The sequence below is a fragment of the Micrasema longulum genome, unplaced genomic scaffold, assembly GCF_059751315.1.
Source record: "Micrasema longulum isolate JH-2025_06_02 unplaced genomic scaffold, ASM5975131v1 h1tg001947l, whole genome shotgun sequence".
In the NCBI taxonomy this organism is placed as follows: domain Eukaryota; kingdom Metazoa; phylum Arthropoda; class Insecta; order Trichoptera; family Brachycentridae; genus Micrasema; species Micrasema longulum.
The window spans coordinates 1-226,373 of NW_028279121.1; the positions used below are offsets into that span (position 1 = coordinate 1).

At 31.7% G+C, this 226,373-nt stretch overlaps 2 protein-coding genes and 1 long non-coding RNA gene across 4 annotated transcripts; 1 reads left to right on the plus strand and 2 right to left on the minus strand.

Annotated features, from left to right (window-relative positions):
- Window positions 1–1,057: 1,057 nt before the first annotated feature.
- LOC148273453 (vesicle transport protein SFT2C) lies at window positions 1,058–1,644 on the minus strand. The gene is made up of 2 exons (XM_088238693.1): window positions 1,361–1,644; window positions 1,058–1,236 (listed from the first exon to the last, which is right to left on the minus strand). The coding sequence occupies exons 1-2, from the start codon at window positions 1,541–1,543 to the stop codon at window positions 1,081–1,083; spliced, it is 339 nt and encodes a 112-aa protein (XP_088094819.1). The 5' UTR covers window positions 1,544–1,644; the 3' UTR covers window positions 1,058–1,080.
- Window positions 1,645–7,325: 5,681 nt separating this feature from the next.
- On the plus strand, window positions 7,326–16,781 carry LOC148273454 (uncharacterized). Of its 2 annotated transcripts, none has more exons than XR_015824570.1 (5): window positions 7,326–7,465; window positions 10,151–10,235; window positions 13,126–13,284; window positions 14,655–14,808; window positions 16,617–16,781. It is a non-coding gene; the product is annotated as an uncharacterized LOC148273454 (long non-coding RNA). The 2 variants fall into 2 exon arrangements; XR_015824571.1 differs by lacking the exon at window positions 7,326–7,465 and adding an exon at window positions 7,911–8,244.
- A 2,340-nt stretch (window positions 16,782–19,121) lies between these two features.
- On the minus strand, window positions 19,122–162,586 carry LOC148273455 (uncharacterized). The gene is made up of 3 exons (XM_088238692.1): window positions 162,505–162,586; window positions 19,919–20,257; window positions 19,122–19,141 (listed from the first exon to the last, which is right to left on the minus strand). Exons 1-3 carry the CDS (start codon window positions 162,557–162,559, stop codon window positions 19,122–19,124), a joined length of 414 nt encoding a protein of 137 aa, XP_088094818.1. The 5' UTR covers window positions 162,560–162,586.
- Between the last annotated feature and the right edge of the window lie 63,787 nt (window positions 162,587–226,373).

A 226,373-nucleotide genomic window follows, 5' to 3' on the forward strand; every position in this document is an offset into this window, starting at 1 on the left:
CGTAGCGGTGGAAGAGAGAAGATTTTCGAAAATGCAGGATTGGAGAGATTACTTTATGAAAACTCGTATCAAAGTCAATAATAATTGGGAGTGACTCAACAAGTAATTTTAAAATGCGTCAAAATCATAGGAATGATTCAGAAGCAAGGAAATTGGGTGCCATACGTGTTGAAATTGAGAGATGTTGAACAGCGTTTGTTTGCTTGTGAACAATTGCTTGAAGGATTTCTGCATCGCATTGTGACCAGAGATGAAAAAAGGGTCCATTGCGATAACCCCAAGCGCAGAAAATCATGGGGATTTCTCGGCCAAGGCTTGTCGACAGTTAAACTGAATATTAACAGCTCTAAGGTCATGCTCTGTATTTGGTGGGAGTGTATTACGAGCTGTTAAAACCGAGTGAAATAATCATAGGCGATCGTTATCAAATTCAATTAATGTGTTTGAGCCGAAGATTGATAGACAAATGGCCGCAATACAATGAGAGACATGAGGAAGTGATTTTGCAGCATGACAATGTTCGACCCCATGTTGCAGAAGTGGTCAATACATACTTGGAAACGTTGAAATGGGAAGTCCTACCCCACCTGCCGTATTCTTCAGACGTTGCTCCCTATGACCGTTACTTGTTTCGATCAATGGCCCACGGCCTGGCAGACCAGCACTTCAGGCCTTATGAAGATGTAAAAAATTGTATCGATTCGTGGATCGCTTCAAAAGAAGGGAAAAAGTAGTGGCCAGCAATGGACAATACTTTGAACCATAAATGTATAACCAGTTTTTTACAACAATGCCTCAAATTTTGGAAATAAACCGCGGAAGCAAAGTTGTACACCTAATATGTTATTAAACATTAATAATAATCACTAATAAAAAATCCCAGTTCTATATTTTACAAATTTCATACTGAAAATTCTACTAAACGCTAAAACTTGAATTTTAAACTAAGGTTAACGCTGTAGTAAAATCACCGGTACAATATTCATATTTAAAATATCCCCAACATAAAAACCCACATCGTTATGAGATATAGAAAAGAAGTAGAATTCAAGTAAATAGTGATATTATGTATATTATATTTTACCTGAATATAAAGAAGCAGCTTCCTAGAGTATACAGTAAAGCAAACTTCCTTGCTTTTAATATCAGAATGGGGATATAAAGAGTAGACAATACAAAACATAAAAGACCCAGCATCATACAAGTAGCAAATCCGATTATTCTTTGTGTTCGACTCTAAAAAATGAAATTAGAAAATCATACTGTATGATTTAAGTTCAAAAGAATATTAGTATTTTGCGCATTTTATTTGTGAACCAGGACATCCACTTTAATTTCCATAATTGATTGCGAAACTTACCAGACTAGGACACCACTTTTCCTGAGTTTCTGAAAACCATGTATTTGTACTGGATGGTGATTCATCTTCACTTTTTGTAAACCATTTCGGTTTCGATATTGAAGGAAGGGTAATCTTAAAACCACGCCTCGAATTGTCGTTTTGAAGCAAATATTCATCCAAATCAGATTTCAGAGTAGCCATTTTGATTAAAACACAATATATCAGTTCAGAAAGTACAAAAGTTTTGAAAATAGAACTTCACCACCACTGTCAGCCAACACGAAACAAAACTCCGAAGTGACAGTTTTACCATAGAAAAAATACACAATTTGTATCATAGACAATATATGAAAAGAAGAATTGAAATCCTTAAGGTACACTTACACATTGTTTTGTGGTAAGTGTATTATGAAGCTCTAGGTGGGTACTACATAATACGAATGATCTAGTCTTGCTAATTTTTAAAAATCAAACACACGATTTCAGTCAATCTTGAAGTTAGAAAAAAATATAAATAATAAAAGTTTATTGCTGTTCCTACGGAAAAATATTGTTTTATTTTATTTTCCCCATAAAAAAAAGCAATTATTACAATACATCGTGTAAGGTATAAAAATATGAAATGACTCAAGAACAGTTCCGGTGGAAACACAAAGCATAAGAACTTCTCAGGTAGTGGATTTTTTTACTTTGTAGGGGACGGCTTCCTTTCCTGTGTTACTCGTGGTGTAGGGGGACTAGTTACTATTTAGGGGGTGTATTTGACTACACTTTTTTATCGATTGTTGCGCGGTATTGTCGATAATCCTAAAATTATGATGAGCATTGGTTTATATGTTCCTAATAATTACCTAAGACAGCGTCAGCATAGATTGTTTCATACTCCGATATACAGGACCAACCTGCCGATGGTTATGCCTGTTGGAAGAGCTACCGCTATGCTGAACAACATCGCTCTGGATATTGATATGTTCCATGTACCCGAAGGGGTTTTCCGGAGCAGGATTCTCCTATTACTTTGACATGAATCTCTTTCATGTATTTTTTCTTTTTTATAATATGTACGTATTAAATGTGTGTTTCTAATATATATGTTATATTGAAATAAATGAATTGAATTGATTATTGTTATCAAAAACATTTTTCACTTTGTGGTATGACATTTTACACTTATTTGTTTATAAATTTGTATAAACCACTTAATTTTTTTAATTACACTTCGACCGGTTTCGACCGAATTGACCGGTTTCGACCGAATTGAATTGAATTTACTTATTAAAAAGAGTTAACTTTACAATATACAATTTATTGCGGTAATAGGCATTTGATAAACACACAAGGCAGAACAATTGAATAGGAATAAGCATTTATATAGTGAGTAGAATATTATATTGACGACTCTTTGCCCAAACATACGATTGACAGAAAATTGATTTAACCAGCCGGAGCTGTGATTACCAGGTAAATGCCTCTACACGAAGCGTAATGAATATGGAAATGAACGGGGAGCTTATCTGATACGATGGTGTAGTGAAACATCAAGGGGGCCACCTGCTACACGTGTCACCGGAGCTGGTGAGGGGGCCGTGTATGAGCTGCCGATGGCTGGACGCTCTCGGGGTCCAGCGACGAAGTGTGAGGCCAGGTCAAGCGAACAGTTTGAGAGGATCGGGAAGCGTGTGCGGTCAACCGCACGCTAACGGCGTTTTCGAACCGTAAGCAGCCGTTGGATCGCAACCGGTCTTCTCAAACAGGAGAACATAGCGTGTGTGGGGTCACCTTGATGGGGAGCGGCCTTATCCAGATGTGTACGGAGTTATTCTACCATGTGCAGGGTTATCATGATGTGGCACGGCCTAACCATGACGTGTGCGGGGTCATCCAACCGTGGAGCGGGGTCATCCTAACGTGAGCAGGGTTATCATAATGCTGTACGGCCTAACCAAGGCGTGTGGGGGGTCATCCTAACGCCCTTTTTTAAAATTATGAATTTTTTAGTAAATCGATAAGCCGGAGGGCTTCTGAACTAAATGACTAGGAGTGACATATTACGTACCTGAATCTAAAGTTGAGAACACTTTTAATTACTGGCCAGGTGGTTATGCGGAAAAAAACTGTAGTGAGGTATTAGTTCGTCCATTTTTTATTGGAGGGAACGTGTTCGCACCTCGAAGCCAGTTGGTTAAAAAAATAAGGAGATATTATTCTTCGTGTACCTGAGGAATGACGCTGGAAGTGAAAGGGTTAATAAATGGAAAAAGGTTAAAGTCCCCGCATTTCCCCTGTATAATGCCAAACCCCACAAAATCCCCAATCGAGTTGAGATTCCCCGCAGTTTAGGGAACTCCCCACAAATTGGCAACCCTGGCAGGGGGCCAAACAGCGGCGGGCGTTCATTCTTGTTTTTTCCCGCGCAGACCGCTACTCTTCCTTTCTCCCAGGAGTAGAAATTTATTCAGGATTATTTCCTGACAACCGGAACACTTTCTTAAACAGTTTTGAAATAACAGAATATAAAAATTATATTTACAAAACAAATATAATCAATTTAAAAATACGTAATAGTAATACAATTATACTTTTGCTTTTGAAATACCCTACCATTGCATTTTTACTTAGATAGTAGATGTATATGAATAATGAACAATATTTGTTGTGATGTTTTATTTTTAATAAATATAATGTACAACAACTAGTAAACAATTTGATTTTTTCAAATTTCTTAAAAAAATATGCAAGAAAACTATTTTCCACCATTGTTTTTTTTTTAGTAGGTATTATTTTGTACAATTTTTTTTTCAAAAAAGGTTTTAAAGTATATCGATTATAAGATGTGTTTAAATAACATTTATTATCCACCATTGTTTTTTTTTAGTAGGTATTATTTTGTACAATTTTTTTTTCAAAAAAGGTTTTAAAGTATATCGATTATAAGATGTGTTTAAATAACATTTATTATCCACCATTGTTTTTTTTTAGTAGGTATTATTTTGTACAATTTTTTTTACAAAAAAGGTTTTAATGTATATCGATTTGAGGATGTGTTTAAATAACATTTTATGAGGCATAATTTTTCAAAGTAACATCTTTTTTTTTTATGTAAATCTTTTTTGTTTTTATGTAATTTTTTTTTTTTTTATGTAATATGTATACTAATGACATATTTTAAGAAGGCTAGTGCAAATGTTTGTTTGCAAAATTTGTAGGGATGCGTAAGTGTATTAATGTAATTACTGTGCATTTATTTAGGGGCGTGTGTAAACAAACCCTACGTCATATATTTTTTGTGTGTGTATGTGATAATGTAACTAATTGAATAGTGAAACTAAACTTTTTTTTTTTGAACTTTTATGAAAAAATCAATCTATATAAAATTGTAAAGAATACTCTTGCCTAAAACCCAAATTACTAAACCAAAAAGGTATAATAAGAAAACCTTAAGGTAGTTTTACTTAGATGTATTAATGACAAAAATACCGTATTTTATCCAGTAATATGATATAATATAGCATACAAAATGTCCACCGCCTGTCTAGGCCAAATATTAAAAATACGTATTTATTAAAATTATTCAAAGACTACATTAGCAAAAAAAAAAACAAATAAATATACTGACGATAAATAAAGCATTATTTTAGGGTATGTGTGAGGTACAAATAAAATTAGGCAATATATTTTGAATATTTAAGAAATATAAAAATCAATACAAATGAGAACCTACTAACAAAATGCGAACAGTTCAACAGAACTTATTAAAATTGAAATATTTTGGTAAATAAATAATTTTATTGAAATGCACATACTAAACTTCTCTTTTATTACAGTTTTTATATTTTATTGAAACAAAGCCAAGAAACAGTTAATAATGTTTCAAATACCGATTGTTTTTTTATATTTTTAAATAAACATAAAATTAAAGAGATAAACAATCATGGAAGATAATTGAAACACATCACACAAAAACATCACCAACTTAAAACTATTCCAAAGACCTGAAAAAGCTCTCCATTTTATATGAATTGCCTCAAAGAGCTTCCGGTACAGGCATCTCTAAAATTCCAGCTGACACTCTGACAATAAAAAACTAGATGCAATTTATAGATGCCATGCCACACTGTGCTTTATTGGGGAAAAAAATTCAAAATTATTGATTGGTAAAATAAATTAATAATAAATATCCAAGTCGATGTTTTCACAAATACATACTAAGTACAAAACCACACCAGTTTGTGTCTGCCTATCTATAAACTAAATAATTTATTTCTAAACCAATTACGACTAGGAACTTCAGCCCTATGGGAAATTGGATAAAAAAAATAATTATGCGCGGTTAAAATGAGAGCATTAAATTATAAAGCAAAGTTTCTTCAAAATGTATGATTTTTTTTATTTATAAAATTTAACTACTTTATATGACGTCACTAGAATATATGAATCAACTGATGATAAGAAAATTGTAGAAGATTTCTAGTTTACTTTTACCATCAACCTATCAATCGGCAGAACTGACCGAGAAGAAGCAGAAGAGAACTTAAGGCGTCACAGGCGGAGTAATTTCAGAATTAAAAAACTTTAAAAAATCATAGTTTTGATAATACGATACATAAAAATAAAATAAATCATTTTTGGCTCAATTTAATAGTATATTAACAAATAAAAAAACCACTAAACTTCTTTCCTAAAATTACATTAGAAAATTGCAAATGAAGTTTATAGTTAATATAAACAAACAGAACCAAAATACATTTAGTACTGACAAAACAAGACCATTAAAAAAACATAAAGAAAGAGTGTGCAATTTATATTAAAATACCTATTCTACTTAAGACTTCCTAGACTAGGTAAGCCAGCTGGAAAATGTGGGAAGATCTATTCCAAAGAACTCCAAGTCGACCAAAAAATTTAACAATTTACACATTCTGGACATTGGGAAATAAAAGACTATGTTGCACTTAAAAAACTTAGTTAAAAACAAAATTCAATTCTCGGTGACACGGTTGAAAATATTAAAAGATATTAATAACTTTTGGTATTTCTGGGCTCACTAAAGCATGGATCCAATCTTATCTTTGGGATCGAACGCAATCAGTTCAAGTTTCAAGTAAAAAGTCTTTATTTACCCTTCTTAAATCTGGTGTCCCACAAAGACCCACTGTTTATCAACGATGTGTCCAAAATTATTCGCTCATTCGGGTTGCTTTCTCATTATTATGCGGATAATCAACAAATCTACTTTTACTGCTCTCGTCAAGATATAAACAATTTGAAAAATCGCGTATCTCAATGCATTCAAACCGTCAATAACTGAATGGCATCAAACAGACTCAAACTCAATCCATGAGCATCTAATGACAGCAACAAAAAAGCGACAACACCTTTTAGACCGATCTCCAATTTCAGTTTCAGGTTATGATCTTACCCCTAGTATAGATATATTTTTAATAACATGTATTACATTTACATTTTTACATTCGGGTTCGATTCCCGGTGAGAACACAAAAATTTTTATGTGTTTTTTCTCAAGCCTGGGTGTTCCGTGATGTAATTCAACATTGTAATTGAGCCTCCTGGCCTGTTGTGGTGGAAAAATATATACATATATAAAAATAAAAAAACAAATCAGAAAATATAATGTCACTTTAGCCTAGTTAGAATGTATGTTTTAGTATTTGTAAAGCGCCCTTGAGTTGATATTTCACAAAAATGGCGCTATATAAATCAACTAAATATTATTATTATTATCTATTATAGTATGGTTCCCTAAAACCATTTATTTCCTGTTCTGGGAATAAAATGACTTGCCGATTATACTCAAAAAATCAATAGTACACGCTTATGCCAATAAAACAAATATATTATGAGCATGACTAATTTATTGATTTTATCTAATATCATCAGCTGATAAATGTTCTGAGAAAGCTGGTTTAAGTCAATTGTACATATCATGTCTGTCAAACATAGCAATATACATGTAGTTCAATTTGATCAGATAAGAGGAGGCAAATATTAGTTATAGGAAGTTGCTGTTAGTCAACTTCTGATAAAGATCACACCTATAATAACATAATGTCTTTCATTTGTACCGGGACATCAGTGGTGTGGTGATACATCAATTAATGTTTTGTAAGAACACTTTCATTTGTTTTAAATCATGGCAGATTGCCATTGGTGACGTTTTCATAATCTAAGGAGTTTTTGTGTAAATGATTTTGAAAAAATCAGACCAAAATTAGATTTAGATTACAGGGCACTAAGAGCCAGTTGTACCAAAACAAGTTAAGTTAAAAAAAGTTTAAAGTTAACAAACTTTTGCGTTTTTGTCAAAATATATAAAATTTGTTCATTAAAAACGTAGGATCATAAAATAAATTTGGACCCTTTTGACTAAAATGTAAAAATGAATATTTGTATATTTTCAAAACTTATTTTTTTGTGGCGCACCTAGCCGTAATTAGAACATTATATTAGGGACTTGAATTAGTTCTCCCTGTTTCTCAATATATGGCCTTTTTACACCAGCCAATACTACAGTCAACTTCATCGTGAAGCTCGTCATTAGGCTTGAAATGACAGTACATGTTATACCACCGAAGTCAATATCTTTAGTCTGTGGCAGAAGTGTAAACAACATATTTTTTCATGACGTTAAACTTGTCAAATTTTATGCCAAAAAAACAGTATTTGGGGAATTTAATTTTAAATCTGAACTATTTTATTTTAACTGAAGCAAATTTCTTCTGAAAAAAATTCATGTGGAGACTTACGGTGACCATGCTCAGAAACAATTTGCAGACATTGGTTTCCATGCTTTAAAAATAATTATTTTGATTTTGAAGATAAAGAACTCTCTGGTCCACTAAAAAAGTTTGAAGACAAAGAATTGGAAGCATTACTCGATGAAGGTCAGATTTAAAATGGACTCGCAGAATCATTAGGAGTTGATCACACAACAGTTGCCTAGCATTTAAAAGCATTAGGAATTATTCAAAAGCAAAGTAATTGGGTGCCATAAAAATTAAAGCCGAGAGACGTTAAATGGTGATTTTTCATGTGTGAACAGCTGCTCCAACGGCAGAAAAGGAAAAGTTTTTTGCATTATATCATGACAGGTGATGAAAAAGTGGATACACTACGATATGTCATATCATGAGATTTTTCAGAATAAAAAATCCTATTTTATTTGACTACTCAATCGGTAACACTGCATTGGATTCAGTTATTAAGATGCGGGATTTGGGTGTGATTTTTGATCAGAAATTGTCTTTTATCAGTAGATCTTTGAAAACGCTTGGGTTTATTTTGCGCATCACTAAGGACTTTAAAAATATAAACACTTTAAAAATTTTATACACCTCCTTGGTGAGAAGCATCTTGGAGTATAATTCTACAATATGGAGCCCTTATTATGCCTCTCACCAAATTACCATAGAAAGAGTTCAGAATAAGTTTTTGAGATATGTTAATTTTAAATTAGGAATACGTAATGAATTTCGTAACTATGATTATTTATTAAATATATTAAATTTGATTAAATTAAAGGACAGGAGAACTATTAATGATTTATTAGTTCTATTTAAAATCGTTAATTCAGCATTGGACAGCCCTGAAATTTTGGCCCTCATTGGTTTTAAAGTACCAGTTAGAGTGACTAGGCTAGTTCAACTTTATCACTGCAACAATCATATCTCAATATATTCTAGCAATTCAGTACTGAATCGTCTACATGCGCTGGGTAATAAACATTTGGATTTAGGTGACATATTTTTATTGAAATTTCCAGCTTATAAACAAATTACTTGTAAAACATTTTAGTTTGGAATCAATATTTTAATTATGTTCTTTCTAAGTAAGCATTGAAAAAGTTGTTACTGTATATACTCCACTGTAAATACTTATGTATGTATGTAATGTAAAAGGTACTTGTACCGTTAATTCTTGAAAAAATAAAATAAAATAAAATAACCCGAAGAGTAGAAAAACGGGGGGTAGTAAGCCCGGCCATGCATTGACATAGACGGCAATGTTGAATATCCATGATTTCAAACTCATACTCTGTATTTGGTGAGATCAGCTGATCTTAGCTGGTGTAGTGTATTATAAGCTCCTTAAACCCAACGAAATCATCGAGGCAGATCTTTATCTACGACAATAATTAACGCGTTTAAGCCGAGCATTGAAGAAAAGCGACCGCAATACGAGGAGAGACATGACAAAGTAATTTTGCAACATGACAATGCTCGGCCCCATGTTGCAAGGCCAGTCAAAACATACTTGAGAGTCTTACCCCACCCATATTCACGTGACATGGCTCTTTAAGATTACCACTTGTTCCGATCGATGACTTATGTCCTGGCTGAGCCGAGCTTCCATTCTTATGAAGATGCCAAAATATGGCTCGATTCATGGATAACCACAAAAGATGAGTCGTTCTTTAGAGATGGTATTCGTATGTTGCCAGAAAGATGGGAGAAAGTAGTCGCTAGCGATGGAAAATATTTTCAATGACATGTTCACTACTTTTTTAAAAAAAGCATTAATTTTCACAAATAAACAGGGAAAACTCATTCAAGTCACCAATATTGAAATGCATGTTTAAAAAAATTATCAACTAAAATGAATGCCAGAGTAATTTATTTACCATACCTTAACTTTTATAAAAAGTGCGTTTGTATCTATTATTAGCGACTGGTTGAAGATTACTCAAAATTAAAATGTCTGTGTTTACTATAAGAACGCATTTAAAAAAAAAAATGTGTATTCTATGCTATATGCCCTGTAACTTAAAAAAAAAAAATTATTTTATTTCAGAGAAATGGCTTTACCTCAAGTAAAACAATGCTGCTGTGGGTGTACTCTAGAACTTGGTAGCTTCATCATAGCCTGGATGGAAATAGTATGAATAATAATATAATTTTAATGAAAACAGTTTACTATAAAACCGTTTGTCGGCCTCGTGGTGTAGGGGTCAGCGCGATTGCCTACCACGCAAGAGGTCTCGGTTTCGATTTCCTTCATTATTGATGTTAAAAATATATTTATTAAGGTGTTTTAATACTAGAATATTTCATGGTCCCCGGAATGTCACCTGAACCGTAAGACTGGTCATCTTACCTTTATGTAACAAATATGATCAAGACAGGCTACGATTGGTATACCAATGCTGTGCCCTATGATGTTGATGATAAAACCATTTTGCTTTAGTTTTACTAACTGACAATAAAGTTAATCTAAGAAGTTTAAAAAAAAAAAAATAATGAGGCTGCCAAAAAGCTCTAAATAAAAAGAATATTTATTTTGTTTTGTAAATCAATAAAACAATAGACTCTTTCTTCATCTTCATCATAATTACCCTTTCCAAACCCTGGTGAACCAAATGCAGCATATTTCAATCATCTGATACATTCAATTCAATTCAATTCATTTATTTAAATATAACATGTACATTACAAACATATATTCAATACGTATATATTATAAAAAAGAAAAAAATACACGAAAGAGACCCATGTCAAAGTAATAGGAAAATCCTGCTCCGGAAAACCCCTTCGGATACATGGAACAGATCAATATCCAGAGCGATGTTGTTCAGCATAGCGGTAGCCCTTCCAACAGGCATAACCATAGGCAGGTTGGTCCTGTTTATTGGAATATGAAACAATCTATGCTGACACTATGGTATATAATATATTGTTCACTATCAGGAACATACAAACCAATGCTCATGTGCCACCGTTCTTCATAGACGGTACTGAAGTAAAAAGAGTAAAGTCGTTAAAATATCTAGGCCATGTACTTGTCAAAAACTGTGTGGACGATTCTGATATAAGGTGACAATATCGTGCTAGCACGAAGATTTTATCAATGCTCCTTGGAAGTGCAGAACAGGTTGTTTCAGGTTCTGTGGACACAACAATACACCAGTGAGCCAAAAATAATCAACTTTGTGTTAGGGATATGAAAGTGTTCTATAACAATAGATATTGAGTTCTACACAAGCTTTCCCGACATTATAGCGCGGGTGGGATGTTTGCTGCTCCTAGTCATCCTCACTAGGATGAACTGCTATGACACTAGATAGCGGGCCTCAGAGAGCAGCTAGGGAAAAGCCCTAACATAATAATATGCCAAAAAACATAATAATAAGTAAAAATCCCAAAAAATTAAATTGAGTGAGGACTAGGACTTCCATTTGAGACTTGGGACTCTCAAAAATTCGATTCTCGAGACATTTTCAATGTTGAGACTCTCAAAATGCTCGTTTCGAAATTTCGAGACCAGCAGTACGATTCTAAACTTTCTCTAAGAGGTAGAAAACAAGTTGCTAACACCTATTTTAAATACTAATTAAAAAATATAACGATGGCAATATCATGTTATACATATGGTATAATAATGAAAATGAAGGCAGAGTTTTACGATCTCAGAGCTGGCGCAGGCAACACTAAAAATCCAAAGCAAAAAACACACTCACCAGGTCAAAACTACCCTTTTTTATAAGACTGGGGCTGGATCAGTGTGGCATTGTTCTCGTGTGTGCTAAAGCTGCACACATTTTCTCTTAGCTCTCTCTGGAGCTTTATGGCTGCTGGTTGCGACTTGACTTCCTCTTTAACTAGTTGTTAATTTAAGAATATTTTTCTGTTATGTTATTTTAGGTAGGATATTGTGATCTATGTTTGGTGATATAGGGATAGTTGGTTGATATGTTTTGTATTCATTTTAATGAAAAGTTTCATTTTCAGTTTCAAAGTGTTCGATAATTTGATTTATTTACTACATGCCCTATTTTTTATACGAATTATCAATCGTCTCGAATAGCCTCAAAGTCTTAAAAAGTCTCAAAATTTCGAGACTTGATCTCCGAGTCGCATCTTAGGCACGAGACTCAAATTTGTGTCGAGACTGGAAGCCCTAGTGGAGACAAGGCTTCATAGTGGCGTCTTTGCCAACCATTCTTGATTTTTTCTTGGCATGATTATTTTTTTATTTATTTATTATTTTTAAAAACCCGTTAGGGTTGCATAAACATATTACAAGGTCTAGTCTTGTCATGTCTCATATGGTTAGTGTAGTCAACATATCTTTTTTAGGTTGATTTTGAATTTGCCTCCAATGGAATTTTTCAGGTATGTAGTAAATAGTTTATTTATTGTTTGTTTGACTTGTACTTTTTATTAAGCTTAAAAAATAATTCAACAATGTTTTGAGTATGTCCAAATGCTTGCAGACCGTGGATTTTCTCCCTATTCATATCTAAATTTGTTGCGAAAGAGAGGGAAAACATTTTTGAGAAGGAATATGGAAGTCAAGGCATTAACAGAGCTTATAACCTGTCATTGGCTGGGTTAAGTGGCCACTTTACACACTGTGTAACATTCGTCATTCGGCCCATGTTCAAATATCCACCTTTCATCAACTCTTTCATCTGTCAACTTTTGTAAAGTAATTCTCTGTAGCAAAAAAATTAGATTAAAAAATCATATTCAGACATACCTATATATTACAGTTTACAATAACTCTAATGTTTTATTGATGAATATCTAAAGTTTCCCTTATTCCGATTCATATTTTTATTTCTTGTTGATCTAATTATTTATAAATTAATTAATTTAATATAATTGCCGAAGAGAACATAACACATTTATGTTTGTAAAATAAATTGTAGCTACTAAGAATACATAGGAGATATTATAATACAATCTATCAATTTTTTAAACATTTATGAATTAGTAATTGGAAATCAGGAAGTGTGTTAATTTTATTCTTTTGAATCTATCCTTCAGATTGGATCCATACTCTATATAATATCCTCTTCACTTTCGTTGGCTCTGGGAACGGATTCAACTAATAACGAGAGCCAAGTTGCATCCCTTATAACATACATCATTTCAGGAGTCATACAATTCGCACTGGGAATTGTGTTACTAAATGGTGTCAGAAAGGTAAACATTAAGTAATCATATTTCAATACCTTAAATTAAAAAAATTAAGTATATTACAACATAAAACTGTTTTGTAAATTTTGGTACAGTCATTAAAAGTAGTTGTTTTATAAACTTAATCTTATTAAATTGAGTAAGGGCAATAAGCCCGCTAAGTACATTAGCAGGCTTATTGCCAAACCGCAATTTCTTCCAAACAATTGATCAAATAAAAGTGTTATTTATATAGTTTGTGTTTCAAAACGTATGCAAAACGTAATTGGTATTACAGCAGAGGTATAACATATGGTCAGAACACAGAATGACAATTTCATTTATAAATTTAAATGGGGCTTGGCAATCTTCTCCAAATTTAAAGCTCTCCATGGATTAGGATTAGCAGGGGGGTATAGTATCTCCGAGTTTATTCAACTTGTCCGTTGATACTCTATATAAACAACTTATAACTTGACATGTAGGATGTTCAATAGGTTTGACAAGAGTGAACGCTATATCATGCGCTGATGATGTTGTACTGCTAGCTCCACCCTAAGCAAGTTTATAGCAATTAACTTCAATCTGTGAGCAGTTTTCTAAAGATCACAGATTAAAATGCGACGCTAAAAAGTGCGAGGTGGTTATTTTTAAGACAAAAAACCATGTGCCACCGTTCTTCATAGACGGTACTGAAGTAAAAAGAGTAAAGTCGTTAAAATATCTAGGCCATGTACTTGACAAAAACTGTGTGGACGATTCTGATATAAGGTGACAATATCGTTCTAGCACGAAGATTTTATCAACGCTCCTTGGAAGTGCAGAACAGTTTGTTTCAGGTTCTGTGGACACAGCAATACACCAGTGAGCCGAAAACAATCCTCGTAGTTTTAGGGATATGAAAGTGTTTTATAACAATAGATATTGAGTTCTACACAAGCTTTCCCGACATTATAGCGCGGGTGGGATGTTTGCTGCTCCTAGTCATCCTCACTGGGATGGACTGCTATAACACTAGATAGCGGGCCTCAGAGAGCGGCTAGGGAAAAGCCCTAACATAACAATAAGCCTATTGGCGGAACATTGCTGGGAATAGCGGTTGTGACAGCATTGGAGCTGGACGCTTGACTGCCATTCTTCTTAGTTTTGTCACCTGTTCTGTTAAAAAATTCTTTGAATTCTTTTAAATTTTATATTTAATGTTTCATTTGTTTCATTTTCGTATGAATTATGTTATTCTTCATCTTTTTTTGTGGTTTTTTAATTCTTCGTAACGGTAATATGCTTTAGTGCAGCACTACCCACCCAATTGAGCTGGAATAAAAACTATTATAATTAAATTATTATTTAGACTTTTTTAATTAAAAGAGCCTTTATTATTTCTATTTTTTTTCTAGAAAAAACCAAATTACCTGAACATTTGTGTTGTAATTGGAATAATTGGAATTATCGTATACGCTGCTTTAATTCTTGCAGCCACTATTGTCCTTATGGTAAATGGAATGATTGCTGCTGGTATTATTGGATTCTCGATTCAAGTATCGATTTTAGGTAAGAGTTGTTTATAAATGTTCATTTTATATTTGTCAAGAAAGTTGTAAAAATAATGGCAGCGTATCTCATTCATTTATTGTTACATGGAGGTAAGATGCTTAGTCTTACGGTTCAGGTCCCTGTCCTGAGACACTGAGATATTAGAGTGTTAAAACACCATTTTAAATAAATATTTCATGTGAATCATGTTGGGAATCGAACCTAAGACCTCTTGCATAGTAGGCAAACGCACTGACGATTAGACCATAAGGCTGACAATTACATATAATACATTTATATTACAATTTTAAAATACATATCTATAAGAGTTACACTGTGTCCTGGCAGATGATGAATACAATTCTGTCTTTGAAATATGACCGGAATCCTGGATGAGTGTTTTTGACCCGATGGCTGCTCTCAGATAAAGACCCTTACTATTATACCTCTAAGTACCTTCTCAATAAGGAAATCGAGAGGAGAAACGTTTGTCTTTTAGTGCAGGGGTTGGCGCGTTGGCCTACCATATTTGAAGGTCCTGGGTCTGATTCCTGAAAATATTTATTTGTTTTCTCTTAAACATTTGTTTTTTGATCATTAAATATTTATTTGTTGTCCGTTAAATATTTTTTAGTAGAACCTTAAATATTTGTTTGTTGTCCATTAAATATTTGTTTTGTTGTTCATAAAATATTTGTTTTTTGTTCATTAAATAAATAAATAAAATATTTGTTTGTTGTACGTTAAATATTTGTTTTTTGTCCCTTATATATATATATTTTTAAAATTAAATATTGCACCACAACAGGCCAGGAGGCCCAATTACAGTGGTGAATTATAGCATATACCTAACATCCAGGCTTGAGAAAAATCATATTAAATTTTTGTGTTCTCACCGAGAATCGAACCCGGAACCATCCATGCGTGAGTCAAGCGTTTTGACCACTACTGTACCACGGAGGCCGCTATTTGTTTGTCGTCCCATAAATATTTGTTTGTTGTGCCTTAAATATTTGTTCATGGTCCTTGGACTGGCACCTAAAGTGTAAAACTATCACTTTACTTTCTTGTAACATTGGAATTTTTATTCATGCTGATTAATTGAACTGGGGTGGTATTCTGAACGCAAAAGCGCGCGTAGAAAACGCATTTTTAACGTGTATTTACGTATTAAATACACGCCAACAGAGCGATCTCTTTGTGTGCAATTTCGTTTAGAATACCAGCCCTGGAGTGGTATTCTGGATCTTCTCTACCCCCTTAAGAGTGATTAATTTGAAGATTATTATTTGCTTCATATAATGGCCACACTAATGATTAAACGTCAAACAAATGCGAACACGAGCAACTAAATATGTTTTTTTTTTATTTTGATCATTATTGCGACCTTAAGAATTACCCAAAACATTTACTTAGGTGTTTTAAACAACTTTAGTTATTTTTACATGACGTATCTTGGATTCTCACACTCCCTTTCGACAGCATCACAATGACCCAAACTTCAATGCTTCTGAGATCTGATGAAATGAGTGCTTATTTATTGTGTGTGCAAGATACTTGGTAGAATTTCATATTGAAATTTGGTAAGGTATGCAAAATAAAACACTTTTACTGGATTTCATTCAACTTGAATTTTTTTCAATATGTGTAACGCATTTCATCTTGTTAGAACATTATAAAACTAATTTGAAACTAGTTATATAGGTATGCTTTAAAAAAATAAAAATAGAATTAAATCCAATAAAAGTGTTTTATTTTGGATACTTTACCAAGTTGAAATATGTGCTTTTTATTTTATGTGTTGACGCTTTTTTTTAAAATTTCAGGTTTAAATTTTTACTTGCTAGTCATCATTTCGAGTTACCGGAAGGAAATTATTGCAAAACTAAGAGAAGGTGTTTAAATATATTTTAAAATGTATGAATTAAAAAACTGCTGGAATGTGATAATAATGACGTGGTATCATTAAATGATTATTTCAGTCATACTGACTTATGTTGTTTTATATATTATTTTTTATTTAATTAATTTTACAATACGCCCAAAGGGCGTTTCCAAAAATAATACAGGTAAGTACAAACATAGTAAAAGGTAATTAAAAAAATGAACAACACAATTTTTTTAAAGACATGTAGAAACCAAAAAAGCATACTGCAATGGAAAATCAAAAGTAAAACTGTGAGTACCAAAAAAGAGAAAAACAGAAGGTACGTAAGTACATAAGAAAAATTAAAAAGCAAATAGTTAATATTTACGTTTTTTTAAACACAAAAAAATAATTAAAAAATTAATATGAAAAATAAATAATAAAAAATAAATTACATTATAAAAAGTCGAATAAGATTCAGGAGTTCACAACAATCGAGCTCTGAATGTAAAATAAAAAGGTCTTTTATTTTTATACGATCTTCTAATAAAATTAAATTTTAAGTATCTGATAGAAACGTGTAGGTAATTTATATTATCTAAGGGAATATTTAATTCAAAATTTACGAATCTCAAATACTTTATTTGACAACAATATTTTAAGTTTGTCCTAATTTTTGTAGACAAGAACTGGATTCAACTCCCTGGGGAGCTGTTAACATTAACATGTTACAACAGAGATGAAGAACATTTTAGAGAAGGCAATATAGAAGTCTAGGCGTCTACAGGGCTTACGACCTATCATTGGCTGGTTTAATGCCTAGACTTCTATATTACCTTCTCTTAAATGTTCTTCATCTCTGTTGTAATATGTCAACTTTATTTGAATTCTCTCTATGTTCCTAATGTGCAATTTATACTGAGGAGACCACACATTTACTTATTCAGTTTCAGGGCCAAAAAATTAGCAAAATAAAAAGTACCTAGATATAATTTATATGCAATGTGTACAAAAATAAAATAAATAAAAGTGTTTATAGAGTATAATGTACGTCAGTCACTCGGGGGGTCGCAGCTATAAGCGATGCAAATGTCCGGGGTGGGGGGGGGTGATGACAGATCTTACAAAATCCGACGTTATCTCTCCCCTCTCCCCCTCTCCCAGGATAACAGTTTTTTGCATGCACCTAAACTTTACTTTATTTATGGTCACACTTATGATTAAACGTCAAATAAATACGAACACGTGAAACTAAATATGAAAATTTTCATTAAGACCATTATCGTGAACTTAAGCATCACTCTAAACACTTAATTGGGTTGAATTGACCAACCCGTATTCGTTTTTTTCCGTTTTTAAACAGTTTTATACATCATTTGATGTTTAATCATCAGTGTGGCCAATTTACGAAGCAAAGTTTAGTCGCGTCGAAAGAGAAAAAATCCCAAATTAACCACTTTCTAGGGGGCCGAGAAGATTCAGAATACCACCCCTGGTCTTGCTTATTTATAATTGACGCCTTCCTAACAACATACGTCTTCGGCTCTATATACATTCAATTCAATTCAATTAAATTAAATTTATTTATTTAAAATATAACATATACATTACAAACATATATTCAATATGTACATATTAAAAAAAAAGAAAATACACGAAAGAGACTCATGTCAAAATAGTAGAAGAATCCTGCTCCGGAAAACTCCTTCGGATACATGGAACAGATAAATATCCAGGTCGATGTTGTTCAGCATAGCGGTAGCCCTTCCAACAGGCATAACCATAGGCAGGTTGGTCCTGAGTATCGGAATATAAAACAATATATCCTGACGCTGTCTTAGGTAATAATCAGGAACATACAAACCAATGCTCATCATAATCTCAGAATAATCAATCATGCCGCGCAACAATCGATAAAAATGTGTAGTCAAATACACATTCCTTCTAGTATCTAAACTGTTGTAGCCAAGCATACCCTGGAGAAACTCGGTCGGGTAGAGCCAAGGATAATACCCACACTCTCTCATGTAATACATAATTCTATTCGTAGCTACATTTTTTAATAAGTTCAGTTTTTGCCCACTAAATGTCATAATACGCTAAATGTTGAAAAAACGGCTACTCCGGAAACCGAAAATATGTTGCCGGTTGCCGCAACACCATAAAAACGCTTTGATTGTGTTTCGGATTCGTGTGTATTTTGATTCAAGTGTCAAATCATCCTATCCTCTAAAATCCGGTGGCTCTTGTTTTGATTTCCCAGTCCCTAACGTGACTTCTTTTCCCGGCGGCGAGTCGAGAAAAAACGGTACTTCTTGGAACATCGCAACGAACAACACACGGAAAAACGCATCTTCAAAATCGATCTAAGATAACGTATCCGGATCAATTCAAGTAACGCAGTGTTAATAAAACCGTGAGTGCTATCCTGAAACATGTGCCAAAGGAAGGAAAACGTAAGTCCTTAATCCTTTAATTTATTTCCTGGATTGACACATTAACGTATATCGAAAACCAAACGAACATACACCAATTTTCATCGAACACGTTTCGAGAAAAGCGGCCATTGTTTACAATCCACCAAGGAGTCGAAGGAATAACAAACAAATTGATTGGTTATTGTAAATTCGTGGTCACATGTATCTGTGACGTTTCAATAATTTTTTCCTATTGAAATTCCTAATTCTGGGACCCAGAAAGTACCTTCTTATTCTTCTTCAGCCTCTTCCAAACGTCTTCATTCCTTCCTGTCACCCGCTTTCATCATCCATATTTTACCGGCTATCGAGAGTATAAATCTGAGTCAGGTATAATTGATAAGATTGAGAAAGGGTTTCTGAAATGGTTTGGTCAAGTAGAACGAATGGATGCCAAAATAATGGTAAAACAAGTAAATATGGCGAAAATGAACGGCAACGTGAGACGAGGACGACCAAGAAAGACGTGACATGATCAGTTAAACCAAAATCTTAAGTCTAGTCATGTCAATAGCAGGCAGAACCGAAGGACATGTATGACAATACGTATGAATGTGGAATAAACTAGAAATGTATGCCAAGATAGACGTGTGTTGCGTTCCATTCTCTCTGCTAGTAGAAGTAGACGTAGTTCCATAATCGTTTCGCCTAGTTCATCCATGTCTTCACTTATGACCACTGTGTCATCTGCGAATATGAGGTGACTCAAGTACATGCCATCGATTTTTACGCCCTTAAAAGGTACCTACATGAACAAACATATTAAGTATAGGGATCGACTTACCACAGTCAGAATCATCGCTAAAAATGTCATGCGGAGTGTTGGATCTGCGGGGACTGTGGCGAGATTTGGACGCAGGATTAGACTGTGAGCCCTCCAAGGGAGTGGATTCGTTTTCGCTTGAGTTTCGTTGCACGTTCTTCTTCCAGTTGTTACGGCGGCGATCGCTGTCCGCCATTTCGTCATTCGAGTCAACATCCGTGCAGTTTGCATCAGAATCGGAGCACGACCCGTTCCCGTTGTTTATCTCGACGAAGGTTCTGCTGGGGATGTACGTCGTGTTGGAATCCACCCCGCCCTTGGACGACAGCTGATTATACTCTTTTCGCGCCGGTCGGGATTCTGTTAAAATAGAGAAATAAACACCTTTTAAACCTTGAAAAATGTAACTAGGAAGAGTAATTCGCATGCGCACAAATGATATAAGCATCAACAAATTACAACAGGTATGAAGAATACCTTAAATAAGGGAATATGGAAGTCTAGGCATTTATAGGGCTTATGACCTGTCATTGGCTAGTTTAAGTGGCCACTTTACACACTGTGTAACATTTACCATTTTTCCTCTGTTTGAACATCCAAATTTCTTCAATTCTTCCATTTGTTGATTTTAGAAGTTAAAGAGCTGAAACCTTTATTGTTGTGAAGAAATCGGCTGGCATCTGGCTGAATTATTTCACATACTAGGCAACGCCTGAAAACAATTTTTCAATTTTTAAACTTCTTCTTGGAACTTCACTAAAATCAACAAATGGAAGAATTGAAGAAATTTGGATGTTCAAACATAGGCAAAATGGTGAATGTTACACAGTGTGTAAAGTGGCCACTTAAACCAGCCAATGACAGGTCATAAGCCCTGTAAATGTCTAGACTTCCATATTCCCTTATTTGAGTTATTCTCCATCCCTGTTGTAATTTGTTCATCTTAATGACTCCCGAGAGATGCTATCCAGTCTTTTGTCTACGAACATTTGGACAAACTCAAATATTGTAATGATATAAGCATCTATCAACAATATTTTAAGTATGGCCAAAAGTTTGTAGACAAAGCTTGATTTTACTCTCCGGGGAGTATCACGATTGAATTTTATTGCAAGAGAGGAAAAACATTTTTGGGAAGGAAATATGAAAATCTATAATACTGAATAAGTTTGTGAATAAATAAATAAATAAGAAGCTTAAAGATAGACAAATAATTTTACAGTAAAGTTACCTATAGAAATTTCAATATTTTATATTATTTTATTTGTTATTTTATTTATTTCAAATACAAACAGGTGTACAGGCAAAATTAATACAAATAAAAACAATAACAAATGTGTACATAGTAGGGCCTGCCATCCAATCATATGTATTCACTAAATAAAGCTACGATGGTTTAAACTATATAAATAACAAAAAAACTACGTATTAAAATAAAAGAAATATGGATAAAACAATGATATAGTTGGAAGGAAAAGAAGGAAATTGATAAGGACTGGTGAAGGATGATTGAAGGAAAGTAGGAGTGGAAAATTGCATTTGATTTAATGATTAAGAGCAAAAAAAGAGACAAAACGTCTATTCTCTGTTATTCTGAATCAAGCGTATTAGTTCCTAATTAACATCATGTTCCATTCATTGCACTGCATTGGTACAAATAATGCTAGGTAAATTGAAAGTTTGTTTTATTTGATTTATTACCATTCACAAACAATAAACAATACATACGACATTGGTATAATATACTATTTGATTTTATAAGTCCCGTTTCAGTTCTCCTATAATTATTTACTGTATCGTTGAAGATATCAATATCAGCATGACTTTCTAATTCGTGATGATGCATTAAAGTGCGCCATATTATTATTGAAGGTTGGAAGATAAAATGTAGTGTACGATCTCAGTCGCCGACTGTGGAAATTCAGGTACATTCTCTAAACAAAATGTAGAATCAATACTACAATTAATTGTATTATAAAGATATTTCAAGTCTAAAATCTGTGTCCTAAACTCCAACTTATTTAGAACAAAATATTCTATCTTTGTTACATTAAGGTAAGGTGACCAGTTTTAAGCTGCAGATTTCAGTGAAGGAAAAAAAATATTTAGGATACTGATAGAACAGATGTACAGGTTAAATGCTTATACATCGAGACTTTAAAAAATATACGTATAAAAATAGTAGGGTTTGCTATCCAAAAACTTGTATTCACTCAATTGTAATAAAATTAAGCAGTGGTTTAAACTATATAAAAAAATGTAATTAAAACATTGTTATTAATTTTAAATCAATATTTCATGTCCATTTTTCCTAGAATCAAACCCGCGATCTCAAGTATCTCCACTTGATTTCTTTTTTCATTTTTTTTACCCGAGGGCAGCCATCGAGTTAAAAGCATTCGTGCATATTTCTGGTTCTATTTCACCCGCAAAATTGTATTTTTCATCCGTTTGGACACGGAGTAAAATATTTATTATATCTAGTGTAAACTACTTTTCGATGGAGAGGTTTGAACCCTAAAAACCCCCTTAATATACGTCGTTGTCTAAGGTTCTGGTTCTGTTTCACACAGCGAACTGTATTCTCAATCCACATGGACAGTCACAAAATCAGATAAAACTATATATGTGAATCGTGTTTGTCTTGTCTCTACCCAACCTATTATACTCTTATAACCAATGTATGTAAGTTTAGTAGAAATTTATATGAGGGGAAGTTTTGAGGGTCGCAGAAATATGCAAATGCGCCCCGCTGCTGTGGCAAAATGGTGACCTCAAATACCCAAACTACGGCGGAGAAAGGACAACACTACTTTAAGGAACGCATTTCTTTAAACCCTTACCTACTTTGGGTATAAATTATGGATTAAATATGTAAAATGTGGGATTACTGTGGCATCGAGGGTGTTGCGAACGTGATTAAGAATACGGTTCAAAATTTTGCGACTGCGATGTCAGGAAAGATTATATCCTCATTGGAATGCGGAATTCCCAGAAAATAAGAAAATATGGAAAATCCAAATCAACAAAATGGCGAATGTAACAACGCGTAGAGGAGATATATGGCATACGACTTTAATATGAGATGTCGGTGTTTCTCATAAATTAAGCAAGAACGTCCTGTATAACTTAGCGTAGGTACCGCGAAACCGTCCAATTTTGCCCGCTTTTTTACAATTATGTTGATTTTCTCAAAAAAAGTAATCTATGCCTTACTTTTTAATTTCTAAGAATGATTTAGGCAATCGTTGATTTTTTTACAATTGTAATTTCAGTCATATTTAAATGCGATTCCAAGCGATTAAAAATTTTGATGGCCGGCAAAATTACCTTCATTTTCGTCCATGTTTGCCCCAACCATTATTTGTTGAACTGTAGCTCACATGTCGTTCTTGTCTAAGAAATACATGATTGAATTATTAATTCAGGGGCAAAACTGTCGTTTGAACATATTTTTAATGGCTAACTAATAAAATATTCGTCTTAAAACAAGTGGGCAACTTTACCCGCTGAACTCTATTTGTTTTCATACAAGCAACTAATAGGGCTTAGAGTTGTTAAAATCTGGTTGATAACTTAAGACAAATTAATAAATCTTCTTCATTTTTAGAAATGTTTTATTTAAGAACCTACACATACCAATAATCCTAGTCTTAATTACCTAAATGTCAATTTTTAATATGAAGTAGATACATACATTTTTCGAAATGGCAAATATACCTATGTTGTGAGACTTAATAACGGTTTCATGAATATAGTTATTAACCAATTAAGAACGTTAAAATCAGACGATATCAATAAAAAAAATAATATAAAGTATTTCGGAATCTAAGTCCATAGCTACGAAAGTGAAAAAATATCGTTTGAGGGTGGATAATAACTCCAGATATAATGGAAATGATCAAATATAGAAACAAATTGTATACCATGCAAAAAATGAGAAATGCTTCAGAAACTATTAAAAAGCAATATAAGGAATATAAAAATACATTATCAAATGAATTAAGAAAGGCAAATAAGAATTAAATTAAATTATCCACAATAATGACAATACTTTTAAAAATCTAAAATACCTAATGTGTGCAAAATCTTCATAATAGTTTTAATTTAATTTAATCTAATTCTAAAAATAAGAAAGTGACAACCTTAACACATTTTTTTGCTTGGGCAAAATTGACTCTCCAGAGGCTCAACTTATGCGGGTTAATTTACCCATCGTCATCATTCTTGATTAAGGGTACTGACAGCACTTAATATAAACAGGAAATGATCTGAAAATCTTTGTTTATATCATACAACAAGAAATACTTATCTTAGTCCTTACTATCGAGCAGTATATTAAAAAACACCGAGTCGTAATTGGCCCGCAACAAATTACACGCGCACTTTGACAGGTTCTGACAAGCCACTGAGTAAAATAGTGACAAAAGCTTTCGAGGGAAGTTAGTGACATAAATCTACTTTCCTCCTTAATGTACCAAATTTACCGAAATCAAATGGAAATATTTATTTTTAAAGGTTGAGCATAGATTACATACAACAAATGTCCAAAAAACTAAGGCTCCACAACAATATTATATCATTTATATAAAATTTAAAATATCGAAAATAAACTTATATTTCAAACGGCAACGTGGTACGATGGTATAATAGCTGCAAGTAGGTTAGGTTTTACCGACTTTTTAATTTATAAATCTGACATAAACCTAAGTACCAAAACCATCAAAAGGAGGTTGAGTGATAATTGGTATAAACATAATACCTCTTCGTGCAAATGCTTGAATATGTCTATGTAGCATTAACATGCTAAAACATTTGAATCTGTAATTAGGTAACTTTTGACCTGGTTCTTGAATTTAATAAATGTTTGCAAGTAACTGAATAATATTTCGAGAAAAGTCATGATTCTACAACTGGAATTTCGTAAGTTTAAGAAAGCAGATTATATTGTTTTATGCATTATTTTTAATGCTTGTGCTCCATAAAAGGCAGTAAGCCGTGTATAATAAAGAAGAAAAAATAGTTTTTCTGCCTTTCCAATTTGATATTTACGTAAGTTTTACTTGTTTTTTTTAAAGGTTTTTTCTAAACAGAATTATCAATCTTTTGCTGATACACAATAAAATATGTTTTTGCAATGTACTGAAGTTAAATTCAAGAAGATTTTTTCACACAACCTAAGATTTGCATTTTGCAAAAAACCAGCCCCAGTAAAACTCTAATGTATGACGTATCATGAAAATAATTCAATTCAATTCAATTAATTTATTTTAAATATAACGTATACATTACAAAAATACATTCAATACGTGCATATTATAAAAAAGAAAAAGAAATACACGAAAGAGACTCATGTCAAAGTAGTATTAGAATCCTGCTCCGGAAAACCCCTTCGGATACATGGGACAGATTAATATCCAGAGCGATGTTGTTCAGCATAGCAGTAGCCCCTCCATCAGGCATAATCATAAGCAGGTTGGTCCTGAATATCGGAATATGAAACAATCTATGCTGACGCTGTCTTAGGTAATTATCAGGAACATACAAACCAATGCTCATCATAATCTCAGAATTATCGATCATACCGCGCAACAATCGATAAAAATGTGTAGTCAAATACACATTCCTTCTAGTCTCTAAACTGTTGTAGCCAAGCATACCCTGGAGAAACTCGGTCGGGTAGAGCCAAGGATAATACCCGCACTCTCTCATGTAGAGATATCTCAGAAACTTCTTTTGGATTTTCTCTATCATAAGAAAGTACTTCAGTTCATGTGGCCCCTAAATCATCGAGCCGCTCTCGAGTCTACTTCGCACCAAGGAGTTGTAAAGAGTTCTCAGTACGCGGGTATTTCCGAAAACCCTGGCAGTACGCAGAACAAATCCTAACATCTTCAATGCATTACCACTGATTGTCTCTATGTGTTCATGAAATGTCAGAGTGCTTACAAATCTAACGCCCAGATCCTTAACATTCGATATTCGTATCAGATTCTGGTCATTCATTTTGTAGCAAAAAAAAAGAGTTTTTTGGGCCCTAGTGAAGGACGTGACCGAACACTTGGAAACATTAAACCTAAGTTTGTTTCGCCTTCCCCATTTAGATATATTAGATATATCCGCTTGGAGAAGACGAAAATTGTCAGAAGTTGTCACCTTGAGGAATAGTTTTAAGTCATCCGCAAACAATAGAAAACGCGAGTTCAAAATTACATTTTTAATATTATTAATGAAAATTGATAACAACAATGGACCCAGGTTAGAGCCTTGCGGGACACCCGAGAAAGTATGGAAACACTCTGACTCGAATAGACCGTAGGAGACGTATTGGTTTCTGTTTTGATAATAAATTCATACATATTATTATTTATTGAACATATTATTTTATATTTGAATTTCGGTATTTAGTTGTTAAGAATCACTAAATTGATTTGTTTTAATAACTTTAAAAATGATTTTATTATGTGTTAAAGGAATTTAGGTGATTTTTTAAAGTCTGGCTAACAACACAACCTAAAATATGCATTTTGCTGAAAACAGCCAGATCGAATATTTAATGATTCTTTATTCAAACTTTGAATGTATAAGGTGACATTCTGTATAAAAACATATTTTTTTGAATTAATGAATTTATAAGTTTTATGTGATTTTTTATCTACCTTAATTTATTTAAGAGAAATAGATTTTTGGAAGCAATTATCTTCCCATTAGGATCTATACTGTAAGATTTTTCTAGTGCTGTGGGTGTTTTCTGCAAATTGAGAAATGCCGTTTTTGTGATCAGCACAGTTTTTTGTATGAAAGCGGCCTGGCTGTTTATAGCAAAACATAGAATTGACCTTAATGCACCCGATAATATTAATATAACTTTTTTTTTTAATTGAAGACAGGCTGCTTTCTGCATAACTACTTTCAGATAAATCTCATGCACTTTACACACTGTGTAACATTCACCATTCTGCCTATTTTTGAAAATCAATATTTTTCAAATTCTTCCGACTGTTGATTTTTGTGGAGTTTAAAGAGCTGAAACATTTAAGTATCCAGCATCCATTATCAACCATGGTGATGGACACTGTAATGCGATCCAAAACGACGGAAAAGTGTGCAAACGACACTTGGCATAATACCCTAGAAAATCTCGTTGTGCTTTCATAAGTTTTAATGCGTTTTTAACCAGTTACTCGGGTCTTATCGTATTTTAGCAAAATCATTTAAACCGCAAACCCCTATTCTCACAATCAATTAGTCGTGATGTAAATAAGACCCATGTAATTGGTTAAAAAATACGATAAAAATAATAAATGAGTCGGGTTGTAGTCCCGTGCCTAGAGTTGCGGACTCACGGATCAGAGGTCCGAGGTTCGTAACTTACTTTACCTTAAATTGATTCCCATTTTCTAATAGTGGTTATTTACAATTCGTAACAAATACCCCCAAAATTGACATACGAGTATTTGCAAATACGTATTTCTTTAAAAAAAAAAAACAGATTTGGCCAAAATTGTGGTTGGCCTTTGTCCTAAAGTTTGTACAGTTGAGATAATATACAGACTTGAAAAAAAACACCCTTAAGACGAAAATAGCAATCATAATGTACGTACATAAAAAGATGCGATCACCGGAAAATTTTGCTAGATTTTTAAAAAGATTGCCACACAGAATATTCCTATGAATTTTTGTGAAATTTGACCCTGAAACACCCTTTTTAAAATTGTTCCAACCAAAAATAACATGAAGTAATGCTTGGTAACCCAGAATATGAAATAAAAAATCATATAATGCCGGGAGCATGCAGAGGAATATAATTTTAACATCAAAGCCACATCAGGTAGGAATAATGGGCGTATGCTACGCCCCGTAAGGATCTCATCTTGGAATTAATGCCCCAAAAAGAAAATTGAAAATCCAACGTAGCTAAATAGAATGGTTGTAAAAAAACTACGCCTGACTGCTGACCCAAACTACGGTAGAGTGTTTAATTAAAATTAGCCTAACAAGAAGAGTAATTGGTAATCAGTAATTAATATTTTACATAGGTATTGCAAGTAATTAATTCAAAACGAATAAAAACGGTCCGATATTTTTGTGCCTTTTGGGTCTAAAAGAGTCAATGTTGAATTGAATATTTTTCTACACAATGAACAACTTCAGCCCAACGGGAAATTAGATACGAAAGAAGTTTTCTTACGCGCGGTAGAGCTTTAAATTATACGGCAAAGTTTCTTGAAAATGTACGAAAAAAAATAATGAAAACGAACTACTTTGAACGACGTCATTAGTTCAAATGAATCAACCAATGATAAGAGAGTTGTGGAAGGATTGGACTTAGGGACCAATCGGCAGAATAGGCCGAGAAAAAGCGGAAGAGAACTTAAAACGTCACACGCGGAATAATTTCACCAACAACTATTCGACAAGGCGGGTGTTTCTCCACTCGATTTCCCTTTTCAGAATTTTTACCTTTTTACATCGAGTCCAAAACACACCTCCAGGATTCTTGTTATTTTTACACACCTACAACTGTATTCTTCATCCGCCCGGACACATACTATTATATATGTAGATTGTGTTATTATTAGTTCACGTGTATTGTTAACTTACTTTTAAAATAAATCTAACAGTAAAGTACTATGCTTGCCTACTTTACAAGGCATCGGGTTCTCGACAGAACTGCGGAACGTGAACCTGGCAACCGAATGAGATGCCTGGGGGCTCTTTGTGGACACCATATGCTCCAACTAGGGAGCGGACATTGAATGATGATGATGATATGTATTTTTGTATTAGTAATTTAAGCGTGCGAATAATAAATATTATCTCTCGGGATTTATTATCGAGATAATATTTATTATTTGCTAACAAAAATTTAATGACTCCGAGAATATTTTTATAAGTTACAATCAATTTTATTAATATTTAAAGCATTAACTTTGTGGTCAAACATTTTACTAAATGTTATTAAATATTTGTATATAACCACATACCGACTTTTCTACGTCTACCGGTTTCGAGACGTACCCGTCTCTTCGTCAGGACACCAATTAAACCAACATGCAGACCAACATGCAAAACCCACTATACACCTTCACCATAGTTGTTGCACAAACATATAAAACCAACACGACATGCATTTTAATAAGCACATGCACTGATTTGGACAAACATGCACTGATTAAATTATAAAAATATTCTGTTGTTTGAGAAGTAATGAAATAAATAGAGGGGATGGAGGGAGGCCGATTTTACTGGCACGTAACCTTAGAGTATATACATGTGTCTAAGCATGTAACAGTCACCTAATTTACTGGCATGAAACCTTAGAGTATATACATGTGTCTAAGCATGTAACAGTCACCGAATTTACTGGCATGAAACCTTAGAGTATATACATGTGTCTAAGCATGTAACAGTCACCGAATTTACTGGCATGTAACCTTAGAGTATAAACATGTGTCTAAGCATGTAACAGTCACCGAATTTACTGGCATGTAACCTTAGAGTATATATATGTGTCTAAGTATGTAACAGTCACCGAATTTACTGGCATGTAACCTTAGAGTATATATATGTGTCTAAGCATGTAACAGTCACCGAATTTACTGGCATGTAACCTTAGAGTATATACATGTGTCTAAGCATGTAACAGTCACCGAATTTACTGGCATGTAACCTTAGAGTATATACATGTATCTAAGCATGTAACCGTCACCGAATTTACTGGCATGTAACCTTAGAGTATAAACATGTGTCTAAGCATGTAACAGTCACCGAATTTACTGGCATGTAACCTTAGAGTATAAACATGTGTCTAAGCATGTAACAGTCACCGAATTTACTGGCATGTAACCTTAGAGTATATACATGTGTCTAAGCATGTAACAGTCGCCGAATTTACTGGCATGTAACCTTAGAGTATATACATGTGTCTAAGCATGTAACAGTCGCCGAATTTACTGGCATGTAACCTTAGAGTATATACATGTGTCTAAGCATGTAACAGTCACCGAATTTACTGGCATGTAACCTTAGAGTATATACATGTATCTAAGCATGTAACAGTCACCGAATTTACTGGCATGTAACCTTAGAGTATATATGTGTCTAAGCATGTAACAGTCACCGACAGCTGACTCCTAATATTTTAAATTAGCGATTTTTTTACTATTCTATTTTAATCGCCTACAAATCGATAATTTTGCGTAGATATTTGACTGATTTGGGAGGACGCACATGAGCTGGCAGCCGACAGAGACACCTGGAGGCTCTTTGTGGACACCATGAAATAGAATGATGATGATGATGTAAAGTAAATTGCGTAGAAACTTCTTTTAAATACACAATCTCTTAAAAATCATAAGGGTTATAGATAAACAGAAATAAGAAAGCCTTTTTGGTTTAGATAGCCCAATAAAAATAAATATCTACAAAAGTAATTTGCCTTAATGGTGAATACATTAATGTTTTATACCCGGCGACATCAGATGGAAAATATTTTACAACCTTTCAAGAAAAGCTTCAAGATAACTCATCCCATAATTAAATATGAAGAAATAAAGCTTTGAATAACTCAACGCTTTCACAATTGAATATTCTCATAACCAAACTAATAAATTTCAGAAAATACTCTGAAATAATCCATCAGAATTTTCGTATCCGTTCTCTAGAAACGATGGGATTAATTTTATAATACAGTTTTAACCCTCTCGAAATAAAGAATAGTGTTCGGTATTACTAACAGGTGCCTTGACGCAGTCGGTAAAACGGTTAACTGTGAAATTGGCGTCGCGGGTTCGATTCCCGCCTGTTGTCAGAAAATGATCCAAGAAAGATTTTTCTCAATTAGGCTAGGTGTTTCTTTCATATCCTCTCTTTTCCACCTGCTGATAAGCCTCTAAAATAAAGGTTAGTGGAGTAAATATAAATAAATTTTAAGCCTTAACTTTCTGGTCAAACATTTTACTAAAAATATTGATAAATAATTGCACGTAACCACTTATTAACTTTTTTAAGTCTACCAAGGGTGGTATTTTGATCGCAAAGGCGAGCGCAGAAAACGCATTTTTAACGCGTATTTACGTACTAAATACAAGCTAGCAGAGCGATCTCTTCGCGTGCAATTGTGTTCAGAATACCAGCCCAGTTTCAATAAGTACCCGTCTCTTCGCCAGGACTCTTAATATTGTAACAGCTTCGAGCAGCTTCCGTGGTATAATGGCTAAGACGCTTAGCTCATACACGGATGGCTCCGGGTTCAATTCTGGTGTACCGGGTGTTCTATTCTGTAATTCATCACTGTAATTGGGCCTCCTGGCCTGTTGTAGTGGAAAGAAATACAACAAAACATGCGAAACCCACTATACACCTTCACCATAGTCATCATCATTCCCTTTCCGCACCTAATAGTGCATAGGGCACTGCATTGGTACACTAATTACAGCGTATGTTGATTATTTTTGTTACATGAAGGTGAGATGATCAGTTTTACGCTTCAGGTACCAGACTATGAAATATTTTCGCCCAATATTTTGAGTTTATCCAAATGTTTGTAGACAAAATACTGGATTTCACCCCCTAGTTTGGACAATCTTAAAATATTTAAAAGAAACCAACTGGTCCAACTGGTTGTAGTATGTGAAACAATTCAGTCAGATGAATCTCTTCACAACAATAAAGGTTTCAGCTCTTTAGTTCACTGACATCAACAGATGGAAGAATTGAAGAAATATGGATGCTCAAACATAGGCAAAATGGTGAATGTTACACAGTGTGTAAACACAGTGTTTATTTTTTTTTAAATACCTGAGTTCTTATTATTTTCTGAAATACTTAAATTTTTAGACCATTTCCTAAAAGTCGTAAAAATGGAAATCGAGTTGTGGTATAGTGGGATTTGAATCTCGGCCCTATGATCTCGGACCTTTAGCTCCACAACACTACCACGGGACCACAACCCGGTTCATCCAGTTTAAACCAGCCAATGACAGGTCATAAGTCTTGTAAATGCCTGGACTTCCATATGCCCTTCTTTAAAATGTTCCCCATCCCCGCTGTAATTTGTTAAATATTTAATTGTAAATACACCTTTTTAAATAAATATTTTAAGTCAACCATGTCATTAATCATATTTTGCAAGAACCCTCTTTGCTCCAACAAACTCCTCTAGTAATTTCTATATAAAAAAACTGGCGAAATATGAGTACTTAATAAAATAAGCTCTCCCTAGACTGGATTGGAAGCAAAGCAGGTCATCTTACCTTCGTGTATCAAATGATCAAGAGACGCCGATAAAAGAAAAAGTAGTAATGTCGATAAAATAAAACACATGTTTTTTTATATTTAAAAAAGAATCCATTCTTTTATGTTTCTTTTAAAATCAGTTTATTGTGAAGATACTCTTGCTATAAAAAAAGTCATAAAAATAGTGCTTTTGTTTCTTTTCAAGAAACCATTAAATTAGGCTATTCAAGCATAACATCAAATGATTATTTTGGTTTCCCCCAAGGATACTACATTCTGATATATTTTTATTTAACCATTACCCGAAGCCGCAAGCCAGTCTAAAAATTCGGAATATCTTTTAAACATTTGTTTTATTTAGTAGCGTAAAACACAAACATTTTTAATCCAGTACTTTACATAGGTAATTTAAAACAAACCAAAACATACGGCTTAAATCAAGATTAAATAAAAACGTGTCTACTGGGCTGAGCTTTTTGGATTTAAATATAAAAAGCCAGTAAATGACCAACAAACGCACTATTACTTTTTATGTAATCATCATACATTCAAATGTAGAAAAATAAAATTCATAGTATTAAAAACCTCCCATCACATTACGTCACGTTACGTCACACCACGTCACGTTATTCCAAGTAACGTCAAGTCACGTCACATTACTTCAATATGTCTATGGCATGACATAATTATGATCATGACATAATTTATCATGATGACATTTTTAAATTTAACACACTTTAAAATAATACAATTTATAACATTTCTTGATTTAAATTTTAACAAAAAGGTTTCAAACTTTTTACCAAGCTCTCTCTTTCTTGTACCATTTTTATTATAATTACAAGTTTTAAACAATTATTTTTTACCCACACACACGCACCCTCTCCCTCATTCATTCCCACACGCACATGTACCCTCTCCCTCATTCATTCACGCATACACACATTCACATACACATAAATACAAACGTCACACACATACAATTACGTAAACTCTTTTCTTATTATGTAATGTGTCATTAGATTTACAGTGGATTTTTTTAAGTGGATAATTGGCTCTAGTATTGTTGATATATTTCTACTTATTTTGTTTATGTAATAGCTGTAAAAATCACAAAATAAATAAATTAATCTTAATCATGAAATATTTTGTTTATACGAAGGTCTTGCAGGAAACCTGCTGGCACAGCACAGGATTAACCGGCTTAAAGTATACTATATAGTTAGGCTTAATCGATGACTGTATAAGCACTAGAGATGCGCTGAATATTCGGTAATTGATCGTATTCGGCATTTTTGGTTTAAATACCGAATATTTTCCGAACATTAAACTACTTATGCTGTACATATACACTAAGCCAGCGAATTGGACCACATGCAAGCGGAAGGGTGTGACTTTATCAAAAGCGCTAATGCGGCGCTGTAATGGTAAAATCAAACTACTAAGCTCATGTCTACCTCGTTGACTCAGATGTCAGCCATTCGGAATTTGTACCGTGTCTTACATATAATATGTAAGACTTAAGTTTGTAAATAATAATAATAAAAGAAAGTTAAATCATACAATCAACATTCATTTATTTAGAGTTTGAAGTATTTAACATTTACCTTGCGCCTGTCGAATCTGTACAAACTTGTCCGGCGCGTCAAACCACACGTGCAATGAACCGAATAATTCGGCCGAATATTAGGTTCGGTAAGCGCGAAACTAAATAATATTCGTATTTGGTTCAGTTCGAAAAATCCGTATTCGGGGCATCTCTAATAAGCACTGTAATTTGACGATAGGAATCATAACAAGATCATAACACATCATAAACCACAGAAGTCATACAATTTTCTGTTCCGTGATATATGTAATACGTATCGATATAATTAGATCGAATCTATTTTTATTCCATATACCGACAGATCGCACGAACTATGCACACAACTCTCTTTTGATTCTTTTGGCGCGTAATTATAATGCATTTATTAATAGCATAGGTACACATCTTTATTGATATCTAAGTGCACTGGATTTAAAAAAATGTACTGAGATGGAAAACTTAATTGGCTTTATTTTATGTTTTGCTTTTAAATTTTTTCTGTATTGCTGTTGTTTTTCTTGATAAACGAAAAAACAACATAAAAAAGACATTTCAAGATAGATAAATAATTGAATGTGGATGTCTAGGTATTAAAAGGGCTTAAGATCTAGCTGGCTTACGGGCTGGTGTTTCAGTGATCGCTTTACACGCGGTGTAACATTCACCATTCCGTCTATGTTTAAATATCTATGTTTCTTCAATTTTTCCATCGGTTGACTAAACTTTTGTGATGTAAATGAGCTAAAACTTTTATTGATGAAGATACTTGTCAACAAATATCAGTAGAAACTAAAAATATTCTTGGAATACCGTTTTATTTGTAAAAGTGGTTTTTGTTATTTTTGTTCAAAGCAAAATTAACCAATCGTAAAACGATCAGCCTCTTATCCCCTCCCCTTCCTAACTCCTTCGCACATATTCTGCGACGCGTCGCTAATTATTATCAACGTAATTTTAGTACATGTTCGGACATGGTGGTGTTTGCATCTCCTTTAACTCTGCATATAATTTATGTATTTATTCATAAATACTATGCATGTTACGGTGACGGTAAAGGTGAAAGTGTATTTTAGTATTAGTGAGTATCCTGACTAAGAGACGGGTACGTCTCGAAACCGGTAGACATAAAAAGTCGGTAAGTGGTTAAATACTAATGTTAACTAGCATCAATTCAAACAGCAGACTTTGTTAATGTAATAAAGGATTTTATGGGGGGTTTTGTTTAAAGTTAATAAAAACAAACAGATATAGTAAGAGGTTGGATTTTATTAAACAAACAACCCTGAAAAACACCACACCGGGCGACTCTCCCAAATTTCCCCTACAAAAGAACTTGTTTTGCCAAAAATGAGATAACAGATGTTCGGTGATCATTATTTCTGGATTTTTAAATTTCACCCGAAAGGGAACATTAGTACGACGCCGACGGAAAAATATTCTTCAACAAATCCCAACTTACTAATATTTTGTTCTAAACCTACCTTACCCTTTCACGTGCAAAGATAAACCAACAAAATGTAGAATTTTTCGATAATAAACAACGAAATTCAACCCCTAAAAGGGGCTTTTATTAATATATTAGAAACATAGAACTGGCAGATGAAGGATGAAAGCCGGGTGAACGCGGTCAAAATGCGATCTCTTTAACGAATGTGTGGGAAATCAATGCATGACAGGGTTACGAATGATGAAAACAGATGAGAGCGTAAATCTGAGTCAGGTATAGTTGATAATATTAAAAAAGAGTCTCTGAGATAGCTTGATCATGTAATGGAACGAATGGCTGACGGAAGAATGGTAAAATAGGTATATATGGCGAGAATAAACGGTAACGTGGGACAAGGACGGCCAAGGAAGACGCCGCATTATCAGATAAACCAAAATCTAATGTCTGGTCATGTTAGAAGCAGATAGAACAGAGCATGTGTGACAAGATGTATAAATGTGGATTAAGCTAGAAATGTAGGCCAGGATAGATGTGTGTGGCAGCCCATTATCTTTGCCTACCCCTCGGGGAAATGGCGTAATAATAAAAAAAAAACATAAATAATACAGATACAATATTATTTTACAAAAAACGTAAAAATATTGTTATTAACAATAGAATGTGAATTTCAAAAGTAAAAATATTTTGTGCAATGTACGTAACCCGTAAGGGTTTATCAATGAAACTTTGAAATAAAAACTTTTTTTAACAAAAAACGTATAATATTAAATAATTTATTCCCGATGTTTGCTAACAGTTTGTCATCAGGTGCTCAGTGTAAATATAATAAAATAAGAGTGTAGGGTGTAGGTACTATTAGTAAGGACTAGTTAGATAAAGAATTTAATAACATAAATAATAACGATGTATTTTTGAACCGGGTTGTGGTCCCGTGGTAGTGTTGCGGACTGATGGACCAAACGTCCGACGTTCGAATCTCACTCTACCACAACGCGATTTCCATGTTTCCAGCACGAGTTATTTACGACTTTTAGAAAATGGTCTCAAATATGGAATAATTGAGTGAATGATAAGAACACGAGTAAATAATAAAAAAATATATACCTTTTTCAAAAATGCAAATGAATGCCGTAGTTTGTTTAAATAGGAATCTTTAAAAGTCCTTAAATTATATTTGTTAATAAAATCGAAAAAAAAAATAAAACCCTAGGAAATCAATAAATTAGTTTTAATATTAAATTTATTTTTAAGTATTAACTTTGTGGTCAAACATTTCAATAAATGTAAGTTAATATTTGTATGTAACCACTTATCGACTTTTCTACTTCTGGCTACTAGACGTATCCGTTTCTTCGTCAGGACACTAATTATACAAATCCCACTGTACACATTCACTATAGTAGTAACAAAAAATATAAATTCAACGCTGATAGGACACACGCTATTGGAAGCTAACGTGCGCTGATTAAATCATGTTTAATTTTTCTCTCTAATTCCTCTCTTCCCCTCCTCTATTTACCACCGTTGTTCTCACAAGTTAACACGTTTTTCAAATAATAATCAGTGCGCGTTGGTGTTAGCTTCTAATAGCGTTTGTTCCATCAGCTCGCTGGCTGTATATTTTTGTGCAACTACTGTGGTGAAGGTGTTAATTGGGATTTGCATGTTAGTGTAATTAGTGTCCTGACGATGAGACGGGTTCGTCTTGAAAATGATAGACATAGAAAAGTCGAAGAGAAGCTATTTACAAACAAAAAAAAAATAAAATGAATTAATTCACTTAAATTAAATTATGGTGAAGTTTTTCTACTGTAAGAAATTCTTGAACCGAAAATTTAATTTATTTTTTCATGTCTGTACAACCACGTTATATCGGTTATTTATGCAAAAGACTTTGAAAAGATCTTCAGACTTTCTTAAGATAATTAACAATTCTACTGAAAAATTCTAAACATTTCAACAACACGGTGAAATTAATTTTGGATGAACACTCCCAGACAAAATAAACTTTTGTTGAATCGTTGAGCAAAACTTGTAATAAAAAACATTTCTTACAATATTTATTTAATAATATTTGATCCTCAGACTTAGACTAGTAAAATTTGGTAAAGTTTACAAAATATTTCATTAAAAAAAATAAAAGTGGAATTCAATCTAATAAAAGTGTTCTATTTTGGATACCTTACTAAATTTTTATCCGGAATTCTACCAATTATCTGCATACATAATAAATAAGCAGGTACTAGTATCGCATAGTAAATTAGGCTTTGTGTTTTTAGTGTACTCTGTTTTTGAAAGTTATTTTGTTATCTAATCTATACGGCTATTCCAACAGAGAGAGAAATCATTTTTGAGAAGGGAATACGGAAGTTCGAGCATTTACCTGTCATTGGTTTTTTAAAATGTTTTTTTGTTATTTGTTTATTCAAATAAAGATGCATATTCTAAAAAAAAATAAAAATTACGTATGCTAACTCTATAAGGCCAAGAGCCCTATGTTGAGTTGGGATACTGTAACGTTGTAAAAAACAAGTCCAACGTACCCCGTTTTGAAAGCATTTTAGTACTAAATTATAAATCTATGTTGCTTGATTTAGCGCCATCTGACGGCCGCGATAGAAACTCATCCATACGATATCTGTGCGCTAGAAATAAATTCCTTTTCCATTTGAAAACTCGGGACGAACAGTCCAGCTGTCGCGGAAGGACTCAAAGGCCAGGCGACCGCACATTTCAAAAATGTAGTCCTTTAAGAAAGGGAACGTTCAACGTAACGTAAGCCTATTTGTTTTAAGTTTATTAGCGAAATTCTTGTAGAGAGAGATGTCATATTCTAATGAGGTTGTATTTTATAAAGGTTCCCTTTTCTACCTTTTTTTCTATCTTTTTCCATTTTTCCACCTTATTCTATTTTTTATTTATTCCACCTTTTATCTACTTTGTCCGATGATAAAGATTTTATAATGTAGTATATTTACTCCATGATTTGAATGGATCACTAATTATAACGAAGTTTATTCGTAAATACCTGGAAAAGTCGGTGTCAGATTTTAAAGTTTTCTTCAAGATCATGAGACACAAGCTAACAAATGCAATGAAGCAGACGATCATTTACTGAATTAAAATGTCGACAAACAATCTTCTGGGAAATCATCAACTGAGCCAACCATGAGTTAAAATATATCAACCGAAGACGTCGCATATTGAATTCCATCTGCGGATTTTATTTTCTAAAATCAACATTATTTCATATCATCTCGAGAAGAAAACAACCAGGAATCTATTTCAGTTGTCATTATTATTGTTACGAATATTTACTTCTTAGATAAATTTATTATCAACCATTTATTCATATCAGCTAGGCAGAATTCTGATTTTATATTAACCAATCTTGTCACATTTGTAGAGAGTTGCTTCTTTTATTAAAATTTTGTATTTCACTAACGAGTTGTTTATTTCATAAAATCCAGATCTTAACGTCATATTTGTTCCATTTTACAGTAAGGTATTTTATATATAACGTTTTTGATTCCGTTCATAAAAATTAAATTTATACAACATAATCTTATTTATTTGAAGAATTCTCATGTTCTTGCCGATTGAGCGAAACTGGTGAAAGGTAAGTTGTTTGTAGGTACTTTATTTGGTTATCTGCATTATTCTTCTTAATCTTAAAAATTTGCTTATTGGTTTGTGATAACTACATAATGTCGCCCAACTGGGACCAAATAATCTATTTCAACCTCTTATAAACACTGATCCTTTACAATACAACATAATAGAAAACATTAAAAGTTTAAAAAGCCATTTTACACACTGAGCAATATTCACCATTCTGCCTATATTTGAACATCCACATATCCTTAACTCTTCTATTTGTTAACTTATGTGACGTAAATGATCTGAAACCTTAATTGATGTGGGTGAGATTCGTCTGGCTGAATTATTTCACCTACTAGGCAACGCCTGAAAACTGAATACTGCTTTTTACACCAGTTAATTTGATCAACAATATTTTGAGTGTGTCCAAATGTCTATGTAATGTGGCCACTTAAACCAATCGATTACAGGTCATAAGCCCTGTAAATGCTTAGATTTCTATATTATTTTGCCAAAAAGGTTTTTCCTCACTGTTAGAATACATTTAAATTTCAATAACTCTCCAGGACCTGGACTCTGATGGTGAACACTATGAACAGGCTGGAGGCTTTTGAGATGTGGTCACGTCGCAGAATAATTAAGATATCTTGGACAGTCCTGATAACGAACTCAGAAGTTTAAAGTCAAGCTAGAACAAGCAGAGAACTCTTTACCGCCATAAAAGTTCGCAAAATTTCGTATCGGAGGCATGTAATGCGTGGAGAAAAGTACCTCTTGCTTAATTTAATTTTCAGACAGATGTCCTGGCTGCGTAATGTAAGAGACCGGACTGGCTTCAGGACTATGGTGCAGATTTTCCGGGCAGCACAGGACATAGAGACCTTCGCCAGAGTGATTGCTAACCTTGGGGATACAGAACACTGACGGGGCACTAAGAGAGAACATTCCCCACACCCCAGAGAGTCTGTCTACGAACGTCTGGACTTAAAACATTGTTGTTGAACGTAATAATGCACTGATCTCAATATTTGTGTCTATCGTACATTCGTCTGAGAGATCGAATTTCGAAGGCATTCAGCCTTAAGTCCGTAAAAACTGTCCTGCGCGGTCAAGGCTGCTCACGGACCTGAGATAAGACAATATTGTCATATCTATTGTATTGTCCACATGCAAACGGCCCTGTATTCTTATTCCTGTAGATAGGAGTCTGTGCTAAATAATCTTCTGACGCCACTGCGACTTGTGTGACCTATTGTGACGGGTCCCTGTAAATTACTCCGAGGATGAAGGAAATTTAATATCTATGGCTAAATCTCCTCCCCCGAGCCCAATAAATTAACTTTAATTTATTTAAGATACTTGTTTAATTAAATTCAGCAAACTTGATCATTAATGAAGGAGTATTGTTGAATTAAGGTTGTTTATTAGAATTATACAACGCTCATTCGTTTTATTAGACACAAATTCAGAAACTTCTTTAAATATAACGTTGTTCTGATGACGAATTTTCAGATATTTAAACTTTCCGACTCAACACGAGAATGATTGAGATAAAATTTCTTACTTACAATTAACATTCAATACGGAAAATCTATATAAATTATTCAAAGTTCACACAGTAGACACCATTTGTAAACTAAATTATACCATACAAATTTACAGAATAGAAAAAATAAACTTTAAGACTTACTTTATAGAATTTAAGATGATAGCAAAATAATACCTAAATTCCACACCAGTCATGGTCATAATTGTTTATTTTTCAGAAGAATTAAAAATTATTATAATCTCCCCGATAAACTTAAAACTATCACTAAATAAATTCACAGTAAATTTAAAGAAATTTTTGAACTCGAAAAAGAGCATCCTTTTTTCATTAGTATTACTGTTTTATTATTTTTAGTTTTTCTCTTTGTTTTGTATATTTGTTTATTTTTATTCTCATGTATGTATATTCAAAATTATTAAAATGAATATTACTAAAAAACTGTAACAGTGGAAGTCACTCCCTAAGCATAATGTGTTATATTTATATTTAGAACATAAGATTTTCTCATGGTTATTGTTATCTTTTATTTAGAAATGTTTTGTTTCTTTTTTAATTTTCTGTTTTTTGTATTATGTGTTCACTAAATTTTTTAATTTGAATTATTCTATTATTTCATACTATGTACTACATGATTATTGTGCACTGCTGTGATTATTTCTGTAAATTATTATTTTTTTGTAAAAGGTTCTTTGAACCGTTGATGTATAAATAAATAATAGCTAGTCTCTTTTTTGGAAAGTTGCAGTTTTAATAATTAAATAAATATATAAACGTAGATTGTAATGGACAAAATATACATGCATAATTTTATGTAACTAATAATGAAAAACAAAAAATACACAAAGAAATAATAGGCAAAAAATGAGTAAATTTATTTGTTTTAGCGCTTTTTGGTTCGTTGGCGTTGTTATGTTATACGTTTAATTTATATGTAACAGTTCTTCAATGTACGCTATAGGAATCAAAAACCAACTAATGGTCACTAAACGAAAGTCACGCTGCCGAGTCACGAGCCATAAGATGCACCCGAGAACAGCTAACGTAATCCGACGCATCCCGACGCATCCTTGAGTCAATGTTTCGGCCGATTTCTGTCCGAAACCGAAACCGCTGCCGAAACCCAAAGCGAAACTTCGGCCGGTCACTAATAACAAAGTACAATGATATTCAATTTTTGTCAACAATTTTTTAAAAAGATTTTCAATCTTAAAAGCAAAACAATGCAGACTGGCAATAGATTTGTGTTAGTTAGTTTATTGATTTGAATATATTAATTTTGTTGATTTGAATTTATTAATAGTTAAATAACATTATATAATAATTATGATTAATTGACGTTTCCATGAGATTCAATGAATCCTACATAAAAAACAACAAAAAATAGATTTAGTGCCCTATGCGCAGGGTTTGGATTTTTATTTATTTATTTATATGTCAACGGTTCAAATAACCTTTTACAATAAAAAGTTTTACAGAAATAATTACGGCAGTGAACAATTCATTATGCAATATATAATATGAAATATAGTTGAATTATTAAAATTTAACAACTTAGTGAAAGTAAAATATTTAGAAAAAACAGCCAAAAAGTAAAAAGGAAACAAAACATATCTAAGATGACAAATAAAAGATAACAATTGACGTGAGAAAATATTTTGTTCTAGATATAACAAAGTAAAGTTGAGAATAATTTAACATAAACAAAAAGTGGCTAGTATTTAATTAGGTAATAATGAAAAAGAAAAATAATGCTACAATAATACTTTATAAATAATTTGAAAATTATGATGATAATACCGACTCTATTTTTTTTTAATTGTTGTAATTTTTCTCGTTTATAGCGTCACGAATACTCCAGATGGAGCGTAGAATCATATTTGAATACATCGGACTGTGTCCAATAATCCCTCCACTATGGCCTACTTTCGCCGCGCGCATTCGTGACGTCACCGCGTAATGTTGCTTGATGGGAAAAAAAATAATCATAACGCAAATGTAAGTTTAAAAAAAACAATCTGTTCATTTCTTTAAAATTTTATTGTGCACGCGGAAACATTGATTGACACAACAGAGTAGATAAGTAAAGGGTCATTCAATAAGAGTGATTGAATTTATAAACTTAGAACTTAAAATATAAAACAAATTTTATTTGATATAAAACAAATATTTTTATATCATGTTAAGTAATACTTGATGTTTTAAAGATAATGTCGTTCAAATGTCCCCCAGGGCGTTGTTTAATCCGAGGTCTCATTAGTTCTTGCATTAGATGAACAAAGTAGGGTAAAAAAATTTACTACCCCGGAAACACTAACAAAATGTTCATTTTGTTTCTTCGACAATCTGACAGGTGGAAAAATAATTCAATTTTTAAGTAGTGCATTTGCTACTTAAACATTCGTTTGCTAATTACACATGAAATGTGATACCATCCTGTTTCTTTAAGACCTTAACAGTTTTTGTACACTTTAAAAGGACACAACACGGCAAAGTTGAATTAAAATCAGGAGTTGCGTACTGAGCGACGTCTACAAAGAAATTAATGGGTCAAAACGTAAACCTACTCATTTTTGAGTAGTGTAGTCGCCTTTTGTTTGATGTGCGTATGCAGTTTCTGGACTATTCTTAATTCTATGGTCACAATCCTTTCATACCGACCGGCGCTACGACGCGTATCCCCGGTTATTTATTTTTCAGTAGACGATCGTTAGTTAATTTTTTGCAAAAAACGCAATTCAGGGTTTTTCTAAATATTGAATAAAGCACTTCGTCAAGTGATCACACTGCGCATAAATAATAAACTCGTGCATAGGCCCTATAAAGCACTTTGCAAATTAGTTTCCTGACGCAGCTTTTCCCAAACTTCATACATATTACAACGTTTCATGTACTACTGCGGAACTTAAACGTTCTCGGTAATTAAAGTTGTTATAATGTTTCGAATCAGGCTAACGGATAACTATGAACCTATGTCTGAGGCTTAAGGCTGTAGTCTGGTAAAATGCTAGCAAAATTAGGAAATCATACGATTTTGCCATTTCGAAATGAAAGTTTTTTTTAATCGCGCAATAATAAAAAATAAAAAAACAATATTTTTAAAGGTATTTCTGTTAAAAAATATACCTAAAAGTTTTATGCAACTAAAACATAATTACTTTTAGACCGGCAGATTACGCCATTTCAAATTTAGACTAAACTTAGGTATCTAAAATCTCAATAAAAACTAAGGATTGAACTAAAATTTATTAATATAATTTAAAAATAATAAATTAAACATGACAAGTGGATGAAGTAAAATTTAACTTTTTTGTTTTTGAAAAGAAATACAAGCATTTTAAATCACCTTTTTGGGACATTTTCCTTTATTTCTACGTAAAATTATGCCTTCGGTAAAACTTTAAAAAAATATTTTAGTTAAAACCTTTTTTTTAGAATTTTCGGTGAACATCTTGTCATCCATGCCCTTCGGTTCTGCCTGCTTTTGACATGACCAGTCTGAAGATTTTTGTTTATCTGATCATGCCACGTCTTTCTCGGTCGTCCTCGTATCATGTTACCGTTCATTTTCGCCATGATACTTTTTTATCATTCTTTCGACATTTATTTTTTCTACATGACCAATTCGTCTCAGAGACCCTTTCTTAACCTTTTCAATTATACCTGACCAAGATTTACACTTTCACCTGATTTCATCATTCGTAACCCTATCATACATTGATTTCCTACACATCGTCTAAGAGATCGCATTTGACCGCATTTACTCGGCTTTTATCCTTCCTCTGACAGACCCACGATTCACTTCCCTACGTGTTGGGATTAAAAGTCCGTTGTCCTCTGCCAGTTGAGCTTCGATTTACGTATTTTTACTAGAAATTACATTGTAAAAAAGAAAAAAAAACATAAAATTAAACCAATAACAAATAGACATCAAAACATAAACAAGAATAGAATGAGTGTGTGTGTGACACGGTTCGTATTTGTTTGTAAAGGTATGTGTTTGAATGTGAATGAGTATTAATATAGAATTGGTAAATTAGAATACAATGATTTAATAATTAATATTTACTTATAAGTTTTTAATTTAAAAATACTTGGTACACTTCCACTTATTTATTTTGACCAATTGACAGGTCATTAGAGGGTGAAAGCGCTAATTGGTCAAAATAAATAAGTGGAAGTGTACCAAGTATTTTTTAATTAATAACTTATATGTAAATATAAGTTATTACATCATTACAATGGAATTCCATCAAGAATTGTCAATAAATAATTGAAATAAAATAGAATACAATGGTATTTTTAAACAATACAAAATTATACGATTCAAACATAGCAAGAATTTTGTCGAATAGAGCAGGGTACCTGGTTGAACTTAAATAAGTTGAAATATCTAAATTTGTTACAACAGAGAGGGAAAATATTTTTGAAACGGGAATATGGAAGTTTAGGCATTTGCAGGGCTTATAGCCTATCATTGGCTGGTTTAAGTGGCCACTTTACACCCTCCGTAACATTAAACATTCTGCCCATGTTTAAACATCCACATTTTTTTCTTTTTTAACTGTTCCATCTGTTGACTTTTGTGAAGTAAAAGAGCTGGAACCTTTATCATGTGGATGAGATTCATCCAGCTGAACCAATTCACCTAGGCAACGCATGAAAATATTTTTTCTACTTCTTCCTGTACCAGTTAGTTTGATCAACAATGTTTTAAGTACGACTTAATGTTTGTAGACAAGATGTTGATTTGGATATTAATATCTCCCTAGGGAGGAAATTCAGCCTGTCTACAAGCATTTAGACATACTCAAAACAAAGTCGAAATATCGCCTAAGATGGACCAGGTGGATTTATCAACAATATTTTGAATTTGTCCAAATTTTTGTAGACAAGGACTGGATTCAACTGTCCGGGGAGCTGTTATTATTAACATGTTACAACAGAGATGAAGAAGTAAAGGAATTGAAAAAATAAAATTTTAAGGCGTTGCCTAGTATGTAGGTGAAATAATTCAATTGCACGAATCGCATCCATACAAATAAAGGTTTCAGCCCTTTAACTTCACAAACATCAACATATAAAAGAATGGAAGGGATATAGATGTTCGAACATGGGCAGAATGGTGAATGTTACACAGTGTGTACAGTGGCCTCTCAAACCAGCCAATGACAGGTCATAAGGTCTGTAGATGCCTAGACTTCTATATTACCTTATCTAAAATGTTCTTCACCAATGTTGTAAAATGTTAATATTAACAGCTCCCCAGGGAGTTGAATCCAGTCCTTGTCTACAAAAAATTGGACAAACTCAAAATATTATTGATTTAGTATTAATTCTAAAGCCTGCATTTGAATGTAATTTTATTACAATCAAAAGGGTTAATAGAATGAAAGTTTTTTTTATTCTCTCAAATGAAGCGTACTAGTGGAGAGTTCTGGCATAGTTTGTACGAACGAATGGTAAGTGGAATAAACATTTTGATGTGTGACGAGTTTCGCCACTATGGGTTTTACTTTTTATTTCAATTATTTAAAAGCATTCACTTAAGCAGCGTGTGAATCCTAGACGAGTTTTTTCGGATCGTTACGACTTTCGGGTTAAAATTCTGTAAATGATCATGATTTTTATAAAGATGGTTGTCCCTGGACTGGAACGTGAAGCGTAAGCTGATCACTCTTTTTCAATTAACTGATGATCGAGACACGCTATGCAGTGCCCTATGAACGAATGAGGGTGTGATGACGATGTCAAATTACGTTATTTGACGCTTTAACGAAGAAAAATATAATATCGGGGAAAATTTCATTTTTTATCGAAAGTTAGACGTTCCATAAAGTTAGACGGGTCGTAGTTAGGAATTCGGAAACATTTTCTACATGGAATGGTATGACTTGCTTTTCTTCACGAATATCGCTCGGTTCCACAAAAGGGGACAAATTAAACTAATATTAGGCGCAGGGAAGATACTTCTACATACCTTCAAAACCTTTCAGGAAACAGCTCGCTCTTAAACTCGCTGAAAATCTTTTGAAGTCGAGACTTTTATCTTAGTCTTTTGGAGCCTAAAGCCGCTATTATTACGGGAAAAGCGAGCCTTCGGTGGGTTACTGGCAAAAATTCTACTCATGCATTCTTACAATTTAGACAACTTTAATTTTTTATAAAATATTTTAATAATGTAAAGATTGCCCTGACGGGCGGAATATTGACTTTATGATGAAAACAGTTATTTAGGTGCTTTTGACACGATTGTTACTCTCACGTAAAAATGCTAATGAAAGAAATAATTTAAAAATAAGCTTTACAGAATGGCTTCAAAATATAAGTGTTTTGGTGAATAATAATTATGCATGTACCTATCACTTTTTAAATAAAAAGAAAACTATTTACAGCGATCTTTGATTATTCGTTGTGAAACATTTTGACAATTCATCTCGTAAAACTTGTTTTAAATCGTTTTATGAACGCAAAAAGACAAATAAACTATTTTCTGTCACTGAAAACTTTAATTTGACAATAAGAATGAAAGGCAATTAGACAGAATCTAGAAGACTTTACCTTATGACAATATACCGGAAGGTGAATTAATAGAATTTAAATTTTAATCAACCTGAATAATAGTTGGATTAAGTAAATACACATTACGAACCTTTTTTGTTCTTTTTATTTAATTTCAAAGGTAAGTTTGACGGTCTCGGATTCGATTTCGGGTGATAAAACAAAACTTAAATTTCCCCAGCGTTGTTTTGTATTGTAATGCACCTCTGTAATTTGGCTCCCTGGCCTGAAGTGGTACAGATAAAATAATAATAATAATAAACATATTGGCGTTCTTGCACTTTTCGCGTTTGTAGCCATTTTCAAGTAATCGTTAATGACTATGTTAGAATATGGGAATATAGAATAGAGAGGGTTAGCAAAAGACACTTTGACGTGCCCCTAACCTTTTTGTATTTTATCACATTTTTAGTAGTTTCTCGTATTTTGATCGCTAGAGTATTTTTTGAGGAGTGAGTTTAAAATGTATGATGTATTTTATTTATTAAAAGTTACGATTTATTTAATAATTTATTCTCTCAATAACAAAAAATATAATAATAAACGTATACCAAACTTAATAACCCGCTAAGCATCTATTTTAGAGCCTTGTCAGCAGATGGGAAAGAGGGGATATGGAAGGAGGTAATAAAAAATTCACCACAACACCCGGACTAATTGAGAAAAAAAACTTTCATTGATTTTTTTCTTGCAACTGGCGGGAATCGAACCCGCGACCCCAGTTTCAGAGTTAGCCGTCTAACTAATTGCGTCACGGCGCCTGTCTTAACAAAAGTTTTAAACATATTTTTCACAAAGTTTATAATAAAAAACTTCGCACGAATTATTTAACTACGCACGTATTTTGAGTAAAATCAATATAAAAATAAATACGCTGACCGGTTTTGGAATACGACCGTTTCTTTGCCAAGAAATCCGCTGACGAAAGGATTTTTTTAATACAGAAAAATAAAAGAAAAAATCTTTTCATCTGTTGTTTAAAATAATATTGCTATATTTTATTTGTTTACTGAATATTATTTAAAAGGGTGTTTTAACACTATATTTCACAGTCCCTAGACCGGCACCTTAAGCGTAAGACTGATCACCTTACCTTCATGTAGCAAAAATTATCAAAATACGCTGCGATTGGTGTATCAATGCAGTGCCCTATGCACTATTAGTTGAGGAAAGGGAATGGTGATGGTTACTTGTTTACAAGTGGGATTATACGGAGTGGCTTTCCTCGGATACGCTTTTTTTCTTATTTATTTTTTATAAATTATTTACTATATTGAAAACTATAATTGGCTTCCAATTTTGGTTTACTTGTGAGTATTGTTTTTTCTTTAATGGCTGCTGTTTTCTTTTGTGAAATAAAATAAAATAAAGACTTAAAAACATACTGAGTCTGAGGTTCAAATCCCACACCACATGTCAACTTCCATTTTACCATCACAAGTTATTTGCGACTTTTTGGAAATGGCATCTAAATAGAAATATTTGGGTAAATTTAAGATCTGAAATATTTTTTTGAAATGTGATTTGTGTTTCGCGTACAGACTACAGATTCCCAAAAATGAATAAAAGGTAGCTATTGTATCGAAGAAAGTTACTAATGGTGTTCTGTGTACCAGCAGGTGCAAAGGCGTGGTGGTGATGGTACACAGGTGTTAAATACTAATTTTTTTAAACTACTGTAAAACAAGGCGAAAGAAAATTGAGATTATAACGAAAGCTTTACTCGGGAAAACGTAATATTAAGACTAACGAGAAATTCAGATTTAATTGAGAGCAATTTAAGGTTAATTATCCAACACGACCCGAGCGAAGTTGATCTGAAATGGCATGGAATAGCCTAATAACGACTTGCCACTAATTACACCATAAATGGTCCTAGTTATCTCTATCCTGAGGGTTGCTAAGAACATTTTTACGCTGATTTGTAATTATATTATATTCTTTTGAGATGGTGCGCTCGTTTGTAATTACGTAGATGCGATTACTTTTTTTGTTTGTTTGCCAGGGCAACAACATTTTTTAAAATGATTAATTAAAATTATTATCCCAAATCAATTATTTTTATTAAAAGCCAATGCAGGGTAAAGAAGACGTTCTTTTTTATCATCCTTTGTGTTAATTATACTATTTTTCTAAAATAAAATAAATTCTTTGAGTACTAACATCGTAGTTTTCAATGTTAAATAATAAAACTTAAGATACTAAGAATAGTAACAAAATTTCTTAGTAACAAAAGTCTACGAGGTATGCAAGAAAAGCGATTTGCTTATGAATGTTGATAAATCGAAAGTGATGGTTTTTGAAAGGGATGAAAATATAACTAAATGTGATATCAGCGTGAACGGAGATATTCTGAATCAGGTAGAAGAATTTGTGTACCTGGGAAGTATGTTTATTAGGGACGGAAAGGCCGATAAAGATATTGAAAGGAGGGTGAGTGCCGGGAACAGGGTGAACGGTGCACTAAAATCTACTTTGGCAAACAAATGTTTATCGCAGGAGGCTAAACTAGCAGTTCACAACGGAGTTCTAGTTCCAACTCTAATGTATGGGAGCGAAGTACGGAATTGGAAAAATAATGATGAAAGTAGGTTGAATGCTGTCGAAATGCGATCCCTCAGGCGAATGTGTGGTAAAAAGATGTATGATAGGTGCACAAATGTCGAGATCCGTGAAGTGTGTAAGGCTGAGACATGCATTATTGACAGAATCAAGAAAGGGGTGCTGCGTTGGTTTGGACATGTAGAGCGAATGGACAGCGAAAGAACGGTTAAAAGGATCTACGATGCAAATGTTGATGGATGGAGAAAACGAGGAAGACCGAGAAAGACATGGCACGATCAAGTCCATCAAATACTTGAAGATGGACATGTCAAAAGTAGGAATAATCGGCGTGCGTGCATAAGAAGATGTATGAATGTAGAGGAAGCGAGGTCTGTATGCCAAGATAGAGTGTTATGGCGTTCTATCCTCTCTGCCTACCCCTACGGGGAAACGGCGTGATGGTTTGTTGTTGTTGTTGTACTAAGAATGGCTTTGGTTAGTTTGATTTGATTGATTTGATGTTCCAACTTAACATCACTCAGTAAGTTTGTAGGATGACTAAAATAAAACTTTTAGGCGAAATTTTATTTAATTCATAAACATAGTCTCTTTTAAGAGTAAAACATTAATTTCAACACGTTTTCAAGATATGGAAAAGTAGAAAAAGATGTTGAAAGGAGAGTAAATGCGGGCAACAAAATGAACGGCGCCGGCGCATTAAGCACAGTAATTTGCTTATAAAAATATGTTTATTGAAGCTAAACTGGCAATGTATAACGAAGTTTTAGTCCCAACACGTTTGTATAGAAAGTGAAACATAGAACTGGTAGAAGAAAGATGAAAGCCGAGGGAACGCGGTCGAAATGCGACCTCTTAGACGAACGTGTGGGAAATCGATGCATGACTGGGATATGAATGATGAGAACAGGCGATAGTGTAAATCTGAGTCAGATATAATTTATAAGATTGAGGAAGGGTCTCTGAGATGGTTTCGTCATGAAGAATGAATAGCTGTCGAAAGAATGTTAAAACAGGTATATATGGCAAGAATGAATGGTAACGTAGGACGACGACGACCAAGGAAGACGTGGCATGATCAAATAAACCAAAATCTTAAGTATGGTCATGTCAAAAGCAGGCAATATGACAAGATGTATGAATGTGGAATAAGCTATAAATGTATGCTAGGATAGACGTGCGTGCGGTCTATTCTCTCTGCCTACTGGTGTGATGGTATTGTAGTAGTATTAGTAGTAGTTTAACGTTTCGATGACTTTTTTATGAAACGATTTATTTTTGCCTCACAATAAGCAATCACTTCTTCATTGGAGCCAAATCTCTTTCCCTGAAGCATGTTTTTGGGGGGCAAATCTAAAAAAAAAGCAAAAAAAAGATGTGGTCCATTGTTTTGGTGAAAGAGCACTTTCTTTTTCTTAATTTGGGGTCGTTTTCCCTCAATTTCTTTCATCAAACGCACCAATAATGCCACATAATATTCGCCATCGATGGTTTTTAATTTCTCAAGGTAATCAATGAATAAAATAAGATATGGCGTTCTATTCTCTCTGCCTACCCCTGCGGCGAAACGGCTTGATGGTTTAAAGTAAAATTGTTGCTAAGTGTTTTATTGTTTTGTTATTTAAATATATATATATATATAATAGTTTGATTGAAGTATGTCATAAAGACTTAAATTGAACGTATTTATGCAGAAAGCAGCCAGTACACAATAAAAAAAGAGATATTGGTGTTATTGGGTGCAGTAAGGTCAATTCCATGTTCTGCTATAGCCAGACCGCTTTAATACAAAAAACTGTAATAATCACCTTCTGAAAATAAGGTCGATCACAAAAACGGCATTTCTCAATTTGCAGAAAACACCGGTAGCTCTAGACAAATCTTACAGTACTTCAAAAATCATAAAAGCTGGTCAAATACATAATTAGAATCTTGTTTGTAATAGAACAAAAAAACTAATTTATTCATTGTGTATTATTTGTCAAAGTCATAAACATTCCAACTGTTGTGTGGATTTGATTATTGACTCTTTTCATAAAAGTACTATTATCTCAGTTTTAATTTTCATTGGATGGCTGCTTTTTGTATAACTACGTTCAATGAACAGTGAAAACAAACAACTTAAAAATATTATAATATGTTTTAATGACTATTTATACATACACTATTAGTACATACAAAATATTAACTTAAGTTTCAGAGTTTGTCATTAATCAAGATAATCCCATTCCAATTGCCTTTTTTGGCTTCCACAAAAAATATTTTAATAAGACTTTTATAACATTTCAAATTGTTTTATTTTCCAAGAGAAGAAGGTTAAAAACGTTTGAAATTATAGTTTCCTTTGTAAAGTATAAAATTTTCAATAGCGGAGTTTGCTTTCCATGGAAAGCAATTCACAGGAACGATGAAAAGAGTTTTCTATGGAAATTAAAACGTGGCGAAAATAAAAGCTTAGGTAGAAAAATACATTTTCTGTACAATTAATTTAACAATGTGACAGTCGAAATTTCCAAAGTAGCGAAGTACTTTTATGTGTTTTTAAAGTTGATGTTTTGAACTCGGAAATGTCGAAATAACAAAAGGACATCGGGAAGTAATAAATATCACGCGTATAAATTATTCGCAATATAGTGAACTGCGCCTGTACGCCATAAATTGCACTGCAGGAAAGTTTACTTGTCCGCAGTAAATCATTCCAGAGACAAACTCGATGCAAAATAAATTCTAAAAACGAGTTTTTGAATTCAACATGGATAGATTACATAACACTCATCCGTTTGCTGTACTGCATTATTTTACGGGGGAGAATTTAAATGTAGGGTAGACATTTAAAAGAATATACAAATTTGCTCAGCCAGAAAATAAATATGCACGCATGAAAGAAATCGACAGGAATTGAATTTAAAATACATCTCGTCCTCCACTGTGCTATATTCTCTTCAGCCCTCTTTCAGCTCGACATTTGTATGTGGCGTAATGCAAGTCCTCGCACACTTGTTCTAAAGGGCGCCCTCTGTGATTTGTCGCCTCGTCCATTCGAACTTTTATGTAATCCAGGAGACCTCCATGGCGCATAATGTGGCCGATCCGACGCCTCTCTGGGACGGTTTTGATTATTCTTCGATTCTACTGAGAACCTCGTCATTGGAGATGCGGTCTCTCCAAGAAATTCCTAATATTATTCTGTAGCACCACATCATCTCTTTCGGGAAGGCGCCATGTTTCACAACCGTAGATCAAAATGCTCGATACATATGTCTTGGCAAGTTGCTTGCGGAGCTTTAGGTCTATATTGTTTTACTAGAAAATCGACGATTTTTTGTTGAACGCAAACCTTGCTTGATGTATGCGGCAGTCTTCTCTTTTTGTTATACCATCCCAGGTGATCCTGCTTCCAAGGTTCACAAACTTTTTCTTCAACACACTCTTCGTTGCTCCTAACATAATTACATTTATTTGCTGCTCATTACAGGCCACAGTTTTGCGTATGTTTATTTTCGTGTTGTATTTATTACTAAGTACATTTTCCATGTCTGTCAGAGCTTCTGTGAGTTACAGTAAAACTCAAATTTTCCGGATTAATGAGTGCCAGATTTATTGCTTTTGAAATACAATTTCGGCACACAGTAAAAGTGAACTTTTCATTTCATCATCCTTCCATCCACTTTGCAGTGGCAAGCAGTGATTTATTTTATAGTTATCTACAAAAAATGTTCATTTATTTGTACCTATATATAAGTACAGAATATATAATATATTTTAAAATTACTATTTTTTCTGCGGTTCTGTAGAAATCAAATCATACAACAATTCTAATTAACTTTGTGATATACAAAGCTTTTTTATACACTTTTTGAATGCAACACTTGTACAAATGTTTACTAAAAATTATCACAATGACATTCATCAGATATTTTCATTATGATTGAAAACACTGAGCACTGGCCGATTCCTTGTAAAATTAAAAATGCCAAAAACGGCCACATCGAACGCCACATGTCGTATGTGATACATAAAATGTCAACGGTATCCTATCAAAGAAATATAATCCTTCATAGATAATGTTCGAAATACTAGTTTCCAAGAAGACAATCTTCAAAGAATATTTGTAATCTGCAAGCTTGTTTTAGTATTGAAAAAACGCGACTAGGTTAATGACGTAAAATATAATGTACTTTTTTGTATAGAGGAATAAGCTGTATTTAGTATTTAAATTTATTGTTAAAGACAAACCTTATCTCCAAATTTTCATGTTTGCTTCTGTAATTCTTTTTTTCAGCCTGGCCGCCCAATTGAGTGGCTGATGTAACTATTTGCCGGCGTTATATGTTGATGTGTGCCCTATTTCAAGATTTAAAACAAATAAAATAAAAGAGGCATAAATAATTATGAACTTTTGTTATGCATTCTCAATTATTTATTTTCATGAACTGTAAATGTTAGTAAGTATGTATGTTTTTTAATTAAAAAGAAAGATTCTCGTTTTCATAACTAACCCAAATACTTTAACTTTGGTTACCATTTTCAACGAGTTGTTTATAACTTACTATTAGAAAATTGAAATGGAGCTGTCGGAGTGAGGGGTGCGAACCTCTGACCTTTGATTTGTGAGTCCACGTCACTTGCCACGCAACCAAAACCCGATTATTTTTTTTATTATTACTAAAAGTCCTATTCGGAAACGAAACTCATGATTTATACTTAATAAGTCAATCGTTTTGTAGCGGTAAGCACGATTGCCTTTTAAATGTATGAACAAAACTAATCAACACAACTAAAGAAATTCCAAAAATGATTTTATTTTATCCGAATCAAAATAAAGGGAATAACGGAGTTTAAAAAAAATCTTTAAACTCTAATATTAATTATTTTGCTTCCATTTTTACAACTTCTTTTGCCATGGGTAGAATGATTAATGTTACAAAGTGCGCAAAGTAATCGCTAAAATAAACTAATGAGAGGTAAAAGTCTTGATTTCTATTTTCCATTATCTAAAAGGTTTCTCTCCGTATTTGTAAATATCGTATTTCAATAATGAAATTCTCTGGTTTAAAAAAAAATGTTTGTCACTGGACTATCAAATTAAAAGTTTTTTTTATGTATCGTCGTGTTATCATCGCCATGATTTTTAATATGGTCGGCCTCGTAGTGTTTGTCAGCGCGTTTGCCTACTATGCAAGATGTCTCGAGTTCGATTCCCGATATGATTGATTTGCATTATTTAGTTTAAAAGGTGTTTTCACACTAAAATATTTCAAAGTCAACTACTCCATATTTATTAAAATCGTTTTTATTATATTCTTTCATACATTTTCGAGAAACTTCGCGGTACAAGTAAATCGTGTAATTTTTTATATCAAATTTTCAGTAGCACTGAACTTTCTCTTTGGGAATCAGGGTTTTTCGTTTGAGAGCCACTGGAATAGATTCATGTTACCCTACAACTTGTTCAATTTTGTTTAACTGCCATATGATATAAGATTGTAATAAGGTTCTCTATGTTGATTAATGATCAGCGGTAATTACTAGCTGTGAGAAATTTATTAATACGTGTTACCATGTTATTAGGACTTCGGCTTAAATTCCTAATTGCGATAAGGGGTTGATACATACCCCAACCCTTCACGATAAGCTTTAAACTATTAAGTTTCTTGTTAAATGTGTGTGTGGCAAATTTGGCTATTCATCCATGTAAACCTACCCCTGCTGCTCAAGTCTCAAATCTACCAACTACTTGGTAAGTTGTAATATTCGACCAAATAATTTATCAAACAAGGGTTGGAGAAAATCGAACATACGGAAATGAGCGGAATCAGGTGAAGCCTAAAAATAGATAAATTTCATCTAAAAAAGTGCAGTATACCTATATATGCATACAAGCAAAATTTTATCAAAAAAAATAAATAGAAAATGGTAACTAAACTTTGAGCACAATACACATAGAATTTACCCTGTGCCCGGTCCATTTTTGTGAAATTTCATGCTTTGTAAAGGGTTTCTTAAAGTGTCATAATTATAAAAATACTGGGTAAAACAATTGAAACTTCTCACATTTATTTGAAACAATTTAATAAGTCATTTTTGTATGATAGTTTGTCAAAATTGGCCTTTATGGAGAGCCACGTTGCAATGTTCGCACATATACAGGGTCTCACTACTTTTTTGTGCTTTGTATCCCGAAACCGTGTAAACACGTGATTATAATAACCACGCGTTGTGTCTCGGTCCCGTGTTTCTACGTGGTTTACCAAAAGCAAAAAAAGTACTAATAAAAGTCACTAGATGTCAATGAATTTCACTTTTTTAGACAGTTAGTAAACCACGTGAAAACACGGGACCAGGACACAACGCGTGGTTATATAATCACGTGTTTACACGGCTCCGGGAAACAAAGTGTTAAGAATCTTAACAAAAAAATGCCATCAACAAAAAGAGAAGAGAGAGACAGTTGCTATTTAATTTAATCGTCGCACGAAGAAAGATGATTCGGAAAAAATATTTTTAAATAGAAATATTATAAGCAAGTCAGAGGACATATGACAAATACGGGATCTAAATTATAATTCAAAAGTAAATTAAACCAATTTTTATAATATTTATGTCAAAATTTTATTTTTTCAACAATAATTTTAAAAAAGCAATCTGCATCAAAAAGCTAAAAAATGTTTTACTCAAAAGTATTCCGGATTCAAGTAAAATAAGCATTTTATAATTTTAGCGATTTCGATTTTCACAAAAAATTACACAAAATGAATGAGTTTATGAAAATAATTTTGAATGCGCGGGGTTCAATTCTGTGTGGGACGTAGAAAAAGGCAACACACGCCGGAACTTCATATAACAACTGTCTAACATGCGCGGGCCCTCCATAGATTGGATGGAACCAATGCTTCCCTAAAAATTTGACCTTAAACAATCAGTACCTAACTTCATTATTTAATAAAATCAGCTAAAAGTTAACTTATCTTTTTAGTGACTACAACAAATATTTTTTGATTAGTTTGTTGTTAATCGTAGCGATCCAAGAAGGGTTCGATGTTAATTTATTAATAACTTTTTAAATTACGACAAACAAATTCTGGATTAAGGAACTGTGTTAGTTTATTAGTTCCTTTGAGGCGGTCGCCCAGTACTGACTTTACGAGTCTGCGCACGAGCAAAATGAAATTTTTAGGAGCGCTGTGGAAGCAGTTCTAACAAACCTATTCATGTTTTTATTGTGACTGTTTTATTACAAATTTAGAAATTTAGCACTAAGCCTCACCACACACACCTTTTCTTCATATTTTTTTTCTTTTTACTTATTTATTCAAATGTACAATACAGCACAACTGTCAATTACAATATACGTGTATAATTAGAATTTATAAAGACATGTTTAAAAAACAAATAGATTTTTAAGGTACATCAAGTAGTCTATAAAAATTATAGTAAACAATGACAACTGTAACATTAAACTGAAATAAAACAGCAACATTAAGAAAAAAATAAAATATCTTTTGCAGACGCTCATCCAAGCCACATAAAAAAAATTAAAACCTTTGTAATGCGGTGCTACAGGAGGATTTTAAAAATTTCCAGGGTGCGCAGACCTAAAATGATGACTTTCTCCAATAGACGAAAAAAGATTAAGAGATACTGAAGACCATGAAGAAAAGAAAACTTAAATACTTTGGGCATGTAATGAGAGGCGAAAAATATAATAATTTACAAGTCATTTTGCAGGAAAGGATCGAAGGAAAGCGCGGTGCAGGTAGAAGGAGCATCTCTTTGCTAAAGGACTTGCGTGACTGAATCCACCGCAACACTCAGTCGATGTTCAGGGCAGCTGCCAACAAAGTGAGAATTGATGCGATGATCTCCAACTTTCATCGAGGAGAGGAAAGATAGCAAGAAAATATCTACAAATGTATTTATATAGAAATCATTAATCCACATTAAGGTACCTGTGTACCTTTCTGTGCTCCTTTCGGCTCACGTCTCTGTAGAGGAAGAGTCTAAAATTGGTAATCCAAGCACGCTATTTACATTCCCTACTTTGATGTATTTATCACGTGTACTTCAACACCTCACCTTTTAAATAGAAAATATCTATTCTGAATCCCAATTTTAGTTTAAGTAAATTTTTTCCTGACATAAAAACAAACTGTTTGGTAAACTACATTTTCTTACATATTGTGTTCCTAAATTGAAAATACTAACCTGATATTTTTATGTTTTTAAAACTTGTAAAAACAATATTAATGATAATAATGTTATAAAGAATTTACCAGTCTTAAAGATGCCTACCTAGGTAAAAACACCCGTTGGTCAATGAGTAAAATAACTAATAAAACAAAAACCAAGATATTTTGTTGTTATTGAAAAAAAAAATTGAATAAAAAACTCGTATGTTTTGATGAATGTATACTCATTGGGTACTATGTTCGAAATTCAATATTCGATGTATAATATTTTGCTTAAACGCCTGGAAAAACCTTATCGTATCCATGATCAGGCACATATGCGGTTCAGTTTATATCTTCACGAAAGAGAATAATTATTAGTTTTGTGATCGTGCATTTTTTTTTTTGAAAGCTTCTACGAATGCATAATTATTGGGTACTATGTTCAAGATTCGAGATTCGCGTTTACATAATCATAGGATTATAGAGAAAAAGTTAAAAAATCCGATTTATCCCGCGATCGATTTACCTACTTCACATAAATAATTCAACGAAAAACGTGTCTTTTCCAGTTTAGTGATACTTTGAGTAACTTTAGCCTGAAGCGCTTCAAAGAAGTAATCTTAAGCCATTTATTGAGTAGGAACGCTAAAATGGAAACCCAATATTCTAGAAAAAATACTACAGGGCTCTAAAGATGGCAAATTGCCTAGAAAATTACTGTCATTTAAATAGCAGGGGTCAAACCTACCATTGGAAAACAAATATTACAAGAAGAATCCTTCAGTCCTATTTCGATCGGCCCCTGATGATTCTTTTTCATTTATTTATTAAAAGCATTGAGAAAATTAAAGAAAATGCGTCCAATTTATCGTCAATACATCACAAATATCATATAAAACACATAAATGAAATGTTAAAAGATCGGGTTGTGGTCCTGCGGCTAGTGTCTCGGACTCACGGACCAAAGTTCGGTGGTTCAAATCCAAAGAGAAATCCCTCTGTCATAAAATTATTTCAATATCCGAGGAGATATGATCAATAGTGACGGACCGAAGCAAAATTTTCAGCCAACACCGAATTTTTCTTTTGTTCTAGTTTAGGTCGAAACCAAAACTTGTTTAAATAAGTTAAAAGTCACTTCAAAAGTCTAAACTTAGGTGTTTTTATTGTTAAACCTTACGAGTTCATTAACATAAGTTTTAAATAAAACACACAATAATACACAACGAATAAATTAAATGAGTAAATAGTTTATTTTCATAGGTTTTTGGCGTGTTTTTGTGTTATACATATAACTTACATGTAACAGTTATTCAATGCACGCTACGGGAACATAAATTTTTAACTTAAATATGAAAAAGTCTAGAAATTATTCTTATTCTTATTTTTAGTGGTGAGTAACAGTGATATGCAAGCTCCTGACGTCACTGTGACCTGCGAAGATATATTGTGACGGGTCCCCGTAAAGAGTTCTCGCCCTCCAAGTCCAGGTTTATAAAGAACCTGGATACTGTGTGAGAGGCGAGAGTTTACATTGCGCCAAATATCCCCCTCCAAGCCCAGATCCGTAACGTATCGGGCCATAAGTTAAGAGGCGAGCTCTTTAACATCCTCAGGTTTAACCAGTGGTACCCCGAAGATAAGGCTCCTTTTATGATGTAAAGCATCACATCTCTTATTCGCTGACGACCTAAAATTTTTTTGTGAAATACTGACTTCTTCAGATTGTATTAAACTTCAGTGTGACATTCAAAATATAATTCAATGGAGCAAACAAAACAAACTATTATTCAATGTTTCCAAATGTTTTGTAATGGCATACACAAGAGCATCCAAAACAATATACTATCGTTATCTCATGGACGGAGTGAGGCTTGAAAGGGCTTCAACGTCCAGAGATCTCGGGGTGTTGTTTGATTCTCAGTTATCTTTTAATCTTCATATAGTTAATCTATGTAATGACTCCCTTAAAATGCTTGGTTTTGTTCTTAGAAATGCTAAGATCTTTTCTAACACTTAGATTATGAGGATATTGTAAAATTCCTTGGTAAGAAGTCGTTTGGAGTTTAGTTACATTATTTGGTCGCCACATGAGACTCGATACTCTTTGATGGAGGAGAGAGTGCAGAAAAAATTTCTGCGCTGTTTGTACCTAAAAGAGTGAAGATATTACCTTTGGCTCTTCCCAACCGACTTTTTACTGGGGATGCTAGGCTATCAGTCATTATGGAGGAGGAGGGACGTTCATTTATGTGTTCACTTTTTCCAGGTGATCGGTGGTCGCATACATAACTCAGAATTCTGATGGATGTAGGTCTGTTCGTGCCTGATAACTATATTCGACAAAGACGGCATAAATTGTTTTACCTACCGCGATGCAGAATCAACCTGCCAATGGTTATGCCGGTTGGTAGAGCAATCTTGCTACTTAATCGCATCGCCTCGGATGTCGACATATTTCACGACAGTGGGCCTTCCCTTAGGAAAGCACTTTCTAACTTTTAATTTTTCTTTTTATATTTTGTTATTTTATTTTAATAACATAACTATCTACTGTAATTTGTGATCTATTATTGTATTTAGAATGAATTAGATCTTTTTTCTGTAATGTTCTAAATATCTATTAATGTACATGTAAAATATATCATTAAATAAAAATAATGTAAATACTTATTTGTGAATAAACTATAATGTTCTAAATCAGAAAGATGTAGGGTTTCTAAAGTAACTCACTCTGTGTCTAATTTGTAGAGATTCATAGTTAGAGTATTCAAATACAGGTAATTTGAGATTACCATATCTCAAAAATGTGAGTTCATATACATATTATAATACTTATATAACATTTGTCTACGCTCCCCGTGGAAAAGAAATCCTAATTTTGTAATTCTTGTTAGACTATGCAAATATTACGATGGTTTTTAATATCTCTATTGTTATGTATTTTGAAAATTATTTTGATTGTAGAAATCACTAATTGAGGCCACTAGCGCAAGAGTGGTGTAACCCCGAACTTGGATTTTTGGAATCGCAACCATTCCACCTTGCCGTTGTTATTGGAGATCTCGGTTTAGCAGAAATCTCTCGTAGTGACATCTGAAAAAATAAATGAAATGAATTGAAATGAAATTAACATATAATGTTTATGGGTGTTTCCTCATCTGCACTGCAGAACTTACATCTAAAAGTTTTGGAAAGGTTAATTCTAGCGCGGTGTTTGTTCAATCTGCAGTGTCCTGGGCGGGCTCTAGTGATAACCCTCACTTGATTTCAGCTGAGTTTTATTAGGTCAAAAGCAAACTTTTGCGAGTACCCTTTTATCAGTTCCTTCGCAAGGTGCTAACCAGGCGCTTTTTGCCAGAGCATTACACTCTGCTTCCTGGCCCATGACCTAAGCTCATTACGAGGAGCACATTTTAAAAACTACGAACTAAAGTAAAAACACTACAACTCTAGTTTATATTTTTTCATTTATTTTATTTATTTATTTGACACTTTATATACATATACAATAAATATACATATAAGGGCGGGCATATTGCCTTAGGGCAATTTCTTCCTACCTACCTACTGCAACCGTTCAGTTTGAGAAAATTATAAATACATGGACATATTGAATCTTACAATTTTAAACAAAAATTAAAAGCAAAGATTAACAAAAATAAATATACATATATAAATATATATAAAAAATAACACTATGAATAGAGGAGAGGGGATGGAAAGAAAAGAAGAAGGATAAAGGAACAATTTAAATATTTAGATAGTGACATTTCAATCTTGACTTAAATGTAAATAATGAAGGGGCGTCTCTAACATTAGTGGGTAGATTATTCCACAATCGAGCGGCTACTACTGTGAAAGAGGAGACAAAAAAATTAGAGCGATGACAGGGTATTAAAAGGGTTTTCTCGTTACTAGAACGAAGAGATAGTCCGTGTTGTGAAAGAGGTTGGATGAGCTCTCTCAGATAAACAGGCGAATTGGGATTATTTAAAATATTGTTAAGAAGTGATAGAATGTGAATGTGTCTTCTATGCCTGATACTGAGCCAGTGTAGTTGCGTGCGATACTCGGTGTCAGACATTCGCAAAGCAATAACTTATTATTTGAGGAGACAACAATCCAATATTTTTAATTGTCCTTTTTTTTATATATTAATAGTTATGTATATTTGGGATACTTCGGTAAAAAATAAAACTTTTTGTAAGTCTGCTAGTAAATAAATACTTAATCCAAAACGCCTGTCTGACGCGTGCGAATGCTTGGCTACGGACCTTATTGAACGTGACAACTAACAACACTCACCGGCCGAAAGCTGAAACACACTAAAGCTAAAAGGCCGAGTCACGAGTCCTAAGATGCACCCGAGTACAGCCGAACGTAGTCCGACACACCCAGACCGCAGGTTTCAGCTGAGTCGAAGTTTCGGCTGACTTTTGTCCAAAACCGAAACCGCGGCCGAAACTCAATTTATTTCCCGAAACTGGCTGAAACCGAAACTCTTCTTGATCACTAGTGATTAATTAGCAAGATTGCTTTACCTACTTGCAGTGCCCTGCATTGTTACACTAATAATTGCAGCGTGTTTCGGTTAATTTTTACATGAAATTAAACTAAACTTACGCTTCAGGTGCTGGTCTAATTAAATATCTCAGAAAAAAAACTAATTTCCTGATTTTTCATTTTTACAGAAGTTTGAATAAAATTTTGTAATGTTTGATAATTAGGTTTTGATTTGGTTAACGTTTTAATTTATTCTCTTTCAGCTGAAATTCAATTTCTTTGAAACTTACTCGAAGTTTTCAGTTTTTCTAAGGTTTTACTAGCAAACAATTACTAATGAAACAAAATTTGTTCTGAATTAATTCGTTGTTAATGTTCTGGAAATTAAAATAGGTACTAAGGATTCGACGCAGAAGTACCTAAAAAGCAAAACGAAATATGATTATTTAATAGCGGTTTTGCGATTCTTGAGAAATTTAATAATATGAAGTCATATGTTTGTTTCTACCAGGGGCGAATCAGATTTTTTAATCGTAAAGAAATATATACAAATAAATATATTTATATATATTTATTTGTGGGTGTCCATAGTTTATTGATTGATGACACAAGAACGTGAAATGCTTTTACCTAAAATACAGAGCAACGACAGCAAGAAGAAACTCAGCGTTTTCTATTGGATATAAAACATTATATTCTGCAAAACTAACAGTATTGCACACAAAACGTCCATCTATATAAAAGTAACGTCCTGCAGTACATTCACTTCATTACACACTTTGTTCTCGCCGTGGAGGCACGAAGATCAAAAGAACACGGCTTATAAAGAGATCACAGGGCGTGGTAACGCCCAGTCAGCCCAATCAGTCAGCCCAACCAAGTCAGCTCAACGCAGTCACTCAGTTCCAGCACGTATTCCAAGTGCAGACAGTTCAACACATCATTTCTGTAACACTCGCGCGACAATTCATTATTTATTCGTCGTTTAATAAATACACATTGGAACATCAACATCGTTTCTTCCGTCAATCACCGACTGAGATAGGAGCTCCAACTCTCAACAAGCTACACGAATCCTAAATTTTGAAATTAAAATTACAATTTGCATAAAATTATCATTTGTCTTCGTTGCTGGTTTCGTATTACTTACTGATCTTGTTACCAACAAAAATACTTTTTTCGTTTGTAAAGAAAAAAAATCGATTTCACTAAACGAATTATGAATAGCAAGTGGGATCGTATCGCAGCCAGAAAGAATCAGTCTTAATTAATTTTTAAATAAATTAAGGGGCGTGTTAAATATATCAATAGATGAAAAAAAACATTATAGTTTGAGCAAGAACAATAAAGGAAAGAGTTTTGTATATAGTTAGTTCCACAGACTGGCAGATGGAATAAATACTTATTTCTTGTCACGCGAAAGGGGACATTAAGATTAATTTTGGAAAGTAGGTTAAAAGTAGGTTAATTATATTACATAAGTTTTTATTGTGTTATATGGAAGAATAGGCTCTGCACAATTTAGCCATTTAATTGGAGTATAAAAATAAATATTTATAAAATGGGTTATCAAGTAACGATAGCTTTCCATGGTTTTAAATACACTATTTGGAGGTGTAAAAAATATAAGTCTCCCAAAGTCATGATTACCATCAATGAAAGCCCCTAATTTAAAAAAAAACAATGAATTTATGAATTATATTGCAGTAATAAGGAAATTCAGTGCTACAAGAAATTGGATATAAAACAGGTTTTCTTAAACAAGGTAAATTTTCAAACATTTAATTGTAAACAGAAAATTTTCGAAAATGTGGGAAAAAATTAATAAAAATGGATTTAAAAAATAAAACATTGTACTTTTTGGCGTCATAAGTTCACGTGAACACGTGTTTTCAAAGCGACCGATTATAGTATTGTTATGTATTGAGATAGATTTCTGGTTCCCGGGTAGCCAAGTTTTTCGACGTTTCGCGTGTTTTGACGGGTACGGGCTTCTACATTTAAATGTTAGAAAAACTCACCGACTTAAACTCGTGACGTAATACTCAAAAATCTTACCGATGATAATATGATACATAAAAATACTTTTTTTTGTTGCTTAGTTTGGCTAAACTTTCTTAGTTATGTTTTCTGGTCTGTTGTGGTGAAAAAAAAACTTTTTGTGTTTCTAGAGAGTTCTTTATCATCACACGTATCTATTTTAAACCGTTCTCGCGGCCGTAAAAACACTTTTATCTAGAGTATTTACATACAAAATGCGCGAGATAAAGTTGTTTTCTATAGCCACGAGTGCGTTTTGAATACTACCCCTCATGGTGTACTAATAAAGGAATGATCAGATGGGAATCAAAACTAACTTGAACATCAGCCGTCGGGTGTAGAATCTAATAAAATAAAATTATTACAAATCAAACACAACGCAAACTCTAAGCAATTAACGTGAAAACATCTTAAAATCAATCCTTAACTTAAAAAAAAAAAAACATGTTTCAAGATATTTCGAAACTGCTATTCGTCAACTATTATTTCCCTCCAGTTTGATTCTGTGGTTTCTAATTAACGCCCAAGGGTCAGGCGAGATGAAGCGCCCCTCGAGGGCCCTCCGGGAACATAGAAGACCCCTCACTGTCATGTCCCGGCCCAGAGTACCAAAGACACTTTACAAATGTCAAGAGAAATGTTTTTTATCCTCTATCCCAACATTTCCAATAACGACGTATGAGAGAAATTTAATTACGCTCTGACGAAACAATGCGGACTCGTTCAATTCTGAAAAATTAACGAAGCAATTATATTTTTTATTGTATAATACAAAGAACGTTCGAAATTGTGAAAAGCGTATGTAGGTATTCGCACGTACGACAATAGTTAGGTACTTCACTGAACCGAATATAGGAACGAGCCTTCGAGTCTTTTTTGCTTCCTAAAGTTACTTAAAATTGTTTTTTTTATGAACAGCTATTATTTGTGAACGACCGAAGATTTTCAGCTAGAACCAAAACCTTAATCGAGTTTTGGCTTCTGCTCTAGTTTTAATTTTAAATTAGAAGCTTCAGATCACGCGTTTTTGTACCTAGTGACTGTTTCCTTGCAAGTTTCTGTCAGTACTTATTGTTTCGTAAATAACAGCGTTTATCGATCTAATTCCTGGCCGATCACCTTTCTTTCCCATCCTTCCCATGACCCATCCTTATGGTACCTAGTACCTACCTTACATCAAGATAGAAAATATTCAAAGTTAGAAGATTTGGATTTGGGACAAAACAAAACAACATTTTGACATATTACATTAGATTGCATAAAAGTTCTTGGATTCGTCGCGCGTTTTGTTTTATTTCCAATTGTTGTTATTTTAATTTTAAGATCTATTATGCTCCGTGTATTTTAAAAGTGTTAAAGGTTTATATGATTTTTCTGCCTTGTCTGTAATATTGTTTTGCTCCAATTAATCATTTGTAAATACTGTTTGTTTCTGGCTAGTATTACCGAGAATGGTAAAAGCCATAATATATTAATGAAAAAAAAAATTGTGCGCGTCGTTGTAAACATCGCTACATTTCCGTGCCATCATCATCCAGTGCCCAAAATTGAAGAACATTTACATCGTGCCAAAGGTAAGTGCATATTCCATGTTCCTTTCCTTTCTTCAAATATTCCCAACCTTTTACAAAACTGAATGAAATTAGTTTTTTTCGCTACAGTCCGCTTTTTGTTAATACTCATGTTTATATTATTATTATAAGTAAATTACGTATTATATTTTGCCAATAAACGCCATATTTCGGCACTTAAACTAAAAGTAAAATCGACCTTTGCGAGCATAACGTGTAATATAATTTAAGTTATAAAAACAATGGAATTTTTAAGCCATTCAATAACTAAGCTGGGTAATCGGTTATGAAAACTGATTAACCGCGTCGCTTGACAGCCGTGCGGCGTGGCGCGGCGTGGGCGTAGGTAAGCGAACCCCTCACGGGGATACATTATTATCTATTATATTTCTTTCGAAAATCGTGTTTACATCGATCTCTTTTAGAAACATAATATTCACACTGAATTGGAATTCCAGAGAAAGTTTGAAAAATACAAACCCTTTCTGAATCCATCACATTTGTAGCGTTGAAAAATAATATTACATTTGTGATTCCGACAAACGGCGAAAAGCTATAAAAATATCAAATACACTTCATTCGTGATACGTTTTTTATCGGCAATTGGGAAATTTACTATACTGTTTTGACTAAACATTATTCTTTAATATCAAAATAAAGTGTCACCTATATCATAATGATTCTGCCTATCCTTACGGGGGGAAACGGCGTGATGGCTTGTTTGTTTGTTTATAAATGCAGGCCCTGCTGTCCGAAAAAAATGGCACGTATTCAAAGGGTCCGATGTTTGCATGATTTTTCCAGTATTGGCTTTCATTAGCTGACTCGCATTACGTACAAAATAGAAGGTATATTAGTCTTTGTAAGGTAGCAAAGGTTTTCATTAATAATTCTAATTTAAAAATACGAACAAATGGTAGAAAAGCGCTGGTAAGATGATTTTAAGAGAATAAAAATCGCGCTGAATAAAACGTGCAAATATAATTTTAGTATTGTCTTTGCGTCACACAAGCCTAGTATGTTTCCACCTTGATTCTTCGATGAAAATCCGAGCCATTAGTAGTTCAAACCACAGTATGGATTTTGCTAAACTTGAACGTAAATTAGAAGTACGGATTTCAATGAAACCTTATCTCTGTTTTTAATTAGAAAGCCGTTCAAGATGTATCGTGATAGATCGAGACTCTTGGGACTTTTTGCAAGATTTCAACCATTTTTATCGAATGTTTTAGTTGGATTTCTGAAATTTTCTACTAATATATTTCACGTAACTAAATAACCTCATGACATTTTAATAAAATTTTGTAGGTGTAATGAAAAAATTATGAAAATCGATACATCTGTAAAACAAAAAGGAATAAAAAATTATCACGAGATATCATGTGAGTGTAATCTGAGACTAGTTACGTTAAATTTGTTGAGATCTTAAATGTAAATAACTTAGAGATGAAAAATGTAAACAACAGAGATGAAAAACATTTAAGCGAGGGAAATATAGAAGTCTAGGTATCTACAGGGCTTATGACCTGTGAATCTATGTGTACAATTTACTTCCATTATCCATAAGGACAATTAGTAAGTTCTCACAATATAAAATTGCTATTAAGAAATGGATAGTAGAGGTAGGTTGCGCACGGATCGATGAGTCGATCAAGCCAATTCGGTAAAATGTGTGTACTGTGTATGAAATTTGTTCTATTGGTCTGTATAATTTGGTTATGTTTTTTATGATTATTTGAGTTTTTTATTGTTAATTATGGTAATGATAATTAGGTTAATTGGATTAATTACGTTTTTTAATTGTTATTTTTATGTTAACTTTGTTAAATAGCTAATCTTAGGCATGTTCCACATTTTGTAAAAGGTTTCCCTTGGCACTGGACACCCCAGTGAGTGAACATTATTCTATATAAAAAAAAGAATACAAACAATGTAAAAGTATAAATAAATAAATGGCTGGTTTAAGTGGCCACTTTACACACTGTGTAACATTCACCATTCTGCCCATGTTTGAACATCAATATTCCTCGAATTTTTTCATTTGTTGATGTTTGTGAAGTTAAAGAGCTGAAACCTTTATTTATGCGGGTGAGATTCATCTAATGAATTATTTCACCTTCACCGCCTGAAAATGTTATTTTTTCAATTTCTATACTATTTCACGGACCAGGTGGATTTATCAACAATATTTTGAGTTTGTCCAAATTTTTGAAGACAAGAACTGGATTCAACTCCTTGGGGAGCTGTTTATTTTAACATATTACAACAGAGAAGAAGAAAATTTAAGAGAGGGTAATATAGAAGTCTAGGCATAAAATATAAGTAGCCACTTTACACACTGTGTAACATTCAGCATATTAACAGCTTCCTAAGGAGTTGAAATCAGTCCTTGTCTACAAAAGTTTGAACAAACTCAAAATATTATCATAAAAATATCATAAAAAACTAAAAATCTAATTATTCTCGTTGATTTATTTGGGGGGAAATGTTTTTATGTTTTTAATTGAGTACATATTTACACTGACTTAAATCCATTGATTGGCAGATAAGAATACCGACATAACTTGATTTTAGTTTGCAAAAGTTAGACATTAACGTCCTTAACCCTTTTGAAAAAAAAACTGATTTTAAAAATAGAAGACGGTAAGGGTTTAAATTCTTAAAAATATTTGTCTTAACAAAAAATGTTCGTAAACATTAAAAGAGTATTTTTTTAAGTAGTCAAGTCTAAGTCAAAAAAGATCGTTTGGAAAACAGCATTCGGTTTATCTATACAGTTCCCTATGCACCTTCGGGTATGGATAGGGATATGATACATACTTTTAATTGAAAAAATCTTTTTTCACAGTACAAAAAGTAATTTCACAGAGCAAGCAATAAACGCAAAAAACAATTTTATTTGCAATTTTTTTAGCGTGGTTGGTGAGAACTTTACGCAAAAAGCGCTGTTACATATAAAACAGGAAAGCGGCTTTTCAAAGATTGTTTGAAAGATAACATTTCCATAGCAAAAAAGTTAAGAAGAAATTCTTTGGATTGATTTTTCATTCCCAGTTTGTTCCACTTTATATTTTTCACTGTGATTTTCATCTCTAGAGATGTCAGGTGACAATCACAGCTTTTTGATATAAAAAAGTATTTGCCTAACTGGTTTAAATTATCATTCCTTCATCAGCATCCAGTGGTGTATAGGATACTGCCGTGGTGTACCAAATGCAGCGTATTTCGACAGTAAATGGAATCAAAATTAAAATAAATAAAAAAAAAAATTTTTTTTTAATTTTTAATTTTATCTTAAACTAACTGGATTATTCTTCTGTTGTACAGATACTCACTCGGAGGTGCGAAACTTGCTCTGCTACAATTTCATTTAATTTTGGCACAGTTATTTACACCAAGGTGAAAATGGTCCAAAATTGAAATATTTTGGTAAATAATCTATTTAAGCCGATAATTATAAATCTACTTTCATTCACTGATACCATTTTTAGAGCATTTGAAAAAAATCTGCAAATTGATGTACTCTATACTGAATTTTTTTAGGACTTCGACAAAGTCGATCATAAAATTCTATACTCTAAACTTTATGCTCTTGGTATTAGAGACACGTTCTTATCGTTTCTAAAATCCCATCTCTCCCAAAGAAAACAAAGTGTCATGATTGATAATATCACCTCAAATAGTTTTATGGTTACATCAGGTGTACCGCAAGGTGCTCATTTAGCCCCCCTTCTTTTTAATTTATTTGTTTATGATGTTGTCAATACGTTCTCTCCCACAAAATTTTCGCTTTTTGCTGACGATAATAAGATCCTTAAAGTAATAAAAATGTAAGTGACTGTCTTGCTTTACAAAATGATATTGATGCTTTTCGTGACTGGTGCAAAATAAATATTAATAAATGCAAAATAATTTCTTACCGTAAATAAAAAAAAAAATAACCTTCGATTATAATAATGACCAAATTCTTTCCGTTGTAACTTCAATAAGAGATCTCGGGGTGGTTCTAGACAATAAACTAAATTTTAATGAACAAATTGACTATATCATTAACAAATCTCTTAAATTCTTTGGATTTGTTAATAGAGCTACATCCGATTTTGAAAACATATTAACTCTAAAATCACTTAACTGCTCATAGGTTCCGATACGCCTCCGTAATATGGTCTTCTTCATATGTTACTTATATAAATCGCATTGAATTAGTTCAGAATAAATTTATAAGAAAAATTGCGTTCAAACTAGGAATCGCATGAGATCACTATAACTTTACCGACATGGAACTTTTCCTGAATATATCCAGTCTCTCACAACGTCGATTTAATGCAGATTTAATTTGCATGTTTGAGATACTTAAAAGTTTATTTGACGTCACGACTATTCTCCAACAAATATTTATTAATATTCCTTCATGTAGACTCAGAAATAATGAAATTCTGTTCCTCGATCATCATAAGACTAATTATGGTTTCCATGCACCTCTACCCAGAATGATTAGATTTGTAAATGAAAATCAAGATCTCAATTATTTTGTTTGTAAATTGAGATTTTTTACAAATAGGCTAAAGAAATATTCCCAATAAATTGACTGTATATTTGTAGAATCAACCTGGATTCCATGTTGCCTGTCTAATGTATAATCTTGTATTTGCTTTTCTTTGTTGAATTCCTTATTTTATTTGTTACTGTATTATTATTGTTTTTTGTAATATAATTTGTTTAAATTGAACATTGTTCGTTCATTAGTTAAATAAATAAATAATAAAAACGTATCTGAATAAACTAAACTGAATAGTTATAAAAATACGTATATACTTTTATTCCACTTTTATTTATATTTGTTACCAGTGACCGGGTTTCATCGTGACCGACATCGTCAAACTCATATAGGTTACAACTAAATATTATAAATAATAAGTGAAATAAAATCATACACGTATTTTTATTAGTAATTAAAATGCAGTTCCACCAAGAAATGTCAGTAGAAAAATTCAATCCATTAGTGAAATAGAATCAGAATCCTGGATGAGTGCTTTGAGTTAGAAAATCGGAGAATGAAAATGAAGATGAGTCCATCTTGTAGTGTAATGGTCAGTGCGTTTGCCAACCATGCAAAGGATCTCGGGTTCGATTCCCGATATGGTTGATATGAAATATTTATTTTAAAGAGTGTTTTCACACTAGAATTTCATAGTCCCTGGACTGGTACCTGAAGCGTATGACAGATCATCTTGCCTTCATGTAACAAAAATAATCAAGATAAGCTGCGATAGGTGCACCAATGCAGTGCCCTGTGCACCATTGGGTGCGGAAAGGGAATGATGACGTAGTGTAATGGTTGGCGCGTTCGTCTAAGATGCTCAGCTTTATTTATACATAAAAATCAACTGTTGGAAAAATTGTATTGTAATATTACGGTCGCTCAAATATAAACAGATGGTGGAAAAGATTAAACCAACGATTGCTTATTTTTTAAACTTACTGCGTAACATAAAAATAAATTGAAGCTTACGTTCTTTCCCCATTTTCGTCATATTATTACAGGGTTTGTGATTGTATTATACAATGGAGTAAATAAACTGTTAGATAAAGAAATGAAGCATTTATTAACGTTGTTAAAATGTATTTAAGTTCTGGGTGGGTAGATCTTTCCTTATTTTTGTTGTTGAAGGTTTTTCAATCTACTTTAACATTCCACGAACGCAATTGAAATAGGAATTACCCATGGATATTATTCAGTGGAATTACCCAATTAATTTAAACGAGGGCTGAATTTGAAGATATACTTACATGTTTCTTTTGTTTTTTATTTATTTGTTCTTTTACAATTTATTCTTGACTTTTTTTACATGAATAATGTGGGTGTCCCGTGCCGAGAGAGACATTTAATATAATTTTGAAACATGCATTATTAAAAAATAATTTAATCTTAATATCTCTTCTCTAGCCACATTCAAGAAACATCTGAAACATTACTAAATATCACCAGAATCCTGAACTCCCTGTATTTAAATATTTTTATTTCTTTTCTTTCTTTGGTTCCCCTTTCTCTCTTCTTCCATGCTCATTATCTGATTACACATTCCTCATCCTTCAATACGTATAACATAATGAACTTTTAAAAAAGTAAATATGTACAAGCCTTATCTCCCAATTAAAAAACAGCTTTTTTAAAAATTAATTTGGACTTCTTTTTGTACTTAATCTTTTCTTTTTTTAGTACAAATTTTTGACCTGTCTGTTTTTTGGTTAGCTAGAAGATATTGCTTTAAGCAATAAGTCCACCAAAGTACTTATTTTTTGTACTTGAAGTTATAAAATAAAAAATATCAAATACACATTTATAAATTTATTGATTTATTTATACTTTTACAATTTTGTATTATTATTTTTTATACAGAATAATGTTTCTTCACTGGAGTGTCCCGTGCCGAAGGAGACATTTTACAATAAGTAAAATGAAACATGACTTAAATTAGTTATTTAATATGATAAGAAAATAAAAACGTAATTATTCTCACTAACCTCATTATCGTCGTAAACATAATAAGGAAAATAAACTAAAATAATCTTACAAAACATAATTAATCAATATAAACTTGCACACAAAATTTTTTAATCAGGAAACAATTTTTTACCCATTTGGGTTGATCCACTCATCGATCCGTGCGCAAACTACCTCCAATATCCATTTCTTAATAGCAATATAAAACAATAAAAACACTATAAATAAAAACATCTTTCTACCTGTTTGGCTGAAAATTAAAAATATGATGCAATGAGTTGCGACAAAAAACCAAAACCTCAAGTGAGTAAAGTTAAGCATAAGTTGTTTTATATACACAAATAAATATTAATAAATGTTTTTAAGTTTATGAAAAAATCTGTAGAAGATTTAAAAATAAAATTATCCACTATAAAATAACCAAATTTATGTATTTATATTTTTACATGTAGTATAGTTTAAATTAATTGTGAGAACAAAATATCGAACACTTCTTGTTCAGAAACCAAAATTTTTTTGGAACCAAAAATAAAGCAAATTGTTTTGAGAAACAATATTTTTACTTTTTGATGCACCCATTAGTTGACGCTTGTATTATTTAACCAAGTAAAATCATGTTAATTATTTGGGATTATCTTCACGACGTCATCGTTCAATCTTTTCCCGATGTGTAAAGTTTTGACGATACAGAATATGATATACCATCGCCTGGTAACAGAGGATTTCATGGATTTCTACAAATTGCCCATATCACATAAGCATGAAACGCGCCAAAAAGTGAAAGAAAATTTCATAGAAAGAAGAGCTCTAAATGCGCATGGAGAGAGGACCAGGGCGTATATACTCCCTCGCATAGTTAAGAGACTCCCGGAAGAAATAAAGAATAGTGATATAAATAAAAATAAAGTAAAATTGGCTTTAAAAATCTTTTTCTTGATCTCTAAGTTGAGTGTGTGAAAAAAAAGGGGGAAACAAGACAATTTAAAACAGTGTCAAAAAAAGTGTTTGTTTATTATTTTTTATATATTTCGGTATCAAAAAAGACTTGATTTACTTGTATTGAATTTTTTAAAACTTTTATTTTATTGATATATTTAAGATTTTTTATATTTTTATGTAAACATTATTATATTGTGTTACAAAATGTTTAAAGAGAGAAATCCCTGCAAAAAAACTGCTTTTGCAGTTTAGTGGGAATTAAAAAAATTGTTTAGAATAATGTTTATGTGAAAAAAAAAATTGTCAATAAAAAAAAATCAAAAGTCAATTTCTAGCGTCTAGCTTGTATGAAACGAAACACTGTGCGTCGTCTCGATCGTCTTAGTCCCACCGCACATTAGTCCAACGTCATCTAATCTGTAATCTGTCTGTTCTAGGGCTTGGGGGTTACGTATATATGAGTACGGTTAGTACTACTACCTATGTATCCACATATTTGAAGCAGCGGCTGCTTCATGCACATGAAAATATAAATATATACAGGAAATGCTAAATCTTTGTTCGCACGTAGATTTTCGTTTACACTGAAACACATTTTTACATAGAAGAAACCTTCCACGCAGAGTAGTGTGAAAAAACAATGTTCTAAAAAAGGACATTATTTTTCTCGTTCGCTATCTCTTTGCAAACAATGGTGTCAATCGGTCCCTCCGTTGAGACGTGAAGGAAACACAAACAAACCGGCACACTTTCACATTTATAATATTAGTATGGATTCAAATTAAGCGGGCTCGAAAATGGAATAAATCTTCCTGCTGGCATTTTGTTATTGAAAAAAAAAGGAAATACAGTGATTTTGTTCACACTGAACCTTCAAAGTGGAACGGAAGGTCTGTTGATGCCTGTCAATAGTCCGGCTTCTCCTGAATGAGTTTTCTGTGGTTTCCTCTTCTTAAAGCAAATGTGGAGAAGTTCCTTAATATGGCCACAGCCGATTATCCCTCTGGATCCTCACACTATAGTCAGAGTAATTAGGAGGAATATACATTTTGCAGTTAATATAAGCTTTGTACATAATAAGCAAGGCGAAAAATAAACAACTCTTAACAAAAAAACCTACGAAATGAATAGTTTATGTAGACGCAGGCGGTGATCTGGTAGATATACCTTGATATGTAATTAAAATTCTAGATGTAGATTAAAACAGTTCAGATCTCCGTTCGTTTTTACTGTAAATTTTAAGTAAAACTTTATTATTGATAAACCTAAAATGTTTTTATAAGGTAAAAACAAAATTGACGGACCCTACATAAAGTACTCTTTAACGGCATCGTTGACGATCTGAGATTTTTCGGTTTTATGTTATTATAAACATGATCTTTATCTTTAAACGTTATATTTAATGTCTTTATCCATCGTTACTGAAACAAGTGACATTCAATGTTTGCTAAATATTAATGCTAATATTAACCGCTGGTTGCTTAATATTAATGTGCTGTTCCTTGATCATCACAGCACAACTTATGGCTTGTATGCACCAATGTCCTGATCGTGTCGCATTGTGAACTCGAGACAAGATTTGGACTTTTTTGGTTAAATCTTTCTAGAAATAAACAATCACTAAGATCTTGTCTTGAGGTAGTAATTTTTTTATCCCTTTTTCTTTTCTTGGTTCTTCTTTCTCTCTCCTTCCAAACTCATCAACTGATCCTACATTCCTCATCATTTACATACGTAACACATAATGGACTTTCATTAAAAGAAATTATTAATGTTTATATGTGCAAGAATTAATTAATCTCCCAATTAAAAAACAGCTGTTATTTTTAATTCTAGTACAAAATCTTGACCAATCTCTTCTTTTGACCTGTCTGTTTTTTGGTTGGCTGGAAGATATTGCTTTTAGCAATAAGTCCGCCAAAGTACTAATTATTTGTACTTGAAGATTTAAATAAATAAATATAATAAAAAAATATTTATTTGATATTGTCCTAGATTTAATTTAAATGGACTAAATAAGTCCCTAAATAAATAAATATACATAAAAAAACCAAAAATATGTATGTGAAGACACATAATTAAAAGACGTGTACAACTCAGATACAAGAGTTAGTTAATAAAAATACATATCACGAAAAAACCTTTTAGGCTCCCTATTGAAAAGTATTCATGTTATAAATTTGCAGATAGAGCACTTCACGTAGCTCACGTCGATACGATGTCTCGATAATAAAATAAAAAAAGGATCTGAAATATCCAAATCAATGTAAAAATACTCTACATTGATTTGGTATACCTACTGGTTATTTGGTGGCACAATGCATCATAAAACGCCCAAGATACATTAGATGATTATTAATTCACTGAGAATCGAACTCGACACCTTCGCGTGGTATGCAAATTCTTTGACCACTGTGTCACAGAAAGTTATTTATTAATATTTATAGTTTTATCCAAATATTTAAAACGTACATATTTCATTTTTCGGGAGTAGATCAACGTGTGAAATTGTGAACTATTTCTAGGTAGATAAATAAAAATACCACGAAAAATAAATTGAAAAGTGCTATTATGTAATGCATATTTTATTAAAAAGACTACCGAGATGCTAGACTCTTTGAAAACACGAAATTTCCCTGTAATACGTACACGTAAGGAATGAAAATAGAAATCCTTCAATCTGCAATAAAGGAATTTTACATTGTACATAGGAACTCCCTTATTCTCGAAGGAAGCTCTCGAGAAATTCTTCAAAGATTCGGAGGGAAACAATATTGAAATACAGATGTTTTCGCAATACGTAGAGACTTTGAATACCTTATAAATGAGTTTCAAAATACGAATCCGTTTTTAAACGTCGGAATGGAACAAGATGCTCAATCATTTCAGTATAATCTAAATTTTATAAATCACAGGAAATACTATTTATTAATAAAATATATATATATATATATATATATTTGGATAATTTATATAGCGCCGTTTTTGTGAAAATCACCTCAAGGGCGCTGTACAATAAATAAATATCCCAGCACGTCTTGCAGCTACAGAGCGCATGGACGGTTAGGATTCTTGTTTCTCGTCTCCAGTTATGATATATAGGAGCTAGATTAAACGTCTTGCAGCCACAGAGCGCATGGACAATAAGAAATCTAGTCCCTATTTACATTTCTATTTTTTTATTTGACAATGGAGTTTACAGTTTTAGTGATGTTTTAAAAAATTAAATAAAAAACAAATTTATAAAAATGGAAGTTAGATAACAACAAGTCTTGCAGCTACTGAGCGCATGGACGGTTGGAATTCTAGACCTCATTTACTAAATTTGGATATTTGATAGTTGATAACATTTACCTGTTGAAGCTAGATTACTGATCGTCTTGCAGCTACAAAGTGCATGGACGAGTGAAATTCTGGCAACTTAAAATTATCAAAAAAATTACAATAACAAACATTGAGCATAATAGTAAATTTGTAAAGTGTTCGTGCTAAAAAGTAAACAATAAAAAACTAAACAGATAAAGCACTTCAACACTATGGATAGCATGACAGATAAAAATATCCGAAGGGTAGCTTTCATAGATGTTCGGTAGTCACTAGTCACTGTCGCAGTGTCGCACATGTGCAAACACATGTTGTTTGCTAAATTCCTAGAAGATGGTCCGGTCCACGTGTAGTTGCCGGAGGGGGGAAAAAAGCCTATTGTTCCAACGACATTGTATCCATTTTAGTCTGTATTTTGAGTATGAAATTCCCGCTCAATTTTATTAATTTTTGACATTATTATTAGACAAACGTGTGTATGAGAGTGGTTTACGGATTGACGCATCATTTTGTATGTACGAGTATATTAGAAAGTATATTCTAAATCTATTGAGTATGTATCAATAAGTTCACTTTTAGTAGCACTGTTGTAATTTATCGTGGGAGGTAGTATTCCAGATAATTAAGTCTTGGTACGTCCGCATCACAAATTAATACATTCTTAAACGATTTAATGGGTTCAAATACTTTTTTATGATTTTAAAGTAGGCGCACTGTTGTTTGAAAGTTTCCTTTATTCACTACTTGTCACATATTTTAGTAAGAATAAAGCGCAAAATAATGCTTTAAAATGAATAGTCTTCTTTTTCCACTTTTTGTCTACACATCGACCACTTATAAACATTAATACAATGTTTGTTTAACAGTTAACAATTTAATTTCGAATTTTAAGCTACTATTGGAGAGAGAAACTATAATTCACGCCCAGCCGGTACGGAGGCTGAGCGCGAATATAATACATGTTATACTCCCAGGGCCTGCAGTGGAAAGTTAACATTTATGTTTAATTTTATTTTCAATGTAAAATGATGTTTTCTGTATGAAAAATGTAAAATTTATGCATTTGAAAAAACGTTCAATTATAGGTTACCGGCGAACATTCTTCAAATTTTCATACAAATATACCCACTCTCGTACATAAATATCGATTTTATTTTATACCATCTCGATATGTACCGATGAAAATGGCGTTTATTTAAAGAACTCGTCGAACATAATTTTTAACAATGTATGTAAACACTTTCCAACGATTCCATCAAAGATAAAATTTACGAATGTTGCTAATTATTTTTATCAAAATGTATGACTAAGTCACGATGGTGTGAAAAACACAATATTGCATTTGAATAACGTAACTTTAGGCAAGCAACGTGATTTATTATACTGTCCCGGTAAATTCTCGCAATTTCTTTCGCAACAAATATTTTTTAACAATTTTACCCACACAGATTTAATTTGACAGCACGCGTCAAAAAGCGGGTTTTATAATAAAACTTTTGTTTAAGTTCTGGCCATTTCAAAAACATTTTTTTTTTACCAATCGCCCTAGAGACCCAAAAGTTAATTGTTCATTTCTTCAAATCTTCCAACTGTTGATCTAATCCACATCAATAAAGGTTACAGCTAACTTCACAAAAATCAACAGTAGAAAAACGGAAGAAATTTGAAGGTATAACATATAACAACATGTAGGCAGAATGGTTTATGTTTCTCTCTTTAATCCGCGCCTCATGTCTGTGGATAGTGGTCACGCCCGACTCCAGCCATGGCTCGTCTGTGGACAGTCTCCCTCCATCTAGGACGGCCTTTTGCTGTTCTGCAGGCATTTGTCAGTGAAAGTTCTGATAATTCAGTGACCAAACCGCTCCATCTTGTCGGTTGACGTCCACACTTCTCAGGAAAACAGTTTTCTCCAAATTATCAGAATTACCTCGGGGTAACTGCAATTTTTTTTTCACACATGGATGTAAGTATTTATTTTATGCCTAGTTTCTGGAGTATAGATATATTTTTACGTCTGCATTTACATAGCATTTGCCGCAAACACTGTTAGTTAATGGTACAAAGTGTGAAAATTTTCCACTTAAACCAGCCAATGATAGGTCATAAACCCCGTAAATGCCACGGCTTCTATATTATCTTCGCTTAAATGTTGTCCATTTTTGTTGAAATTTGTTTATGCAATTTATCGACATTTGTCGGTATAATTATTCCATAGCTACAGTCTACAATAGCTACCCTTTGGATAACCTCATTTATTTCGTTAACCATAATGTTGGAACAGTGTTTTATGTATTTATTGTTTACTTTTTTGCATGAGCACTTGCATGAACACAAATTATTTACTCTTCTTAATGTTTATTTTTGTCAATTTATTGATATAATTTTAAGTATCTAGAATTCCACCCGTCCATGCGCTTTGTAGCTGCAGGACTTGTTAATCTTTCTCCAATATGTAAATGTTATCAACCATAAACTTTGTAAACGGGGTCTAGAATTTCAACAGTCCATGCGCTCAGTAGCTGCAAGACTTGTTATAATCCACCTCCTATTTTTAAAAATGAGTTTTTTTAATGTTTTTATTTTAATATTATTCAAACACTTTACTTCACTGTCAAATTACAACAGAATGTAAATGGGGGCTATATTACTTCCTTTCATGCGCTATATAGCTGCAAAACGTGCTGTAACCTAGCTCCTATATGTTAAAATTAAAATATATCATAATTGAAAAGGAGGAACTAGAATCCCAATCGTTCATGCACTCTGTAGCTGCAAGACGTGCAGGGAGGCTTATTTACTGTACAGCGCCCTTGAAGTGATTTTCAAAAAAAATGGCGCTATATAAATTATCCAACTTTATATATATGCATGTGTGTATCTTCAATTACAGAATTGCATATAATATATAGAATTCCTTCAAAATTCGTTCGGGAAGATTCGACATTAATTTATGTGTAAAAATATACGTGATACACTATATACACTATTAAGAAAATATGGAAGTAGCTATAGGGTATCTGTACTTGGATATTTTCTGTACAATACGTAACAATTTCTGTTTCTGAAGATAGTTTCGTTGTACTTATAATAATAATAGTAAAGATTTAATTTTTGTTGTTGTTGTTGTTGTTGTTGTTGTTGACGTTATTTTGTTTTTATCTAACTACATACTGCTTAAATGTATAATACCTCTACATGATATTATGTTGACACCCTAAAATTATTATAGGAATAAAACAGACAAATACAGAAGCGCTACAAAGATACATGAACAGTTTTATACCGGAGGGTAGATGGCTAGTCGAAAAAACTCATCCAAGATTCTGATTTATTTCGCACACAAAACTGAATTCTTCATCCGCCCTGACGCGGGTAATAAGATCAACGAATATAATAATTAATGTTCTAACATCTCTTTGTCATTTACGTTTATTCTGCGTAAAGCTGACCTTTAAGAGCTATCCTATTATTTGCCCCGTTTATTCCTTCCGTCATCCCTTATTCTGATTTCTGACGTTCCGGAAGTGTCTGTCGCGGTCTTGACTTTGCCGGTTCTACATTTTCGCGGTTTCTCTTCGTTTCCGGTCCCAACTCGGCAAGTTTTTCCCAGCGGAAGTCAAGTGTCGGAAATATGTCGAAGAAGATATCCAACGAGAATTGTCGAATTGAAAAATCCCAATCACATGTCATGGTATACATTATATATTTTAAATAAATGACTCATCACTTTACAAATTAAAAGGAATAAATATTATGTATGCTGACGACATTGGACTATTCTATAAAAATCAAACAGACGTATTAACAAAAAATGACGTTTACTAGGACCTAACTATGTTAACTAAATGGACAAATACAAACTTCAACAATGTTTTGAGTATGTTCAAATGTTTGCAAACTGACTGGATTTCCTCCCTAGGGAGTTATTCATTTCTAAATTTGTTGCAACAGAGGGAAAAGATTTTTGAGAAGGGTATATGGAAGTCAAGTCAAAGCATTTACGGGGTTTATGACCTTTCGTTGGCTGGTTTAAGTGGCCACTTTACACACTGTGTAACATTCACCATTCTGCCTATGCTTAAACATCGTCAACTCTTCCATCTGTTGATTTTTGTGAGGTAAAAAAGCTGAAACCTTTATGAAAATTGTTTTCAGGCGTTGCCTAATAGGTGAATTGATTCAGCCGGAAGAATCTTACCCACATGATAAAGGTTTCAGCTCTTTTACTTCATAAAAGTATGCCGATGCCGATCTAAATAAATGTTTTTTTCTAAATCTGAAATGAATAAAAATCCACAACATTAAGCTCATTTATTGTTAAACTTAACGAGTTCATTAAAATATGGGTTAATTTAATAGGTAAATTTTTATATTTTTAGCGTCTTTTTGTATTTTATACGTCTTCTTTTCCTTCTATTTATAAATGATGTTGGTGACTCGACCAAAAACTCTGCCTACCTTCTCTTTGCTGACGATGTCAAAATTTTCAAATCTATTAAAAGATCTGAGGACTCATCTTGCCTCCAAAATGGTTTGCGTAATTTATGGCATTGGTCTGTTTCTAACAAACAACCTTTTAGCATACCAAAAAACTGCGTTATCTCGTATACCCGCTCTAAAGAAACATCTCTATTTTCTTACAACTTGAATAATGTAGTTTTACCTCGCAATTACCTAATGAAAGTTCTTGGTATTATTTTCGGAGGGAATTTCACGTTTAAGTTCCATGTTACTAGTGTTTTAGATAAATCTAGTAAGATGCTTGGATTTGTACTTTGTAAATCTAGATATTTCAATAATACTCTTACAATTCGCACATTATGTGATGCACTAGACCGCAGCATACTAGATTACTGTTCCATTTGGGACCCTTCTGAATCATACCACATTCTTGAAACAGAAAAGCTTTAAAAGCGATTTTTGAAATAATCATATCGTTAAGAAAGTAATAATGATTCATTCATGTATCCATCATTATTTCTAGCTGGGGTGCTGGATAACAGCACTCTCGAATCTAGTCGTCAAAATTTTCTTGGGAAACATTTCTATAAGCTGATTTCTGGAAGAATATATTATAATCCAAATATACTGGAAGTGATCAGTTTGTATGTTCCCAATAATTAGACTGGAGCGAGATTTCATGCACTGTTTTACATATCCAGAAGCCATACAAATGTCAGAATGCATTCATTGTATTCGATTGCTTATAATATGGACCTATTTTTCTGTACATATCGGCAGTTTAGCAGCTATCTGCTTTCTATTCATCAATGTATAACTTACGTTTACAGTCTGCATCACGTGATGGGTTAAACAGTCCGTCAATATTAATCAATATTAATTTATTGAAGAATTGTAGTCAACACTACTTTCCAAGTTGTTTAACTCATCACGTAATGCAGACTGTGAATATAAGGTGGAAGTAAATAAATAGAAAGCAAATAGCTGTTAAACTGCTGATATGTACAGAAAAATAGGTTCATATTATCCGCAGATGCTGTATTTAACAATAAACAACTACGGTACGCATAACGTTTATGTAACTGAGTTACTGTGACTTAATTGCTATTAAGGAAAAACATGAATTATATGAATTGAAAAAATCAGCATAGTTATTTAATTTTCGTAGTTGACATTAACTAATTATTTGAATGGACAACAGCTTGCCCACCACATACCGCACACCGCATCTGAGGACATAAGTCTCCTTGGCGGTGCCCACATACACATATAAGTTGCTCCTTGCCGAACGAGAGAAGCTGCCCGAAGGAGCTCTCTGTAATCTGGTAGCAAGAAGGTAATCCAGAAGTACATGGTATGCACTTCATTGGATTGAGAAAAGAGGGAAGTGAATTCTTAACTGACTGGGATGAAATTAATTTCACATGATCAATTCCCCGAATTGATTACAAAACTTTTTAAAAGCCTTGAAATTCTTTTTGGAAGCCACCAGATCTGTATATCCGACAGGACATATAACAAGCCCACGAATAGTAGCGGGATGCTCTATTCGGTAATCATTGAGAGGGGGAAAGGGACAAGACCGATGGACCAATGGACAACAATCTAATGGGCCTCCGTGGTGTAGTGGTCAAGATACTTGACTCACACACGGAAGGTTCCGGGTTCGATTCCCGGTGAGAACACAAAAATTTAATGTGATTTTTCTCAAGCTTGAGTGTTCTGTTATGTAATTCGCCACTGTCATTGGGCTTCCTGGCCTATTGTGGTGCAAAAACAGAAATAATATCTTTGTCTAAATAAATAAATAAAAATAAAAAATATATCTCAATCTCAATATCCCTAATTGTGCTTATTTTTTATACATGAATGAATGTATGAACCCGAGTACAGCCAAACATAATCCGATACATCCCGACCGCAGGATTCGGCTGAGCTGAAGTTTCGACCAATTTTTGGCCGGAGCCGAAAGCGCGGCTCCAACTCGTTTTACTACCCGAAACAGAAACGTCGATCGGTCAGTCATATTTAGTTTGACTAAACTAAATATGGTAAACTTACCTTAAAGTCTTTATAAAACAAATTTCGTGTACCGAAAATTTAGTTAAGTGATTCGATACAAAATAATTTTATCATGGTAACGTTGAAATCAATTAATTTTCAGATGAAATTATTTATTACTTGATTAATATTGCTTAAAATCAAACTAATTTACTGATAATCTATCTCGCAAACTCCAACAGACAATATTAAATTCAATTAACGTTATTTGAGGAAAATCTATTACGTTTCAACAATAATAATCTTATAATTTCGTTGAAATAGAAGATTACGCATGATGAATTTTTCAACGTTTTTAAAGAAGTAAGGAGATTTATTTTTGCAAATGACACCGCACTAGTTATTTCCAATAAAAACCCATTAGAATCACAAGAGATATTGCAAAGTGATTTCAATAAATTGTTAAAATGGGCTCATGACTATGGTCTCATTATAAATGCAAAAAAGACTAAATGCTTATACATAAAATCTCCTCATGCCAAAAAATATGTTTTGCCTAATACTATTGCTCATTGCACAAATTGCTTGCATGATGGTATTTCTAACACATGTAATTGTGAACTCATAGAATTTGTGGAGGAGTATAAGTATTTGGGTATTTTTATTGATCATAATTTTAAATGGGATCGTCATATATTTAAACTTTGTGATCGATTGCGGACTCTTGTGAGTACTTTTTATAAGTTATCTTTTATTTTGCCTAAAATCACTCTTAAAATTATTTATTTTTCTTTAGTAGAATCAATAATAAGATATGGTATAAAGTCGTGGGGACATTCAACTAAAACTAATATTAAAATGATCCAGGGTCTACAGTATTCTATAGTTAAGCAAATTGTACCTGCAGAGATTTACGAACAAAGAAGTAGATCTCCTGTACAAAACAATCAAAACTCTGCCTGTTCGAGGACTACTGTGGCTTTGCATGATTTTGGAACAATTTAATAGTAATACATTCAAGTTTCCTCTCAAACATAACCGTAATACACGCTTTACGTCTAATGATGGCTTGGTAGTACCAAAAGTATGTAATAAATATGGAAATAGAACTCTCAAATATTTAGTACCTAGAATTTTTAATTTATTACCAAAAGAACATCAATTTAACTCACATTGTAACAAGAGCAAAATAAGAGAGTGGCTACTCGATCAAAAGTTTATAAATGAATAGTAGCTTAGGTGTAAATATTTTAATTTTTCATATATTTTCTTGTATTTAAAAAATAAATTTATACATTATTATTTGTATGAACATGTTTATTCTGATCTTTCCGGCTGTTAATTTTTATCTGTTATTCATTGTTTTTATAAATGTAAATAATATTATTAAGTAAGTATAAATATAATCTTCACCAACAAGCTACAAAAAGTGGCTTGGTGGGATTTTAGTTTTAGTAAAAATATAACAAGTGATTTTTTTTTTTATTGTAAAAATGTATAACTATACTATTAAATAAAATATATATAAAAAAATATAAAAAAATTGAATCCATGAATAAATATGTTCTCCAGGTATTTTTTTAAATAATCTAGGAATGTATAATACCTACAATATAATTCACGAAATATGGTTAAAAATCTTATTTAAGCTTGCCTACTACCTAAGCAAAGAAAAAAATAATATACTTAAAAATATCAAATTATATTTTTTGCAAGGCCTTTCAATTTCATAAGCTTAACGATCAGATTTAATTTGGAAACTCAAATTAATTCCTTTATGAAGTATTTTTTTACAATCATAGTCTTAAATCCAAATAAATTTATGTAATTATAAAAGGCTGAAGATAAAGAATGAAGGAAACAGGATAACAGAATTTTGTATGTGATTTAAAACCGGAACCCTAATCGAGTATTTTCGACTCGATGGAAAAGATCTTCAAAATCGAAATGGAGTGAAATATAGTTTGCCTCGTGGTTTTGACTAATACGCCTCGGATCCTGGGTTTGACTTTCTGTAAAATAAAATATGTATTCATTATGACTTTAGATGCACTAACTTAGATGCATAGTGAACTGCATCGATACACCAATGGATGGAATGCGAATGGAGAAATGATTATGATGATTGATAATTAAACCTACGTTGTATACTTGATTTTTTAATAAATAAACCATCATCAGACTGGATGTCGGTCACGACGAAACTCGGTCACTGGTAAAAAATTATAAATAAAAGTGGTATAAAACTATATACGTATTTTTATTATTATAATTAAAATGCAGTTCCACCAAGAAATGTCAGTAGAAAAACTTAATCTTTTGAAAAGTTTGTCCGAGTCTTTTGTTTATTTATTGGTATTGTAAACTCAGCTACCCGGATCACAGAAGCCTTAGAAGGAAGACTTTGCCTTCACGTCGCGTCAAGCTGGATTCGTTTTGATTGAGGGGAGATCAAATATAATAAGCGTCGTATTTCGAGATACAAATGTAATTAGAGAAGATTCGGAGCAGATACTCAATTTCACAGAAAATAAATACGGGTAATTTGCACGACGGCAATGGCACAATTTGACGTTAATCTAATAAAATTAATACATTTATTATAATATTATGGATCCGCATAATCGAAATTTGTTAAGACTAATAAATTCTTAATACGCGTCAACAAAGCGTACTCGGTGTTAAAATATTTTTTGTCCATTTTTTTGTAAATTAAAAAATAAGCACCAAAAGTAAAACAAAATGGGAAAGAAAATTTTCTGCTCTACAAGATGCTGCATTTTTTTTAACGTTATACATACTATTTTATTTTATTATAAGCCTTGAAAAGTCCCTATAAATGTCAAATGTACGAAAGTGAGCATTTTCGACACCTCTTTCTGTTCACGTTCAATCGTCCACGATCCCTAATTAAAATATTGATACGCTGAAGATGATAAGAATTGTTGATTAATTTATTGTAAAATAATGAAGGAAAATACATGATTTATTTATGTGTTGTTTTTTGTTGTTGTTGTTATATCTTCTCGTTCTCTTCATTTGTAAAACAACGCACACAACTCGTTACACAAGCTATAATGATAAATTATGTATAATATTTTGTAATATAATTTTAATTAAATATTTAAATCCATATACAACATCCATAAATAAGAAACATATTTTTTGTATTCGTCCTGTCGGTTTTCGAATGCATTAGAGTGCACTAATCACTTTTTATAGGTAAATGAACTGAAAACTGAGGTAAAAGATCAAAAGTACAAAATATTTATCTTAATATTTTTTACATCATTTTATATTTTTATACATAAATATATACTATTTACCTAAGTATTAGTTTTAAATATTAATACATATTGTTTTTTTTAATTTTATCGTTTTGTGTTATTTGAAATTATTTTCTTAGTTTTTTTTCAACTGGTTCAAAGTATTTCTAATACCAAATTATAATTTTTTATCAATAATTTTCTAACTGGTAATATTTTTTTAATATTGTTTATCTTTTTTGACTTTCTTAATTTGGAAATTAATAATATTGTTTTCAATGCTCTGTATTACTTATAATTATACTTTTGTGTATGTATATTTAACTGTATTTGTAACTAATATGTAAAAGGCACTAAGTGTCGTTTATCTCAATAAAAAAAAAAGATTTAATAAGATTTGTTTTCGCGAAAAGTTGAACACGAAAAAGTCTAAAATAATCAAGCTTTAATGTGAAAGCACTTCTAAGAGTCGTGAAATTCACAGTCAGTGTAGAAATATCAGTGTTCATATAGTTTTTTCTAAGAAATAAAGTTTTTATTCAAACGTCATTGGGGACGACTTGGAATATGCTAATTTGTCAGTCGTAAGCTCTCAGGACAAAAAAGTTACAAGGCACGAAAAATATTTTTATATTATACAATTTTTGAACAAAAGAAAACATTCACTAGGGAAAAATAAGAAAAAATAATTGAAAAACATTTTTAAAATATTTTACTGAAATAAAGTTTACTCCTGTAGCTATTAAAAATTGAAACACAGGATTTTTTCAATTATGCTTTTTACCAGATGCGATGCAGCGATTATTATTGATAATAATAATATCAAAATAGAATGATACTTGAATTAAAAATAGCGTTTTTACTACAGATGAAACAGCATCCAGCGGGTACGCAGTTTAGTTAAAATTTTATGAAATCATTAGTACTAAATTGATTTATTGATACGACCGTTTTGGAAAAAAGGAATTTTATTCAGAAAACTTAGTTTTACTTTGTAGATAAAATTGAACGTAAACGTTAACATTTTATTGTAATACGGGCTCTGGGAAGGTTGTTGCCAATATTAATTTAAAAGAGTGATTTTGATGTCAAAGAATTTGAGTTGGTTTTGACTTTGTGGGATGTTATTATTGGTTTACCCGTTCTGTATTGCAGGAAAGCTGCTCGACCGCGAAATTGGCAAATGCTCTTGTGAGTTGAAGATTGGACGAGTATTGCGCAGCGTCCGCGCTGTACACATACCCACACAAAAATGGTAGATAGTTATAATATGTACAAGTAGTGATGGAAATTATTGCTATTTTTTATGTACAGTAGCATGCTAATCTTAGTAGTGAAATATATAACATGCTTGTACTGTTTTACAAATTTGATTCTGATATTCCGATAGCAGGCTTAGGAAATTTGTATGAAAAAATTACGATCCAGCTTAGTTTTGGAAAAACGTTGCTTTCGTGTATTGCAGAATATAATGTATTGTATTCAATATAAAAAGATCACTTGCTTCATCGGTCGTCGCTTTATATTTCAGGTGAAATGATTTAGTTCGTGTGTGTGTGTCATTGATTATAGACCATGAACCCCACAGAACTAAAGAAATAATCAATAATTTAGTGACTATCTTGCTCTACAAGATTATATTGATTATTTTCATGCCTGGTGCAAAATAAATAACTTTGAATTAAACATCAATAAATGCAAAATAATTTCTTACCGTGAATCAAAAAAAAAAAATACCTTCGATTATAAACTTATAACCAAATTCTTTTCGTTATAACTTCAATAAGAGATCTCGGGGTGATTCTAAACAACAAAATAAATTTACATGAACACATTGACTATATCATCAATAAATCTCTTTAATTCTTTGGATTTGTTAATAGAGCTACATCCGATTTTGAAAACATCTCAACTCTAAAATCACACTGCTCATAGGTTCGTCCCGTTCTTGAATACGCCTCCGTAATATGGTCTCCTTCATATGTTACTCATATAAATCGCATCGAATTAGTCCAACATAAATTTATAAGAAAAATTGCGTACAAACTAGGAATTACAAGAGATCACTATAACTATACCGACATGGATCTTTTTTTGAATATATCCAATCTCTCACAACGTCGATTTAATGCAGATTTAATTTGCATTGAGAATTAAATTGAGATTTTTTACAAATAGGCTGAAGAAATATTTCCAATAAATTGACTGTATATTTGTAGAATCAACCTGGATTCCATAATGCCTGTCTAATGTATAAACTTGTCTTTGCTTTTCTTTGTTGTATACCTTATTTTATTTGTTACTGTATTATTATTGTTTTTCTTTATATAATTAGTTTAAATTTAAAATTGTCCGTTAATTTGTTAAATAAAAAATAAATAAGCAAATAAAAATAAATACCCAAGTGTAAGAAACTGACATATATATTTGAAAAAAACTACAAAAAGATACGAAATGAATGAAAAATAACAGAATACAGTGAAATAATATATTAAATTGGATAAAATAACATTTAAAAAAAAAATACAATACGTTTAAAATACCACTATCGATTTGTTAATAATCTATATAAATTAATTTATTTTAGAAATGCATTGTTTTATGTATGTATAAATGAGTCAAATGACGTTACCCGATACAAAACACGTATCAAGTTCCAATATGCATATTATTATAATATTTTAGCATTTTTCGTTCGAAAACATATTCAAAAGCGTGGAACGGAATGAAGTTGGCCCCTAGCCAACGGATTATTACCCCTATCTTTATGTCACCATTACAGGGAAGGTCAATTGCGGGTCGAGGCAAGAATAACTTCAATTTCTAACATCGCGCGTCGATAACGGAGTAGAAACTATACCGGGAGTTGGAAGGCAAATGTAGGAATAAACGCTTTTCAAAAAAAAAATTTACAGGTTTTTGTGGTATTTGTTGTGAACGTAAATAATAAAAACACACCAATGTCCACAACGTGTTAGCTTATTATATCATATGTCCTATCAGCAAGTTCTTTTTTTATTTTTGTGAAACTTCTATGGCGAAGGTGTGTGGTGAGATTTGCATGTTAGTGTAATTATTGTCCCGACTAAGAAACGGGTACGCCTCGAAACCAATAGACATACAAAGTATGTACACATATAGAGGTACACAAGTCAAATATTATCTTTCAATTATTGAAATGTTCGACCTAAAAGGTAATGTTTTAAATATGAATAATATTTTATATTAATTATTTAATTAAGGGAATAATTTTATTTGGCTGTTATATTTACTCGGTGAAAACCAAATGCCCCCTATGTAACATCTGCATAACACCTATTCTCCTCTACGGATGCGAATAGTGACATCTCACTAGGGCCCAAAACAGCAAAGTACTGAGTTTTAAGAATATATGTCTTAGAAAAATCTTGGCTAGTGGTGGTTTGACTTTGTAAAAAATGCAGGAATAAGAAAACAGACATAGCAATCTCCGCTTACACCTGTCATCAAGCGGAGGCGATACGGTTGGCTAGGCCATACACTGCATATGCCTCCTGAGAGCCTTAACCAAGCTTAGCTACTTTACAAATTGTGATGTCCTGTACGTCTGCTGCTGACTGTTCGTCAAAACCACGGGACGCGAAATTGACTTAGGAGGATGCGCAAGAGCTGGTAGCCGACAGAGACGTCTGGATGCTCTTTGAAGACACCATATCCTCCATCTAGAGACTGGAATAGAATGAAACGATGATGTTATATTTGACGATTTTGACTGGATCTGAAGTGAAAGACAGATCGTCGTGTATCAAATGATCAATATACGATGTAATTGTCACTATAAAATGTAAAACATTCCAAACTCAGTAAAAATGGGTAATAGAAGAAGTTTAATTAAATTCAATTTAAATTGCAGTTAATGCAATTGAAAACAGCAACTTATTTATTGACAAAAAAAGTTTTTTTAGTATGAGGGAAATCCATCGGAAGACTTAAAGCCTAAAATAGTTTTCGGGTATCTGGAGGGACTGCTTTCACTGTAATTAGTACTCTAACTGATAATGATAAATATTATATAATATTTAAGCACTAGTTACGTATTGTGCACACATGTACATGCATATATATAGCTGTTTAAATTCAAAATAACCACTAATCGAAAGCCCCATTTTTTTTTAATTGCAAAACTGAGATTTAAATCAGTCATATTTTTCTATTAGAAAAATACTCTAGATTAAAATACTATAGATTTTGTATTATAAATGACCCAAATCGCATTCAGAACAAAACCACCATCTACATCTGCAAGTTTCATGGTGATAGTTAGCACGGCACTCCATATTTCAACATATAAAGGCATCTAATGATAATTAAATATAAATACAAAAAGCGAGATTAAGAAAAAAATCAAAAACTCATGTTATGAACATTAATTGGCTCTACTAACTAACTAACTAACTAACTAACCATCACGCCATTTCCCCAGAGGGGTAGGCAGAGAGGATTGAACGCCACACCACTCTGTCCTGGCACACTTCCTTTGCTTCCTTCACATTCATACATCTTCTCATGCACGCACGTCGATTATTCCGACTTTTCACATGACCACTTTCAAGAATTTGTTGTACTTGATCATGCCATGTCTTTCTCGGCCTTCCTCGACTTCTACAACCAGACACATTCGCATCATAAATCTTTTTAGCCGTTCTTTCATCATTCATTCGCTCCACATGACCGAACCATCGCAAAAGACCTTTCTTAATTTTGTCGATAATGCTTAACTCAGCCTTGCATTCTGCTCTAATTTCGACATTAGGGCACCTATCATACATTGTTTTTCCGCACATTCGCCTGAGGGATCGCATTTCAACAGCATTCAGTCTACTTTCGTCCCTTTTTTTCCAACTCCATGCTTCGCTTCCATACATTAGGGTTGGTACCAGAACTCCATTATGAACTGCTAATTTAGCCTCTTGCGATAGAGACTTATTTGCTACGACAGACTTTAAGGCACCATTAACTCTGTTACCGGCACTAACCCTCCTTTCAATATCCTTGTCCATATTTCCATCTCTAGTAAACATACTACCCAGATATACAAATTCTTTGACCTGTTTCAAACTATCTCCATTTACTACAATCTTACATTCAGTCATAGTTACATTTCTTTCAAAGACCATGACGTTCGACTTTTGCACATTCATTAGCAAATCACTCTCCTTGCACACTTCGTAAACCTTAGTAACCAAGGATTGCAGTTCCTCTTCGCTGTCAGCTAGGAGAACTGCGTCATCGGCGTACAGAAGGCAACTGACAGTAAGATTACTCATTTTCGCTCCCACATCCATACTTTTCAATTCTCTCATACATTTATCAATGTATATGTTGAATAACCACGGTGACATTACACATCCCTGTTTGACTCCTTTAGGGATGTCAAACCAGGAAGTTAATGACCCATTTACCCTTACACACGCTACACTATCTTTGTACAAGGAAGCAATAGCGCGGACAAGGTTGTCACTCACTCCATACTCCGATAGAACCATCCATAATTTTTTCCTATCAACTCGATCAAATGCTTTTTGCAAATCAACAAAAGCGCAAAAAAGCTTCTGGTTTTTCGCCAAAAACTTTTCTGTCATATTGCGTAATGCAAATATTTGATCCATACATCCTCTACCATTCATAAATCCACTCTGTACATCCCATACTTTCTCCTTGGTCACGTTTCTTACTCTTTCTATCAGTATTCTTCCATACATTTTGCCGACAGCGCTCAGAAGACTGATAGCTCTGTAATTCCCACACTCCACCTTAGAACCCTTTCCCTTGTATAACGGCATAACAACTGCCCTCCTCCAATCAGGTGGAGTCCTTTCCTCCTTGAGACACAAGTTAAAAAGTTTATGTAGCCATGTGAGAATTAATTTGCCACCCGACTTAATAAACTCTGCTGCAATACAGTCATACCCTTGCGCTTTACCATTCCGCATACATTTGACAACGCTGATAATTTCTTTCATACTAATCTGACTTACCTCATCATTTGCGTTCAGACACACCTCGGATAATGTCGATACATCGGCACCGCCCGAGTTACCAGTGTGCGATTCATAAACTTCCTCAAAGTATTCCTTCCATCTCTCTTTTATTCCACTCTCACTAGTCACCATTTTTCCATCCTTATCTTTAACAACTGTCATGCCTCCGCTTTCACTGCTACTCCTGGAGTTTTTCACAGCTTTCCAGAAAACTTTAATGTTTTCATGGAAATTGTGTGTCATTTTCATTCCTTCTTCATCCTTCAATTTTTTCTTCCGTTCACATACACCCTGCTTAACCTTTTTCTTACTTTCACCATACACGCGTTTAGCCGATTCATATTCAATTGTATTCTTTTTTACAGCAAGCAAATTTATCCACGCATCCTTCTTTTCTTTAATACACCATACACCAATATATAGAGATCAACGCCGGACATGTTTTGTTGTAGGGGCCAATAAAGTGATGAGACCCCTAATCCATCACGCTCATAAATTCTGTTATATATAGCATTCATATTCATAGTGCCTATATGCTTGACAAGGGGTTGAATTCCATCCTGTCGCTAGAAGGGTAATGAAATCGTAAGAGGAGTGGGTATGATATATTTATATATGTACGTGATATCACACTCGCAACATGTCTTCATGACTGGTAGATTTCATAGTGCAATTTTCTTTACAAAGATTCATTGTGTATAACATTACTGACGATACATCGTTTAATATCAAATTAAATGATTAGCATTAATTAATCATTATCTAGAATGGAAACAAAAATTTGGAACATCTGACTAATTATGTCCATAAACAACAACACTATTTTATTGATTTATTTATTCAAAAAACGATATTATTTATTTATTTGTTTTATTTATTTAACTTTTTGTACAAAATGTTATTTGTACATTGGCGGGCTTATTGCCAAATGGCAATTTCTTCCAGCCAACCAATTCAATAGAAAAAAAATGATTTAAAAGCTAAAGATGTATAAAAATAGAAATAAACGTATTTGTTTATAAATTACCTTAAATCAAAACTATTACTCAATGGGAAAAGGAAAAAGAGGAAAAAGGAAAGGAGGAGAGATTAAGGAAGAGAAAGGAGAGTTTCCTCAGACGTGATTTAAACAGAGATAATGTGGTAACATCTTTGATGGTGGATGAGAGATGATTCCACAGTCGAGCCGCATGGACACTATATGAGTTAGAGAAGAAAGAGGAATTGTGGATGGGTATTAAGAGAGTGCTTTGAGAATTAGAACGAAGAGGTAAACCAAGAGAACGAAGAGGCTGTAGCCGGGAAAAATGAACGCACAATTAGGAAATCATACGATTTTGCCATTTTAAAACGATTTTTTTTTTAATCGGGCAATAATAAAAAAACAAGAAAACATAAATTAAATAAAAACAATATGTTTTACAGGTATTTCTGTTAAAAAACATACTTAAAAGTTTTATGTAACTAAAATATAATTACTTTTAGACCGGCAGATTACGCCATTTCAAATTTAGACTAAACTTAGGTATCTGGGATCTCAATAAAGACTAAGTATTGAGCTAAAATTTATTGAAATAATTTGAAGAAAATAAATTGAACATGAAAGTGGCCGTGATCAAAGTTTAATTTTTTGTTTAAAAAAAATACAAGCATTTTAAATCACCTACATTTTTGTGACATTTTCCTTTATTTCTACTTAAAATTATGCTACCTAATCGCTTTCGGTAAGGGCTGGTCTGAAGGTCACAAAAAAGCCAATAAGATATTGTTTTAAATTACAACTAGAATTATCCTCTTTTCCAAAAAAAAGAGAATACAATTATATAAAAAAGGTTTCAACTAGTGTATTTCAATTTAAAAAAATTAAAGTATTACTGAAGGTATATTTTCAAATAGAAATAAAGGAAAATGTTACAAAAATGTATGTGATTTACAATGCTTGTATTTTTTTCAAAAACAAAAAAATTTAATTTGGTTGCGGCCACTTTCATGTTCAATTTATTATCTTTAAATTATTAGAACAAATTTTAGTCCAATACTTAGTCTTTATTGAGATCCCAGATACCTAAGTTTAGTCTAAATTTGAAATGGCGTAATCTGCCGGTCTAAAAGTAATTATATTTTAGTTACATAAAACTTTTAAGTTTATTTTTTAACAAAAATACCTTAAAAAACTATTGGTTTTATCTAATTTATGTTTTTTAAATTTTTTTATCATTGCGTAATTAAAAAAAAACATTCGTTTTAAAATGGCAAAATCGTATGATTTCCTAATTTTGCGTTTGTTTTACCAGACTACACCCTTTATTAATATTTTTTTCTCCCGTATTTCGGACTAATGAATATTTTTGGTATTCTGTCTTTTTCTATTTATATGAGTATTGCTTTGCAATTTTTCATATTTAAAATATTCTCATATATTAAAAAACAGGGAATTTTAAAAATTAGTTCTAGGGTTGTTAGCATATTTTTATTTATTGTTGTGAAAAATTCATATTAAAATAAAAACTAATGTGAGAAATTAACTTTGTTATTGATGTGGGCTAAAAATGTCCCAAAATTGGAAAATGAAAAGCATTAGACACCACTCCGCGTACGCACGTATGATGCTATTTTATTCATTGATTTGAGTGGTTAAAACGATGTTGATTTTTTACTGAATTTCAATCAACCAATCAGAAATCTCTCAAATGTGAAATTGCGTGCGATCCCCGAGGGGATTTAAATGCAATTTTCCCCTATCTTTGCCTCATTTAACCTAACCTTACTTAAAATTTGTAAAAAACAAATCAAATAATATCTATAAATGAATCAATAAAACGGTATACAAACTAGAGTTTACAAAAAGCTGAATCGCGTAAGAAATCCATGCCATCAAAAGTTTTTAAAAATTTACCCGTGTATTTTAAGATAAAAATTGAAATTCGACGTTTTTTGTTATTTTAACTTTAGCAACAGTTTTTGAAACGCATTAAAAAAAAATATTTTTTAGTAAAAATGCTAATACGCCAGTTTTCAGCCGTGTTTGAATTCAATAATAGAAAAATCGCTGTTTTCGACCCGCCCTATGGTACAGTGTTCAAATTTTATATAACATGTCATTTAAATTAAAAAATAATTTGATGTATGCAATTTAGCTTGTATTCGCATTTGCGTGTTTCAATTTAGTTTGTTGTCGATTTATTGATCATTGTTCTCGATGGATAATTTTTTTTTAGTTTTGGTTTTAATAGTTGATTACTGATAAGTTATAGTAGGTGTAAAGACTGCAATCTTCACAGTCATTTTTGTTTATATCATTATGCGGTGTCTATTTCGCCGCCAAATCGTAAAATCAGCTACTCAATTGGACAGCTAAGCTGTTCATTAAATGAGAGCATTCAAATGAATGTCTAGGCCGTTCGTTGAATGAATTAAGATAGCTCAACGTTCCACGTGTTGGCTGATTGAAAGCTAGCCCTTTGGAAACAGCTGAACCAAACGCCGCAGAGTCAGGTTAGGATAAGTTGGATTAAATTATGTAAAAAACTTTTTTTTTAATTATTTAACTTAATCCAACGTAGTCTTACTTCAAATAACAAAATAAAATTTAAAAAAATATTATTTTTGTATTAAAATTAAGGCTAAGCGACGTTTAGCCCTTTCTTAAACGTTGCTTTCAACATTTTGGCTAAACGTCCATTAGCCATTAAATAGAATACCGATATTTAATGAACAGCCTAGCCGTCTAATTAAGTGGTTGATTTAGCTATTTGGCGGCGATATAAACATGATTTTGTACTATTTAAAATTCTTTTAAGAGCATTGATTAGACTTCTTAATGCACGGTAAAATAATATTTAAAAGTATGTATGTAAATTTGGATGGCCTGAATATGAATATAACAAATATTTTTTTTTATCTATGTGGAGCTCATTTCCTAATATTTCGAAGAATAGGTGTATGTTTGTCACTGGGGGAGATCTACATATTGCCAATACTGTAATATCTTTGCTAATACATATTTTGAGGCAGTAAACCTGATTTATTATATTTTCAAAAACACAACTTCAATTTTTTTCTTAATGTACATAACTTTATTATCATTTTGCCATATGCCATTTGCCAATTGAGTGTATATACATTCATTTTCAATTCCATACACCTATTTTTTATGAATCCAACATTCAGTGAGGATAATTTTATTTAAGTTTATGTTTGAACTTTGAGTAAAAGTCGGTAATTCCTTCGAAATATTTTTATGCCAAGTATGTTTTTATGAGAATATAAAAGTTATTGTTAAATTATGGTGTGTCACAGAACAAAGATGATATTATGAATCATTTTAGTTCTTATTAAATATTAAATATTTATAAACAATAAAATTACAATCCTTGCCATCGTTTCGTACTGCATAAAAACATCCTTCGCTCGAGTTGATGTGGTCGAAAGGTACATTGTAATTATCAAAATCTAAATCTATCTAAAGCTACCAAAATAAAAACGGATTACGTCAAATTACTTTGGATGTAAAGTTAAGCCGCTTTAAGGTAGGCTGAAAAAATAAAGCTTAGGCATACAATTTTATGCCTAAGCTTTTTTAGGGTATTTTGAAAATGATTATTGACATTTTCTATATTCATTTATAGAGGTATATTATTATACTTTACAAGATAGTAGCTGTTTGTTAGTTCATGTAAAACATATTATTGCATGGATTTAACCTCGAGGAATAAATAAATCAAATTATTTAAGTTACTTACAATTTTTGGTTTACTACACACAAAAATACAGAGATTAAACAAAGAATACTTTACAGTGAATTTGAATACTGGTGAAGAAAGAGGAGGGCGAGGGACGTGTTACACGCCCTTATATAGGTCCATCGGGGAAAGCGGCCATAGACAACAACACATCCTCGTCTCTCTCTCTGGTCCCCATAATTTGTAAAATAAAACAGATGAAAAAAAAAGTTTTAAGTACTTATTTAAATGAACAACGTTATACTGATGCTAACTAAGAGGTAGAACACAGCTCTACCAATTTCGTACAGTTGTACGGTTCTAAAATTAAAATAAATATTTATAAATTGAAAAATCGCAACTATTGCCAAAAAACAAGGAACGTATTTTGCAGACGATAAGACGCATTGGACCACAAGACGCACCCCAAAATATGTTTATCATTTTTTAGAAAAAAAAAAATTTTGGATGATAAGACGCACCCCAATTTTTGGTTGAATTTTCGGAGCAAAAAAGTGCGTCTTATGGTTCGAAAAATACGTTGATAGTCAGGTGGCAGAAGGGACTATCTATAATTTTTAAAAACGATCAAAAAAGCTGAAATAAGACTTAATTTTTAGACTTTAATCAATAAAATATAAAAAAAACATTTAAAAAAAGAAATTAATTACGATTTTCAATGATGCTGTTTTTTTCTTTTTTTTTCTATGTGTATTTACTAATAAAATATTTAAAACTCTTGACAACTAAATACTGAAAAATTTACAGATGGTCCCTTCTGCCACCTCACTACCGACGTAAAAAACAGTTTACGGAACTAACAAAATGAAAAAAACTCGATTTTTCATCATCATAATATTCCACACTCAGTGGTGCATAGGACACTGCATTGGTAAAACAAATGCAACGTAATCCGATCAAATTTATATAACGTTTGATTTTTTTTGCACCACAACAGGCCAGGAGGTCAAATAACAGTTGTGAATTACAGCACATGTACATGCAGCCATGCTTGAGAATTCAATTTTTGCGTTCATCAACCCGGAATCTTCCGTGCGTGAGTCAAGTATCTTAGCTATTACATCACGGATGCTGCCTACATGAAGATAATGTTATCAGTCCTATTCTTCAAGTGCGACGATAAAATTATGCAGTTTAAACAACCTTTCTAACCAATATTTTATATCCACCCTGCTAGAGAATTGAACCCATAAACGAATAAATAGTAGGCGAACACACAGACTACTACACAAAGAGGCGGACTTATCTCAACTTGAAGTCCTCATTCAGGATTTTTACCCGAGAGTAACTATCGAATCAAAACACCCATCGAAGGTTTTGGTTCTATTTCACACACATAAATGTATTCTTCGTCCGCCTGAATACAGCGACGTTAAATTGTCAACCTGTCATCTATTAAAATGTTTTTTTTCATGTTCACTTATCATTATTATATTAAATATATAAAATGAACGACCAAGAAATTTTATGAAGTAATTTTAAAGTTTCAGTATGCTAATAATCTCAATGCTTTTAAGCGTTTGGCAACAGTTGTGTGATCAACTGCTAATGATTCTTTAAGTTCATATTTTGTCTAACATGGGTTTTGTGGAACTTGTGACATTACAGGCGGAATTATTACGAAACTTAATAGCTTTAATAATAGCACACAAAAAATTTTCTTTCAAAAAATTGTCTTAGTTTGATAGTCTATTAACAAAGAAAAAAGCCGCTAAATTTCCTTATTGTCTTTTGGTTAGGTTATTTATTGACAATTCTTGGTGGAATTCCATTGTAATAATAAAATAACTTATATTTTGATATAAGCTATCAATAAGCGGTTGAGCTAATATTTTTTTTTAATGTATTTTGGCCAGAATAATCATATGTAAGTAGATACTGGCTAATTTTGGTTTTGTGACGTTGCTACGCCTGACAAGGCATTTTTGATTTGGCTACATTGTATTTGGCCCGCGCGCTCTTCGCTTTTTTGACGAATTATGTCCGCACGCATTTCGAATTGCTAAAAAATATTTTCGCTATACGCCGTAAAAGTTATTAAAATTTCGCTTATAATCGCACAACGCAGCAAACATTTCATCATCCGTCGCCGTTCATAATTATCCGCCGCCTCCAGACGAAATTGTGTGCCTGCAGTGTTCCTGACCACCAATTTCCCTGATAGCGTGAGCTGATCGCCGACAAGGAAGAGGACTCAACATCAGGTTAGTCAGTGTTATTACATGTGGATTTTTTCTGGACTGAGTACATTTTTAATACATTGTTGGCTGCTTCCACTAGCTCATATTGTCAGTTTGGAGAATTAACTTACTATTCCGCTATCATAAATTTATTTTTAAAACGGCAGGTGAATTCTATTTACACGAATTCACCGATAAGGATAAAATAAAACAAGTATAAAAAAAAACCCTGTTATATTATAATAGAATCCTCCCTCCCCCCTTACAGTACCCGCTAACACATATTTTCAAAAACTTTGTCACACTCTATTTCATTGAAATATTATGTAATGTTTTTCTTTCAAAACATTTTTTAAATGTACCTACACTTGTATAATATTTGGTTTTATATAAATGATCCTTACACTGTATAATATTTACCGGTCTGGAGATGCCCATTAGAGGGTTAAAGTGCTAATTGGTCAAATAAATAAGTGGAAGTTTAATAAGTATTTTTAATTGGTAACTTATATTTAAGTACAAGTTATTATATCGTTCTTCATTGACATTGACAGAAAATTCAGATTGCGATATCTACCAGTGATATTTCTACCATATGATGAGTCATTACTCGAAGATACTATATATAGAAATTAGAATATGTCATAAGCATTGTATGGACTCCTATTTTTCCCTTTCAAATAATGTTTTACGCCTTTTCTGAGATGAATAAATGCGTCTAACTTAAAACACGAAATGAAGTGCTCGCTCTTCATATTTTACGTTTTTTCATTAAATTACCCCAAAAAACACTCAAACTTTTGATCGCACGCAGTTTCTTACATTATTAATCCACTTTTTATTTATTTATTCAAATCTCTCTTAAAAATACGCTTAGAAATGATAATGCTAGTACTATGGTAATATATCATTTAAAATTCGCTCTTGACTATGATGGATCGCGGCATAATACTTGAGACAAAATTGAGTCGGATTCTTGAGACGTTAAGTTCTTTTTACGAAATAACGATAATGTATTGTAATTTTCGCACCACAAACAGGCCAGGATACTCAATTATAGTAATTAATTACAGCACAAATAACTCAGGTTGAGAAAAATTTAACTCATGTCTTCTTACCGGGAAACGAATCGAACCCGATACCTTCCGTGTGTGGGTCAAGCGAATTAGCCGTCACACCACAAATGTTATTATTATTTATCATAATAATTTAACCGGGGTTTGAACCGTCAATAGGGCCGCAGTGAGTCACATGTTGCTGGAGGGTGCGATTTTATTAAATGCTGCGAATGCCCAGTTGAATTCCACCGGCAACACTACTGACTAGTCCGGCTCGTCAGCGTCCACATCGCGAGCCCTGGACAATGGGATCACACTTATAACGGTGTGATCACATCAGATAACGAGAGGATGAAAGACGAGTTTCTGGCGCTTCCAAACCAGAGTCAAACATCTAAGGGAAGGTAACTCCGATGGAAAAATCCACCAGAGAAGGCAACGGGAAACCACTCTGGTCATCTTTTCCCAGGAATCACTTTTGCGAGTACATCCAACAAGCAATTGTCCTGGAGTAGCGCAGGACCGAGACGCTTTCGTTGTAGTGATCACCAAAGTCGGCGTCGGGGGGACCTGATAAGGCACGTAAAAAGAAGAAATAATTTAATACACATACACTTTATATACATACAAGGGCGTGCATATTGCCTGAAGGCAATTTTATCCTACCCACCTAAACTATTCAGCTTAATAAATAAAAAGTAGGTATATGGATATATTCTAGGTACTTATATTAAAACACAATCTTATGATTGTATTAACAAACCACAACAGGGATGAATTAAGAGAAAGGAATATCGAAGTCTAAGCATTTACAGGGCTTATGATCTGTCAATTACTGGTTTGAGTGGGTACTCTACACAATGTGTAATATTCACCATTTTGCCTCTGTTTGAACATCCATGTTTCTTCAATTCTTCCAACTGTTAGTTTAAGTGAAGTTAAAGAGCTGAAAACTTTTTTGTTGTGAAGAGATTTATCTGATTGAATTATTTCGCATACTGGGCAACGCCTGAAAACAATTCTTCAATTTTTAAACTTCTTGGACCAGTTTTTATTACAATATTTTGAGTTTGTCCAAAAGTTTGCAATCAAGATCAATAAACCACAACAGGGATGGAGAGCATTTAAGAGAAGGATATTATAAAATTGTACATATATATATGTGTACAAATACATATTAAATTTTTTAGATACAAAAATTGTCTATAAAATCAACACTATACTATGAAAAGAGGAGAAGGAATAGAAAGAAAAGGAGAAAAACACCTCAAATATTCAGAAACTGACATTAAGTGAGGAAAGGGCGTCTCCTTATATTAATAATGTTTAAATCTTTTGCATACTTTATGAAAACTGAATTGGTTTTTTTATGTTAGAAAATCGTTGTTTTTTATACTTTTTATGTATGACTGTACGTTTTCAGAATAAAATAAAATAAAATAAAAATGTAGAAGGTACAAAAAAATTACAAACATCATCATCATACCCCTATCCTTACCTTATGGTGCATAAAGCACTTCATTTGTCCACCAAATGTAACGTATCACTTTATCACAGCATGAAGGTAAGCTAATCAGCTTTACGGTTTGGGTGCCAGTCCAGTGATTGTGAAATATTGCCGTCTAAAACCACCTGTTCAACCAACATTTTACCAGGAATCGAATCAGAGACCTAAAGTTTAGTAGGTAAAAGCTCCAACCACTTCACAATCACGACTGCAATCACTTTCCAATCCCTACGCAATCACGCCCTAATCACTACTACAACCGAGGCGGACATAACTTCTTTTCTAGGGTTTTTACCTGAGAGTAACCACCACGTCAAACTCTATGACCCGTTATGCGTACATATCTGTACGAACTTGCACAATAAAGCAGATCTACGTATTATCATAAAAAAAGATTCTTTAAAACCGAAAAAAGCCTTTCCGGTATAAAACTGGCAGCAGGTGCGTCGTACATTGGATTTACCCCGATCAAGGATCAACCCTTAATTGAATTCCACATCAAAGGATGTCTCTCACGTACGGGAGGAAATATTCCCAAGGAATTCATTGACGACGATCGCTTTGTAATCGTGCTTCTTCGACTTAATTGGTTTTAGACCTGCCGATCTGTTAATTACTCTGAACTTTTAATGAGGTATTTGGTCAAAGGGTGAAGTCAAAACAGCCCCAATAAATTACCCAGCAATAGATTCTTTTGTATTTTTCGAATGTTTGTATTCAAAGCATCGAAGATTGGGGTAAAATGATGTTTTTGTATTAAAACGCAAAATTATTAATATTCAGCAAATTAATCGGATGCCGAAATGATTAAGAGTACACATTTTCTAATATAAGAACCAGACTTGTAAATTAATTATATTATTTGAAAAGTATTTTGAAAAAGCAATATTACTTAATAACAGATTTCAAAACAAAAACAATTCGTTTTAACCACATATTTTATTTATTTATTTTATTTATTTCATTTATTTCATTTATTTTATTTATTTTATCTATTTTATCTATTTTATCTATTTTATCTATTTTATCTATTTTATCTATTTTATCTATTTTATCTATTTTATCTATTTTATCTATTTTATCTATTTTATCTATTTTATCTATTTTATCTATTTTATTTATTTTATTTATTTTATTTATTTTATTTATTTTATTTATTTTATTTATTTTATTTATTTTATTTATTTTATTTATTTTATTTATTTTATTTATTTTATTTATTTTATTTATTTTATTTATTTTATTTATTTTATTTATTTTATTTATCTTATTTATCTTATTTATCTTATTTATCTTATTTATCTTATTTATTTTATTTATCTTATTTATCTTATTTATCTTATTTATCTTATTTATCTTATTTATCTTATTTATCTTATTTATCTTATTTATCTTATTTATCTTATTTATCTTATTTATCTTATTTATCTTATTTATCTTATTTATCTTATTTATCTTATTTATTTTATTTATTTTATTTATTTTATTTATTTTATTTATTTTATTTATTTTATTTATTTTATTTATTTTATTTATTTTATTTATTTTATTTATTTTATTTATTTTATTTATTTTATTTATTTTATTTATTTTATTTATTTTATTTATTTTATTTATTTTATTTATTTTATTTATTTTATTTATTTTATTTATTTTATTTATTTTATTTATTTTATTTATTTTATTTATTTTATTTATTTTATTTATTTTATTTATTTTATTTATTTTATTTATTTTATTTATTTTATTTATTTTATTTATTTTATTTATTTTATTTATTTTATTTGGGAAATCAACAGTTCTACATACATATTTTTAGTAAACAAACAGATATAGTGTATAAACTCAGAACTAATTACAGATTATTATTGTTCTTTATTATTAATGTTTAAAACACTGACCTTGCGGTCAAACACTGTATTAAATGTTATTCAATAATTGTACATCACCACTTACGACTTTGATACATTCGAAACGTATTCGTCTCTTCGTCGGAACACGCATCCCTCAGGCGAATGTGTGGTAAAACGATGTATAATAGTTGCACAAATGTCGAGATCCGTGAAGTGTGTAAGGCTGAGACATGCATTATTGTCAGAATAAAGAAAGGGGTGCTGCGTTGGTTTGGACACGTAGAGCGAATGGACAGCGAAAGAACGGCTAAAAGGATCTACGATGCAAATGTTGATGGATGCAGAAAACGAGAAAGACCGAGAAAGACATGACACGATCAAGTCCATCAAATACTTGAAGATGAACATGTCAAAAGTAGGAATAATCGGCGTGCGTGCATGAGAAGATGTATGAATGTAGAGGAAGCGAGGTCTGTATGCCAAGATAGTGTTCTCAACATATACTGTAAAACAATATTCAGTTCTCTAAATTCTTTGAAGAGCAAGTCACTTGGTTGAAATGTTTTTTTTTTAATTACTCGGATTAAAAATTTCTGTGCAATTGCTACAGGTTCAAGGGTGGTTTTCGTGAAAGCTCCCCAACCAATTAGATTATTAATCAACACAGAATTTGCTAGTATATGTTGGTACTTTTAATTCATTTAACATACACTTTTGTATCGTTTTTTTTCTAAATAATTCTTAAGGCTCCGTTTTATAATACGGTTAGCTTGTTTAGATTTTCTTAGTTTGATAAAAATAATATGACGCTACTGTAGTTTATGCGTGGATCTATAATTGTATTGTAAATAATTTTGGTAAATCCTTATCAACAAATCCTTGAAATATAATATCATTTAGAAATTTATGGTAACTGTTATATTCTACACTAAACAATCAATTGGTATAAAATGGCATGCTCTTTGGAGATTACATGCGGAAAAAAGTAAAGACCCCAATTAATAAAATATTACAAACAGCTTCTAATCATCTCGTTGTTCTCTTCACCCCATTTTACGATAAGTATTTTTTTTGATAACCGTTTGGCCCATTTCACACATTTCGTCCAAATTGACACGGGAAAATAACGAAGGATTGACGTTAAATATTCTATTTTATGTTAAAGAAATACATATTTAGCGGCTACTCTCAGACGAAAATCGCGTAAAAGAAAATCGAGTGGAGATTAGCCTGACACATGGTGTACTAATACGTGCGTTTTCCTCCCATTTAATAAATAAAAATCATTAAAATACAGTAAAAATCAATCTACTCTATGTTGTTTTATCGTGCTGTGTGGATTTGAACACTCGTCTGAAATGGGCCTTTCACGCTAAATGGGTATTATTCATACCCCGCTATAAATAATGTTCACCATTAACGATGCTAAATATTTAACGAGTTGAAAAAAACCTTTTAAGATGGAAGGGAGTTTATATTTCATCCGGTTTTGTGGCTAACGGCAGAATGATATTAAAATTAAATATCCATTGTGTATTTTTTTAAATTTATCGAAGGCTTTTAAATTAACTTTTGCCCCATTACGGGGTGCGCTTACAAGGCCCCCTTACGGGGTGAGCAGTGCGCTTCACTCGCAGAAATTGGGTTACCAGGTTTGATAACAGACTAGGTGACACGTTTAAAAAAGTATTTGTAGAATAATGAAAAAAATGATCTATAAAAGAGTAAGTTTGTCAACGGTCGTATTTTATATATCTCGAAAATATGAGAGACCGACTAAAAAAATCGTTTTTTACTAAATCGATACGCGTTACTAATTTGGATCCATAAAAAAATAATGTTGCTTGTAAACATTCAAAAACAAAATATTATAAGCACAAAAAAATTACATAATTAAATTTTTTTCGTATATGCATATCTGTATTTATATTTTTTCGTATTTGCATTCTCGGCAAATGCAGCCTTGGTGAACAAGGAATAGAATCTTAACTCTCCTAACTTTTTTTTACTTTATAAAATAAAGATTTTAAGAGTTATAAATATGCTCATGGCAAAGATCTATATTTCGCTGAAAACCGCACGTAAATCGGTCCAGTAGTTGTTTTAGTTAGTTAACATTGCCCTTTAAAAAATATATTTACAAGATAAAGGAGTACATTACGAAACATTGATCATATCACTCTTTTTCTCGCAACATTTCTTTTTATCTCTTGTTATGCATACTAGGATATGGGTTTAAATAGTTGTGCATTTTTTCAATAATTTTCACTGTTTTGATATAATTAAATTTTATTTAAAATATTTTTATATACACGACTTCCGTATTTTTAAAAGAAAAATATTTTTTATCTTTTATTAAAAACTGTTGGAAAAAATAAATAAAACACGCAAAGATTGTACAGTTAACATATTTGAGTTAATTCGAATTAAATTTTAATTGAATTTAAGCCAAAACCGAAACTGGCACTTTTTAAAGTTAAAAGTCACGCCAAAACGTCCAGAAATTCGGCGTTTTTATTGTGAAACATTATGAGTAATAAGTGTTTGATAAAATACACTATCAAATTAAAAGCATACATTTTATTAGTAACTTTATTTATTTTTAGCGTTGCTTTTTGGTTCGTTTTTATGATGTACAAATAAGTAAGCTTATACGTAACAGTTTTTCAATCAAGTTTAATACTTTTAATAGCCATTTACCTCCTCTTTCACAATGGCAGCTGCTCGATTCGGAAATAATCTACCCACTAATGTCAGACACGCACCCCTTATTTATTTACATTTAAATCATAAATTTATGTTTACTTGTAAACAGAAAAAAAAATACATGTTACCTGTTAATTATATACATAGGTATGATTAGATTTTTTATTCTTTTACTGTTTTATGAATTTGTTTTTATTTAAATTTTTTTAATGCTTTATTATTTGATTTTTATTTTATTTTATTTTTTAAATTACTGCAAACCTCTTAGTTTTTAGCATGAGACAATTTGCATTATACCTTGGAAATTCAATATACATTGAAACAATACCAACAAATTAAGAATTTATGATTTTTGGCATTTCTAATTTACAGCGTTATCTTTATTTTTTATCTTCATTTATTTACCTAAGCATGTTAAGTATAATGTATCGCATAGTGTTATAATACAATGTATGAATTAATTGTGAATATGTATAACTAAAATATACTGTTTTTCTATTATTTCATTATTTTGTAAGAGAACACTGTTATGTTTAAACTGTTGTATTTATGCTAATGTTAATAAAAGGCATTTGTGCCGTGTACACCAATAAAAATAAATGAAGATTGAATTGTCACCATCTAAATATATGAGTTTTCCCTTTCTCCTTCTTCTTTTTTCCCATCTCCTCTCCTCCCTTCCATAGTATAGTGTAGATTTTTAGTTAATTTTTTTTGCAAATTTTGTATAAATTATAAAATTCTGCATTAATACTTAGAATATGTCCATGTACTTGTATTTTTCTCAAACTGACAGGTTTGGGTAGGTAGAGAAAAATTGCTTCAAGGTAATATGCTCGCCCTTGTACGTATATAAACTATTTATGTGTATAAAGTGCAAAGAAATAATTATTCGGAGAGAAAAGTTGAATTTTTATAAAATATAATTTTAACAATTAGTTTTTGTACGGTTTCTAAAGGGTTATTGTAGGCTCCTCCCCATCCAATTATTTCATAAAAAAGAAAAGACTGTACAAAAGAACGATAATCTATTTTGCTAGTGTGGATATTCGATACATGACTTGTTTTAGTTTTCAACAGCTATATTGATTTAGGTATTTTAGGCAGGACTATGGTATCAATTATTAAGGGGTGCTCCTGACCCCTGACTCTTTTCTTTTGATAAAAATTGCCCAATCAAAAGTTTGGGAATTCAGAAATCAACTTAAATATTTATTTTGCCGCTCCCATAAATTAACATCTTCATAGACCGTTGTCCCAACAGAGTAGAAAAGATTTTCATTGGTATTTAAAGAATAAATAATCGGGCGTTGTTTGTTCCACGATCTCAAAATATCTTATATACAAGCTAAAAAATTCGACAGAGCAGGTGATGAAACTAAATTATTATATAGGTGTTGAAATCTGTAGTGAAGTTAGCGAGCAAACTAATAAAGCAGCAGCAATATACGACTGCTTGAAAGACACAATATGGAGGAACAGCCACATGCTCACAGATAGCAAGTTCCAAATTAAAAAATCCTGTGTCAGGCCTATTATGACATATGGCATAGAAACTAGAGCTGACACAGTTTGGACCAAAAGCCTTCTCCGGACGTCTGAGATGACAGTACTGCACACTATAGCAGAGAGGACTCTCAGGGACAGGGTTAGAGAAATTGAGATAAGAGAGACCCATCAGGCAGAAGGCAGAAGACATCGTGAGATGAGGCAAGAAGAAACCACATGGTGGTGTTGGAGAGTCCACGTGGATGGCTCTCGTACAGGAACAGATAATCTAGATCAAGTAAAATAAGACAAAGAAGATGAATCTTTTCAGGATGTTCACCTTAAAGAAGTCATCGAGTCGAAAATACTCATTGAAGAATTTGGTTCTATTTCACACACACATGACTGTATTCTTGTTCCGCCTTGACAAAGACGATATTTATACTTTCACACTAATATTATATTGTGTGTAATATTGTAAGTGTGATTGTTTGCGTTTTCTTCACGTCGTTGCGGAGCGACCAATTGACGTAATTTTTTGCACAAGGATAGCCGGAAAGTTGACAAGTACGAGTATCACATGCTACTTTTCATTCCGAAAAAAACTTACTCTCTCGGGAAAGATGAAACGATGCCCGAAGGGCCGAATTTCCTATCACGCAACAGTATTTTATGCTAATATTTATAATAATTACTGATATTGGTTCATTGGGATGTTTATTTTTATACATACAATTCAAGGTCTTGGCTTTCTCGTACATCCCGCCTTCCCAAAAACTACTGTTTTAAAAAAATGTGTACAAAAGTCTCTTTATGGTAACCAAAGAGGGGTAGTGGATTTTGAAGGGGTTTGGTGGATTTTCCAACCAACCCTCATAAAGTGAACAAGTCCTATTGGAAAAGTGCCGTATATTGTGCAGGCGATAAAGGTACCTGACTTAATGGGACGGTTAGGTTGAAAGGAGCATATGCTCCATTGTAATAAGGGACTATGGTACATATTAAATTATAATTTTATTGGTATATGGTGAAAAACTAATATAATTAATATTACGTTTTTTCATAAAAGTAAAGTGAAATCAGAATGACGGTTAGATTAGATTTTTTTTCGCTTTTGACACCTAAATATCTTCTTTTTACGTTTGGCTCATAAATAGTATTAATAAAATCGAAAAAAAATGTAAATACAGTACAGCTCCAATAATCCGAACTCAGAATATCCAAAACGTTGATTATTCGAATCACTTTCAGAATTTCAGAAAAAAAAATAAGACGGAAACATTCTGCGATTCGCAAAATAATGATTCTGTCTACGCGCGCCTGTCCTCTCTTCCTCCACTGTTTGTTGTGATTTTGATTAGTCAGTCAGTGTGTCGTTGACCTGCTACTGCGACGGTACTCTTTAGCGTCGGTGCGTTGTTTTGTTTGTGAGTAAGTTTTGTCGTTCATCATGGTTTCTAAAAGAAAACGTGTTGTGCTTTCCATAAACGGATGATGACAGTCAAACAGCTTACTTCGACCGAAATGTTCAGCAAGCAATGACTTTCATTTATAGTACCCTACGTACATACTGTGTACAGCACTTGTAACTACGCTTAACATGTAAAAGAGTTATCTTTTCGTTTGATTTAGCTCATTTTCTTTAAAATTTAGTTTTTTCTTCAATTTTAACTCACATATAGAAATTGATTAAAAAAGACCCTTTTTTTGGAAAAAATCCAACTATCTGAATGGAGTCTGGTCCCAATTGATTCGGATAATAGGAGTTCTACAGTATTAAAATTATTGTCGTACAAACTTGCATATTTATTTTTAAAAAAGAACTGGAATTTATTTTTACATAAACCGACAGGTTGATTAATTTAACCTCGTTTGTATCTTAAATGAGTTAAGCGATAATGTTATGATTATTTGATTCCTGTTTTTCAACATTACGTGTCATTTAAAAACATATATTATTTCATCCATACTGATGACACCATTTGCATTTTTCAATGATGTATTTAAACAAATTTACCAAATTTTAATGGGTATCGCATTGTGGTCTCGTGGCTGGTCGTGGACTTACGGATAAAGAGTTCAAGGTTCAAACCCCGCTCTACCGCAACTTGTTGAAAACGTAATAATGTTTGGGTAAAACATAAGAAAACTAATGTTAAAAAAACCAAATATTGATATTTGATATTTTAAGACTTATTTGCATAGTTTTAGTTTTTTAGCTCTCTTAAAATGCCTGTCTTCTTTAACACTGTACGACACTATAAATATATTTATAACCGGTTCAAAAATTAAAATATCAGAAACATAAAAAAACGTTAATCACAAGTATTATAATAAATATACAGATCTCATTTAGAGGTATTTATGAAAGATTGGTAAAAAAAAAATTGTTTGTGGCATAAGATATACGTATTTGTAAAAAAATAATAGATTGGTTTGTTATTTTGCCAGAATTCTTAAAAATAAATTCTGCAGTTTGGATCTATAAGGGCCAATGTCGTATATCGAAATTTTAGAAGAGGGTTCTTTTTCAGCCATTTTGAATCATTATAATGAACTGTTTGATAACGAATATTCATTTAAAACATTATTATAAATGCAAGTGTCCTTAAAATAGTTAAACATATATATTTTGAAGAGTTATAATGAACTGTTTGATTACGAATTTTCATTAAAAACATGATTATATATGCAAGTGTCCATGAAATAGTTAAACATATATATTTTGCAGCGTTATAATGAACTGTTTGATAACAAATTTTCATTAAAAACATGATTATATATGCAAATGTCCCTGAAATAGTTAATTTATTTTTTTTAAGCCTTATAATGAACTATTTGATAATGATTATTAATTTAAAACATTATTATATATGCAAGTGTCCATGAAATGGTTAAACATATTTATTTTGAAGCGTTATAATGAACTGTTTGGTAAAGAATATTAATTTAAAATATTATTATACAAACAAGTGTCCATGAAATAATTAAACAGATATATTTTTTGGTTGACATTGACTCTCTACAAAATCGGCAAGAAATGAATTAAATCTGACAAGTCACAGAATTCAATAACGGTATTAAATTACGGCATAAAATAACGGTATAATAAAAATTAATATTACTAAAAGTGATGATTAAAATAGATTATTCATTAGTGAACCTCAAAAATATTTGAAAAAATGCAATATACATATTTTCAACGTAGCAGAATACGGAACAGCGAAAATAATTTATTATTATGATCTCCCGAAGTGCTAAGGTTCAGAGATGGTTATACTCGTATACGATGATACACACGCCCCTAAACATACAAATAATGTTAATTACATAAAGCATTCTTCTCTTGTGATTTATATACGCAGTAGAATACAGAGTTGACTAATGAAACTAAGAAAGGTCATGAACCTGACCTTTGAAGTCAGAACTGAAGCCGAAGTAACGTACCAAAGCGCAAGATCAGTTCCGTGGTTACAAATGAGGTCAGAAATTTTACCTCATAGACTCTTATTAAGATTATAACAGATGTCTCAGAGTGAACAAAATCTAAAATCGTTTTGAATACTTGACTGGGATAAAAAATGCAAAACCGCAACTGTGCATGACCACTGTTTTTGGGAATACCAACTAAACCACTGGCAAAAAACTATTTCTTATAATAAAATATTACAACAGAGATAAAGAACATTTAAGAGAAGGTAATATAGAATCCTAGGCATCTACAGGGCCTATGACCTGTCAATGGCTGGTTTGAGTGACCACTTTACACACTGTGTAACATTCACCATTCTGCCCATATTTCAACATCTATATTCCTTTAATTCTTTCATCTGTTGATGCTTGTGAAGTTAAAGAGCTAAAACCTTTATTAATGCGGGTGAGATTCACCTAATTGAATTATTTCACCTACATACTAGGCAACGTCTGAAAAAAAAACAAATTAAAAATACACTAAAAATAAAAATTAAATATTAAAAAAAAGTTAAGAAAACACAAACAGTAAAAACATTATAAAAGTTATAGTGTCTATTTCTTACATTATTTACATTTAATAAATTTTAATTAATTCAATCGCACCTTCCAAGTATTCATTAAAACGATAGAATCGATCCAAATATTAATTTATAGTATGAAAAGATAATTTTTCATTTTCATTTTTTTTTTTTCATTTTATTTTTGCACCACAACAGGCCAGGAGACCTAATTACAGTGGTGAATTACATCATAGAACACCCAGGCTTGAGAAAAAATCACATTTAATTTTTGTGTTCTCAACGGGAATTGAACCCGGAACCTTCCGTCTGTGAGTCAAGCGTCTTGACAATTACACCACGGAGGCCGCCAAAATAATATTAATTATTATAATTTTCAACTGCAAACATTTTAAATAATGACAATTTCAAAAAAAATACGGACACGTGTTATTTCGTTATCTTATAATTATGAATTAATAATAAGAGTCTATGAAATACTGGTGAGTAAAAAAAATGTATTTTTACTACTTATTATTAACACTAAAAATAAAGGTTTCAGCTCTTTAACTTCACAAATATCAACAGATGAATAGATGCCTAGACTTCTATATTACCTTCTCTTAAATGTTCTTCATCTCTGTTGTAATATGTTAATACTTATTATTAACTAGCAAAAAACATATTTTCAAATTTATAACTGAGGTTTCCCGCGAAAACGATCATTGCATTGGCCACGCCCCTAATACGTCACGATTCATGTTAATTATGAATGTTTTGTAACCGTGAAAATTTTTATAGAACGTCGTCACGAATCTTGACGTCACAATTATCAATTCCAAACATGTCGCGTTTTTCTAGTGCCATATTTTTACATATATTGTTTTTCAAGTTATGTATCAAAACATTTCTCCACAATATCCATATTGATTTTGAAAATACAATTAATTATTCTGAATCCATTTCATATATTTTTATCGGTATTCGTAGTATGTGATATTTCCCTATTAAAGTACATTTCTAAAGATAAAAAGCAATGTATTTGACTGCCGTTTTTCTGCCTTACAATAGGCACAAAAACTAACGTTAAATTGAAAAGAAATCTATTCACCGGATTCCCTCCTTTAAATGGCCTATTCCATAGAAACGGGCGCTATCTGTCACGGGACTAAATAGTTGTAGATAAAATGTAAAACCGTACTATTTATTGAGCATTTTAGGGGCGCGGGGTGTCACATAATGTATTATGTTATCTTCACCCCCCAGCAGTACGATTCAGAATGGCTATCGACAAACAAATCGATATAACTTATTTTTTAAAATTCACCGATTTTTTTTCGCATTAAAGTTAATATTTAGAAAAATTATGAGATCCAGAGATTTCTCAATGTTACTTATTACTATAATGTAAATAGTACATTTATATTATATTTTTTTGCACCACCCTCAGCCTTGAAAAAAATCACAATGACGGGTATAATTTTATGTGTATGGTAAGATAAATCGACCTCCGTGGTGAAGTGGTTAAGACACTTGACTCACACACGGAAGGTTCTGGGTTCGATTCCCGGTAAGAACACAAAAATATGATTTTTCTGTACGTACTTGGTTGTAATTCACCTCTGTCACTGGGCTTCAAGGTCTGTTAGAGTGCAAAAAAAAAATTATAATGTGAATTTTGTTTGCCCTTTAATAATAAAGGGTATTTTTATATTTTTTATTTCCTTTTTTAATTACTATATATAAAAAATACATTGAATCTTTTACAGAATATTTTCTTTTCTCTTTATGTTACACAAAAATATTAAAACTGTCTATTTATTATAGGAGAAAAAATTCATAAACATTTCTTGTATACCCACAAATAGGCCATGCCTTTGTGGGGTTTTTTGTTTACTATATTTACATTTAATATGTATTTCATTTCGATGTAATTATCGTTTTTTTTTTAATACTCTGTTTTACCTCTTATGTATACTGTTAACAAATCAAAAAAATAAAAATAAATAAAAAATATATATTGTATTTAAATGTGTATATAAAAATGAAGGAAAAAAATATAGAATAATAATAACCTACCGCCACGCAACAGGTCTTGGGTTTGATTCCCGACATGGTCGACACGAAATATTTATTTAAAACGGCGATTTTACACTTGAATATTTCATCGTTTCTGGGCTGGCCCCATGAGCGTAAGGCTATTTTTGTTACCTTACCTAATAGTATCAAAAATTATCATGATTCGCTGCAATTTATATAACAGCTCAGTGCTCTATGCACCAGTAGGTATGAAAAGGTAATAGTGAATGAATGCATATTTCAAAAATCAATTTGTTTACATTGATTTATCTGTCTATACTATTACTGTACGGCAGTTATAAATTTATTAATTTAGATAAAATTATAAATAAAACTTCTTGGTTAAGTTTTACTTTTTATTTAATTTTGATCAACACGGGCTTTAGCCTAAGATGACATCTTCAGGACTGGTAAATTATATGCAACATTTTGAACTTTTTTAATATTCGGGTATAAGAAGTAACGTGCTTTATTGAGGGACGAACAACATAAATACGATTACAACTGGTTTGCAAAAACTGTAAATTTTTCGGAAAGTTTTAGACCGAAATTGAGATTAAGTTCAAATATTATAAAAGTTCAAAATGTTGTAAACATTTTACTAGTTCTGAAGATGCTTTCTTAAGCAAAAGCGCTCGTTGGTCAAAATTAAATAAAAAAATAAACTAAACCAAGAAGTTTTATTGATAATTTTATCTAATTCATTAACAATGGAGTTTTATCAAGAAATATCTACAAAAAACATCAATCTAGTTATAAATTTGTTTAATTTTGATGCCATTTTCTACGAGTTGTAAGCAACTCACTACTAGAAAATGGGGTGGGGTTCCAACCACGTACCCTTGATCCGCGAGTCCGAGACTCAGGTACACAACCCGATTAATTTTTAAATGTATTCAAGACAAAAGTAATAACTCTTTAATAATATAAACAGTAAGCTAAAAAAATATAAACATGGCGAGAGACTGGAAACCTAATAACAGCACAAAGTAGTTCTCTCTGTTATTTGTTTGCGTCAGGCACAGGGGAAATAAATATAAAAGTAGTGTATCAGATTTACTAACATATGGAATAACACAAAGCTCATTAACTTTTCATGTATGTGTATGGAACACTGTTGTATTTGCATTTCTCAAATTTCGAAGACAATAAAACTGACATCAAATTACACGAAGTTATTGAACTCCCCGTTAAAAGTGACACAAAAGTATGATATTTTATCGAATTGAAAAAAAACATAAATGGATTTTTTTTAAACTTAAAATCAAAGTAAAAAAAGTATTTAAAAGTTTGTAGTTAGTAGTTAGGAAATAAAATTAAAAATGAAGAAAAAATTTTTGTAAAAGTACTTAAAATACAGAATGAAAAACATGCTCAGAAATAAAAAAAAAACATTTTCAAAAAGGAAAAACAAATATATACATACGTATTTTAAGGGACTCAAAGAAACGATGAGAAGAATCTTTTAATGAAATATAAGGCATAAGACATATGAAATATGAAAAATCATCTTCAAAATAATGACACATTATAGTAAGAGCAGCAATTTAGATTTTATATACATATCCAATATAAGTAATTAAAAGTAGTTTAAAAGTATAAAAACTTGTCAATACAGCAGATAAAAAAAAAAGAATTACAGGTATGGCAAGTAATCTTTAAAATTTGAGAAAGCAATATAAGGAGAAGATTTTAAACCAAAGGTAGTTGACAAAATTTCATTAAAGCGATATTATCAATAATAAAAAACTCAGTAGAGAAATTTGATTAAAAATAACAATATGAATGTATGTAATGTGAAGTGATGTAAGAAAAAAAGGGATCAACGGGAGTTTTGTTCAAAAGTTTTCAAAACACTGTTTTTAAATAATTGTAATCCTGTATGATAGATATCTATATGGCTAAAAAATCTGTTAAAAGTGGAACACGATCTATGTAAAAACGAATTCTGACAATAGTTCGTATTGACGCTAGGTATTCGAAAGGTTTGATGATTTCGTAGGGCACGTCATGGACCGTTAATTTAAATTTTATTTAGGAATTTTAATTAGGTGGTATATTTATAATTAATTGTTTTATATTGATCTACGGCCACAAATTTATTATCATCAAACCCTAATCCGCAACTGGTAGTGCATAGTGCATTGCATTGGAAAAGTACTTGCAGTGTATCCAGATCACATTTACGGAAAGGTAATGAGATAAATCTTTCTCGTCGGGCGCGAATGCAGGGTTAGTGAAATACACCACTTTATAAACAAATTTTTCATGTTAACTCTCCCAAGAAACGAACTCACGGCCTCAAGCATGGTAGGCGAACACTCCAACTACTACACAACGAGGCGGGCTTTTGTACACTCGATTTCCTTTTTTAGGATTTTAACCTGAGATAAGCCATCGAGTCAAAAACACTCGTTCAGGATTTTGGTTCTATTTCACACACAGCACTGTATTTTTTATTGGCTCGTACAGGACACAGACAAAGCAGAGACAGAGCGCCTAAAATTACTATTGTAAAAATTCCTTTTTTTTTTAAAAAAGAAATATTAGCATTCTTATAATCTACCCGACAATTTTCGACAAGTTGTAAATAATTCACTATTAGAAAATGGAAATCAATTTGGGGTAGAGTGGGGTTCGAACCTCGGACCTCTGATCCGTGAGTCCGCAACACTAGTCACGGGACAACAACCCGATTTAAATGCCATTAGCTTTTCATTGCCGTTTCGATGCATAATCTGTTTTTCTGGGTTAAACTGTCGTGTGTCGTTTACACTTTCTTTTATGAATAAAACTTAAGTTTTTAAAACATGTAACATTTAAGTATTGTAATTAATGTTTTATGAGTCGAATTGCGGTTGATCTGCAGTGAGGGATAATCACATTTGCATATATATACTTGTGCATATCACACCTTTGTTATTATTCATGTAAATATATTTGCATACAAGCTAATGTAATTAATTTTATTTAATCTCGGTATTGCAAAGCTCCCACAGTATAACAATAATAATTTATTCAATTCCCCGGAATAATAAACTAGCAGTGAAATATCAAAATACAATTTCTACAGAATTCTATGTTAACAAATCCCCAGTGTTAGTTTTGTAAATGCAGTGAATTCCGACCAGTTGTGGCTCAACGTAGATTTAAGAATTCGGTGCCAAGAAATTTTTAAACACAAATATTAATTTTAATGAGCATCTATATATATCATTAAAAGATGCACGCAGATAGAAGAAAGATGCTAAATATTGATGCAGAAACAAGAAGAAATAAAAATACATGGCACGAACGCATTCCCCAATAATTCCTTCATCTCTCTTGAGATATCTACCAAGTAATTATTTGCGCCTCTGTTGTGATAATGGTCTCTTGAGATGAAATAAGAAAAAATGAATTCTGGTATTGGACATATAATTAAGTAGTGTCAGTTTTTTTCAAATTTATAAAATAGCTTCAAAAGTAAATAAAGTACTAAATATATACGTTGTTCGAAAGAAAATTTTCCGCTCGACAAGATATTGTGCTTGCTTTTATGTTCCACTTATTATTTTATTTGATTACAAGCCTTTAGATTGAAATGTCAAGTACACGAAAATCAGAACAGAGAATAAAGGATAATACATTATGGACTTATTTGTTACGAGTTGTGTAAAGTTTATTAAAAAAATATTTTAATTGTTTTTTAAAACATGTTTAACGTATCCTAAATAATTTCATAAAATGGTTTTGGGACAAAGTCATTAATAGATTATCACTCATAAAAAATGACCTAGAAACAAGAAACAAGCAAACGCATGCAATTAATATAATTAGAGCAAATAATATACTAAAGTTCTTCACAATGCACAATACCATGCTTTGCACATAATATGTAAAAATAAATTAACCGTAAATCCCAACTTCCATCAGTACAACATTCGACAGATTGACAATCGCCGTATCATTTCTATCGCTCAACTTAAGGTGGGATTCCACTGTTTTCGTATGCTGTGTTGAGGTATGGTCTTTCGTGATGGCGAGTTAAGGCATAATTACATTGTTGTGTCGTGTTGTGGAGTGGAAAGGCGTGTTGAGGGCTCTTCTGTAGTTTTTATTGATCATTCATCGTGTTTGCTTAGCTTGTTTAGCTGTGAACAGTGCGTCAATGCGTTAAGGAAACGTTTCTAGAAACACATTGCTGTGGTGTTTTTTTTTTTACATTTACATTTACATTTATTTTTTATTTTTGCACCACAACAGGCCAGGAGGCCCAATTACAGTGGTGAAATACATCACGGAACACCCAGGCTTGAGAAAAATCGCATTTTAATTTTTGTGTTCTCACCGGGAATCGAACCCGGAACCTTCCGTGCGTGAGTCAAGCGTATTGACAACTACGCCACGGAGGCCGCCTGTGGTGTGTTGTGACGTACCATAACCCCCTCCATCATTCTGACGCAGACTTAAAAATCAGTGAATCGGGCCGCAGTAAACTAGAGTCTGTATGTTTAGTCTTCATTGAGCTTTGATGGGAATTTCAATTTAACTAATTTATTTAATATATTACAAACTAAAATTTATGGCGCGCATATTATAAAAAGACAAAAAATACATAGAGAGAATCTTGTCAAAATAGTAGGAAAATCCTGCTCCGGAAAACCCCTTCGGATACATGGAACAGATCAACATCCGGAGCGATGTTGTTCAACATAGGGTAATAGCTCATCCAACATTAAGGTGTCTACTGGAGTACCCCAAGGATCAGTACTCGAACCACTCCTCTATCTCCTGTACACCAAAGATACAGAGAATATTATCAAATAATGTGGATTGTGGTCTCACTGCTATGCAGATGATACGCAGATTTATTTTTATTGTAAACCGAGCGAGAGAAATGTGCTTGTTGATTTGATTAATGGCTGCATTGAGAAAATAAGAAACTGGATGGCTGAAAATAGACTTAATCCATCTAAAACGGAACAACTATATTGATGCCACCCGTCAATTAATAAATGCGTTTGTAGTGTCTAGAGTCGATTATTGTAATGGTATCTACGCAGGTCTACCAATGAATAAAATGACGCGCCTACAGGCTGTATTAAATGCCGTAGCGAGACTTATTTTTGGAATCTCTAAATTCAGTCATATCACTCCACTACTTCGGGAATTGCACTGGCTACGTTTTCCACAGAAGGTGGAATACAAACTCTGTTGCCTTATGGATAAGTCACTGCACAACTCTGCTCCAGAATATCTAAGGAAACTCTGCATTCCAGATAAACTAGCTGACAGACGTCTTACGCTTAGATCAGCTACATCTACGTCGAAAAGAAAAGTTAGTATACCTCTACGCAAACAGCGCACTAAATTCGGCGAACGTGCATTTGCGGTCGCAGGCCCTACGGCATGGAATGCTCTCCCAGCAGAAATCCGAAACTGTGAGAGTGAAGTGATGTTTCGGAAAAAACTTAAAACCCACTTGTTCTCTAAATCATTTGAATAAATTCTTAGCATGTGGTGGAAAAGTAATATGAAAAAGTACATTATTTTTCTTAAATTAAAAAGTTAAAATCAATTTTAAATCTTTATATAATCACTTTGTAAAGCGCCCTTGAGGTATTATATTACGAGAATGGCACTATATAAGTTATCCATAATTATTATTATGGCGGTAGTCTTTCCAACGGGCATAACCATCAACCAATGCGAATGAACATCTTATGGTTCGTCCTCGGTGTCAAGTAAGGTTTTGTTGCGACCAATATTTGCGTACTTTCAGAGACCTCGTGTGCAAACACCATAAAGATTACAGAATATCTAAAGCTGTGTTGTCTAGGTAGTCCGTTTTGTTGACTATTAGAAACAGTTAGTTACAAACGGAGAAAGGGTTGCGAAGTGACGTCTCAGAGCTGCGCGTGGAGGTTTTAATTTGGGCTTGTTTGGGAACGGTGCGCGCTTAGTTTAGTTGTATCTCCGGAATGAGTTAGTCGATTTTAGTAATCGAGGTATCACCAAAGATCTAAGAATGTAAGTTAAACGTTGATAATACAAAACACATAAAGTTGACATTGGAAAGTAAAAAATATTGAGATATTGTGAAAACGCCGCGTCCTTCGATGAGAAAGAAGGCTGTAAAATCTTACATTTGTAAATGAACCATTTGCACTAATGATTTTGTTGAATTAATGTAATGCATAGCGTAATTTTGTTTCTTTCATTTTTACTTTTTTTCTGACAAACAAAACAAAATAATCTCCCAACAACGAGAGTAATGTTTGTAATTTCGCATTCGCAAAATAAAAATCCGACTTGAGTATCTAGAATAGGTACTCCCTGTTTTTTTTTTGTACCCACAATTGAAAAATCGAAATTTAATGTTTTTTTTCCAAAAATATGCTAGAAGAGCATCCTTAGAAAAGTAAATAAAAAAAATGGTGCATTTTTAAAGTCATTGTGTCATGGTTCACCGTGTACTAACTGTACACTTGTACAGGTAGAGCTTTGTACTTTGTACTTCGTCCGCCACTCGGGAAATTAAAGCTTAATCCTCAGTACTAATATGCTTGAAAGCCCCTTTGAAATAACTTATCCTGCTTTAAGTACAATACTTTGAGTTGATCCAAAGTGTGTAGACAAAGACTGCATTTCACCTTTAAGGGGGTTTTAAAGACTAACTACTATATTAACTATATTACAACAGAGATGAACACCTTTTTAAAGTTCACTATATTCTAATTTAAAATCAAACTACTCGTATACACCAGTGACAAATCGTCCAAATAGGCGATTATACACAGCTTACCAATATATTTGACTTTTTTTAGTAATGTTTTATAGTAACTATGTGTGTGGTAAAATAAATAAAATAATTACTATCCTACAAAAAATTCTATAAAGTGCGCACAGCGCCCAGCCCGTTTTCAGTGAACGATGAAGCTGGCCTATTACCTCAGCGCATTGCTCCATACGAAAAAGAACACTATATTTTACGTTTTCTTTGAAAGTTTGTAAAACAGATGTTTTTTTTAAGATATCATCAATTGAGGGTATATCGGAATTATACGTCAGAATAATCTTCGAATGAGAAAACACATGATTTTTTTCTCCCTTTCCCTGCGGGAGAACAGAAAAGTGTTATGTTGTTGTTTATTGGTAACTGAAACCGGGACGTCACGCGCGGTGGCCAAACGCGCCAACTACTAACCACGAGGCGGTCAGACATTAATGATGATGTGAGCTTTGTATATCGGTATGGGAAGGTAGTTCGTAAAAAGCATATACATAATATCTATATGTATCATGGTATACGACCATAATTTGATTAACAGTTTGGAAAGGGCGTACGATGCAACGCAAACATTATAAACGATATTGGTATGTGGTGAGGGCACATACGGTAAATGTAATGCACATGCAACGTTATACACAAACCTAACGTTGTGATGCAGGGGTGGTCAAATAGATGGATAAATATTTAGTTTGTTTTGCATATGTTTTAATGGGTATTAACATAAGTTTCGTCCGTTTTTTTCCAAATGATGAGAAAAAGAGGACACGATAAAGCAAGCAACAAATTAGTCAATAATCAGCGCATAAACTTACAATTTCACTTCTTTATAATATTCTTCACAGCCCTTGCGCTCTAAAATATCTTGCGGAGAATTTCATTTACCTTTCTGATTGTGGTATTTTCCTTCGCTCTTCTTAAGAGAGAACACTTTCCATTCCTCGACATAGCATATCATTTTTCAGCTACTCCTTTTCAGTTAATTATTAAAATAAATACGTGTTTTGTGAATTTGATAAATGAAACTTAAAAAGACCTTTTGAAATATTATACTTTCTCGAATAAGAGGAAACGCGGCCTCACTTTTCTTCATTCGAACGTATTCTCGTATTTTTTCCTTGGAATATTTTAAACACGTTATAGATATTTACAATCGGCGTGTTCCTGTTGTTTTGCTTTTAGATAAATTGTTTCTTGTGGGTACTTGTACCATCCAAAAACCCAAAAAAGCGCCGAGTTTAAACTGCCGTCTTTGGACATACGGTAATACGGTAGTACAAATATGATAAGTAATTTTGAATAGCAAAAAAAACTATAGACACTAAAAAAATTCTTCATTCTGATCCTTTTTCTTTAAAAAATAACCAAATCAATTGAGTTTAGGGGTGTGGATGAGCAAAACGTTGATTTTAGTTAGGTAAAATTAGTCCCACGTGCAGTTTTTTTTTCGCACAGTATCGGGGAGGCATTTGCAAGAGAGTGACAGAAACAAAATGTTAAAATTCCTATCCATCAAAATTTTCTTAAGCTTTCCAAGGATTGTTGACCCCTGTGTTTGTTCGTCCGATGTCTGCACAGCGCTTCCATTTGGAGCGGGTCACCGCTTAAGTGCCCCGGGGTGGCTATTGATCACTATTACATGCACAAACCTGCTGTACAAAGATTCAAAATGAAAGCGATGGAATTTCAGAGTAATTATTCATAACAAATAAATCAGTTTGAGTATAAAATATATGTCAAGATTTATATTCCATGTGAGTTTGGCTAAAACTGATCATCTTATCTTCCTGTTACATAAGATCGAAATACGCTGAATGAACATGCGGTGTACTATGCACCATCATATGTGGATATGAGTTTGATGATATTAAATTTATCTACCATGCATAAGGCTCTGGGTTCGATTCTTGACGAGATTGACATAAAATTGCACCTTAAATTATAAAACACGTGAGTCCACCTTTTGCCGTTACGAAGTTAAAAATGCAGAAATTATTGCAATAACCTATTTTATACGTGAATAAAACACCGAAGCCCACTTTCGAAATAAAATTATATATTTTTTAAAGTACAAATAAAAATCTGTAGTTCAAAATATCAGTAGTCCCAGATACGCTTTTTTAATATGTACTGTTTTTATACAAATATATTATTTTCCGTTGAAAGTTCTTTATAAGAGATATAAGAGATATAAATTTATAAAAAAAATTGTTATCTTAACATTTCGTTCAATGAAACTCCCGTGGTTCATCCTTTAATATGCAGAAATATTTCGATACAATATTTGGTACATTTTACTAATGATAAAAACAAGCAGTAATTGTATTTTTTTCCACCACAACAGGCCAGGTGGCCCAATTACAGTGATGAATTGCAATACAGAACACCATTACACCACGGAGGCCACCGATTGGTACTTCCACAAAAAAAATACACACTCGAGTAATTATTGAATAAGCCCATTAAATGCCGAGACTTTCATATTTCATTCTCTTGTTGTTATTTCTATCAAAAAATTGTTTATGAAAAAAAATGGCCTGAAATAAATATCTCCTTTTGTCGATACAACAGATAATCGGGTTTTTATAAAAAAGTTTGGCTTCTTGAGAAAATGATTAGATTTCCATGATATTACGTACTGATCGTATGTAAAAGTTTTATAAAACATTCCACAACTTTTGTTTTTCGAGCTTTATTGGTTAGTAAATTTGTGAAATTGAGTTTCCTTCGAGTTTTCTCAACTCAAATATTATCATTTTGTAAATATTTGTTTTCAATTTAGTAAATAAGTAGATTCTGAAAATTTCGAATGAAAAAGTTACAAAAGTATCGATTATTTTTTAAAGAATCATTTTGCTAACGGTGGATAGTGATATAATAAAAAAAGAGTCTGAGAAATCGAGAAATATTGAGTTAAATCAAATGTGCATCTGATAAACATTTCAAATAAGATGGAGAACCCCATAGAAAAAGGAAAATGGAAATATGGACATTTACATGACTTCTGATTATATTCGGCTGATTTCAGCGGTTTAAAAAAAAAATTACATATCATTTTAATTTTCTGACCATTTCCTAAAAGTTGGAAGTAACTTGTCCTGGAAAAATAGGAATCGAGTTATAGTAAAGTGGAATTTAAACCGTGTAATATTCACCATTCCATGAGAAAGTTACTCGAAATGGGCTGAATTTTTTTAGACGTGTGTATTCTTTTTTGGGGATAGAAGTCAGTGACAAACAAGTCCTTAACCTCACTGCAACCTATGTAGACCTATTAAATTAATTCTGTCTCTCGAAGACAAGTTCTTAAAAAGACAGGCTACTATGGAGGACGAGTGATTTCATAACTATTGCAAAATCTCCTCCTCTCGGTCCAAGTACTTAAAGTATCGGGATATTAGGTAGGAAGTAAGTGCTCTCACGTCCTCAGGATTAAGCGATGGTCCACCGAAGATACGGTTTCTCATGTGATATTAAGGATAACATTCACATAGCACGTGTCAAAGTGTAATGTAATTGATTAATTTAAATAGTTTAACAAATTGAATTTGAACACTTAGTTATGCCTTAACTAATAAAATAATAAATAAAAATAATTTCAAAAACAAAACATTGTCATAAAATCCAGACGCTTTCCGATGACACTCTATCTACATATATGGATGTGATGGACTCACTCAGGCGGCCTCCGTGGTGTAGTGGTCAAGACGCTTGACTCACGCACGGAAGGTTCTGGGTTCGATTCCCGGTGAGAACAGAAAAATTTAAAAAAATGTGATTTTTCTCAAGCCTGGGTGCTCTGTGATGTAATTCACCACTGTAATTAGGCCATCTGGCCTGTTGTGGTGCAAAAAAAATGTAAAAAAAAAAAAAAAACTCATATCTTTTGGCAACTCATTAAGCATCTTAAGTCCTTTATGATACAGATTGTTTTGAGTTGCCTAGATTCTTGTTTTGGGGAGTCTGAAACCCTCACCTCCCCTGTCGTTTCATCATCTGCACTGCAGAACCTACATCTCAAAATTTTAGAGATTCATTATAGCAGAAGTATTAATTTGTGCGTAACGAATTAAAAAGTATTCTCAGGAATTGAAATAGTTTTTAATTTGTATATTATCTTATAAACTAGTTGTTTTCATGAACAATTGTTATTTTTTTCTATAATTTTATGGCTCACTGTAGTTAACTGGGTTAAGTTTACATGTTAAGTATTTCATAAATGATAGCTTCTCGCGTGTTGTTTAATTGTTAACCAACGAAATCAACCAAAAGTTCAAACCGATAATTCCATAAACAATGACACAAAAAAGAGTTTTGATGGCTGTTTTTTTTTGTTATACTTGGGCGAAAAAAGCCATGTTGAATTTAAGCTTTTATAAATCTTTTTTCCAAATAAAACCAGGTTTCCTCTGAAAGACCCATTTTCTAAAGTGATAAAATAAAAAAGATACTCTATATCTATATCACGAGACTATATTTTTACTGTTCTACCTATTTTTATTGGATTTCTTGTGAAAAATGAGTCAACCCCGATGTAATAAGGAAAATTATAGGCTTTACAAGCAGTTTAGGAAAAGGCTGTAAAGCCGTCATTATAAGTATCACATATTTTTAAAAAGAAGGTGACGGTTTATGTGAGCTAAGCATATTTGAAAGTTGAGAAAAAATATTATTATAATCAAAGCATTTCCACCCGTAAAAAAACGTAATTTTCTTTCGTAATTATTACTACTACCATCACAAAATTGAACATAGTTATGCAGAGAACAGCCAGCCATGGTAAAGTGAAACTGAGATAATAGCACATTTGTGAAAATAGTGAATAATCAAATCTACACAACAGTAGGAATATTTTTTACTTTGACAAATGATAAATAATGTATTCATTGATTTTTTTAAAACAAAAATGATTTAATTGTATATTTGACCAGTTTTAATGATTTTTAAAGTCCGGCTGACCACTTAACCCAAGATGTACATTTTGTAGAAAACAGCCAGCCCTAGTAAAACTCTGATGTATATTGTGCCATTATGTATTGAACATTATATTTTACATAAGGGTATTTACGTGTAAAGAATAATTGAATATATTTATTATAATTACTTTAAAAATAATTGAATTATGTGTTAAAGGAATTTTGGCGGTTTTATAATTGCTGGCTGACTACACAACAAATATGCATTTTGCAGGAAACAACCAGTTCTAATATTGATTGATATCTCATTAAAACTTTAAACGTGTGAGGTGACATTCTGTATTAAAACATTTTTTACTACGGGTATTTTCAAATTAATTAATTTATAAAATAAAAATACTTATGCACTTTTTACTTTAATTTATTTAAGATGACTAGATTTTTGGAGGCAATTATCATCTCATCAATTATCAGCTGTGGGTGTTTTTTGCAAATTGAGATGTGTACGTTTTGTGATCGACATTATGTTCAAAAGGTGCACTCCGATTTTAGGTTGAATTTTCAGAGTAAGAATGTGCGTCTTTTGCGCTTGAACATCCGTATTTCTTCGATTCATCCATCTGTCGATTTTAGCAAAGGTAAAGAGCTAAAACTTTAATTGTTGTGAAGAGATTCATCTGATTGAATTATTCCACATACTAGGCAACGCCTATAATCAATTTTTCAATTTTTAAACTTCTTAGACCAGTTGGTTTTATTACAATATTTTTAATTTGTCCAAATGTTTGTATACAATAACTGGATTTCACCCCCTGGAGAGTCATAAAGATTTACAAATTACAGTGGTGAATGAAATAATTCAATCAGATAAATCTTTTTACAGCAATAAAATTTTAACTTCTTTTACTTCACAAAAACCAACATATCGAAGAATGAAAGAAATATGGATGTTTAAATCTAGAAAAAATGGCAAATGTTACTCAGTGGCCACTTTGGTGGCCAATGACAGGTCACAAGCCCTGTAAATGCTAGACTTCTATATTCTTTTCTCTAAAATAATCTCCATTCCTGTCGTAATTTGTTGATTTAAGAGTATTACGTTTATGTAATGACGGTCTTTATTATGTAATGGCTAAGATGTTTGATTCATGCAGAGAAGGTTCCGAGATTGATTCTCATTGAGAACACTATAATTCGTTACTGTAACAATTGCTAACAAGCTAATGAACTAACAAACCGTATCGCTGTTGGAATAGGGAAAATAAGATAGAGGATGACAGACATATTGACTATAATGTTTTGAGTTTATTAATATTAACAGCTCCCTAGAGTTTTAAATCCAGTCCTTGTAAACAAAAAATTGGACAAACTCAAAATATTGTTGACCTGGTCCACGAAGAAGAAGAGAACTTAAAAAAAATATAAAAAATTCAGGCTTTGCCCAGTACGTGGGTAAAATGATTCAATCAGATGAATCTCACCCGCATAAATAAATGTTTCAGCTCTTTGACTTCACAAACATCAACAGATAAAAGAATTGAAGGAATTTAGATTTTAAAATTTGGGCAGAATGGTGAATGTTACACAGTGTGTAAAGTGGTCACTTTAACGTTAGAGATAAATAACATTTTAGAGAAAGGTATATAGAAGCCTAGGCATCCACAGAGCTTATGACATGTCATTGGCTGGTTTGAGTGGCCACTTTACACACTGTGTAACATTCACAATTCTGCCTATATTTAAAAAGTTCTTTATCTCTGTTGTAATATGTTAATATTAACAGCTCTCTAGGGGGTTGAATCCAGTCCTTGTCTACAAAAATTTGGAGAAACTCAAAATATTGTTGATAAATCTAGCTGGTCCAAGAAGAAGTATAAATATTGAAAAATATTTTCAGGCGTTGCCTAGTATGTAGGCGAAATAATTAAATCAGATGAATCTCACCCGCAACAATAAAGGTTTCAGCTCTTTATATTCACAAACGTCAACAGATGAAAGATTTGAAGGAATATACATGTTAAAATATAGATAGAATGGTGAATGTTACACAGTGTGTTAAGTGGCCACTTAAACCAGCCAACGACAGATTATAAGCCCTGTGGATGCCTAGACATCTATATTACCTTCTCTAAAAAGTTCTTTATCTTTGTTGAAATATGTTGATATTGACTATGCATACTAAGGTACACTGAGGGCGATAGGGGTGTTATAAGCAGCAAATGTGAATTTTAATGAACGATAATATTTTATAAACAAGTTTACATACAGTGAAATTTGTTTTTGCAATGTTCGCATCTGAAAAGAGGCCACAAAACCTTTAAAACGGATCCGGGTAAGTGTTAGGGGCTTTTAATATAATTAAACCTTTTGGCATGTTGTAATGCCAAAAAATACAACAGAATAAAAAAAACGCTTTTATTTAACAAGTATCTTAAGACGTTTTAGAAAATAAAAATAAGATATTTTTTTAAATTTATAAGTATGCGTAGCAACGGAATATTGTAAATGAAAACTTATATTAAAATTCAATGAAACGCTTCTCGTTAAGTTAAAAGTTATCATTAAATTTGTGATTAGATATAACAACAACTCACCAATTTATCGGAGTAATTGACAAAGATGTAAACAAAAGCGAAGAGTACTTAATAATGATTAATAACTCTCATCGCGAGTCTCAAAGTACAAAACGGGCCAGAACTTTCTTACTCTGGCATATACGAGTATATGCTGTTTTTCCAGCCAGAATTATCTGCCTAACAACCTGAACTGGAGCGAAATGCCTTTAAACCGGATAAAGTCTCTTTAAACTGGGGGCAAATTCTCTTTAGACTAATAATTCTCGAGAAAGACCTCGTCTACAGAATTTCGCACACTTTCGGAAGGAAACGCAAACAATTAAAACCCTGGGGATTTCGGATTATATTTTGAGTTTAAACCCGCTAGGAGTTTTAGATTTGAAAATCTTAGATAGTTGTACAAATAAAATTGGAACATTTAGTTATACTTTAACTAATAACAAATATTAATAAACAATATATTTAGATAAAAATAATTTCAAAAACAAAACATTGTTATAAAATCAAGATGCTATCCGATGACACTCTATCAACCTATATAGATGTTTGTTTTTTGCATGTAATTTAAGTGAGCATAAAATTTATAATTTAGTTTAAAGTTTTGTATAAAATTTGTGTTCATAATTTAAGTTACATAATGGAAATATATTGAAATAGTTTATTTTTCTAGTGCAAGATTCAATTGGTCAGAATAACGTTTTGGTGATACTAGAATGGAAAGGGGTAGTTTAAATTTTAACTCAACTTTCTTTTTCCACGACAACATGAAGAACATATTTAGCGTCGACATATCGCGTCCATATTTCTTTGTCGGTGTCTAATTCCATTGTTTCCTACGAAGTGAGGCCTCGTCTCGTAGTTCAGTCAAGAATTCCCGTCAGCAGGGGACGTCCGAGACATCGAAGCATGTACTCATTTTTTAACATTTATTTGGAAGTTAATAGACCCGTATACAATTTATCAAAATACGAAATAATAAAAACGTATAGATACTTTTATCAAATACATTAAGTTAATTCTACTTACACGTGAATATATGTATACACAGTTTGTCCACAACACACCGCATCTGAGGACATAAGTCTCCTTGGCGGTGCCCACATACGTGGAAAAATTGCTCGTTGCTGAACGAGAAAAGCTGCCTAAAGGACCTTTCTGTAATCTGATAGCCTTAGCATTTTTGTGCTGAAAGAAGGTAATCAGAAGTGCATAATAAGCATTTCATTGGATCGAGAAAAGAGGGACGTAAATTCTTCACTGACTGGGATTAAATTGATTGGACATGATCGCTGAAATTATTACAAAACTTTTTAAAGGCCTCAAAATTCTTTTTCGTGGCCACCAGATCTGAACATCTAACAGGACCTAACAGGGCCACAGATAATAGCGAGAAGCTTCATTAAGTAATCGTAGAGAGGAAAAAAGGGACATGACCACAGGATGTGTTCGGATGATTGATTAGGATATCCGCAGCAGCACGAAGGGGAATCAACAATATTGAAAACAAATAATTTGTCATTAAATTTACCATGACCTGATACAAAACGTGTAGTCCAGAGATCGGGTATAATCCAAAAAGATTTTAATCGCTGACAAATTGAAGGGAAAATAAAACGGTTACCTTTCCTGAAGGGGAAGATTCCCACGCGTTTGCTAAGCATCAAAAAGAGCATTTAAAGCCATTTTTTTATATTTCCGATTCAGAAATTCCCTCCGTCGGGAGTAGATGGACGCCACCAATAACAGAGGAATGCTTTCTTTTTAATTAAAAATTCGCGGATCCTCGCTGTGCCTCCAGACCCAAAGGAGACACGCCCGTTAGAACCGGGAGTGCATCCGTCGAGCATGTCCTATATGCTCTTGCAAGAACCAGGAGAGGTTGCCTTTGTCCGCTTAAAATAATTGGCCTAAAATATTGCAACTCATATCGGTGTGCCCAACAGCCAGCTGTATAGCACAAAATGTCTAAGAAAATGAAGTTTCAAAAGACAACCCCAATGTATATACAACCATTATGTATTTATTCAATCAAAATTACACTTGTACTGTACAAGTAACAGTTTGGACTGTATTCCACAATCCTGTAGCAAGGGGTAGGTGTTGGCCGTGTCTCGCTGCCGTCGTCGCTCTCGGGGTCGTAAATCCCGAAAGTTATGAAGTCTCGAAATTCCTCTCAAGTCCGGTGTCACTGCGTAGGTCGGTGGAAGATACTGGTTCGTAGTCCTGGGGTGAAGCGATGGTCAAGTCCAAGGTGTAGATCCAGTAGTAGAGCGGGAGGTCGGGCGGGGTGACGAAATGAAACGATCAGACTAACGTGATGTCTCGAGGCGAACTCAATGTTTATTATTTTAAATGTACACATTATATAGGGCGTGTTGCGGGCTCCCGCTACCTGCGTCCGAACCGGCGTTAGGCCAATACGGGAGTGGGGGGGGAAATACCGCTCCCACTATACCCGGCCGGCGCGCCTCCCCCAAAGTGCATATAGGGAGGTGCCGGCGCTCGGCCCGGTCACTTCGCTGGGAGCCGCCGCACGCGCCACATCAATTACAAAATGCCTTTTTTAAGGCAGTCTTTAGTCTTTATACAAATGCATGTTAGGGCAATAACGGGTCAAACGTCTAGATTCAGGCACTTTTTAGGGCCTGTAACACAAATTTCTGCTCTATAGTACCCCGGTATCGCTAAAGTCAGACCCGAAAGTGGAATATTCATCCTTTATTGTGGGTCCAACATTTAGCCTACAGATACCGGGGGCCCTAACTATATTATTGCACATTTCATTTATATTTTTAAACCGTCCGTTACAACACTCGTTCACATATTCATGAATTTATTTATTTTTATAATAATACCAAAAATTCAAAATACACCGTAAATAAAATAAAATTATAATGCGTGATAAAATAGAAAAACAATCCAGAAAAATAAACAATAAATCATAACATTCCAAGGAAGATAACACTAAGAAGATAACTCTTTACAACTTCTTTGGTGCGAGGTATACTCGTGAGTGACTCGATGATTCGGGGGCCACATGAACTAAAGTATTCTCTTATGATAGAGAAAATCCAAAAGAAGTTTCCGAGATATCTCTACATGAGAGAGTGCGGGTATTATCCTCGGCTCTACCCGACCGAGTTTCTCCAGGGTATGCTTGACTACAACAGTTTAGAGACTAGAAGGAATGTGTATTTGACAACACGTTTTTATCGATTGTTGCGCGTTATTATCGATAATACTGAGATTATGATGAGCATTGGTATGTTCTTGATAATTACCTAAGACAGATAGGACCAACCTGCTCATGGTTATGCCTGTTGGAAGAGCTACCGCTATGCTAAACAACATCGCTCTGGATATTGATCTGGTCTATTGATCCATGTATCCGAAAAGGTTTACGGAGCAGGATTCTCCTACTGCTCTGACATGAATCCCTTTCATTTATTTTTTTAAAATTTTGTAATATTTTTGTATTGAATGTATGTTTGTAATTTTTATGTTATATTTAAATAAATGAATTGAATTTAATTGATATGTTTATAAATTATACAAATTTAGTTACACACAAAATCAAATATACAAAATAATATAATCATCGAAAGCAATAGAAAATAAGACAAAAACACAATTGTAATAATAAGATAGATATGGTTTATAGAGTAAGAAATTAAAGTAATAGATAATATTTCAAATAACAGCGAGTACTAAATTAATTATGCAAGTTTTGTATCACTATTTTAAATGTTAATTCACTAACGCGCAAAGACTGATATTTGAGTCATATTTTATTTGTACGAGGCGTGTCAAAACAAAAACGGCATTCTTTGTTGTTTTTGGTTTTTTGTAACCCACAAAAAATGCTTTTTTGGTGCCTTTTCCAGGCCGCAAGGGTAATGTTTTATTTTTGTTAATAATTGTTTTTAGAAGTTACTTCCTGTGTATATTTTATTGCGATTAATTGGTAAATGATTGACTTATTTTTAGTTGGCGGCGGTTGTAGCGGAACTATACATATTGAGTAAAAAATGTATTAGATACTGCCATTTTTGCTCAAAAACCTTTGCAGTTGTCAATAATATTTTTGTTTCTCTATCTATCTTTATCTTTTTATACTTTTAAAAATAAGACAAATATATTGTTTTCAATGTTCAAAAAATATATTTAAGAATCAAAATATTGAAATACCACATTGTAAAAAAAGGCTAGCACAGAGACATGCATATTTTATAGGCTCAAAAAAATATATTTACTTTTTTACTGATAATATTTCATTGATCCCAAACATTCAAAAATTTCCTTCTATTAAAAAATACGCACTATCCTGAATTCAAACCAATGATATTAACTCCTTTTTTATTTGATATGTTTTGTTGCCCTTTAAAAATAAGTTTAAAAAAATGTGCTTCTTGTACATTTTTAATTTCTTTTTTTAATAAGTATAAAATAAAATAATAGCTTTTAATCTTTTGCAGAATATTTTCTTTTCTCTTTCTTATATTACACAAAAAGTATTATACCTGTCTATTTATTATAGGAGCAAAAAAATCGTAAACATTTCTTGTAAACCCACGAACTGGCCATGCCTTTGTGGGATTTTTTTGTTTACTATTTTGATTGTCAATATGTATTTTATTGCCATGTAATTTTTCTTTATTTTTTGAACACTCTGTTTTACCTCTCATGTATATTGTAACAAAAAACAAAAAAAAAATGGGATTATTTATATTTTAATTTTTTTTAATTAACTAATATCAATTCAATGCTACGGAGACGATTGCCGTCATTGTTTTATCACGTCTCATATGTATGTAGTATGTTATTAACTAAGAAAACTTACGATATCACGAAGAGAAAAAAAGAAAAGAATTCGTATTACAACGATTTTTGTCCCTTGTCGAATCCAGCATTTTGTTAAAAAAGTTTTATTTTTAAATTTCGCCGTTTGAATATAAATTAGTTAAGGCTACATATTTAGAGATAAGAGGATTTGAATTTTTGCAAAATTTGGATTTGATTTTGCACCAAACTCTGAAATTTATCTCAGTTTAAGAAAACATTAAAATTCTTCGGCGATAACCGAAACTTTTTTCGATTCGTTAATGATGTTTAGAGTTCAGCTGCCTGACAAACTTTGATTATTATCAAAATTGAGTACGAAAAAATCACCATAAAGACATAATTAGAAGATAAATCAAACTTCAATGTTGAAATCTTGACCGTCGAAATAAAGTTTTTTGTTATTATGTTTTATATTTTTTACTTTATCTCGTTATTGACGTTTTATATTTTTCCAAAATACAGCAATCTTAGAACAAATACTTTCCCCTCTAAGATTTATTGACTTTATCTTTGTTCCGTGATATCGATTGTAATAAACAACTTTCCGTAAAATAAAAAAATATGTGATCATCAAAACGTGTATCGATTTCTTTGGTTGTCCAGGACAAACACACCTTTAATTGAAAAATACTGTAAAAATGTTCATTAAACGTAATAAATCGTAAGAAAATCGTAACAAAAAAAGCAAATTGTGCTTAAAGTAGATTACTACTAAAATAATATTGCAGAAGGTAAGTTCTATATTTCACTTGTTACTTTAGTTTCGGAAGAGTACTTTTCTCACTAATAAACCTACATAATATTATGTATTGTCATCATCATATCCTTATTCATACCAGATAGTGCACAGGGCACATTATTGGTCAACTAAATATTGCAGTAATATGTATAAATTAGTAAAATAATTGGTGGTTATAACTTTCAATAAACTCACCATGATAAATATAAAAATAATTACCAAACAACTGTTTTCCTTTTTATTTGTGACCCTTAAGTTCTGCAGCTAATAACTTATATTGGTAGATAATCAATTTAAAACAATGACAACATTACGAAGTTTTACCCAAACATATCAACGAAAAATACTCCCTTGGGGGTGAAATCCATTCTTTTGTTTTCAAACATTTAGAGAAACTCGAAATCAACATATTATCTTTAATAATAACACAATAGATAAAATTACATTGGACATTGAAGTGTGTTTTTTTTATATTTCTCTTACAAAATAAGTTGTACACGTGCACTTATGGAAAAGAGTTCATTGAAATTTATTTCTAAACATTTATGTATTTATGAATCGGGTTGTGGTCCCGTGGCTAGTGTCTCAGACTCACGGCTCAGAGGTCCGTGCTTTGAATCCAACTCTACCCCAAATTGATTCCCTTTTTCTAATAATGAGTTATTTACAAATCGTCGAGAATGGTCTTTAAAATGAAATATTTGGTTAAATCGTAAGAACGCAAATATAATATTTATTTTTTAAATTTAAAAAAAAATTCGCAAAAGTTGGGAAAGGATCTTGCTATTTATGTTGGCAGTATATGTTTGTTATTTTTCCGACGTTAAGACCGATGCTTATTATTTATTTATTTATTTACGGATTTATTATGTCCATTCAACAATGGCTAACACACTTCCTTATAATACCTACATGTACAATTGAAATAAAATACAACTAAAGAAAATTAAAGCTAGGGCGAAAAAAAAATCTACCTCGAAACATGACCCGGTCTTTTTCTTATCGCAGCGTATCTCGAACATTTTGTTTCATGTAGGTGGTATGATTAGTCTTACGTTTAGGTACCAGTCCAGGGACTATGAAATATTCTAGTGTGATAACACCCTTTAAATAAATATTTCATATCAACCATGTCGGGAGCCGAACCCGAGACCTCTTGCATGGCAGGCAAACGCACTGACCATTACACCACGAGGCCGACTTAGTGATTGATTGAATCTAGAAAGACTGACACCAAAAAAGTCCAGGGCCCCAAATACAATGGGAAGTTAACATTTATCTTCAATTTTATCTAAAAAGTCAAATGAAGTTTTCTGTATGAAAAGCAGAATATGCGTACATTTTTTTCTTCTAAACATGTTCAATTATAGGTTACCGACAAAGGTACTTACGCAAATATTCACGCAAATACCTTTACTTATTTTCGTACACAAATATCGGTATTTCTTTACCGACAGTCAAAGATAACTCTGGATACAGGAGGATATTAAAAATCTCCTGGGTGGATAGAGTCCGAAACGATGATGTTCTCCGACGGATGGAAAAAGATAAAGAGGTTACCGAAGACCATTAAGAAAAGAAAACTTGAGTACTTTGGGCATGTGATGAGAGGCGAAAAATATAAAATTTTACAAGTCATTCTACAGGGAAGGATTGAAAGAAGACGCAGTGCAGGTAGAAGGCGCATCTTTTGGCTTAAGAACTTGCGCGACTGGTTCCATTGCAGCACTCAGTCCTTGTTCAGGGCAGCTGCCAACAAAGTAAGAATCACAACGATGATTTCCAACCTCCATCGGGAAGAGAAACAATAAAAAGAAGAAGAATTTAATTTAGTCAGGCCCTTTGCACACCTCAAAGTTCGACTGTCTCGAAATATATTCTTCAGAGATATCTCACTGTTGCTTTGGGCTAGCGATATCTCGATGTTTTCAAATTTCGCGTTTATTTGTATTTTACTGAGGATGTTGGTATCAACTTTATAGTTTATTATTTTGTTGATAAATTTAAATTTATATATATATAAATATCAAAACCAACATCGAGTTTTGTCAGGGAATCAAAAAGTAAAATGGTAAAAATAATAATAATATATTTAAAAGAAACAATAGAAAACGAGCTGTTACATATATGTTAGGCATATTTCATCTCATAAGAATGCCATCATCTTAATTAATACGTGGGAAGATATTTCTGTAAACTTGTCATCATAAAGGTGGTGTTTGGAAATTTACATTTTGGTTTCCATATTCATGAGCTTTGAAACGTAATATGTTTGTAACATTAATAATGTTACATAATTGAATTATTATATTCAACTTGTGTAAACATTAACAGAAGGAACTAACTAGAAGAAAGATTCATACATTATACAATTAAGAATATCTTACTAAAACAATGTTGTTGTTAAGGAAAAAATTAGAAAGGAAAGATTTCTTTCAAATTTTAAAAATTATACGTAAATATTTTACGAACGTTTTAAAAAAAAATGTTTTTCAACAAAATCAAGTTATTATAAATTACATGTTTACGTAAGTATTTAGGATTTACAATAGTCTTAGTCTTATCCACACCCGATGGTGTATAGGGCCATGCATTTTCAAAGTCAATGCAGCGTATCTCGATCGCCTGTTTTTTATTTATTTATTTACACAACCCTACGGGCTTTTACATATTTTAGAAATTACATTTAAGTGCAGCAGTGAAACATGAGTATGTAAATTTAGTTAAAATTAAAGATAACATAAGAAAAGCTAAAAGATACAATAATAAGTAAAAATCAGGAAATGTACCAACATAGGTATAGGGTACATAGAATAATATTTAATAAATTTGCATATTAAAACATACAAACATACATATACATACATATAAGTTTATACATTATTATAGAGATACATGAGAAAAAAAAATAGTAAATAAAGAACAATATTAAGAAATTTTATAGAAATTAATTTATAACCTTTTGAATACTTAACCTATATTTATATAAAGACAGACGAAATGTATCAACGTCACCAAACTCATTACCTAGCCGGTGTAGTCTAGGTATTGGTGAATTGTAATAATAATTGTGACTGCCAGGAGATTAAAAAAATAACGTTAGCTGCCGAGTATTTCGAACTGGTACTTTCAAGCTGATAACACTAGTTAATTCCCGGACGTCCAATGCGCCATTTGCTATTTTATATAAATTTAATAAATCATTTATAATTCTTCTTTTACAGAGAGTTGACATATTTAGTGTAGATAATAAATTATCATAATCAATATTTTCAGTGGGTATATTAAGTTTGTAATTGATGAATCTAAGAAATTTACGTTGTACTCTTTCTAACTTTAAAATATGAACATTGTAATAAGGAGACCAAATTGTTGAATGTTATAGAAAGGTAAGATGATCAATCTTACGTTTCAGGTGTCAGTCCTGAAATAATGGAATATTTCAGTTAAGAACATTTAACAAAAATGATCAAGATTTGCGGCTGTTGGTGTTCCAATGCAGTGCCTTATGCATCGTCGGGAATAGAAAGTTAGCGGCCTCCGTGATGTATTGTTTAAGACGCTTGAGTCACTCATTGAAGGTTCGTTCCCGGTAAGAAAAATAATTAAATGTGATTTTTTTTCAAGCCTAGGTGTTCCGTGCTGTAATTCACCACGGGTCTCTTGACCATTTTTGGTGCAAAAACCGAATTTCGTTCATTCAAAAATACCCTAACAAAGCAAAACAATCGACTGAATTTTTGTATTTGTGCTTTTGAAAAAATAAATGGTTTAAGTAGACTCAAATCAGTGTTTGATTTTGATATCAAAATCATAATATGGGGTTCTACAAAATAAGAAATAAGTCAATAAATAAAAATCAAAACTATCCTAAGTCATAATATATCGTAAACAATTCCAGAAATTATTAGATGAATTTGAATAAGTGTAATTCAATAAAAACTTAATAAAATGCCTCAGTAAGAGTCACTAACAAAGGGATTACAACCAACTGTCATCTTAAAAACCACAGAGCCACAACAACTGGTTATAGTTCTACATTATCTCTGGCCACAACAGCAAATGTGGCGGTCCAATACAGAAAAATTATTTTATTCCACAGACAAAATGTTTTTGTATCAAAAAGGCCAGATATACATGCAGTTCTAATTTATTTCAAATAAAAATAACCATATGAACACAACTCTGTAGGAGACTGTTGGTTCCACGTAGAAATTAATGTCATTTATTAATGAAAAATATTTTTATTTCTCTACACAACTCCATTGATAAGTCATTTTAATATTTGTTTCTGATGTGTTTTTTCAGTTCTCAACTTTGAATAATTTAGAGTAATTCACAAGCGCATATTATTTATTTTGTACCCTTTCTAATTTATATTATTAATACGCTAATTGGCAGCGTGGTTCATTTAAATTTCTAGGGGTTTCGATTTAATGGTGCATATATTTTTTTAGATAACAACCATTGAAACTAGAAACATAATATTATAAATAATTAACATAAATTCCTCCACACGGGTTGTTCCCGGTGAGGTGCTCATTTAGAAAAGAAAAGAAGAAAAATATCACATCTGTAAAATAAATAAACAAATAACATTGATTTTTCTTCCAAAACGTGTAAATTTTCATTAAACGTTATTAACCATTCATATTAATTGTCTTGTTTAATTGAATAAACGAAGTTTGAATGCGACAAACTTCATAAATGTGACTCTTTGGTAGCCACAAGTTAAGTCCCATTAAGACTGACATTATTTGTTTTATAAAATAAGCCCTTAAAGTCAATACGGAGTGTCACCTAATTCTATTAACTTGGTTTTGTTATTTGAGTAAAGAGTTCCAAAACCTTGTACATCCGAGATTATTCTTCCGAATATGTCAACATCTTTTATTGAATTACATTGATTCATTTAATTTCCAGGTATTTAAAGACGCCCTTGCTTGAGATCTCGTGTTCGATTCCTGCCGAAAATATGTGTCCATTGCCATATGTGCTTAAAACATTTCACATAGGTTTAATCGTATTTTGTTTTATATTTTTTGAAAATGTTCATCTTTTTGTCAGTCAGTCATCTGTTGAAACGATTTGAAAAATAATTGTTCTGACCAACAATATACCCACATTCCTAAAGAAAACAAAAATCAAAGTAATTTTAATGAAAACTATAAAATCTATATTAATTATCAAAACTGCATACAGTAGACACTATTGACAAAATAAATTCAGCAACACGAATTTACAAATAAGAAAAAATAAACGAATTTGAGATGAATATGCCAAAACAATATAAACATTCATAAATTTCACACAAGTTACGGTCAAAATAATTTTGTTTTCGAAGAAATATAAAAAAAGTAATAATCTAAAAATTATAAATACTACTAGGTGTATCACTAAATAAATTCAAAGTAAATTTAAAGTAAAATTTTTGAACCCGAGTACAAAGAGCTTTCTATTTTAATTAGTGTTACTGCATTATTAGCAGTAGATCTTTGAAGACGCTTGGGTTTATTTTGCGCATCACTGAGGATTTTAAAAATATAAACACTTTACAAATTTTATACACCTCCTTGGTGAGAAGCATCTTGGAGTATAATTCTACAATATGGAGCCCTTATTATGCCTCTCACCAAATTACCATAGAAAGAGTTCAGAATAAGTTTTTGAGATATATAAATTTTAAATTAGAAATACGTAATGAATTTCGTAACTATGATTATTTATTAAATATATTAAATTTGATTAAATTAAGGGACAGGAGAACTATTAATGATTTATTAGTTCTATTTAAAATCGTTAATTCAGTATTGGACAGCCCTGAAATTTTGCCCCTCATTGGTTTTAAAGTACCAGTTAGAGTGACTAGGCTAGTTCAACTTAATCACTGCAACAATCATATCTCAATATATTCTAGCAATTCAGTACTGAATCGTCTATATGCGCTGGGTAATAAATATTTGGATTTAGGTGACATATTTTTATTGAAATTTCCAGCTTATAAACAAATTACTTGTAAAACATTTTAGTGTGGAATCAATATTTTAATTATGTTCTTTCTAAGTAAGCATTGAAAAAGTTGTTACTGTATATACTCCACTGTAAATACTTATGTATGTATGTAATGTAAAAGGTACTTGTACCGTTAATTCTTGAAAAAATAAATAAATAAAATAAATTATTACTTTCTGGTATTCTCGTATGATTGTTTATTTTTACTCTCATATTCATTGAAAATTCTACAACTCCAAATTACTAAATATATAACTATGACAGTGTAAGTTTCTCTCCAATCACAAGAGATACTCTTTTTGGAAAGTTACAGTTTTACTAAATACATAAAAGTAGATTTTAATAGAAAAAAAAATGAATATTTTTATGTAACTATATTAATTAATAAAATGTCATGAAGTGTTATGTATAATAAAAACAACAAACATACATTTTTTTTCACTTTCAAAGAAATAAAGATTTTTGAAATACTGTCCAGTAAAAAAAATTTTTTTGCTAATTATTAGTGGCATAAAAAATGTTTTTAAATTTATAATTTTGAATTCCCGCAAAAACGGTTATTCCATTGGCCAAGCCCCTTATACGTCACGATTTATGTTTATTTGTTCCGGCCATTGAAATTTGTTTAGAACATTATCACGAATCTTGACGTCACAACAACCAACGCCAAACACGTCGCGTTTTTCGGGCAACGTATTTTTTTATTTTATTAAAAATACATTTATGTACGAAAACATTTATCCACAATATCCATATTGATTTTTAAAATACAATTTATTATTCTAAATCCACTCCATATATTTTTATCGGTATTCGTAGTATGTGATATTTCCCTATTGTGGCTACATACAATAATACGTTCATTTGGATTGCGAAAATCAAATAGACCCAGCACTCGCCCATATTATATTGAAAAATACGAACAATATAGTCGACAGAATAGGGGTTCTGAAATTTCAGCTAAATTAGTATTCCGTCTTAAGAAGTAGATCAATCGAGAAAATATAAAGTCCATTCACTTACTCAGTATGACTGCCACCAGTGATAAATTAGAGTTACATTTTGCAGCCATTGGCGTCGGAATTTACGAGAAAAAAAATGGCTTACACCAGTGGTCTCCAACCCCCGGGCCTAATAATACTAAAATGTGTTTTTTTTTATATTAAATCATTTTATTTCATTTGGATTTTGAAACTGCAGCAATCACTTTCCTGGCTAAGTATTTTACCAAGGAATTTGATGAAAGATTGAACTTCTTGTACCGTTTACTTCTCCGAGGGTTTGTTCCCTTTCTTTGTTGTCGTTAATTAAAGTGATAATGCCCAATTAGTTTTCGCCTTTAGCGAAACACGCTGTTCGTGAACCTCTCTTTAGGAGAAAAAGATTTCTTCTTCAATTTTCGTTAAGAAAAGTAAAATCTACAAGAAATTAACTTTAAAATTAAGAGCATTACGTCAAATTACGTATAGTATATTTAAGTCAAATAAAAAATACACTCAATAAATGCTAGACCATTTACTATTCATGATTTTGGTATCACTAAAAGCTGGATCAGAAAAGCTGGGCCTCTCTCTAAAGACTTAAAATATTAAGTTATTGTTTATTTTTTAGCCTTGACAAAGGGAATATTTAAGTTCTGAAAGCGGTCGGCATATTAAATTAATTTTAGTGATTTTACACAAACTCAATACGTAGTTGTAATCATATCAGAGTGATTTTTTATTCAAGGAGTTTGCAGTGCTTGATATCAGATGGTAATATTTACCGAGGGCAGTGGCAGTCACTCACACTTACAGAGATACACAAACATCAGTTTCTTATCATTATGAAACTCGGAGTTCTAGTAGCGATTTGATTTCTTGACAAATAGTTCGAACGTCTTTAGCAGAAACAAAAACATCACTCCTACATAGAACAAAAGCTAAATAATGTAATTCCAGACTGCGTTTGGAAAATTGAAACATGTTTACAGAAATAAGGAAATCCCAAATAATCTGAAGGTCAAAGTCTACAACTCTCGTGTTCTGCCAGTGGCAACATGCGGTCTCGAAACCATGTCACTCACTACTAGAAGTGTTCGCAAAATTAAGTGCACTCAGCGGTCTATGGAAAGACAAATGTTAGGCGTCTCCTTAAGAGACCGAATAAGGAGTGAGGAGATACGACGCCGTAAAAATGTGACCGATATTGCAGAAAGAGTGGGAAGACAAAAATGGCAGAGGGTGGGTCATGTGGCGAGACAAGAAGTCGATAGGTGGACCCTCAGAATACTAAACTGGAGACTCTACGAAAGTAAAAGAAAAGTAGGGAGACCACAAAGGAGATGGACTGACGACGTCGTCGAACTCGTAGGCCACGGATGGAAACAGAGTGCCCAGGACAGGAAAGCATGGAAAAATTAGGAAGAAGACTAATCCAGCAGTAGAGAGAAACGAGCTGATAAGAAGAAGAAGAAGATAATGCCAAAACCATGGAAATATTGTAAGAACCACAAGCAAAAGAAGTTGCCGACTACTTTTCTCGGTGAAATTGGTCGCAGAGAGTCTCAGGGGTTGATGGTGGCTGTTAGATGGCCAACGCTTGTTCTTATTTGAATTGAAATTACATACCTATTAATGTATTTTTAGGTTCTTATTAATTTAATTTTTGGCCTCGTGGTCTAATGGTCAGCGCGTTTGCCTACCATGCTAGAGGTTTTGGGTTCGATTCCCTACATGATTGACATGAAACATTTATTTACCAAGGTGTTTTAACACTAGAATATTTCGTAGTCCCTGGACTGGTACCTAAAGCGTAAGACTGATTATCTTACATTCATGTAACAAAAATGATCAAGATACACTACGATTGGTAAACCAATGCAGTGCCCTATGCACTATTAGGTGCGGAAAGGGAATGATGATGATAATTATTTTTTAGAGATCCCTCTGACTTTTTACTGTGTTTTTAAACTTCTAAATTTTTTTTCCTTTCTGTTGCAACAAAATATAAAATCCAGCCAGTCTGCATGCATTTGGACATACTCAAAATATTGTTGAAAAAAAACTTTGTTTAGTAAATAAATTTGTTATCAGACCACTTGAATTTATTTTGGAACCTCCTTCCATCCCTGTACATACCTAGTATTGATGTTTCATATTTGGTCTATTACTATAGTACACCTGTGGATTGAAGGACTTCTGCTTTAAACTATAAAATAAATTCAAGTAGTCTTATAACATAGTTTGATATTTGTAATATTTGTGGTGATGTAATACGTCACGTCGGTGCCGATTAATTATTCGTCCCAAGTAATTTTTTTCAAGCATGAGTGTTCTGTGATGTAGTTTACCTCTGTTATTAGGCGTACTGGCCTATTGTGGTTCAATAATAAAATTTAAAAAACACAAATTATCAACAATGTTTTGAGTATGTCCGAATGTCTGCAGACAGGCTGAATTTCTTCCCTAGGGACTTATTAATATCTACATTTGTTGCAACAGCGGGAGAAAATATTTTTAAGAAGGGAATGTGGATGTCTAAGCATTTGCATGGCTTGTGACCTGTCATTGGCTGGTTGAAGTAACCATTTTATACACTATGTAACATTCATTATTATGCCCATGTTTTAAAAACAATTTTGTTTTGTTCTGCAAACATTTGGACTTACTCAAAGGATTGTAGAAATATTTGTGTAAATCATAAAAACTCAAATATTCCTTTTAAAAAAGAAATAATTATTAACAATCTTGAACAGACAAGGACCGTCTCGACTTTCGCTTGAATAATTTTTCAAGAGAGAGTTTTTTGTGAGGGTAATCTTGATGTAAAGATTATATGTTTCATATATCAGAATATAATTTTAATTTCTCGAAAGTCCTTTCTCATTTTATTAATGTAAGTACTCGTATGTTTAAGAATCTTTTTTCATATTTCTTTTGAATTTTTACACAAAAATCGATGTGAAAGTATGTAAAATTATGTATAAAATAAATAATACACTGACACTCCGAAACGTGCCTGTGAGCCAGTGAAGTGGCTACATCCGTAAATAAAAAGGAAGTTATATTAAATGTACCTATTGTATAAACATTTTCTTTTATAAACCATGTATTTGTATTATATATAGGATTAATAAATAAATAATAAATTTATGTATAGATTAAAATTTTCTTTTATATTTCATCAGCACCCAATATAAATGAATAAAATATGGGATAAAAAAGACTTTGACATTTTTTTGGCTGGTTTTCAACATGTTTCAGTGAGTTTTTTTCAGGTAATCAATGCGTTTCAATGCTGGATTTATTTTATTAAAAAAAAACCCATATCACATTATCGAGTTTTGAAAAAACGACCCTCAGAAACAAATAATTCTGGTTTAAAAGGGATCAAAAGGAAAATATGATGAACTTTTTCAATCCTTTTGAAAAGTAATGAAATATACAAAACATTGTTCAAATATGAACGAGACAGAAAGCACATATTATGTCGTAAATAAATGTTTTTATTCAAAGGCCCTTCATTCGAAAACATTCATGTTTTCATAATATATCATCAATGTTTTTATTTCGTTTGTAGATCTAACGAAAATAATTTTCAATGTTCACATATTTTCTTGAACTATTTGGAAAACAGAAAAATATTTAAAAACAAGGATTTCATTAAAAAAATGTTTTTCATTTCCTGACAAATATTCCGACAAAAACAAATAAAACATTTGTTTTTTTTTTTTAATTTGTGACCTTCGTAAAGTAGTGGTTTAGACACTTGACTCACACACGAAAGGTTCTGGGTTAGATTACCGGTAAGAAAACATAAGTTAACCCTCCCTCCCCGGTGTTGTGTAGCTAGTACACATTGCGTCTAATAACTATATTATCTTTATAAATATAATAAATACTGTGTTTAGATTTTCAGTATTCCTCCATTACATATTTATGTATCTTCTGAGATAATTTGTTATTGAATAATAAGTACTTTTTAGGCACAAAAAAGCATTTTATCAGGAATAAATTACAAATATCATCAAAAGTATACTCACAGGTATACCAATAACACCTGGCGTTACACGTCCACTACATGTCCAGGCACTTAGTCTAGTACTAGCTACTTAGTAGCTCTCGGAAAGTTGGCGCAGGTGCACGTTTCACCCGAATCGTTAGCGATACCCAATGTTTTTTTATGTTTTCAGCTGTTACATTTGAAATATTATTATCTTTGAATTAAATTATGGTTAATTAAAGCCATTCCATATACATATTCTATTTTTTCCTTTTAAAATCTTTTATTCTTTTAATGTGTAGTGACAACACAGCACCGTAAAGCGCGGGGGTTTTTGGGACAGTAAGGGAAAAGTTAAATATGATTTTTCTCAAGCTTCGGCGTACTGTGATGTAATTTATCACTGTAGTTGGGCCGCAAAGCCTATTGTGGTGCAAAACAAAAAGCATGCCAGTAGGTGAGAAAGAGAGGGTACGAGGGAAGTTATAAAAAATACACCACAGCATCCAGATTTATTTTGTGTCTCGTATTATCAGCGTTACGATTTTAAACATTTGTAATATTCAGCGCATGACGTAACAAGTCCTCTTTGGTGAGTTCTGTTAATTGGTGAATTGGCTTCCCGTAAACCGAAAATCTATCACAACACTATCATTGGTTGATTCGGAAGAACTAGTCATTCATATGTCATAAGTCTTGACATATGTAATAACTGCGAAAAAATAATGAATTTTGAAAGGTGCATAACATACCTGAGAGTAATCATTGACTGTCAACCTAAATGGACTAACCATTTTGAAGTAATTATTAAAAATCTGAGAGATTTAACCTATGTGTTTAATCAAAGTATAAAAGCCCAGCTAAATACTATTAAAATGGTTTATTATGCACTTGTACAGTCATCGTTTTCCTATGGAATATTTGGATGGGGTAGAGTTTTTAAAAACCATATAATACATTAGGCGAGAGAAGTGTGCTTGTCAATTTAATTGATGGATGTATCGAGAAAATAGAATACTGGATGGCTGAAAACAGACTAACATTAATCCCATCAAAAACGGAACAACTATGGGTGGCTTCAGCCAGATGACAGAATTTGATCCAGGATACGGCCCTACCTAATGTGGGATGTACCGCTTTACCCACCGTTCAACTACTGGGAGTTTTACTTAATTCTAAACTTTTTTTGACCCTCAAATTAGTAGAACGCTAAGTTTATGCTTCTACCAGCTGAGACAAATTAAATGCATACCCAAAAATTTGCCGGTTGATGCCGCCCGTCAATTCATAAATGCGTTTGCAGTGTCTAGAGTCAATTATTGTAATGGTATCTATGCAGGTCTACCAATGAACAAAATGACGCGCCTACAATCTATATTGAAGGCTGCAACGAGACTTATTTTCGGAATCTCTAAGTTCAGTCATATCACTCCACTGCTTCGGGAGTTGCACTGGCTGCGTTTTCCACAGAGGGTCGAATACAAACTCTGTTGGCTTATGTATAAGTCACTGCACAACTCTACTCCGGAATATCTAAGGGAACTATGCATTCCAGATGAACTAGCTGACAGGCGTCTCACGCTTAGATCGGCTACGTCTACGGCGAGAGAAAAAGTTATTATACCTCTACGCAAACAGCGCACTAAATTAAGTTAACGCGCATTTGCGGCCCTATGGCATGGAATGCTCTCCCAGCAGAGGTGCGAGGCTGTGAAAGTGAAAATTTGTTTCGGAAATAACTTAAAACCCACTTATTCTCTAAATCATTTAAATGAATCCGTAGCATGTGACAACAAAATAAATTGTTTTAATTAAATTACAAATTTAAAAGCTTCAATTAAATTAATTTAACAATAGAATCACCATGTAAAGCGTCTTTGAGGTATTATATTACGAAAAGTGCGCTATATAAGTTATCCATAATAATAATTACAATATTTAGAAACTGTTCAAAAATTTATCTTAAAAATAATGCTTCACAAAAATCATACTTTTCCCTCTTTCCAATTGTTCCAAGAAGCTAAACTTTTGGAAATAAGACAAATATATTGTTTTCAATGTTTAAAATATATATTCAAGAACCAAAAAGTATTTAAAAGTAATTCAAATAGATCAAGTCAAATAAGGAATCGTGTGCTAGAAACACCACATTGTAAAACAAGACTAGCAAAGAGACATGCCTATTTTAAAGGCCCAAAAATGTTTAATTCTTTTTTTACTGATAACATTTCATTAATTTCAAACTTTCAAAATTTTCCTTTTTTTAAAAATACGCACTATCCTGGATTGAATCTAAAAATATTAACTCTTTTTTTTAATGATATATTTTGTTGTCCTTTAATAAAAATATATATTTTTATTAACAAATTACAACAGGAATGGAGAATACCTTAAATAAGAGAATATGGAAGTCAAGGCATTTACAGGTTTATGACCTGTCATTGGCTGGTTTAAGTGGCCACTTTACACACTGTGTACACACTGTGTAAGCCCTGTAAATGCTTTGACTTCCATATTCCCTTATTTAAGGTATTCTCCATTCCTGTTGTAATTTGTTAATCTTAATGACCCCCGAGGGGGTGAAATCCAGTATTTTGTCTACGAACATTTGGACAAACTCAAATATTGTAATGTATTTTTATGTTTACTTTATATTTTTAATTGCATTTTTAATTACTATAAAATTAAAAAGAAACTTCTAATATTTTCTAGAATATTTTGTTTTATATTTCACAAAAAGTATTATACCTGTCTATTTATTAAAGTAGCAATAAATTCACAAACATTTCTTGTATACCCACGAACAGGCCATGCCTTTGCGGGATTTTTTTGCTTACTATTTTTTTTATTTATAAATCATACAACATAAAGTATTTTAAAAATTAAATTACATTTCTAGGAGTTACGACAACTCAATTCGGGACATAAATAATATTAACATTTGGAAAAGAACATATATTGAGGACAACAAAGAAACAAAGCAAGTTTAGCACTTTTATAACTAAATATAGCCCAACAATATATACGCCAAAAACCTTTTATTACACAAGCAGAATAAAAACATAAAAAAAGCTTTTAAGAATAAAAAAAAGGAGTCAATCTACTAAGGGAGATAAGGTCATTAACATCACATGGCATGCAGATGATGCTGCCATAGTGGTGATGAGAACATATCCATCTCAGTTACTGTTAATATGTATTTCATTGCTATGTAATTATCATTTATTTTTTTAATACTCTGTTATACTTTTGATATTTATTGTTTAAAAAAACTAAATAATGATAATAATAAATATTAAAAAAAAACAAAAAAGAAGTTGGTTCTTTTTTTTTTTAAATTTCATACATTTTCAAGGCACTTCGCTGTACAATTAAATGCTCTATTTTTTATCGCGTGTAATAAAACATTTTTTACATCCAAATTCACGCAACACCAAACTTCCACATTATGGTAAAGTGTTAGGTTTGTGGCTTTATATGCTTTAAAATTGGATGCATAGTAATGAGGTTTACGTGACAGCGTCTCTAGGTACACCGATGCTCCCTTCAAATAAGTTATGAATTTTTCTTCTTCCTGAAATCATTTATCGAATACGACAGTAATAATTGCTGAGCTCTTGGAAGTCTTTATATTAATATAAATGATGGAAGTTTACAAATTCCGAAGGCATCAATTTTCTTTGGTGTTCAAATTCCTCATTAAAATATTTCCGAGTTTCATAATAATGCTGATGGGCAAATTTTCAAATAAAATTTTATTAATGAAGAGATACTTATTTACAGCGTATCTTGTCATAATAAAAATCAAATGTAAAATACGACTATTTTAAGTTTGTGCAAATGTTTGTATATAAAATACTGGATTTATTTCGCGAAGATTTTACTTGTCATAATTTTTACAGTTACATTGTTAATGTGGCGTTCACGGGAAAATAGTACAATATTGTCATGTTCCAGCATCGGATTCTAGTGTAAATTGAAATTTAGAGCATAAATGCTTTTTTTCGTAGGACTTTTTCAGTGTACAAAACAAAATTTAAAAATATAGATTACATAAACATCACTCTGTCAGATTTAAAATTTACACTAAAAATGCATTATGTAACTTAGTAGACATTATAATAATAAATATGTACATCTCCTTTCCCCTCCTTATCCTCTCTTCAAGCATTCTTGTCCTAATCCCGCCCAATTTACAGTAACTTAATGTTCTTAAAATAAATATTAATAAAATCTATGATTATTGAAAAATATTTACGAGTACATGAAAGTAACATTTTTATATGTATAAACTTATATGCATTTACTTGATATGTTAAAAATTTTCTTTACCAACTTTGTATACTTTTGGAAATCTGTTATTAGTTCTGAGTTTATACAATATATCTGTTTGTTTACTTTAAATATGTATGTAGAACTGTTAATTTCCCAAATAAAATAAATAAATAAAACAATGGACTGAGACATTGTCTCAGAGCCGAGCCGTTTCGCCGAGACAATGGATTCCTCCCTTCATCGAGCGCTGCCGTATTGTCCTCGTGTGAACGCGCACGGACAAAACCGTAGGACAATAGCGATTTTTGTCGCTTCCGCGCATTTTTTCTGTCGAGATTTTAGGCAGAAAAAATGTTTTTTTATTATTCAGTTTGTCTTTCAGCCAATCCCGATATTTTTGTGAACAGATCGTGATACACGCCGTCGCGTCGGATTAATGAATTGAAAAATTAAAATGAAACGTTTCCAAGAATTTATTTTAAGCTCGACGTGGAATGAAAAGCATGTCACAAAAAAAAAAGAGATTTTTTAAACAAAACATGAGCTAGTTGGACCACAAAAGGTCTGGACATTGCAACATCATCACAAACATCGCAATCTTTTTTGTAAATATTGTAATTAGTAATTAGAGTCTAGCATCAATTAAATTAATCCCTATTACATGTCACACCAATTAAAGTCACATATTTTTAATTAGGTACATACTCAAAACTACATTTGTTTTTATAACTTATGTGTTTTTAATCTTCAGTTGGATGAGAATTGTTTTTTTTTAGGAATTGCAAATTATAGATTTTCTATTTCCATAATTTGCATGTTGTTAATTGAGTGTTGAGCCCGAATCAAATTTATTAATAATGTAACATTTCAAAATTTATAATTTTAATAGCATACCTGCAATTGTGTTTGTTAATTTTATTTGGGTATTTGTAAGGTTTAATTTAATTACCATTGAAAAAAAAATCTTTTTTTCGTATTACCTATATTACCTGAACCTCACACTCCCTATTTGACGATTTACTTATTTAAAAGTAAATATATCAGCATATTATTATTGGTTAGGGGTAGTAGAAATTAAATAAACACAAAAATTATTTTGTCTTTCTAGCTTGTTCTAGACGATACACTGTGTTACAGTTAGATATTTCTCCTGCCATATAAACATTCGTAATATTTCAAGATAAATAGAAAAATAATATTTTAGATGATGTATTTATTTGCAAATATTGAACAGAGGTACAAATATTATAATTGGGGACCCATAGCAAAACCTTCGACCTTTTTTATAAGGGGATGATATTTTCACGTTGTAAAGGATCTTTTTTATTGTACCATTTTACCCTTGTAAGATTGAAATTTTACTTTTGGTCGAGAACAAAGCCTACATTCAAAACGTATTTCTATATTGGACCGGCTACCTACCCTTATTACTGTATTGAGAAACACACGCAAAATAATAATAGGGCGGTAGACTTCTTCAAGGATGCGTTTGTAAGGGGTTTTTTTAAGTATCCTTTGTATAAAATGAAAATTCATGTTATGAACTTCAGACAAGGAAAATGAAACCAAAATACAATTCATATTCATTCTTTGGAAACTCTTGATGCTTTTTCAAGAGGAAGGATTTCCAATTATTGTTGCCCTAGATAACTTTTGCATAAACCTGCATTTTACTTTCATTCTGTTTGTATTTATTTTGCAATATTTGTATCGTTATTATTCCAGGAAGTTAAAATTGAGTTTGATGTCTTATAAAATATTTAATGAGTTGATTGCTGTTTGAAATTAAATTTTATCAAATATAAATTTTATATTGGTGTTAGTTTATGAGGACAAATATGTTTAATATTTTTAATGTAAAATAAAAATGTTATAACATGTTTTCCAATAAAAATATTATATTAAACCAACAATATGTTCATATACCACCGATTTTCTCAAATTTAACAGTTTGGGTAGGTAATGAGAAACTGCCTTAAGGCAATATGCCCGCCCATGCATATGTTTGTAAACTGTATGTGTACACACGGTTTTTCAGAACCAGACTGCGGAACTTCAAAGGAACATTCCTTATGGTAAGCTGCAAAAAAAATCCTGATAAAATTTTTCCAAAAAGTTGTTTTCAATTTATTTTTTTTATGATCTCAAAACGGAATAAATCTTTATTTTCACGGGCTAGCGTTCCTTTCGCAATATTTTAAGAATGCAAATATGCTCAAAGGATTGTTATAAAGTAATGGATTTTATACGTACTTCGGATTTATGGAGCTTACATTTCGTAATATTATATAACACTGCTCCTAATTATTTAGATTGTTTGTACTAATTAATCTTTCACGAGTAAGCATAAAAATAATATGTTTACTTTCTTTAAATTACACGACATATATTCAAAATTTTAAGCTGAAACATAAAGTTTTCCTTTAAGGTAACTAATTAAAAGTTTGCAATAAACATTTTATTGCTCTAGCAAAACGCTTCGTTCTACTTGAGAAGAGCTTACGTAATGAAAAACTAAAGGAAATTTCTTCAGGTTTCTGGCTCAAGTTGGTAACTACAAATTATAAAAAAAGGTCAGTTTTTCATAACTGGCATAAAATAATCTGTGTTTAAAAAGTAAAAAAATAATTTCGCAATTTAAAAAATACAATAAATCGTACCTTTAGGACGAAAACGACACAACTAAAAAATTAACTTTTTGGGAAATTGCAAAAAAAAAAAAATGTAAATTGTGACCCCTTCGTATTCTTTTGTCGATTTTTTCGTATTTTTCGAAGTAAGCACAAAATTTGAGTTAAAAATTATACCGAAGGCTTTCAGCTATGAATCTATGAAAAAAAGCGCAATGAAAATAAATTATTACAAGTTTAAATAAGACATTTATTTAATGAGTCATTGTAAGATTAAAAAAAAACAAACAAAAGCTCTTTGATAAATAAGGTAATGACATAATTTTTATAAGTTAGATCCGGTCACCCGACACGTGTTTTCATTTATTCACAAAATGACATGAACTTTAATAAGTCACTAAGATTATCGATAATTTAAATAATAAAATGACATTAAATTAAATAAGTGACTAATATTATTCAAACAAAAAAAAACAAAAAGCTAAAATGATCGTTTTAATCTTAAAGTATATATATATATATATACTCTAAGGTTTTAATAGTTAAAAAAATAAAATACACATGCCATTTGTATCGGAATAAAATTGATTCAACCGGCTTTTGGTCACTATATGTTTGTCTGCATTGCGTCCTTCACACGGCAATTTGAAAACAATACTAGTTGCGTCGTTTCCGTACTGACCCGGAATCTAAATTTTCCGAGTAATAAAGAGACAGATGAAACGGTTTTGTCCTATTCTCATCCGAATGCTGCGTTTTTTTGAAATGCAGAAAGATGGATAATGTTCATTGAAGTCGTTTTATGATCTTGACTCATTTTAGGTTTTTTTTAGTTAAGCCGTTTTTTTATTTATTAAAACACTAAATTCATATTTTTCAAAATGGCACAAAAAACACTCAGATAAAATTTGCTCGTACTGGGAGTAGGCTCAGAATATGAAGGGTCGGCAAGACAGAATTATTTTTCGTTAGTTTTCGTCCTAAAGGTGCGAAATATTTTTTTAAGAATATTAAACTAGCGGTTTTATTTGAATTGTTGAATTGGGATGAGCTTTTAACTTTAAGGGGAAAACATCTCATAACTAGCAAAACGTGAGTTACCAATTTGAGCAAGAAACCCGACGCTTTATTCTGTAACCCTTTAGGACAAAAATATCATTGGATACATTTTTACTACTAATGACAGAAATGATATTCGGTTACTCCGTTTTATTTAAGGCCAGATTTAACATAGAGTAAAATCTTTACATATATGTAAATATAAATATATTTTGCGCCACAACAGGCCAAGACGCCCAATCACAGTGGTGGATTACAGCACAGAACACCCAAGCTTGAGAAAAATCACATTATTATTTTTTGTTCTCACCGGGAATCGGAAATCGAATATTATTGATACCATATTCAGATTCACGAAATTTGGCAGCTGGCACCCTTTAATAATTACAGTTCTTCCTATAATTTCCTAAAAATTGAATCGGTCATTTAAAAAACCCAACAAGTTAGATTTTCGGTGAATTTGACTTTGTTTGCACTTCATTCTGTTCCAAAAAAAAAATTTTTTTACAAAAAAATAAACGTAAATAATGAACGAATGCGATATGGGTTTCCTTTTTATTTATTTAAGATCTAAACATTTTTTTTGAAATATGTAAAAATAGTTTTCTGAAAAATTTAGACTAACTGACTAATTGGGTTTTTCAAATGACCGATTCATTAATGTAGTTTGATTATCATCAAGCTTAAAAGGACAATAAGCCATGTTTAATTTCCAGAACCAAGGAACTATGGTTGTTATTTCTACTAATGATGTTACTACGTGGCGTAATATTTTTCAATCGATTCATTAAACTAAAATGAATTTTTTAAAGATTTATTTTTTCATCTCAATAATTGATCTCTCAGGATTTTTTTCCTTCCATGCAAGAGGTCTCTGGTTCAATTCTTTACTTGGTTGACATGAAATCGGTAGTCAAATGTCAGAAGGGACTATTTGTTATTTGTTTTTCAGTTTTTTAGTTTTCAAGAGCTTAAGTAAATACATACAAAAAAGAAAAAATAGACAGCATCATTTAAAATGGTAACTTATTATTGAAAAGTTACACCAAAATATTTTAGTTTGCCTTGAAGTTGAGTATTATTTTAGCTTTCTTGAACGTTTTCGAAAATTACAGATGGTTCCTCCTGCCATCTGACTACCAAAATATTGATATAAATATGCGTTTATACAGTTCCTGGACTGGCACCTGAAGCGTAAGACTCGTCATCTCACCTGCATGTAACAAAAATGATCAAGATAAATTGTTTGCGTATACCGATTCAGTGCCTTATTCACCGTTGGGTGCGGGAATGGTCATATTTTGACCCGAGTTTGAATCTCATCAGTGATCAGTGAGTCTACGTCACACGACGGGTCCACAACTCGGTTGAAAATAATGTAAATAAATTAATATAAGATTTATATGATTCAGATTCTCAAGTAACAACACTCATTACATTACAAAAAAATAGGTATAGTAACATATTACAACAGAGATGAAGAACATTTTAGTGAGGGTGATATAGAAGTCTAGGCATCTACAGGGCTTATGACTTGTCATTGACTGGTTTAAGTGGCCACTTTATACAATGTGTAACATTCACCATTCAGCCCATATTTGAACATCTATATTCCTTCAATTCTTTCATCTGTTTGAATAGACTCACCCGGAAACCAATGCTCACTGTCGCTTTACTTACTATCGTCTTAACAAAGTAAATAACGAAATTAGTAAAACATCCGAAAAACTGAATACCTACCTAGCATGGATGTCCAATTGCTGACAGTGAGAAAAATAAAAATGACCTCAATTTCACATTCGGAAGTTAAGAGAATACTATGGACAAATACTAAAAAACTCTACTCTGTAGCACTAAATATGCACAACACTCTTTCCTCTATCGTTCTTGCTCTGACTATAATGTTTTTTCTCATCTATTGATATATTTAACAAGCCCTTAATTTATTTAAAAATAAATTAAGACTGATTCTTTCTGGCTGCGATACGATCCCACTTGCTGTTTAATGATGCTTACACTTACACACACCTGAACACTTACTCCCACATACACACCTATACACTTACTCTCATACACTTAAACACACCCTTTTGTTATACCGCAATTTAATATGCATGCTTTTTGTTTAGAAACTTCGCTGGTCTGTCCTTAAAACGTATTTTTTTAATGTTATTATATCACTTTCGTTTGTTTGTTTCAGTAAAATAAAAAATAAAAAAGAAGTAGCACCCTTAGATACCAGTAAAGATCAGTTCAGGTAATTCCATTACTGACTTTGCGCTATATATTTTCATATATTTATTTATTTTTATTTTCTTATATATTAAAAAAAAAAAAAAAAAAAATTTAAAAAATAGCAGGGAGTGGTTAATTTAGTAATTATTGCTTATTAAAATGAAATTTTAGTTCGTTTTTTCTAATCCCATTTTTTTTTGCACCACAACAGGCCAGGAGGCCCAATTACAGTGGTGAATTACATTACAAAACAACCAGGCTTGAGAAAAATCACATTTTTAATTTTTGTGTTCTCACCGGGAATCGAACCCGGAACCTTCCGTGCGTGAGTCAAGCGTCTTGACCACTACACCACGGAGGCCGCCAATATTATTCAACATAAAATTTTACGCTTTTGTTGGAAGCAGGCATGAACATGCAAATTTTATATGTTTCTCATATTATGAAAGTCACGCAGTAAAATTGAAAAAGGCAAAAATAAAATATTAAACTGTCTACTGTACAGAAACAATTACCAAATTATTAATTACAATGAAACGAGAAGACATTTAAAGATAGACTCCACGGATAATAGACGACTTGTCTTTAGTAGACGACAGTTAGATTGACTTAATGTTTTTATTCAAGCTTTTAAATGGTGTTACTGACTGCCTTAATTTACTTAGTTTAATTAATTTTCATGTACCTCTTCAACGTACCCGTCACACCAAATTATTCTACTAGGCTGACGCAAAGACTAATGTAGCAAAAAATTCACGCATACATAGCATTTGCAATTTGTATAATAACATTATTTGAGCTAATGCGAGCGAAATATTCAACTCAAATAATGATAAATTCAAAAATGAAATTAAAAGGAAAAGCATTATCCTTGTTCGCGAGTAATGATTAATAGTAGTAGTAAATAGTAGTAAAGTAAATACTATTTTTCGTTTTAAACTTACATAGGAATATATCGGCGCTGTTCAGGCAAAAGTCACTAACCATAAAAATTATAGTTTTTAGTTGAATATGCTTTTCGAAGCGTAAAATTATGTTCTTAAGAAGTCAAACATCACCAATCGTCACGACTTGGTTAGAAAAAAGTTGCGTAAATCCAAATTATTTGTATTTTTACTATGTGACTTTATACAAAACAAACAAACCATCATGCCGTTTCCCCGTAGGAGTGCAGAGAGGATAGAACCTTAAATCACTCTGTCTTTGCATGCAGACCTCGCTTCCTCTACATTCATACATCTTCTCATGCACTCACGCCGATTATTCCTACTCTTGACATGTTCGTCTTCAAGTATTTGATGGACTTGATCGTGCCATGTCTTTCTCGGTCTTCCTCGATTTCTGGATCCATCGACATTCGCATAAGTCGTTCTTTCGCTGGCCATTTGCTTTACATTTTCCAACCCAACGCAGCACTCCTTTCTTGATTCTGTCGATAATGCGTGTCTCAGCCTCAAATAGTTCGCGAATCTCGACATTTGTGCACCTATCGTACATTGTTCTACCACACAACCGCCTGAAAGATCGAATTCGACAACATTAGCCTACTTTCATCGTTATTTTTCCAAGTCCATACTACTCTCGCATACATTATGCATACATACATATTTGCCTCCTGCGACAAACATTTGTTTGCCAAGGTAGATTTCAGTGCACCGTTCACCCTATTTCCGGCACTTACCCTCCTTTCAATATCTTTCTCAATTTTGCCATCCGACTTTATACTACTATACTTATTTATTGATTTAAAGTGAATAAGTACTTTGGTGGACTTATTGCCAAAAGCAACATATTCCAGCTAACTAAACCATCTATTAAAACACGTTAAAAATATTTCTTTGATTAGCATTAATTTTTAATCACATTATAACGATAATTTCTAATATTTACTTCCTTTCACTAACTATTTTGCTTTCTTTTTAAATGGCAGTTTTTAATTTTTTGCTTCGCTTGTTATATTCAGGGCTTTTATTTACTTCAAAAGATATATTCATTCTTATTACTCTTGTGAGGATTTGGTCGGATAATCGACTGTGGCCTTGTTAACTCATTCAGGAGGAGCCAGACTATTGACAGACATCAGCAGACCTTCTGTTCCATTTTGAGAGTGTTCGACATTTTGTGTCCTATTCTTATTTATTTCGAAAGTTACCTTTACAATTTTTACCATGTATGCTATTACCTCACGCGATAAGTCCCTATGACTAATTACTTTAACGGTATCTTCTAAATCCTCATCCAGACATCTACATTGCTTTGAAGCTGAAAATGGGACAATGCTTCAACAAATGAGGGACATCTTAGAGTGTCTCCTCATCACATGAATAACTTTTGATTTCTAAGAGCATAAAACGGTGAAGATAGTGCATAAAAACACCGTGGCTCTTTTGACTTGCATTGTCCAGATTATAATAAGCAAAAACCACTAAAATAAATTTTAGCCACCTCGTCTCACTAAACACCATTCAGATATTTTTTAATGTATCAGACGGAAAAAGTTACCAATAGAATTGATTGAAAATACATGAATGAGTTTTTTTGTGTGCGTAAAACCTCCAAAACACAAAAATCTCCAAATTGCGATTTCTCAAAACGATGTTTTTTGGGCTAGTGATTTTTTTCTGAACGGTGACGATATGTACAAACATGTATTCTTTGTTTTTCAAATTCGATTCTTTTATAATACAATTTACGACAGATTACATATATTATAAATTATATATTTTAAATATTTTTAGTCAAGTAAAAAGTATTTATTATATTATAACTGTGTTATTGTGTATATTTATTAAAATTTTTTTGAAACACAACTTCGTTTTCTTCTGTCACTCCAACTAAAGAAGGAGATCCCTTCATTAAAAAAAATCAAAAATTCTTCATACGTACTTTTTTTTTCCTCATCATACCTTTTCCACACCTAATGGTGCATAGGGCACTACATTGGTGCACCAATAGCAGCGTATCTTGATCATTTTTGTTACATAAAGGTAAGATAATCTGTCTTACGCTTCAGGTACCCGTCCAGGGACTATGAAATATTCCAGTGTAAAAAAACACTTTTTAAAAGAATATTTCATTTCTATGTTTTCAAAAATATTTAATAATTTGCTAAATATAACACGACGTACAGTACCGCCGCCAAAGGGATGTTTTAGCACAGTATATTAAGAGTTGAAAGGGTGCCTAGTTACCGTTAGCAAAAATATTAGAATTTCATTGACAAAGGTAGGCGGGTGCCTACAAAATCTGTCAAGCTATAAAAAACAAGTATGTATTGAGATAAACACGGAACGTGAAATCGGAAAAGGGAATGAGAAATCGCGGGAAATGATAATAGACGAATAAAAGGCGAGCTTTTTCCCGCCTTTAATGCCATCTCCAATCGGCAGTTCGGATTTTCGTATTACAGTCAAATAATTTAAAATTTGAACCCCCACCCTTTTCTGGACGTTTATTGTTGTAGATGCCATTGTTTTTACCTAGAAAATCATAAATATTTTTTTGGTAAAGTAAAATAATTATTAATGTTTAATACGTATTGTTTATATTAGAAATCTGAATTCGTCAGCCTCGTGGTGTAATTGTCAACGCGTTTACCTACCTTACCACGCAAGAGTTTTCGGGTTCGGTTCCCGACATGCTTGATACGAAATATTTATTTATAAAAAGGTGTTTTCACACTAGAATATTTCATAGTTTCTGAACTGGTAACTGAAGAGTAAGACTGATCATCTTACCTTCATGAAACAAAAATGATCAAGGTACGCTGCGATTGGTGAAGCAATGCTGTGTCCTATGCATCATTGGGTGCGGAAAGGGAGTGATGATGATTATGAATAAAACAAAAAATTCATAAAGCACTCTTTCAGATGTTTCAGAAAGATTTGAAACTAAAGGCTCCCTGATCGTTATTCAATTTACAAATGACTTCGGAAAGCGAACATTAAATTGCGTTATTCAAAGGCTGTTCAATGATCTCTCATCAGCCATCATTCACTTGAAAGATCTGAAATGAATTTTTTTTTTACTAAAGGTGATTAGTTCCTTGACCCTTGAGGTGACTAAGACCCTTGAGGTGATTTTCACAAAAATGGCGCTATATAAATTATCCAAACATTATTATTATTATTATCTCCTAAATTTTTTGTAGTGCTTGTTAACACTTTAAACACCGGCCAAATACACATGAATTTCACCCACATAAATAAAGGTTTCAGCTCTTTAACTTCACAAACATTAACAAATGAAAGAATCGAAGGAATATAGATGTTCAAATATGGCCAGAATGGTGAATGTTACACCATGTGTAAAGTGGCCACTTAAACAATCCAATGACAGGTCATAAGCCCCGTAGATGCCTGGACCTTTATATTGCCTTCTCTAAAAAGTTTTTCATCTCTGTTGTAATCTGTTAGTTATTTATTTCTAGAATAATCATGTTTGTTAAAGCGAATTATTCTACCAAATCTCAAAAGGAACACTCCCACACTACCAGAAGTCAAACTAAAGGATAGGTCATGGGGTCTACCACAAACTCTGGATTCGGGCAAAGAAATTTCAGGTTTCTGGGCCTCAAAATATTCAATATGTTACATTTCAAAACCATGACCGGAATTCAATTAAATAAATTTGTAATTATATGGTTACTGGATTTAGGTAGAGAAAAATCGGAAAACCTACTAAAACCTATTCTTAAACAATAAATGGTGTATATATTGTATAACTTTAAAATACATTAACTAGTAGGTAGTCATGTTGTTGTTTATTTTTGCATAAAAATGTCTGCCTTTAAACAGGTTGTACCTAGTTTGGCAGACTAGACATAACTCAGAGAAATCTATTACATAAGTATGTACATATCTAGTAGATAAAGAATTTTTAATTTTTGTTAATAAAATATTATTATCATAATATAAAAATTAAACTAGAGGTTTAATTACCATTCACCATCTCTAAAAAGTTCAATATATATGAACAATACCCTACATTAAATTTATCCGATACGTGGGAATAACTATTGCCGAGTTTCTGGAGTCTATGTAATACGGCATTACAAGTATATACTGTCCGTGAATCGTTGCCATAAAATGGTGGCACCTGTCTAGTAATTCTTTCAGGCACCCTGGATATGCGATGGGCGAGCAGTTTGATGAATAGGTATTTCAATATAGTTTTATGTCACTCTGTCGCAGACGCCTTCCCGAATACTGTACATCGGACTAAATATGCCTAGCTAATCGGTAAAATTAGGGTCTCGTATTCCCGTTTTTCGCGCCCCAAAACCGAACCGATTTTAATTTTATAAAGAAAGAAATTTTTTGTGTCGTCGTGTTTTGCATTTTTCAAAGAAAGTTACCATGTTTGTAAACTGTGCGACCGAAGACGGTAGATAAAACTAGGCGCTTTTAAGGTTTTTTGGATAGTTTTTGGATAGATAAAATTAAAAAAACAGACGGATAATTAAACTAGGCCGGATAGAATGAACGGAACTTGAATGTCCTAATATAAAATAAATTTTCATAACGGTTTTTTCTAATACATATAGGTATATTGGAACGAGCCGTGTTTGCTGATATCATTATATAATCAGCAAACACGGCTCGTTCCAATATACCTATATGTATTGGAAAAAACCGTTTTGAAAATTTATTTTATATTAGGACATTCAAGTTCCGTTCATTCTATCCGGCCTAGTTTAATTATCCGTCTGTTTTTTTAATTTTATATATCCAAAAAGTATCCAAAAAACCTTAAAAGCGCCTAGTTTTAATTTCTATCTTAATTTCTAAACTATATGAAGTTCAATAGGTGCGAAGGTTTTCACGGTCACTGTTATCAATATTATGTATCTTTTTTGGGTGATACCGTGTATGTTGGATTTGATCCGACGTTTCGGCTACCATTGCAGGAGCCATCTTAAATAGTATAAATTATAAAACAGTATAAATTACTAGTACATAAACATAATTATTCTTTCCTACAAAACTAGAAATGTGCCTACTGCTGACTGTGACACGGTACAAATTACTAGTACATAAACACATACATTTCTTTATAAAACACACAGTTTTCCCTGAAGATGGCTCTTGCAATGGTAGCCGAAACGTCGGATCAAATCCAACATACACGGTATCACCCAAAAAAGATACATTATATGAAGTTCGTTTATTTTCATGCCCTTTCATGGATAGTATTCCGAATCTTCTCCCCAGGAGAGTGATTAATTTAGGGATTTTTAATTTTTCTATTCGTTTACACTTTGCTTCGTATCTGGCCACACCGATGATTAAACGTCAAATAAGTAAAAACACGTGAAACCAAAAATGATGATTTTCATTAAGAACATTATAGCGACCTTGAGCATTACCCAATTAGATTGAATTGACCAAACCATTTTAGTTTTTTTCCGTTTTTTACACAGTTTTATAGATCATTTGAAGTTTAATAATCAGTGTGGCCGATATGTGAAATAAAGTATCATCGTTAAAAAAATTTCCACTCTCTAGGGGGTAGAAAAGATTCAGAATACCACACCAAAGATGTTTTTCTGTTTCGTTGATCATCAGTGCAGACAATGGACACTGTAACAACACAACAACGCAGAAAAACATCAAAACCAAAAAATTCCCGACCATTATGATGAAAAGATAAAAACAAGTAATTTTGTAATTTATTCGTAATTTTTAATTAATTTATTTATAAACGGGTAAAAGAACCCTTTTTAAAAATTAAATTAAATTATTATTTTATTTTTGGACTTTATGAACATGTTCAGTACTTACAACCGATAAACTTAAATATCTTGGTGTTTACATAGACCAAAACTTTAAAATGGAAAGACCATATCAGTGAAATAGTTAAACGAATTAGAAAATGCATATACATATTTATTAGATTAAGAAATATTTTTAAAATCAATCAGTTAGATCAATAAGTAATTTTAAAGAAACCCTCAACATTCAATATGGAAAGTATATTTAAAATATTTAAGGTTCATACAGTAGACACTCTTTATAAAATAAATTCTATAATACAAATGTATAAAAAAGAAAAAATAAAAGAATTTGAAATGAATAAGTCTCTCAGATACCAACATAATATTAAAATTCCTAAATTCCATACAAGTCATGGTCAAAATAGCTTTGTATTCAAAGGTGTAAAAATTTATAATAATCTTCCTAATGAACTAAAAACTACTAAAAATAATGTATCAATAAATAAATTTAAAGTTAATCTAAAGAAATTGTTTGAACTAGTGTGAAAACAACATTAAATTTTAATTAGTATGAATGTATTATTGGTTTATGTTTTTTCTTTCTATATGCTATTTTTTAATTTTTCTTTTCGTGTACTCGTATTTAAAATTATATAAACTCTTAATTATAAACAACTAAAACAGTGTAAGTCACTTTCCAAGCACAAAAGTTAGTCTCTTTTTTTGAGAGTTACAATGATAACATTTACAAGATGTGTAAAAGTAGAAATGTTCAGAATTTTACAAAAACATATACATTTTATGAAATTTATGAATAAAAAAACATAAAAAAACTTATTAAGCCTATTTTGCAATGGTAAATACATTTCTTTATAATATATACGGGTACGATAAAAAAAATGGTCAGATAAAACTTACCGGAAGCCGCAACCCTGTTATTGTTGTTTCCCCTAAGTCGCATTATCCACAGCATGATTCTGGAGTGGTCGAAGCCTTTCCAAATCCTGAAAAATGAGAAAAGTTTGTTGATTAAATACTTTTTTAAACGACATAATGTTATTTCAGAAATGGTATTAATAAGTATCTCCAAAAAATTCCATAGTCAGTCTACTGATAAAACTTCAGAGTAATAATTTTCTAGATAAGCCCTTAAGCTCTATTGCATAGAACAAAAGTGTCCCAAATGTTTGGTTGGGTTTTAGTTTGGTTTTTAGTTTAACAACAAACGTGTAATGGATGGGATGAAATAACCATTATTATTAACCACGCGATAAACGTAGCTTTATTCGATACTATTTTAATAAAATACTTGTTCTAAAGTTCATAAACAATACCACAATGACATTCAGCAGTAATTGTCAACACTGAGCATTGGCCGATTCTTTTTTAAATGAATAATGCCAAAACCAGCCACTTCGAACGCCACATGTCCTATGTGATGCATAATATGTCAACGGTATTTATTTATTTATTTATTATATATGTACGGCCTAAGACAATTACATAAATGAAACATAAATGCAAGAAACTGAACAAAAAGAACATAAAACTATTTAGCAAAGACAAACAAGGACAAAACAATAATAGTATACAATATATTTAAAAAAACGAAAGACCAAAAATTTTGAGCTAAACCATGCCAATCTAACTTCATCCCACACTGTTTAGTCGCGAAGAGATCTACGAAAAGCCGGAAGATCTATCCCAAAAAATTCCAAGTCGTGTGATGAATTGACTAATCTACACATTCTGGACATTGGGGCATAAAAACCAAAGTTGCTCTTAGAAGATTTTATAAATAGCAGATTTTGACTTCTGGTGACACGGTTGAGAACATGAAAAGAAATTGATTGCTACAGAGATGGGACATCACTTAAAGCATTAAGTAATTTGAAAATGCATATAAGGTCCATCTCAGTTCTACGTATCCTATCAAAGAAAAATTGTCCTTTGGAAATAATGCTCGAAATACTAGTTTCCAAATAGAAAATCTTAATAAAAAACATTTGTAATCTGTCTGCTTCTTTTAGTACTAAAAAAAGTGTTGTGGATTTAAGACGTAAAATATAGTATACTTTTTTGTATAGAAGAATAAGCTGAAGTAATCGGCTAGTTTCACCCTTCACTCATAACGGGCTGTACGCTGCGCTGGGCGCACTTTATAGATCTTTTTTTGTAGGAAGATATAAACGGTGGTGGAGATTTATTACACTCACATTTATTATACTTAACAATTGTTTTATTTATTTTCCCATAAACATATTTACTATAAAACATTATTATCGAAAGTCAAATATAATGGTAGGCTGTGCATAATCGCTTATTTCGACGATTCGCCCCTGGTACTTATGGCCCGTTGTATTGCTGTAATATGCATCTTACTTCGCGTTCAATAATCATAGAATGGTTTTCCTCGGTATGGGTGACTGTATTAGGTTATTATTCTAAGGAAAAAACCCTCTAAATGTATTATTGGTTATTCTTAAAAAAATCTATTTGTTTGGCTCAACAAAAGTCTTTTCCGATCTTTTTTATTTATATTTTGGACATGATACATATGCATTAAACCATTTTAGTTCTATTTTATTGTTTTAATAGATGAGATTTTGAAGAAAAAATTGGTAAATGGATTTAACGGCTTGAACCAGAAAACATTTTATAAAAAGTACTTTTATCGGATTTTTATACATGTCAACTTTAAAACTTAACCTCGGAGGATTTAAATATTTTTATTTTATTGATAAATATTAACATACAAACATACATATTTTTATATATTAAAGAAACGAGAAACAAGAGAAAGGAAAAAAAAACATTTAACAATTGAAATACAAAGACTATTTTCACATTTGCCATAGAAAAATATCACGTACGATGAACACCAATAAAACTATATGAAATGGATTTAAAATAATTAATTTTATTTTTAAAATCAATATGGATATTTTGGAGAAATGTTTTTATACGTAAATTTAAGAAATATTTTTTTAAAAATACATCACTAGAAAAAAGCGTCATTTTTTTCCTTCATAGTTGTGGCGTCAAGATTTGTGACAATGTCCTAAACAAATTTTAATGGTCAGAAACAAATAAACAGAACCGTGACGTATTATGGGCGTGGCCAATGAAATAGCCGTTTTTGAGAGAATTTAAAATTACAAATTAAAAAAAAAATATATGCTACTAATAAGTAACAAAAAAAAATTTTTTACTATACCGCATTTCATAGACATTTTTATTTTAAAAATGAAAAAAAAAACGTGTTGTTTCCCTATTTACAATTTGTCACCCAACTAGACAATAGTCTATTTTAAGGCTAATAAATTGTGAATTTACGGGTTTGTAATGGAACATATTAATATTAATGGTAGGTATACAAAAAATAATAATACACTTAGTATCCGGGAGAAATTAGAAATACATTTAATGTTGGATTCACTGCATGGCCTAGAGTGTTTTTTTTTTGCTAGTCCTGTGCAGCAATCCACTTGGTTATATTAACTTTAAACGTATTTAAGCTGTTTATGATTTTCAAAGAACTGGCCAACTGACTAGACACTAGACACTCTCGGTACAATAATACTATATTGCCTTTCGGCGAAGCTCATTCTTGCAGCAGGTGTTACATTTTTTTTTTCAGCTAGAGCAAAATGTTTTGCAAAAAGTAGAGAAATAGGGTGCAGAAGCGGGCGTCGGCGTCGGTTCATTATTTTCAAAATGTATTTTTGCACCACCGTTAAGGCTTCTTTTCTGGTTTTGGTAGCTCCTCCCTAGCTCAATATTCCGTATGTTAATGTGGACCGTTCAAGAGAAAAATAAATGAATATTAGTTTCCTATAATCAGTGGCGTTCGGAATTCCTCGAAGGCATAACCCAGTTTTCCTTTTTTCTAAGAAACATGCTATATGATAAGACCAGTCAAGTCTGCTATCAATAATAATATCATTTATCCGTCGATAAATCAAAAATGACATATAACTGTATTTTTAACTGGTTTCCTCAAATTTTGTCATTTAGAGTGTCGAGTTAGAGATACCCATTAATGACACTCTAAATAACAATTTTCAGAGCCTTAGGATTTCGCTTTTCTCCAGGAAGGTTAATATTGGCGTTTGTTTTCTAAAATTTTCGAGTAGGTACACAAAGTAAAATACGTAAGTAAACGCTGAAAATAATATTATATTTAAATGAAAAAGATATATTTTATGAAAAAGAGGTATTTCAGCAGCAAGGATATTAAAAATGAACATTAATAACTGAAAGTTGTTTACGGAAATAAATTATGTACTTCTTCTTCTATTAACCCTTTCAATATAAAAAACTCCTGAAATTGAAAATAAAATTATTATTGACAATATTTTAAGTACATTCAAACGTTTATAGACTGGAGATATACTGGAGTTCTCCCCCCTTAAAATTTCTATCTACTGTTTTTAGAGTAAACATTCTTATTGCGATAAAATAAAATTAAGCTGAATGAAATGAAAATGAGCTGTAAAAATTGCCCTGCCTTTTCTTGTTTTGCTTATCTACAATTAAACCTAATACAATCTTTTTTTCTCCTAAAATTGTTATGTAGTATTATTAACCTACTTGTATGTAGTATTGTATCTTTATAACTACGAAGCATTATATTGTTATTTGATACTTCATTCTTATTATTATTGTTTTTTTTTATTTCAGTACCTACACATTAGCTTGTTATTCAATATAACTGTTTAATTTGAATTTTATACCTATCCCTACAACGTTATATGTGTCTCTAGTTAGAAGCATTTTAGAGGAAATAACTCGATTTATATTGATAAAGTTAAATCGAATCGAGCAAATTTTTTGAGAACACTAGCCTACAGGTCCGAGAAAAATCGTAACCTACGCAGTTAAAAGAGATCACCTAATTTTTTTTTAATGGACAGCCGTGGTATATGAGACCAAACGTATAGACCTTACCTGGTTAAACAAAATTCTTAATTATCACGTTGAGACTTCACTCATTAGCAATAATTACTTACACGCTAATATTATTACGTTGTCTTCTTTAGAAATATATTATTTATTAATAATACTTTGTTTTTTCTGGATTGTTATTCTATTGCATCATATGCTATTATAATTTAATTCATTTTACTATGTATTTTCTATTGTTAATTATGATGGCTTAATACGGGCACAGCCTAAAAAGCCTTAATAAATTCATGAACATGTAAACAAGCGTAATTTTGAATGAATGAATAAATAATCCTGACACCTTTAGAGTTGAGTGATTTTCCCCGAATACAGGATAATATCTGTGCTGATTCGAAAAGGGGGCACAAATCGGGTTTTCTGCTTAATTGAGTTATTAATATAATTTGATGCTTCATTTACAGACACATAAGTAATATAAAGAAAAGTAAAAAAAAATCCTCATCATAATGATATAAAAGCGATTTTACATATGGCCTAAGTCGATATTTGTAAAATAGGATCAAAGAAAATAGACCTGACTCGAGAAGGCACTTCTTACAAATATTTTGATCAAATTTGTAACATGGAATAGGGACACTAGTCGACTTGCGCCCGCAGTGCAACGCAATGCAACGCGGCGGCCTCCGTGGTGTAGTGGTCAAGACGCTTGACTCACGCACGGAAGGTTCCGGGTTCGATTCCTGGTGAGAACACAAAAATTAAAATGTGATTTTTCTCAAGCCTGGGTGCTCTGTGATGTAATTCACCACTGTAATTAGGCCTCCTGGCCTGTTGTGGTGCATAAAAAATATGTAAAAAAAATGTAAAAAATATTGAATGTGTTTAAAAAAAATAATTTTAATCTTTGATATTATAGAACGGCCCTAATTTTATCTCTGGTCGGTGTCGTTAAACCTGAAGTATATCAGTAAGAGCAGAGGAAAGATGAGAGAGTGAATGCAGTTGAAATGCGACCTCTTAGACGAATGTGTGGGAAATCAATGTAAGACAGGGTTACAAATGATGAAATCAGGCGAGAGTGTAAATCTGAGTCAGGTATAATTGATAAAATTAAGCAAGAGCCTCTGAAATGGTTTGGTCATGTAGAACGAATAGATGACAAAAAATGGTAAAACAGGTATATATGGCGATAACGAATGATAACGTGGGACGTGGAAAGACGTGGCATGATTAGATAAACCAAAGTCCGATCATGTCCAAAGCAGTCAGAAGCCAAGGGGGTGTATGACAAGATGTACGAATGTGGAAGAAGCTAAAAATGTATGACAGGACAGACGTGTGTGGCGTTCCATTCTCTCTGTCTACCCCTTCGGAAAATGGCGTGATGGTAGTAGTAGTAGTAATATAGTAAGACAGCAAAGGCCGGAACCCTCAGGAGAAAGTACCAATATCATTTGAGCCTCCAACATAGTTGAACGTTGAAGGTGAGCTTGAGAAGGAAAAGATAAGTAAACGTGTAAAAAAATAAGTGCTTAGTGGAAATATAACTCCAATTTGAGCAATAGCAAAGCTAAATTGTATCTATGGATTCAGGTCTAAGTGCACTTAGTGCCAAATCGATTGTAGTACGGAGTAAAAGATAACAAGGAAAAAGGGCACAAGTCGTAAATAAGTATAAATACGCGATATTTTCAAGAAATAATATGAAACCTCGTAGAAAATTTTATATTTAAATATATTCAAGCATTGAGGTTGAAAATTTTAAGTTAAATCTTTGGTAATTAATAAAAAACCAGTAGGACCTTAGCTGTCAATTAGTAAAACAGCCATACTGTAAAATTACACCGTACAGATTTATATGACCTTTTTCCATGTCAGCGCAGATTATGATCTCCCTCTCGTATGTGCAGTGAGTAGATTTTTAAGTGTAATTTATAAATAATTTATTTTATATTATCAAGTGATTTTTTTAAGTACCGCGAAACCGTCCAATATGCCATGGATGGATATTTTGCCCAAACAGTCTAATCTATGATCAACCTTTAAAAAAACATATTTCCATTTGATTTGGTACCAAATTTAGCGAAATCAAATGGAAATATGTTTTTTTAAAGGTTGATCATAGATTAGACTGTAGGGCAAAATATCCATCCAGGGAAAAATTGGACAGTTTCGCGGTAACCATTGTGCTTTTTTTATTAAATGATTTTTATTAAGAGTTAATATATAACTTAAATTTTCTTTTTCCAAAATGTTTTTTTTTACTGTTTTTAATTTTGTTTTCTTAAACTCGTGTTTCTTTAGATTTTATACTTTATTATTAATTTTATTTATTTATTATTTGTAACACATTGCATTTTGGGTGATGGGTCTAGTGTTATTCAAATCTTTTCACTGCTTAAAGGTCCGTTGTTCGAATCCCACTCTACCTCAAATTGATTTCTATTTTCTAATAGTGAGTTACGTTTAAAATGGCCCTCAAAATAAAATATTTGGATAAATCATAAGAACGCAAATATTTATTTCTTTAAAAAAAAAAGAAAACATCCATATAAATAAAACATCTGTCATGTAAAAGCCTTCTGGGCGTATATAGAAAACAAATAAATAATAAAATAATTTTTCTAGAGAGGGGTGAGATTTCATATTATCCATACGTTTTATGGATTTATAACCTTCTAGGAACTAGAGTCCCAATTGTAAATGTGCTCTATAGTTTCAAGACGTGTTTGGATACTTATTGTACAGCGCCCTTGAGGGGATTAAAAAATATGCCTTGTGTAAAATAATATTTATATTAAAAATGTTGAAATGTATGAGAACCAAATCACAAAACAATGTTTTAAAAATCCTTTGAGGCCTATTTTTCGGTCGTAAAAATTACAAATATTCATATATCAACTGTAAAACACAAACATCTCAATAAATAATGGAGTATTTTCATATGTTTCTCGTGCGGGCATTACAAGTATTTACATACATTATTCGCAGTACGGCGGCGGGTTCAATATTATTTTATTTGCCAGAGCTTATTTGATTTTGCGAGACGATCCGCTTACTGGAAAAAGACAGAAAGCAAATAATTCTAAATCTACAAATCTTTTGTTGACCTTTTTCAAACCCGTGCAGAAGATAAAAAGATTCTCGTGATAAGTTTTTCGAAATGCGTGTAGAAGCGAGGTGCGTGTAATCATCACATCAAATTTGCATTACCTGTCTGCACTCTCAGGATATGAGATAAAAGGAACAAAAGAAAGTAGTTGAATTATTAAAGGTATCCTCGTCATACTGTGTCACGTAAATATTTCCTGGAAATCTTCTTTATACCTTGCTGTCACTTAAAGGTGGTGCTGTCAATAGACAATATATCTTTGTTCTTTTATTAAAAAAATAATGATGACGTCTTCAATGACATATAGAGAAATTAATTGGAACGCGGGATATATATCTTCGAAACATTTTTTATTGATTATAATGTTGTGTATATTTTTTTGTATTGCTGTTGTTTTTCTGAATAAACAAAAAATAAATTAAAATTAAATAAAAAATCACAAAATGCAAAATTAAATGCATACACTCGTAGTTTTAATATAAAATATGTCTTTCTTTGGCCTTGATAATAGCTTTCACTTTTGTAGTCATATAAATTATCAGGTTAAGACAGCTTCTCAATTGCTGATTGTAAAACCAACACGATTTTCGTCACAAATCGTGTTGGTTTTTGTTGCGTAATTCATCTTAGACAGCCGTTTTATTCAAATGACCCAAAAGTTTTTGATTTAATTAATATAGTGCAGTAATCTAGTTTCATTTTTTCATTTCCGTGCCTGATGGTGCATAGAGCGCTGCATTGGTACACCAACCGCGTATCATGATATTTTTTTGTTACATTGTGGAGAGCAATACCAAAAGCCGTGTGGTTGGCAGAGCCGAACCCCGCTCTGATCCGCAACGCGGAATCCACTGCAACGTCAGATCGGACAAGATATTGAACATCGTGCACCGGAAGAACATAGTACATTTTGTCTTGACATTTCGCGCCGCTCACCACAGCTCTCCGCCCAGTGTTTGCTTTTGTAAATTCCTTTGTACAAAAATGTAAGGATGTAACTCGTGTGTATCTACTTAATAAATAACTTCAATTGTAATTCAATTTTATAACCAACATTGAAGTCCGAAAACGGACGCAGCAGCCTCCTTTAACGAGCGTCTTGGGGATGCGGCGGTGGACCTGGCTTGGACACGTGCTGCGCATGCCTCAGGTGAACCTTAACCCAAGTTGCCTCTTCTTTAAACCTGCAGGATCACGCCGTCCTGGAAGGCGATGACGATGACGATCTTTAGACTTCATTCGGCGGAATTAAGGGGCGCTGGAATGACATGGGAAGAAGCGAGAGTGCTGGCTGGCGATAGAGTCTCCTGGAGGCAACTGGTGATGTCCACATGCTCCACTTAGGAGCGGACGTGGAAAAGAAGAGAGAAAAGAAGTAATCTATCTTTCTCATTTAACCTCAAATCAATTTACGCGCACCCATCCATACAAATGAAAGTAAGATAATCAGTCTTACGCTTCAGGTACCAGTGGAGGACCTCAATTATGAACGCTATCTTCATCGGTATACATCGAGACGGTATACTTAACTTCTGTACTATCTATATCTTACATCGGTATGTTCTACCTACTTGCCATATCGACATCATATATACGACACAAACCAATAAATGATCGCAAAAATTAGTCCGCGTTCCTTACTTCATTAACATTTAAAATTGTTCTGATTTATATTTTAAATATGCTTCTGTGATAGAAAGTTTCCACTTCAAAGTGATTATAAACTTCAATAAATCCCAATTCAAGCATAAAAAGCGTGTTTGAATATTTATTTATATACACGGCACGCAGTTCCTTTTACCTTACAAATATACATATTAAAAAAATATATAAACACTTCAATATAATGTGATAAACATAAAAATCAAATTGAAAAGTATTTAGTTAAATAAATACTATAACACAGCAGTCTCGTATAAAAAACATATTTAAATATAAAAAAAATAATTGAACGTTAAATTAAATTAAATGAATTAAAAATTAAGTGTGCACATAAAATTTTAAAAGGAAAATAATTTGTGTATTTTTTTCTTTAAGGGGTACAAAATACTATTAAAATAATATTAAATACAATGCGTTTTTTTTAAAAATAGTATCTAATAATAATTACAGTTGAAGTAATTAAAAAAAATAAGTAAACACGTAAATATGATACACAATGGTACCCATACAAAAATAAACATAGACAGCACTATAATTAAAAAATGGTGAATTACCGTTCACCATCTTTTAAATGATTAAATAGAGTTGATTTATGTAAACTATACTTTATGTTAAAAATATCAGCAACGCCGGAATAGTTATTGCCGAGTACATAGAGTCGATTCAGAAAGGCATTATATGAGTTTATTGTTCGCGAATTGTTGCAACTAAACGGAGGTAGTTGACGAGTCTTTCGTCCAGGTACCTTGAAGCTAATGAGTGCTTATAGATTTGGGCAGTTCCATGCAAAGTTAACAATCTTAAATAAATTCAGTAAATTTATACATTTTTTTCTCTCAGGTAGTTTCGACAAGTTCAAAGTATTCAATAGAAAGTCATAGTCAATAAATTTATATCTGATTCCAAGTTTAAAGTTAACGTATTTAAAAAATATATTTTGAACTCTTTTAAGAGTATATAGGTAAACACTATAATACAGAGTCCATATAGTTGGGTTGTATTTAACTGGCTTTTAACAAAAGCTGTGTACATGAATTTAAAAGGAGCGATATTTTTTAAATCCCTTGATACTCGACAAATATAGCCTAGCATTTTTAGGAATTTATTGGCAATGTAGTTGTGACTGGCGAAAGACAGTTTTTGATCGAAAATGACACCTAGATCTCGCACTTCAGAAAAAAAATTAATTTATTGTTTGCAATAAGATAATCAAATAAGATAGGATTATTTATTCTGAAGAATTGCATGACTTGACATTTTTTATGTTTAGTTGAGGCTTGTTTGTCGAACACCACATAAACAATTTGTCAACATTTTTCTGTAGAGTTAAACAATCATAGACACTGTAAATTACTTTAAAAATCTTTATATCGTCAGCAAACAACAATACCTTTACATCATAGAATATGTCTATTACATCATTTACAAAGACAATGAACAGTATTGGACCCAAGTGGGATCCCTTAGGAACACCACCACCAAACCATATTTGCCGCAACAAATCGGTTTCTTAGAACAGGCATTTGCCCATATAGGAACCGATTGCAACATTAGGCGTATTAATATTTCTGGCTTGCCGACCCTTCATATACTGAGCCTACTCCTAGTACTAGCAGAATTTTGCCAGAGTGTTTTTTGTGCCATTTTGTAACATTGTATGTATAAACTAATAAATAAATAAATAAAAAAGAAGAAATGAGATTGAATGTCATAAATTTTTGCCGTCAGTATGTTACCAGTTAGATAACTTGTAAACCAATTTAGCATAGGTCCGCTAATACCTAGACTAGATAGATTATTCACAATAATTTTGAAACATACCTTTTAAAAGTCCTTGCTAAAATCGGTATAGATCGAATCAACCTGTTTTCGTATATGATTTTTATATGACTTTTAACCATTGCCAAAATGGTATGCTTAACGATTGTTTGCATTTATCTACTGAGGTAGTACTGAGCGATTACAAAAGCGATTCTCAATACGTTCTGTCAGAAAGATAGTAAAACAGATGGAAAAAATATAATAACTAAATTTATTTTTTACAGTGGTAACTTTCTAACGCCTAGATAGTCTTATATATTAATAGGACAGAACCTAGAGACATTATTTTTTGTATCTAGGTGTTCGTTTTATAAAACTGACAGTTATGACAGAATTTAATTCTACTTCAAAATTTACTTATTTCTCTTTCATATTTTAATAGGCTTTAAGAAAAAAGTGCCAACCTCAAAATGATTAAAATTTTTAATTAATCATAATTAAAGGAAAAATTGCTCGGTGAAACAACATTTTTAATGCGTAAATAAACGTATCGAGGAGTTCTAGACCCGTCGGCCTCGGTATAAACCGATGTACTTACATAAAAAATTTGATGGTGAGAAAAAGGTAGTATATTTTTGTGGTCGGTCGGGAGAATTTTATCTTCAACTTTGACGTCATACTGAAGCTTTGTCATTTTAGAGCGTAGCTTCCCCTTGTTTCATATCGATGTACCTACGATTTCCCGTAGGGTTGAAGTTCTTCATTAGAGAAATTAAACTATCAAAAGCATCATCCAATGTTATTCATTAATGTTTATGTTTTTCTAATACGAGTTTAATATTGAAGATGATTGTATGGAATAATTCGTTAAATTTTCTAAAGCATTTTTAAATGCTAAATCGTTCCGTCGAGTCACCATGAAAGCATTTATTCCTCCGTTTTGTGGAACTGATTTTAAAAGTGGACATTTTTAATGGAAAATGGTATTTCCGTTTAAAACTTCGAGTTCTTGAAGCCCCGGAATCCTTTCACGATTTTCAATAGATATCTTTTTCAGCAACAAAAGTGGTCCAAATCGGGTTTTCATTTATGTGACCCCTTTATTATTTGTACCTATTTTTCTAATATTGAGAAAATAATATAGCAACAACAGAAGACTGGTGAATATAACAGTGGTGCTGTGGGTTGTATCGTGTATTTACGATGTTGGTTCGAGACTCGAACCCCGTAATGTGGAAGTTCAGTTTTTTTGATATTTTTTAAATTTCTTATAAGTTATGTATTGTATTATTAGCGCAGTGAATTTTTGAGTTTGTAATTTTGTAATTACTCCGCGCGGGACGTCACAAGTTCATTTCGGTGAGTTGTGCTGACTGGTGAATTGGCTATTCGTAAATCGGAAATCTAAGCCACAAGGACGACGAAGACCTGAAAAGCCCAAAATGTGATGGATAGATTGCATCAGTGCAGCCGGAAGTGAGGGACTGGTGAAGAAGGGCAGCGGAACGCCAAGAGTGAGGGAAACTTCTGGATTCAGCCAAGACCCGTACGGGGCCGCCGAGCTTATGATGATGATGATGATGAAACCGGAAATGTATAAAAACCCTCTTTCATCATATTGAAGGACTATTGACTCCGTTCCAAGTGGCTCGTTTTTATTAAGAACATTTTTTTTTACTTTCACACTTTTTCAAAAAATTTCGCGGTGCGATTTAATCGTCTAATTTTTACCGCGCAAAAGAAAACATTTTTCATATGTCCAACTAGCTGAACGCGGCCAGGCTTCGCTGTGGCAAAAGAAAATAAAATATTGAAAATAGTCTAAGAGTATATATTTCCATATACTCTTAAGAAAATAGTAATGTAATTTTTCAGATATACTTCGATTTTTAAATCCTATCAAATTCTTTTTATTCTTAATTGTACGGAAAATTAAGTTTTGTAACTTTGGCTAAAATATGTAAAATGGCAGTACTGAATAGAACTGTCTTCCAGTACTTGTTAACTATGACAAATTATGTGTCAATTTAAAATGCATAGAATGTTCCGTTTCCGTCAGGACTTCCGAATAAAAAGTATATAGAAACACTCTTCTACTAAAATGCAATGTTCTGTTAAAAAATTGAGTCAATCCATGTTAAAAAATTGAGTCATTTTTCGAAATTTGCGGCCACAAACATACGGAACCTAATCTTTCATTACACTCGTTATTATATTATATTATACTCCTATAATAGATTTCCTGAGGTATTAAATTTCCTCATTAAGAAATCTTGTGGTGTTTTTTTATCAAAACAAAAGATTGCTTGGTTTTGACTACAATGCTTTATAATTATTATTTTTTTAAATTGGATTTTTGAATTACTAACTTCCCTTTTTATTTGTGACGTTACCCTAATTTGCCCTTTCCCCCTGGACGTTGTACTAGGAAAATTGCGATTTTTTCAATCAAGCATTCATGATTGGAGAGCTAATTTTTGGATGGCATAGGTATTTGTAAAAACATGCCAAATTTTGAACGATTTAAATAATCATTTTGTAGATTTCGTTCGATTCATTTGAAAATGTGATTAGAAAGGTCATACTGTGTTTTATTGTTTTGATTTTTAATTTTTTTCCAATATAATTTTTCAAGTAGTCAGGAAAGCCATCAAAGTGAAATTCATTGAAGGGTATTTTTGACTATCGTGCATAAAATAAATTCCGCCTTACGGTTTAATTAATGTAAACAAACAAAGCAGCATCACGCCTTTTCTCCGTAGGGGTAGGCAGAAGGTTAGAAAGCCATATAACTATGTATGTGCATATAAAACTCGCTGGCTCTACATTCATACATCTCATGTATGCCCGCTAATCTTTCTGACTTTTTACATGTACATTTACAAGTGAAATATTTTGAAGATTTGGTCATGCTATGATTTCTCGTTCATATTGAAAAAAAATGCTGACACTTTTTAAACAGTTTCATATAATAAGAGGGTCTCGATAGTCCAAACCCCAGCTAATCCGAACGCCTCTATAATTCAAACAACCCCCTACCTCTGTGAAGCCTCTGTAGCCCTGTAGTTTTGATTCTAAAGATGGCTTAACATTATACCTTAAAAATATGACAATTTGCACGATTAAAGTAAAGGTACTTTGATTTACAAAAAGCTTAATACCTTTCAAAATATCTGCTCGCTATAATACAAACGCTTCGTACATCCGAACAGGGTATACATTTTGGGTGTTCGGACTATCGAGGCCTTGCGGTACATATATTATTTTGTTTTGTTCTAACATCGAAAACACGGCTACCCGGAAATCGGGAATCTATCATAACGCTATAATTGGGAAATTTCAAGTTTATTTTTTACCTTTTTTAAGTAATAAAGGTCTCTGAAACATATATTTTTTTGCTAATTTGCAGAAACGGTGATTCCATTGGCCACGCCCTTAATACGTCACGATTTATGTTTATTTGTTCCTGCCATTGAATTTTTCGTAGGACAATTTCATGAATCTTGACGGCACAACAACCAAGGCCAAACATGTCGCATATTTTTATTGAATTTCTTTTTTACATTTATTTATGAAAACATTTTTCTGCAATATCCATATTGATTTTGAAAATACAATTAATTATTCAAAATCCATTTCATATATTTTTAACGGTAATCGTAGTACGTGATATTTCCCTATTGATTGGTTGCTGTTAATACGTGTTCACGTGAACCTGTGATAATATAAAGTAGTTCATTTTGATTAAAACTATTTTATAACTTTTTTGGTACATTTTCGAGAATCTTCAATTAAATTATTTTTTAAACATTTTTTATATCCTATTTCCCGTAGGACTGAATTTCCTCATTTTATGTTTGTTGTTTTTAGTTATTATATTACACATAGTGTAATGTTAACTTTCATGTCCGTTTTTTAAAAAATCAAAAAAAATTCTGGCCATCAAGCGAAATAAGTTAATGATGTTTGTTAAATTCTTACAAATATTTTTACTTTAATTTTTTCCGTCATTTCCTTTTTCGGGGTTTTTATTTGAGAGTAGCCGTCGAGTGGAATACACTCATGAAAGTATTTTATTTCGATTTTTGATAATTGTAATGTTATAATAAATGAATGGTTGACTGTACAGAGCTGCTTGGTTTAATAACAATACATGTGCCAGCCAGGATTTGTAGACGGTACCACCTGTTTCATGTACCAATAAGTAAAACATCGTATGTTAAAAATTCTTTTTTTCGTAGGACTTTTTCAATGTACAATACAAAATTTAAAAATATAGATTACACAAACATCACTCTGTCAGATTTAAAATTTACACTAAAAATGTATTATGTAACTTAGTAGACATTATAATAATAAATATGTACATCTCCCCTCCCCTCCTTATCCTCTCTTCAAGCATTCTTGTCCTTATCCCGCCCAATTGACAATAACTTAATGTTCTTAAAATAAATATTAAAAAAACCTTTGATTATTGAGTACATGAAAATAACATTTTTATATGTATAAATTGCATGTATTTATTTGAAATGTAATATATTTTCTTTACTAACTTTGTATACTATGTGGAAATCTGTTATTAGTTCTGAGTTTATACACTATATCTGTTTGTTTACTAAAAATATGTATGTAGAACTGTTGATTTCGCAAATAAAAATAAAATAAAATAAAATATAATTAAATGTATTATTATACTTACTTCATTTAGAAACTCTGGGTACCTTAGCGTACATATTTCAACGATTGAGAACCAGTGGTTTAAACCATCTATTTTAGTTTCCTTTTTGTTGTATTGGACGATCAAATAAATGCCACAGAGAATTCACTGTTATGAATTAATTGTATACATGTATTCACAAATGTTAAATTATATAACCTTGACTTCAATCGTACTTTCATTAACATGTAATCTCACACCAAACGCAAGAGATTGTTTCTTTTTGGGTGTGGTATTTCGTTTCTTTTATTAATTTGAACTTTTCGCTTTTACATAAAAAAATGTGTTCGTTTGTAAAACATTTGAAATAAAAAATAATTAAAAAAAACAATAAAAACAGAAAAGCCAATAAATAACAATTTGTACGCAAACAAGAGACAGAAAAAATACACAAGAATAACATTAAATGATATTTTACCGGTTGAAAAAATACAAAAAATAATAATAAAAGTTATTTTGAAAAAACCGTCTACTTTTCCCACTGTCCAATTATTGAAAAAAATTGAGGTTTTACTTTTAAAATTGCTATATAAAAAGAATTGTTTGCTTCAAATGCATAAAGATAAAATGAATAGTAGTATTTCTAGGTCTCAAAACGTAAGTACGCGACCTAGAACAGGTGGTAATATCTTAATTCCTAAATTAAAAACAACTACTGCATAACATCATTATACTTTCAGAGAAACATTTTTCTTTAATGATATGAACAAAGATAGTCAAAAGTACAGTCAGGAATACAATACATTTAAGAGAGAAGTAAAAAATTACATCTATAATTCTTCTTTATGTAACACTGATTGAAAACATCGTTTATTTCTTTTTTGTAATTTATTTATGTTGTTCTAAAAATATTATTGATTAAAATAAGATAATCTATTGTAAGACGTCACTCCCCATTATGTACACAAGAATTGTTGATTTCTTTTACGTAATGGGAAACGTTAATGTAAATATATGTATTTGATTAATGTAAAATTGTATCTAGTTGTAAAATTGTATTTTTATTTATTATTAATAAAAATTAAAAAAAAAAACTAAATTAATTAAATTTTAACATTAAGCACATACATTTAGAAAAAACCCACCAAAAATAAGATTGTGACTATTTAACAGAATATAGATACTTATAGGCTTAACACGTATAGGTAGATAAAACTAAATCTAAAAACATTTTTGAGTACAAATATTTTGAGTGTGTTAAACTTTCGAAGAACTAACTTTGTGATTTTCTATGTTTAATAATATACCTGCGTATTATATTATTTATTGTCCCGCATTTACTTTGTGGTAAAAAATACAAAGTGTTACATTTAAAATTTTATATCTCTGCCAATAAAATCTGTAATTACCTCATTTCGGTACTTGTCTAGACTTAATCAGACTCCGAACACACAATTTGTAAATCGAATTTTACTCTAAATTATCGAAGCCTCAAATTTAAAACAAATTTGGAACACGATTTTACCATTCGGTAGCATAGATAAGTGCGCGCGATGAATAATGTAAAGGGTCGCCTTGTCCATGAATATGTAGGTAGGAACTGCGCTGAGTTATCCCGGGATTCCCCTTCCCAAGTCCAGACACGTCGTATTTGGACGATCACCACTTATTCTGACACGTTTGGTCGCTAAATCCTTTATCTCCGACTTCCTCGAATGGGGCCATGTGCGATACTTTATAGTGTGGGCGGGAAACTCCTGACTAGGCTATGAGAAGTCTTTTGATGATTAAGTATTTATTTGTGCAACTTAAACCTACATACCTACCGAAAAAGTTACTGAAGTCAAATTTGACATCGCTGAAAATTTTAATGACGTTATGATTTTTGATACAAAAATCTTGGCATATCAGTACGAGCGGTGAGTTTTTAGATTGGTAAGCTACTAAAATTCTGATAAAATATCTAAAACTTCTATTTTTTTTCTTGTTTATTTTTCAGCAGAGTAATCTTGTGTAATCCAGTAGTAGTAATTTTGGCCGATAGAGGCGCAAATGGCTAGCTGTATGGAATAAAGGAATATGATGTAAATTTACCAACCCAAGAAATGCTATGTATTTTTTTTTGTGATGTGTTTTTTCCTAATAATAATGTAAGATAAAACATTACTATCGATGTCAAAAAAATATGAAATATGGCTGCAAATAATCGATTATAAGGAGAATTCACCCCCGTGTCATATTAACTGGTTTGAGTGATCACTGTTAACTATTCTACCTATGTTTAAACGTCCGTATTTCTTTAATTGTCAGCCTCGTGGTGTAATGGTCAGCGCGTTTGCCTACCAGGCAATAGGCCTCGGGTTCGATTACCGTTGTTGGATATTAAATATTTAATTAAAAGGGGGGTTTCACACTACAATATTTCATAGTCCCTGGACTGGTACCTGAATTCGAAGACTGATCATCTTACCATTATGTAACAGAAATGATCAAAATACGCTGCGATTAGTGCACCAATGCAGTGACCTATGCACCATTAGGTGTGAAAAGGGAAAGATAATGACGATTTATTCAATTCATCTCTCTGCTTTAAGAATCAAACCACCATACCTTTTCTATAGGGGTAGGCAGAGAGGATAGAACCTCACATCTCTCCGTTTTTTGATACAAACCTCGCTTCCTCTACGCACACCAACTATTCTGACTTTTTGCTGATTGATTTATTTATTTTTATAACTAATATGAAACTGGTGGCATCAGTTTACAATAAAATTATATTTAAGCCCTTACGGATTATTACATTAATTGTTAATGATATTTTTTAAACATCTAGTGTAAATATTGTTAGAGTATTGTGTTTAGTTTGGTTAGGTAGGTTTTTAAAATAATTTCAGTCCCTTGTTTATAAGTCATGAGTTTTAGAATTGATTTATACGTATCATATCATATAAATAAAATTATACTTTTATCCAAAGTTTGCTTTGACTGTCTAACTAGGGTTATTTACCCCGTTCTAAGACAGTAAAAAAAAACTATGAAAACAGTTATCAATGCAGAGAAAGAATAAATATAGGTACTAGACTAAATGGAAATATAGTAAAATACATAGTAAAAAACATATTAAAAAATGTTTTAAAAGACAATTTAAAAACCCAAGCATATATTTAAAAATCCAGTAAAACAAACAATAAAAATAGTATGAAACATAGCAAAAGACGACTTAATAATACATATATAAAGGTAGAAAAAAACATATTGAAATTCGCAGTAAAAAAAAAAAACAGTAAAAGATATCAAGGCTTTACTGACAGAATGCATTAAGTCATTTAAACAAGTTCCGGGATAATCGCATTTAAAGCTTTTTTATTCTTAAAACGTATTATTTCTCCCACAATTTTATTTTATTCCATCTCCATCATTATACGTGAAGCGAGTATTATATTTATGTTCGAGAGGAATTTAAAACTTATTAATATTAAATTGTTCATGCAAAGCCTCGAAACTGCAGGAGAACATTATCACTTATTTGTCTGCAAGTCTCTGCTGGTACAAGTCTCGCTGGTACATGTCTCTTAACTATAGAGTACTGTAGACCCTTATTGGCCGACTTTCCTTTTTATAAATTACCTGCCGATGTTTTTTAATACACACTTATTTTTTTGTGAATTAATTTTTAATTCCAAGCTAAGAATAGTGATCATACATTTTGTGTACGAATGTAATATTTAAGCCTACAGTATGCTAGTGAAATATATGTACCTAAGTGTCTCCCTTAGATGTTTATTTTTTCCTGGTATCAAACATCTCCAAAAATATATGCTAAGTGTTTTCTTTCAAATCTTTCCTTAAAATAAAAAATTCTCTCTTGAAGCTATTTTTTTTTCTGTTGTGTGGAAAGTTGTATTAAGCCGCGAACCTACGTCAGATATAACGAAGCATAATTGATCGATGGAAAATAGTGATGTCAAACATACATAAAATAACTTCAGTATTTTTTGTTACTCTAGAGTAGCTATATCATTATTGATTACCTGCTGTGGAAACATCTCTAACTTTATTATATGAAAAACTATCAAATAAATATGTACTTGGGTTGAAAAATTATATTTATAATTACTTGCATCTGCACTTTATATATATTAAAATATTAACACATTTCTGCTATTTTTTTATATTTTCTTTTTAGGAACAACCATATTTACAACATTATTTTGAGTATGTTAAAACGTTTCTAGACATGCTGGATTTCCATTGTTGATTGAACTTACTGGTATAAAGCGCCTTAACCACGCTTGACTACCTTACAAAGCATCAGATTCTCGCGATCTATAGATACTATGGAGTACTGTAGACTCTGGATCATTGTTATTAGTTTTAGTTGAATGAAATTATGAATAAAAATACCTCACTGAAATCATAAATACCCTTTTTTGTTTTCTTTATTTTGTTCTAAAATTAAATAATCTAATTTATTTCCATGTAATATATAAATAAATAAAAAATTGAAAATATAACACAGTATTTTTATTCGCCTGTTAAAAAACACATCGGCTGAATAAAAAAATATGTAGGTCGTATCGGGAAAAATCCTTTCGTCTCAAAAAACTTATGATTACTCAAATATTTATAAATAATAATCAAGAAAAAGCTGTCGAATAACGTGAAGTTAAAAACATGCAATAAAAACTCACCCTTTTTTTTGTAAACGTTCAAAACTTTTTTATTTGAAGCACTGGCCTTGTAATTTTCCATAATATATTTTTAATAAATTATTATGGAATAAAATTTATGTTTTTAAAAAGACGTGTTATTTTAATAGAACACACGTGTTACTTGAACGATAAAAAAATATTGTATAATTATTCAAAAATATTGTATAAATTGAAGTGTAACGAAGTCAATGATAATATTTTTAATAATTAAGAAATTTTTACTTTCAAAAAAAGAAAAAAAAACTGCTTATTCACACAAATATTACAATTTTGAGCCCATTTCCTTAAAATTTAAACTAACTGTGCACAAGAACATAAAAAAATAAAAATATTCCAGGACGAGTGTTTTCGATTCGATAATTGTTTTCAAGTAAAAATCCTTAAAAAGTAAATCGAGTGCAGTTCGATTCCTGGGAGGTTTGGCATAAATATTTTTCAATAAGGTGGTTGTAAACTAAAATATTTCACTGTCCCTAGATTGGCACTTCAAGTGTAGGATGCCCATCTTAACTTCGTGTAGCAAAAATTATTACAATACGCTGCGATTGGTGTACCAATGCAGTGCCCCATGCACCATGAAGTAGGGAAATGAAATAATTATTTCAAAAATGGGATGCATAGGTATCTCATTCAACTGTTTTAAAAACTTTGCTTGTGGGTATATTTTAACCGAGTCTACAAATTCAATTCATATTGCGCAGCTGAACTTACGCATAATGAAGGGTAAATCTTTTTAAGTGTATTTTAACTCGCAGTAAGTTTACGTATTGGTACTTTTTAAACGTGGGTGAAAATTAATAGAGGATTGTGATATAAGAAACTCACCCTTAATTACTTGGCGCGGAAGGAAGCTATATTCTCATCTTTATATCCGTTTTTCATAAACGAATAGATTTTAGAGAAGAGGGATTTTCGTTTGATGTACAAAGCTGAGAAAAATTATTCTGCTATCCGCGAGTACTCCCTTTGCCGTGAAGTTTCCATTTTGTTCTTTAAATTTACGAGCCAATAATTCATCTCATATATTTTTAAGGAAAGGTTCTTCTCGTATCCATGAATAATTGTAAAAACACTTTTACTCAAAGCATAATGTAAGGAGAAATTTTCTCAAAGATCCAAAGGTTTAAATGCTTTTCATGGCAATTAATATGCCGCTTCTGTTAGCGAATTCAATATCAAAGGAATGCTCTGTCTCATTCTTGATGGTATCGTTATTAAATATATATAATAGAAAATAACTGACGAATTCGAGTCTTAAAATTATTGAAAGAAGAGTGTTATATAGTTGACATTTGAACCCACGTCAATAACTGAAATAATAAGTAAATTTATTTCAACAGAGAGGAAAATTTTTTGAAAACGGAATATGGAAGTCTAGGCATTTACAGGGCTTATGACCTGTCATTGGCTGGTTTAAGTGGCCACTTTACACACTGTGTAACATTCACCATTCTGCCCATGTTTGAACATCCACATTTCCTCAAATCTTCCATCTGTTGGTTCAGCCGGATGAATCTCACCCACGTGATAAAGGTTTCAGCTCTTTTACTTCACAAGTCAACAGAACAATTGACAACAAAACAAAAACAAAAGTACCGTACTAATATTTTGTTCGAAAATCAATCCTTCTCTACAAACATTTGGACGTAATCAAAATATTGTTCATATTTAAATTTATTTCAACAGAGAGGGAAGACGTTTTTGAGAAGGGAATATGGAGGTCTAGGCATTTACAGAGCTTATGACCTGTCATTGGCTGGTTTAAGTGGACACTTTACACACTGTGTAACATTCACCATTCTGCCCACATTTCCTCAACTCTTCCATCTGTTGACTTTTGTGAAGTAAAGGAGCTGAAACCTTTATGATGTTGGTGAGATTCATCCGGCTGAACCAAATCACCTACTAGGCAACGCCTGAAAACAATTTTCCAATTTTTATACTTCTTCTTTTACCAGGTAGTAATTCAACAATGTTTGAGTATGTCCAAATGCTTGCAGACTGGCTGGATTTTCTCCCTAGGGAGTAGTTTTCCCTCTCTGTTGAAATAAATTTAAATATGAATAGTTCCCTAGAGATAAAATCCAGCCAGTCTGCAAGCATTTGGACATACTCAAACATTGTCAAAATATTGTTAATTAAACTAACCGATAAAAAATTAAAAAAGTATAAAAATTGATAAATATTTATAGGTGTTGCCTACGTTATCTAGGTTAAGTGCTGTCGAAATGCGATCCCTCAGGCGAATGTGTGGTAATACGATATGTGATAGGTGCACAAATGTCGAGATCCGCAAATTATGTTAGGCTGAGACATGCATTATCGACAGAATCAAGAAAGAGGTGCTGCGCTGGTTTGGACATGTAGAGCGAATGGACAGCGAAAGAACGGCTAAAAGGATCTACGATGCGATTGTTGATGGATGCAGAAAACGAGAAAGACCGAAAAAGACATGGCATGATCACGTTCATTACATACTTGAAGGTGGACATGTCTAGAATAGGAGTAATCGTTGTGCGTGCATGAGAAGATGTATGAATGTAGAGGAAGCGAGGTTTGTACGGAAAAACAAAGTTATGTGGCGTAATATACTCTCTGCCTACACGTACGGAGAAACAGCGTGATGTTTCGTTTGTTTGTTTTGAATCTCACACACATCAACAAAGGTTTCAGCTCTTTTATTTCATAAAGGTCAATAATTGGACACGTTGAGGAAATGTAGATGTTTTACGCTATTTAGATTATGATTTATGTTTGAACATCAATATTTCTTTAATTTCTACATTTGTTAATATGGTGTTAATTGATGCGTTCGAGTCCAGTCCTTGATTACGAATTCGAGATGAACGCGTCAATTACTTACCAACGAGGTCAACTTATTTTCACTCGATTTCCTTAGTAAGGATTCAAAATATTATCGATTAATTAAATTTGCGAACATTTCAAAACGTGTCAGGCACACGTATAAGAAAACTTTAGATCCTATATTATATTTGTGTGCCAGTTAGTACTTTATATGGGTATTGAACTCTTGAACGTCAAAGGTTGAATTTGACTAAGAAATATGTGAACATCACATCACACATATACGATAAGTAATGATGATAAATCGTAGCTAGAATAGGCTACTTAAGTTGCAAGAAAAGTCTAGTTTGTGTTTTATTTTTATGTTGCTGAAATCTGTTAAATATCGGAAACAATTAGTGGGTTTTTTTTATTTGAAAGTTTGTATTATAGATGCTTTTTTAGAGATGTCATCAATTGAGAGTATATCATCTATTTAAAAAAAAAAATATATTGAAGGGTAAGTTCTTGGCTTTTTTTAGCGTTGGTTTTTTGGGCAATGGGTGGATGCAAATTTGTCTTGTAAGCTCCTCCCCAGCCTATGATTTCGTACTGCAGAATATACTGTATGATAAAAAGGTTGTATATTTTTTTGAAGAAAGAATGTTTCTTAATCTAACTAATGTGTAAATAAGTTTTCCAACTCTTTTTACTATGGCATTTATTTGTAATTTTCATTTCATATTACTACCTAGGATAATACCAAGGTACTTTATATAATTAGACTTTTTTATCGTCGTACACGTTTGAGAGCACATAATAGAATGGTTTATATCGTTTTCCTTACTGTGATTAATGATATTAAAATTAGTAAAAAGATTACAGTGATTTATTGAAAAGGGTAGGAATAATGTTTTTTCACTATTCAGTGATAACAGATTGAAATCGAACCATTAAAAAAAGATATCTTGGTTAGCACTATTGTTTACATCCTCCCAAGTCAATGCATGTATTATTTCGTCTGCATAAGATATTATTTTACCTTTCAAATTAAAAGCAAAAGCTTCATTCACATAAAAAATGACAAATTAATACTAAAGGACCTAAAAACTTTCCTTGCGGTATACCAAAATGTATTATTTCACACTGGCTTAAGATATTTAGGATTTTTACGTTTCGTGTATGGTTGGTAAGTCATATAGCTTTTTAATCAAAGTACAAAAATTCCTCCCAGATCAATGTGTTTGAGTTTTTGGAATAGTTTTTCGTGCTATCAAATGTTCTACGAAGATCAATAAAAATACCGATAGTTTTTTTTTTTCTAAACCATCATTGATAAATGAAGTCATTTTTGTTTTGGCATCATCGGTACTTATTTCATGTATAAACCCAAATTGATTTTCCAAATCTATTTATAAAAAATTTAATTCGTTTTTTTAAAAGCTTTTGAATTTTTTTATGTACGAGTATGTTAGATACTAATGAGATCGGACGAGAATCGCTTCTGTTCTCCGGATCTCCTGTTTTGAAAATCGGAGTAACAATAGTTTATTTGTATATTGAAGGAAAAGTTCCACTCTGGAGAGTCATATTTATAATGTGAGCAATTGGTTTACTTATCAAGTAATTTTTTTTTTAATATTTCCGATATTACGTTATCATATCGTGATGAGGATCCGCTTTTTAGATTTATTATAACTTTTTCTGTTTCTGTACTTTTAGTTGATTAAAATTACAAAATTTTTTCATGTATCAAAGGATTCTCATCACAATTTGTAATACGCGTATTATTTTTTAATATTTCGTTGGCCAAATGTTTTCCTACATTTATAAAATATGTATATAACATATTAGCACACTCTTTGGATTATTTCGGTATATTTATAATGGCATCATTTCGTTTAATATTTTTTTTTGGTAATTTTTTTTTTTTCAATTTCATTAATGGTCAATCGAGTTTTTTGACTGTTATTATTTGCCTATTTAATTTTATCCTTTACATAATTTTCTTTTGTTATTTTGATTAAATACGTTAATTTATTTCTACATTTACTACAATATTTTTCAAGGTTTTTATCATTTCGATTCTTGTTAGTTAGTTTAAATATATTTCCTTTTATCCGTACTGAAACTACTAGGCCATGAGTGATCCAGGGTTTAATTTTACGATATTTAGAGATATTGTTTTTGATACATTTTTTTAGTTTTTGACGCCACGATAGGATCCGAAAAGATTTGTTCAAAATTCCAGAGCATAACTCAGCGTTCTCTGTTTCTAACACGGGTAACCAATTTTCATGTGACAGTCTGTCGTATGAAGTATCCAAATCAATAATAGAAATAATTTGATCGGAGAGGTTAACTATGGGTGGGTAGCGTTGACTCTCGTACATATTATTTTTACTTTATATAAAAATGCACGTGTAGTGATTAGTTACGTACGTCTCCCATACAATTGTGCCTATATTTTAAATGCCATTAGAATAAGTTAAAATGTGGTCTAAACAGGATGGTTTTTGTCCATGTATTTCTTTAATGCATGTTTTGAAATTCAGTTCGGCAATCATATTGGTATTCGTCTTTGTAAATACTATTACTGTCATCCGCAATATTTATATTCATATACCGGGCCACTATAGTAAGTCTGTTCCGTGAACTTCGTAATAATTTATATAATTTCTCAATGAAAGTATTATTGTTTGTATTCGGGGATCTGTTTATACCAGTTACACGAAAGACATTGTTATTTTTTCAATTTCCATGTGTCAACAGTAAGTGTAAGATAATTTTATTTTCATTACATGTATAATTTTAAATTCATCGCTAGTAAAAAAACTTACCCCGCTGGAGTAATTTAAACAGATATTTGTAGGAATATAATTGTATCCCGGTAGCTTGAAATAATTACTACTGTCGCTCAGGTGAATTTCTGTTATCACTTTCCATGCCGGATATTTATTTAAAGAATTTAAATTTATTTAAAATTCATCATAATTTTTATGTGAACTTCTAACATTCAAATGTAAAAGAAAAAAGTTATACCATTTTATTTTACATAGAATCTCAAAACATTCGGATGCCGATTCATTAAATATCTTTGCATCTGAAAGATTTAACGATAAATAGGAAGCTTACTCGTATTCAACGCGGTCTTCCGCAATTTTTACATTTTTATTCTTAAAAGACAGTTCACTCTTTTAGCCCGGTGTTCTGTCGGATACTTAAAATTAAATTTATTCTTCTGTTACGCGCAATTCAAACATTATATAGGGTTGTTGTTTTTATTTTGTCAATGATTTAAGCTATGGTCCTGTGCGTAGTGTATGCAGTTTCCTGGGCTGGTATTCCAAACGCTCTCGCGGCCGCAGAAAAATCATTTATCTCGTCTATTGATATCCAAAATATACGAGATAAAGTGTTTTCTATGACCGTGAGAGTGGTTTAGAATAGAACCCTTGGGTTTGCAATTTCAAGGCATCTTGCTGAAGTATGGCATCTAATCAGTCCTCCACTATCACTCATTGAAACCCGATGTTTGGCTTTTCTCCAGTTAATTTAATTTTTCTTATCTCTCCACTAGTCTCAATAATTTCATTTGTGATGGTATTATTTTCTCCAGGTTTAAATACTATTTTTAGGGTGATGATGTTATTTTCCCTTTTTTCCATTATTTCTTTAATCTATTGGTTTTGGTTATTTATAACTTCAATTTATTCATTCTCCTCAATATTTGCATCAAGTCTTTTGATTATTAAAGTTGGTTTCTTTTTTTAAACTCTTTGGCATCTATGACATTATTAATTTATTGGTTTATTTCTAGTAATAATTTGGTAGTATTATTTTTTGTTTCGCATGTTATAGGGCAAAATAATAGACTGGCTATTTGATCAGGAGTTTATATATTAAAAAAATTGAATATTTGTAAATATAGATATATATAAAATAGAATTTATAACTAAGTAATATTTTCATGGATGTTTGTGTGTGTATATGTATGTTCACATGTATGTATGTATGTATGTATGTATGTGTATATATGTGTATATATGTATGTATGGATATGTATGTGTGCATGTACGGGTATAATAAATATGTATGGATATGGATGAGGATGATATATAGATATAGACTTACATATAGATATAGATATAGATATAGATATGGATATGTTAATAAATAATGTTTTTAATAAAATGCTTTGTGCCCATTAAATATGTAAACACTTATGTTTAAAATTTTGGTACTCCGGTTCTGTAATTATTTATTTTTTATCTTAAAATTGCGTGATCATTCACTTATTTTTTTTGCTTTTTTTTTTACATCTTCTAAATATTTTTTTTTTTGAAAGCATCAATTACATGTACTTTTTTTTCGCTCCCTATATCTAAGTTAGTAGTAATTATTATTATAAAACCATGTAGGACTATCATATGATTAATTGTAAAGGATCTTTACCGACAAGCCATATTCATTGGCTTGGTGAGTCCTGTAAAAAAAAAAAAAAAATGTCGAAAATGTCTTAAAATAACTAAAATGTAATATTGTATGTACATAATAAATAAAACTAATGAATTGATAATTGATAATTAAGTTGCCCTTAGAGATTGATTTATTTTCGGTATTTCAATTCCCAATTTTAAAACATTTTAACTTTGTTAATTTTTTTTATAAGTTTTCTCTAAAGTAATATTTGCATTTTTACTTTTTGTAAGAGCTGAAAATGTTGGTTCTGGTTTTTCTTCTATCCTTATTATTAAATTTTAGGTGCGATGTATATCAATATTTATTTTCATTATGTTTTCGATTTATGTAAGAGCTTCTTCGTCTTTTTCATATTTTTTTCCGTAGTTTTCCTTGTTATATATATTTTTTTCTTTGCTGTCAAAATTCTCTCATAGATTCACATTAGTTATTTTTTCCTTTGTAGTACCTACTAATTTAGGCAAGTTCTTGCTTAATTTTATCAATTATATTCTGTACGTTCCCGGCGATAATGTGTTAGGCCGGGACGGAGCGTAATTTTTGTGAAGTGTAATAACTGTCCCGGTTGGTAACGGAACGATACTGAATAAAAATGATGATAGAAAAAAAACGCGTTTTTAATCAATAGTGTGGTTATTTTTTTAAAATTAAAACCTTTGTTCCAATAAAGGAAAAAAAATGTATGAAGCCTATGTAAAAACTCAAATATGTTAAATGCAACTACTATGGGGAACATAAAATCAAAATGACATAAACAGACTACAAAGACAGCAAAATAAAATATTAAAGTTAGTATATGACCTTCCCTATCTACCAGCAACTAAAGAACTTTTTAAACAAACTAAACAATTAAATGTAACTGAACTCTTTAAACAAGAATCCTTAAAATTTATTCATAAATTAGCCACTGATGTAATTGTAGACGAAAAATTGAAAAAAACTGTAGTAAACATGCACGCGATACGAGAATATCAGAAAAATATCATATACAACCTTTTAAAACGAGAAAAGGACAATCGAGACTAATAAACTATGGACTGAAATTATACAATAAACTACCAGACAAAACTAAACAAAGACTCAGACAACCTTTACAAAAGATGTTAAAAATATTATTATTAACAGTAGAATGTGAATTTTAAAAGTAAAAATATTTTGTTAAATGTATGTAACCCGTAAGGTTTTATCAATGAAATTTGTATAAAAAAAAAATAATTAAAAAAATATATAAAAAATTCTCATAGATTTAAATATAAACTATAAAATTTGATATAACTTACTTTTGGAGTGTTTGCTACTCAATTACATATTTAATTTAATAATTTTGTTATTACTTGACCTCGTATTATAACAATATAATACACAACGTCGTTCAAGCCATAATGTGTACGAAATTTGGTATTGACCTTACTTTTTTAACATGTTACAACAGGGGATTATAGATGTCTAGACATCCACAGGGCTTATGTTTAAGTGGCCACTTTACACACTGTGTAACATTCACCATACTGCCTACATTTGAACATCTATATTCCTTCGACTCTTAGTTTACTTAACTTTTTTAGCCTTTTATGAGTCTAACGTTGTAGTTCACGTCAAAACCCACGTTGGTACAAAACACTAATATTTTTTACATCTAAACAGGTTTTTTTTTAAAAATATCTTCAAAGGCAAAAGTGGTCGGTTGAGATTTTTTTTTTTGCGAAATTATTTATTACTTTATAAAATTAAGCTATAACATAAAAAATAAACGGTAATTAAAAATAAAACTCACTCACTCTACTAATAAAAATGATACTTCGTAAAAAGTGTAATTCGTAAGCTTAATTTATTCAGTTTATTTGAAAACGTAATGTTTTGGTGAGAATGTACGCCCAAAGCTTTCAGATTATAATGTTCTCAGATTGTAAAGGTATTGTGTACGAAGCTTATGGTTGGTAGTTGGTACTTGATACGCCAATCCACTCCATTAATAATAAATGATTCAAACAAATCTCGCCGTAATGAAATACGATGTGTAACATGACGTCATTGCATTAATCTTACAAGGTTTGTTCTCCAACTTTTCCTCCGGTGAAAAATTAGAACTTTAAGTTTTATAAAATTAATTCTGTGAGGAAGTTTACATTGTTTTGCATATCATACTCATTTCCTTCATGAAGTGAAAATAAAAGGCTGTACTTATCATCGATTTATTTTTAGAACACTGTTGTAGATCTTTATATTTACATCTTTTACTAAAAACATCATCCTGATAAGTGTAGTTTATAATCATTTTTAACATTTCCACCAAATTTTACCTGTCCACGTTTCCTCAACTCTTCCATCTGTTGACATTTGTGAAGTAAAAGAGCTGAAACCTTTATCGATGTGGATGAGATTTATCTGGCTGATTTATTTCACCTACTAAGCAACGCTTGAAAATATTGTTTAATTTTTATACCAATTGTCGTAATAAAAAATGTTTTGAGCACGTCCAAATTTTTGTTGACCCGCTGGTTTTTCTCCCAAGGGAATTGTTAAGATTTTTTGTTATTTGTTGGGGAAAAAAAAAGGAATCCTTTTTGAGAAGAGAATATAGGTGTGTAGACATTTAAATGGCTTAAAATAACTGCACATATAAATAGTGAGCGAGAGATTTAAAAATATATATATATATATATGTAGATTAAGAAACTATTACTTTATTTAAATGATAGATATATTTTTTATACTCTAATATAAAACATTACTTTATAACTGTTTTTTATTTTATATGTTACTTAATTATTTTTATTTAAGTATCATTATGTATTCTTAGCTCATACGAGTTTATTACAAAGACAACTTAAACAAATAGAAACTAATACCACTTTCAAACAGAACGATTTTGAGTATTATGCAATTAAAATATATAACCTACTTCCGCTATCTATTAAAACAATTAGTGACGAGAAAATGTTTAAAAAGGCTATAAATAAATGGATAGTGGAGCTGGGTAGAAGTAAAATGAATTGTCTCGTTAGCCCAAACCAATATTGAATCAACTGCTCGACAAATGTATAGTTTTTGTTATTTTACGTTTTTTTAAATAAATAATATAGGTATACAAAAATGAAATATAAACACAAATACGTAGTACATAAAACTGTCTGAACAATTAGTTGATTATCTCTGTTAATAAAGTATTCTTTGTATATTCTCAAATACAAAAAGATTTTTTTTAAATAAATTATTGTTAAGTGTCCTCGGCACGGGTAACCCCAGTAAAATCACATTACTTTTATTATTAATCATTAGTTATTATGTGGAAGAAAATGAATTAATAAAATAAATAAATAAATATGTACTTTATATTTATATAATTATGTTTTTTTTAAATACATTATTTTATTTATTTACTAAAAACATTGTAGGTACATACATTGTACATGTATTTATAAATGTAAAATGTAAAAAGTGGTATCATGTATAAAGTACTTATGATATGTATAAACTGAGTATGTAGGTATGAAATATAACATGAATATGTATATGCGAATATACTCGTATTTGTATATACAAATATGTGTATGAAGATGTGTATGTTATGAATGCCCCGATTCACCAAGGATTTTCTAGCGAGTCGGGACAAGTCACAGGCATGGGTCGTTCCTAATTGTGTAACTTCAAACAGTGTCTTTGTCCCGTATAAATGTATGTAAAATGTTATTATTAATAAGAAAAAAAAAATATAAAAAAAATATATATATATATATATGTATATATAAGGGACAGAGACTCAGTTTACAGCGACACAATCAGGAACTACCAATGCCCGTAAACTTGCCCCAACTCGCTGGAAAATCCGTGTTGAGTCGGGGCAATTATTATTTAGTTCTTACATTTGATAAGCTATGCATTTATATTTGAGTAGTTTTAGTTATTTTTTCTGTTATTGTTACATTAGTACTTGTACTTTCAAATATAAAAAATCTCCATCTTAGAACAGGCTGAGCCATGTTAGATGGAGACTATCCTAACCAAATGACGCTCCGTATTCATTTTGTCATTTATTAATTTTATATAGATTCCCTGGTAGTATTTATTTATTATTTATAAATAATAAACAAATAGAATGATCTTTCGTTTACTGATTTTATGTTGCGGCTCTGTGTAATATTTTACACCTCTGATAAAATTCAGCCGGTCTTTAAATATTTGGACATAATCAAACATTGTTTACTATCTTGATTCAAACGTTGGAAAACATAAAATTCAATTATTAATGAGAGTATGTAAACCTGGTAATGTAATTGAATGAGGCTCGAGTAAGGACCTAATTGTTTGGCTACCCGGCTGCCTCAAAATCAGTCTTTCCATATAAAAGAGATTGCTAATTAAGAAATGGGAAATGAGAGGTTCTAGCAGTTCATATTTCCACCAACAATTTCAGCTCTATGCGAAGGAGAGACGGCTCAATGGAAATTCTGGAAATGAAAAACGAATCCAGAAAATGAAAGACGATTTCGAATGAAAGAATCGTTAAAAATTAAAAGCCAGGAGCTCCATACAAAAGAACGTAGGATTTTCGATACCATAGCTTCCTATAAATCGTCTATTAAATGCACAAAACCTTGATAAATTGAGACTGCTGAACAAACCAAACGGATAATGTAGGTTTATGATGCACATATTGAAAGCGGTATAATTCATCTTAGTGAAAATGCTATGTAAATCTTTTTTTCAAGTAATTTCGATAGTTATACTACTTAATGTACTCGTATAATACCAATCTCTCTTACGTATAGTGTCGTAAACCACAAATTGTCGATATTATTATTATTTTTCATTTTTGCACCACAACAGGCCAGGGGGTCTAATTACAGTGAAGAATTACATCACAAAACACCCAGGCTTGAGAAAAATCACATTTAATTTTTGTGTTCTCACCGGGAATCGAACCCGGAATCTTTCCGTGTGAGATAAGCGTTTTGACCACAACATCACGGATATGGAATTATTTATGTATTTCATCTATACTATGTAATATAATTATTTCTTCAGTTCCAAATAAGAAAAAATACATGTTTTGCAATGAGTTGCGGTTTTTTGGGACGCAAATTGTCGTGTCTCATTTTTTTAAGAAAGTATATTATTGGATGAACCAGAATAAATATAATTTTTTGTTTATGTTTTTTATACTTTTTTCTTAAACCAGGTGGATTTATCAACAATGATTTCAGTTTCCTCAAATTCTCATGGACAAAAAAGCTTTTAGACGAGCTTTAGAAAAGGGTTTAGAAAATTTACAAATTTAGGGAAATGAAGAAAATTTTAATTACTCTTTATAGCTGTTATAATATGTCAATATTAACAGCGCTCTATGGGGTTGAATCAAGTCCTTGTTTACAAACATTTGAACTCAAAACATTGTTGATAAATCCCCATCGTACAAGAAAAAGTACAAAATTTAGGAAATATTTTTCAGTGAGATTCATCTGATTAAAATAGTTTAATCTAATGAATCTCACTCAATAAAGATTTAAGATCTTGATTTCACAAACATCAACAGATGGATGAACTAAAGGATCATATATGTTTAAACATAGAAAAAATGGTGAATGTTAAGCAGTGTGTAAAGTGGCCACTTAAACCAGCCAACGACGGTTTATAAGCCTTGTAGACGCCTGACTTGTATATGTCCTTCTCTAAATATTCTTCATCTCTGTTGTAATATGGTAAGTACCATATACTTATTAAAAAAAAAAACGAATTATACTTATTTAATTTTCTATTTCATGATATATGTTTGTTAAATAAAGACGAAGAATTCTGCCATGACACAAAATGGAATTATGTAAAATCCTTAAAGACGAAGAAAACTCGCAAAGAAGATTACCGGATTATTCTTTTAATTTTCTAGTTAAAGTTTTCAAAAGGTAGCTTACTGAAATTGGAATCAAATTTACGAAACTGGGTTAGATGTTTATAATCAGTTTGAAAACAAACAGAATTTTTTACTTTGCAAAAATATTTTTTTTGGGGTTGAAATTAGCGTTGAATAACGTTTTTAATTCTATGTCTTAGGTCTAAAAGGGCCAGGTCAGATTCAGTTTTTTTACTGCAATCATTTTGTAGAGGGTTAATGTCAATTGAAAAATATACGTATTTAAAAAATTAAAACACATATTTTCATGGTCGTAGAACAACGACGCATGTTATTTTCTACAACTTACTGTAGAACAAGTAAATTTGTTGGCTTGACGATAATTAGAATGCAAACGCCTAATGAAAGTGAAAGTATGGGTTACTATGCAATTTATTCCCTTTTGCCAATACTCTGGGGAGAATTCCAGCGTCCATAATCAACTCATATGATAATATATATATATCATATGTAAGATGTTTTTATATGAATCAAGACCAAATAGGTAGAAATATGTTATTATTTATAGTGTTTTTATTTGTGAGTTTAATGTGTTTTAATTATGTTTTATATGTATTGGCCATTATGATTTAATAATGTTTAGTAAGGCATTTTTCAAAATTATATAAAATCTCTCCGTCGGCACGGCACACCCAAGTGACATTATCATAACTTTCAAAAAAGTAATATTTAAATAAGGGTTTCAGCTGTTTAACTCCACAAACATCAACATATGAAAGAATTGAAGGGATAAAGATGTTCAAATACGGGCAGAATGGTGAATGTTACACAGTGTGTAAAGTGGCCATTTAAACCAGCCAATGAAAGGTCATTAGCCCTGTAGATGCCTAGAATTCTATATTACCTTCTCTAAAATGTTCTTCATATCTGTTGTAATATGTTAATATTAACAGCTCCTAAGGGAGTTGAATACAGTCCTTGTCTACATAAATTTGGAAAAACTCAAATTATTGTTGATAAATCCACCTGAGCCCCGATCACAATGGGAAGTTAATATTTATCTTAAATTTTTTCTACTAGGTGAAATTAATTTTTTTGTATGAAAAGCAGAATATGCATAAATATTATTCTTTTAAACATGTTTAATTATAGGTTACCGATGAAGATACTTTAAATTTTTATACAAATATACTCATTTTCGTAGACAAATATTGATTTTTCTTTAAAGACAGTCGAAGATAACTCTGTTAACTTTCCATTTTAATCGGGGCCCTGGTCCATGAAGAAGTATAAAAATTTTAAAAAAATAATTTCGGGCGTTGCCTAGTATGTTGGTGAAATAATTCAATCTCACCCGCATAAATAAAAACTTCAGCTCTTCAACATATGAAAGAATTGAAGGGATATAGATGTTCAAATACAGGCAGAATGGTGAATGTTACACAATGTGTAAAGTGGCCACTTAAACTAGCCAATGACATGTCATAAGCCCTGTAGATGCCTAAACTTCTATATTTCCTTCTCTAAAATGTTCTTCATCTCTGTTGTAATATGTTAATGTATAAATTGTTAAAGAACAAATAATAAACAAAAATATGTGGGTGCGTTTTGACATTTGTTCCATTTCAATTCCAACTGTTCTTTATCAGTAACATAAATGATATAAATAGTGATATCTGAAGACGCCTGGATTTATTTTGTGTATCACCAAGGACTTTAAAAAATGTGAAATCTGCTTTTCAAATCTTGAAAGATTTTGTACGCCTTTTTAGTGAGAAGCATTTTAGAGTAAAATTCCACACTATGGACCCCTTATTATGCCTAATACCAGATTACCATAGAAAAAGTTGAGAATAAGTTTTTGAGATATGTTAATTTTTAGTTCTGAATACGCGATGAATTTCGTAACTATATTTTTTTATCAAATAATTTGAATTTGGTTAAATAAAGTGACAAAAGAAGTATTACGATTTTTTAATACTATTTATTATAATTTTAATTCAACATTGGACTGCCCTGAACTTTTGGCACTTATTAAGCAGCTACAGAGAGCATGGACAGTTAGAAATCTGGACTCCATTTTTCATAGATGAAGTTTATGCTAGAAGAGTTTGAGTTTTAAGTTTATGATATTTAGTTAGTTAATTAACTAAATATCAAAGCTAACATGACCAAACGTCTTGCAACTACAAAGCGCATAGACGGATGAACTTCTAGCCACTAAAAATATATTTTTTTAATTTATCAAAAATTTTAAAATTGTACATAATACATCGAGCAAGGTAATAAGTTTGGCAATTGTAAATATGTCCATAGCCTTGTGGTGTAATGGTCAGCGCGTTTGCCAGACCATGCAAGACGTCTTGGGTTTGATTCCCGACATGCTTGATATAAAATATTTATTTAAAAGGGGTTTTCACACTAGAATATTTTATATTCCCTGGACTGGTACCTGAAGCGTAAGGCTGATCACCTTATCTTCTTGTAACAAAATTGATCGAGATATGCTGCGATTGGTGTACCAATCTAGTGCCCCATGCACCATTAGGTGCGGAAAGGGAAGGATGATGATGATGAAATATTCATTGGCACAAAAAGTATACAGTAAAAGTAAACGAAAAGAGCATTTTTTAACATAATTAAATGTAGAATAAATCCTTTAACTACATTCTTAGTAAGCACTGAAAATTTTATAATTTTTTCATTATTATTACATTACTGATTCTGTTTTGTAACGATATTTTATTTCATATTTTTGTTTCTATTTTCTCTTTCTAATTCATTCTTTTACAATATTTTGTAATTTTAGGTTTATACGTTTAAGTTTCGTAAATTTTTCATTTTTCAAATAATGTATTTTCTATTTTTATCAATTATTATTTTTACATAACTTTTTCAGTTTTTTTTATTTTATCGTTATTTAAAAATACCACCATTTTGTAATTTTCGTTGGATATGGTATTTTGTGAAGTGTTTATTTAATATTATCTAGTGTTAAGTTATTGACTTTGTACACATTACTAAATAGTAATATATATGAGTAAAATGGCAATGTACATATAAATATAACGTATGTTTGTAAAATGTACTTATGCCGTTATATCTAGAAAAGAAAAAAATCTTACATCATTTGATAAAAAATATTTATTGACAATTCTTGATAGAATTCCATTGTAATGAAGTAATAACTTGTATTTACATATAGGTGAATAATTAAAAAATACTTCGTACACTTTCACTTATTTGTTTGACTAATTAGCGCTTTCGCCTTCTAATGGGCATCTTCAGACTGGTGAATAGTATACAGTGTAAGGATAATTTATATAAAACTAAATATTATCTTTAGCGTAGGTACATTTAAAAAATAAGTTGAAAGAGATACAATACGCAATATTTCAATGGAACAGAGTGGGATGAATTATTGAAACATGTGTTGGCAATGTACTGTAAGAGAGGATTATATTCTATGAAAAACATTTATTGTTTTATTACAATGTACAGGGTCCTACTAAAGGAACAAATAAGGGTGAGTTTTTGAATTCTATCTGTTGATTTATAATTACATTCTATCGCTATTATTTTTTATCCTATTTATTTCTAAAACTTTAAATCAATCTAACTTTTGACCTTTATGTCCTACATGTAAAATTTTTATGTTTTTTGATTCGTCAAAATTATTTTTTAGCTCATTTAAATGTGATGCATAGTTTGATATATCGTTATTTAATATATGTGAAACTAAATGTTCTTTCAGTCTTTAATTAATTGCTCTCCCGCTTTGTCTTATATATATACCAGGACACGTACATGTTAATTCGTATATTTTGCTTTTTCTAAATTGTTGACCTGATATTTAATATTAATTCATATTTGGCCCAAAGATTTTTTTATTATTACACGAAACTAAAAGCTTACACAAACAATTCCATCAATCTGTGAATAGAATTGTATTTATTTGAATCCAATAAATGCTTTCGGCACTCAATGAAAAGGGTCCATCCGACCTTTGTTACTCTGACCTGTTTGTCAAACGTAAGTTAAACTGAATAAACTTGCGAAGATTAAAGCAGTTAAATAGGACTGGATAAATTATTATATTATAGAGCATTTATTGGATTAAAACTTCAACTTAACGAAAGGTAATGATTATATAACAATATCACACTCAGTCACAATGCTATCATTTTTCTAAATACAAATCACAAATGATTTTTTGAAAACAGTACACTGATAGCAGAAAAAATATCATGAAAGTTTGTCATCAATATTTTGAGTTTGTCCAAATTTTTGTAGACAACGACTAGAATTAACTTCCTGGGGAGCTGTTAATATTAACATATTACAGGAGAAATTTTAGAGAAGAGAAAATAGAAGTCTAGGCATCAACAGGGCTTATGACCTGTTATTGGCTGGGTTAAGTGGCCACTTTACACACTGTGTAACATTCACCATCCCGCCCAAATTCGAAAATCTATATTTCTTCAATTCTTTCATCGGTTGATGTTTGTGAAGTTAAAGAGCTGAAACCTTTATTTATTATTATTTCTTATTACTTAATAAGAAATAATAATAAATAAATAATGTAATAAAATGTAATCTGTATTTCGTCATTTATTTCGTCATATTGACAAACGCAAATCATTATTAATGGTACTTTTGAAATTATGATATAAGTAAAAAAGTATTTTATTTTTAAAATAAAAAAAAACAGATCAATAAAAACTTAGTTCATTCCATTAATGAAAATAAACTGTAACGTAACCTCCCCGCGCCCAATAGATTTCCGTAGATTATTTCGAATAATGCAATAAATATTTCTCAATAATTTAAATGTCGAAGACAAAACATGTGTATTAAAAAAATAACTGGAAATATCTAAATTAACCTGTAAAAAGGTCGCTTAGGGGATACAAAACTACTTTTTTCTCATTGAAATTGTATATTTTACAATAAATGTTGACAAACGATATAATAACATAATCATTTTATTAACAACGTGAAAAATTATGTACAAATGGTTAAATAAATAAATAAAAAAATTAACCGCCAATCAACAACCAATTAACCAGCTTACAATTCGATGTAAAATTGTATAGAATGCTCAAGCTCAAAGTTTGATGTACGTAAAAAGAGTAGAAGTCCGTTTATCCGAACTGCAGTCACCCAAATGGCCAAATATCCGAATCATTATCAGATAATAAAAAAATAAAAGGCACATTTTTAACAATGTTCGGAGTATGTTTGTAAACAGGTAGGATTTCCGCCCTAAGAAGTTATTTAGATCTGAATTTGTCACAAAAGAGAGGGAAAACATTTTTGAGAACTCTCTGTTGGAACAAATTCAGATAGGGAGGAGATCCAGCATGTCTACAAAAATTTGAACATACTCAAAACATTTGTGGTAAAACTAACTAGTATGAGAAGTATCAAAATTGGAAAATTGTTTTCAGGCGTTGCCTAGTAGGTGAATTGTTTCAGCCGGTTAAATCTCACTCTAATGATAAAGGTTTCAGCTCTTTAACTTCACAAACGTCAACAGATGGAAGAGTTAAGGAAATGTAGAAATTTAAACATAAGCAGAATGGTTAATGTTACACAATGTGTAAAGTGTTGAACCAGCCAATGACAGATCATAAGCCCTTTAAATGCCTATACTTCCATGTTCCCTTCTCAAAAATGTTTTCCCTCTCTGTTGCAACAAATTTAGAGATGTTTTTATTTTAAATGGAATTGTGCAATTAACGTAGTTGGATATGTTTGAGTAAGTTTTTTTTATGATTCCAATTTGCCGTGGTGTTTCAAAAGTTATAAAATCTGGCACTCATTAATCCAAATAATTGGAGTTTTATCGTATTAATAAAAAAACTTATAACAGGAAAGAATTTGGATGTAAATAATTAACGGTTGGTATTTTTTCTAAAAGAAGTATTAAGGTACTTTTAAATCATCATCAAACACGATAGTGAATAAGATACTGAATTGTTTAACCAAATGCAGAATATTTAGATTATTTGTTACAAGGAGGTGATGTGATTAATATTACGCTTCAGGTGTCAATCCAGGGACAGTTAGTGTAAAACCTTTCTGAAAACCAATATTTCACGACCTCAAGTACGGTAGAGAAACGTGCCAAACAGCACATTTCACTACAAACTGAAATGAAATTTTACATTTAATGAGACTTTATAATACGATTTTCACGTACGGTGAATTTTCGACATACGAGTATTTACGCGCTATTCTTTCCACAATGGTTTCAACTTAAGTTGAAACCAACCAAAAGTAAACTGGAAAAAGTCGTTTCATTGTCATAATTAAGTTATGATAAACAAGAATTCTGCGGTACTGCGAACCAGGAGTGAAGCTCCTCCATTTGGTAAATGAGTGAAGTTTTCTCGGAGCCTGACTCCTTAAAGTGTTCGTATTAGTTGAGTTTGGTCTTTAAAAAGTTTCCTTTTAGCTCACATTACCTACCCTCATAGCGAGTGCGTTTGAGCTGAGACTTAAGTCTGCCTAAGAAACTTCCTTCAGAATACAAACTGCTCTTCATATAAAAGAAAAAAACATTGAATAAAAAAATTGTACGCTTAAAGAAATGTGAAAAATTTAAACGTTTTTAGATTCGTCTTAATAATAGGTAAATTTCACATATTAGGAATACCGTGAAACATATATGAAATGGATTAAGAATAGTTAATTGTATTTTCAAAATCAATATGGATATTGTGAAGAAATGTTTTCATACATAAATTTAAAAAATGATTTTTTTTTAAAATACGTCGCTAGAAAAACGCGACATGTTTGGTCTTGATGGATGTGACGTCAAGATTCGTATGTTTAAAAAAATAATCGAATGTGCAAAAACAAATAAACACGAATCTCGACGTATTCGAGGCGTGGCTAATGAAATGGCCGTTTTTGCGGGAATTCATTATTACAAATTAAAAAATATTTTATATGCCATTAATAATCAGTTGTTTTTTTTTTTACTGGACTGTATTTCATAGACCTTTCTTACTTTAAAAATGTAAAGAAAACCTGATATTTCCCTATTCTAGTGCTTTCAAACACTTTTGCGTAGTTCACAGAACTTTCATCATCATCATCATTCCATTTCCGCACCTTATGGTGCATTGGACACTGCATCGGTAAACCAATCGCGGCATAGTTTGATCATTTTGTTACATGAAGGTAAGATAATGAGTCTTACGCTGCAGGTGGCAGTCCAGGGACTATGAAATATTATAGTGTAAAAAAGCCTTTTTAAATAAATGTTTTATGTCAACCGTGACGGAAATCGAACCCGAGACCTCTTGCATGGTACGCAAATGCACTGACAACTACATTACAAGGCTGACAAGGCAGGACTCTTATTATTACGATTATTGTTTCCCTTCTTGAAAAGGTTTTCCATATTTACTGAAAGTATTTATCAATCTCAATAAAGTTCTTTTATCAAACATTTGAATATACTTAACACGAGTTTATTGTTGAAGAAAGATATAAGAACAATTCTCTGGGTACATGATTTATTTATTCAATGAGAAAAACGTACTAATTTGGAGTGATATTTTTTTCTGGAAGGCGGTACCTTCAAACTTATTTTGATGAAAAAATATGTATGAGTGCCACCGACGTTTTTTTATGGACGTATAAATAAATTTTTCCCAACACGTTTTGTTTAATAACATCGAAACACAAGAAGCATTTTCATAAAAAACTTTTTACGATTTTCAAATAACTTTAAATTAAACTGATACTCTGTTTATCTGTGGTCATTTATTTTAGTTATTTATTTCATAATTATCATGATCATTTCATGTCCGCTGCCAACTCTTGGTTATTTTCCCTAGTCAGGTTCATGTCCCGTACTTCTGACATGAACTGCCGACAAACAGTCAGGAGCGAAGTCCAGGATACCGAGCACTTGATACCCAGTGAAGTAGGCAAACGTGTTTAAAGTTCTCAAAAGGCATCTGCAGTACATGGCCTAGCCAACCGGAGTGCGGAGTCTGTTCTGTTATTTTTTTATCCCTCAAAAAGTCAAACCACCGCGTATTATATAGTCGTGAAAAACTTTCGTTGGACTCATACACTATACTATAGTAAATTGACTGTCGTTTTTCCAAATAAATAAGATAAAATAAAAATTTATTTTTTTAGTTGAAGCACTAACTTTGTGGTTATTCATTATAATAAAATAATTAAAAACACTTTGTTTTCAACCTCTAATTTTTAAATTATTTTTTCCACCGTAAACAATATATTTTTAGTCCTCTCCTGTGAAGCTTCGAAAATATTGATATCGAATTACCACCCTTGTAGAGAAAAAAAAGACTTGATTTATTGGCTCCACGTGTAGTATTTAGTAAACATGATAAAAATCGTTAATATCTTTTTTGTAATTTATATATGTTATTTTTAAAATATTATTAATTAAAATAAAATAATCCATTGTAAGACGTCACTCCCCATTATGTACACAAAAATTGTTTATTTCTTTTACGTAATGGGAAACGTTAATGTAAATATATGTATTTGATTATTGTAAAAAAATGTATTTAGTTGTAATTATGTATTTTAATTTGTTATTAATAAATAAAAAAATAGGAAATAATTCATTAGTTACGTAAACCTTGACAAAGAAGCTTGTTTGCCTTGAAACCGGTCGGTGGAAAAAAATAATAAAAAAAATAGTGGTTAAAAACAAAGTTATTTTATTTATTTTATTAAAATAAAAAAATAATTCAAAGTCGATTATGAATAGATACTATATTTTCATGTAGGTCAACAAATGTTTCGTCTTCCATATTTTATTATTTGAGAAAAATTATTTTTGAAATTTATTAACATACCTGCAATCTCAAAATCGCAATTCGGCAAGCAATTTGCTTGTATTTATAAAATTGAAAGGCAAAATGTACTGAATGGTCGGATTTGGGTCAAATCCGTTTTTGTTGGTCATCAAAAAAAGAAGTTAAAACCGACTTATCTTCTAAAGTATTTTCAATCGGAAAACTTTTTATTGAACAAACAAGCTCAAAGGCATAAAATTCTTAGAAATAAAGTTCTCGCTTTCAAATGTCGACAGACTTTCTTTTCTTTAATTTGATTGAAGAACGATGGAAACGAAGTTAAATAATCGTTTGATTCAAATTGAAAATAATGTTATTCATGCATACACGTTTCAAGTGCGTACTTAAGAAATCAATAAAAGCTTTGGTAGGTTATGTGTATCGTGTATTCGATTTGCGTGTACCAAAAATTATTTGTTTGTTAAAATTTCTATAAAAAATGTACAATTTATTATAAACATCTACATGAAAACAGCAGGTAAAATCATACACATATAGAAATAAATCCCAACAAAAAAGTAACGAGATATATCTATCTATGTTATATTCACATATACTTATGATAATAAGATAAAAAATCTAAGATAAAATATCTGGGAATAATAATCGACCAAAATATTAAATGGAAAGAACAGATTCAATGTGCAAAAGACTAAAAAAAATATTCCACATAATTTTAAAGCTTAGAGGTATCTTATCGACGGATCAATTGAAGACAGTTTATTATGCTCTAGTACAGTCAATCATTCAATATGCAATAGTTGGATGGGGAGGGGCTTTTAGCGCTCATCTTAGACCCTTAAATGTTCTACAAAAAAAATCATTTAAATAATAAACCATCCGTCTTCTCAACTACCGACCTGTTTAAGGAATTCAATGTTTTAAGAGTGGAGGATATCTACGGAAAGTGTTGTATGCTCCAGGTGCATAAGGAGAGCCTCCCATCGGACCGTATTACGGGAAGGTTAAGAACAGGATGCTTCGCTCTACACATAATTAAAACTACCATGGCCAAACATCATTATACTTATATAGGACGGAAGCTTTTCAATAATTTACGACAAAATCTTCGTCAAGAAATAAATTACGGTAAGTTTAAGGATAAATTAAAGAAAAGTTTCCTGACATATTTAACATTACCCGTATTTTGAAAATGAAGATTTATTTATAATATGTGCTTGTTTATAAATGTTGTCTTTCAAATATTTCTTTTATTAGTGGTAAATTTTCTAAATTTTTAAAGTTGTTTAATTTTTTATTTATTGTATTATTTTGTTTTGCATTTATTGTTTCTTTTTTATATTATTTTGTAAACTAAACCAAACACAAGAGCCAGACTCTTTTTTGGCAAATTCAACCTTAAGGGTTTCATTTTTTTTTATTGTGTGTAGTGTTTTTTTTAAAGAAAATAAAGGTTTTTATTTTTTTTTAAAAATACATAAATACATACAGGGTGGGCCTTTACTGTGTTCGTGGTTTTTTTCGTTATTTTTTTATTAATACGTGGGGCGGGCGCGGTGCGAAGGGTTGCGTTAGATACGCTATTTCGCGGAATTTTTGTTCGCCATGGAGCCATTCACGGGAAAGCAGCGCGCGTTTTGTGTTTGCGCATATTACGTAAACAATTATTCCGTGACGATTTCGAGACGAATGTACCGGGCTCACTTCGGTTTGCGAGACATTAGTCAAGCACCAAGCGCAAAGTCTATTCGGGAATAGATCAACATGTTTTAGACAACCGGCTCAACAGTAAGAATAATGAATGAAGGCTACCCGAATTCAGCGAGGATACCAGGAGTTATTCAGCGTGGTTAGTGAATCAGTAAGGGAAAATCCGTAACAATCAACTCGCAAGAGAAGTCAAGCCTTAAACAACAAGAGGACCAGTATACGAAGAATTTTACACCGCAGTTTACATCTAAAAGCCTATAAAATTTAACTGATCCCAGAGTTGAAGCCGAATGATACCTATCTTCGACCGTTTGAAGGAGATGTTCCCGGGAAACTCATTTCCCGAGGAGACATTAAGTGGCCTCTAAAGAGCCCGGATCTTAGCCCGTATGATTATTTATTGTAGGGATACTTAAAATCAAGAGTCTATGAAGACAATCCAACAACAATAAATCAGTTAAAACAAAACATTGTACGGGAAATTAACGCCATCCCACGGGCAACTTTTCGACGTGGTTTTTAAGAATTTGCGAATCCGCCTTAAACAATGTAAACAAGTTGGTAGAACTCACTTGGACAATATAATTTTTAAAACTTAGTTATTATTAAAATTTACATTTATCGTAGTTTCTGAAAAAATAATTAAAACATTTAAAAGTTCTACAATTATTAATTATTATTGGTAATTAAAAATAGATATACATTTAAAGGCCACCCTATAGATTATTTTTTTGATTCTTTAAAAATCTTTTTTTGGTAAAATTAATATAGAAAATATAACAATAATAAAAACTTAAATTGTAAAAAAAGGCAACATGCATTTTTCACAGTGATATCAGCTCAGAGTAATAAGGCACCGCAGCTGAGAGACGGCGTGTCTCTCTATCGCATATAACAAAAGCATTGTAAAGCTTGGTTTGGTTTTTAGTTTTTGGTTTAACAACAGGCGCGTAACGGTGGTTTCGTGGCTGCGCTTGCGATTCTCATCCGAGTACCTACGTCATATTGTTTGGCTGTAAACTATTGCTAATTTCGTGATTGATGATCATGTAATATTTTTTTCCCTGTGAGCCGTTGTACAGCAGCTGTAGTGCATTTGTTTTGCAGATGTTAGGTATTCCTTAATTACAGTAATAAAACAAATGACTAAAAAATGTAAAAAGAGGCTGGATTTCTTACTGTCCATGCGCTCTGTAGCTGCAAGACGTGCTGTAATCAAGCTCCTATATAATATATTTGTAATATATGTATCATAACTGGAGACGAGGAACTAGAATCTCAACCATCCATGCGCTCTGTAGCTGCAAGACGTGCCGGGATATTTATTTATTGTACAACACCGTTGAGGTAATTTTTACAAAAAATGGTGCTGTATACATTATCTAAATAAAAATAAACAAATCAATTCGCCTGAGAGATTGCATTTTGACAGAATATAGAATACTTTTATCCTTGTTTTTTCAATAATATACCACGAACATATATAATAAATTATAATATAAAATCCGAAACGTTACTTATTAAAAACACTTTCATACCAATATTTGAATAAATAATTGGGCCTGAAACCCACTTATTACAAGGTAGATCAATATTTATTTTGCGTGACAAACATACACAAAAAAAGTGAATAAAAATTTAAATCCCTAAAACATTTAAATTAGCTTTAATTAACCCCGAAAATGTGGAACGAATGGATTCTGACATAAAAAGGTTTCTAAATTTGACGTAAAAGGATTTTTCGTGAATGAAATTAGGATTAAAATTAACAACACGCGTTTTTCATAACCGACTACCGTCACTCTTGATTTTACACCATAAGCGTATTTATACACTAGGTCAATAGGGATTATTAACGCTCGGTGACCCGCCCCCGCCCCCGCCCACTGGGGCGAGCTATAAGGGGCAATCTAGAAAAAAGGGACAAGGCGTAGAAACATTTTTCTTCGCCTAAATAAAAATAAGGGCTTTCTTTCAAAGTGCTCTATTTACTGCAGTCATTAAGAAGTTGGGTTCAGGTATGTTATTTTGAAAAATGTATTTATTATACGCCCAGTGGACATTTACAAGGATGATATACATACTCGTACATCACATGATGAAAAATATACATAATATTGTATACCTGGGCTGGTATTCCAAACGCGTTTACAGCGCGCTATAATGCGTATTTAGTACGTAAAAACGCGCTACACCGCGCTATATTTTCGTTTGGAATACCAGCCCTGGGGTGGTCTGAATCTTCTCTATAGAGAATCATTAATTTGAGGATTAATAGAGATTCCAGTATGAAAGCTGTCTGGAGATTTAATAAGTACTCAGTGAAAACCAAATGCCGTCTGTGTAACGCCTGCATAACACCTATTCTCCTCTACGGATGCGCAACATACCAACAAAATCGTAGTAACAGCAAATACTGAGTTTTAAAAATAGGTGTCTCAGAAGAATCTTGGGTGTTCGGTGACTACAACTGAATAAATCAAAATGTTTATAAAAAAGTAAGCAAAAGACACCATAACTAATATAACGTATTTACTGTTTGTGTTTTACCTTACTTTTTACTTATTATTATTGTTTATTGATTAACTTCTATTATCATTGTTATTATTTGTTTTTGGTCAGACTGTAAGAAATTGCTAGTTGCAATAAGTCCGCCACACAACCATGCACACCATCGTTTATTTTTTTTTGTATTTATCACATTATACATATTATGGTTAATAGAGATTTTTATTGAAATAATGCAGATTCCAAAAAAATATCTAATTTCCTCTTGTTGAAATAGGTACGTTTCCATTACAAGGGAAAACTAAGTAAAGGCTTTCTAAAATTCAACTGTGTGGTTTCATTGCCTAGAATTAGAAGAATTGGGTATCAATTTATTTCATTTACAACACATAATTTATTTGTATGTAAAGGAAATGTATTCCCTTAAATTTTGTATTTTACAGCGTTCCGCGTTGTCGATAAAGCAGTGCTTCACAGTTAAAAGATAAAACAAAAAAAAACAAGATGGCGACATTACGTCAGATTTTTACAAAGCCGAAGTAAATAAGTCATATAGATTGTTGGAATAAATCATAAAAGAAAATTGGAAGGAGATTGACTTAGTAAACTTTAATGTCGTTTCTTTGTTTTTACAGCTAGGAGTGTTGTTAAAAACTGTGTTAGTTTAGTTTATTTTGTGAAGTAAAATTGAAAAATAAAGCTTTGTTTTTACAGAGCAACACAAATATTTTATTAGTTGATCAATTGGAAGGAATTAATATCATGTACATTTTATTGTTTAATTTACTATTTAAGGAAAACATTTACCCTTTAAATTGTGAAACGTTTTATTTGATACGTTTTTTTATTTAATTTACGTGTTATTCAATAGTACTTTTGTTGTTATTAATTCTCCGAATTACTCTTTATAAAACTTGTCTTTTCTGTAAAGTAAATAAGTTTATTATGCTAAATGTCATCTATAAATACTTTGAAATACAACGTTACATTGGAATTCAATCTCTAGGTGCTTTTTCCATAATAAACATAACATATCATCAATGTTTTGAGTTTGTCCCAAGGACTGTTGTAGACAAGGACTGGATTCAACCCCCTAGAGAGCTATTAATATTAACATATTACATCAGAAATCAAGAACATTTTATTGAAGGGAATGTAGAAGTTTAGGAATCCACAGATCTTAAGACCTGTCATTGGCTGGTTTAAGTGACCACTAAACACACTGTGTAACGTTGACCATTCTGCCTATATTTGAACATCTACATGCCTTTGATTCTTCCATCTGTTAACGTTTGTGAAATTACAGAGCTGAAACCTGTATTTTTGCGGATGAGATTCAAATGATTGAATTAACTCACCTACATACTAGGCAACGCCTGAAAATATTTTTCAATTCGTATTTTTTTATATTTATTTATTTAACTTTTTGTACATAATTTTGATTGTACGTTGGTGCAGCTATTAAAAAATGGAAATTTCTTCCAACCAACAAATAAAATAAAAAAATATTTTTATAATTCAAACTATAAACATATTCAATAGAAAATAAAGATAAAAAAAACTAAAGATATTTAAAAATACAAATAAATGTATTTGCGTATAAATTACCTTAAAACAATATCATTACTCAATGGGAAAAAATAAAAAAGAGAAAAGAGGAAAGGCAGAGAGATTACGGAAGAGAAACGAGATGTTTCTTCAGACGTGATTTAAACAGAGAGACCGTAGTAACACCTTTGATGGTGGATGGGAGATGATTCCACAGTCGAGAAAGAGGAATTGTGGATACTTTTACCTCTAACAAACGTCAACAGATGTAAGAATCGAAGGAATATAGGTGTTCAATTATAGGCAGAATGGCGAATGTTACACAGTGTGTAAAGTGACCACTTAAACTAGCCAAAGACTGGTCATAATCCCTGTGGATGCCTAGACCTTTACATTCCCTTCTCTAAAATGTTCTTCATTGTTGTAATATGTCAATATTACATATAATATTGATCCGTATTTAAATACATATATACATATATATATATTTATATTTTCTTTATTTATAATTTTAAAAACACGCAAGGGTTGATAAACATATTATAAAGTCATGTTATGTCTCGTCTGGTTAGTTTAGTTGTAATTTCTTTTTAATTACAAAAATAATCCAGATATTAACAATATCTATATAATATAATTGTTAAATCTAACTTCGTCTATTGTTGACTTAAAATTCATATTTAAACAAAGAGGTGTAAATTCTCGGGGATTTCTACAAAATAATTATATTGTTCAAAACTTCCTAAGAACGACGATTACATCCAGGAGTTCATTAACTATAGTAAAAGGCAAACAACCATCGAGGAATACTTAAAATACGTTTTGTGTTTTTATGAAATTGTTAATAAGATATTTGTTTTGGGTGCAAATTAAGATTTATGTTAATGTTTTTTTATCCTTTGCTTAAAGTTATCAAACTTTTTTATTACAAAGGTCCTATAGTTATCACAATAAGCGGATTCCATGTATATTTACGAGTGTATAAAACGGCAAAAGTAATGCTCTGTTTTTTAACGCAATTGCATGTTTTAAGAAGTTTTATTATACAAATAAAAATGTATTTACGCTAAGGTTACAAGCAAAATCACCAAAAATACAGGCAAAAGTGACCTAGAATAATTATTTTGTTACAAAGAAATTCGTTTGTTGTAAGTCCAAAGTTACACGTTTATTAAACATTTTAGAACTCTTATAAAAACATTTTTTTTACTTGCATTAATCTGATTGTTAAATTGAATGAAACGAAGTTATAGGAACACTAAATAATTTGAAATGTTGCAGCTAATTTTACCCTAAAAAGTGGCCTAACAAACAAACCATCAGGGCGTTTCCCCATAGGGGTTGAACGCCATATCAATTTGTTTTTTTTTTGTTATTTTCTTTCATTACTAAATTTCATAAAAGGTACATGCTTTTTAAAAATTCTATACATATCCAATTTTACACATCTAGTAAATGTTATCACTGTAACTCTTCAAAAAAGAGACTAACTCTTGTGCCTGGAAAGTGACTTACACTGTTGTAGTTGTTTATTGTTTATTATATACAAAGAATTTAGGATATACAAAGAAAAAACATTAAACAACAAGACATTCATACTAATTAAAATTGAATGTTGTTACACGTGTTCAAAAAATTTCTTTAGATTTACTTTAAATTTATTTATTGATATATTATTTTTAATAGTTTTTAGTTCATTGGGAAGATTATTATAATTTTTTAGACCTTTGAAGACAAACTTATTTGGACCATGACTTGTGTGGAATTTAGGAATTTTTTATATTATGTTAGTATCTGAGTGACTTGTTAATCTCAAATTCTTTTATGTTTACTTTTTTATATATTTGTATAATATAATTTATTTTATAAAGAGTGTCTACTGTATGAACCTTAAATATTTTAAATAGACTTTCCGTATTGAATGTTGAGGGTTTCTTTAAAATCACTTGAATAATTAACCTTTGTTCTATTTTAAGAGGGTTTAATATATTGGCGTATGAACCACCCCATCCTACAATACCATATTGTAAAAATGATTGTACAATTGAGTAATAAGCTATTTTTTTAATTTATTTCTTAAGTTAGCTTATATTAAAACTAATATAAACTATTATGTACATTTACATCATCTATATATATTTACATTTCCTTACAGTAACTTATACATTTATTTTTAAATTCTTTCAGACACTTTTCATTCTTCATACATTCAGGCATCTCATCATACATTTTTAAACCCTTATACATCAAACAATTTTGAAATTATTGATTTTTAAAATATTCCTTAATCAAATAAATATGTAGATATTTCTGATTCGTTTAACTAGTTCACCAATTTTTATACAGACCTCGCTTCCTCTACAATCATAGATCATCTCATACACGCATGCCGATAATTCCTACACTTGACATGTCCATCTTCAAGTTCTCTTCAAATCTTGTTGGATTTGATCATGTCATGTCTTTCTCGTTTTCTGTACCCATCAACATTCGCCTCGTAGATCATTTTAGCAGTTCTTTCGCTGTCTATTCGCTCTAAATGTCCAAACAAACGCAGCGCCCATTTCTCGATGTTGTCGACAAGGCTTGTCTCAACCATTCATAGTGCACGGATTTCGACATTTGGACCTATTTTACCTATTTTCTCATTCCATAATTCGCTCCCATACATTGATGTCAGCACGAAAACTTCATTGTGAACTGCTAGACAATGGGTAAACATATCAAAAAAAAAAAAAAATATATCAAAAGGTGATTATATAATTAATATTGAAGCAGTAAATTTTTGCAAGAAATAAGATTCCGTATATTATGGTAGTTAGCGTAAGTGTTGAGTAGTTAAAACCCGCTTAGACCCAATCGCCATCAAGATTTCGCTATCAAAACAGATCTAATAATGCGGGTAAACTCAAGTTAGGAAAAGGGTATCGTGATTTTATGGACTGATTAGTAGTCTACTCAAACTTAATTTCTAGTTTGAAGGCAGAAATGTAGCGTATGGCAGTTTTAATATTAATTTATTCAAAGTTTTAGGGAGAAAATAGTTTATGATGTCTACGATAACTACTTCAGTTTATACCTACTATGTTTGCCTCTGCTGCATTGACATGTTTTTATACTTACTATTACTTTTATTAATTACTATTATTATTATGTATTGCTTATATAAATCAATATATTGCTGCTTTTACTATAATGTGTCATTAATTTTGAAGATGTTTTTAAATTGACTTTAATTTATTGTCTCACTTAAAGATTTTTCTCATCGTTTCCTTGAATCCCTTAAAATATGTATGTGTATATTCATGTTTTTCCTTTTTTTTTAAAAATGTTATTACTATTTTATTTTATTTTTACATCAGACCGTGTTTTTCATTCTTTATTTTAATTCTTAACTTTTAATTACTTTTACAAATTTTTTTCATTTTTAATATTATTTCCATTTATAAATACTAACTACAAACATTAAAATATATTTTTTTGCATTAATTTTTAAACATCTCCCATTTAGGTTTTTTTTAAATTCTCTTTTTTGTACTTTAATTAATAAACTTACATATAATTACTTTATAATATGGAAACTTCACTGGTCCATTAGAGTTAAGTATGTGTAAAATATAAAACTTTGTAACTGTACTGTATGTTTCCTAAATAAAATAAAATAAAATTAAAAAATACCTACATAACATAATAATGTATACCGCAGGGGCGAATCGTTCATTTAAGCGATTATGCGCAACTTATCATTATATTTGACTATCTCAAATAATGTTTTATCATCATCTTCATCGTTCCTTGTCCGCTCCCTAGTTGGAGCATATGGTGATCTCAGAGAGCCTCCGTGCATCTCTATTCGCTGCTAGCTCCTGTGCGTCCTCCCAAGTCAGGTTTGCGTTCCGTTGTTCTGACATAAACTGCCGAGCCGATGAACAGTCAGCAGTGGACGTCCAGGAAGTCGAGAACCTTATGCCTTGTAAAGTAGGCAAGTGTGATTAAAGCTCTCAGAAAGCATCCGCAGTATTTGGCCCAGCCTACTGTATCGCCTCCGTTTGATGACAGTTGTTGCCGTAGTTTGCTGCGTCCGTTCTCTTATTAGTGTATTCCTCAAAAAGTCAAACCACCGCACACCCAAGATTCTTCTGAGACATGTTTTCTCAAAACTCAGTATTTTGCTGTTCTGGGCCTTAGTGAGGCGCCACGATTCGCATCCGTATAAGAGAATAGGTGTTATGCAGGCATAATATAGGTGGCATTTGGTTTTCACTGAGTAAATATCCAATCTCCAAACAGCCTTCATACTGTTATGCAGGTGTTAAATAGCCATTTTTTATAATGCTTTACAGAAGTTTTAATAATGGGGGAAAAAATATTTGTTATAAATGAATGTCACCGTTTATATCTTACTCAAATCGTCTCAAAACCGAGTTGATGTTTTTTCCTCTTTAAGTGAACCGGCAGATTACAGATATTATTTGAAGCTTCTCTATTTGAGAATAGCGTTTCGAACATTAATTCTTAAGGACCGTTTTCCTTTAATAGTTTACAATTGACACCAGTTCTATCGTCCGCCTGCCTTAAAATGTGTAGGTAACATACGATAATTATTTGATATTTCCATATTCCCTTCTCAAAAATGTTTTCCCTCTCTGTTGAAATAAATTTAAATATAAACAACTCCCTAGGGAGAAAATCCAGCCAGTCTGCAAGCATTTGGACATAATCAAACATTGTTGAATTACTACCTGGTAAAAGAAGAAGTATAAAAATTGGGAAATTGTTTTCTGGCGTTGCCCAGTAGGTGATTTGGTTCAGCCGGATGAATCTCACCCACATGATAAAGGTTTCAGCTCTTTTACTTCACAAAAGTCAACAGATGGAAGAGTTGAAGAAATGTGGATGTTTAAACATGGGCAGAATGGTGAATGTTACACGGTGTGTAAAGTGGCCACTTAAACCAGCCAACGACAGGTCATAAGTCTTGTAAATGCCTAGACTTCCATATTCCCTTCTCAAAAAAAAAAATCCCTCTCTGTTGAAATAATTTTTTTTTTTTTTTTTTATTTTATATTTTTTATCAAGCACTTAGCTGTGAATCATGCAAATATGGGCTTTGATTATTATAAGATGAATCTGTTGTTGGAATTTCATTTGTATGTACTGAAAATTAAGTTACTAAGGCTTAATCACATTTTTGTGCCCTATTTAGCTGAATTCTTTTATTTTAAGCGGTATTCGTTTTGAAAACAATATACTTATTTAGAAAAAAATGCAATTAAAAAAATAAGAAAATTTAGTCCAGAGAACACAAACGTTACTGATACTAACGTAGCTTCCGGTCATCTCTTTCGTCCCGCGAAAATTATCGCAAGGGATCATAGTATACTTTATAAAAAATATGAAATACGACAATATGCGTCCTTAAAAAAACGGAACTAATTCCACGTTTTTTTTCTCCTTTGAAAGTAAAAATATAATAAAACATAGACGAAATACATTAAAAATTCAAAATCGGAAATTTGTGGGTTACGGCATTATATGTAGGAGAGGTCAAAATGTCTATTTTAAAATTAAAATTGTTTTGTTTCTCATTGCTTTGTGTGTTTATTTGTAAGTTTCTGAGAAATTCATGAAATGTGGAGCAATAATGTTTAATTTTTTTTTTTAAAAAGACGGACAGTTTATCCAGCTTTCTTATGTTTGTGTTTTATTGGTGATTTTTTCAATTGTTTCACGGATATTTAGCGAATAAACATGCCGACGACATTGAACTATTCTATAAAAATCAAACAGACGTATTATCAAACAATGACAAACGAAGACTTTACTATGTTGACTAAATGTACAAACACAAACTTCCTTACACTTAATAAAAAAAAACAATAGTATCCATTTTGTATCTAGAAAAAAATGTCATAAAGTAGATGCTTACATAAATAATGAACGGCTAACTAAAATTGAACATGTCGAATACTTAAAACTAACAATAGACAGACAATTGACATGGACAATTCATATCAACAATTTAATTAGCAAAGTGGCGACATTATCGAATCTTTTTTTTTAAATCAAAAACTTTTTTACAAAAAAGGAAAAATATATGAAGCCCGTGTAAAAACTAAAATATGTTATTTGAAACTACTATGGGGAAACTTTTAAACAAACTAAATAATTAAATGTAACTAAACTCTTTAAACTAGAATCCTTAAAATTTATTAATAAATTAGTCACTGATGTAATTGTAGACGAAGAATTAAATTTTGAAACAAACTGTAGTAAACATGAACACAATACGAGAATATCAGAAAAATATAATATACAACCTTCTAAAACGAGAAAAATACAATCGAGACTAATAAACCATAGACTGAAATTATACAATAGACTACCAGACACAACTAAACAAAAGATTTAGACAACCTTTACAAAAGATGTTAAAAATATTAATATTGACAGTAGAATATGAATTTTAAAAGTAAAAATATTTTGTTAAATGTATGTAACCCGTAAGGGTTTATCAATTAAAATTTAAATAACAAATGAAAAAAACTCCCCTCAAATAATGCATTAAAAAGCTTTTATCAGTCGTCACCTAATGGAAGTACGAACTGGTAGTCGCAAAACAATTAGTTGAAAAACTATTCAACCTTCATCCGGTGTAACAACCTAACCAGCATATTAGGCAAATGAAACAATAGATGGAAAGTGAAGATACCGCGGCACAAAGGTAATGCTTTATACGTGGAGCTTAGTCAACTTAACGTACGCGGCCCTAATAACATTAGATAGATAAGTGAACCTTTAAGGGAAGAGTATAAACTGCCAAATGCGATAAAGAGTTGCTCTATGTAAGCTAGTAATGAATACTATTTATGTTTAAAGCATAAACTTTGTGGTCAAACATTTTAACTAATGTACAAATACATGACCACTTACCGGTTTTTTGTGTCTACCAGTTTCGAGACGTACCCGTCTCTTTGTCAGTACACTCACTACACCGACATGCGAGTACTAAAATACACTTTTGCCTTAACCATAACCATAGCATATATCGTATTAAAGAAAAAATACACAAATCACATGCAGATTTAAAGGGAATGCAAGCACCATCGTGTCCGAACATGCACTAAAAATTAAGGTTTATATATTCGGAGTTATCATGGACTGTAAATTTACCTTCAATTAACATATTGATACTATGATTAACAAGTCACTAAAACTCTTGGGTTTTGTGGCGATAGATTGATGTGGCGTTATATCCTCTCTGCCTACCTTTACGTGGAAACGGCGTGATGGTTTGTTGTTGTAAAATACTAATTTAAAATTACCAGAAAACAAGGGGCTGGGCATCAGTGTCTACAAAGATCTTTCTTTTGAAAATTAAATTTATTCCGGAAACATTTCTCGGTAATAAGAATATGATATAAAATTCAAAAACACCGATCTTTAATTATGAATATTTTTTTTCTTCCCCAAAGGCTTTGTAATAGTAATCTCCTTTTTTTAATATTTAATTCAGTAGCGAGAAATCGCGGCTTTGTTCGTTATTTGTTACAAAAAACCTTTGTGCGTGGATTTGGCTAATTTAGTTCAACTAAAAGGGGGGTGGGAATTCAAAGAATTGTTCGATATTCAATTCGTAGAATTCTTATTCTTTTTCCAAATAAAAAATAAAATATAATTCTTCTGCATAATAGAAATTAAGCGTTGATAAAAAAGATCCATTTCAAAAATGCCATTTTCAGGAGAAATGGAATGAAAGCCTTTTGCATAAGGGAAGAGACCATTGCAGGAGACTGCTGCGAGACATTGCATTGATTTATATAGTATTAATTGTGTTTTTTAGATGTTTATTTAAATTTATGTTTATTTCATAATGTTCATTTTGACTATTCTTCAATAGTTATGCATGCTTCCACTTTCCATTATGTTGTATCCCAACTCGACACAGGGCTTGTGGCCGAGTTGGGGATTCGTTATTATTATTTTTTGTAACGTGTATCTTTGTATCGATAAATAAAATATAAATAATAATCAACATTCAATACGGAGTGTCTATATAAAATATTTAAGGTTCATTCAGTAGACAGTCTTTGTAAAATAAATTCTATTATACAAATTTATAAAGAAGAAAAAATAAAATAATTTGAGATGAATAAGTCACTCAGATACTAACATAATATTAAATTTCCTAAATTCCACACAAGTCATGGTCAAAATAGCTTTGTCTTTAAAGGTGTAAAAAATTATAATAATCTTCCCAATGAACTAAAATCTATTAAAAATAATATATCAATAAATAAATTTAAAGTAAATCTAAAGAATTTTTTTGAACACTTGTAAAAACCACATTCAATTTTGATTAGTATGAATGTATTATTGTTTTATGATTTTTCTTTATATTTTCTATGTTTTGTTTTCCTTTGAAATTAAAAAATTAAATTAAAATACTTTAAAAAAGTGAAAACTTCAGAACGATTAAAAATTCAAATAAATCGGAATTACAAGAAAAATTGCTCGTTGGAATAAATTTTTTGACATTTTAATGCGCAGATATGCGTATCGAGGGGTACTAAACCCATCGGTACAAACTGATGAACTTACATCAGAACTTGAAGGTGGAGGAATCGGTAGTGTATCTTCGTAAACGCTCGGAAGCATAAATCTTCAACTATGACGTCATAATGAAGCTATGTCACTTAAGTACGTAGATATGTGTACCGTGACGTATGCTTCCCCGCCTGTAGATCATGGATGTAAAAACGGGAGATAGAAAGAAGTAGAAACGTTAAGAAAAGATCTAGTGGAGAGAACAAGGCTGAAAAACAAGAAAGTATGGCGTTTTGTTTAACTGGTACACACTATGTGATACTTGAGAATTTAAATAACACTACAATATTCCCAATGTCATTACCAGTGCACGATTCAAATACATTAATGTTATGAACGACCTGTATTTGGTTTTCTAATTTCCTGTTTTAGTAAATAATCTCATCTCGTAGCAGACACACCCTATTTCGTTATTTTTCAGGAAGAAGACGAAATTGCTTTTTTAAATCAAAACGGGTATATGAAACAATATAATAAAATGGTGTTAATTATTTTTTATTTTTTAACTTATTTTTTTTATTTTCATCTATAAGTATATTACACAACATATAAAATAGTGCGTTCTTTTCAATATGATGTTTTTTATGTAGACAACTTTAAAATGTATTGCGGTACCTATTTTTGATCTAAAATAAGATCAACTTACCAAAGTACAAAATTAGGTTTGACCTGCGCATACCTTTTCCCCGCTACGTTAGCTTCACCCGCGGTGCGCATGGCTACGACGTCTATTCTATAATACATCAGTAATTCGTCGACTGTCTCGCGTAGCGCTTGCTTTACAAGATATTACCCATTCATACTCTGAGATGAAATGGATGTTCAAATGATATGTTCAAATTCACTATCATCAATTGTAAAGAACAAAGGACAGGTAAGCATTCAAATCGTAACAATGATGCATTTTTATAAATTAATGATATAAATACTGTACTTATAAAATAACGGAATGTTGGTGTTGATTAATTTTATTTTTTTTTATAGGTGGTATACAAACCTCAACGCACTATGATTATTAATATTTAATTAGTCAAAAAAACTTGTGCCATTCAAACTATTTCTGAGCAGACTGATATTAGGGCGTATTCCATGAAACATACTTTGGCATGACATTCAAGAACCGGTAAATTAGATCGCTAAATAAAAAGAGACGGCTATTAAGCATATTTTCGACATTCGACAATTTCGATAAAAATGAAGCAGGAGCCATCTTCAGGGAAAACTGCTCCTGCAATGGTAGCCGAAACGTCGGATCAAATCCAACATACGCGGTATCACCCAAAAAAGATACATAATATTGATAACAGTGACCGTGAAACCTTCGCACCTATTTAATCATCTGGCCTTTGTGTGTATTACAAACGATCGCTGATGCATTCCGATTAGAGTTACAAAAATATTTAAAGAGAGAAATCCCTGCAAAAAACTGCGTTTGCAGTTAGGCGGAAATTAAATGAATGTTCAAAAAAATGCTTACGTATAAAAAAAAAGTGCCCTCAGCACCATTGGGTGCGGATATGAAAACAATAATGAAAATGAAACACTTCACTACAAGGCATCAAATATACATGAAAAAGACTAACTGTATTGATTTGATACTATTGTTCGTGATTAAAAAATATTTCAAATTGTTGTCCATGGTTAAAATTGTTCCCTTAATTAAATTGTACCAATCGTTTCGGTTGGAAACCGCTGAATGAATTCATAATAAAAAGTGTTCAGATTCAACCCTTTCATCCCAAGTTAGCGAATAAATATAACCCTTTGGAACACCAACCCTTGATTTTCGGTACATGAGGGTGATATTCTAAAATGTATAGTAATTTCTAACAATGAACGGAAACATCAAGGGTTTAAATGATTTTTATTATTATATTTTATGGTCAAACTCTTCAACAAATATTAGTTTATGTTTTTTGCTTGTAACCATTTATATTTATTTGACAATATTCACCTGTGCCATAGAATTTTCTATTATATTAGTACGTTGAACATGTGGTTCTCGGCGATTGAATGACAAAATTAAAGTTGAAGGTTAAACAGCATTAGAGCGGCACTGTGCGGTGCGTCGCGGCAACACGAAAAATTATTACTGTTTTCGATGAAACAAACCGCATTACAGCGCGCTACACCGCGCGTCACTCCGTACAAAATTTCGTCGCTCAGCGCCGCAAAAGTGCAGCTACGCTGTAGTTTCTAGGTTTTTAAATTTGTATGAAATGTATATTTATATATCTACCTACTTTTATGTAATATTTTATCTTTATTTCTGTATATCTATAAAAGCATTGTGTAATTCAATACTTTAAAAATATTTTTTTAATAGATACATATTTATCAAACCTACATAATAACTTTTGTAATGAAAACCTTAAATTGTAATTTTGTACTTGTCATGTGAAAGCCCTCTGGGCGTATATAATAAATAAAAAAATAATACTAAATAAATTGTTTATTCGATATCATATCTTGACTTGCCCCAATAAACCATTTAAATAAAAACAAAAATAAAATTTAACCAACAATGTCATACATATGAAACAGGGGGTAAAAAAGACAAGATTACCAATGATGAGAAAAACGGAATCTCAAAACTCATTGTACAAGGGATTGAAGTTATGAGTTACCTGAAGAAATAAAGGAAATAGAAAAAATCAAAATATTAAAAAATAATTTGAAAAAAATTGTTATTGAGAAATTTTGATAAAAAAAAAAGTAATATTATTAAAAGTTTATATTTAAGATGGTATGAACTAACTTAATAAAGCATAAAAAAATAATATATTCAATATAAACCTGTCGATGAACCAAAATCAATTTGCATATTTGATCATCATCATTCCTTTTCCGCACCTGATGATGCATAGGACACTGCCTTGGTACACCCAAATCAGCGTATCTTGATCATTTTCGCTACACGAAGGTTAGACGATAAGCCTTACGGTTAAGGCACCAGTCCAGAGACTATCAAATATTCTAGTGAAAAGAACCCTTTTAAATGAACATTTCACATCAACCATGTCGGGAATCGAGCCCGAGACCTCTTGCATGGTAGGCAAACGCGCTGACCATTACACCGCGAGGCCGACAGTATTTTATTCCACCTAAAATTGTTGACTATTCACAATTTTATACATTTATTTTTATTTTAACAAAATAAGTTTTTGAATTATAAATAATTTTAATACGGACGTGGCTTGTTTTATTATAAAGAAAAATTACTTTAATACACAGAGGTAATAATATCACTGCTTTTATATTGTTTTTTTTTTTTTAGTTAATTATTTATACATAAATAGATTTTTTTTAAATCTATATTTTATAAAAGTAAACTTCACAGAACTTTAATTAAAAATCTTAACTTGACCTTTCAATTTTGCGATTGATAAAAAATTGACCATAAATCATGTTTTTTCTCTCAAATAAAATAGTGAGTGGTCATTTCTTGATTACAATATGACGTGTGATTTGACAGAAAATCGTTTCCTATTTTCTCTTGTTTAAACTCATACAAACTGCGCATGCGCATTCCGAGAAATGTTTTTTTTTATGTTAAGAACGCGTCGGTTTTTTCGTAGTTTTCTCAGTACGGAACGTTTCAGTAAGGACAGGCATACATAGTACATGTATTACAGATAAAAATAAGTAAAAAGTATAAAATAGTCAATTCTCTATTTGATTGCTCAGAAATTGTACAATCAATTTAAATTTTTCAATTTTATTTATTTATATATATGTTCATTACAAAATGGCATATCTTAATGCATACATATAGAAATAATTAAAATAGTAAGGTCAAATTAGGTACATATAAAAATAACTCATAATTATCCATAATATTCAGAGAATAATATGTTAAAAAAGTAAGAGAATCTTGTAACGAAAAACTTTCTCAGAGACGTGAAAATGTCAATGTTCAAAATAATATTGTTCAACATAGAGATAGCCCTTCCAACAGGCATAACCATTGGCAGATTGGTCCTGTATATTGGAATGTGAAACAGTCTGTCTAAGGTAATTATCCGGAACATAAAATTTAATACTTCGCATAATTTCAGGGTTGTCAATATCACCGCGCAACAATCGAAAGAAGTGCGTAGTTAAATACACATTCCTTCTGGTTTTCAAACTGATGTAACCAACCATACCCTGGAGGAACTCAGTGGGATAAAGCTATGGATAATATCCGCACTCCCTCATGTAGAGATACCGAAGGAATTTCTTCTGAACCCTCTCAGCCATAATAGAGTACTTCAACTCACACGGTCTCCAAATCATTGAGCCACTCTCGAGTCTACTTCGCTACAACGAGTTATAAAGAATTCTCAGCACTCGTGTACTACCAAAAACCCTGGCAATACGGAGGACGAATCCCAATAATAAGGTTTCATATACCACAAAGACGTACAAGGCAAAAAATTGTTATTCTGAAAGAAAACTGCCAAACTAACTTCAAATACAATAACGTTATTAATAGTTAGGCAATTATTGCCAATAAATTTGAGAATATAGTTGACATTTTTTACACGAGTGATTCACAAATCAAAAATATGTCTAGAATATCACTTTTTTATTTAAATTTACACTAATTTTATTTAGTTTTCTCTTCATATACAAGCGTCTTTTGTATCTTATCTTTATTTTTGTATTGTATTTTAATTTTGTTCTCTAATTGTATTTGGTTAATATTATGTAAAAATATGAAACAAATTATTTTATATTAATTTTGTAATCAGGTGTACCAATGTAGTAAGTATATTTAATTTTGTATTACTGTGTACAATAAAAGGCGATAAGCCGTGTAAAAAAATATTTTTAAAAATAATATAAAAATTTATGATCTAATTGAGTTAAAAATAAGTGAGGATGAACGCGATGTCGTTTAATTATGTAATAAAACGTCATGACGTGTATTTAACTATTTGAACTTAAAGGAAAAACTATTTATTTGTTAATTATTTAACTTGCAATTTATTTACATTAATGAACTTGTTTAATATTTTACGTATTTATTTGTGTTAATTATTTTACATTATTGTGAACTTCTATCACAACACGGACTATCTCTTGATTCTAGTGACGAGAGAACTCTTTTAATACCCTTTCATCGCTCTAATTTTCTTGCTTCCTTAAGTTGTTCCTTTATCCTTCTTTTATTTCCATCCCCTCTCCTCTCTTTATAGTATAGTGTTAATTTTTTTATGTGTTCTTATTTTCTTATCAATTTTTGTATAAAATCGTAAGATTTAATATTTTATTTTTATTTATTTATTTTCTTTTATTCAGGAAAAATATGTGTTAATAATATATATTAATATGTCCATGTACTCGTAATTTTCTCAAACTGAACGGTTTGGGTAGGTAGGAAAAAATTGCCTTAAGGGTATATGCCCGCCTTTATATGTATATAAATTGTATATGTGTATAAAGTGTTAAAATAAATCAGTAATTAAACATCAGACCCTGCGTTGAATGGAATAATAGTAATATAAATTGATACATTGTTTTACTGTGAACTTATTTTATCTCTAAGTTCCGACTTCAATTTTAACAAGTCAGGGTATGAATGTAAAAAGAGTTGAATGGGTATTTATTTTTAACAACCCAAGTAAAATAAATTAATAGGAATTTAAGTTATGAAAAGTAAAGCAGACAAATATTGAACATAATATACCTCAATTAGTTTTGTGTGAAATTACTACAATATATAAACAATTTTTTTTTTTAATCAATAGTAATTTTACACAAACCAAATACGCTTCATTATTTAACATGGAAAATCACAAAGTTAGTGCTTTAATTATTAGTTTTAAATGTTTAACTAAATTATCGTAAATTATGTTTATTATGAAATAAATATAAAAAACAGTAATTAGCAGAATGAATTGAAATTAGTGAAATATATATTGAATTTACTAAATTACGATTTGCTGCCTAAATTTTTTTTTTAAATTTCTAAACCGTGGCTTTAACTGAATTTATAATAGTTAAATTTATTAATGTTTTATAATTTATATTGAGTTTTTCTACTGAAATTTCTTGGTGGAACTGCATTTTTTCGTCATTTGTTTAGGAGACTGTTTGGGAGACCACCAGTCTGACGATGTCGGTCACGACAAAACTCGGTCACTGGTAAAAAATTATAAATAAAAGTGGAATAAAACTATTTACGTATTTTTATTATTTTAATTTAGTTAAAGAAGAGTTCTACTACTTTCGCCGTGATTTTGGTAAATTCTATTTAGTTGAAAAACGTATTTAAATATTTTCAGTAAGCTAATGTCTGTCTCGCGTCATATTGGATTGAAACTAAAGGCGTAAATAAGTCGTGAAAGGGAAAGTTGTGCCATTTATTTGGAAAGAAAACAAATATACATCACCCCTAAGCCTTTTCCACACATCCGCAAATCTCTCTGAGGCCATCACCCGAACCCGATCGGAATAACAATCAACCTTTTATCGCTAGTATTGGATAAAGAGTAATTAAAAACATTTGAGTGACGGCAGACGAATATCGCTAGAAATAGGATACCGTATGGCGCGTGGTAAACCAGTATTTTTTTATTGAAAAAAGTGTTTACAAAATATGTGTATAATCACAAATGTTTTGTACATAATATACAGGGTGACTGGAACTGAACCCGCCTTAGCAAATTAGCATGCATAAGAGATCATTTGCTAATTATTGGACCTCACTTTCCTTGGGTAAGGTTTTATGGTTTGGAAAATATGTCAATTTTCATGCTTTATTGAGTTTTTTCAAAATTTGACCTTCAAGCATTCAGAACTTTTTTTTTTTCATTATTTTATTATTTTTTCGTTGTTTGTTGGTAGTCATAGACATTTGTGATTAAAATAATTCGGAACTTCTCTCAAACTAGTGTTAAAACATAAGATATTACGCTTTTAAAAAAAGGTGACGAACTAGAAAACTAACTTGAGAGTAGAATAAATTGTTGAAACACCCTAGTTTTTTTTTATTTCAGTTTGAATTTGATTGTTAAGCTTATTTTTAACAATTTTCTTATACTTTCATAAAATTGGTAGTATAGAAATTGATTATTTACCACAACATATCGGTTTCTTAAAACGGGCATTGCCCATAAAGGAACCGATTGATCCGAACAAATATTTTACTATACCACACCACTTCGTATGCTTGACCTATTCTCACCATAACATGATAGCAAACAATTTTGTCTATTTATGTTTGTGTTTTAAAAATGAACAAATAAATAGTAAAGAAAATAAAAAAAATAAACCACTAAACTTCTTCGTTGTAAATTTCACATTGTTTTATGAGCAGCCTCATAAAACAATGTGAAACCAGTCAACACTCTGCGCAAGTTCTCTATCTCTGTTAAATATCCGTAAAATAAAACAATTAGTGAAAAAGGAGAAGAAAAAAATACTGTCTATCTTCATAACTTATTTATAAACAACTTTCTTTTGATGGTCTGTGGACTAGAGACATGTGTGCAAAATGATTACCAAAATTATTTTAGTAAATTTGGCAAAACGGAGAAAGGCATTTATTAATTCGCTTTTAACACGTGTCACATGTTTTGGTCCACCGTTTCTACCAGGTCCGGGCAAACTTTTTGAATGAAAGGCCGCATTAGGAAATAAAAATAAACGGTGGGTCACAATAAAAAATAAATGTATTACATGA

Bases quoted from the DNA above. Each gene is read 5' to 3' on its own strand.
- LOC148273453 (XM_088238693.1), bottom strand. From the start codon at position 1,543: ATGGCTACTCTGAAATCTGATTTGGATGAATATTTGCTTCAAAACGAC. The intron at 1,237-1,360 runs GTAAGTTTCGCA...TTCATTTTTTAG, and splicing joins AAAAGTGGTGTCCTAGTCTG to AGTCGAACACAAAGAATAAT.
- LOC148273455 (XM_088238692.1), bottom strand. From the start codon at position 162,559: ATGCTGTGGATAATGCGACTTAGGGGAAACAACAATAACAGGGTTGCG. The intron at 20,258-162,504 runs GTAAGTTTTATC...CTATTTTAACAG, and splicing joins TAACAGGGTTGCGGCTTCCG to AATCCCGACCGGCGCGAAAA. The intron at 19,142-19,918 runs GTAAGTCGATCC...GTGTCAATCCAG, and splicing joins TAGCGATGATTCTGACTGTG to GAAATAAATTAAAGGATTAA.